At 41.0% G+C, this 243,793-nt stretch overlaps 3 protein-coding genes, 3 long non-coding RNA genes and 1 pseudogene across 15 annotated transcripts in view; 3 read left to right on the top strand and 4 right to left on the bottom strand.

Moving 5' to 3' along the window:
• Window positions 1–2,148: 2,148 nt before the first annotated feature.
• LOC146891590 (uncharacterized) lies at window positions 2,149–13,323 on the bottom strand. 2 transcript variants are annotated; one of them, XR_014997052.2, is made up of 2 exons: window positions 13,191–13,323; window positions 2,149–4,453 (listed from the first exon to the last, which is right to left on the bottom strand). It is a non-coding gene; the product is annotated as an uncharacterized LOC146891590 (long non-coding RNA). The 2 variants fall into 2 exon arrangements; XR_014997053.2 differs by lacking the exon at window positions 13,191–13,323 and adding an exon at window positions 7,884–7,993.
• A 20,213-nt stretch (window positions 13,324–33,536) lies between these two features.
• On the bottom strand, window positions 33,537–35,847 carry LOC146891591 (uncharacterized). The gene is made up of 2 exons (XR_014997055.2): window positions 35,284–35,847; window positions 33,537–34,657 (listed from the first exon to the last, which is right to left on the bottom strand). It is a non-coding gene; the product is annotated as an uncharacterized LOC146891591 (long non-coding RNA).
• A 5,072-nt stretch (window positions 35,848–40,919) lies between these two features.
• On the bottom strand, window positions 40,920–125,492 carry Slc38a9 (solute carrier family 38 member 9). Of its 7 annotated transcripts, XM_048443023.3 has the most exons (16): window positions 125,359–125,454; window positions 118,679–118,732; window positions 114,129–114,272; window positions 92,624–92,756; window positions 89,077–89,198; window positions 88,903–88,966; window positions 88,132–88,225; window positions 82,749–82,919; window positions 79,259–79,318; window positions 76,749–76,940; window positions 74,613–74,720; window positions 58,942–59,048; window positions 55,035–55,148; window positions 53,526–53,674; window positions 50,992–51,081; window positions 40,920–48,298 (listed from the first exon to the last, which is right to left on the bottom strand). In XM_048443023.3, the coding sequence occupies exons 3-16, from the start codon at window positions 114,236–114,238 to the stop codon at window positions 48,133–48,135; spliced, it is 1,680 nt and encodes a 559-aa protein (XP_048298980.2). In that variant the 5' UTR covers window positions 114,239–114,272; window positions 118,679–118,732; window positions 125,359–125,454; the 3' UTR covers window positions 40,920–48,132. The 7 variants fall into 7 exon arrangements, 6 of the variants coding, with proteins under 6 accessions (XP_048298980.2, XP_048298979.2, XP_048298984.2 ...); XM_048443022.3 differs by lacking the exon at window positions 118,679–118,732 and having other exon boundaries at window positions 125,359–125,492; XM_048443027.3 differs by lacking the exons at window positions 118,679–118,732; window positions 125,359–125,454 and adding an exon at window positions 94,898–94,982 and having other exon boundaries at window positions 114,129–114,267.
• On the top strand, window positions 75,473–127,717 carry LOC146891592 (uncharacterized). The gene is made up of 2 exons (XR_014997056.2): window positions 75,473–75,866; window positions 125,066–127,717. It is a non-coding gene; the product is annotated as an uncharacterized LOC146891592 (long non-coding RNA).
• Window positions 127,718–131,830: 4,113 nt separating this feature from the next.
• LOC125393229 (spermidine synthase pseudogene) lies at window positions 131,831–133,015 on the bottom strand (annotated as a pseudogene).
• A 2,339-nt stretch (window positions 133,016–135,354) lies between these two features.
• Window positions 135,355–190,677, top strand: Ddx4 (DEAD-box helicase 4). Of its 3 annotated transcripts, none has more exons than XM_048443019.3 (22): window positions 135,355–135,444; window positions 136,238–136,324; window positions 143,176–143,233; window positions 146,545–146,616; window positions 148,035–148,112; window positions 154,746–154,796; window positions 156,566–156,625; window positions 162,912–163,013; window positions 163,933–164,013; window positions 164,516–164,557; window positions 167,303–167,350; window positions 167,444–167,491; window positions 167,689–167,831; window positions 168,642–168,794; window positions 172,104–172,258; window positions 177,447–177,576; window positions 179,261–179,427; window positions 184,132–184,277; window positions 187,992–188,091; window positions 188,834–189,104; window positions 189,210–189,323; window positions 189,984–190,677. In XM_048443019.3, the coding sequence occupies exons 2-22, from the start codon at window positions 136,253–136,255 to the stop codon at window positions 190,068–190,070; spliced, it is 2,178 nt and encodes a 725-aa protein (XP_048298976.3). In that variant the 5' UTR covers window positions 135,355–135,444; window positions 136,238–136,252; the 3' UTR covers window positions 190,071–190,677. The 3 variants fall into 3 exon arrangements, with proteins under 3 accessions (XP_048298976.3, XP_087753014.1, XP_087753013.1); XM_087896887.1 differs by lacking the exon at window positions 135,355–135,444 and adding an exon at window positions 135,586–135,640; XM_087896888.1 differs by lacking the exon at window positions 167,303–167,350.
• Window positions 190,678–210,847: 20,170 nt separating this feature from the next.
• Il31ra (interleukin 31 receptor A) overlaps window positions 210,848–243,793 on the top strand; it is a 50,096-nt gene continuing 17,150 nt past the window's right edge. Inside the window, exons 1-9 of the mRNA XM_087896886.1 lie at window positions 210,848–211,043; window positions 215,418–215,730; window positions 218,064–218,213; window positions 222,742–222,859; window positions 225,609–225,772; window positions 231,722–231,864; window positions 234,551–234,704; window positions 237,069–237,148; window positions 239,344–239,560. Coding sequence (XP_087753012.1) covers window positions 218,159–218,213; window positions 222,742–222,859; window positions 225,609–225,772; window positions 231,722–231,864; window positions 234,551–234,704; window positions 237,069–237,148; window positions 239,344–239,560 — 931 coding nt within the window. The 5' untranslated portion in view covers window positions 210,848–211,043; window positions 215,418–215,730; window positions 218,064–218,158. The remainder of the gene's footprint in view (window positions 211,044–215,417; window positions 215,731–218,063; window positions 218,214–222,741; window positions 222,860–225,608; window positions 225,773–231,721; window positions 231,865–234,550; window positions 234,705–237,068; window positions 237,149–239,343; window positions 239,561–243,793) is intronic.

Here is a 243,793-nt window from a genome sequence, read left to right as displayed (position 1 = left end):
TGCCTTTCCTGTGTTTGCCAGGCCCTCCTGCCCCAAGACAGACTGCCCTGACTCTGGCCCCTTCCTAGACCTGTAGCTTGGGCTGTGTATCTAACAAGGAAAAGAAGTATTAGAAAAGAGGGAATTTGGTGAAAGGGATTGATGTCATGCGTGATGGGGCAGCTGAGATATGGAAGGTAGTGTTACCAGCCCCACAAACAGAAGGAGCAGCAGGAAGGCCTGCATCTACCTTAAGACGCAGGCGCAGAGGTGATAAGATCAAAGCCAGGGGCCACTGGGAGCAAGAACCATTATGGGTTTGTCTGATGGAAGCAGGAACCTCAGTGAAGACACTGTGATAGCCAAGAACCCAACTCGGGCAAAGGAGGGAGAAGAGCCCTGTCTTCTCTCGCCGTCTTCCAGACACGTGATGGCACTTCCGCTTGGCCAGTTCTCCTAGAAGAGGCAGAGGAACGGCCTGCGGTGGTCGCATCCCTGCAACAGGAGGAGGGAAAGAACTGAAGAGCTCACCTGAGAACAAACCCAGACATCTTCAGTCCCGAGGCAACACTTCCTGGCGTCTCAGGCTTCCCTGTTCTTCAGTTCGTGGGAGCCAGCTCTTCACAGTGACGGGCAGAATACTCTGCAGAATACTCTAAGCCCCGCAGCTCCTTTGACTTTATTTGGAAAAGGATTCTACGTTTTCATTTTTGATAATCATAGACTTTAGACAGTTAATCTTTACATAAAACAAATGATAAACATTCTTCCAGGGTTTCATAGTCCACTGTGACTGTTCATTTTCATTGTTCATGAAAACAAGTATTTGATCCAAGGGTAATCTACGTTCGTGACCGAGGTGTGAGCTAAAGACACACTCGTATTAACTATAATAAATAAACGCTCGTATTAACTATAAGTTTATTTGATATATGAAGATAAGACAGCTGTCATTTGTCCTGGACCATTATATATTTAAAGAAGAAGATGAGAAAGCAGGCCTTGAAACACTGTGATCAGAAAATGCTGAGGTTTCCTAGATTAACTGCTTTTTAAATTTACTTAAATTATTTATTTTGGCTTTTTTTTTTACTTATTTATTTTTGTAGTGGTGAGGATTGGATATATACTAGGCAAGCACTCTACCATCGAGTCTTTAAAATATTCAGTCTTTAAAATTGTTTTTAAATTTATTTTGATACAGGATCTCATTAAGTTGTCCAGGCTAGCCGGGCAGTGGTGGTGCATGCCTTTAATCGTAGTACTTGGGAGGCAGAGGCAGGCAGACCTCTGTGATTTCAAGGTCAGCCTGGTCTACAGAGTGAGTTTCAGTACAGGCTTCGAAGATACAGAAAAGCTCTGTCTCAAAAAAAAAAACAAAAGAAAAGAAAAGAAAAAAAATAAGTTATCCAGGTTGACTTAGAACTCACTCTTTAAACCAGCCAGGTCTTGAACTTGTCATCTTCCTGGCTGCTCCTCTTCTGTAGCCACCAGGATCACAGGCCTGGGACACCAGCCTGTGAGGCAATGAAATGGTTTATCTAGGAACATTTTTGCCCTGCACGGCACATCCCCTTCCTCCTTACTGTCATTGATGGCTGGTTGATTGTGATGGTGAGGGTCAACCCGAAGGCCTGGGACCTACTTGATAGTCATTTCATCACTGAGCGACATCTAAGGCCTGGGCTGCGACTCTATGACACAATTAGATGTGATGTAACCATGCGCATGTGAAAACATGCGTGCTCAGATCTTAGGCCTAGTAGCTCTGCTACTAGGTATTCAAAGACAAACACACAGGATGCCTCGTTTAAAATAGCAAAAAAAAAAAAAAATCTAGAACTAAGAAGCCTTTACGTTTACGTAAAGGAGGGTTTACGTTTTAAAAGGTGTAGTGTCTGCCTCAATGAACTGCTATGTAGTCATTTTGAAAATGGAGTCATTATATATAGCTGAACATGAAAAGATGTCTAGATATGTCGTCATATAGAGAATAAGAGAAATTATAGACTAAAGAGTATAACAGAAACCATTTGGTAAAAAACTCAAATAAGTATATCTAATATGTAATAGATACATGTCTGGAACATGGATGCTGTTTATCAAGATAATGTATATAATTGATTAGCATATATCAAGCTGTCCCAACAATTAACTCTAGGATTCGGGTTCTAGGAAATGTTTATCCTTTATTCATTTCTGTCTGTGAATTGTTTATAGTGAGCATGCTGGCTTACCTCACATTATAATACAACATAATTTATAATGAATATAATTGCAACATACTAAAATTTCAGCCCGGAAAAGTAACTAGAAAGAAATACACTAACATGATCCCAATGGTTGTTTTTTGCTGATGGAACAGAAAAAATGATTTCTGACCCAACAAATTCTACTCTGTGTGGACATCATACTTCATAACCAAACAAGAGGACAAAGAAGGCAGAGAGTCAGAAGGCGTTTTTAGGGATGAATTTGGTAACTAAAATACTTGAATATTTTCCAACTGTTTCTCAGATCACCATTGGATTTTCTTTTGTGGGGCTAGTGGGGAATCTAGATTCACCCGTCTGGTCACTAATAGGGCATTTCAGAATGCCTGAAGTGCGGTGGGATGGATCAGGCTACTAGAAAGGTCAGCTGACTGGGGAAAAGGCCTCAAGGCTTCAAGGATAAACACATCCAATGCTTTCACTGGGGATTTCCACGGAATGTGTTGTCACTACTGTGTAAATCACAGCGCTGGTGGACACTTCAAATTCTCCTTAGGGCTCCTCACTGCTAAGGATGCAGTTTCCCCTTTGGTTTGTAAGAAGTGTCAAAGTGTGGGACTGACTCCCACCCAGAGCCCATCTGAAGGCCGGAGTCTCAGGGTAGTGTGGCCTCATCCCTACGGTATGCCCTCTCTTCTCAGAGGCACCTATGGCTCAGTTTTTCTCAGAAATGTAGACCAACCCATGCAAAAAATGTGGACATTGGTTCCCCACCTCCGAGATTCCTTTTCTGATAAACTGTCTTGTGGGCAGACTTTAATATGCTCAGGAAATATTTGTGGTAGGTTTCGGATGCCCCAGGGTTTGAACTCCACAGGTCACGATCAAGACAAAGCAGGGGCTCTCAACCTTCCTAAGGCTGCAACTCTTTAATACAGTTCTTTATGTTGTGGCGACCCCCACCCAAAAATTATTTTGTTGCTACTTCATAACTGCAATTTTTTAACTGCTGCTGTTATTATGAATCATCGTGTAACTATTTGATAGGCGATGCTGTGAAGGGGTGAAGGGGTCGCGGCTGGCAGGCTGAGAACTGCTGAATTGAACTATACTGCTCCTGCCAGGGCCTCTGTTTCCTGGTCGCCTACAGCCCTCCTTGATTTCCCCTGCTAACAGAGGAAGGGTGAAACTGCAAAGGGCTGCCAGGTCAACAACCCACACAGCTTTTCCTTGCAAAACCAGAAAAGCAATCAGATTTATAATGGCGTTTGAGTCACCAAGCAGCAATATCATTCCCCGTGGCGTGGCATTTTGCTGGTGAAAACCATTTTATTGATGGAAAAATCACTGAACGGCTTCAGCTCCTTGCTGTTGTGTTTGTAATTAGGATGGCTCAAGGCTTTGTGGCAGGGGCTGCCGCTGGCATAAATAACATTACTTCGTGACCTCAAACCTTTCCAAGGGCCAACACTAGGAAAAGAAAGAAGGGTCTTTGGCACAAAGACAAAAGAATCTGCTTTTCTGGGACAAGCGGAAAAGGATTATTTAAGTCTGTGATGACTTTTAGTCTCGTCTGTGCGTGTATAAAATAATTCTTAAAAAAAAAAAAAGCCCTATTCAGCACTTGGGCACAAAGTACATGTCGTACCCAGGAAGTTCAAATGTCGATTATCATTATTAATATCCTTGGTTTCCTTGCTTAGTCATTGCCAAATAAAATAAGCCATTAAGTACAAGCTGATGCAGGAAAAGAGGACCAGGAACAAAAGTGTCCTGAACAGAAACGGGTGGCTCAGCTTTTCCATTTTCCCTAGGGAGATTTCTCCAGTGGCAAGACTGGAAGCTCGGCCACGGTGTGTCATGCTGACAACTGTCCTGTCTCACAGTCAGACGGATACTCTAGATGTTCTTGAGTGTGACTGAGAAAGAAACAAGCAGTCCTGGAGGGGGAAAAAAATGAAGGCGCTCCTGAGAGACGCTACCAACACAGAAGCCCATCGTGTTTGGCTTCGGAAAGGCAGCCTCCACGTGGGGTCAGGTGTGGTTTCGGTGCTGTTTTCTCTGGGGGATTTTGCACAGAGTCCTCCTATCTCCGTAGACAGTTCTCAGTCAGTTCTGAGCCAGGAGACGAAGAGCAGGGATGCTTCAGTCTCCTAGGTATGCAGTTTTCAGCTAAAGTGGCCAAAGGAATGTTCCAACCAGGCATTTCCACCAATGGGGCAAGCCGACGGATCCTTGTTACTTTTTGGAACTTCACGGAGCTGGGGAAGGAAGAAATGAGTGTGCATTCTCTCTCTCTCTCTTTCTCTCTCTCTCTCTCTCTCTCTCTCTCTCTCTCTCTCTCTTTCTCTCTCCTCTCTCTGCCAGATACCCAACTTCAAGCCTTGTACATATTAGGTGAGTAGCACTGTACCCCTGAGTTACATTCCCGAAAATCTTATTTTCAAACGTGAAACAGGAGCAAGACTGTAGCTGACACAACCTGATCCCACACCCCCCACCACAAAAAGGTTTTGCACCAAAGCGCTTTAAAAATCCTTGGAATGGTTTTGAGAAGCAGTTGTTTATGTTGGGACCTTTACATTAGTAGACTCTGTGTGTGTGTGTGTGTGTGTGTGTGTGTGTGTGTGTGTATACATATACACAGTGCCAGCCATCTGTCCTGTGGTTCCACCTCTAAGGAGGTAGGAAGAGCAAATTATTCTATCTGTGGTCTGGAATAACTTAGGACTCCAGAGAAATAGGCTTCAGTTCAACAACCTAAAAAAAAAAAAAATGCAAGAACCGGAAGAAGGTTTACAGTGAGCCCAGGAATACCCTTGACATTCAAACCAGGGACTCCATTCTACCAGGCGGTAATTCTATTCCCTCTGCCCTGCCCATGCAAGTTCTGGGCAGAGTCTGAATGTGGACTGTGGGCCTCAAAGCCAGGGAGGATCTCATTTCTTGGAGATAAGCCTAAGACCCAGGGTTGATTTCAGCCCTCTCCTGGACCTGTGGCCGTGTATTTAACTATATAACAAAGGAAGGCGTGGCTAAAAGTTTTACTTTTATTGGATTCATGCCAGGGTGATTTAGCATTTATCCAGTGATTGACTTCCATGTTGAAATGTTTTCTAAATGAGTCTGCTGGTCACTTCGCTGGAATGTTCCCTGGGTTCTCTTTTGCAATTGTAAAATATTAGCATTTCAAAGTGATGTTGAGCCAGCAAGTGTGTGAGCTGACTTTTAGAAAATCTCAGGGTCACTGTGAAGGCGTTGCTGGGATTACAGAGAGGACAAAATGTTTTCTCTCCGTAGCCAATCAGTCAGATCATCTTTCGTGTGGTAAAAATGATGGACTAGATTTGTCAAAGAAATATATATGTGTGTGTGAGTAGTACATATTTGAGACAAAGTCTTTCTTATGTAGCCCTGGATATCCTACAACTTGTTATGTAGATCAGGCTGGACTCAAATTCACAGAGATCAACTGCCTCTACCTCCTGAGTTCTGGGATTAATGGCGCGCACACACACACACACACACACACACACACACACACACACACAGAAACATTCTTATGCTGGGTGAGGGTGGCACATGCCTTTAATCCCAGCCCTTGAGAGGCAGAGGTAGGCAGATCTCTGTGTAAAATAAAATGCTGCAGGTCCCCTAGGGGTAGCAGGCAGCCAGGCAGTTGGTCCTGAGACCACGGGGTCCATGAAGGCAGCCAGTCCCAGGCAGGGATCCTCCCCCAACAGTGGCCCGCAGGCCATGAGGGACAGCAGATCCCAGGCAGGGAGCAACACAGTGGGTGAGAGACCTCGATTGGACAGCCAGTCCCACGAGGAGAGGCAGACAGATTGGCACACCATGCAGAGAAAGTGGGTATCTATTTAGTGGGTTATGGAGGGGAAAGGAAAGGGGGAAAGGGGAGAAGGGCGAAGAGCAGAGGTGGGAAGGAGCCAAGGCAGCAGCTACCTCTTTGGGAGAGAGACAGAAAGGGAGAGAGCTCAGGCCAGAAGCAGAAGGAAGATCAGCCTTGGGGTGGACTGGGGAGGAGTGGGCGGGGCTTGTCTCTTAAAGGAACAGGACAGACCATTACACTGTGAGTTCAAGACCAGCCTGGTCTACAGAGCAAGTTCCAGGACAGGCTCCAAAGCTACACAGAGAAATCTTGTCTTGAAAAAAACAAAAACAAAAAACCAAACCAAAAAAAAAAAAAAACCAAACATACATACATGTGCACACACACATTGATTGAATCTAGGTTACTCCCATCAGATTGATATGTCATCATCATTAGTATCAGCATTTCTTTATTTAACACGGGTCTCAGGTATCCTAGGTTGGCCTCGAACTCCTTACATAGCCAAGGATGACTTTGACCTTGTCATCCCTCTGTCTTTAGCTCCCTGGGATTACAGGTATGAGCCACCACACCTGGTGTGTGCAATGCCTGGGGATTGAATCCCTGACCTCATGTGTGCTAAGCAAGCACTGTACCAACTGATCTACAACAATCCAAGCCCAAGACTGTGAGATTAGATGTACAACTACAAAAACAGATAACTGACAGACGTCAGCCTGTACGGCCACTTTAGTCGCCCTTTGTCCTGGCTAGTGTTCTGTTGCTGCGAAATCACATCACGACCAAAGCAACTTTTAAAAGCAAGTATTTGGCTGGGGACTTGCTTACAGTTTCAGAGGGTTAGTTAGTTCATGGTCATCATGGAGGCAAAGAGAGATGGGGGTGGGGGAAAGAGGGAGAGAAAGAGAGGGGGGCACTGGTGTGGGTTTTTGAAACCTCAAAGCCCACTCCAGTGACATACCTCCTCCAATAAAGCCGCTGCTCCTAATTTTTAACAGTCCAACAACTGGAACTAAATATTCAAATATATGAGCCTGTGGGGACCATTCTCATTCAAACCACCACACCCTTCAAAGCTAAATATACTCTTACCGCACAATCCAGCAATTATGTTCCTAGGTAAAGACTTGAGAGTGGTCCTAAGTGGTGCCAGGCCTTATACGTGCAAGGCAAGCAATCTTACATTCAACAGTCACACTCCAGCCCTGTTTACCTTAGGGAGACGAAAGTATATACCCATAGGAAAGTCTGCACATGGAAACTGATACCTTTAAGAAAGGCAAAACCTGTACGCAATCAACACATCTCTTGATAGTTAAATGGCTAAACTGAGGTATGTCCAAACCATGAAATAAAATTCAACTGGAACAAAGTGAACTACAAAGGCATACACAGAGGTAGAAGACTTATGTATTCATTTTTGCAGGACTGGTAATCCAACCCAGACCCTCAGACTCACTAGGCAAGTGTGCCTCCAGTTTCTTATGTCTCCAGACCTGAGATGGGAGAGTCTTCCCCCCCCTTTTTTATTTTTTTTCATTTATTTTGCATATCAATCACAATTTCCCCTCCCTCCTCTCCTCCCATTCCCTTCCTCCACCTCCCATCTACACCCCTCCCACTCCTCAACGCAGAAAGGGGCAGGCCTCCCATGGGAGCCAACAAAGCATGAGGCAGGATCAAGCTCCCCCCTCCCACCCACCCCCCCCGCATCAAGGCTGGGCAAGGCATCCCAACCTGGGGAATGCGTTCCCAAAGGCCAGATCATGTGTCAGGGACAGGTTCTGGATCCATGGCTAGGGTCCACAAACAGGCCAAGCTATACAACTGTCACTCACATGCAGAGGGCCTAGGTTAAACCCATGCAAGCTCCCTGGCCATCCATCCAGTGTTGGTGAGCTCCCAGGAGCTTGGGTCAGCTGAGACGGGAGATTCTTAAGTGCTTACTGCCAAGTGAATGAAGCCAATCTAAAAAGACTACAGACTTCTACCTCAACTATATGACATCATAGGGAAGGCAGAACTATAATGACAATAAAAGACCAGCAGTTGCCAAGAGTCTAGGGTGGAGATGCTAGGAGTTCATGAGTCATAAGGATGCTTCAGGACAGTGGAGCCACTCTACACAGCGCTTACGTGTGTGTATATTAGCACCATAAAACTGCAATAAAAAGAATGGACTTGGGCTGGAGAAATGCCTTAGCTATCAGGCAAATGTCCTTTGTCACCAAGCCTACTGGCCTAAGTTCTATCTTGGAACCACACAGGGGCAGGATAAAAACAGCTCCTGAGAATTGTGCTCTGGTCATGTGTCAGCAGTGAAGCACGCGCCTGTCCACGCATGTGGCACGAGTGTGCACACACACAGGGTCAATAAATACTCCATTATAAACTGTGGACGAGAAATCACTAAATACCCCATTATAGACCGTAGGCATTAGTTAATAATAGGAGCTACCAGTACTATGTGTTCAAGCTATTAACAAACATAAAAGTTCTAAGAAGTGAATAGTCTTAATTTAATTAAAAACTTTTGGTTAATGTCCTACAGAGTAATAGCTATCTTTGGAATTTCCTCTTCTACCCAACAGAAATTACTGATAATTATTCGAGGAAGTAGTTTACATATTAGCCCACATACACGTCTAATTTCACAGAGTGAGAGCCTGAGATATTAAGTGGTAAGATAAATTAAATGAAGACTCCTCTCCCTGGGGAGTCACTGCTATGAGGGACATCTCAGACCATGTCAGTAAGATGCTGAAGCATCAGGTCTTTACAGTAAATCTCCCCCTTTCCACTTATTAATGCCACAGGTCTACTGTAGAGCAGAGCATTAGATACACTGGTCTCAGTCTTACAAATAAATGTCAGTATTATAAGTTTACAGTCAATAGACAGAACCTATAGCAACAATGTAAAGAATTGTCCGCCTGCTACCAGAGAGCTGGAGAAACAAAAGGAGACCATTAAGCTGTCACAGAACTTGTGACTTCAGGAAGTCGTGATCGCCATTAGGTCTGGAGAAATGAAGGGAGTGGCTGATTATTTAAAGTGGGATCATTAGGGGCAGGACAAGAAGAAGAGGCTGTTTGCTTTGAAGGGCTCAGAAGGGAGGCAGATCTCACGCTGGAGTGCAGTTAGGTTGGTTTGGAGTGATGGGCAATAGGCAAACTCGGGAAAAAAAATTACTGCTAGTGGAAAGATCTGCCGCTATCAGGACGACCTGCTGCTTCAAGTGACAGTAGAAGCCAATGGAAAAGAGCGAGCGCTTGCTCAGCAGCACCCCCTGTTGGCAGGTACAACCAGCAAGCAAGCCATCAAAGAGGAATTGTGCTTTGTTTGAGTAGGAGGCTGTAGAAGAGTGAGTTTGAGAAAAACAATACTGACTGTAACAGCCAGCACACTGCTGTCTCTGGAAGCTTGTAGTGGATATGTCTGTTGTGGAAAAACATATGCTCATGGTAAGACAGACCTGGTCTCACTCCTCTGCCTTTGGCAAAGACCAAGTACAGACAGAATAGGCTTTGTGTCTTTGAGCATCTATTAGCATGTAACTTTGGCAAATAATACACTGCATTTCCCAAAAGCTCAATTACCTCCCATGAAAGGAGGGACAAGAATGGCAATTACACAAGGATTTCGTACGCATCATAGCAAATCATGGACGGGTATAGTGCCATGTGCCTCTGTAGTCCTCAAGATTCCAGAGACTGAGGCAGAACGGTCCATTGGGCCCAGGAGTTAGGGACCAGCTGGGAAATGCATATCCTATTTCCTAAACACCAACTGGTAAACAAATAAATAAATAACATAGCATTGTGGAAGAACCAGAATTCAAACGTAGGCAATGATGCTTCAGAACCTATGCTTACTGACTAAAGCCATCTTTTATGCACACACGTAATAAATAAATTGAAACATGTAATAAAGTTTTAAAAACTACATTGTATACATATATAGAATTCTCAAAAAAGACAAGAAAAAATATTAATTTTATTAAATTTTCTTGTTTGTTTGTCTGGCATTTGTTTCTGGGGCAGCATCTTGCTGTGTAGTCCTAGCTGGCCCAAAGTTCGCTCTGTAGACCAGGTTGATGAGAAAGTTGACATGATCCTCCTGCCTCAACCTTCCAAGTGCTGGGATTACACATGCCTGGCTATCCTAATAAAAAGTTCACGGAAAGAAATAACAATACGGTTTATCATTGGTGCTTCTACGGTGCATTTGCTGTTAGATGTAAGATGAGAAAATACCAGTTAGGTATTTTCACAACCGCCTGACATTTCACACCATATTTCTGAAGACAAAAAAAAATTGAATAGTTGGTGGTTTGAGGGCAATAGATTTAGCTTTAAGAAAATATATAAAATCTGTATTGCCTTCCAGTGATATTTTAACCACATAAAATTTAACGAATCCAGGTAGGGGAATGGTTCAACGCCTCTCAAGGATTAAGAACCAAGTAGAGGTCCCTGGAATCCATAGAAAGCCAGACACAGTAATCACAGTAATACGCATCATCAACACATTTTTCTTCTTCTTCTTCTTCTTCTTCTTCTTCTTCTTCTTCTTCTTCTTCTTCTTCTTCTTCTTCTTCTTCTTCTTCTTCTTCTTCTTCTCTCCTGCTCCTCCTTCTTCTTGACAAGTTTTCTCTGTGTAACAGTCCTCGCTATCCTGGGACTAGCTCTATGTAGACCAGGCTGGCCTAGAACTCATAGAGATCCACCTGCCTCAGCCTCCTGAGTGCTGGGATTAAAGGTGTGCGCCACCACTGCCCAGCTTCATCAATGCATTATTAATGCCTCATTAATCCCAGTGTTCCAAAGGGAATATGGGAGGAAGATAGTCCTTGGAGCCTGTGAGCCAGGCAGGCAGCTTATGAAATAATTGAGTAACAAGACACACTACCTCCAACAAGGTGTCTTTCACCGAGGACTGATGTGGGAAGCTGTTCTCTCATCTCCCAGGCAAACCAGGGCATGCGTGTGATTACACTCACACACAAGAACTAGGACACTACTTGCAAAGATAAATCAATCAATATTTAGTGGACCCAACATTTTGTAAGACTTAGGACACTTTGCAAAGCTTTAAGTGCGAAGCTTGAAGCAACACGGATTGTTTAGTCTCTGTCCATTTTACTTCATTTACTGAAAGAGAAACATATCCGAAATAGACTCGTAATTACCGGAAGAGGTCTTTGGGGGCCAAGTCCACCAGTGTCTTTCCTAGATTCTCCACTTCACCTTGTGTTTTGACACAGCCAGCGAACTCAGTTTTTGTTCTCTTTGGGGATGCCAAAAGGAAGTGACATTTCAAAGGACTCAACTGGCTCAACAGATAAGAGGCGTCTCAAAAATAAAAGTCTATGCCAAAAAGATCTTGCCAAAGAGCTTCAGGCAGCCATTAGAATCCGTCTTTGTTTCCCCTTGAGCCCCATCCTTCTTTGGGTTTGTTCTTATGCAAGCATGGGGCATTTCTTCAGTTTGGAGGTCTCTTCCTGATGTGGGCTGTGGTTGAAATAATCAGTTGTTTTGAAGCAGTTAACCTGCTTTCCACAGACAAGCCTGTGATTGGAGATGCCTCTTAGATAACTCTTGCTTCTGTATCAGGCTCCCTGGTTGATACAGAAGTGATTGAGAAGGGTAATAGAAAATAAAGGTTAGGTTTGAACAGTCAAATGGAAATGGAGCTTTCCTGAGAATTCATCTCTCACCAAGCTGTGCCTTAGGAGGACACCGCATCTGTCTTCTTTGGACCCTTCCTGACAGCCTTTCCCGGAAGCCAGTACAGTGGTGAACACAGAAACCCTTTTCTTGGTGGCTTTCTGTCATAGACCCACTTCATCCGGTAGTCACCTGCAAATTTGTGCTAAGTCTCGCCATCCAACGCCACAGCACTGTACCGTTGGCACAGAGCCAATCTATACTAGCAAACGGCTGTTAACAAGGGGAATGCCCGCACACTTTTGTTGGCCCGATGGAATTAGCAGCCTGTTTTGAACCCTAATGGATGACAGGCCTATACTTAGCTCTGAATAGAGTGGGTGTTCCCAAATTCTTAATTATCTATCTAGGATCAAAAATGAGAAAAGAAATCCTCATACACAGCTATGCCAGTTGGGATTTGATGAAGATATTTGGCTTCACACATACACACACACACACACACACACACACACACACACACCCTTTCCAAAATACTTTTCCATTGTTGCTTCTGTTTTAATTCAAGTATCTCCGTGTGTCCTGCGAGAGCTATGAATACAACTCCAAATTTTCCAAAACACCTTACAATTGTGGCCTGAGGTCGTTGCACTCCAAGAGACAATGGGGCAGATTGATGCGTGGAGGGAAAGTCACAGGCGTGTCTGGGCTTCTTCCTCCCAGGCTCCCACGAACTCTCCCTGGAAGACGACGCCAAGGGTGTACAAAGGTCTGCCCTTGGCTACAAATAACTGTGCTATTCTGAGGTCGCCTGGGCCTCTGCAAAGCAATGGAGTCAGTGGATTTGTGAGTTGAATTTAAGATCCCAGCAAGGAAGCCTCCTGAGGAGCATAGTGGGACTGAGAGAAAAATCGGAATTAGATGCTGGCCTCTAGAAAGAGGAACACACTGGCAGAAAGCCAGACCTAATGGTCCCACCGTCAGGACCAGAGCTCACAGAGCGCATAGGGTTCTGATCCTGCATGTCCGTTTCCCTCCCTGTTCCTCCTGGGCTGTGCGGAGCTCTCCATGACAGAGGCAACGATGAGCAGAAGTCTGTGCATCTCCTCCTTCCTAGGAAGCCCGTTGTCAGCCCAGGGGCCATCCTTATAGATAATAGATAGAATTTTAATTAATAATCAGGAAACCAGAACAACATGACCTCAAAGAATCTTTCTTCTGTCTTTGTCATGACAGAGCTCTGGGCCATGCCGGAGTATAAAGTTGGTTGGGCAGTTTATCTGGGGGAAATGGTATCAAGGCCCCAGGTTTCCAAATGTCCCTCTATTTTGCTAATTGGACAATCAGTGTGCCGTCGTGATCTTAGGCCCAAGAGACTCACACTAATCCTCCCATCCTCCTCTGTCTGGTCGTAGCCAAGGTATTCCACCTCTTACTTTCACAACCTCTGACACACACAACCTCTGACATCGGTACCTGGGGCCTTTCATCCCTTCGACCTTCTCTCATCCTCAGCGCCCTTGGCCTTTTAAACACTTTGCTTGTTGCTTGCTTCCCTCTGACGCCATTTCACCACACTCCTCCCGGGCTCGGGAGCCGTCAATGGCACACGCCGGGGCGCAGAGGAGATAATGGCCTAAATTAACCTGGCATCCGCAGGCTGTGAAAATCTGGCCCAGAGTTGCATTGCTACTCTTATCTCTGCATAAATTATACGTTCTTCCCAAGTGAGTCTATTCAGTAGCCGGAAGACATTTGACTCATTTCTCTTTTCCTTCACCTCCCCTAGGTTGTGACCCCTGCCGACTTGGAATGCTCTTCGTAGGTACAGCCAGCCCCTGCCTCCCCAGCTAAGTATGCTCAGGACTAAGCAAGAAGTCCCCTCACCTTTGGAGGGCTTCTTCCACAAATGTGTGTCAGCCTTTATATTTTAACCTCATTATCTGGATTTGTGCCGAAGGATTGTGGAACCCTCTGTGGTCAGTCAGTAGCCTCTATCCACAATCTATGTACTCTAGGGTCTAGTGTATTCTGTAGATAAACAACGTATATTATAATTTGGACTTCCGTGAGAATGCTGATTTATGTAACACCATTATTTGAAAAGAATGGGACGTGCATGATCACGCCTTGTTCTTCACATTGAGGTTCACAGACCAGCAACTGTGGCCACTGGGGAGCTGTTTAGGGACAGTATTGCCCCTACCCTCTCCTGATTGGGACCTGTGTAGTAACCCAGGCAATTCAGGGGCACAGGGAAGCTGGGGAGGTGCGAGCCCCACCTTGAGACCATAGAGGGGAAAGAGAGCCCAAGCTGGTGAAGAGCAGGCAGACGATGTGCTTTCTGTGTTACTTCCCTGCTCTGGAGATCCTGGGTGAAAAAAATCACTTAATCATTCGGAGCTTTGCTTTCATGGAGCAGTCGGGAGACTCAAAACAAGCAAATAGACACGCGAAAGTGATGTTTCTAATTATGTAAGGCTTACACATATGGTTAAGTCATTATTATTGGTATTTTCTGAATCATGCTTTCCTTAGGGTGTCACGGCTGGTTTGTGGCAGAGCGGGAACCATGACAGGGTCTCTTGCAGACTAGAAGTAGTCCAGTCCACAGTGAGTGGGGCTCCGTCATCATGGGCTCGGCCTTTGGCACTGCCGGAAAGGTTGGAAGCATCTCTGGAGACAGGAATTTGATCTGTCTCAAGAGTCTTTAAATGCGTCCATACCCCATGACCCTGTGTATTCGCTTCTGGGAATCTGTCTTAAGGGAAAATAAACAAGAATGCAGATGAGAATTTGTGAGTAACTACACCCTTCGCAGATTCGCTTAAGCTAGGTTAAAATTACCTGCAAACAACCTGGCTGCCTAACAACTGGGACTGTTCAAGGAGGCTATAAGAATTCATAAGGTAGCACATTATGCATCTACCAAGATTTCTCCTTAAAAAGAGTTTGTAAGGACATCCAAAAAATGTTCAGCGTGATGTTTAGCCAAAGGAAGAAAGAGATGATCATAAAATTATATATAAAGTATGATCTCAACCCTGTTTTAAACAGTGTGCGGAGAAACGCTGCAGGGAGATTAGGAAAATATGAATAGCGCTGGCCTCTGGACAGCAGCACCTTTTGTGTGCCCCTGTTTAACACGCCACGTGTCTGACCTTGGGCGGAGTTCAGGGGAGTGCCTTTCTTGACCGCTCTCTACGATGGAAGTTAAGAATCTGGAAGTGAAGAATTGGCTGGCCAGCAGCCATGGCTACTTTGGAAATAACTTGTTCTTTTATTATTTATTCATTCATTTATATATTGAGACAAGATCCTTCTGTATCCAAGACAAGCCTCAGACGTAGGGGAATCTCGTTTCGGCCTTCTGCATGCTAGGGTTGCAGGCACCAGCCACCATGTCAAGCAAAATAACTTATTTTATTCTCTCATGACTGGAGAACACACACACACACAAACACACACACACACACACACACACACACACACACACACACACACACACACACACATAGAGTTTTGGTCTTAGCTTTTAGACCCTATCTATAATATTTGTGTATTTAGAGTAAGAATACAAAGCAGTAAGACCACAAAGCATCTGCCTAAATCCTTAGAAGTTCGAAATCATGCCAACCTGGGTGTAAACAGAATATTTCATCTTTACAAATAAACCTTCGTCATGGGCTCGATGACTGTCTTCAAATTTGACATTGCCCAAGTCCGAAGAAGACCAGCCCTGACCTGTCCTACCCCCATGCTTTTCCCACCCTGAACAGCCACGTCCGCTTTCAGGGACAGTTACACACATGTGTGGACAGCTTGGCTGGCCACGTGTGCAGTGACAGAGGAGCTCTCTGCCTTTTGTGGGCTTCGAAGGTGTGCTGTGGAGAACTGCTGACCCTCTGGAGGCCAGGTCCCAGGAACCCGTCTGTTCAGGAAGCAGGAGCGGGACTGTCCTTATTTCTAGATACCAAGGACAAGATCTAGAAGGAGCTTGGCTCACTGGGTTCCTGGTTCTGTGGGGAGCGGCCCCCCCTCCTGCCTGCTGAGTTCAACACAACACATACCGTTGAACTCCTGCTGGCTTTGCTTTTTGTATCTTCTTGAACACAATTTGACAGGCTGCTGAGTGTTCCTGACAATAAGCTACTACAAATACTTTACTGTCAAGTTAACCGACCAAGACCTAGAAGACGACGTGATGGTTTATATGCCCTTTCGTGTAAGCCAAACAAAGCAACAGCACATATGCTTTGAGCCCGTATGGTGGAACACATCCATAATCCTGGCATTCTGGGGCTGAAACAGGAGAATCCTGAGTTTGGGGTTAGCGTGCACGTGTACACACACATACACAGATCTTAAATTCTGATCAACATGCAGATTGTCTTTTAGGAAAATCATCCTGGCAGATGTTCTTAACAGCACCTATCCTTCCGTACCACACAAGCATCAGTGCCAATGGGCTTTTCCTAAGCGTTGCCCATCTGATAGGCAGGACTTGACAGGTGGTTTCTCTCTTGTAAACTGACAACTCCCATCTTCTGCCTGTGGCTGTTCCTTTTCTTACTCAGTTGTATAGGGAAAGAGTGCTACACTTTTACAAGTATTTTCCGGCTTCTAAGTTTGCCTTTGGACATGGTTAGTAGCATTTTTATTTTCTTTACTATTTTGTGTTTTGAGACAGGATCTTCTGTAGCCCAGACCCACTTTGAACTTACCACACTGATAAAAATGACCTTATACTTCTGATCCCCCTGTTTCACCCTCGCTGGTCCTAGGGGGTCTTAGGAGTATATCACTAAGTTTGGTCCAGAGGTGCTGGAGATGGAGCTCAGGGGTGCTGGTGTACGAGGCATGCCCTCTCCCACGGAGCTATATTTCCATCACAGCAGGATTTTTAAACTATGTTGTTAGCATCCCGGAGGCAGAAACGGAAAGACTGCTGTAAGTCTGAGTCCAACCTGGGCAAAATAATGAGTTCATAGCTAGCCATGGCTGCATTGCAAGACTGAATCTTAGGAAACAAAAGTGAAGTCACATTTTGGTTTGTGTTTTGGGAAAAAACTACTTCTGTGTGACTTGCCCATGGGGGTTAATGATGGCTGATGATTAATGAGCATCCAGAGCCCAAAGAGTTTGACATAATCAGAAGACAAAAGTTTGGTCAGTAGACACATTGTTGCCAGATTGGAGAGCTGTTGAATTACTGGTGGAGGGGTGGCGGAAACTCTGCTCTTCGTGTGGCGGCTTTGTTTCTGCTGGGTGAAAGAGGCAAGCTGAGCCATTTTGAGAAGGGAGTTGAGGAAGAGGCAGAGGTCAGCCTGGCTGCATACTGCGTGGGGTGTGGTGGTGGGGGTGGTGGGGGGGGTGGTGGGGATCGCCGTGTGGAGGGAAGGAGATGCGGTAGCTGAGGTAAGTTATGGAAATCTGAGGACGGAAGATCAAATTTAGGAAGTTGGTTTGTATGGTAGCCCGTTGTTAGAAAAGCTGCAGTCAAAGCCGCATTTGTAACCTGTACTTTGAAGTTGAACTCAGACCTATTTTTAGATGCCCAGGCGGGAGACAAACCTCAGAGCAGGTGCTGGCCCATGCGGCCCAAGGCAGCCACTTTGGTTAGGATCCATTAAGCTATAGCTCCAAGATGACTCCCCAATACAGAAGCCCCCACATTGGGCAACTTGCTTTCTCTCAGCAGGGATCAGCCAGCAATTAGTGTCAGTGAGATTGCAGAGAATTGTAGGAAACATCCAGAAATGGGAAGTAGGAGTCTTCCTTGCCCGAAAGGGACAAGAAAGCAGCCTGTCTCAGGTCTTGTGGCCTCAGAAAGAAGCTGAGGGAGGAAGCTGTAAGAATCAGAATCCACTCGCTCTCCAGTTCACCCCATCGCTAATCTTTCTATCTTAACCCGCCCCCCCCCAGTGTCCTTATCTCTCAGCTTGTGAGAGTTTCTGTTTGTTGTATGTGAAAAGAGCCTGACACTTCTTTGAATTAAAATTCAAAGAAGCCAGAATTCCAGTAAAGGGTTGAGTTCTTAATCACTACAGTCTTTTGGCTCCCGCCAAGAGATTGGGACTTCTCCCAAGAGCCACCCCATACTATTTTGGTTCCTCGAGCACCCTGAATCCTTACTGCCCAAGCCTGCACTCTGGGTTCTCTCTTCCTGGAAGAGGCCTCCTTCTGCTCTGGCTCAACATCAGGGCTCTGTCGGGAGCCAACAGCTTCAGACTGATTTCCCCCAGCCCTAGTGCCTGAGCTGGAGGCTTTCTCGGCAGAGCCTACACCTCGCCTAGGCAGAGCCCTTTCCAAACTGTGTTCCCATCGCCTGGACGGCTCTCTGAGTCACCGTCATCTATGTAGTGCTGGGGAAAACCACGAACGTGCCGTTTCCTCTGCCTAGGCTTGAACAGACAGGCGAGTACTACCACACCTAGTTTTTTGCAGTGCTGAGGACAGAACCCAGGGCTTTGTCCATGCCGGGCAAACACTCTACCAGCTGAGGTAGAGTGGGGATTTGTCCCCAGCAACTAAAATGTTTTTGTTAGTGTGTATTGAGTATATATAATAAGAGCTTCCATTATGACATTTTCACACGTCTATAATGTGTTTTGATCATATTGACCACTATTACTCTCTCTTCTCTCCTCCCTTCTCCCTTGTCCTCACTAGTCCCCGTCAGTCTTCATGTCTTTCGTGTGTGGTGTGTGTGTGTGTGTGAGAGAGAGAGAGAGAGAGAGGAGAGAGAGAGGGAGGGAGAGAGAGAGGGGAGAGAGAGAGAGAGGGAGAGAGAGAGAGAGAGAGAGAGAGAGAGAGAGAGAGAGAGAGGGAGGGAGGGAGAGGGAGGGAGAGTGAGAGAGAGACAGGGAGAGAGAGAGAGAGAGGGAGAGAGAGAGGGAGAGAGAGAGAGGGAGAGAGAGAGAGAGGGAGAGAGAGAGGGGGAGAGAGAGAGAGAGAGAGAGAGAGAGAGAGAGAGAGGAGCAACCAATGCATTTCAGTGGAGTTGCTTGCTTTCAGGAACATGGGCACCTTACCAGTGCTTTTGTATTTTTGAGACAGAGTCACCCGTATCCCAGGCTGTCTTGAACTCACTGAATAGTCAAGAATGACCTTGACTCTTGACCTTTATGCCACCCTTTCCTAAATGCCAGCTTGACAGGTATTGCCTAAGGCCTTGTTCCATCATCTTCCTTCCTTCTCTCTCTCTTTCTTTTTCCTTTTTTCTTCTTTCCATTATATATTCACTGCTGTACAAAATAAATCTTTGTTTGTTTGCTTTTAACGATACCATCCATTCCTTTAAATGTCCATTCCGGTGCTGGGGTGTAGCTCAGTGGCCGCTCACTAGATACTAGTAGGACAAGCAAGGCTCTGGGTTTGAGTCCCAGCACTAAACAAGCGTGTGGGCTGGAGTGTTTCCGTCTGTTTTAGCTTCTCAGGTGGCAGCACCTCTCTTTTCAGATTTGCGTTGTCCCCGAAAAGAAACTCTCTCAGTTAGCTGGCCCTCCTCTCCTCCTAGACTCTGGCAGTCTGTTTTCTGTCTCTCCAATTTGCCTGCTCTGAACATTTTCAAATAAATGAAGTTTTACAGCCTGTGGCTTGGTGTACTCTGGCTTCTTTCACTTGGGCTGTTTCTCAAGGGTCAGCCAGTTGTAGCGTGCACCAATTAGTTCATTCTTTTTGTTTGTTTTTTTGTTTTTTTGAGACAGGGTTTCTCTGTGTAGCTTTAGAGCCTGTCCTGGAACTCTCTCTGTAGACCAGGCTGGCCTTGAACTCACAGAGATCCACCTGCCTCTGTCTCCCAAGTGCTGGGATTAAAGCTCACTAATCAATCAATCATCTGATACCTGAGAGCTCATAAGGATGGGCAGAAGAAAATGATCAGCTTCTGATTGAATAACTCACGTCACCAAACTTAGCTGTATTTTTAGAAAGCATTCGTATGGATAGACAGAACGGTAGTTACTTTGAAACTGAAAGTCACATAGCAGTGGCTTTGGCCTAAACCTAAGCCATCCCCTACCGGAGCTCAGACATGTCTAGGCCTGCTCAGGGCACTGGGCTACTGGAAACTATTTTTAAGAGAGACCAATGAGTCTGGGAGAGCACTAATGTGTTTAGTGGGAAAGAGATGGAAACAGAAGTCCTTACGACTTCTGAAAGACACAGCGTATAGAGTTGTATCACCTCAGTTAAATGAATGTCATTGGCTTCCAGAATAGCCACCTCCATTTGACGGTGCCAAATCAGGGTGGCAGTGACGGCCATGGTCTGGAGGGGTGGTGACTGAGGACACTGGACATGGCTTTGAAACACCTGCACATAACTGAAGGGCCGTAAAGGACTGGGCAACTGACATCACTGAGGACAGGGGTGGTACCCATAGTGGTCCTGAGCTTTGTGGTAATCCAGGTGAGAGTCTCCCTGGGGAGCCCCAGATAAGACAGTGTTGGGGACAGTAGTTCCTTATGAGGAGAAAGGGCCTGGGGACACACAGACCATGGCTATTGGGAATTAGCAGTGTGCAATATTTTGGCTGGAAAACAGTCTGTTAATGAAATAGGATGAAAAACAACCGAGGCAGCTAAGGAAGAAGTCAAACAAATTTGAACCTAATGCCCCAAAACACATTGTTCCTTCTGAGATGAATGGTAGGCCTATAAAACCAATCTTTTTCCATTTTCACAGCGTTTGCTATTGTCGTAGCTGAGGCAATGGGGCCGTCTCCCAGCCTTTCCCACCATAGGTGGCTGGCTGGTCTCATAGTTAGGAACTTTCCATTGCTGTAGAGACTGATTTTCCCACGGTTTCCACCCCATGAAGCTTGGGATTATAGACGAAAACAACCAGCACTCAACAGCAGGAAGAGCGAGCAGTGGGTACACTGTGCCATAACCTCACAGTGATGTCAGCGCAACCCTGCAGAGCATCTGGGAGGCCAACCACACCCTGGGGTCCTCAAGCCCCGGGAGGGCGGAAAGGGAAGGCTCCATGAATCCTGCCTTTCTAGCGTCACAAGCATGAGACCACACCCTTATTTCTCTCATATGAAGGAAATGTAATATGTTCAGGTCAACCGTCCTTTCTGAGGACTTAATGAGAGAGTCGTTTCTCATCCAAGCACACTTTCCAGACCTTTAAAGAAGAAATGATGGGACTCTTCTGATAAATTCTTAGAACATGGAGAAGCATTCAAAACAACTTGGTGATGGTCTTGTAGGCACACACGTGATCCCAAGGTGAATCTTGTTCTTTCCAGAGGAAGAGAGATTGAGGCAACATTTTCTTTTCTTTCTTTCTTTTTTTTCCCCCTTTGGTTTTTCAAGACAAGATTAATCTGTAGCTTTGAAGCTTGTCCTGGAACTAGCTCTTGTAGACCAGGCTGGTCTCAAACTCACAGAAATCTACCTACCTATCTCTGCCTCCCGAGTGTTGGGATTAAAGGTGTACACCATCACCGCTCGGCAAGGCAACATTTTCATAATTATAGTTTTTTGTTGTTGCTATAACAAAATACTTGAGGTTGGATGCTTTATAAAGATAAGAATTTATGGTGCTGGCATTGGCTCAGCTCTAGTGAGAGTTTTATGGGGAATAACACAAAACCATCCAGACCACAAGCAGAGGTAAAACATCACAGATCACAGAGTCAGACACACTCTTCTTATAACAATTCTGTCTTTGGGGAACTAACCCCACTTCACTTGGACAATATTACCGAGGATGAAACCCCATGACCTTTTTGATCTTCCTGTAGATCGAATCTCTTAAAGGCTCCGTTCTTTCAACATGGCCACACTGGGAGCCAAACCTTCAATGTATGAACCTTTGGATAATAGATCTTCAAATTATAACACCTAGATTTTGCTAGGTCCTCAAAAATACTTTAAAAATCTTCTGGGCTAGGGGTACTAGGGGGGCACGTAGGTTTGTGGTCCCTTCAAAGAATCAAATGAAAGATTAAAGTTTTTGGTCTGTGCGTGCGTGTGTGTATGTGTGTGTGTGCGTGTGTGCACGTGCTCATGCACATGTGTGAGGGTGTGTGGAGCCCAGAGATCAATATTGGGATTGCTTTTTATGTTTCTCTATTTTTTTAGATGGGGTCACCAGTTATGCAGCGAAGGACGGCCTTGAACACCTGATTCCTCTTGTCTCCACCTCCCTAGTACTGAGATTATAGTACCACCAGGCCTGGCTTCCTACATTTAAATATTAAATGTAGATAATTTAATATTTAGAATCTTAGAAAAGATTCTAAGAAATCTTTATCTTAGCATCTTAGAAAAGAACTAAAGACTAAAGAGATCAAGGAAGTAGGAAGATGGTTCAGCTGGCAAAGTGTTTGCTACATACAGGCCCGAGGCCCTGAGTTTGGATCCCCAGAACGCGTGCACAAAGCTGGGCATGGTGGCACGGACCTATAATCATAGCACCGTGGAGCCAGAAACAGTAGGATCCCTGCTCTCAGGGGCCAGTTTCATGGAATGGGCGAACTCCAGTTTCAGTGAGAGACTGGCTAAAAATATGAGATGAAGCGTGATAGAGGAAGACACATGATATTAAATGCCGACTTCCTGTGTGCGAAGAGACAGAGACAGAGACAGAGACATAGCGATTTACAGAGAGAGGAGGCAGAAAGCTTGGGGTCTGTATGAATCCGCTCTGCAAATATTATGGTTTCCCGGGAGGAGCCGTCTCCTGGCCGAATCCTGCCCATTAATCAGAGCCGAGGCAAGCTCAGTCGCTGCTCCCTCTCTCGCACCAGGAGCTCATCCGCTCCTGAGCCTCCTCGCAGGCCTTGGCAACTTGTTGTGGCTGCTTTGTTACTGAGCCACGTGGTAGACAGTGAGCAGAGCTCAGCCTTGCCAGATCTACCACCCCAGCCCCTGGCCGACCTCACTGTACACCCCTGGGTATGGGGGAGAAACTCGGGAGCCAGAGTGGGTCAGCTAACCCGTGGGCCTCTCGGCATCAGGGAGAGGAACTCGGCAGAATGCTACACCGCCATCAAGCCCGGTCATGTTAGGACTCAGCTCATGGCCTTTGGAAACTGCGTGTCACACGACTGAGTCCAAAACTGGCCTTGACAGATTTCATTTTTCATTTTTTGTGCTTAGGCATTTTTAAGACACTGGAGAGAGCGCGTCTAATATTTTCCACCCATCACAATGAAATAAAATCAGGCAAGGAGCAGACACAGGCAGAAATTATTGCAAATGGAGACGATAAAAAAGATGGGAGTTAGTGACATGTGATTTTGAGGTTTTTTTTGATTTATTTATTTTTCAGTACATACACACACACACACACACACACACACGAATACGCACCTACCTGCTGAGCTACCTTGCTAGCCCAACATCTGTGGTCTTGATTTGTCACAACCTGGCAAAGCAATATTTAATCAGCGAAGGCTCCCAGACCCCAGTGAGGCCCCCCACCTCCCTACGAGTCTGCCACTGTCCTGGGGAGCAGGCAGATGAATCAGTCCCTACTGTCTTCAGCCCCATCTGGCCTCTTGATCCTCTCGGGCCTGTGCGGCACAACTGGAGTTCTCTGCTTGTCAGTTGGCCTGGAATTTTCATGTTGCCGCCACACCTGGTCACCAGATGGTGTCACGGACAGAGTGTCCAGGTGGGCTCCACGCCGCAGGGTCCTCCTGCTGTGGCTGCTTTGCTGCCTGGAGTTTTTGCCGTTAGACTGTCCCTCAGTCGCTGTCAGACTGTTTGTGACCTCTGAGATTTTCAGACAGCCAGCATGAGAAAGCAGCCCACTGACAGGCCATACACGTTTTATTTAGATTTGCTATTTTTTTTTTTTTAGTATTTTTCTACACACACACACATGCATACACATATACACACACTCATATACATGCACACACACAGACATATACATGCATGCATGCGTACACACACACACACACACACATAAAGTCCTTTATAACTGCATTATTTTCAACCCAGGATCTGACCAGGGATCATGCATTACCATTTTATTGTCTTTCGTTGTTCTTACCTTCACTCTAGAACAGTTTTCTGGTTTTGTGGGGGAGCGTTCCTTTTTTGACATTGGCTTTTTTAGGGTGTCAGGGGCTCATTCTGTAGTTCAGGTTGACTGGGAACTCTCAATCCTCCTGCCTCAGTTCCTTGAAGGAGGTGTGACAGTGGTGGTGCCTCCAGCTTGCTCAACATGGATGTGTTTGTGTTTGAGGAGCCCAGGGCCAGTTACGGAACATGCACTAGGAAAGATCTGGTTGTCCCTCCATGTTAGAGGCCGGGTAAGCACTGGGATGGGCATGCTCTCTTGGTGTGATGGCTTCTTCAGCCGAGCCCATTGTTCAAGTGTCCTCCTCTGCACCTTACAGCACAGTAAATTGCCCCTCTCTCCCCCGACCCTGATGGAAGACAAAGCTCCAGAGGTGGTGGCAAAGAGGTTCCCAGGAGACCCAGCTGGGCTGCAGCCAATAGCTGTCACTCAGACAACTCAGTCATCTGGGCTGGCTGCTGAGGGGAGCAGCAGGGCACCCTCCCCCATCCCCTACTGTCCTGGGTGACAGTGGGGGCCTCTACGACCATGGCCAGTCTGGTTAGCCCGAGGAGGACTCTGAAGACAAGGGGTGGGGCAGGGACCCCACAGAATCAATGTCCTATTGACTTTGTAGCCCAGAGCCTCCCGGACCTAACCTTTACCCGTGAACAGAGTTTGTCGACTCCAGGAGACGCCGCAGGCACAGAGCTCCAGGCAGAAACAGGAAGGATGAGAACAGAGGAGACTGGGAGTCTGGCTGGGGTTAGAGATCTGGCAGATATCCATGCTCTGTTCCAACAAGGACGTCAGGGTCTTCCTTGAGAAGGAAGTGTGGGTATCACGAGTTCAAAAACTCAAGTCAAATCTCAGTTCAGAAGTTGTCATGGACCAGGAGACAGTAGACCAGAAGTTCCTCCCAGGCAGGAAGTCTTTCCTGGACTGGTGTCCTTATGACTAAGCTGTGCTTGGTCTAGGGGAAACAGATAATCTTTGCTTTAGAATGAGTAAATGGGGCTTGGGATATGGTTCAGGGGACAGAGTGCTGGCCTAGCCGGTGTGGAGTTAGGGTTTGATTCCTAGCATGTCATAAACCATGAACAACAGCACACACCTATCATCTCAGCCCTTGAGAGGGAGAGGCAGAAGGATCAAAAGTTCAAGGTCATTCTCAGCTAGTGAATTTGAGGCTAGCCTGGGATACATGAGATCCAATTTATTCATTATTTTAAAAAATAAAAAATGAATACGATTCCCCAAATACCAGGTTCAGCACCCTAAGGTCCCCTGTAGTGGAGAGGAACCCATGAGAAGTCAAGGTTGAGGGGACAGAGGGTAAGAGACAGTACAATGTAGCAGTTGGAGGTACACAAGACGAGGCTAACCCAGCTGAGATATGGGGTCGAACCACAGGAAGCTGCTGCATGTATTATAATCAAGCTCAACCCACAAACACCATCGAGGTGTTCCACGACACATTAACCAGTTTTCTGCCTGCGGAGACCCTTTGCCCAATCACGCATTTAGTAGCAGGAACAGGGTCACAAGGCTGACTTTTCCCTCCACTGCCACACAAGGTGGAAAATGAAGGAGAGACGTGGACACGCTCAGAGCCAGAAAGCAACACACACGGATCATTCTTTAACATCATAAAAGCTGGGAAGAGAGTCCAGAGCGGGAATCTCTCCAGACTGTGCAGAAAGGGAGCCAAACACTCCTAATAAAAAAGGCCCAAACATAAAGGCTTGGCACGTCCTTGAGACAAGCACAGTTGGTTAGCAGTGGGGCTTGTGCCCTGCCTGTGCTCAACATCTGGTGTGCTGGGAGCTTCCAGCAAGATCTGCTGGACTGATGGGGTGGCCATGGAAGATTCCTTACTGGCTAGAAGTACGGTGGTTGGGGGCAGGGTGGGGGGGGCAAGTCAGGTGATTCAGACAAAAAGTATTTTTAAGTTCAGCAAAGTGAAATGGCCTTACCGTCTCCACATTTAGAGACGAATAAAAAAGGCACAAGGAAAGGAAGTGGGCTGTCCTGGGCCCTGGGTTAACTACAGCCCAGCTCTGCTTCCTTATATAGGTTTCACGTTCTTAGGTTAGGCTTCTAAAACCCATGTTTTTTTTTTTTATTTATAGGTGAGCAAACCCCAATTTTTCTAAATTCTCCCTAAAGATGATGCTGGCCACACCATAATTTGTGTGATCGCCGGGCCTCCTTATGCCCTTTGCCCTTCCCGTCTGAGCCCTTGAAGAAACCTGGTCACCTCTCCAGGCCGTGGACATTTCCCTCCTCCTTTGCCTCCCTGTCTCTTCCCTCCTTTCCTTCCCCCACCTCTTCCTTCCTCCTCCACTCCTCCATCCCTTCTATCTCTCTATCCCTTTTGCCTTCTCCTCCAGGTCCTCTTCCCCTTCTGGTCCGTTGTCTCCCCCCCCCCCCCGTCCCCGCATCTCTAAGCCCTCCCGATCCCCCGATCCCTGTTGGCAGCACAGGCTGGGTTCCAGTTTGTTCCTAGCTTCCTAGCCTGGCTGACTGACAGCTGGGGAAGCATTCTGCTGCTAATGAACTGGCAGAGAGAGAGCAAAACACCGTGGCAGCTCTCCTGGACGGGTTTAGTCAGCCACAGCTGGGGAGTATGACGCATCATACTTGTGAGAAGAACGCATGTCGTTGCTTTAGGGTGTCAGGACCCCCATTTCACTCTGCCATGAATGTTTGTCCCATTACAGAACCGGTGCAAGCGACAAAAAGTTAAAGGGAAACTCCACCCTTGTAGCATTTCCTCACTCATTTCCCCCCTGCTCCAGGGCTGCCTGGCGGGACCAAGGAGGGAAAATTCTTGTATTTAGAGCCGAGTGGATGGTGGGGCCAGGTTTGGCAGCTGCAAAGGGCTGAGTAAATCTTGGAACACTGGGGCTGAAAGAGCCCTTAAGGAGCAGTAAGGCCAGCTTTCTCTTCAAATAGGAAACCAAAGCCAGGCAGGTTGGCTGGTGTTTAAATTGTGTCTCCCAGTGTTTACATACTGAGGTCCTAAAAGTCCTCAGAATTGAATGTAATTTAGAGATAGGGTCTTCAAGGCAATTAGTTTAAAATTAAAGTCATCAGGGTGGGTCCTAAGCTAATATTAACTGGGGTCCTGATAGGAAGGGGAGGCTTAAACTCAGAGACCTGTGCACAGGGAGGAACTATAAGAACAGGAAGCCCAGCCATGCACAGCCCTCCGACATTACCAAGTCTACCTCCAAACTTCTAGCCATCAGCATCAGGACACAACAGTTTCCACTGTGGAAGCCACACAGTTTGTAGCACTTTGTAATAGCAACACTAACAAACAGATACACGTGACATTTCACTAAAATAACCGAGTGCGAGTTGCTCACCCCCCTCCCCCCCATTGCTCCTTCCAGGCGCCCTGTCTCTCATCTAGCCGTGAGTTATGTGACTGCAGAAGGCAAAGGTGATTTCAAGAGGGACAATTCTCTAAGAATTTGGGGCTCAGCACCTTCATCTCCCAGGCTGGAATCTGCACATATAAGCAGAGCCAAGACAATGCTCCCATCCCATTGACTATTTATTTATTTTTGGTTTTTGAGACATAGCCTTGGCTGTCCTAGGGCTGACTGTGTAGACCCAGGTTGGCCTCAAACTCACAGACATCCACCTGCCTCTGCCTCCCCAGTGTTAGGAGGCTTCTCAGATATTTTCTTTTAAATATCCCAATTTCTAAAATTCCGAATGAATTTGTTTTTACAGATCCCAGGGAAGAAAGAGGCATTCTCTTTTTCTGTGAGTAGCATGACAGTTTTAGGAATTGGATGAAGATTTTTAAAGTTACCTGGGCCTTTCATTCTTATTCATTGGTTTAGTTTGAGACAGGATTCCTCGTCCCAGGATGGCCGTGAACTCCCGCCTTCTGCCTCCGTCTGAGTGCAGGATTTAGAGTTATGTACCACTAACCCTGCTCTTTCTCACGGCTCTTTCCGTGAGAACGTTCTCAACTTAGCCGCCTATATTGCCTCTTGTGGTCACAGCTATGTTCCTTATCGTTACTAATGATGTCTCTGATTTTTATAAAGTTACAATTATTGAATTTCAATTTTATGCAAATAAATGTTCAGGTTAGTTTTCATTGTCAATTTGACCCCCTAGTATCATCTGGGAAGAGAATCTTAATGAGGTTGGCCTGTAATGAGGGTTGCCAGATCAGGTTTGCCTGTAAGGGATTATCTTGATTGTTAATTGATGTAGGAAGACTTAGTCTCCTCTAATCAGCACCAATCCCTAGACTGGGCCCTGAACTGTCTGAGGGTGAAGAAAGGCAACCAGAGAGCAAGCTGGCAGCATGGATGCGTTTGCCTCTCTCTCTCTCTCTCTCTCTCTCCTGGATGCTGTCTCTCTCTTGAGCCTGCTGTCTCTCGCTCCTGCGTCTGTGATATCCTTGCTGGAGTTGCCCAGGACAGTTTCCCCTCCTCTAAGTTGCTTTGGGGGGATATTTTATCACAGCAACAGAATGAGACTAGAACATAAGGCATGGCATTTTTTTTTATATTGGAGGACCATTTGTTTTGTTTTGTTTTGTTTGAGACACAGCTTAGAACTCATATTTAGAACAGGCTGGTCTTGTACTGCCTCTGCCTTCTGAGTGCTTGGAATTAGAAGCATGTGCCCCCATGCCCCGCAGGACGGACACTTACAAGGGATGGAGTGACGTGGATATTTAGAGACAACTCTTCCCAACAAGCTGAAATTCTGACTAGAAAGGAACAAAAATTACCAACAAGGACAGCCATCACTACTAAAGCGGCTTCTGCTGCAAAGCCAGGTGCCGCACACCGCGCGCCCCGCCCCCAACCTGTGCTCTATGTGCTAGAATGCAGTTCATGAGCTTCGGGCAAGGGGCTGGAGGTTGAGGAAACACACACAGAGACAAACAGACACATGGACCTCCAGTCACTGGTACAAAGGCCCTTCTTTAATAACATCATGGAGGCTTAAATACCCAGCAGTCAATGGCCAACAGGTGAAAATCCCATCCTCTGATCCTCTAGGCAAAGCACAGCTTTTAGTAACTTCAATTAGAAGGCTCTAGCAGGGAAGAACAGCTGAAGGCCAGGACTCCAATTGGTACCAACAGCTAGATCTTTCTAAGGCTACTAGGAAGACCAGGGGCATCAGGTGACCTGAGTGGTTTTTTTTTCCTCCTTTAAGCCTCTCAAGGGTAGGCATTCTAGGTCTGGCACAAGCCTGAGAATTTTCCAGAGAAATCCTGGTGAACAGGTGAAGAACAGGGGACAGGGATTAGCCAGCAGGCTACAAGAAATCTATGTTTCTGCCATCACCAACCAAGGCATGAAGCAACCGGTCCACACTGGCTTCTTACAAATGCAGATGATAAGAGTGTCTGGGTCATAGGAGGGAATAGCCATGTGGGTGTGCGATGAGCTATTCCCAGAGTTTAGGATTTCATGACCTCAGTCACAAAAAGGGATCACCGAATAGGAGCTGGCAGAGTTTAGCTTTGCTAAATAAAATTTGATTGAAAGCTGGGCATGATGGTGCATGCCATTAATCCCAGCACTCAGGAGGCCGAGGCTGGTTAACTCTGAGTTTGAGGCCAGCCTGGTCTACAGAGCAAGTCCCAGGACAACTTGGATTGCACAGAGAAATCCTGTCTGAAAACAAACGAACAAATATCAGAAAATGTTATTGGAGTAGGAGCTAGGGAAATTACTCAGTTTGCAAAGTGTCTGTCTTGCAAACACAAGGACCTGAGTTCGAGTCCAGAAACACATACAAAGGCAGAAAGAAAGCACTAATTCCACGAAGTTGGCTTTGGACCTCCACATGCTGTGTAAAGTGAGGACGTGACCACTTCAAGGTATGGCCGAGGAGAAGGTTTTTATTGTAGATATGAGGGAGAGAACAACCAGAGGTATCTGGAAGAGTCCAAAGTGGGGAGAGAAAGTAGTGGGCTAAACATGGCCAGTAGACTGGACCGGGCAGTGAGAGGACTGGCAGGGGTGGGGAGGAGGGGTGGTGAGGAGGACTGAAAGAGGGGTGGGGTCAAGAAAGAGCCAAGAGAGAGCACATGGACGAAAGGGCAGGGTTATACAGGAAAGAGAAGGTGGGAAAAGAGAAGCCTATGAGCTGGAGAAGTTTAGGGTAGGGGTGGGGTGAGAGGAGCCGAGTGGAGTCAGGATGCCTGGCTCTGTAACAGGTGCTTGTGATGCTGAGGGATTCTGGTGGCCAGCATGTGCTTTGGTGTGCTAATAGGCACCACAGTTAGCCATTTGCCTGGGGTTTCTTTTGGACTGGACACTTGTCTCAGCCCCTACACTGGTAACTCCCTCCTTATATAAAATTAGACCCTCTGCCTTGTTCCAAGAAGAGTCTTGTTTCTCTTCAGAGAGACGATGCTTGCTAGCTAGCGTCAGTTCTCAGAAAGGGTCGCTGTGATGTTCCTCCGTGTCTCAGGCCAGGTCTTCCTGAAATAGAGTCTGAAACAAGGACTGGGGTTCTAGTTGGTTCAACGAAAAGAGATCCCAGACTGGGAATGACATGTGAGCCTCTGAAGGGAAAACAGTAAGGAGCAGGTGGTCCCGGGGACAGCTGGGACACCGGGTTCTGCAGAGCACCCTTGGGTTACATTGCTGGAGTGCTGCTCTGTGATTCGCCCGTCTTCAGTCAAGTTCTGCTCCTGAAGGCACCCATCGAACAACGTCCTTCACCTGCTGTGCACAAGCAATTGCAGGAGCCCTTAGACAACAGCGAGTGCCTGGCAGACCTGGGTGGGGGTGGGGTAACCAGACATCTTCTGCCTCCTCCTGCAGCCTCCCAACCTTTGATCTGAAATTGCTATCCTGAGCTGCTCCTGTAAATATATCTCTTTACCAATGTAAGTAACCCTAACTAAACATGTAAGGACACACACACACACACACTCACACACACTATGTGACTTGAAACTTGAAGGGAGACAAAAAAAAAAGGAAAGAGGAAGGGGAATCAGCAGGATTAAGAGAGAAATAAAAGATAAATTATATATATATATATATATATATATATATGAACCATAACAAAACACAGTATTATAGACAATTAACATACACTGATAAAAGTAAAGCAGGGTCTCATTATGAACTTGGAACCCCCTTCAAATCCACCAGCTTCCTGCTTCAGTCTGCCCCACCACACCTTGTATTTCCCCGTGGGTGGCCAGATCACTGCTAGCTCTCTTTGCCTCTAGGTACACAGCTGAGGTCACAGACAGACAAAGTGAAAATAGATGTGCTCAAAGCAAGATCTCCGACCATCCCCGTGAAACACTCGGTATCCCACTCCGGCAATGGCGGCCTGACCTCGCGGGTGTGCCTACGGTGAGTGCTTGGCGCTGGCTGTCAGGGCACTGTGTTGAGAACTCAGTCACCTAGTTCACCTAGTCACCGTTTCTAGGTTTCAATCTGAAATGTCCCCAGGTTCCCGGGGTTGGAAGCTGGTCTGTGTATGGAGGTGCTGGTTTGTGAGGTTTTACATCCTCTGGGAGGTGGGGCCTCGCTGAAGGAAGTAGGTCATTCAGGGTTGTCTTTGAGGGACAGATCTCGCCCTTGGCCGTTTCTGTCGGTTTTGTGTTGACTGTGATGGGAACAGCCTCTGCCACAGGCTCCCAACTGCCATGTTCTTCCTGGACCGAGACTTCAGAAAACATGAACTGAAACGAATCCAGGCTCCCCTAGATTGTCAGGAGTTTGTCTACATGGATGAAAAACCTAATGAGCACAGCTGACTGGGTACCAGTCCATAAGGGGCTGTGTCTTTGTCTGGTTCTGCTGCTGTAACACAAAACAAATCCTGGGATTGGGTAGTGTCTAAAGAACCGAGGTTTATTGGAGCTCACACACAGTTCTGGCAGCTGAGAAGTCCACGATCAGCAGGCAGCTGCGGTAGGCAGGAGCCACACGGCCTGAAAGACAGAAAGGGAGCAGGAAAGCAGGAGGGAGCCGGCAGATGACCCGAGCTCAGGAGGTAAAGAACCATGTCTAAAGGGCAGTGAGCTGAAAAGATCACACTGGAAAACTATATACAGGCACCAAACTGTAAACACGCGAGGAGAGAAATCTGTGTGTGCGGATTACTTCCAGGAGTATGCTTCACGTTTACAGGTTACAAAAACAATTACAAATGTACGTTTTTATCTTGCACATGCACGTACATATTCATGTGTGACACTTGTGGGAGTTAAGTCTCTCCTTCCACTGAACTGGTCGCAGGGATCCAGCTTAGATAGGTGAGCTTGGCAGAGGGCATCCTTACCCAGGGAGCCATCTCCCTGGTCCTGCCTGTAAAGACATCTTTTTATGCTTCTGAGAGGCTGTAGGTAAGGAACACAACACAAGATACATGTCTGGTGTGTTCTAGTCACGTCACAGGGGAAATTTTATAGGATCTATTGTCAATACGAAAGGTACAAATCGCTATAGGAAAGTTTACATTTAAAGGACTCTTGGAATGTCTCCACCTTGCTAGTATCTGACCGAGAAGTATAAATGCCCGTAAGTAAAAATGCCTTAAATCTCCAGGTTCAGATGTGATACATCTGTAATGTGCCATCAGGTGGTCCCCAACTGTCACAGCCAGGGCTGCTTTTATTTGCAGGGTGGATTATGCAACCTGGGGCTTTTGCTCCCTTCTTTACTCATCTTGTACTGGTGCTGTGCTCACCTCCCCACACTCACACAGAGTCACACTTAAACACAGACATACATGTACACATATACTCACACAGACACATGTACATATATATATATACATACATACACTCACACAACTCCCAGATAGCCTCAAAGAAACTTACACTCACATGCACTTACACACAGAGACACACTTACACACAGACATACATATACACATACACTCACACAGACACACTTACATATATACATACATACATACATACATACACTCACACAACTCCCATATAACCTCATAGAACACTCACACACACACATGCACTCACAGAGAGACACATCTACATGCACATATTTACACACAGGCACACACAAACACACTCACATAGACACACTTATGTATGCACACACATACACAGAAGGCTTGGCTCCTATCTTAAATAACATATACGTGTGTTTCTGAAAGGTTAATACAAAAGGTCTCAACTGCCACCGCACCCCTGTGCTGGGAACTAAAACAAAGACTTGGTGCATTTGAGGGACATGCTCTCCCACTGACCTTAATCTCCAGTCCCTGGTTTTGAGAACCTAAAAGGCTCAAGGAAAATGCTGATAATATCCAGTATTGGCATGAACATGGACCACAGGCATCACTCAGGAGAAGATCGTTACTGAGATGTTGACGTCATACCTGATGTCCATTCTGTAAACATACTCAAACATCAAACTATGTACAAGGACAAGGGGTTTGTCCTTTACAATTTACAATAATGTTGAAAAACCAAAGTATCTCCCAAACAAAAACAACTGCATTAATTAGGATCTGTCCTTAGGCAATGTTATGCAGCTTTTTAAAGAAACAGGGCAGGTTTGTAGTACGCAGCAACAAGGAAATAGCTCTGAGACATGCCACAACTCATTTGAAATTAGTTTCTTTTTCTATCTAAGATTTTAAAGCACCCTACGATGGCTGGGGTGTAGCTAAGGGGTAGAGTGTTTGCCTAATGTGTAAGACTCTGGATTTGATTCCCATCACTTAAAAGGCAAAAGATTTATACGAACTGAAGAGAAACCAGAGCATTGATTCCCATCACTTTAAAAACCCACCCAACAAGAATCTTTTAAAAATATTTATTTTATTTAGTGGTGTGTGTGCATATGTGGAGGTCAGAAGAGAACTTGCGAATCAGTTTTTCCTCCAGCCATGTGGAATCCAGTGATTCAGTTCAGGGCACCAGCCTTGGCGGCATGCATGCTGACGGATGGGCCATCTTGCTGTCCCCTAAGATTCTTTTAATCTCAATCCTAAGAAAAGAGATTTATGTCATGGAACTTGTTGGAGGTGGTGATGCATGCCTGTAATCCCAGCACCTGGGAGGTGGGGGCGGGAAGACGAGGAGTTCAACGTCATCCTGGGCTATATAATGAGTTTGAAGCCATCCTGAGCTACATGGTGACGGTCTCAAAACCAAGCATTGGCCTCTTTCCCAATTCAGATGATCAAAATATCTCCAGATCTAAAATCACACAAGGAAACCCTGAAGGCAAATATGTTTCAAGAGTTTACAGGGGAAACTAGTATCCAAACACGCAGGTTCTAAAGACAGTATTCTCCAGGTTAAGCAACAAAACAACCACGCCCAAAACCCTCTCTATAATATCACATTGTTGAAATCTACCAACAAGTATTCCCTCCACTAGACAGACTGAGCTCAAAGCAGGTGAAGGGGCCTTCGAGGTTCCTCCTCATCAGTGACCGGAGCGTTTTGCTCCAAACTGGCTCCAATAGAGAGGCTTCCAAGCTTCCACGAGTCAAAAGATTAAACATAACAGCCTGATGAGTCTCCTGGGAGCAGATGAAATAGAAAGGATTCAGTTTTTCAATAGGAAAGATAAGCAAAGGAAGAGGAAGTTTCACTTGGTTTTGACTGACGTTCCGAAGCCTAAGCACTTGAGAAGGTACAGTTCCGTGTTGTGGGAGTTGGACACTGGCTTTGGCTTTCTGGGCCCCCAGCTTCCCCATGTGGGGAGCAGGTAGGAACGACTGACTCAGCGTTCAGGGTCACTCTGAAGACAGGGGCCTATCAGAAGAACCTTCTGATCACAGAGGATAGCACGGCCACAGCCCGTCGCCATGCCAAGACCTGGGGCTGATCCGCACGCTCATTTGTGTTTGTAGCCAGAGAGGCCTCTGACGCTCATGCGAGTCTGGAATTACTTCATCCACTGGCCTGGAAACTTTAAAGGAAAAAAAAAAATCTCAGAACATTTCAAAGGAAACTTCCAAATCTGCTAGCTCTCCATCAGACAATCACTTGGCTACTTAACTTCTTAAGCCCAGGCTGAATTGCATAGTGACCGAGCCAAAGCCTTTCTCTGTCCTTGGACAGTTCTTGCTGTTGTCAGTGTGTGGACAGAAGAATATGGCCCGTTGTCCCACCAGATGCAAATTATGGTCCCGATTCAACACAAACATCTGTCTTGCACTCAGAGACAGGAGGCCAGGCTAATGCTTGGTGATGTGGCACTGCTTGTTGACGTTCCCATTGTGGCTTGTGATTAGTACGAAAAAGAAAAGGAGAAGCAGAGAGAATAAACCGACTGTTGTTGGAAAGACAAAAAGATTTGGGAAGAAATCTATCCGTGTCGTGTGTCTATGCACGCATGCAAAACCCATCAAGCAGTACCAACAGCACAAATTAAATCACACAAATCACTTCCTCATCTGTGACCACTGGAAACTCTCTTACCAAAAGCATGGGTGGCTGAATCTTAATGAACTATAGGTAGCTGAATAACCTTAGTTAATAATTTCCTTTTGAGACAGAGTCTCACTATGCTGCCCAAGTTGGCCCCAAACTTACCATGTAGTCTGGGCTGGCCCCAAATTTGTATAATTTCCCAGTCTTCAGCCTTTCTGTGATTACTGGTGGGAGCCTCCACCCCTGGTATGATAAATTAGATTTGTACTTCTTGTAATAGAATACTATTTAATTTGTTGCATTTTCGGGTCTCTGTACACCTGCCCTACGGTTTCCGTGGGACTGGGGCTTTTGTTATGTGCGGCTCTAAGGGAGAGTCTGAAACAGCTGACATGCAGAGAAGGAAGCCAAGTTTACACGCCCAGCTCGGAGTTTTATAATCTTGGCTTTGCAGGACTAGAGCCAAATAAGGATTGTGCGCTGGGCTCGCTGTGCCCGCCGAGTCAGCAATGAGCACTGTAATTGTATTCTTTCTTAATAACGGTTGTTAGAAAATGGGTTCTCTTTGTTATTGTATAGCTGTTAGTCATTTGTACTTGCTCACTGTTGAATTGTCTGTCTCCTATTCTTTTCTCATTTATGTACTAGAAAATCTTAGCTCACTCTCTATTTATTTCCACATCCATATATATATGAGAAAATATTTTGTCCAATACTTCTTTTGCAAGTAATTTAGCTTCTGATTGTATGTGTGTGTGTGTGTATGTGTGTGTGTGCGTGCGTGTGCGTGCGTGTACATGTATCTGCTGGGGATTAAGTCTGGTGCTTGTGACTGCTAGGAAGTGCTCTATCTCTAAGCTGCACTCCCAACTCTAGTTTCTATTTTTTTTTAACCCATAGGATTTAATATTTCATGTAATCAAATGGATAGGATTCCCCCCACACACACCAGATTTCCTCTATGGCTCTAAAAGCTAAGATAGGTCGTACTCAGAGTCAGGGAAACATCTAGTCACAATTTCTTCTATTTTGTTTGCAATTTGATTTTTTACTGCAAACATTTTTTTAAGTGTGTGTGGAGGCAGGTCAACATTCAGTCTATCAGTTTAAAAACAATTTTATTATTATTATTAGTTTTGAATGAGATGACTTGCTGACCCTGGAGTCCACAGCTGGGCAGTAAGCCCCTGGCATCTGCCTTTCTCCACCGCCAGTACTGGGATTAAAAATACTTGCCACAATGTGGCTCCTCCTGTGGGTGCTGGGGCCGAGCTCAGTCCTTCACGCTCCTGCAGCCAGCTCATCACAGACGGAACCTTCCCTGGGTCCTGTCAACATTCTTGTTTAATTCTAATCAGAAGTTTCATTCATTTGATCAGTAAATATCTTGAGTGACCCTTTATGCTTGGCAAAATGGAGATGCTAGGGGTAAAACAACAACCAAAGATGTTTGGTGTGGGAGAGATGAGTGGCTGACAGGCCATGGCCGTGCAGTTAGGGGCTGTGGTAAAGGTGGCTCAACGGCTCTGGTGCAGGCCGAGCCAAGTCGGTCAGGGTTGAGAGCCGCTGAAGCCTCTCCAAACTTTAGCCTTGCTCTTAGAGAATTCCCTTGAGCTAACTTGATAAACGTAATTTCTGCTACAGGCAAAATCTGATTAATCATGGAGCATTATTCATGCTCTACTAATAGGCAAAAAGTCACCAGGAACACAGGAAGCAAGAGAATTATGCTTAAAATACTTAGAAAAACAACACAATACACCTTCAGCAAGATTTTAAATCAGGATTCAGAGGAACAAGGCTGGCCGAGATAATTTAGAATTGGCTTTTGTACAACAATTAAAGGAAACCTTAAAGATTAGCAAATGGGAAAAAAAACAAAAACAATCTCACTTATAATCAATGTATAAATGGAAACAGGAAGATAACATTTTATTCAGTTCAGCAAATATTTTAAACATAGGATTCAGATAATTCAGTTGAGTATTTCTATACTAATGTTACGAGTATAAATTAGTAAACCAGTATTATTTTTTTCCCTTCCTTTTTTTCTTTCTGTGTCTTTGACTGACCTTGAGAATTTGTTATGTAGTCGAGGCTGACTTTGGATCTGCGATTTTCCTGTCTTTACCCGCGTGCTGGCCTTCTAGGTGCGCGCCATGTCTAGTCCGTGCTGCAGAACAATCCTAGGGCTTCATGTGTGCTAGGCAAGCATGCTACCAACTGAGCTACATCGTCAGTTCCTAAATCAGTGTAACTGTCATGAAGACAATCTGGGTATATTTATCAAAAACCTTAATAAATATGTACAGTCTTTGACTCATTAATTTTTTTTTTAGAATTTATTTCATGTAAAAGGAGATATGTATGTAACAGTTTCTGATAACAAAAATCTTATCAAAACAGCTCCAACAACAGGAGACTGATTCAATGATAAAGTGGCACAGAATCAAACATTTCAAATACCAAATACATGGAAAATAATAAAATACAGGCAGTGGTGGCGCATGCCTTTAATCCCAGCACTCGGGAGGCAGAGACAGGTGGATCTCTGCGAGGTCGAGGCCAGCCAGGTCTACAGAGCAAGTTCCAGGGTAGAATTCAAAGCTACAAAGAGAAACCCTGTCTCGAAAAACTAATAATAATAATAATAATAATATAAAATAACAAAATAGGGTAGGAGAGAGGGATGGCTCAGAGGTTAAGAGCATTGGCTGATCTTCCAGAAGACCAGGGTTCAATTCCCAGTGTCTACATGGCATCTTACAACTGCCTGTAACTCCAGTTATGGGCCCTCTTCTGGCCTCCACAGGCACTGGACACACATGGTGCACAGGCACACATGCAGCAAAACACCCATACACATAAAAGGAACAATCTTTACAATATCAACATGTCACGAGGAACCATGTTTGAATGCCTTTTCCTGAAAGCCAAGATGCTAACCTGAGAGTGGAATTGGGGTTTTCTTTACTCTAATTTCTTTTCTTTTTTTTGTAAGATTTATTTATTATGTATACAGTATTCTTAATGTATGCCTGCAGGCCAGAAGAGGGCACCAGACCTCATTACAGATGGTTGTGGGCCACCATGTGGTTGCTGGAAATTGAACTCAGTACCTTTGGAAGAGCAAGCTGCGCTCTTAACCACTGAGCCATCTCTCTAGCTCTTTACTCTAATTTCTCTATTGAATTTTCTAGTTTTTCTTTCCTTTTTAATGACATCTGCCCTGTTTATGTGGGGGATCTCAAAATAGTCTCCTGGAGGAGAAAGGAGGGAGAGGCTCAGAGCATTCCAAGAGAAACCCATTGTCTCCAAGCCTGACTTGACGCTACCTCTTGGGGGTGACTTCAGGTCCTGGAAGGTGGTTGGCCCAGTTGACAGATGCTTTGCAAGGGTGTTGTTTCCTGCTGTGCCTGAGCCATGGCTGATTATCCAAACAGGCATCCCATCCTGACCCCAGTGTTGCGTATGTAAGCATCTAGGTGGTGCTCCAGCCAGCAGCATTTCAAACATGCTGTCACTGGCTCTGCCACCACAGGACACGCCGAGTCCCACCAGCACTGGGCTTGGACAGTCATATGCCTTAGGGAATTCCTAGATAACTAACAAGAGAGAAATTGCTTCCTGCTGGTGTGGTTTGTTAAGTTTTGAGTGTGCTGATCAATTCTTTCATCTGGGGAAGCTACCCAGATATTCACTTGAACACATCTGACTAGTTCTTGGAAGCTTCTATATTGCTTTGATACACAGTTAGCACTTAAATCAGGGCAGGGAGTTAGACCCTGTGTGTGCTAGACAACTGAGCTTAGCCCCAGCTCTACTCAGTAGACTTAAGTAAAGCTGGCTACCTTCCATAACTGGGGGAACCTCATCCAATCAGTGGAAGAAGACCGAGGTGCCCCATAGAATACTGTCTGAAAAATACCCCTGCGGTCAGGGGCCCTGTTCTTCTCTCAGAGAAACCTACACTACAGGCTTTGGTCTTGTTGGCTGTACGACCATGAGTCAGAGCCCTCCATCTATGGCATACCTCCGTTTCTCCAGCACGTCCCGGGTTCTGTAGAGAGTCAATGCTTCATTTCTTCTTTGGATTCAGAAGGAGGCAGTATTATATTCCTATCCTTTACTGCATAAAAGCAATGCTTTCTCCAACAAAGTTAGGACTACATAGTCCTATTTGTGTGATGTAATTATATCAGTGCTTTGTGTCCTGACCTGGCGATGTCACACTGCCTACTTACCTGAGAATGGCTGAACTGTCAGCACAAAGTGGACATCAGTCTTTCAACTTAGTGTCGCGTCTCTGGGTTGTGAAACCCCTCAGAAGGAGTGGCCTGGACGTTCCAAAGATGGAATGATAGAACTAACCCTGAAACAGTAACGGTGCAGCGCATTGGTTTAACAAGGCCCTAAGCATGTTCTAGAACCTTTGAAGCCCTGAGTTAGGTAAGGGATGTATTACAATCACTTCCAGTTTGCAGAAGACCAAACAGAATCAAGAGGTCATGTGTCATATACTCGACCTCTTCGGCTAGCCTCTAAGAAAGCCAGGACAGACACCGAGCCTTCTCTGATGCTGTTTTCCCGGCATGTAGACATGAACCAGTGAGCCCACTCTACCAGGGCACTGGAGTGCCAATCCAGCATCTGAACAAGGACATTTTTATTGCCAGTGGGGTGTTTTGGTTTTTTGATTGATAACAGACAGGGACAAATTCGTCATGGTCATTCATACCTATAATCCCACACTATTCACAAAATGGAGGCAGACCGACAACGAGATGAAAGGGAAATTTGGGCTGGAAGGATAACTGGGGAGTTTGAGGATTGGGAACAGTGGGGGCTCCTAATTCTCTATACAATGAACTCAGAGCTTCTCTCTCTCTCTCTCTTTTTCAGTTTTTCTAAACCTTAATTCAAATGGACCTTACTCTGGGAAGCAGCTTCCAATCAGCAGCCCAAAGCCATGCCCATGTCCTCTGTGCATTCGCTCATATTTTCTCTGGGACTAATCACAATATTAGCCACGCACCTGCCCATAACGAGTCCATGAGGCCTTGTAGACCATGGAGCTCTCTGAAAGGGTTGTGTAGTGCAGACCGGAGAAGCCAGAAACGTGTGTTATGTTCAATATATATTTAAGGTAGCATAGAATGTGACTGTCACTCTCAGTGCTATTTGGAGTCAGGGTCTCTTTCTATAGCCCAGGCTACCCTCCACACATAGCAATTTGTCTGCCCCAGTCTTCCAAATGGTGGGATTACAGTGGTGGACTGACCATGCAACATTTATTATTGTTATTTTGTATCAATTAATAAACACTGATTTCACGGGCAACCTTATATAGTGAGACCCCTGCTTCAAATCCAAAACCAAATCACGCCACCCAAAGCCATTAAGAACTAAAAGCACAATTATGGAATTTAAAATTTTTTTTGAAAAAAATTCAATATTCATGTTCCCACACAGGTGTCACAGTGTGCAGGTGGAGGTCACGGGACCACTTTCAAGAGTTAGTTCTTTCCTTCCATCATGTGGGTCCCAGGAATTGAACTTAGGTTATCAGGCTTAGCGGCCAGCACCTTTATGCCCTGAGCCATTTCACTGGTCCAGAATTTGATTTTGGGACAAGGTCTCACTATGAAGCCTTGACTGGCCTGAAATTTGATATGCAGACCAGGCTGGCCTCAAACTTAGAGATCCTAGGATTGAAAACATGCACTACTATGGCAGAAATTTTGCTATCAATATCAAAAAAAGGTATCTGCTGTTTTAAGTGATAACAAGCCCATCAATTTTTTTAAAAAGAAAAGGCATTTATTACTTTTACCTCATATAACATAATGCATTTCAACATTAGACAATATAGGTAAACAAAAGACAAGAAATAAAATACACGCAGAGGTAACCAGAGTTCATATTTGTTAAGCAACAAGCCCTTTTCCCATGTAAATGTTTAAAGAAAGGTTTTTAATTTCACACGCTTACTTTGGACTTTACAAATATCTTTCCTGGCATTTGTTACACACCTGTGAAGTTAAAAAGCTACACAGGATTCCTGTCGGAAATTGATGCCTCTCATTTTCCCATTAAGGTGTACAGAGGTGGGCTTTGTGTGCCCACATTTCAGCTAGTTCACTAGGCTTTGGTTAGAGTAGCGTGTGTAACCAGCATCACAATCCACGTTTACAACGCTTCTGTGTCTCCAGAAAGTCTCCCATGGCTATTTACAGGTAAATGTTGCCCCATGCCTGCTTTACGTTGGCCTGCTTTTATGAATGTGCCTTTCTCGACAAGTCACGTGAAGAGACGCACACGAAGGTTTGTGTTTTGCACACCTGATTGTGCTGAGCCTGTTTCCGAGGCTGATCTGGGTCGTGGCCTGGCCACTTGTTTGTTCTTGAGCCGTCTTCTCTTCTGTTAATTTGTAGTTCTCTGTTTCAAAGCTCATGCCCACTTTTCCACTGTGGTGGGGAGGATTTCGCCGGGAGAGGCACAGTCTTTCTCAGACTAAGCAGGGTTCTAGTGGCACCGGGAACAATGACACTGTCTTTAGTTTTCAAACCGAGGACCATCAGTACGTCTCTGCTTTGGCCTGGGCTCTGGGCATGTATGGCTCTGATGAGTAATAAAGATGACTTATTTGAATCAAGTTTTAGTTTCCTCTGTTCCAAGAATGACGTGAATTTCCAATTAGTTTCCTAAAACAGTTAATCCTCTGAAGCTGATCCTAACTTTAAAAGAAGCATTCTTTACTGAAGGAGGCAGAACGTAAAGAAATAAATGTGACTTACTTCAATGTCACCTTGGAAGCTGGTTTCCTGTGCCGAGAGCCTAGGAAGGTCCCCCTCGACGGACGGGACAAATCACTGTTTGTAAATTAGTACTCAGAGAAAAGAAAGGAAAAGAAAAGAAGGACTAGGTGTGGTAGCAAAGATTCCAAGTGTGGAATCCTCACACTCTGGAGACAGGCAGGAGTATGCCTCAGTGTGAGAGGCTAGGCAGGGCTACACAACCCGACTCTGTCTCAGAACAGTAAAACAAAACACATAATTTTTAAAAAGTAGCTTGTAGAACTCACTCCAAGGCACAGACTCTCCAACCTGAAAAAGGAAAATGTCCTAGCTAGATCCCAAATTAACCATTTCTAGATTGGCATCTAAGCTTGTCCTTCCAGAAATAAAAATTCAGGCTTGGTAAAAGTTCTCAGCCAGGTGATGGTGGTGCGCGCTACAGAGGTAGGCAATCTCTGGTCTACAGAGCAAGTTCCAGGACAACCAGGGCTATACAGAGAAACCCCGTCTCAGACAAAAAAAAAAAATTAGCTCTCCAGGTCGCAGAGAAACTCATGTATGGTGCCCATCACTACTCTAGTTCCTTACATTCCCTGCCTGTCCCAGATGGCCTGCGTCTTGAAGCTAACACAGCTAAATCAGGGTTCCTCATTTGTATGAGCTACTTCCTATCTGAGCCTCCACATTCTGTGTTGTTCCTTAAAGAAGCAACTCCAAACTGTGTAGGTGTCAGCTGGTGTAAAACCTGGACCTGTCCCCGTACCCAAAGGTCTTTCTTGGCCGGGTATGTTAAGATCTCCCCGTGCTCCTGGCAGGGAGGTGGAGGGAGAGGATGCAAAGTTCTAAGTCATCCTTGGCTACACAGTGAGTTCAAAGTCAGGAGGGCCGAAGAGAGCCTAAATAATAATAATGATAATAATAATAAAATATTAAAAGGCATCTATCTTATCTATACTGAAGATTCATAGAAGGCAGGTGTCTTCCATCATGGCAGTATGTATACATATTTCTACAAATCTTTGTTATGATTTATCTTAGACATTGCTTAAGGAAAAATCTGTACTATAAACAACAGAGCGACAAGGGAAGTGATTCACCTAGAAACCCATCATTACTCCAGCAGGTCACGCAACAGAGCATTTGTTCTTCTATGGGACCTTCCGGTTTTGCACAAATCATTTCAGAGCTACAGTTAACCTGGGATGTAGAAGGGTTTTACACGGAGACACAGCTCGCTTTGGGAAGCCCCGCCTATCCCACTGGGCTTCTACACTCAGCTCCTCGAATCACATACCACAGGCCTCGACCGAGACAGGGCACCGAGAGGGCAGAGGCTGGGTAATTCGGTGGCATCTATGGAGGGTGACTCAGTTGCTGGGCCAGAAGGGTGGACAAAGGATGCTCCACTGCTGGGACCACACCTTGCCTGTTCACCACAGCATGTTCAGTGCTTAGCACAAGGTCCGGTATTCGGTAAGCACTTAAGTGTTGAATGATTAGTCTGGAACCTGACTGACCCAATTCTTTTTCCTCTTTGGATGCTGGGATCAGACCCAGGATCTCATGCTTGTAGGGAAGCGTTGTACCACCAAAGTGCCCCTCCAGCACCCTTCCCCATTCTTTTGGGGGAGAAGTATTAGGAAAACCCTAGACAATAACATCTAATAATATTTCCATTTAAGTGGAATGACTAGTTGACTGAACAAGCACATCCTAAGGCCTGCTATGACTAAACATTACTGGCCTGCTTGGGATTGAGAGGCAGAGGGGGAGTGTCTGAGTGAGCCTCCTCACCCCTACTCTGGGACTAGAAGGCATAGTCTGAGATAAAGAGAGGGGCATTTTTAATTTTTACAAGTCTTATTTTAACTTTCCAGAAGAGTGGATAAATCAAGAAAAAAATGATATTTGGTGGGGGAAAAAGTAATCTAAAGAAGCCAGAAAATTAGGGTTCTTTATTAGCTTCAAAGGTTCTGGAAATGACGATTTTTCCAAAGCTTTTGGCCAGAAACTGGGCACCACTTAGCGAGAGCCATGGTTTACGGGATGTCACCTTAGGTTTCAATTAACGTGCTATGGGCTTTCCTAGAAGATCATCACCTTCAGGAAGGCGCCGTGTAGTCTGATATGAGCCACAGGCACAGTTACTTGAGAATGTAGAACCAGCTGCTTCTGCTTGTGGCCACTGCGAGGAGGCAAGAGGATTTCCTAGTCAAAGTCTCCTAAACAAAATCCCAGAGATACTTGTTTTCAAAATAATTCTGATTTAATTTCCCTTTTTCTATAAAAAGACAAATCACATATCAGAGGACACAATTTGGATTCTGAGGTTCCTATCAGAGCTGTTTTACAATACGTGTTTATACAATCTTAAGTGAGGTTGGCGGCGAATGTGAAAGCGGGGTCAGCCGAGTCAGTGTGTGCGACATCGGGGATTCATTTCACTTTGGATCACAGTCTAGTGACACACGACGGCTAGGCACCAGCTAGGCCTGGATTTGTTTTTGAACATTCAAGTTGGTATGAAGTCAAGTTAAATACAAAACCCAAATCACCGACTTCTAAAAAGCAAGATGGCAATGCCGGGTAAGGGAAACACGCAGCACCATATTCTCTGCTATTGTCACCGGTGGGCTTCGGTGAGAAATTGCCCCATGGGCTTATGGGTCTGAACACTTGGTCCTCAACTGGTTTGGGGACCCACTGTGTGGGGAAGTCCTGAAACTCAGGAACCGGAGCTCTGCTAGAGGAAGGGCGTCACTTGGGTGGGTGGGGGTGGGCTGTGAGTTTCCACTTCTTCCCACCCACTCAGTGTTTGCACTCTTGGTTTTCTACGTGCAGAGGAAAAGTGATTTGCCAGCCCTGCTCTGATACTCCCCCCGATGCTGTCCTGACCGCATGGACTACCTCTTTTTAACTATAAGCCAAACAGACTCTTGCTTCGGGCCATAGTATTTTATCACGGTAACAGAAACAAAACAGAATACTATCACATCAATGAATGTAAACATTTGACATTTTGAATATTCATATTAAAGAAATTAAACATTTGAAGATTATAGACTCTGTCTGTAGCACCCAGTGTATTACTAATTATATCTCATATTAATTATGCTTTCTGTCCAAGAGCCATAGGAGTTAAATACTTTAGTGATAATAAAGAAGAGAGAATAATGCAAAAAGAAGCAAGTAAATGTCACAAAATATGTTGTAGAGAAAACTTGCCCCAATAAAAGCAAATACATGGAGCACATCATTCTATTAGCTGGTGAGCAAAGCGAGCGTAACTTTGGGGAGTTGCCTCTGGACAGTTCCTCCCCAGAATGCCACGCTGCTTCAACAGTCCCCACCATCCCGCGTGCTGGTGAGCAATCTTGTTTCCCTAGACTAAAAGCCCCTTGAAGACACGCGTTATAAGACATGGCTTTAGCTCCTCCAAAGTCATCAACATTACTGACTGTTCAATTATTTACACAGAATAATTATGGGAATGGCAATTAAAAACACACAAACATTTTCGTGGTAAGTTTCATGTAGAAGCAGAAAACAAGCCCAGTGCCACAGTCAACAGCTGCACAGGGCTTATGAGAGACATTTAATGTAAATGGAGCATTTCCCTTTAAGACAGCAGCTTCCAGTGGGCGCATTTACTCCTTACTCCAAGCACAGTTTTGGAGTGTGCTGATGGCAATGACTGCACCATCACCCACAGGTATAAATCTTATCCCCATTTTTTCTCCTTCCTGCATAGGCCAAATACATCCATAGGATTTCTCAGGAAGACCCTTCCAAACAATTCCTTCTAAATCTTAGTGTCCTCAGCTGTGTGTTAAAGAAGCTAAATCCAAAGGCTGACCACATCAGAGCAAAAAGCCAAAGTAGTTTAATTAGACAGTTCAAAGAGAGGAGAGGAGAGAGAGCAAGTCAGATTAACTGCTTGTGAGTTCCTATCACGCCATTCTCGGCAGGAGCCAGGACACTGCACTCACGAGTCTGACTCCGCTAAGTGACAGGCCAAAGGAGTCTCTGAAAGAGACTAAGGAGACAAAGCCATCTGGCTCCTCTAACATGGCATTAGGAGGTCTAAATGATCAAATCTCTTTAAGAAAACAAAAGCATAAATCCACATTCTTTTTTGTCCAGAGAGTAGCATCCCCTGCCATATTCCTTTTATCTATGAAATAGGCAAAACACATCCAATCACCCTTGATTGCTAAAGCATAACACATCTTTGATGTGTTAAAGCATTCAGGAATGCCTTTGTGGAAAAAGCAATGATGACTGTTGCTAAAGTTCTCAAAGAGAAAAGAAACTACCACGAACATACAGAGATTAAGTCGGAACATCTCTCAAAGCACTCAGCTTTGACGCAAATGCCTCTGAACAAAGCAAGTCTGCAGTCAGACGTTCCCGAGTGTCTCAAGCATAAAGGCTCTTCCCCTGCAACACGGCTTCTGCAGCCCTTTCTGCTAGCCAGTGCTTTGGAGACTGGCTCCATGATAAATGGGACTAGGTTCAAAGTTCGGGCTATTAGCTAGATATTAAGGTTTGCTGAACTGAAATGACATAATGTCTGAGATTGTTTTTTAAATAAGTCAGAAAAGAAAAAAGCGGGAAGGAGCAGGTAAAGCAAATTCAGCTAAGTCTATAATTACTAGACCCGGGGATGGGTGGACGGAGTTTTCCATGTTATTCTATTTGTGTGTGTGCCTGACAGTTCTCATAATGAGATTTTAAAAAGTGTTAGGAATGACAGCTTCTTATAAACATAGACCTGTAACTCCAACAGGACATAAGCCATGCTGACAGAAATCAAAGCTGGGTCTTAAATCTGGAGCTCCTAACTAGATTTACAGAAACCATTTCACCTGCGTTTCCCAAAGGACGGACATGACACAGTCTGCACACTCCTGGGAAGTGGAATTATGATACATTTTTAACAATTTAGCCCCAAATTAGAGCGCTCTAAATGTCAGGAGTTTTGGGTGAAGCACAGACCGTGTTACGTGGAAGACAGACATCTGGATTCTGGTTCAGCTTTCGGGTCAGAAGGGAAATGGGAAGAGTGTTAACTCTAAGAACCTGGGTTTCTTTCTCAATCTTTTCAGACAGAAGTTTTTCTTGTGGAGACAACATTCTTCCCTTCCCACTAGAGGACGAGTAGATGGTGTCGGCCCCTGGAGGTCACACCTGAACCAGAATGACTCAGGATACCCTGGGCGGAGTCCCACCCTTTCTAGCTATTCCTTTGTTCTTCTGAAGAGCCTCATATGCTGCCCCTCTCTGCTCACGCTTTCTTCATTGGGCTTCACGACAGTCCATGCATGTCTCAAGGACACGAGGAGAGTCCCCGGGGTCTGTGAGGACAACTGCTTTTGTTCATGTGTAAGATCTGGCTTGGGAACTGCAACCTCAATCTAGGTCACTGGAACTGGATTGGAATTACGAGTCAGGCAGCAACCACCTCTGCACAAGTTTATCGACACATGTTTTCTTTTTTTTCTCCTGGTGTCTTGAGACAAGGTTTTACATAGTTAGGCTGGTTTCACACTGGCCATGAAACTGAGGGTGACACAAACCCTGGTCCTCTCGTCCCCACCATCTACGTCCTCACTGACATGCACCAGCTACTCACAGGGCTTATTTTATAGGCGTCTTCTGATGGACTGATACCATTGACTTTTTTTTGTTGTTGTTGTTCTTCAGATGAAGTATTTAGTTAGGAATTCATTCATCTAATAATGATGCCATGGAAACTTCTTTTAAAATGAGGTATTTGTTTTACTGTTCGAAACAGCAGCGGCTTGGGTAAACTGAAGAAATGGTCCAGCAAGTGAGAAAGTAGGCGAGAGGACCCTGAAACAGAAACAGGGTCTGGCAGCATGCCGTCTGGACCCAACCCCTGAGATTCCTAGCTGCAGGCAAAACACATCCACCTACCTTATACTTATCAACAAAAAACCAGTGTGATTCCTTCTATATTTCTACTTGGATGCATGGGATGGGGTCCCCGAGAAAGGCAAAGGGCCCAGCCATCCGCATTGCCCCTCCCTGCTCCAGTACAAAAATAGTTATCAGCAGACCATCGTTTCCCTTGCTTCCAGTTATCTGAGAAAACACTTAGAATTACAGCAATGACAGCATTTCCAAGTTCTTTTATGCAGAACCGTTGCCAAGGTTCAGAATACCACGAGAAATGGCGGGAAAACAGTTTTCACATGAAAAACTGAGCAAACAGGTTCGCCACGCCCAAAATGATGATGAAAATGTGAAAGACTAATTTAGGACATGTCAGACGCTCTTCTTGGCAGAGGGAAATTATGTAGATGAGAGAAGGGTATATGAACACGAAAGCCAGGCCGCATGCTGCTCCCGAGTACCTGCAAAATGAAAACTTTCCGCGTTAATGTTCTTGCTGCATTGTGGATGACCTATAATTAAGGTAAATATAGTATAATTTAAATAAATTAAATTGTACTCGGTCTCATTTTGTAACAAAAATTGTCATTGTTACTGACATTTGAATTCAAATCTAACAAGTTTTAAACTTGTTAGATTTGAATTTAATAAAAATATAATTTCCTGCTTGCTTTTGTATCTGTATGGTAAACAGTTTTTATCCATTACTTAAATCTCTGACACATCTGAAGACAGGCTTTCATCTTGATCTGTTTTGTAGACTAAGTTGACCTTGAACTTGTTATATAGATTTCTTTATGGTTTTGCTTTCTCAAGATATCCCAAGTAAAATTATAGATATAATTATACTCTATGATATATTTTGGCATACTACTAGTTTGTATGAAATTCGACACAGTCACCACAGAACAATGTCTCCACAGCACCACAGAACACGGTCTCCACAGAACACGGTCTTCACAGACACAGTTTCCACAGAACACGGTCTCAACAGAACACAGTTTCCACAGAATACTGTCTTCACAGTCACAACAGAACACAGTCTCCACAGAACACGGTCTCCACAGAACACTGTCTCCACAGAACACAGTCTCCACAGAACACGGTCTCCACAGAACACTGTCTCCACAGAACATGGTCTCCACAGAACACGGTCTCCACAGAACACGGTCTCCACAGAACACTGTCTCCACAGAACACGGTCTCCACAGAACACTGTCTCCACAGAACACGGTCTCCACAGAACACGGTCTCCACAGAGCACAGTCTCCACAGAACATGGTCTCCACAGAACACGGTCTCCACAGAACACGGTCTCCACAGAACACTATCTCCACAGAACACTGTCTCCACAGAACACGGTCTCCACAGAACACGGTCTCCACAGAATACTGTCTCCACAGAACACGGTCTCCACAGAGCACAGTCTCCACAGAACACGGTCTCCACAGAACATGGTCTCCACAGTCTCCACAGAACATGGTCTCCACAGAACACGGTCTCCACAGAACACTATCTCCACAGAACACTGTCTCCACAGAACACAGTCTCCACAGAACACGGTCTCCACAGAATACTGTCTCCACAGAACACGGTCTCCCATAGAACAATGTCTCCACAGAACACTGTCTCCACAGAACACGGTCTCCCACAGAACAATGTCTCCACAGAACATGGTCTCCACAGAACACGGTCTCCACAGAGCACAGTCTCCACAGAACACGGTCTCCACAGAACACAGTCTCCACAGAACACGGTCTCCACAGAATACTGTCTCCACAGAACACGGTCTCCCATAGAACAATGTCTCCACAGAACACTGTCTCCACAGAACACGGTCTCCCACAGAACAATGTCTCCACAGAACATGGTCTCCACAGAACATGGTCTCCACAGAACACTGTCTCCACAGAACACGGTCTCCACAGAACACGGTCTCCCACAGAACAATGTCTCCACAGAACATGGTCTCCACAGAACACGGTCTCCACAGAGCACAGTCTCCACAGAACACGGTCTCCACAGAACACAGTCTCCACAGAACACGGTCTCCACAGAATACTGTCTCCACAGAACACGGTCTCCCATAGAACAATGTCTCCACAGAACACTGTCTCCACAGAACACGGTCTCCCACAGAACAATGTCTCCACAGAACACTGTCTCCACAGAACACGGTCTCCACAGAGCACAGTCTCCACAGAACACGGTCTCCACAGAACATGGTCTCCACAGTCTCCACAGAACATGGTCTCCACAGAACACGGTCTCCACAGAACACGGTCTCCACAGAACACTGTCTCCACAGAACACGGTCTCCACAGAACACTATCTCCACAGAACACTGTCTCCACAGAACACAGTCTCCACAGAACACGGTCTCCACAGAACACTGTCTCCACAGAACACGGTCTCCAAAGAACACAGTTTCCACAGAACACAGTCTCCACAGAACATGGTCTCCACAGAACACTGTCTCCACAGAACACGGTCTCCAAAGAACACAGTTTCCACAGAACACAGTCTCCACAGAACATGGTCTCCACAGAACACTGTCTCCCATAGGCAATACAGAGCTCGTTCTTCTTTTTATTGCCTGCTACCTTCTTAGGAAAGGTTCTTCACAAGAGTGACTCAATCTGACGTCTATATTGAGGAAGACATCAGATTATTTTGAAGGCATTTCACTCTGTCGTTCATATCAAGGAAGGCCTCAGATTATTCTGAGCAAATTATTTGTGACAGTTTGAATCAACTTTATTCCTGACACCATCAATCTGCCATAACATTTTTTTTCTAGTTTTGAGCCAATCTCTTGCTTTTTGAGTAGAAATGTATTTAGAGTTAGACTCGGTATTGACCTATAAGGTCTTCCTAGGCACACCTAAGATGAAATGTATATTGATAATAACTTTTTATTTCAGATAAAAGAAACACAATGGAAACTGAGAATAGGAAGAAAAGAAAGGTAGTTGAGGGACGGTGGGGCTCCTAGAACTCCTTCTCTACAAAAGATCAGCAAAAGTGCAGTTTACCAAGCACCTGCAACCTGCAGGACGTATACGGGAGCACCACCAGTATTCAACACTCAGAGATTCATTCAGTAGAGCACCAGCAGCCACAACGGCAAGAGAGCATGCGTGCACAGCTGTACCTTATGATCCCGCCTATGTTTGGGTAGAAACAGGCCATGGTCACTCCAGCTCCCACAATAATTAAATTAAGAATCAGCACGTGGAAAATGCTAGAAGGTAAAAGAGAGTTTATATGAAAGAAAAGATATAAAATAGGTAAGTTATAATCAATTTTAGGACAATTAAAATTCATTCTTTTCACCTTTCAAATGATTGTCTTTAATTTGCCAACAAAACTGAAATATACTGCTCAATGCTGGTAATGAGACAGTGAAATTGGCCTTTTTATCCAGTTCTATAAAAAGGCCAATTTCACAGGTACAAACTAGCAGTATGTAGTAGAGTGCACATTCTATCTATAATTTTACTTGGGATATCTTGAGAAAGCAAAACCATGAAGAAATCTATTAAGGTACTCATAAAAAAATAAGAAAATTGTAGATCGAGAAAATCGCCAGTTTACCTGAAAGAATATAGTAAAAATTATTAAAAATAGCATCATTATTTATGTAGATGAACAAGAATTATGTAAATAATTTGGAAAAAAGCTAGTTGGGTTTTAACTAAACAAGAAAATCTAAAGAAAAAAGTTAGAGGGTAGGAATGTATGGGGGAGAATATTATCAAAATATGAAAAAGTAAGGGAAATTATTTATGCCAGTAGGTAGTTGTCATACATCTTGATAAGTCACAGAGATATTAGGAATCGAGATGTTATTATTCACCTAGACTTTCAACCTTCAACTTGCTGAACCTTAGTTGTTTTACTAGAAGAAAAACTTGTTTATTTTCCAAAGTAGCAGCTGGTTCTCAAAGTGTGACCGTGAACTCTGTTTCAGGAAGCCTTTGAGGTAAGCACTCTTGCCATACAGTACCGGACATGTATGCTTTACAAAAGCAACACAGAAGGGCAAAGGCACTGTCTGTGTTCTAGGATGGAGTTTTCACTGCCAACATTTTCAAGAGAAAATAGAACAAGAAAAAATTATTAACAACTTTGTTCACGAGAAGGGTGGGGATATGACTCAGCGGGGCTTTTACCCAACATGCTCCAGGCCGTGGGATTGATTTCTACCACACATGGCGTAAAAGGAGCACAGCTCCGTTTATTGGGTCTTCTCCTTGGAGTATATATCTTTTTTTACTATTCTATGTGATCAAATGGGAAACAATCAAGAAAATATGCACACTTGAATACACGGATGTCTCAAGCAAAATCAGCTATCAGCAGGGGTGGGCCAAACTCCTGATAGTCTCAGCAATGCTTCCCTTCCTCTAAATGCAGCCAAACAGCAGGCATCCCCACTTGTTGATGAACTGACATCTCCTTTAAATGAATGTTGGTGAGTTTGCCATCTAAGGAAAACAAAAGGCAATATTTGTTGCCGATAGTGACAACTGAGTTTTCAAATAAAAAGTGGGATTTGGGGGAACTTGGCAAACTGTGAGTTTGATGGCTGCATTAGCCCAGAAATTCATCTCTCACTGGGCTTATTTTATTTTGGTGAAACAAATACAGTAGAGTTAACAGAGTAACAAACAGAAACTCCGTATTTTCTGAACGCCAAAGTTCTAGGATAGAAGTGTTACAACTGTAGCTTGCTACTCATCAATGTACAAGAGGACACTGTATCAATGTAGCAAGGACACCTGGTAGCTCTTGACTTGAATTGTTTCATGAGGGGACAGGCTGCTAACAGCAGCTGTTACTCTTTTTTAGTACGGTAGCATAAATATAATGTTTTCCTATGTTATATTCATAAATTTTCTTCCTTTAAAATATTTATTCCACTCACACCTACAATCCCACCATTTGAAAGTCTGAGGTGGGATCATGAGTTCACCCAACACCTCCCCTCCCAAAGCTAATATATTCCCAATAAAATATGGCTGTGTACTTTTTGTAACATTTACTGTAAGGGTTAACCTGGGGATTGCGAGACATCTTCAGGGAATCCTGAAAACACATGATGTCCCATGGAAATTTCTCTTGGATAAGGGTAACTACCTGAACAGATCTTATTCAAAAGGATGCACAATTCCTCTAGGCCCATTAAGAGGCTAGAACTGCCATAGCAATTCAAACTTGCTATGTATGAAATAAGAACTTAAACTCATTCTACACCTCACCTTCAATTCTACACAACTTATCATTTCTATAGAAATGTACAGCTATTAATAAACATATGTGTATTGACATCAATAACTAAAAGTATTATCTCTCTTGAGCATCCCAGCAACATAGGTTCTAAGTGCTATGCACTTCTTATCAAGGTGTCCTTAGTAGCAGTTAAATCCTCACATAGATAATAATAGACATCAGAGCTAATTGACTCTCCTGGAAGGAACGGACACCAAATTGTCCCAGTCAAGGGAGTGGCATCTCTATTTAAAGCTCTTCTGGGAAAAGGACCCTGTGATCTATCCTTAGTAACCACTTTCATTAGGCAAAATTGTTTTTTATAGCAAAAGGATCAGTCAAACTTTAAACTGACCTGTTTGCACAGTCATTTGTTGCTTGGCACATCTTGCTGGTCAAGAGAAGAGCCCTTACCTAGGATAAACGTCACCGAAGATATGGCCCAAGAGCTGAACACGGGCCAAGTAGCCTAAGAGTGGGTAGACGGTCATCATCTGGAACAGCAGGAATATCCTTGCAATGAAGGACAGGATGTCACCGCTAGGGAAGTTGTCTAAGAAGTTCTAATCCAAGAAAGACAATGGAGTCATGTCAACACTCAATGCAGCACATTCAAATCCACAACATTTTCGGCTTACTGTGAACACAGGCAGTTTATGAACTGATACCTGTCTCCAAACTGCTCGCTAACTATTTGTCAGGAGGTGAGTACAGAAACCAAAATTACATATTTAGAAACTGATAAACCATTGAAACTGGCATATTCTGTTTTATAAAAATTCTGGTCTGAAAACGACAACATTTAAAACAATAAAGAAAACCTTGCTCTTCACAACAGACAGACCAAGAAACACAGCTCTAAACAGTTCATATGCATAAGTAAATTTGCTCCTGATTTATTTAAGCAGCAATTTAATTTCAGTGGCTTTGTATCTTTACTATAGTTCTGCTTGTCCTCACTGACCCCAGCACTTCAAAGAGTGTGCATGGTGAGAGCGCATTGTCACCTGGTGCCACCAGGGCTTGCAGGCTAGCGCTAAGTAGAAAGGATTTACTTTTACACGTTGGCTCGTTTTCTACATTTCAGTTTGGTATCTGAAAAAGTTAATAACTCAGAATTAAATTTTCCCTTCCAACTATGAATACCACAAACATTCCTATTCTCAGGGGAGTCGGCTTTATGTGGGATTATTCATATCAGGAAAATTTCAGCCAACACTTGGCTGCCAGAGAAATTCCCCAAACAGCACAATGACGAGGAGAACATTCTCGGCTACCACACAGCAGAGAACACTACCAGCACTGCTAAAATACACCTTGTAACTGGTTTCAAACATGATCACTGGACTCCTAGCGGGGTTTCCTCTGGCGAGGAAATCATCTGTGAAATGCTGTTCTTCATGAGAAACTCTTTAGTGCTCAAGATGTTACTATTTGTAAATCTCACTACAACTCTTAGAGAGGGATTTCTCTCTTACTGTTCCCCAGCTCTCATGTTTTAATAGCTAAATAGTCTGCTTTGTTTTGCTCCTTTTCACTCAGTCTCTAAACTAGAGTTCTATAGGTGAATCAAAACTGGTTCATCCAGGACGTTTCCACAAGTAAGCTGTGGAAAATCAGGGACTTCAGTGGATTCTAGGCGGAGGCTTTAGAAACCCATGTGAACACTGGTGTACACAAAGAGAAGTGCGTGTACGTGAGAGAGGTCATCTGAGCACTACAAGTTGCGGGGTATGCAAAGCTTACTCCAGAAGTTATCAAATGGAGCCTGCATGTGTTGTGACTGCGTGCAAGAGAAATTAGAAACGTGGACAGGATGGGGAAGGTAGAGGTGGCATTCAAGTCCAGGCCTGACTGATCTTGCTCCTGTATTGTTTTCCCTGCGACACACACAGAGTCACATAGGTATACACAGTGCCTTACCTGCTCAATACAATCTTTGGATAATGGAGGTGAAGGAAATGAGGCAAAAACCAGGAAACCAATATAGAGATAAGTCAATGTCACCAGCATATAAGCAATGCACAGGTCTCTCACCTATAAATAAACACAGAATAAAATGCTCACTCAGCATGAAGACATTTACAGTAAGTCTACTTAAGCACACTAAGTAAGGAGTCTGACAAATAAATACAAATTTATCTTCTTATTTTGTATGTGTCTGTATACTTCCTACCTAATTTTCACAGAATGCAATATATATATATATATATATAATTTTATACACACACACACACAATTACTCTATTAGTTTTTCTTTTTAACTTGTCTGGAGTATGTAGACCAAGCTACTTGTTAGAAGACTTTGGCAGCTAATATAAACTGTGGTTCTAATTTAATTTCAAAAGGTAATGCTTGCCAAATTAAAAAAAAACTTAATTATAATAAAAAAGACAACAAGAAAGTCTAAGCCACTTTTGGTTTGACCTATGAAATTTTAAAGATTCTTTTTTAGTAAATTAGCTTATATCATCAAAGTATGTGTAGGCCATGGGAGTAGAGCATATTAAAATATGTTTATTAAAGAAGGAACACCAGTTGAAGAGTAGACAAGTACGCTTTAAAGACAAGCTTTAAAAACTTAAACAGTAAACAAAAGGATATTTAAAAAGCAGCTGTTCAAATAGCTGTCCAAAGCAGTCGGCAAACAAACAACATTATTAAATAAAGCAGCCTACTTTCTTCCTCTGCTGTTCCCACCCTCCCCAGTCTTGCAAAATAAAAAGCTCTAAGAGACTGAGAGCAGCCAGCTGTTAGATCCAAACACAGCAGATTCCACAGCTGGCAAATGGTCTCCATTACCACTTAAGTTACAGCCAAACAATTCAACACAGCTAAATTGTAGCCACAGGCCTATTCATTTGAGATAGAAATGACGTGAAAGCTAGGAAAACAGATTAGAAACAAATTATATGCAGTTTTTAAGTTTGATAACATAGTAAGAGTGGTCAGACACTTGGAATTAGGGACCGTTTTGGATTTTTCTGGATGACTCCTAAAATGGGCTGAAGCAACAGCAGCGCTTTATAAACTTGAGATTCATAATCTGGCTGAAGAGTAAACAAGAGCCCATGAGAGACCTTAAGGTCAGGTCTAAACTGACATTCAGTTAGAAAACAAACCAGGGATGCAGGATCAGACATGAGACAGTGGGGAGGCCTCTGAGCTAGAGGTTTATGCAAATCAGTACCAGCTCTTTCAGAACTCCCTGAGAGTTTAGGAAAGGGGCTTCGAAATCTTTTCTTCTCGTTCATGAAGCTCCAGGACTCAGTTCCGGCTAGCATTCTGTTTCCCCTGGGGTTGTGTCTCACTCTTGCGTGGGATGCGCAAAAACAAATCAAGAAAGGTCTATTTTCATATCAAAAAGCAGTTGGCCTCAATTACAACATTTCAAAGGCATTCCAGTCTCCGCCTATTTGAGCTGGCTCAAGAATTAAGACAACCTTATTCAAAAAGTGATTTATTATCTTTATGTGTGTGTGTGTGTGTGTGTTTGTGGGTGCATGTGAGTGCTGGCGCCCAAGGATACCCCTGAAGCTGGAGTTACAGGTGATTGTGGGCTACCTAACATGGGTGGTGGGAATAGAACCCCAGTCTTCTGAGAAAGCAGTACCCGCTCTTAATTGGTAACCATTTGGCCAGCCCAAAATAGCCCCCTTAAGGAAAGAAAATCTTGGGGGGCCGGGGAAATGAGGCCTGGAGTTCACCTCTCCACAAGCCCATGGCAGTAACAAGTGGCCTGTAATTCCAGCCTTGGAAGGGAGAGATGGGATCCCTGGAGCAACGTGACTGGCAGGACTAGTCAGATCCGTGGGCTCTGGGTTTGACTGAGAGAAAGTCTGCCTCAGTGAGGCAGTAAGAACAATTGAAGATGATTTCCAACTTCAACCTTGAGCTCCACATGCCCATACATATGCATAACACACACACACACACACACAGAGAGAGAGAGAGAGAGAGAGAGGGAGAGAGAGAGAGAGAGAGAGAGAGAGAAGACAGAGAAAGCGAGAAGGGAAGGATTTCACTGACAGTCTGTAACTCACGTACCATCTGACTGTATTACTTTAGTCCAGATTTCTGTAAAACACGCACCTAGGTGAAATTTCAGGAGACGATTCCAAGGCTATGGTGCCAGGGTCTCCCAGCAAAGCAGCTCCCTCCCTGCTTCCTCCTTCTCAGAGCATTAGCCAAATGCAGTAATGCGAATGTTCTAATCGCCATTAACTTTTATTATAAAAACGATCCACTTAAAAAAGATTTATTACTATTATTAATTTTTTAAATTATGTGTGTGTATGTGTGTGTGTGTGTGTGTGTGCATGTGCACAGGAGCCCAGGTGTCCACAGAGGTAAGAAGAGGGTGTTGGATTCCTTGGAGCTAGACTTACAAGTAGTTGTGAGCTGCAAAATGTGGGTGCAGGGAACTAAATTTCGGCTCTCTGCAAGAATAGTTCACACACTTAAAGGTTGAGTCATTGTTCAACCTTTAAGTTCCCAAAATAATCAATTTTTTGAAAAAAGTTCTTGAGTGGAAAGATGTCCCTTGACATCAAAAAAAAATAGCCAAGTTTAATACTTTATCATAATTTTTTCTCTAGATAGATTTATACCACTGGGCTAAGAGGTGCTGGAGACAATGATTGTGTCTTTTTTGTCTTACATTCCCAATGGACAACACTGGAAATAGCAGAAACTTGTAAGATAAAATGTAGGCATGACCTGGCAGCCAGTCTACCTGGTACACCGTGTTTCTAAACAAGAAGCACGGCACACCATGCCCCAGCAGCTGGAACACTGACCTCAGAAGTAGCGTTAGTAACTGGTAGCTGGCCGTGGACAAGCCTGCACTCTCCATGTCTCTCCCCATAGAGACCCTGGTGTTCTGCGCGCTCACCATCCAATCCAAGGTAACGTGCTAAGCAATCACAGTCCATTGGCTTCCACTGTGTAAGTAGTCGCTCACATGCAATAAAGCACACGCTGTTCCCTGAAACAGCCTCGAGTGGTTCTTCTCCACGCCCTTTACCCACCTGGGCATTGTGCTCTTGTCAGGCAACACCCTGGTAGTGATGGCAGGGACTCAATACAGATAAACTATCCACATCTGTTAACTACTTCTAGATGCCGGCATCTGTGCTAAGCACGGCCTGCCATTTCATCTGGGCCTCATAAACCCTATAAGGTAGCTGCAGTTCGTTTCCTCACAGACGAGTGTAAGTCACAAAACTTACATGGTGAGGGGTTTGGTGAAGTCAATATCCAGCCTCCAAACAAGGTCTTTCTGGTGCCAAACTGTGTGCACTTAGCTACAATGATGAAAGGTTTACTAGGTTCCAGGTATTTAAACCATATTTAACAATGAAAAAGAGAGGCAAAAAGGAGTAACAAAGACTTGAACATGAAAGCATAACTAGAGATCCAAGAAAACAAACGCCTGTGAGGATAGCTTTGTTATGAGTACTCAACACTCATTCATTTTAGCCCAGACAGGAGCTGGGTATCTGTTTTCATATGGAAGCACTGAGAGAGAGGATTCTCTACAGCAGTCTGAGTCTGTGGGTCAAATCTACACCACCCATTTGTTTATCTATTGTCTGTAGCTGCTTTCATGCCACAGCAGCAGGACTGGGAAGCTGTAACAAGAACGTATAGCCTGTAAAGTCTAAAAGAGTTACCATGTAAAAGTTTCATATGCTGACCACTCATCTATAATTTAATCTTAAAAATTAAGATGCAGAAACAAATCGTAAATAAAATAAAAGTGCATCAAACATTGGTTAGAGTTTATCCTTAGGAAATATCAAGGCCAGTTTCTCAGTTAACTACTCACATTATTTTCTTGGTTCTTGTTGTTTTTCAAGAGTGTGATAATACAATTGTGGATAAAGAAAGCAAGAGTAAGCACTCCGGTCAGCTGTGGAAACTCAAATCTTATCTCTGGGAGAAAAAGAAACAAAAACAACAAGCAGAAAATGAGTATTAGCACCCACTAATCATCAGTTTTCTCTTATATCATCACTACCATCTTCATCATCATTGCCCCAGGGAATAAGAAAATTCAAAGCATTTATAAAGTCCCTCAAGGTGAGCATTACTAAGTCAAAGCACTTGGAAGAGAAAGAAACGGAATTAAGGGATGTACATTCTGTGACTTCCTCTCAGTTATCTCTAGCTGAGGTCCCACATCTAGATTTAAATTCAGGGTCTGTCTAGGACTAAAATCTTCCAGTCTCCTAATACCTGAGCTTATCGGGAAAGTTCCTCTGGAAAAGGAATCACAGGGGAGAAATAGCTACTTAAGAGTCTTGGTGACAAATCTACAATCCTGGTTAACTGAGATACAGCTTGCAGTGGGATACAGTATTTAAAAAGTGTGCTGTGTTGGACTCAAGCAGCATGCCAAGTGTAATTTGCTCTTGTTTTTTAAAGTACACATAAACAACTGTACAGTATGTGCTCAAGAAAAGATGTTGATAAAAATGGCTATCTCTGGTTGACAAGATTTATTTTAAATATAACCATTTAATTGTCTATAATAAATACAGTTATTTAAAAAATAGTATTCTATCTAGAACCACCGTTTGGAGGCAGGTAATAAGTAAATGAAACAATTAGCTAATGTGGAATCAGGCTACAGTTTACTTAGCAATATTGGTAGGTCTAGGCAAAGCAAGAGGCTAAGCAGAGAGCCCTCTCAGGGACAGCCTGGGGTAAAGAGCGGAACCGCAGCAAAGGTCTCCCGGCTCTCCGCTGCGCTGGTTCAGGAAAGGAAGTGTGGCCACTAAGAATCAACCACCAGCTCTAAAGACAATCAGAAGGTAAGGCCAATAAAAGTATATGGTTTTGCTTTCTGTCTGTTTGCTTTTTCTCACTGTCTCAGCCTCCTGAGTTCAGTACTCAGGTTACAAGCATGAATCATGATGCCTGGCTTATTCTGTTTGCTATACTTCCTGCCTGTCAACTTTCGTCTATAATTTTTTTTAATCTCTAAATGCAATTCATAATATAGGTAAATTCTTCCTGTTAGTTTTTGAAAATTTTTTTTTTAGTAATAACGAAATTACACCCAATAAACTGAGATCACCACTAGTTAACAACAGCATTACACATCACAATGACAAAAGCACTATTTTTGAAAATGATGACAAAATCATGTGTAGATGGATTTACTTGCTGATATTTTTAACAGAGAAATAACTGACAAACTCTTTAGCTGGGATCCAAAGTAAAGCAGCTAAGTAGGAAAAAGAAATCACCAATCATAGTGGTTCATGCCTGTAATCTTAGCACTTGGGAGGCTGAGTCTGGGGCCAGGCTGGGCTATTCCAGATTAGCCTGGGCCAAAGGGAGATCCTGTCTCAAAAGGCTGCCCTGCCCCATCAACATCTTTGTATATAATAACGGGTTAAAAGCTGTAAGAAAACAAATGAAATGATCCTACCCATATTAGCAAAACCGACATTAGTTTGGCCTAAGATTACTTTCATTTTTACGTATATTAAAGTACTCTGACATATACCGTGGAAGGACAACATGCAGTCTCCCTTTAAGCGAGAACCTAAGCAAGGTTGTTAGCTGATAGTTTCTGGCTGCAGCCGTCTGATGTCTGCTGCCCTGATCCTACACCGGTCATATTCCCACTGGACAGCTACTAGCCAACCCTGAGCTTGTGGTGCATTAGCGTTTGGGCACATTTGTGTAACCTAGACCATTCTAGAGGCAATATTTGCATTGAGGGTCATAGTGGCTGGCCAGGACTTTCTGAATTTATTTCTGTTGAATCCATTTCTTTCTCTTCTTTTCCTTTCTACATATCCCAACCAAGCTTAGTCCTGCTCCTAATCCTTTAATTTTGCAGACATGCTGCCCTTCTACATGTCCTCTCTTCAGACCCCATTCTGGTACCTGCTTACTGTGGAACTGAAACCCATCCAGCTGGAAGTGGATGAGAAAATGGGATTTGAGGGATTTGACTGGCATCGAAAGGATTTGAGCCCTGGATCACTCAGTATCAAGTTTTCAGTTATCTGTGCTGTTTATGTTAGATCCTAAGGTTCTTTTTTTTGTTTTGAGTTGGGATCTCATGTAGCCCAGGCTAGCCTCCAACACTGCTATATACTTGAGAATGACCTTGAACTTCATGATCCTCCTGTATCTACCTCTCTGCAATTAGAGGCATGTGCCACCATACTCAGTTTTATGCAGTGTTGAGGACCAAATCCAAGGCCTCTTGCAAGCAAGCCTTGGATGAATAGCGGAACCCCAGCCTGAAAGGTTCTGACAGTGTTCCCCTGTTGACCGAGAGTGACTGGAAGGAGGGAAGCACTCCTGACCTCATCCTTTTGTGGGTAGCATTTCATCATGGCAGCCTCCCTACAAATTCTATTCCCAAGCAGAGCACTGTAGGACTGTTCTTCCTTCTCCCACTGGCCTTCTGAGGACATAAAAGCCTATCTTGCAAGTGTGGGAGGAGGAGGGGAGAGTCATAACTGGCCTTTAGAGTTATATTTAGCTTAAAAGAGAAGGCTTTTCAGTCCAGTTCTTGTTTTTTAGTACTTCCTACCATTTTTTTTCAACAAGTATTCTTTCAATCGAGCCATTCAAATTCTCATAATTTCCTAAGTGAGTCATGTTACTTCAGGCCTTAACTGTGCATGGCATACCTCTGAGAATTCTCCAACTTCTCACTTAGCGATCTCCTTTCGGCCCTTAATAGACTCCTCTGAGATCACTTCTCTGCCTCCTCTTGGATGTGCAATCCCTCTGTACTCTAGTGCCCCCGGGGCACCTCTTTACTTATGATTGTTACTGCACCAATTGTCTTACTGCTCAACTGGATCTCTTGAAGCGCAGTGGGTCATGTTATATACAACATTGTGTGGCATGTAGCAGGAACACTATTGCCAGAACTGAAGGATTCTCAGCCACCAATACGAACAAAATTCTATTTAAAACTGCTTTTAGAGTTGAGATTATTAATTTTCTCTTTGATTGACCTTTTTCATCTCACAGCAATCAACCTGTCTATGACAGCTGATGAACTTGGTCCTTTTCATTAAGGCTTTCGCAATAATTGATTGACACAAATATTTTTTGAGCAATTCTTTAAGAACTGAGATTTTTCAGTGTTGTTAAAATATAACTCATATATGTTTTACTCATGTGAAGCATAAACTTAATTTTTTTAGCATATTCAGATTTGTGTGATTGTAACCACAGTACTTTGTTCCTTTCTAGTGTTGGATAATATTCCACCATATTGATTCATCATACTTTATATACTCACCAGGGACAGACATTGGGTTGCTTCCACTCTTAGCAATTATGAGTAATGAAGTTATAAACACTCCCCCTCTCTTTTTCATATTATGGGGAAATATGTTTAACATGCCTTTTCACAGGATATAACATTTGTGGCATGATTATTCTATTATATTTAAAGAAGACAAGCAACTCACAAAGGGTTGGAAGTTAATTGAGGAAAATACCTGATGTAATCACTGTCCTTTGTGTGGTGTATATGTGCGTGTGTGCGTGCGTGTGTGTGCACCCCCCCCAGAGTAAATTAGAATCTAAAGTCTCTTTGAAGTCAGTTTCAAAGAATTATGAGGACTTTTTTTTTTTTTTGAGACAGGTGTCTGTGGTGGTTTGAAAGAAAATGGCCCCAAAGGGAGAGGCACTATTAGGATGTGTGGCCTTGTTGGAGTTGGTATGGCCTTGTTGGAGGAAGTGTGTCACTGTGGGGTGGGCTTTGAGGTCTCCTATATTAAGCTATGCCACCTGACGTGATGCCATGGTTATGGTGTCTTTTTACAACATAGAAACCCTAACTACGGCAGTCTCACTATGTAGCCCAGGCTGACCTCTAACTTGTGACAATTTCTCTGACTCAGCCTCCTGAGTGCTCCTACAGGTATGAGTCAGTACACCTGGCTCAGAAATGTCATCTTCATTGCAGTTTTCAGTGTACTAATTGTTAAAAGCCTGGCATGGCGGCATACACCTATGGTCTTAGCACTGTGGAGGCAAACACAGGAAAAGCAAGAACTGAAGGCTAGCCTTGGTTACACAGTACACTAGGACAGCCTAGGCTACATGAAATCCTGTCTACACCCTCACAACCCAACCAAACAAAAACTCTTAAAAGTTGAAAAATATTGGGGGTGTGGTTCAGTCACTAATGTGCATGCCAAGGATGAAGACAGAACTGGATTTGGTCATCAGCACTGAATAAACCAGCTGTGGTGGTTGGTGCATGCTTATATTCAACATAGGGATCAGAAGTGCCAAATAGAGTTTTCAGTTTGGATTTGAAAAATCAAGTTTTTAATTTGATGATTGTGATTGAATTCATAGCAAGCCATGGACTGTACTGTGATTAATTTCCTTTTATATAAAAACTTTTCATTGATTCGTTTTTCTGGAAAAAATAATTTTTTCTTTTTAGTTCCTTAGTTATCTAGTTAATACTACTTCCTCCTCAAACTTTTTTCAGGAATTGTAAACTCTTCCTGCTCAGTCTGTACAACACACCGAAAAAGTTTTGGAGTTTGAAAAATTCCACCTAGGAAACACAGCCTGTTACTACAAGTCCCACCCCGCTCCCAAGCCCTCCTATCCCCCTGCAACCTAAGTGGAACTCTGAAACACAGTCTGGCACCTACACAGTAAGGACCAAGAGGTGAGTAACCAGCCACCCAGTGGGATATTCCACTCTCTAGGTCCTCAATACTAAGGCAAAACCCTGAGCCCCTCCCTCCCTCACTTGCCTCAGCTTCTCTAGCCAGCCAGCATGTGAGTTTCCTGCTGGGAGCTGCTTCAGAATCCCTGAGACACAGACAGGGACAGTACAGATCACACCAAGAACAGTTTCCAAGATACAGACAGACACTGTAAGGATTGGACCATGACACAAAGCACAGCGGGTGTCAACTAAAGGAAGAGATGGGTAGGCACCAATGCAAGAATTCATCCAACAACCTAAAAAACAACATGGTAATGCCAGAACCCAGTGGTCATACAACAGGAAGACTTGATCATTCTAACCCAGAAGAAGCAGAAGAAAATGATTTTAAATGTAGCTTTATGAAGATGATGGAGACCTTTAAAGAGGAAAGGAAAACTCCCTTAAGGAAATGGAGGAAAAGACAAACAAAAAATTGGAAGAAATTAATAAATCTCTCAAAGAAACCCAAGAAAAGACAAATAGGTGAAGCAAACAGTTCAAGACTTGAAGTCTGAAATAAAGGCAATAAAGAAAACACAAACTGGATATGGAAAATCTGGGTAAACGAATGGAAACTACAGAGGCAATCATAATCAACAGAATACAAGAAATGGAAGACAGAATCTCAGGGGTTGAAGATACTATAGAGAAAATAAATTCATTGGACAATGAAAACATTAAATCCAACAAATTCTTAACATAATACATCCAGGAAATCTGGGACACCTTGAAAAGACCAAACCTAAGAATAATAGGGATAGAAGAAGGAGAAGAACTCCAGCCCAAAGGCACAGAAAATGTATTCAATACAACAACAGAAGAAAACTTTCCCAACCTCAAGAAGGATATCCCTATCAAGATACAAGAAGCTTACAGAACACCAAATAGAGTAGATTAAAAAAAAAGCCCCCACCCACCGTATAATAATCAAAACACAAAACACACAGAATAAAGAAAGAGTATTAAGAGCTGCAAAGGAAAAAGGTCAAGTAACATAAAGGTAGACCTATCAGAATAATGCCTGACTTATCAATGGAAACTATGAAAACCAGAAGGTCCTGTGCAGATGTGCTGCAGACACTAACAGACCATGGATGCAAGCCCAGAGTAGTATATTCAGCAAAGCTTTCAATCACCATCAATGGAGAAAAAAAGATATTCCATAACAAAATCAGATTGAAACAATACCTGTCTACAAATCCAGCACTATAGTAAGTACTAGAAGGAAAAACCCAATCCAAAGAAGGTAACTGCACCCACAAAAACACAGGCAACAGATAACATCACACCAACAAAACCCAAAGAAGGGAAACACACACACTACCACGGAAAAATAACAGGAATTAGCAATCACTGGTCATTTACATCTCTTAAGATCAATTGCCTCAATTCATCTATAAAAAGACACAGGCTAAGAGAATGGATACGAAAGCAGGATCCAGCCCTCTGCTGTGTACAAGAACTACACCTCGACCTCAAAGACAGACATTACCTCAGAGTAAAGGGTTGGGAAAAGATTTTCCAATCAAATGGACCTAAGAAACAAGTGGGTGTAGTTATTCCAATATCTAACAAAATAGACTTCAAACTAAAATAAATCAAAAGAGATGGAAAAGGACACTTTATACTCATAACAAGAACAGTTCATCAAGATGAAGTCTCATTCCTGAACACCTATGCCCCAAATACAATAGCACCCATATATGTAAAAGAAGCATTACTAAAGCTTAAATTGCACATCAAACACCACTCTCCCTAAAATAGTGGGAGACTTCAACACCCCACTCTCCCTAATGGACAGGTCAACCAGATAGAAACCTAACAGAGAAATAAAAGAACTAACAGATATCATGATTCAAATGGAATTAACAGGCATCTATATAACATTCCATCCAAACAAAAAAGAATATACCTTCTTCTCAGCATCTCATGGAACCTTCTCTAAAATTGACCACATACTCGGTAACAAAGCAAACCTCAACGGATACAAAAAAAATGGAGTAACCCCCTGTATCTTATTAGATCACCATGATTTAAAATTAGAATTCAACAAGAACACCAATTGCAGAAAGCCCACCAACACATGGAAATTAAACAATGCTCTATTGAACCACCCACCCCTGGGTCAAGGAAGAAATAAAGAAAGAAATTAAAAACTTCCTACAATTCAATAAAAACGAAGGCACAATGTACTCAAACCTATGGTGCACTATGAAAGCAGTGCTAAGAGGAAAGTTCATAGCACTAAGTGCCCACATAAAGAAAGTGGAGAAATCTCACACTAGTGACTCAACAGCATACCTGAAAGCTCTAGAAGAAAAAAAAGCAGACTCACCCAGGAGGAGTAGAAGACAGGAAATAAACAAATTGAAGGCTGAAAATAAAATAGAAACAAAAGAAACTATACAAAAAACAAATCAACGAAACAAGGAGCTGGATCTTTGAGAAAATCAACAAAATAGACAAACTCTTATCTAAACTAAACAAAAGGCAGGGAGAGAGCATCTAAATTAACAAAATCAGAAACAAAAAGGTGGACATAACAACAGACACTGAGGAAATCCAGAGAATCAGTAGGTCATACTACAAAAACTTGTACTCCACAAAATTGGAAAATGTGAAAGAAATGGACAATTTTCTGGATAGGTATCACATACCAAAATTAACATACCAGGTGGACAATTTAAATAGACCTATAACCTGCAAGGAAATAGAAGCTGTCATCAAAAGTCTCCCAACCAAAAAAAGGCCAGAGCCGGTGGTTTCAGTGCAGAATTCTACCAGAACTTCAAAGAAGAGTTAATACCTATACTCCTCAAAGTGTTCCACATAATAGAAACAGAAGAAACACTGCCAAACTCTTTTTATGAGGCTACAGTCACCCTGATACCAAAACCACACAAAGACTCAATCAAGAAAGAGAATTACAGACCAATCTCACTCATGAACATAGATGCAAAAAAACTCAATAAAATACTGGCAAACTGAATCCAAGAACACATAAAAAAATCATCCACAATGATCAAGTTGGTTTCATTCCAGAGATGCAGGGATGAACCAACATACAAAAATCAGTAAATTCCACCATATAAATAAACGGAAAGGAAAAACCATATGATCATCTCATTAGATGTAGAAAAAGCATTTGACAAAATCCAACATCCCTTCATGATAATGGTCTTGAACAGATCAGAGATATAAGGAACTATCTAAACATAATAAAAGCAATATACAGCAGTCAACAGCCAACATCAAATTAAATGGAGAGAAACTCAAAGCAATCCCAGTAAAATCAGGAACAAGACAAGACTGTCTACTCTCTCCATATCTATTCAAGATAGTTCCTGAAGTTCTGGATAAAGCAGCAAGACAACAAAAGGAAACAAAGAAGATTCAAATTGGAAAGGAAGAAGTCAAACTTTTGTTATTTGCAGATGATAAGATAGTATACATAAGTAACTCCAAAAACTCTACTAGGGAACTTCTACAGCTGATAAATTCCTTCAGTAATATGGCAGGATACAAGATCTACTCAAAAAAATCAGTACTTCTCCTATACACAAAGAAGCTGAAAAAGAAATCAGAGAAAGATCACCCCTCACAACAGTCACAAATAACACAAAATATCTTGGGGTAAAACTAACTAAAGCAATGAAAGAACTGTTCAATAAGAACTTTAAGTCTTTGAAGAAAGACATTGAAGAAGATACCAGAAAAGATCTCCCATGCTCTTGGACAGGTAGGATCAACATAATAAAAATGGCAATTCTACCAAAAGCAATCTATAGATTCAATGCAGTCTCCATCAAAATCCCAACATAATTCTTCACAGACCCTGAAAGAACAATACTCAACTTCATATGAAAAAACAAAAGACCCAGGATAGCCAAATCCTGTACAAACAAAGACTCAGTCCTGTACAATAAAGGAACTTCCAGAGGCATCACCATCCCTGACATCAAGCTCTATTACAGAGCTACAGTCATGAAAACAGCTTAGTATTGGCATAAAAACAGAAAGGTTGACCAATGGAATCAAATTGAAGACCCAGATATTAATCCACACACCTATGAACACCTGATTTTTGACAAAGAAGCTAAATTATACTATGGAAAAAAGAAATGGTGTAAGATCAACAAATGGTGCTGACATAATTGAACGTCAACATGTAGAAAAATGAAAATAGATCCGTATCTATCCCTATGCACAAAACTCAAATCCAAATGGATTAAAGACCTCAATATAAATCCAGCCATGTTGAACCTGATAGAAGAGAAAGTGGGGAGCAGACTTCAATGCATGAGCACAGGAGACCACTTCCTAAATATAACACCAGTAGCACAGACACTGAGAGCAACAATAAATAAATGGGACCTCCTGAAACTGAGAAGCTTCTCTAAAGAAAAGGACACAGTCAATAAGACAAAAAGGTTCCCTACTGAAAGGGAACCCCACATCAGATAGAGGACTGATCTTCAAAATATAGAAAGAACTCAAGAAATTATATATCAAAATTCCAAATAACCCAATTAAAAAATGGGGTACAGAACTAAACAGAATTCTCAACAGATGAATCTCAAATGGCTGAAAGACACTTTAGGAAATGTTCAACATCCTTGGCCATCAGGAAAATGCAAATCAAAACAACTCTAAGATACCATCTTACACCAGTCAGAATGGCTAAGATGAAAAATACCAATGAGAGTTTATGCTGGAGAGGATGTGGAGTAAGGGGAACACTTCTCCATTGCTTGTGGGAATGCAAACTTGTACAACCACTCTGGAAATCAGTATGGCGATTCCTCAGAAAATTGGAAATCATCCTACCTCAGGACCCAACAATATCAATCTTGGGCATACACCCAAAAGATGCTCAATCATACTACAAGGACATTTGTTCAACTATGTTCATAGCAGCATTATTTGTAATAGCCAGAACCTGAAAACAACCTAGATGCTTCTCAGTCGAAGAATGGATAAAGAAAATGCGGTACATTTACACAATGGAGTACTACTCAGTGGTTAAAAAAAAAACAATAACATCTTGAAATTTGCATGCAAATGGATGGAACTAGAAAATAAAACATCCTGAGTGAGGTAACCCAGACATAGAAAGATGACCATGGTATGTACTCACTCATAAGTGGATACCAGCTGTAAAGCAAAGGATATTGAGTTCATGATCCTAAAGAAGCTACGTAACAAGGTGAACCCTAAGAAAAACATACATAGATCTACTTGGAAAGCGGAAATAGACAAGATTGCCTGACAAAATTGGGAGCATAGAGATGGGGGGATAGGGAGGGTGGAAGGGGAAGACAAAGGGAGAAGGGGAGGAGGAGGAAGAACTTGAGAGAATCGGATAGTCGAGATGGAGGAAGGACAGAGATATTTTGATTAAGGGATCCATTATGGGGCTAGCAAGAAACCTGGCACTATAGAAATGTCCAGGAATCCACAAGGATGACCCCAGTTAAGACCCTAAGCAATAGAGGAGAGTGCCTGAACTGGCCTTGCTCTGTAGTCAGACTGATAAATATCTTAAGTATCACCTTAGAACCTTCATCCAGCAACTGATGGAAATAGAGGCAGAGACCTGCATCGGAGCACTGGACTGAGCTCCCAAAGTCCAGTTGAAGAGTGGGAGGAGTGAGAATATGAGCAAAGAAGTCAAGACCATGATTGATTCACCCACTGAAACAGTCTACTTCAGCTAATGGGAGCTCACCAACTCCACCTGGACAGGGAAGGAACAAGCATAGGTCTAAACTAGTCCCTCTGAATGTGATTGACAGTTGCATGGCTGGGGCAGACTGAGGGGTCACTAGCAGTGGCACCAGGATTTATTCCTACTGCATGTACTGGCTTTTTTGGAACCTATTCTCTTTGGATGGATACCTTGCTCAACCTAGATATTATGGGGAGGGGGCTTGGACCTTCCCCAAAGCAATGTGCCTTACCCTCTCTGAGGAGTGGGGAGGTGGGGGGTGGTAGGTGGAGGGAATGGGAGTGGGAAGTGGGACTGTTACGTAAAATGAAAAAAGATTATTTTCTTTAAAAAATAAATAAATGAAAGGAAAAGAAAATTCCACCTAAGACCTCTGTGTACCTCTTGCAGTCTGTTCTGGCTTCCCACTTGGCCTGTCCCTACTGTTTCCTAGTTCGCCCTTCATTGTATCTCTCTTCACTCTCATTTGAATGGGATTAAGAGGAAGTCAAACATATTTACTTATTCAATAATTATTTCTCTACATCTTTACTTTTTGTTAGCGTGCACAAGCGTCTGTATATGTGTGTGTGTGAGGGTCAGAAGACAACTTGAGGGAGCTGGTTCTTTCCTTTTATGGTGTGGGTCTCTGGGGAGCTCAGGAGCCAAATGGATTAGAATAATTTGGGGCCTCCAAGACTCCAACTCATTAGAACAGGAATTACTAACAGATATCACAGGTGCTTGCTCTAAGGCTAGTACTGATGAGCTTTAAGGAAAAGTCTCAAGCAGCCTGGAGGTGGGTAGGTTGTCAGGGAAGACCTTGCATAACCACACTGACCATCTATCTGTGCATCCGAGAGAACAGGGTACCTCATACACAGGGAATAGTGAATGACAACATGGGGTGTGCTCGGCATTTTAATACAACAGCAAGGAGGCCAGCGTGCTTGGAGTCGGTGAGTAAGAGGGGAAGCGGTGGGGATTGAGTCAGACTGGATCCAAGGACTATGATAAAGAAGCTGTCATTCTTAATGAGATGGGAAATCATTAAAGAGTTCTGTGGGTTCTGGTTTGAGTTTTGTTTTGTTTTTGCATTAAGACAGGTCTTATTATGTAGTTCAGGCTGGTCTTAAATCCAGATCCCTTAAGGGCTGGCACCACAAGCAGGCACCACCACACTAGTTTGTTTTACAAGTATAACTCTAGCTGCTGGGTGTAGAATAGCCTAGGGTGGGAGAGACAGACAAACTTAACTGGGGGGGGGGCACTATAATAATCCAGGCAAGAGATTAATAGCTTGGCATAGTTCTTTTCAGTGGAGATGGTAAGAAGTTAGATTCTTAACTGTTTTAAAAAATAAAACAGATGCACTCTGTAGCTGGATCGGGTGTGGATGGAGAATGGTCAAAAACTATACAGTGCTGACCAGAGCAACCAAAACTGCAGCTTCTCTTTTAAGGTGAAGGAGGCTGAGAGGAGAGCAAGTCAAGCAGGTTGGTGGACAGGGATGGACACTGAAATGAATATAACAAGGATTTGATCTTTGCCAATTTGAACTTGACACATCCACAGACATCGAAGTAGAGAAAGAGAAGGTGTGAGTTGGACACATGAGAATGGACTTCATGAGGGATCTCGGTTGGAAATACAGGATTGGTCACCATAGAGACAATACATAAAGCCAGTTGGTTGTATGGCATTACTTAGGGGATAAAAGTCTTTGTGTTTTTAAGAGAGCAGAATAAATGCTTTTTTCCCCAACTACCACCTGAGAGCAAAGTTGATGACAGACATATTAAAAAGCAAAAGTTCGAAGAATACTGGGTAAGAGAGATGATCATCAGGTGAAGACTCTTGCTGCTAAGACTGACAACCTGAGTTCCACACCCAATCATTGGCTGGTTTTATGTCAACTTGGCACAAGCTAGAGGAAGGAGGCTCAGCTGAGAAATGTCTCCATAAGACCCAGCTGTAAGGCATTTTCTCAGTGATTGAGGGGGGAGGCCCCAGTACATGGAGGTTGGTGCCATCCCTGGGCTGGTGGTCCTAGGTTCTCTAAGAAAGCTGGCGGAGCAAGCCAAAGGGAAGCAAGCCAGTAAGCAGCACTCCTCCATGGCTTCTGCATCAGCTCCTGCCTCCAAGTTCCTGCCCTGCTTGAGTTCCTTTCCTGACCTCCTTTGATGATGCAGAGCGATGTGGAAATGTATGTGAATAAACCCTTTCCTCCCCGACCTGCTTTTTTGGTCATGATATTTCATTGCAGCAGTAAAAACCCTAAGACAACCAGTAGCCCACAGGCTGAAGGAGAGAACTGACTTTCAAATGCTGTCCTGGGATCTCCTCCATACACAAGCTGTGGTAGGGGCGTAAAGAAACAAATGTAATACGTAACTGTAGAAGAAACACGAATACATAAAGATCAATCGAATTTGTAAAGTGGTGTGAGTCTCATGAGGACAGTAAAGGCTCGTCCTCTCCAATGCTCTCTGAGTTTTTAATTAGCCTCTCAGAAAGCACTTAGGACATATTTCATTCTTCACACAGCCTTTAATCACAGGGTAGTAATTTTAGATTCCTAATGGAAAATGTGCCTTGTTTAATCTTCATTTCTTCCCCTTCATTCCATATAAAACTGGATAAGGAAAACGAATGATTTACCACCTACTTAAGAATTTCTTCTTTTCTGTTTCCCAGATAACTATTTATTCACCCTGGTTATACATTTTTAAAAATATATTTATTTTCTGCTTAATTATGTGTAATTGTGCCTGTGTGTCAGTGTGTGCATGTGAGTACAGACACTCACAGATCACTGGTCCCTTGAAGCTGGAGTTACAGGTCGGTGCTTGTTGACTCCATGAAGGTGCTGAAATCAAATCTGAGTCCTTTGCAAGAGTAAGAAATACTTTTAATCTCTACGTCATCTGTGTAGCCCCATTAGATATCTATTTTTAGTTTATTATCATTAGTAGAAACTTTCCTCACTAATGCTTAATAAATCACAATAGACATAATATTAAAAAAATAATATCCTGGACTATTTTTGCCAATCACTGGAAAAATTCAATACTGTCCTTTTCATCAGTTTTTTGTTTTTGTCTTTTTTTGAGACAGGGTATCTTCTATTCTGGCTGTTCTGAAACCCACAGAGATGCAGCTGCCTCAGTCTCCCTGGTGCTGGGATTAAAGGTACGTACCATCACAAAATCTTGGAAGGAAACATGCCCTTTCAAGGCCCGGGGCTTTGGAGAATCAAAGCTAATAAAGTCAAGTGTTCTAAAAAAAGTAGCCATGGTAACATAATCAACAATTTTCAGTGACTACCAACTCAATACAGCTTGAAAATCTAGGAAGGTTATAGCAAAGAAATAGGAGCTAAATAGCTCCAACTACGAGAATCAGGAAGACCAGACACTCAATGGTGAATTGAAATTTTAGGCTTCTTAATGATTGAAGAATAGAAAGAAAGCAGTCTTTCCAAACCAGCAATAGAATCGAGTACTATTTCTCAATGATTAGTTTCAAGATATTCCTGTACCAGTCACGTCCCCCTGGGGAATCTTTGTACTGTCGTGTTTCTGCGGCATTGATCAGAATTAGTCCTGCCTCTAGGTTTTCTTCCTTGGTGAAAACACTGAAACTCCCTCAGCGACACTTTGCCCCAGCAAATCCTTTCTCGGGGATGGGCAGAGACAGGTCACAGAAAACCTTGAAGGTGTGATACCCACAGGCCTGGCTCTTGAGGCAAATTTTCAACTATCCCACAAATAGGCCCGCAATCTTGCTGTCTTCTCGTTTCAGGGAGCACTTCCACATTTAAGTTGGCTCAGTCATCATCACTTAATTCAGGTTCTTCACACAGAACCCTCCCCAGAGAGGTGGAGAGGGAACTGAACCACTGGCTGGGATTGGTGGTACCCAGCAGCTTCACCATTAAATGAGGAGCCTCAGGAACTCTTGAGCATCCTGCTGGCTGTATCCAGAGAAGGAGGCAATGCATTTATGGAAGACAGCCTGGAATGGAGTAGGATTTATAGTTTCACAGGAGTCAGGGTACCAGAGGGCACCTACGTCTGCAAAGGCTTCTGTGAGCTCCTGGGCTCGGCCTTCTCTGGACATCTCTTGCGGGAAGTCCCTTTGAAGACAGAAGTACCAAAGAGGCCTGCTGCTCAAACACTGTAGCACGGTGTTCAGGAAACATGCATTTCCCAGATTTCCGAGGCCAACACAGTAAGGGTCACTTTTAAATCTATCTTCTTATTTAGTATAATTCAGTCATTTATTCACTGTTTTATTGGTGCTTTTTAAAAATGTCCTATCGATTTTAAATTTGGGTGAAACTAAATTAACTAAATTGCCACATTATAATCAGGAGGAGATACGAGACAGGTGCAAAAATCCATTTAATAATTGTAATCTTAATCTGAAAAACAATAAAATTACAGAAAAACCCATAAGGGGAACAATGATCTCTCTCTCTCTCTCTCTCTCTCTCTCTCTCTCTCTGTCTTTGATACAGGGTCTCTCTGTCTGTCTTTGATACAGGGTTTGGCCTGGAACTCACAGCAATCCTACCTGTCTCTGCTTCCTGAGTACTGGAAAGCATGGTGTGCCACCATGCCCAGCCAGGAACAATGGTTTTAATGAGCAGTATTACCAACATGTATAACAATGCTCTACGTCTCTGATATTCTAAGCATATGTTCCTTAGAAAAGTCTAGAGAATAAGTTTTTGATTTTTCAAGTGCATTATAAATTAAATGGACTTCAAATGTCAATTCAAAAATGATAGAGCCCTGGTTATCCCTAGTTGCAGAAATACCAAATATAATCCTGTTTTGTTTTATTTAATCATTTTTGTTTTTCTGAGGCAGTATCTCACTCTATGGCCAAGGCTGGCCTAGAACTCAAGGTAGTCCTCTGTTTCAGCCTCCCAAATGCTGGAATTGGCAGGTGAGAGCAATAAATTAACCTTGCATTACCTGTTTTAGACTAATGTTTCTTAGGAATCAACTTAAAGAACACATTATTGTTATTTAATTATTTCTTATTTTCACAGACTCACCTGGTACAAAAAATTCTGTTGGCACAATCCAGTGAAATTCCAGATGGAATCCTAAACGAATAGCCTTCAAGGTAACAAGGACAATCAAATAGAGGACGGATACTGTGCCTGTAAGGGACAGACAAACAAACAAGAAACTACTGATCATCTTTGTGTACCTTACAGACCGCTTTAAAAATCAGGACTGGAGGAATTACCTTTGTTAATCTTATTTTTTTTTAAAAAAAAATAGCTAGATTCTAAAGAATAAAAATAAGCCTTTTGAGTTATCAGAAAATGAATCAAAACATATGTAGTAAGGCTAAGAAACCTCAGGCATGCTCACTGACTGGGAACTGTTTAGTTAACTTAGGAATTCAGTGGCAGCAACAAACAGAATCCATTACAAAACTGTCAGTTTTATAAGAGAAGAAAACACGGAACCAACTTATTTTGTTTTAGGTATTGGGAGACGCCCAACACACTGGAAAAGTCTGCCAAGTTAATTTGAACAGATAAGAAAGCAAAAGGATAGAAATAGTAAACATTCGAGAAATGTGAACAAATGAGCAAGTATCTCTGCCACACAGAATTGTTAGCGGTGTAGAAATTAGAGGACTGTTATCTCTTAATTAAAAAAAATGTTTTTTGTAGTATTTTTGTAGTATTGGGGATGAAACTCAGCACCTTGTTGGTACACTACTAGGCAAGTGCTCACTTGGTCAGCTACATCTCTAACCCAAATCACTCCTCCTTAGGAAGGAGACCCAGTTGTTGCGGACAACCAAACCTGCTTCTGAAAGCCTCTAAGCTACTGCTCTGAGGAAGGACAACAGCAGAACATCCTGAAGCCTGGTTGGAAGGCTGAGGACCACGGGGTCTCGCTGAGCAAACCTTCTGAAAGTTCACATGCTTGTGAAAGACTTGTTCCACTGGAAAGTCTGCAGCGAGTCAGGAAACCACAAAGAGCTCTATAAACCGGACTGTGGGTTTGGAGATTAGCTGATTCAGAAAGATGAAGGCAGGAGGCCGGGCTTATGTAACAGCCGGTGTTCTCCGTGTTCACGCTGCCTTACAGCGTCCTGCTGAGGGAGACAGGCTGGAGAGACCTCTCTACCCCTTCCTTTCATCTCCTGGGAACCTGGCTACATTTTGGTGTTGTTCCTCCTACTTCCTTGATATGATGGAGAGTCTGACTATTGTGCGCTGCAACAGCCTACTGGGAGAGCTTCAGAGGGGAGGTAACATCCTACAGACCGAAGTCAACAAGTCTCTGTAAGTGCTATCTCCAGATTTCCTTTAGTTAACCAGATCTGAGCTTTCACTGGAGGTCTTTTCGTCATTAAGTAGGGTCAAAATATTCCTTTGGAGATTTCTGCAAGACAGGAGACATGCACAGAGGTCTATTCCTTTTGGAGGCCACTGGGCCAAGAAACAAAAACTCAGGAAGGGCACAAACTCAGAATAAACCTAAGAAGCCAACCTAGGGCTGGAGTGGAGCTCAGCAGTAGAGCTTGCCGCCCAGAAAACACAAGGCCCTGCTTATCTTTTTGTTTGTTTTTAAAGCCCTGGATTTGATCCCTTAGACTATATGAATGAATGAATGAACGAATGAATGAATGAACGAAAAAAAAAGCCTTAGTTGCACAATGATCTCTTATGTTTAGTTAGATGACAGTTCTGTGCAGTTACCCTCTCCCTTCCATCATCTCAGTAGCCAGGGATGACCTTGAGCTCCAGCTCCTGCCTCTGTCTTCCAAGTGCTTAGGATTAGTGGTTGTGTCACCATGCCTGGCTATGCAATACTCTTACATAGAACACAGGAACTTCCTATGTTTTCACACTTTAAAACTGAGGATTCCTATAGTAGCCGTTTTGATGTCTCCTCCTCAGACCTTAGTTTATTTCCTCTAGCTGTACTCTCATGGGAAGTGAGTTATTCAAGAAGGTTAGAATGGGAAACCGAGTAATTCATATCAAGAAAACCAACCCTGAAATGGCAAAAGGAACCTGAAATGGTTGTGTCCATTTTTCTGTGCCAAACTTTATAGAAAAACAAAAAGCAAAAGCAAAATATCACATGAATGAACAGACTAAGGAGATTCGCACAGCTGGGGAGGTGACTCTCCCCACTCATACTTCTGAGTAGTACCTTACCTAGGATATTAAATTTGGAAAAAAACGAAGGAGACTTGAAATTGAGCAGTGGCAGGAGGAGCCCTATGAGGTAGAACGGCACTGTCTTGGACTTACTCCACCACCTCTCAAACTGCTGGACTTGTGTGTCATTGTAGAAAATCATGGAGCTGTTGTCAGGATGGCCACTGCTCCCAGCGCTTGGACAAATCACTGCAAAGGCAAACAAACGCCATGTCAGAGATCGGCTGACCCAAGCCAGAGTCACTGTGCCCGGGACTGCGCCTGCTAGCTCTTAGCACCAACTTCTGGAAAGGGTTACAGAGGAACCTTAGGAATCTTTCACCTGAATATAAACAGTGAAAGGGAGTATGAAAAAAGACTTTTGAGATAGCATACCCTTGTATTAGGAACAAGAGAAAGATCCCATAAAATGTTCCTTGGCCCGATTGCTGGACAGGAAATATTGGGCTTATGGTCAGCTCAGTAATATGAGACGTACCATGCAGGTATAGTCACTACCGTACCGTATCTTTGTATGGTAGTAATGACCATAGAAAGATCAAATAATAGGCATTTTCTCTTAAAAATTTGATTAGCTTTATTATGTGGGTGTGTGTATGCTCATCACGGCACATTTGCAGAGGTCAGAGGACAACTTGTCAGCTTCTGTCCGCTCCTTCTACCATGTAGGTTTTGGGACTGAACTCAGGTCACCAGGCGTGGTGGTGGAACGCCTTTGCTTATTAAGCCATTTCACTGACCCCCTTTTTTAATAAGAAAAAAAAATCTATGTGTTAGGGAATTAAAAGCAGAAATCCCCGATCACCAGTGAAAAACTGAAGAATTTGGAGTTTAACAATCCAAAATGATTCAGTTACCCCACTTCCGGCAGCCTAAGAGTCTGTTAACCTCTGAGAACCAGGGGTCTGGAGAAAGCCTGTCTTCTCTCCCTCTTTGCCTCCTTTCTTCTCTCTTAGCATTTGCTTATTTGTAACTTGTTTGTTGTGCATTTACAGGCCACAGTCTGTGGAGGTCAGAGGGCAACCTGAAGGAGCACTTCCTCCTTCAGCCCTGGGGGTCCGTGGGTCAAGCTCAGGCTGCCAGCCTGTCACCCTCTCTCATGGGCGTATTTCCATGCTCTTTTTAGTCTTTATTCTTTTATGGTGCCAAGGCTAGAACCCAGTGCTTCCCACATGCCATGCAGATGCACTGCCACCAAATCATACTTAAGCATTTATTCTTAATAAATAAATCTATTTTGAAACCTACCACCAATAATTGTATAGCAACCCAGGAATATAAGAACAATTTTTTTCAATACCTCCAATAATTCTCTTATTTCTCTGCTAGGTTTCTGTCTGACTGACCTGTCCATTGGTGAGAGAGGAGTGTTGAAGTCTCCTACTATTAGTGTCTGTGAATTGATGACTGCCTTGAGTTCTAGAAGTGTTTCTTTTACATAAGTAGGAGGCTTTATATTAGGGGCATAGATATTCAGGATTGAGACTTCCTCCTGATGAATTGTTCCTGTTATGAGTATAAAATGTCCGTCTCCATCTCTTCTGATTGATTTTAGTTTGAAGTCAATTTTGTTGGAAATTAGAATGGCCACACCTGCTTGTTTCTTAGGTTCGTTTGCTTGAAAAACCTTATAAATGGGATCCCAGGTCCAAGGAGAGATCCCCAGATTGTTCTCTGGACAGAGGAGAGGGTGCCTGAACCGGCCTTGGCCCATAACCACACTGATGAATATTTTGCTTATCACCATAGAACCTTCATCTGGCGATGGATGGAGATAGAGATAGAGACCCACATTGGAACACTGGACTTAACTCCCTAGGCCCAAACGAGAAGCAGAAGGAAAGAGAACGTGAACAAAGAAGGCAAGACCAGAGGGAACCTTCACCCGACGATGGATGGCGATACAGACAGAGACCCACATTGGAACACTGGACTGAGCCCCCCAAGGTCCAAATGAGGAGCAGAAGGAGGAAGAAAATGAAAAAGGAAATCAGGACTGTGAGGGATGCGATCACCCACTGATACAAGGGGACTGATCTAATGAGAGTTCACGAAGGCCAGTTGGACTGGGACTGAACGAGGACGTGATCCAACCAGATTCTCTGAATGTGGCTGGCCCGGAGTCTTTCTGAAAAGCCATTGACAATGACACTGGGACTTGTTTCCTCTGCATATACTGGATTTTGGGGATCCAGTCTGTTTGGATACTCACCTTCCTGGACCTGGAGGGAGGGGGGAGGAACTTGAACTTCCCACAGGGCAGGAAACCCTGACTGCTCTTAGGGATGGAGAGGGAAGAGGAGAGGGAGTGGGGGGAGTGGGAGGGTGTTGAGAGGAGGGGCGGAAATGAAAACTTTTATAATATAATAAAATTACTTTCTAAAAAAAAAAAAGAACAATTTTTTCCCCCAACCATTTACCTAACTTGGAGTTATGCGTTCTATTTTCAAATTGTTTTGGGAGCAGAATTGGGGACAAGGAAACAAACTGAATTCCACACCACTTACCAGGGTTGCTGTCATTGGTTCTCAGTATAGTGTCGGTGTCATTAATGTGATGAATGAAATCTAAAAGACAAATATAGTTACACAATGAATGAACCATGCCAGGTCCCATCATCACCTAAGGTCTTCTGTTCATGAAAACGGTTATTTACTGTATATAATATTATTGAGTACACTGACCCCAGACTATTTCTTAGTTACATAGTTTCATTTTTAGTATTCTTTGCCCATTGGAATGATAATGTTATTTACTTCATAGACCCATATGGAAACATTTACAAAATCCAGGGCTTAAAAAGGAAGCTACTTGAAAGAGCGAATTAATGGTACTTAAAAGGTCTGTAAAGAAGATAGATACAATTTTTCCCTATACTTAAATTAATTTATAGCAGTACAGCTACATTTTATGTAAAGTTCTCAAGTATGCCAAAAGGGAGACCAACAACCACACATGGCCAAGCCTATTTGGAAAATCACCTAACATTTTCATAAGGAACAGTGCACACTTTTACAAAGCTATTTCATAGGGAACAGTGCACACTTTTACAAAGCTATTTCATAGGGAACAGTGCACACTTTTACAAAGCTATGTCATAGGGAACAGTGCACACTTTTACAAAGCTATGTCATAGGGAACAGTGCACACTTTTACAAAGCTATGTCATAGGGAACAGTCCATACTTTTACAAAGCTATGGCTGTACAGTAATCATCATTCCCGCAAGAACTGCTGAGTTAGATGGAAAGACGTACAAAAGATGAAGGCGTGTGCCGTCAATGCCTGAGCATGCATGTGAGTATGTGGATGGGTAAACAGTGTGGTCGGTCTGTCTGTCTGTTTTGAAACAGGGTCATGCTTTATACCAAAAAAATAAAAAACTATAGCTATAACAATATTTGAATTAGAGGAGTGAGGAACATGGTTTCTCAATGAATGTGATAATATTACTAAAAATTCATTCCTGAGGGGAGGAAAAAACTTACTTTTTAAAAACATAATGCACAGATAGATAAACACTTTATAAAAAGGTCTATCTGTGATATTAAAACTTCACTGGAGGGACAATTAGAATAAAATGGCTAAAAAGTGTTCTCAAGAAATATTAATTTTTCGTAAAGTGGGAGAGTTAGACAATCCTGTCGCAGACTAGTCTAGACAGCACAATGCTGACAGCTGGTAGAGATAAGTGACAGGAACACGTGGATTCTGTTTCCTTAGTTTGTTTTTTGTTTGTTTGTTTTGTCTTTTGTTGTTGTTGTTGTTTTTTCAAGACAGGGTTTCTCTGTGTAACAGTTCTGGCTCTCTTGAAACTCCCTCTGTAGACCAGGCTGCCTCAAACTCAGAGATCTGTCTGTCTCTGTGTCCTGAATGCTGGGATTTAAGGTGTTCGCCACCACCACCCAACATGGATTCCTTATATTCGTCTGTTTATTTTGTACATGTTTGAATGTTTTAATAACAAAAAGTATGTATTGAAAAAAGTATGTATTGTATATTAAATTGAAAATACATTTAGAAAACCAAATTAAGGTATCAAGAAAAGTGCTCACAAGTATGTATCAAGAAATTTATCAAGAAAAATTTAAGAGACAGTAAACAGAGACTTAAACTCTCCTATGATCGTGGACAGAAAAGCTCAATGTCCTGGCACAGTGTCTTTCCACAGCAATAAATCTAATGCAGTTCTTATTAATCGTAAGCCAATAGCCTAATAGTATTAATTATGGTATGGTGACTGAAAAACTCAATGCAACTTCAATCAAAATCTAATTATATTGTTATAGAATCTGACAAGATAGTTGATTCTAAAATGTATATAAAAGACTCAAGGACCTTGATGCAAAGCAAAGAAAAACAAAAAAAACCAAACAAACAGAAAACTAAAAATGACTAATTTGAAAGTAAGATTAAAAACAAAACCAAACAGAGAGCCCTGACTAGACTCACCCATGACAGTGGACACGCTCTGCTAAGATGTCTACAGCATGATGGTGATATGTGGTTAGTATCTGATCAGATCTGACCCTGAAACACAAGTGGTGGGCGGAGAGAACATACTCCTACAAGGTCTCCTTTGCCCTCCACACGTGTGCCCTGGATGTGTGCATCCACCCACATAATATGTACACACACCCATACACAATACTAATAAATGCCAAAAAAAAACCCTTAAAATGAACGTCCTCCATCCAAGTTAAAAAAAATACTACAAAAAGCACTTGAACTGAGTTGTTAATAGCCTCTTCAGAGTTCTAGAGCTGATTTGAGCAGGTAACAGTTCTGTGGCACATAAAGGTATGTAAATAATATATAATTTAAATTTCATTATTCTACTGTTTTCAACTTTCATCTCCTACTGTTTCAGTGAGTAAAATTGGTTTACTGTTCAAACATCCAATTCTTCAACAACAAGTACCAGTGAATGTCATACATTTTTCTGTTTCAGTACTAACGTGTTGTGGAAATGCTTTATACTAATAGGAGATTTAGCAGGAATATCACTTCTTAGAAGCTAATGTATTTGGGGAGGTCACACACTCTGGTGTGGAAGTTACTGCTGCTGTTCTGCTAAATGGACATGATGTGCCTGTTAAACTGCCTTCTAGAGAACCATGTTTATGCCCATACACAGCACCGAAGTCAGCTTTGGTCAGAGACTTTCCTTTTGCAGGGGTCAGTGGTAACTGCGGAGACTCATAACTGGCCAAAGTGCTGAGAATAAGTGACTGCTGAATGCCCAGTCAGAAGTGGGACAACTATAACACCCTCTCTAAGGCTCAGGGAACATTCTGGAAGGAGAACCAGAAAAACCCTAAGGAGACAGAGGAAGTTAGCGGCAAATGGTGCACTGATTTCTGGGAATGACATGTTTTGTCATCTTGAACTTAAAACAACAGATGTAATAGCTTCAAGACTGGGCTTGTCAATACATTTTCACGGAAGGAGGAAGGGCTCTTGGGACCCACCCCTTCATGAGAATATATATATATATACACACACATATATATATATGTGTGTATATATATATATATATATATACATATATATATATGGAGCTAACCATTGATGGGGAGGGAGAGACATCTCTGTTAGTGGTGCAGACATTGCTCAAGTGCATGTGCTTCAGTAAACCAATTTTCACCCATGTTTGTGAAAGCAGCCCTAATGAAACTCACTGGGTGACCAAAAAACAAAAAGACATAAAAATAGAAGGGAACGCGTGGCTAAAGGGAGTAAAGGAGAACAAGAAAACATAACAAGAACGGAATATGATAAAAAAATACATTATGAAAATGTCAGAATGAAACCCATTATTTATGTAAAAAAATTAATGCTTATACATATGATATTTGATATCTTAAGTATACAAAAGCTGAATCAAGCACATTACCCAGGATTATATAATACTTTACATATAAAAATGAAAGGCTAGAGCTAAAATATTACAATGATATTTGAGGGTAACTTTGTTAAAAATTATATTGATACTTACTGAAAATAAACTTTCCAGTATTAAAAAGAAAATTAGACATAAGCACCCAATAAACGATCATTGCTCCAATGAGAGACACTAAGGAAAAAAGGAGACTTGACCATTGCCCAAAGGAGCCAAAATAATGTTTGCAGACATCTGGATATTCCCAGGTAGTTGTGTCCAATGTACCTGAATAAAAATGGAAGAGAAAGAATAAGACTAGATATTGGTCACATACTCTACATTTATAATTTGTATTCCCCCAACTAATTCAAAATATTTAGCAAAAGATTATGGCTACTTTACCAACAAATACAAGAACGGATTATGGAAAAACTAGCAATTAAAATGTTATAAAACAAAACAAATCTGATCAATGAGATAATATAATCTGAGAAGTATAGCATCAAACTTTTATAACTAAAAAAAAACATGTGGTAACTAGGAGTAGGAAAACCAATTAATAAAAAACAGAATACTCTCTTTAATTTTTTGAGATGTTGTCTTGCTGCACAGTCCAGGCTAACCTAAATTTACAGCAATCCTCAGATTTCTGGGATTGTAGGCGTAAGTCATTCTGTTAATGCATTTAAAACACTACTTAACAACATGAAGGAAAGTTGTCTTGAGTCACAGTTTATGCTACAAGTCAATTTAAACTTTAGATAACCAAGTTAAGAATTTAAAAGTAAAGGTAGGCATAGCTAGGCATAGAAGAATGCCCCTGTGATTCCAGATGTTAAGGCAGGGGTGTGTGAACTTAAGGCCAGCCTGGGCTACACAGTGAGTTTGTGACCAGCCTGAACAACATACACATAGCAAGATGGAGCAACAGGAGACTAACAAGTTAAAGTAAGAAAACAGTACAGAAATCTAATATGAAAGGTTATCCTTCTATGAATTCAACAAGAAACAGAAGTGCAGTAGGAAGATAGACAGGCTTACGAAAGCCAAATACTGAGAAAGAAATTCATGAGAAACTACAGATAAAAACTAACTGCAATATCATATAACGTACTTAGCAGAACTATAACAGCACTAAGGAACTTGGGGACAGATGGAAAAAGAACACAAACAAATGATACAATTAAAGAAATCACACTGCTTTGTGAGCACAAGAAACAACAGAACAGAACACAGGAAATAACGGCAGGCTTCAAACCCTACCACTCAGGGACAGCTGGTACTGCTGGGAGTTAGCGCAGCTCTAAGAAAGAAACTTTAACTTAACAACTACCTTTTCTTCCTTTTGTATTTTTGAACTGGGGCTTCAACCCATGTAGCTTTGCACATACCAAATCTGTGCTCTGCAACTGAGCTGCATCTCCAGCCCACACTTTTTTTCCCTTAGGAGTCAAAATTTATAGAAAGTAATTTTTAAAAATCCACAAAATACGTCCAAATTATTTTTAGAGAGTATTAGAATAGCAAACAACAGTGGAGGTCATAAATGTGTTACAGTACACAATCATTAATCAAATAGAGTAGAGTCACAATGTACAATGCACAGTCATTCAACCAACCAACCAAACAACAAAGATAATAATGGTGACTGCACCCATAAAGTTCCCTTTAAAAAAAGGGATGAAGTGGGAGACAAGATTCTAATAAAACATACTAAATTATAAGAATTTATATAAAAAACACAAAGACATTTGTATAAAAAGAACACAAAAATTATTTGCTTTTCTATGGTTGAGCTATTGTAATAGTAATTTGTCTCAATATTTTGGTACAGAATAAGAATAGAGATAGATACAACACAAGATTATCTTAACTGCCATCAAATTATAGTCCCTTTCTCTACGATTCCATGGTCTGTGCTGCTTTAAGTTAATTGCTGTCTGGTGACCAAGCAGGGGCAGGTTCTATAGGCATCAGGTAAAACACAGCAGCCAGTACAGGGCAGAAAGCAGCAGTGAAGCCCACACTGAGCATGGTGGTTTGCATCTAGATAACCAACGACCACTGGTTGGGACGAGCAGACGGCTCAGCTAGTGAAGGTGTTGCTCCTGAGTCAATCCCTGGATCCACATGACGGAAGCCAAGAACCAGCTCCCAAAAAGCTGTTCTCTGATCTCCACACACTGAGGCACTTATACGCCCATACACATACACAAACATACACACCCTACACACATAAATTAATGTAAGTGAAAAGAGAATTTTAGAAACAATGACAGTTCGAGAAAAGCCACTTCAGCTGTGGTAGCAGTAGGTGCGTCTATCCCTGCTTCTCTGGAGCCAGAGGTGGGGGACCAGTGAGTCTGTGAGTGTGAGGTGGGGGGAGCACTGGAACAGCCTGGGCAACAGAGTAAGAGCGCTCTTAAAAAGACAAACAAAAATTAGCAATTGTGCCAAATACTCAACTAGTTTCCTAAGGGGGTATATAGTGGGATTGTCTGTCTGTCTTGCTGTGTGTATTATGGCCCTCAAGTTTTGTCCAGTGAATCTTTTCTAGTCTAATAGCATTTGTACAGACACTGGGGTGCTAGAATAAAAAGAAACAACCACAAAGAAAGGAAAGACATTCTAGTCTATAAATGTCCGATTAAGAATGAACTCTGAAGGATAGATAACAAGCTTATATAGCCACAGCACAAAGAAGTTCTTCATGAATGATGGCTGATAGCCATCTCGTTGATTAGCAATTACATCACTAATGTGTGGGTGGAGAGTGTCACTGTAACTTTGATGCATGATATTCATGGGTTTGTTTCTCTATGGACTACTTCAGGTGTGGACTCTACCTTGGAGCATGTGGCTTTTTCAAATGTCCTCTTGACTACCTGCCAGGATGATTTCTGGTAATGCCCTGGAACTTTGTGATATATTTATTTTAAAGTTTTTATATCTTCCGTATTGATCAGGAAAATCTCAATCACTAGTTTATGTGCACGACCTCCTAAATTTTCTTCTAATATCTTTATGGTTTGATTTTTTCACATTTTAGTCTGAATACCATCTGGAATATATTTTTATACAAGGGTTCATGCAGCATTTTTCCTCCCATTTGATGCTTAGTTTTACAGATACCAAACAGTACATACTAAGCTCATAAATCTGAAATTTACGTTTCCTTTTCCAGTCTAGTTTTGATAAAGATAATTATTTTTTAAATTTCATGTGTATGAATACTTTGCCTGCATGCCTGTGTAACATGTGTGTACCGGGTACCTGAGACATTTGATTCCCAAGAACTAGAGTTACTGATAGTTATGAAATGCCATGTAGGTGCAGGGAACCAAACTTGGGTCTTCTGGAAGAGCGGCCAGTGCTTTCAGTCACTTAGCCATCTCTCTGGCTTTTCCACTTTATTTTCTTCCTATTTCTAAGACAGTAGCTTTCTGCTTTATCATAATGGTTTTATAGTCTGTTTTAATACCTGGTAAGTCTGATTCTTCCACACCACTGTTTTTTTCTAATTTTCTTGGCTCTGTTTGAAATGGAATAGAATTTATACACTTGATTTTTTATGGTTTACAATGGTGAATCTTTGAAACCACATGACTTTTTTTTTTAATTTGTGCAGATTTAGTTCTTGTGTTCAGGTCGTTTGCATTTTTCTCCCATCAATTGTGTTGTGCTAAATTTTATCTAAGACCGTTAGAGTTTACAGCTTTAAGGGTTTTATCACTATAGAATGCTGTTGGTCCTGGCTTGAGGATAAACAGTCTTTAATTTTTTAAAAGTAGTATTTTCCTTAGAGCTTTACTAAGAAAAGGAGGATGAACTCCATCAAATGCCTTTGGGGGTATCTATTGATGCAACCATAGATTTTACCTTGTTAGTGTAGTGAATAGTGTTGGGTTTCTTCATAGAATATCCATCCTGTCTCATTGGAACAATCCTATTTTAAACACAGACTATTATTTTTGTACATCGCTGATTCTATCAAATAATGGTTGTAACTGTTTCCTTTCTTTCTTTTTCTTTTTTTATGTCCTGTTAGGCTTTGCTTTCGGATTGGGCTGACTTTGTAAAATGAATTGATACAAGGTCACCCTTTTAAATGAGAGCACTGAAGAAAAACAGGCCTTACCCGTGACAGTCAGAGGGAACGCAGGGGAGGCCATGTCCCTCTGCACAGACAGGCTGATGTAAGATCCATACTTACTGCACGTGTATAAAGAGCTCTTCCCCTTTCAGTCAGACCCGAAACCGCAGAAACCAAGGCTAAACAAACTCAACTTGGAACTTGAATGGCTTTTAAACAAGACTTCTCCCAAGATTTTAAACAATACTCCTCAAGTGACTAAGGCAAACCAGAGGCAGGTTTAAACATGCTAATAAGACTGAATGAAAAATACATGGCTGCCAAGCCCTAAAAGTATTTATGGTTTTTTTTTTTTTTTTTTTTTTGGCAGAGTCTCATGTAGTAAAGTCTGGCCTTGAACTCCTTACGTAGCTGAGAATAACCTGGGCCTTCTGATTCTCCTGTCTCTCTCCCAGATTCTGAGATTATAGGCATGCACCACCACACTCAGTTTAAAATCTGTGAAAACGACTTAAAAAGATGTTTCCGTGTAGCAGCATAGACTGTCCTGGCTGCTTGGGAGAATGAAGGGGGGGTGGACTGGGTGACAAGTCATTTCTCCTCAAGACTGCAACCAGCCCTAGCACCAACAAGGCCCCACTTCAAGCTTAAAAACAACAACAAAAAGATTATCCTCCTGATTCCCTGATCCAGAATTTATACAGATGAGTAGTTTATACAACTTTAAGAATTGTTTACACTTTCATATTTTTCTGTTGATACTTCATGTTTTTAGGTCTGCTATGAATAGGTCAAAACAAGTTCTTAATAATTATGACAAAGGCTTTATTTTTAAAATATAACATTTTTGGGCCAAGGAGAGGGAGAGGCACTAGCCACCAAGGTTGAGTTAATCTTCAGGCCCCCAATGGTGGAAGGAGAGAAAACTGCTTCCATCAAGTAGTCTCCTGAAGCCCATACTCACTCATGAACACAAAAACGTAATCATTTTTGTAAGCGACACCTTCATTATTCTCACAAGGACATCAGCATTAATTTATTCTCCAAAGAACTCCCAGTTCTGAATTTCAGAGGGAGCCAGAAATTTATAATCAGACTGGTCAGCAGAAAGCTAGGAATTACGAGAGGAAACAGAGCTGGTGCCAGCAAGATGGTTCAGGAGGTTAGGGAGCTGCCGCTGACCCTGAAACTCTGAATTTAACCCCAGAGAATTCATGGTGGGAGAAGAAAACTGATACCTTCAAGCTGTCCTTTAACCTCCATGTGGGCATTGTGGCACAAGTACGCACACAGAAATAAAAAGTGAAAGGAGACAGCTGACACGCACAGTCACACAGTATACACAGCAGGATCTGCCTCGACAGAAAAGTTTGTTGATTCACGGGGCAACGTATTGTTACTTACATATCATACTCCGTGATTTCACCACTCTATAGCAGCAATAAAGTGTTAGAAGGCCCATCAGCACAATGATACACATTCCAGTAGTAAATCCAGCCTTTTGAAAAAAAAGTTAGGTTCCTTTCATTATGTAAGAATAACTTCATATACAAATACATTGTTATCCTAAACAATTATGATAAAAACACGACAATGGAGAAATGAAAAGAACTTCTGCTTTTTAAAGAGAATTTTATATAAATAATGAAACGTCAAATATAGTGGTCATTTTTTTTACAGTGTTAGTATTTGGACACAGGACCTCATGTAAGCTAGGAAAGCGAGCTATCATTGAGCTATGTTCCCAGGCCCAAGCAAAGTATAAAGTAAAACATTTCAAAGTTATTAATCTATTTTGGAGACATATGGAATAAAAATAGGATGACTTAAAATTTGATATGTAGCCCAAACTGGTCTTGAACTCATGATCCTGTTGCCTTGATCTAAGTGTTTGGATTACATATACAGAAAAAATTTCAGGGGTTGGAGAGATGGCTCAGCAGTTAAGAATGCATACCAGCCTTTCAGGGCGCTGGAGCCTGGTTCCCAGCACTCATACTGAGTGGCTCACAACTGTCTGTAACTCCAGCTGTAGGAGGATCCAACACCGCTGACCTCCACGGACACAGACAGTTAGTTATATGCACATACCCACATAGAGACTCACACCATATACACAATAAAAAAAATAATAAATCTTAAAAAATTTTCAGATTAAAGTGTACTCAATATTACCTGTTTTATGCCCCAAGGAATACTTAGTATAGATGTTCCCATCATGGTATTCCAGATCATAAAACTGAAAAAATAATAGCAATAAAATATGAAGTTGGGCTTCTCAAACATTTTAATTAAGTCAGAACTGATTAACCAGTTATTTTCATTCACAAACAGGTTAGTTTTACTCACATCGTCACTAAGCTGCTGTTTTTACCGTAGCCTTCAGTGTAACTCTGGAGTTTATAGGCAGAGCCCAGTGGACTGTACACATAGCATTCCTCTAGAGCTGGGACTACGTGGTCTGGAGCAATCTGGGGGAAAAGAAAAGAGAAACATCAGAACCAGTAAATGTACAAAAAGGATGCGTTCTACAAAGAAACTGACTAGACACACTTATAGGATTGATGTTGGACTGAAACAGCCGGGAGGCTCTGGCTGATGGGCTGCTCTTAGGCAGATGCCAGGGAGATAACTTGTCTATTGCACATCTGGGCCTTTGCCCTCGCTACCTGTCTCAAATGTGTGGTCCTCCTCTCCTGTTTTTGCTATGTGAGTGTTGGGATTATAAAACCCTCCAGCATGCATATCTTTAAGACACATTTTGGACATATTTCTAAGTATCATGAACATTGAACACTCTGCATCCCTGATTAAGGAATTAAAAGTTACTTTCCTCAAATATAGTGGTAGATGTAAAGGAGCAAGAATGTCTATCATCAAAGTACTTTTCACATTCACAAGAAAGAAGGAAGCAAAGAACAAAATGAAAGCACAGAGAGGCCGTCCTTCAGTGAGGAGCTTTTTAAGAACTAAGTGGTGTTACTTAATTCTGAGGTGAAGGTGGTTTTAGAAGAAATAGACAGGAATCTCAGGCTAAGGAATTGAGGAACCAATGGAGAGTAAGTAAAGAAATAGTACATAGACTAATTTTTAAATGTGCTGAGTAAGAGAAACAGGTAAAGAAACTTAATGAATGGTAAAACAGGGGTTTTAGGAGCTGAGGACACTGAAGTGGACAAGCAAAAGGGAAGGAGGCGACAGAGAAGCAGCAGGTGTAGCAAGGAAGACCGAAAGGATGTACCTACACACTCACTTTTCACACCACTTCTACAGTTCCTCTAACCCCACCTTTCTGTTCTGGAGGGGAAACCCACCCTGTTTTCTGATGAAACTGCCCATCTCCTGAAGGCTGTTCTTAGAGAAGAGGAAGTTCTCAAAGGCATGGAACCTGACGAGTGTGAATTAGTGTGAACCTTCTCACATGTAACACCTACATAGACATTTGTAACTTTGTGCTAGGTTTCTTATCTGAGAGGGAAGTAACAGCCTCAAACTGTCTCAAATTCCAGTTGGACATGTGAAGCAACTGGACAAGACTGGAAGGCATGACAAAATGAAGTGTTCAACTCTGCGCTGTACCATCTCACTGGATTAAACTATGAGAGCCCAAACAGCTGGGGGAAGACTCCAAGGAAGAGATGGAGTGTCGGCCTTAGTAGGAAGAAAGGGCATAGAGTATCAGCACACAATGTCACATCCTTCTCTTTCAATGCAGTGAGATAGTGCTGTCTCTGTAGGAGAGAATACCCTAAATGCTATGCACGGTGTGGCTTCGGAAACAACTAGTTCCTAGAGACACAGACAGATGTACATGTGAAAACGTCTCTCCTCACCTACATTCCTCTAAGATTAGCTTGTCTTCTGCCATGAGTAAAAAGGGGGAAAAAAAGTGCACTACTATGCCATGTCAAGAAGAAAAACGCTAGAGCTCATAAAGCAAATGGATGGGAAAAACAAGTAAAACCAAAACTTATAAGGAGCATGGTCCAACAATAGGTAGAAAGTTCTGGTTGTGTTCTCACACTGATATACACAAAAGGGACGAAAAACCTACTCCATGTTCACTTCACCTAACCTGTGCCCTGTGCTTAGTCTCTGGGTCTGGTTTATGCATGGGAAGACGTGGAAGATGGGGTGCTCTTAGGAGGCATGGGAAAACTGTGGCAATGGTCTAGGGTGGTACTGTCATCTGAGTGTTCCGAGGACACACACAAGGATCTTGCTGACATATGGACTATGCTTCACTGGTTCTGACTAAGCCCCACACAATGAGTGCCTTTTTACTAAGCTCTCAATGACGCTGACGATGCTGATCTGTATATATATACATGTGTTTATTAGCAAGGATCTAGGAGATGCTGGGAGAAAACTTTCTCCCCTCTCCAGTTTAGAACAACAATAATGGGAATTTTCATAAATGAAAAAGTATACATATTTTTATGAAGTATATATACATTTGGTAACAGTGATTTATTGTTCTTCTCCAAAACATACTTTTAGGGAAAATGATTTTGGGATTTTTCAGAAAATGAATGTATATTTATACAAATTCATTAGAAATGAATTGATCACATTAACTTTGGTGACCGTGTAGATGTGCTAAAGTCACCTCAGTGTCAGTTAACAAAGGGTTACAACTCAGTGCACAGCATTGACTGGATTTCCAGGCAAGTGATATTTACTCAGCCCTAGGTGATATCTCTGAAGTCTGCTTCTAAGAGAAGAGCATTTGGAGAGAATGTCAGACCATAACCTCAAATCCCATACAGATTTAGGTAATTCTATAATGGACTCCACCATCAATATTGCTGTAAAGTCCTGGGTGGGCAGAGGGGGAATAAAAAAAAATAAAAATTGTAAAAAACTATTCTGCACATAACATTTTAGAAGTCTTCTTTTGAGATTTTAGAGCCAGGTGTGGTAGTTCATGGCTGGAAACCAAGGAGAGAACACAAGGAGTTCAAGGTCACTCTTAGACATGTAGAGTTGGAGGTCAGCCTGGACTCCAGGAGATGCTAGCCAAACAAACAAAGACAAGGAGGTCTTAATGCTTACTTCACATAGCCATTATGGGGGTTAAACCGGAAGGCCATGGTCAGGTGGTACCCATTCCTTGCCCTTGGTAGACATTTAGTGAAGGCTAGAGGCCAATTGTTTTCTTCATTTTTGCTAAGATTGACTTTTACCATATGTTTTAACCTTTTAAATTTCCCAGTATTTCACATCTGATCACTGTTATAAGCAACAGATTAATTATATATTTTTAAATTCTAAAATAATAAGACAGACTTCTGACAATCATGACTTTATAAGCTATGGTCCCTAATGCAAATTACCATTATTGTATTTACAGCCCTTCCCTAAAATTTTTTTTCAATGTTTATAAGACAAAACAATGACCTGTAATAGTATATGGTCTGCATAGGCTAATTTTTTATTTGTGAAAGAAAATGCTAAACAGAAAACTATCATGTATATATATGAGCAGATTTGTTTTTAACTCCTATAGAAAATGTATGTAAATATTTTTCCTTGTAGCTTCAAACTTAGAAATCAAACAGACTAGCCAGAATCTCGTGTTTTCAGTCAATGATCTAAGCTGGTGTTTCAAAAGAAATTTATCTTCCTCAGAGCTCTTGGTATCCGAGATAAGCAGAAATTAAAAATAAAGAAAATGCTCCAAGCTATTATCAACAGAGTTTCAAACATGTCTATGCCAGGGTAGATAAGCACGAATGAGCCTGAAACTCAGATTAACTACTACTTAGACTTTGCATGATGCTATCTTTGGAATACCCCCAGCGAAAAGTTCAACCCCTGGGAGTTGCCCTGGGCTTTGGTGTTTACTGTTCACTTCAACTCTACTTTGGACAAGCAGCAGAGCTTTGCCTCTTACCAGTGCCTTGTCTGCAGGAGTGGTGAGCCGGCTGTAGTAATGAATCCGCTTGTTCATAGCAGAGGCATGGTCACTAACCCTCTGAATGACATCATTCACATTGACGATGTTTGTAGGCTCTATATAGAAAGGCCTAAAGAAGGGAATATATACTTGACAAAAAATATTCAGGCAAAAATTCTGGAAGTCAGCCATTGCAGAGAATAACTTCTTGTCCTCCATTTGAAATGGGATGCACAAAGGCAAGGCATTCACTTCTCACTTTTGGTGGGAAAAGAGAATGTCACAAAAGAAGTATTATCCTACCCACAGAATACAACGTTTGTCTCATAATGCTTTTACTTTAAACACACTTGAATCTTAAGGGATTTAGCAACAGAGTTGAGAGAACAGAAAAAATTTAAGAATCATTAATGAGAAATATAGCAAAGAAAAACAAAATGTATCAGCTGTTGGTCTCCCACAGTGTAACTTAGATAGAAACAGCTTTGATTAGTCTTTTTAAAACACTTCTGGCACTAAATCAGAGAAATTACAGACGAAAATGCCCCTCTACTGAAGAGTCTCTGCTCCTTCCTCTATAAGCCAAAGTTACTTCCTTTGACAAACAAAATTCCTGCTTCTCAGATCATGTCCTAGCCAACCTCTCTCTTTGTGTGACCCTCCAAAGCGGTTCAAATGGCACATCACAGCACCAGAGAGAGTCTGCCTCACCTACTTTTCTTGGATCTTGCTAACATACTCTAATACCTATTTTGTTCGTGTTTTTCTCCTCCCCGACTATGTCCCAATGAGCTGCAGTTTCTGGCTTTCAGTCAGCATCTCTAGTCAGCCCCTTAGTGTCTTTCTGAAACTCCCTCACTTGCCTTCTAAGTTTTCAGTAATAGACAGTCCATGGAAAGACAAGGCAGAACCGCATGGAGCGCCGCGTCCCTCCGCCAAGCCTCAGACCCTCCGCAGTGGAAGTCACACCATGTCCTGAACTGTGGCTGCTGCTCTTTCACAGTTAATTCTTGCACACTGGCAAGAATTAACGAAAACCGAACCCCAAGAGGCAATCCTGGTCTCACATGGCTCGTTTGCACTCCAAGTTTTGAGAGAAGCTAATGACACTGGGGTTGGTGAGTGACTTGGGAGACTCTGATGACCTAAACTTGTGGGGTGCAACTGAAAATCCAAGTGAATGAAGCTTCTATTTCTGCTATTTTTCTAACAAACCCTGTGATATGGTAGGTGTTGAGTTTAGTTTTCTCTAAGTGACATACATAACCGTTGAGTCATCTGTTACTTATTCTCCATGACAACATCCAAATAAAGGTATCAACTAGTCAGTGGATAATAACTAGAGTTTAATGGATAGTAACTAGAACATTTAAAAAAGCAAATACATGGGCAGAGAGAGCAACATGACATATTATATATTAAACACACTGGCAAAGGCATTAAGTGCTATCAATAAATTTTAAGGGGATATAGTGAAAATAAATGGGAAAGAGGCTAAACAATCTCTACTTATACACTTGCTTACTATAACCTAATATAACCATAAACTCAAAAGTGTTATGATGTGATATATATTATTTCTGTTTCCACTGTGACATTCAGTGATACTTAAAGGGCAATGTAAAATAAAACTATTGATATCTGGGGCTAGGGCAATGGTTCAGTTAGTAAAGCGCTTGCTGAATAAGAATGAGGAACTGAATTTAGATCTCCAACGCACAGACAAGCACAGACAAGCACACATAAGACCAGTTCTGGGGGTGGGGGTTGAGGTAGAAACAGGTGAATCACTGGAGCTCACTGGCTAGTCAATCTAGGGAAATTGATGAGCTCCAGGTTCAATGAGAAATCCTGTCTCCAAAGAAAAGGCAGCGTTCAATGGAGGAAGACGTTCAGCATTGACTACTGGCCTCTAACTCTCTCTCTCTCTCTCTCTCTCTCTCTCTCTCTCTCTCACACACACACACACACACACACACACACACACACACACGTGGGTGATGTTACATTGGGAAGCTCAAACTCTACAGGGTATTCCTGTAGAATCAGTGCTAATAAAATTCAAGAATGCTAATTTAAGGCAGATACTTAGGCTACTAAAAAGGTCTAACATTGGTAAAAAGAGGTATAGATGTTACTCTTGTAGCTTTTTACTCTGAAATTCAATGGCATTAAGATCAACCACTGGGCTGGATTGAAGGCCTGCTGAAAAGCAGTCTGGAATGTGCTAGATTTCTTGGCTCCTGCCTCTGACTGAAGCGTTAACTGTACCAGTTTAGTTGGCTCGGGTACTCTGAGAACAGAATGACTTTGAAAGTTTTTCTTTTCCAACCGTTTTCATCGAGATGTTCAGTGCCTGTTCAAACAAATTTTGGAATTTTTTCAAAACAGATTCTCTTTAAAAATATACAATTCAGCATATTTTCAGTGAATTATTAGAAACACATGTCTAAAGCTTCATTTGAGAAAGTAAAAATATATTTTTAACGTGAACTTTAGTCGGATCTTAGCACACTTTGAAAATGAAGAATACTACACAGAGGCCAATGCCCAGCATAAAAGGACTAGACCTCTCTCCTTTGAACACTTTCATCTGATTGGCCAAATGTCACTTGTATTTGACACAGAGTTCATCTGGACCCACTGAAAACAAAGAGGGCATATTTGTGTCTCCTTGAAAATATACATGATTATGCCAAAGAAAAAAATATTTTAATACTGAGCAAAATTTACAAAATATTTAAAAGTGTGACTCAGTTCTCATGCGTTCATTTAGTATACTTATAAACCAAGAAACCTCACTCTTACTAACACCTTTTGAAGAATTCTACTCCTTAAATTCCTTAAAATCTTTTGGGTTTTCAATCTGCCTCCACCCTCCTACTGCCTAGCCGTGCTTCTGCGAGGTTAAACAACAGCTCTGTGACTCATGGGAAGGCGAGTACCCAGTATGAAAATCTTGATTTTGAAACTGTCCGTGTATTCACATCCCTATGAAGCTGAGAAATTCCAACACCTGACAGACAGGTTGGGGTAATTTGTTAAAAAAAAAAAGACAAGGCAATCAAATATTCCAAAATGTTACACAAATAAATTTTCAAATAATGAATCCACTGTACTTGCTTCTATCTGCCTGGTGAAACCAAACTATGTTTACTAGACAGTTTTCATCTAGAGCGTCCTCTGTTCCTAGGACTGACAGTGAGCACTGGCCGCCCAGCACTCTCCTCACGTCCTCTGAAGCCCAGACAACGTAATCTCTCACAAAACCCTGCTCTACAATCCAGCTTTAAACACAGCCGCAAAGGCCGAGCCTATATAAGTTTCTTCTCTATTTTGGCTAGCTTATTGGTTTTAGTTTTCAAATTTATTGAAAAAATATTATTTAAGTTCCAACCAAGTATTAAGTGTTTGTGTAAGATATTAAATAATGAGTAAAACAAAGATTCCCCAAGGACTGTACAGTAACCAACTGCAGAGATATATAAATAAGCGATTTAGACCCAGAGAATAAATCCAAGTTCACATGCAATGGCAGGAGCAAGGCAATGAGGAGGACTGCGTGACGCCTGGTCTCTGTGGGGAACGAGGTAAGGGACACAGCAGAGGGAACTAAGTCATCTGGTAGACATCTGAGGAAGTTATAGGTGAGCTGAATCTTAAAGTTTGAAATAAAGGAGTAAACCAGACATGCGCAATAGGGGAAAACAGTGCTTCAAGGAATGGAGGATGAGGGATGGAACGCACATGCCCAGCATCTGTAAGGCCTTGGTTTATTCTCTGCACAAACACACACACACACACACACACACACAGAGCAAAAGAGACACAGAGAGAGACACACAGAGAGAAAAAGAGAAAGAGAGCAGAACCAAAAGGAAAAAGTATGAAGATATATTTAAAAACACATGTGATGCCCATCAAAATCCCAGCAAAATTCTTCAAAGACTTTGAAAGAACGGTACTCAGCTTCATTTGGAAAAGCAAAAAACCCAGGATAGCCAAAACAATCCTGTGCAATAAAAGAACTTCTTGAGGCATCACAATCCCTGACTTCAAACTCTACTACAGAGCTACAGTACTGAAAACAGCCTGGTACTGGCATAAGAACAGACAGGAGGACCAATAGAACGGAATAGAAGACCCAGATATCAATCCACACATCTTCGAACACCTGATCTTTGATAACGAAGCAAAAACTATCAAATGGAAAAAAGAAAGCATATTTAACAAGTGGTGCTGGCATAACTGGATATCAACATGTAGAAAAATGAAAATAGACCCATATCTATCACCATGCCCAAAACTCAAGTCCAAATGGATCAAAGACCTCAACATAAAGCCAGCCACACCAAACCTCATAGAAGAGAAAGTGGGAAGTACACTTGAACGCATTGGCACAGGGAACCACTTCCTAAACATAACCCCAGCAGCACAGACACTGAGAGAAACAATAATAAATGGGACCTCCTGAAACTGAAAAGCTTCTGTAAAGCAAAGGACATGGTCAACAAGACACAACAGCCTACAGAATGGGAAAAGATCTTCACAAACCCCACATCAGACAGAGGTCTGATATCCAAAATATACAAAGAACTCAAGAAATTGGACACCAAAAGATCACATAATCCAATAAAAAAAATGGAGCACAGACCTAAACAGAGAACTCTCAACAGAGGGATCTAAAATGGCTGAAAGACACTTAAGAAAACGTTCAACATCCTTAGTCATCAGAGAAATGTGAATCAAAACAACTCTGAGATTTCATCTTACACCTGAAAGAATGGCCAAGATCAAAAACACTGATGACAACTTATGCTGGAGAGGCTGTGGGGAAAAGGGAACACTTCTGCATTGTTGGTGAGAATGCAAGGTGGTACAACCCCTTTGGAAGTCAGTGTGGCGATTTCTCAGAAAATTAGGAAACAACCTTCCTCAAGACACAGTAATACCACTTTTGGGTATATACCCAAAGGATGCTCAATCATGCCACAAGGACATGTGCTCAACTATGTTCATAGCAGCTTTGTTTGTCATAGCCAGAACCTGGAAACAACCAAAATGCCCCTCGATCGAAGAATGGCTAAAAAAAAAAAAAAAAAGTGGTACATTTACACAATGGAGTACTACACAGCAGAAAAAAAATAATGAAAGCTTAAATTTTGCAAGAAAATGGATGGAGCTAGAAAATACTATTTTGAGTGACGTAACCCAGACACAGAAAGACAATTATCACATGTACTCACTCATAGGTGGTTTCTAAACATAAAGCAAAGAAAGCCAGCCTACAAACCACAATACCAGAGAACTTAGACAACAATGCAGACACTTATAGAGACTTACATAGATCTAATCTACATGGGAAGTACAAAGTATAAAAAGACAAGATCTCCTGAGTAAATTGGGAGCATGAGGACCTTGGGGGAGGGTTGAACAGGGGAAGGGAGAGGCAGGGAGGGGAGCAGGGAAAAATGTAGAGCTCAATAAATATCAATAAAATAAAATAAAATAAACATATGTGAGTCAGTGTATGGAGAATTTCACACGTCAACAGAGGACTTGATCCTAAAGGAAGGAAGCTTTCCTTTCTGTTTCTCCAACTGATTGTCAAACCTCCCAGTTTTAAAGGAAGGTACTCCAGGCACTTCTCTACTCTCACTCCACTGATGGCTTCATCACATAACTTGAGTTCATCCACATGTTGTCGATAAAAATATGACGTCCAGACTGAAGGCCTGGCTCACGTATCAGACGGTTCCCCAGCGCGCCTCCCTTATCCCATCTGTTGGTCTTCACCACCCACCACACTGGCCTCATCACCATTCCTGAAACACTGTAAGCCCACAGCTTCTTCGGGTCCTTTGTTATTAATTTCAGTTAAAAACAATGTCTATGAAGGCCTTTTATCTAGACGCCTGCATAGCGTCTAGAATGAGCATTTCTTTCAGCTCATTCCTAAGCTGTCCCTTTTTCACTAAGGCATTGGCTTATCATGGTCATCACATGCAAATTTCAACACCTCTTCTACATTCTCGCTATTTACCGCTGCTCTGCACGCTATCCTCCACAGCTGTACTACCTAATAGGATAGATAAATATCAACTTTTTGGTCCCCTCTGGTGAAATGCAAGGTCCATGGGGGTAGGATATTTTGGTCAGTTTGGTCACTAGCATATTCTTAGAGCCAATAATTGTATCTGACAGGACATAGGAGCTCTACAAAATGTGGTAAGTGGGAGCTGAGAATTTATCCCAGTGCTTGCCTAGCTAGCACAAGGCCCTGGCTTTAGTCCTCAGTTCTGGAGAAAAGAAAATATGGTAAAAGAATACAGAAAAAAAACAGTACTCTAAGAAAAACGTGGGTGCTCACATTGTGTATGTAGACGTGTCACGTGTGCATGCATGGAGGCTAGAGATGACACAGGGGGTCTTCCTCAGTCAGTTTCCATGTTATTTTTTGAGATGATGAACCTGGAGCTGGTCTGGCTAGGCTAACTGGCCAATGAAAGCCAGTGCTGGGATCAGACTACTGCCCTGCCGCTATCCCAGCTTTTAAGCGTTGGATCCAAACTCAGGGTTTCATGCTTGTATGCAAGCACTGTGATGGAGGAGCCATCTCCCCAGATCCAAGAGGAAGATTATTTTGAAATGACTTTAGATTGTTACACAGAAATTGGAGAAACAGTATAGAGAATTGGGTTTCCAGAAACCTAGGTTCCCCTAATGACGGCATCTTCGATACTCAGAAGATAAGCTAATGAAAAATATGAGACAATGCTTTCAACTTTTCCATAGGCTTATTATTATTGTTTTCAATAAAACCTTAGGGAGAAATGACAGTAAAAACCTGGGGAAAAACAATGGAGGAAACTGAATCAAAGTGTCAATCGGCACAAACTAAGCAGCAACCTGTAAGATCAAACACTAAACAGTTATAACCTAACCTATTGACCATGAATGCACCCAGCGCTTTCTTTTCGTTTCCTTCTGCCCACTGAACCTTCCTACTGAAATGTGTGATGTAACGGGTCCAGAAAGGCTCTTCCTGTAGCGTGTAGAGATCCTCCAGAGCAGCTTTCACACCATCTGGACAGATGTGGAAGAGGCCTATTTAGGCCACTAACTCTTCCTCCACAGAAAGCTATGCCCATATCAATGTGTGTGTGGTGTGTGTGTGGGGATTGTTTCTGTGGTTAGAGCACACAGAGATGCTTGAATTTAGAGATTAAAATGAACAAAGGGAGATAGGAATGAAAAGGAACAGAAATGAGTACAAAAGAAGAGGTTGGGGGACTACATACTGATTGAATTCAAAGTATTATACCAACAATATCAGTATTTTAAACCTTAACAATTGCATAGAATCCCGGGCATGGTGGTGCACGTCTGCAAACCTAGTACTCAGGAGGGCGTGGCAGAGAGACTGCTGGGAGTTTGAGGCTAGCCTGGGTTATATAATGAGTTCCAGGCCAGCTGATGCTACAGACAGAAACCTGCCTCAAAAAACTAAACAACAAGAACAAAAATTGTATGGAGTGCCAGAATATACTAACAGTTTGCAAGTATTAAATGTTAAAAAAAAAAATAGTTGCCAGCAGGTTTCAACAATATCACATAATTCCTAGATGACACTGAACCGAATTCAAAATCAGCCTAAATGATTAAAGTGTTACTTTATAAAGCATATTAAAGGCTTCTTATCCTAAATGGAACTTTCACTGTTATGTTAGTATATACAACTTAATTTTTATCAACATTGCTTATTTCTTATAATTAAAAGATTCTTAGCTGGGTGATGGTGGTGTACGCCTTTAATCCCAGCCCTTGGGAGGTACAGGCAGGTGGATCTCTGTGAGTTCGAGGCCAGCCTGGTCCACAGCATGAGTTCCAGGACAGTCAGAGTTATTACAAAGAGAAAACCTGTCTCAAAAAAACAAAAACAAAAACAAATAGCTCAGTGGTTAAGAGCACTGCCTGTTCTTCCAAAGGTCCTGAGTTCAATTCCCAGCAACCACATGGAAGCTCACAACCATCTGTAATATGTAATCTGTAATATGGCGCCCTCTTGAGGGACCTGGTCAGTCATTCTCATCAACTTAGATCATGAAACCCAATATGGGCAAGTTCAACAGAACCACCATATATGGGCTGCCCATGCACGCTTCAGCAGTGCCAGGGCATAAATTTCATTCATTCATATTAGTTTATTGGGTATATGAAATAAAATGCAAGTAGGTAAACATATGTAATTTGCAAATGAATGTGTGCATATGCACATTTACCCTCAGTTCAGTTTTAAAAATTGTTAGTGTTAGTTTTCTTAAGTTATGTATTTATTTTATGTGTAAGAGGGGGTTGCCAATACACATGTCTGTGTACCAAAGAAGTGCCTGGTACCCACAGACACCAGCAAAGGGTGTTGGTTCCCCTGGGACTGGAATTTCGGACAGTTGTGGGAGATCATGCGGTGCTGGGCACTGAAACTGTGTCCTCTGGAAGAGAAGCTAGTGTTCTTAACTACCACTAATCTCCCCTTACTGCCACTTTTTAACTGATAGAATGGTATGAGGGAGCAGGTTTAGAAAATGCAAATGCCATAAACACTTGGTTGAAGGCTATAAATTCTCTATTTTAGAGTCCAAACTGTTAACTGAGTTGCAAATAAACATCTTCATCAAAACCATATGAAGAACCTGAATGGAAAATTAATTCTCTGGCCCATATTATCCTAATTAAATACAGATTCTACTAAGAATGAATTTCAAAATGATTTTGACGCAATTCATGTTTCAAATTTTGGCTCTCAAAAATGCTATAGATTATTATTTTAATTCTGCTGTGTTAAAGAAAACAAATATATTCTCTCTCATACCACAAAATGATCTACAACAGAAACGCAAGGATTCAGTTTTTACTTTCTCAGTATTATCATGGATGAAGGGCAAGAGAGTCACAGAAACACCAGAAATGTCACAGCCAAGTTCAGATGGCAGGTGCACCTGAAAGGAAGCGCCAATGAAATGTGTCTTTAATCTAGGTTGATGTCAACTGATGCCACCGCTCCGCCTCAGCTTCTATTTCGAGAAAGCGAATCACGTAGGACACGGGGAGTGCCGCCCCTCCCAAAGGAGATGAGGAATGTGGGAAACTTAACTAGTTTCTCCTCCAGTACAAATGAATGCCAAAGTAAATCAAAACAGTCTCAATATACTTAAGTGCAATAATTACGAGGAGTTTCAATGTAGTATTTTGAAACAAAGTGCTTGTTTTAATTATAAATTCGCTAGCAGAGTCATGCGAATTTTTATTCTCTCTTTTCCACAAATCAACCAAAAATTTCTCAAAATATGAAATTTCCAGTTTTATAACCTAACTACTCCACAGTGCGGGGAAGAGAGAGTGGGGAATAAGAAACATGATAGGCTAGTGGCTACCGTTTTAACCAAAAGTTAACTAAATTTTAACACTGACCTAAAAATTTTTCCTTAGAAACTTTGAAGACATTAAAAGGAAGTGAAGAATGTACGTGTATTTATTTTATATAAATATCTTGCTTTTAATTTATGTATGCCTTTTTTAAAAATGCTGCCCAAAGTAATCTTGAATTTCTAATTCAGATAAATGCCACTGTATCTAGCTTGTTTTTGTCGTTTTAGTATAATCATTTGGAAACTAAAAACCAAAACCCTGAACCCTCTTTAAAAAGTTCAGTGAAGCTGGGTGGTGGTGGTGCATGCTTTTAGTCAACACTTGGGAAGCAGAGGCAGGTGGATCTTTGTGAGTTTGAGGCCAGCCTGGTCTACAAAGCGAGTTCCAGGACAGCCAGAGCTGTTACACAGAGAAACTCTGTCTTGAAAAACAGAACAAAACAAAAGATCACCAAAAAATATGAGCCTCTTAACCATTCCCTTAATTCATTTTCAAAGATTTATTTATTTTGTGCGTATGGGTATTTTCCCCCTATGTATGTCAGTGCACAATATAGGTGCCTGGTGCACTTGGAGGCCAGAAGAGGGCATCAGTGAGCTGCCAGCATGAGGGCCCGAGCTTGCTTCCGGCACCATGTGAAGAGCTGTGCATGGTGGCATAAGCCTGTCACTTCAGGGCTCAGAGGTCACTCTATGTGTGTGGACATTGTCCTGCAGACCAGTCCCAGAATAACAGGAGACTGGTGAAAACTAAGGTCCACGGTGAAACTTCTTGTCGAGTGAACCAATGAACTTTTATATACAGCAAAGTTTTCTAAGGGAAAATGCAAGATACACTTTAGGAAAGAGAAAACAGTGATGTTAAAGAAGGTATACTGAAATAGGAAGTTTCACATGCCTGGTAGGAGAGTAGAATCTTTTGAGAAGGTGACTTTGCCTTGTGGTATTAAGAACCTACGTTGTGTATAGACACCTTATTTTGATAACTGTACTCTGAGACTCTCTGAGGTCAAAATATGACGTAGAAATTACATAGAAACCGCTTATCACAGCACTATTTGAGTAGATTAGAACGGCCGACAGGGGCAAGTGGAACGGCTCAGCCAGGTACAGTGCTTGCTATGCAAGCCCTAATAACCCGGTTAAGTCCTTAGGACCTACATCAAAGTGGGAAGAGAGAAGTGTCACCCAGATCTGTCCTCTAATCTCCACGTGCACAACATGGCGTGTGTTCTCATGCACACACACAATGGTTAGTATTATTAAAGTTGTGAATAATTTAATATCCAAACATGTTAAATTATATTTTAAGATATTTAGAAATAATTTCTACCGCAATTTCTTTTCTCTTTTCTTTTTTGAGCTCTCTCTCTCTCTCTCTCTCTCTCTCTCTCTCTCTCTCTTTTTCTTTCTTTTTTTCCCTAAGACAGGGTTTCTCTGTGTAGCTTTGGAGCCTGTCCTGGAACTCACTCTTGTAGACCAGACTGGCCTTAAATTCACAGAGATCCGCCTGCCTCTGCCTCTCGAGTGCTAGGATTAAAGGCGTGCGCCACCACCGCCCAGCAGAGATTTCCTTTTTATGTGATTTCAAAAATATTTTTTCAGCACTCAGATAGAACTCAGCATCGCACACATGCTTGGCGTGTGATCTACCAGCCTTCAGGGACTTAAGGACATTTGTACTGTATATGATGTTTAGCTATTTTTTTTTTAAAAAAAACCTGGCACTTCACCTACCAATTTTTGCCCCAGTTTCTGCCCCTAGGGTTTATAAGTCAAAAATATTTTTAAAGCCATTATTGTTCTGCCTGTATGTATGCATGTGCATCATGCTTGTGTCTGGTGCTTGTGGAGCCCGGAACAGTGCTGGATCCCCTGGAACTGGAGTTATGGATGGTTGTGAGCCACCATGTGAGTCCTGGGAACTGAACTTGGTCCTCTGCAGGAGCAGTAAGTGCTCTTAACTGCTGAGGCAAACAGTGAAAACATGTATACTTCCTTGTTAAAAGATTCTAGGTTTGGGGCTGGAGAAGTGGTTTATCTGTTAAGAGCACTGGTTCTTCCAGAGGATATGTGTTCAATTCCCAAGACCCACCTGGTGGCTCACAACCACCTGTAGCTTTAGTTCCAGAGGATCTGACCACCTCTTCTGGTTTCCATGGGCACGAGACATGGATGCGGCTATATAGACACACATGTCGCCAAAGACACTCATAAAATATGTGTGTGTGTGTGTGTGTGTGTGTATCTTTTTAAAAAGTTCTAGCTGGTCAGTGATGGCACACACCTTCAATCGTAGCACTTAAGAGGCAGAGGCAAGTGGATCTCTGAATTTGAAGGCAGCCTAGTCTACAAAATGAGTTCCAGGACTATCAGGACTGTTACACTGAGAATCCCTGACTAAAAAAACAAAAAACAAGCAAACAAATTCTAGGTTTGCTTCCATGGTTTGAACTTTTGGGAGTAGCTGAAGACTGATAAAAAGAGCAATATTAATTAGAATAATGTGTGTGTGTGTGCTGGACATTGAACCAGGACTCTGGGTATTTGAGACAAGTATTCTACAAGTGAACTGTATCTCCAGTCCCAAAATGTATTTTACTAGAAATAATTAAGGGTGTGGCATGAAATTAAGGTAGTAGGGCCCCCCCCATGGGCGGCAGCAGAACGAATTATCAGGGGATGCTTATACTAGACTCCCTGCTAGGTCAGGAACAGTTTTTTCAGGAGAAAAAAAAGTAGGTCCATTCCCTGTTTCCATAAGGAAAACTGGATTAAAACACGGCAAGGCTCTTGCATTTACGAAGTGTCTGTCTGTGCTACCTTCCACCCTGCCATGACAAAGGTGAGGCCATACGCTCACAGAGCCGGAAATATCTACTGTCTGGACTTTTGCAGAAAAAAAAATCACCTAGCCCTTGCCCCAAGCACATATGGTCCCCTTGGGGACTCAGAACTGGACCAGAAGCTTCCTCATGCCACTATCAGATTTACGTCAGGGAACATTTCTACAGGTCTCCCCTTTAGGGATGTTAACAATCACACGTCCCTGGGCCTCGGTCAGATTGAACTCTCACAGCCGCACAGTGGAGCACCAGTGTAGCTCCCACCCCAAGACCCCAGCCTTTAGAGGTGCAACGGCACCAGCGTGGGCATTCAGAGGGCTATGACTCCACAGCGTTCTTGGGAACGTTGGCTCAGAATGGGTTTAATCAGTGTTTTCCTGGTGGAAAATAAGTTTTGAACACACACACACATTTTAAAAAATATTTTTAGCCATTGCATCATCATGTTCTCAAAGTGTTTGCTAGAAGGAAACACACACAGTAGGAACTTAAAATTTGCTGGCAAAAGGAAGAAACGGAGAAAGACGGGGAAATGAGGAAGAAGAAAGTACAAAAGATGATGGAAGAGGAGAGTAGAAGAAAGGAAAAGAGGGAAGGACACACACAGAGAGAGACAGACAGACAGACAGACAACTAGAGAACAACGGACAGAAGCCATGCTACTATCAACAAGAATCAAATGAACTAGTCATTTACTTGTGATTTCATCTAAACACATCATAGAGGAAGCAGCTCAGAGGACAGTTCTAGTAATGCTTGTTTCTATATGAAGGGGTTGTATTTCCTCATGTTTCCAGGGAAACTAGAAACCCTATGATCTTCCTCCCAAACTTTTCCTAATTAGGAGAAAAAAATAAGCAAGAGGAGAACGGACAGGAGGAAGGAAGAAAATGGATACCACCCTATAGAAGCACATTTTTAAGAAAGCCAACTTATCATTTTAACTCTTTATCTTGTTTGGATCTAAATCACGAGAATGTTGTATTTCTTTTTTATTTTTGTTCTCATGAGAAAAGTATTATGTTGCAGATAATGTAAGCATTATTGAAGCAATAGTGGCTGATGTGCTGGGGATATTACTCGGCAGTATAGCATCTGCTTAGCACTACCTAGACTCTGGGCCGAAGCAAACACTGCAGAACTAAAGGAATGAAGTCAATAAGCACTGTTGACATTTTGGTGTATGTCAAAAAAGCATGCACGAACATCTGAATTTTGGTTTTACTTCCTTTTGCACTTTACATAAGACAGAATAATAATCAGACATAGTATAATTTTCTGTCTAGTTTTTTCTTTGTTTGATGTCTTAAGACAGGATTTCCTGTAGCCTAGGCTGGTCTGGAACTCACAATCCTCTTGCCTCTTAGCTCCCAAGACCTTGGATCACAGGCTCGTACCACCACACGGGACATCTGTCTACCTTCTTTTGATAACATTATTTCTTATGTGTGTGAGAATCATCCACACTCTTGTGTGTGGCTAAAGTCTGTTCACTTTTATAGCTCTGTACTATTTTAACATAGGAAATGGAAATAAAATGGAAGCATGTAACAATAAAAGATATTTTTCAAATGTAGAAGACCCATAGAACCTTCATCCGGCGATGGATGGAGATAGAGACAGAGACCCACATTGGAGCACTGGACTGAGCTCCCAAGGTCCAGATGAAGAGCAGAAGAAGAGAGAAGATGAGCAAGGAAGTCAGGACCACGAGGGGTGCATCCACCCACCGAGATGGTGTGACTGATCTAATGGGAGCTCACCAAGGTCAGCTGGACTGGGAATGAATGAGCATGAGATCAAACCAGACTCTCTGAATGTGGCTGACAATGGGGGCTGACTGAGAAGCCAATGATAATGGCACTGGGATTTGATTCTACTGCATGGACTGGCTTTGTGGGAGCCTAGTCTGTTTGGATGCTCACCTTCCTAGACCTGGATGGAGGGGGAGGGCCTTGGACTTTCCACAGGGCAGGGTACCCTGACTTCTCTTAGGACTGGAGAGCGAAGGGGGAGGGGGAATGGGGAGTGGGAGGGAAACGGCGGAGGGGAGGAGGTGGAAATTCTTAATAAGTAAATAAAAATAAAATAAAATAAAATTAACATTTTAAAATGGCAAAAAAAAGAAGACCCAGCTGTCCAATGCCCTTTCCCATTTCTAATGAGTGAGCCGGGATTTAAGAAAAGAGCATAAGCTTCTCAGCATGGGAAGTGGAGGTAAATGACCAGCACAGCACTGGTCGTCATATATAGAAGCTGGTATTAGGAAACAAAACCCCAGTGCTGAAGAACAAGAGGTCAGCTATGTGGTAAGAGAAAAAGAACTTTAATGGGCATACTGACAACGTGTCAAGATAAACAACGCTAAAGTGAAACACACAAAAAATTGCTTGTGTGTGTGTGTGTGTGTGTGTGTGTGTGTGTGTGTACGTGCGCACAACTTACAACAACTCCCAGGGGTCAGCTGTCTCCTACCACATAGGTTCTGGGATGGCACTCATATCCATTGTCCAGCTTGACAGTGAGAACCTTACTAGCCGAGCCATCTTAATGGCCCAACCTTGCTTTTAAAAACAGGGTTTCTCACTGACTTAGGACTCAACTGCTGGCTGGCCAGTGTGCTCCAGAGCTCTCTACCTCCCCAGTGGTGGGATTACAAGAATGCATCACCACACCAACCACATTGTGTGGTTTCTGGGGATCAAACTTGGGTTCTCATGCTTGTAAGGCAGGAACTTCACTGACTAAGCTAGCCACCCAAGTTCCCCGACCCATTTTAGGTGCATCGTTAGCATTTGGTTTTCAATTTGTTTAAAGCAATCTCTTGCTATCACTACCAGCTTCACTGCTTTTGTGGTACTATTGAACACTGCAGCAAATCCCTTCTGACTTTACACTGGAATTAATACCGAGCAGTTAATACAGACAAAGGCTGTACCTCAGCTCTTCATATCTTTTCTGCTCAACAAAACATCTTTGACTTGAGCAGAGTACCAATTATACTTTGGGGATACCCAAAGTCCCTGTGATCTTCTGGTTTCTCTTAGTAATGTCAACAAGAGAGGTGAAAGTACAATAAAGTACAACAGACTTTCCAGAAAGTGGGGGGAAAACAGAACTGACAGATCTAAAGAAATACAGCTCAGGAAAGCATATAGTAAAGGGGATAATTTTAAAAACATATCTAGGAGAGAAAGAGGGGGGAGACATTGAAACAAAGAATTTGAGAAAATAGAAGGATTTCAATGAGACTAGAAACAAATCATAATCTAACAAAATAGCAGAGTCACATATAAAGTCAAGGTACCTCTGACACTAAGACCAAGAACTATAGTTCTTTTAAGGAAAGAAGTAACATGAGAAGGCGGAAAAGTGTAAAAGTAACTGGGCCAAGGAGGGAGAGAAAGGAGGCAGAAGGGAAAGGAGTAGAGGAGAAACAGGAAGGAGAGAGGGACCTGATGAAGGTATTAATGCAGTTTGTAGCTCACCACAGCACAACGTTACCAGTGGTAATAAAGGTCCCCTCCATCTATCTAAAACTGACTGATGGCAAGCTCTTCATATAATTCATAGTAATACAGCAAACTAACCCTCCTCAGAAAAATACTCTCTCTTTTTCTTCACCCCCTTCTTTTTAGGGAGTTTAAAATCAAACATAGGACCTTGTGTATGCTAAGAACACTGTCTACCACTCTCCAAATTGTGCTCATTTTTGTTGCCTAATAATTCCAAAGTATAAAATTATCAAACGTCAGGTACTCACTTCCAATCACTCCCAACATCTAAACTTTTTATTTTGCCTTAGGAAACTGCTTTTGTCTTCCTTTCTCCTAGAGCCACAAATATCCATCTATCAACTTAGACCGATCTATAGTGATGGCATTAGTGGTAGGTGAAGTAGAGGCTGGTCCACAAACACACAGACTGGTAGATACTCTAGAGAGCAAGGCGCCATGATAACTTACATGCTCGAAGGGCATGAGGATGCTCTGTGTTTGAATCAGCTACTCCTACCCGAGGCCCTAATCAGAGCATTACTGATGTTACCAATTAGCAAAAGCTTGAACCCTTAGGCTAGCATTTGGTCTCTTGAGAATTTTCAGAGTTAAAATTCACTGGAAACAGCCATGTAAAATAATAGACTATCTCTCCAATAGATCAGCTTATTTCCATTCTAACGCCGTGGACAACAGAGTCCTACAGGAATACAACGGTTGCGTACTGGTAAACAAGGTAGAGGAGAAGAGCACGTGTAGAAAGCATCCTGGAGTTACAGCTGAGTGAGCCCCTGCCTTGGGTATCCCTGGACCTACAAAGAATGACAGGAAAGCCTGAACTCTGGGCAAAGGAGAAGAGAAAACAGAAAGATTCAGAGAGAAGGGGACAGCTAAAAACCAAGCCAACTCATAGCAGTGTTTGCCTAGCGTATACCAGACCTTGTGTTCAATTCCCAGCACTGGAAAATATTTTTAAATCAGCCATTTCATAACTTTGTAGGCTGTCTGGAATGTTCAGCCTCCCCAGGGCACAGACACAGAGCAGTGGGAATAGGAAGCAATCCTGCATACCAGCTCCATCAGTAGTCCCTGAAGCCTGAGAAAAGCCTGCTAATTCCAAACAGAATGTATTACATACAACCCAGGATACTTTTAGACCTTTCTGCCCTTCCATTTACATTTGAACTGTTCATTCTACCCCAAAACAGGTTTTTAAAAAATGGTATAGGAAGGACGCATGCTAAAGAAAAAGGAGCCTTGCCTTTTTATAAAAGTGGCCTAAATGACCAAAATGCTTATGACATGTATCCTATAATGTCAAAACCCTCCCTGTACCTGACTTAGACTCTAGTTCACCAAAACGTCAAACATGCAATCCTTCAGTTCATAGCAGTTAAATCATATCTGAACTAATATAAGATTTGATTGCCACCTAGTGGGAGAGAGAAGAATAACACCATCATCCCAAAGCCACACGGTTTTCCAAAAGAAAGGTGATTGATTTTTGGCACTACAGTCAAGAGTGCTAACTAGCTGGGATATGTGACAATGTAAATTAGACACTTTAAAGTCCTCATTTGACAACTATGAGATAAGGCTAAATGAACTCTGATTTAAAAAGGCAAATACACTGTTAAGAGACATCAAATCATACTATATATATGGCACACAGATAGCAAAGTAGGGTGATTCAAAGGATTGAAGCTTGGTAACAACTGTAGAAGTGGGATCTTCCACGGGAAGACATGGTGTGTCTGGGTTCTATTTACATGTGAGAGTGGGAGGATCCATATCTCATCAGAAACAATGTTTCAGAGTACACATATTTTCCTCACCAAGTAGTAGTTGCCGCATTCTCAAACAGAAAATTTGGTTCTATTTAATTGTTTAATTTAATTGTTTAATTAATTTGGTTCTATTTAATTTAATTGCTGATTAATTCACAAACAAAAGCAATGATTGCTAAGTTCTTACAAGTGGCTGCTTTCCTTCATACATGCTTACCAGTCACGCCAGAATTGAAAATAGCGGATTCCTTCTTTTGATAAATCTCATTTTAGAAAAGCTATTTCCATTTAATCTACCCTGTGAGATTAAATTTTCAAGCACTTGAACTCCTGCCAACTTACTGTAATGGAATGCACTTTAATGACCTATGTCCTATTGTCATAGTGGTCAATTATTTATCACAGAACTTAGAAGTCTCGAGAAAGCTCTAAGAATTCGGTCAGCATTTATTAGTGCTTATAGTCACTGATATTGGAATATACAAGTGAGACTCAGAATATCAATTTCTGTTTCTTCTAATAGCCACTGCTAATGACAATGATAAACTGCTTGTGTGATAAACTTCCCAGTACCAACTTTAGCTACAAGGAAGGCTGCAAAGTCAAGTATCTGGAAACGGTAACAATGTCATCACGATCAAAGCACAGGCTGGAGATGGCTGCAGCTCTTAACTAGACCAGGCCCCTGGGAGGGAATGAGAGTGGGAGTGGAGCAGGTGTCGGGGCCTGCTAACACTGTCTATCCTCCCTCAGCTGCTTGGTTTCTCAGTCATCTACTTCTTCCCCCAGACTTCATTTCTACATACTGGGTTGTCTATAATGCAGTGACTAATTTTTACATAAACGGTGGCACACTATACATTTTGCTCTGCATTTTTTTCTTTTAATAAAGTAAGTTGATGAGTTGTTCCATTTGGATATATCATAAAGCCACTTCTTTGTATTAGATGAAAATATTCCATTGTATGAATATGACATAATTTAGTTTTTCAGTCCTGGAAGAAAAGATATTTTGCTGCTTCCAGTCTCCGCAGCTTACACAACGCTGCACATACGTCACTTGACCCTGTGAATCAGCGTGTGTGGTAATAGGATTGCTGATACGCAACAACTTCACAGTTGCCTGCTGGCACTCGGAACGGGATCACACTAAATCTGTGGATTAAAGTTTGTTTGCTTGTGGGTGTATATCTGTGTGGGTGTGTGCACATTTGTGTGTCTGTGTGTGCACACTCATGTGTATGTATGTGTGTACATGTGACCACAAATAGTGAACACACGTATGCGAAGCCAGAGGTCAACATCAGGCGTCTACTGTTTCCACACTTTTTTTTTTTTCTGAGCTGGTCTCTCACTGACCCTGGAGCTCATCAGTCTGGCTAAGCTAGCTCGCCGATGATTTCCCGACGCCATCTGTCTCTGCCTCCCAGTGCAGTGATTACAGGTACACACCACAGTTCCTGAATTTTACATGGATGCTGGGGGTCCAAATTCAGCTGCTCATGTTTGGGTGACAAACACTTTATCAACAGAGCCTCTCCTCTGGATTAAAATTTAAAAAGCATAATCTTTATTCTTTTAACCTGAAGTAGAATATGACCTTTTAAAGACATATTTTACTGCTATCTATCTTTTTTAGCATATATACTTCAACATTTCTAAGAGAAGACAATCTTTAATGTGTCTCAGTCACCGCTGGCCAGGTGGTAGCGTGGTATTTAGTTCTGGGGCATGCTGACAAATAGCTGTCACCCCGGCCATTTCAGTCAAACTACTGAAGGCACGCCCGGGAAGAAGTGGGAGTCCTATGTGAGACACCTTCTGGGATGACCGCGGCACTGCAGGTGTGGAAACCTGCCAGCATCCTCATCAGCAAATGAGAAAATCAGAGAATGCTGCATCATCACAGCCACGAACTGTCCCCACGGCGAAAAGGACAATTCTGCATGTGGGCTGGCGTGGGATGGGGTAGGGATGGGACACAAAACCTGTCTGACTACTCTGAATCAAAAAGTACCCAGAAGAATCCGGTTTTCTAAATTTCAACAATATCTTAACTAATGCACTTTGTTTATAATATCAACTTTATAGTTACATAAGAGATAAATGAGAAAATAACAAATATGGCTAAGAGTTCTTTCAGTGAATATAAAGCAAAATTCCAAGTCCAGCTTTTTACATATATAATACACATAGACCCATTGTGTTTGGGTGTGTTAAGCTTTTTAAAATGATCTTCTTATGTGTATGGGTGCTTTGTCTGCCAGAATGTCTGTGCACTCTGTTAATCCTAGTGTTGAAGGAGGCCAGAGAGGGCACCAGGTCTCCTTGGACTGGAATTGCAGATGTTGTGCGCCACCATGTGGGTCCTGGAAATCAAATCCATGTCCTCTGGATGAACAGCCAACACTCTTAACCACTGAGTTCTCTCTTCAGCTTCTTCTTGTATATTTGTATGTATATTGTATGTATGTATGTATGTTTGTGTGTGTATGTATGTATGTATCTGTCTATCTGTCTGTCTATCTAATCTATTCAAGACAGGGTCTCACTGTGTAGCCCTGGATGTCCTGAAACTCACTCTGTAGACCAGGCTGGCCTTGAACTCACAGAGATCTGTTTGCCTCTGCCTCCCAAGTGCTGGGATTAAAGGTGTGTGCTACTATGCCCAGCTCTGTATATTTTAAATGCAACTGATAATAACACCTCAGATTTGATGAAATACTCCAAATCCTATTTTACATATTTCAGAAACATTTTAGTTTTTCCTCACAGATTTTGCATATTCCTGTTAAAACTACTTTGAGTATGTTTTATATTTTTTTCTAGCTAATATTCTCACTGGTAGGCTATTTATTTTTACCCTGCATTTGATTATCTATCTATCTATCTATCTATCTATCTATCTATCTATCTATCTATCTATCTATCTATCTATCTATTTAGTGAGTGTGTACCCTCAAGTACATATTTGGAGGTCATAGGACAACTAGCACTGGGTAAGGTCTCTCTCTCTACCATGTGAATCCCGGGGATTTAACTCAAGTAGTCCAGGCTTAGTGGCAAATGCCTTTTCCTGCTAACACATCTTGCTAATTCCTTGGTTTTTGTTTGTTTGTTTGTTTTTAAACAGACAAGGTATCACTGGGTAGCCCATGCTGGCCTTAATCTCACAACCCTCCTGCCCCTGCCTCTTGAGTACTGAATGATAGGTGTGTGCCATCACTTTTGCTCTTATTTTTGCCTATTTTGTAGGTAACCACTTTGGTATATGTGCCTGCAACTATACACATGCACTGAAGTGAGAGGAGGGCACTGGTCTCTTTATTAATCCGGAACTCAGGTCTTTTGATTAGGCTGGCAGCCAGCAAGTCCGACTGATCCTCCTGCCTCTAACCCCTACATCCTTGCATTTAAAGGTGTGCATAGGCTTATGTGGTTGCTAGGATGCAGCCTCTGGTCCTCCGTCTGCACAGCAAGCATCTTATTGCAGCGTCCTTTTACTCCGTGACTACTTCACTGAGCTCACTTACTGTTACATTTTTTCCCCCAGGGATTCTTTTGACGTTTCCAGTTATAAATTGAAAGATTATTTAATCTCAAATTATTTTAAATTTTGCAGGCATTTAAAGTCAATGAAGGTGAAGACCATTCCTTTTCTATCTCTAGCATCTGATCACTTTCATGCAGTGGGTAATCAACACAGTTGAGTCAACTACACACATGCATCTTACTTATAAAACAGACCAGCTGGATTTACTTCAAAACACAAGACTATGGAAATGAGGAAATAGTATTCATATCGCTATATACACATATGTCAGAGTATAAGTCTGAAAGAAAAAGCGTATTTCATTATCAATTCTCTTCAACTTTTTGGCTGTAATTTATTAGTCTTGATTGTTAGAAGCTCTAATTGGGAAATAGATGCATCAAAGTCTTACCTTTTAGATCTTAGGTCTGATGAATCAAACTGGATATTCATAGGTCCAGGATTTACTTCATCGTCTACCTCAGAGATAAGATGCCTAGAATCACTATCCTCATCTGCCATTTTTCGCAGGTTCTAGGCACTGAGGAAGTTACTCCTGTATAAACCAGAAAAAGGTAATTCAGTTTAATCTTAAAAGCATTTTACTATTTTTAATATATTTGCATACAAAAGAAATAGGAAAGTGTGGGAATTTGCTGAAGGAATCTTGAAGATGTCGCCCTGTTACCTACATTGGTCTCCAACTCTTAAGCAATCCTGGAAGCATAGGTATAAAGCCATCATGACTTAAATGAGATCTCTGATGAACATATTTATCAGAAATATTACTAACTTGAAAGTTCTTATCTTTCAGCTTACAGTTCATTTCTAGGAATATGGCAGATTCAGTTACTTGGACCCAACACTGGAAAAGAATACTTTAAAAATTATTTGAAAAGTTTAAAAAAACAGGACGTGGAGTCAGATAAATTGACAGTAAAGAAAAGAAAACATTGAAATAGCTGCAGGAAATGGCTGCTTTATCAGAATTTTAGCTCAAGTACAAGAAGTACGTGGGTTTTACTCTCTTACAAGGAAGTCAAGCTTTCTCTAGACCGTAGCGAGTGGCTACCACATTAGGTGGTATGAAGTGAAACACTTCAACTCTAGAAAGCTCTGTAGTTTTAAGCACGACAGCTTCTACATACTAATAGCCAACCATCTCTCCTGAACTCACACCTGTACATCCATCCAACTAGCTACTCACCATTACTCGGATATAATCATAACCCAAATTTAGCGTGTTCCAAACTTGATTTTCTTCCTCAAAAACCCATATACATACTGTTTTCCTAACTTCAACTAGTAGGATCTTGTTCTATCTAATCGCTCTGGTCAAAATTCTTGGAATCATTAGTGACTGCTTTTTCTTATTCTCAGCATCTATCCATTAGGATATCTTATTGCCTTTTCCTTCAAAGATATCCAGAATCAGACCACCACCATTTCTTACAAACTTACCACTGTTTTATTTTTATTTTTACTTGTATATATGAAATTTTACTTTAAAATGCTTAAAATGTATTTTACTCTCATCCCTGGGTACTCATGTTTAACAGAAATGGTTGAAAACAGAACTTTGAGAAGAATAAGAATAGAGTCTTATACTATCTTCCTCATACTGTCTTCCTCATCTATTGGATCCGAATTTTTATTATATTAGAATTCCAAAAATCTCTAACAGGCATTAAAATATAAAGCAAATGTTACTATACTGTTTTACTCTAGAATAACTCGCTCAAATGCTTTGTTTTGCTTATTCTATTTTCATTGAGAAATCATGACCTGTACAATTAAAATGATCTAAACTCGAAGCCTGCACTTCAATAGGAGCAGTACATAGAATCTAAGATAACCTCCAGCTCAGAAAAGACCTTACAGAACTTCAGCTACATCTCTTTCTTCAGTCAGGGTCCCCAAACAGTATTTAATGAAAATAGAAAAAGAAATACAAAAGCTGAGTGGAGCTCCCTGTACTACCCTGTCCTACCGTCTGTTCTATCACCAAGAGCATATAAAGAGATGTAGAACAGAGCAATATAAAAAAGAATTTGACATCATCCAATTAATCGGTATGACTTGGGGGAGGATGTGTGTACTGCACATAAAGGGCAGAGATCAGTGAGACCGCTAAACATCTAACAATGCACGAGACAACTTCTTACCAAGAAATTATCTAGGCAAAATAGCATCACTTCTGCTGCCGAGAGAACACACTAGGGAGGCAAGAACAGGTTACACAGGAAAGACAGGACATCTTGTAATGGCAGTGTTCAACTTCTTCAATCTAATTCCAGTTACAGGGATATGTGCTCTAAAACATACACACTCTCTTTTCGTGTGTGTGTGTTTAACACAATTTTCTGAACTACATAAAGTAAAATTGATTATTAGCTGTAAAAATCATTGTCATATTTTTTCTTTGCCCCGTAAGTTACTGTTAGTACTGTCATTCTACACAGAAAGATAAAAGGCACAAGAACCATCACGGAATGTCAGAGCTGAGGTAGCTCAAACCAGAGCTGATACTCTTCCCCACAGAGCTGGGCTGTCTTTCCTGATCTTTGCAATGTTGTCCTTGCTTTATCTTTCACCTTCTCCCGTTTCCTGTTACTGTGGCCACTAAGCAAGTACTGTGTATGTTCCTGATTTGTTTAATGGACTCTTCCATCAGCTTTCCTCATCCATTCTTTTCCTGCTCCCTCCCTCGCCTTTCACCCCAGCTCCCTCTTTCTCTCTAGTGGTGAGTACAGGATATCATGGGTGGTGGATGAGTGTTCTACCCCTGAGCCACAACCTGGCCAAACGTATCCTGATTTTCCAACTGTAATATTTATGGAAGGATTGAAAGGAAATCCAGGATCTCCCATTCACCTGTGTGATTTAGCACTATCCATTTAACCTCCGTGCTACTATTTCCCTCCCACAAAATCAGAACAGTAACACCCACCTTCATAAGGACTAAAAATAGTGCTGCATACATTTGAACTCCCTATCGAGAAATGTTCAGTTTTGTTGATATTCCTCCTAATAAACAAATAAAAGTACTTTTTTCTTTTTTTTTTTTAAAAAAGGTCACTTTTTGAACGTCTCCCTTTCAAATAAAAATTTCATTAATAAGAGATATTTGGGCAACTGCCACCAACACATCACTGGCTATGTGACACAGATGCTACTAACTTGTTCTACTCCCCACATATGTGCACTTTTTTTCTGTTTTTTCCCCTTTCACTTCCCTCTTTGGTTCTGCTTTTCTGCCCAATACGTAAGTCAGCCAAGTCCTCGTTAATACTACTAAAGACAAACACATGCTAGAGAAATACATTAAACAGTATCTTGCCAAAGAAACAGAGACTGGAAGGGAAAGCCAAGAGTGGCTCAGCGGCAGAGTGCTTGGACAGTATGTGAGAGGCCATGGGTTTGATCCCCATCCCCTCGAAAAGAGGGAGAAGAGAGGAGCAAAAATAATACCATTCCAAAATAAATATTTCACTTCCACGTGCTACTCCCCTTTCTCCTCCATAACTCATTAAATAAATATCCAACCTCACTCTGTGTGGCGTGCCTATCCATGTCTCTATCTCTGGCCTGCTGAGTGGCTCCCTGCACGGGACCAGTCACCTTCGGAGACCTGTGGCATGGTCTCGTGGCGTGCCCATCCATCTGTCTCTCCTCGTGGGACTCGCTGACCCTCATGACCCTCTGCAGCCAATTGGGGAACTGTACCGTCACTGCCTGGGACTGGCTGATCTCAGGACCCACTGCCCACTGCCTGCCCCCGCGGAGACCTGTGGGGTGGTCTCATGGCCTGCTGCCCGCTGCAGCACTTGGGGAACTGCAGCATTTTACTTTTACTTAAACATGTGTACGTAAACCCCAAACATAGTCAGTCATTCAACAAGTGCTTCCTGAGAACCTACAATGTAAAGAGACGCTAAGAAAAATAGAAAATTAAGTCCCATTTCCTACCATTAATAAATTAAAAGATATAATTTATAAATCTGGGAGAATACCCCCCAAATCTCTTAAAGTGCTAACCCAGCAGCATGCAAACCCAATGCCAATGTTAGGTTCATTATTTCAGTTAGCACAAGTCTATACTAGTCCAGAGCCCTAGTTTCAAACCAGCTGAGGAGGAGATCAGTGAAAAAGATGTAATCCAAGTTAGTGCCTGGCTATTGAGAACAGTGCTTCAATAACCATGAATGTGCAAAAACAAAACAAGATATACCCCTGGTTAAAAAGTTCTTTTGATTGGTCTTTTGAAACAGATTCATACATCAAACTGTACACTTTCAAATGTAAAGCAAAAGAACATTCTTTGGCAGTGATTCTCAACCTTCCTAATGCTGTGACCCTGTAATACAATTCCTCCTGTTGTGTTGACCCTCAAGTATAAAATTATTTCATTGCTACTTCATAACGATCATTTTTTTTTTTACTTTGACAGATTGTAACGAAATCTCTGTGATCACTAGAGAGGTTGCAACCCACAGGTTGGGAACCACCAGTGCTTTAATGTAAAGTATACACTGTTTGGAGATCCAGTGTTTTAATGTAAAGTATACATTGTTTGGAGAACCAATGTTTTAATGTAAAGCATATACTGTTTGGAGAGCCACTGCTGTAAAGTACACAATATTTAAAGGTAATTGTTATTGGAATCCCATTAATATGGTAGCAACTCTGATAACAATAATTTTACTAAGAGTTGAAATGCAAAAAATAGAAGTTTGATCATTTATTTACTTATTTATTTTGAGGAGTGTTTCACTCTGTAGCCCTGTTGGTCTCAAATTTGCTAAGCTGCACCCAACATGATCAAACCGGCTCAACTCCAACTCCAACAACAACAACAACAACGAAACAAACAAACAAACAACCTTAGACCCTAAGGCAAGACAGACAAAAAGTTAAGGAGATGTGAGAAATGAAGGAGTCCCAGGGTCCAGTTAAACTCACCTGCTAAAAGTCAAAGCTTGCAGCAAAATGAACAAAATTTATCACAGGGATTGCCTACATAGAGATAATATTATTTTAAAAGAGATATTTCAAATGAGAATAGCAATGAACCAGGCTTAAGGCCAAAGTATACTTGAATATGGCCTTACACCTTTCCAGGTGTAAACCTGCACTTCTCAGGGAATTTCACAAAGAAGCATATAAACTTCATTTACAAAATGCCTTAATTTCCCTTGTACAACTCTTGTGACCTATAGTTCTTCCTATCGGCCTGCAATTCCCATCCAGCGCACCTCACGGATCACTCTATGATCTTATATACCAAAAGAGAAGGAGAGAAAAATAAAAGCCTTTGAACGATGTAACTTCAGAAGCCACCACACACACACACACACACACACACACACACACACACACACACACACACACACGTTGCTCTTAACCTCCACCTTCCAGGGAAGCTCACATATTGGGCATACTGACTTTTCATACGCTGTCTTCTCTTAACACCCATGCTTAAATTTGGGTTTAAAATCTCTTCCTGATAGAGTGAAATCTTCGTCATACCGACTCTTCCTGAAATTCTTTTCTGCAGCCCAGTTGAGAACCCCAGCTCCCACTCTGTTTAGTTTCTAAACTGAAGACATGCCTGAATTCAGAGAAAATAAGTCTTTTTTAACACTCAGAGATTAGTTTAACTAGGAATTGAATTCTACTTAGAAAGAGGAGAAATTTAGGGAGATTCTTGGATGTCAGTTGGCCTTGCTAAAATGAGAGTGAGATTATGGGAAGGTGGAAGAAACAGAAAGAAGAAGTTGAAGACAGAAAAGAAATTGTCTTTATCAGTTAGCTAGCAAAGCCACGGAGAAGAATGAAAGCAGAAATGTTGGTACCCAGAGCTATTTCCTTTATGTCACAACTGACACTAACCTAGTTAAACGGTGAGGACTCACATTCCACTGTTTCCTTAATATTCCAAAGTGCAAATATGACTAATTAAAAACATTCCATATACAATACCCAGGAGGGAAACATTTTACTTATTGGCGAAGCAGAATGGAATTAAAAGGTCGTGAAAGCTATAAACATATTTTAGGCTAGTTACTTTTAGGGTGCTGCTATACCCTACACAATTTTAAAATTCTTTCAGTTAAAAAAAGTGTTTTAGAAATTGGAAAGATGATTGCGTGGAAAGCAGCAGCCTCTCATCAGAAAGAATAGCATGCAGTGAAGGGGTGAAGAGAAAAAAAGGGTAACTTTGGAAAAATTATTTGAAAAAAAAATCTCAAACCCATAAATGTGTTTCTATGAAATATATTAACTTGTATGTATAAGCAATTAGAACCATGCTAACCACTATTGAGCTGTGCAATGTAATTTGCTGTTGTTTGGTATAAAGAGCACAAGTTCTGAAGTGGAAAAGAAATAAAATGTTGATCTTAGAATTATTGAACAATCACAAACAAGATAGTACTAAAGGAAAAGAACTTATTTCTAGAGAGGACAGCTGCATGCCATTTTGGAGGAACTTCAGAGAAAAGGATGCATCTGTCAGTAGAATAGGGGTGGGAGATAGTGTAGGGGGGTGGGGGATAGTGTAGGGGGGGGTGGGAGATAGTGTAGAGGGGGTGGGAGATGGGGTAGAAGGGGTGGGAGATGAGGTAGAGGGGGTGAGAGACGGAGTAGAAGGGGGAGAGATGTAACTATTGCTATATCTAACTGAATGCTTCCTGCTGTCTTCTGTTTTGTATGATGTTGATTAAACTGTTGAATTTTGGGAAAAACAAATTACTTTCTTCACATTAGAAGGAAAGAAGGGGAAAGAAGAGAAGGAAAGAATAAGGGAAAACAGAAAAAGAAACTGATGTTCAGAGAAGAAACTTGTCCTAGATCACTTAGCTAATAAAGCCCCAGCAGGGACTGAGATCAGGTCAGTGTGATGCCCGATGCCATTTCCTCTACACTGTAACACTTGTCTTAAGAGGAGCTTAAGCGCTCCGAAAGACCCAGGGGCCATCTGAACAAGCAAGTCATCATCATCCAGAGTGTGCATACGAGACAAACAGCAGACAGAATAGATTTCACCTCTAAACATAGATAGGACTAAGATGACCAAATTACCTTTCTATGTGTTCATTATTAGAAATTAAACTCATGGGGTTTGTTTTCTTTAAGGTAATTATTTTAGACAAATCTTTCCTGATGCAAGCTCCCCACCCACACACACTCCTGCCTGGTCTCAAGGGTATTCCCCTTGCACCATCAGTCCTTCCAGGATCATTACAGCAGGAGAAAGGACAACAGCCAAACGAGAGTAACACCAAACCTGCTTAAAAGTGGAAGAGGTAGGTGGCTATACTTTCCTATCTGTACGCCAACTCTGCAGCACAGAGTCATAAACTAAACTAAGACTTGTCTGAGTTCAGAAAGAGTGGGTCCTTGTCATTCCTGGAGATATTCTAACTAGGGACTGAACACTACTAAGGTGGGAGAGACGGAATCTTGGGGAAGATTCTTTTCTGTCGGTCAGCCTTACCAAGAAGTGGCTGACACTAAGGAAGTCATGATGGCCACTCAGGAACTGAGAGGTTCTAGGTGACCCACATATGAATATTTATTTCAAGCAATGCTGCAATGTTGTGGCATAGTAAAACTGGTGATTCACCCCAAAGAAGCCCAAAAGTTGATTTAAATGAAAAAAGAAATTCATAAACAAGAAGTACAAAGTTCTTATTGCCTCTTTTATCAAATATTTAATAATGTTTAGAAAAATGAGTATAGAACTTGGTGGTTTCCAATTGTCTTAACCAATTAGTTTGAACTTCAACTTCCCCTGGAACACTGCTCCATAAGCAATTTATGGTTTTTAACGAGTATATTTGATGAAGTAGGTTGAAAAGGGAGTAAGTGTTCTGAACTGCAAGTTCGAGTGCAGAATAGTCTATTGATGACAAAAATGCTAACCACTCATATAGTAACTCTTTGCTGCAGTCTTAATGATATAATTGGTGGGCATCAAACCGGCAAGGTGACGTAGATAGACATCTAGTTCTAGTATTTAATCTCTGGGCTTTAAAACAAAGCTCTAAATTCAAAAGTCAAGACTCTCTCTTGGTGGTGGGGGGCGTTTCTAGACAGGGTATCTCCGTGTAACAGCCCTAGATGTCCTGGAACTCAAATCTGCAGACCAGCTGGCCTCAGATTCACTGAGATCCACCTGCCTCTGCCTCCCGAGTGTTGGGATCAAAGGTGTGTACCATCATGCCTGGCCAAATTCAAGACTCTTAACCCAAAGCTAAGTCAATAAGAGTTCCTGGTTGTTTAAAACTAGTTTTAGTATGGGGTACTGCCATGTTTACCTCCAAGGTTTATGTGGAAAGTAATTGCCAAGGCTGGAGAGATGACTCAGGGTTACAGTAGTGAGAGGCCTTTAGGAGATGTGATTAGTACCTTATAAAAGGGCTGAAGGGGTTGAGCTGGAAGTCCCATTTTGCCTTTCTGTCTCTTTTACTATGTGGGAACATAGCAAGGAGGAGCCACCCTGGAAGCAGAGCTCAGGCCCTTACCAAACACTCAAACTAACTGCACCCTGACCTCGGAACTCCCGAGTCTTCCGAACAGTCAGCTCTAAATCTGCTGCTTATAAATTACTCAACCCAGGTGTTTTGTGAGAATAACATGAAAAGACCAAGATGAGTCCTGAAAGGAAATTGATAGCTTACCTAATTTGTGTGATACTGAGGTAAAAACAACTGTGAGTTAAAATGAATGTCACAATTAAAAGGGCGAAGCTGGAAACACTAGAGATAAGAAATGAAAAGGCTTGCAGCTGGGTATGAGACAGCCAAGCTGACCAGATAAGAGGAAGGACAGGGTCTGGAAAAAACAACAGAGTCGGTCTTGGCAGGCTCCACCTGGCTCCCACAAAGCCCCCTCCCATCACCACCCTGAGAACATAGCCAGGACACTGTTGCCCTTTTACTTCTTTTTGCATTTAATTGCAACAAACTAAATTGCAAGGATGGCTTTTAATAAAGCTCTGCCTACTAAATTCCTGCTCCTACCGGCATCTTAAGGGGATGGGGCTTTAAGTTAATCTATGACCTGCATACGTGACTTGGTAGGGTAAAGTCACAGAGTTACTAGAAAGGAGACTGTGGCTGATTAATGTGTGACTATAATTCAAGCTGACTCCAACCTCAGGCCGCAGGAGCTAGGCTTGCTGTGCTTGGTGGTAGCGTCATGGACAGAGTCTGGGACTGCTTACCTTCAGTGTTCTCTGCTTACAATCTGAAGGACCTAGACGTTCTAACACCCTCCTCATAAATAACCATAAGCAAATCTGTAGTATCTATGTTAGCTAAGATGCTGACATCAATTTGCGGAATAGACTGGGTTGTGGTAAGATAAATATTACTATGGACATAAGCATCCAAGGAGTGTATGTTCTTTCTCAGAGGTTGATATTAGTTATTATCTAATACATGTATGTATGTTATAAAATTTCAGATACTCTATATTCAGTTTACTAAGCCATAAAGTGACTTTTTTTTTCTGAAAAGGGGCATAAAGAAATTATTTAAGCTTATTCAAGCATTGTGTGTCTGCAATTACTCAATCCCGCCTTTTAGTGTGATAGAGAAAATGGAAATGGGAGTGTATAGTTAGACTCTAATAACATTTTATAAGAGGAGAATATAGTCATTAGCAAGTAAAATTTGGTCAGAGTTCATCTACCTCTATAGCATAAAGCAAGGGAATCACATCATTTTACAAAGGCAGTCTCGTAGAAGCTGTTACTTTATGCCTAATCTGTTTTCTCTATAAATCTCCTATAGAGTCTACTAACACACTTACCCAAATTCCTTCCTTATGTATAATTTACCAGTGTGTTAATAGTTAATAGCCATAAGTCTACAGTTCTGATGTCCCTGGAAGAACATTTTTCTATCCTGATGAAGTAGTGCCTCAAAGGATGTTAAAATCTGGCAGTGCTGGACACAGTGCAGTTTAAAAATCACCAAACCAACATTATGGCACCAAAGGACCTCTCCTCCCACACCAGCAACACTAGCTCCTCGTAAGTTCTGGATAAAAACTACTAGCCAAGTACTGAAGTTCAAGGGATTAGTTGGCAATACTGTCTTCCCAAGTTTACCCTTGTTGAATACTTAGGGTATTATAAAACCACAATAGGATATTTTTATGTGTACAATAGGTACACGCTACTGAAGATTTTGAGAGGAAATCTAAAGCTGATTGCTCTCAATGCTTTGGCATGCAAAACTGGGAATGCAAGGTAAATTTATTTCCTTAGCATTATGTGACATCTTTGTTAATGTGGAAGTCACTGACTGTTCTTGTCTGTGCAGAGTATGTGTATGTACATGTTCATGTGTGTGCACACACGCATGCGGAGGCCAGCAGTTGAAGTCAGGTATCTTCCCTCTACCTTACTTATGAGACAGGGTCTCTCACTGGACCGGGAGCTCACCAATTCTACTGGACTAGTTGGCCAGCAAGGTCCCTGGGGATCCTGCTGTTCCTATCTCCCCAGTGTTGGGGACGCTACTGCAGCAGAGTACCTGGTTTTGGTGTTTTACAAAGGTGCTAGGGATAGAACTCAGGTCTTCATGTTTACAAGATCAGCACTTTAGGGACCAATCATCTCTCCACCTCTGGCTTTTGGGGTTTGAGAAAGCCTGTTTACGTATCTAACCATCCCTCCACCTGCCTCACTATCTTGAGTCTGGGGATTTTAGGTGTACCCCAAGTCTATCTGGCAGTAGTTGTTTCTAAGGCATATAAATTCCTCTTTAATTCACAAGGGTCATTTGACTTACTGAAAAGTTTTGTTGAAAACAAACAGCAAAACCCAAAATAAATAATGAACAAACAAAATCTTTTTGCCTACTACTCTGCACGCCAGTTCTTTGTCATATGTATTGTTGAGATAAGTAGATCTGAGTGCACTGCCAAAGGATCAGCACAGTTAGGTTTTAGACAAGCTGGCTAATAACTGATTGACAATAAGTGGAGTTTCTAACTCGGTGGATCTGTTTCCTGATTTGTAAGGCGAGGAGTAGGCATCTGCCTAGCTGCCCCACAGCTCCAGTATTGCAAGACAGCCAACAAACCATGCAGTCCACTGTCAGGGCACTCGCTCACGGGCTGGGGAAATGGCTTAGTAGAACAGTGATTTTATCGCACCTACCAAGTTCTGGGATGGATTTCCAGGACCTGTACAAACACAAGTGAGCAATGCCCATATCACCAGTGTGATAACAACACCAGTGGCTGTAGTCCGAGACACCAGGAGGCTTCTGTTCTCGATTCCTCTCTCTCTCTAGCTCTTTCTCACAGGACACTTCTTTTCTTTCCCAACAGTCCTCTCATCCTGGCTTCGGGTGCTGATCTGCTGTCACCCTCCCTGCCTTTTTCTAGAGACTCGAGCTGACCCAGACTTCCTTAGCCCCGCGGACTCCCCGCACTCGACCCACTCGAGGGACACGAGCCTCTCTGGGACAGTCACTCTGACCCAGGGCTTGGCTCTCCCCGCATCCCAAAGATCCCTCAGTAGGGACAGCCGGTTGACCGCAAGCTCAACCCTTCCCGCCTCGCCTGGGTTCCCTCTCAGACCGTCCCAGGGTGAGTTTGCCAGGAGCGAGAACGTGCAGTACCTCAGCAGGCCAATCCCTCTACCTCGGAAAACCCGATCGGGAGGCGAAGATCCCTTCGCAGACCTTGCAGTTGTCGGCCGTCGGGCTACTTGTCCCCTAAACAGGAAGAGGCAACGACTTAAGCCGCGGGGGCTGGCGGGGGATGGAGTCCGAGGCGCACACAGCCCGCCGCCTCTGTCACAGCGCCTCTATCCGGAACTACAACTCCCAGAGGGCTCTGCAGCAGCAAGCGACCCTTCTGCAGAACCCCGCCCTCTTGCTTCGGAGGCGGGGTCGCTGAGCAGGTGCGCGCGTCTCTGTTAGGCTGCGTCCTCTTCTCAGCCTGAAGAACCTAGGAAGAGAGTAGAAGCGATCTTCTGCGGAGATTTACAGCATCACAGGCCACGTGAGGAAAAGATGATGTGACTGACGTCCCTGGTGACTTTCTTCTCAGGCTTTCCTGCCTCCTGTTAATGTCCTGTGGTCACGCGCTCGGGCGCTGTGGGTACTGAGGGAAGCTGGGGTGGAGTAGGATAGCGGGGAGGGCGTGACTGGTTTGTAGACTTAAAGAAGCTTTGGGAGAATATTGACTCCCCTCTTCCCAGTTTTTCCCCAAACCGACGAAAATAAACACTACAGTCTGTGTAAAGTATTTTCGTAAGGAAGTCAAACTCATGCTGAGTCCTTAAAACCCACATGGCATGCCCCAAGCCGGGCTTTGTAAAGAAAGCTAGCATTAGAAAGCAATGTACTACAATGTGATCAAGACCCCAAGACTTAAATTTATCAAATAGTAATGAATTGCAAGAATTTTACATTTATCTCTTTTTTATGTCTTTTGCAACTGCCCAGTTTATCTATTTTACAGAGAAACAGCCCTAGAAAAAAGTTAAATGACATGGCAAGACCAAACTTTGAAGTGATAAAATCTGGAACTCAAACTCTACTCTCAAAAGCCCCTAAATTCTGATGTGGAGGGCTTGACAATTACAAGTAGGTGACTTAGTGAATGTTGCCTTTAAGGGGGATACAAGCTATTTCATTATAAGTGTTCTTGTTCCAAAAGGCTTACCAGGTACTCTTTGGCTGTACTTCCAAATGAGCAATACATTGATTTCTAAGCTTCTCTGACAGAAACATTTTCTCCTTTCTCCGAATTCCAATATGAGAAAACAATTTTAGGCAAGGTTGAAAAGTAAATAAGTACCTTACAACAGCCAGAAGAAAGTATTTATAACAACAAAATTACTTAAATTGGTAAGAAAGCCCTGGTCATACCAGGCAGGAGTGGCACATGCCTTTAATCCCAGCACTCCAGAGGCAGAGATAGGCAGACCTCTGAGTTTGAGGCCAACTTGGTCTACAGAGATAGTTCTAGGATGGCCAGGGCTGCACAGAGAAAACCTTATTTTCAAAAACCACAAAAAAGAAAAGAAAAGAAAAGAAAAGAAAAGAAAAGAGATCTGGTTATGTCCCATTTTTCAGATTCAGTCCATACTCTTGGTCCAGTTCACTAGCACCAAAGGGACCAGTGGAGACCTTACTCAGAAGAAATTGTAACTGAGTGTTCTGACCTGCCTAATGGATTCTTAAAGGCTCAGCCCAAAGTTTTCCCTTGGCTTCATGGGCCTCATCTTGGCTTCCAGAGCAAGACCTGTCCAAAGTGTTTGAACACATAGCTATAACTTAGAAGTAAGGTCTAAGTCCAAGTAAGAAATAAACAGACTAGAATTTTACCATGTTTCCCACTGAGAAACTCTTAATTAATGCATTCATTTACTATAGAATAGGATTTAAAAATTACTCAGGATAGAAGGATAAAGGTAGGCCAGCAACTGAAAACAATTTTTTTTTTCCCCAGACAGGTTTTCTCTGAGTAACAGCCCTGGCTGCCCTGGAACTCTCTTTGTAGACCACAATGGCCTCGAACCCACAGAGATCTGCCTGCTTCTGTCTCCTGAGTACTGAGATGACAGGCATGTGCCACCACTGCCCAGCGGGAACAAATTCTAAGACACAGTGTCTTAGTGTGGCAGAATTCCTCCTGGCCTGGCACCAAAGAGTTAGAAACTAGCCCTAACACTATCCTCAACCCCAGCTGGCCTGCCTCTGGTATTAGCACCTAATCCTAATCTATCCTTTATTTTAGAGATACTTTTTATTGCCCTATGTGAATCTTATCTGAGAATTTCACAAGGATGCAAAGCCTATGCAAAACTAGCTGGGAGGGAAACTCTGAAAATCATGGTACATTCCTCCATTGAGACGTTGTGTTTGGCATTGTATTTTTGGAAGCTTCATTCAGATTGTTTTGAGCATTTGGAGATCAACTAGTATAATTGTAAATATGGAAAAATAAAAATGCCCTGGGCAAAGTGAAGGTGCTTCAGTTTATAGAGGCTGAGGACCCCTGCAGCCTCAAAAGGCCAGATTCATTCTCAAGTGTCTCTGAGGTTTCTTTCAGTGAACCCACGTACACCGTGATAGTCTTAGTCTAGTGCTGTGACAAAACACTAAGACCAAAAAGCAAGTTGGGAAGAAAAGGATCATTTGGTTTTCACTTCCTTATCTATGTTTATCATCTACGGATGTAAGGACAGGAATCTGGAGGCAGGAGCTGATGCAGAGGTGCTGCTTACCGGCTTGCTCAGCCTACTTTCTTACAGAACCCAGGACCACCAGCCCAGGACTGGCCCCACCCACAATGGACTGGCCCTACCCCATCAATCACTAGTACAGAAGAGGTACCAACACACTCACTAATATTTAATGACTAGGACAAGGAGACAGCCAAAGAAAAGTTTGATAATGACTTGGTCATAGAGGCAGACAAGAACAGCCAGGAAAAGCGAGGGAGGGCAGTACATTTTTACAGGACTATTTGGTTTTTATTTACTTATCTATCTTTTAGGTAAGATTTACTCTGGAGTGCTAGCCACTTAGGCCTTGAGGTCATCTCTGGCAGATAATCAGTGATTGTCACCGGAGAGTTAGGAGGTTGCTCTTTCTTGGGAAATTTCAGAACCTTAGCATGACCTCAGTCATAAGACATTCCTGGCAAACCTGGAATTCTTAGAATGACTGTGCTTAGGTAAGGACAACTTCTAGATCAGAGAAGAGACTTTGGCATGCGGGGATTGACTTGCTAAAAGGCCTTTTGTTCTGTAACAATCAATAAAAGTGCTCTTGCACAACTGCTAGCCAGTCAATCCATCAGAGACTGATTCACCCTGCTGCTGAGCTTATTACATTCTTTAGTGTCTTTCTCCCTCCAATGTTCCTTCATAATTCAGAACAACTACAGAGGTCTCACTTTGTATCCCACATTGACCCAGAACTTGCTCTGTGGTCCAGGATGGCATGGTCCTCTTGGTTCTTCTTCTAAATGTTGGTAGTACAGCATGAATCACCACACTTAGTTTTTCATTTGTTTTAGTGGAAAGTTTTAGCTATATGCAGAAGTAGGAAGTATGGTAAACCTCTATGTTTCTCTTCCGAAAAACACTCAGTACAGAACCAAGTCTCATCTCATCTATAACCACATCTTAGTATTTTTGTAATTTTGCTACTGTTATGAATTGTAATGTAAGCATCTTTGTTTTCCAATGGTCTTAGGTGACCCTTGTGTAACAGTCCTTTGACTTCCATAGGTGTCGAAACCCACAGATTGAGAACCCCTGCCTTAGGGACTATTAAGGCTGACACTGAGCTCCAAGTCAGAGTCCTTGCTTTCGTGTTACCCAATAGGCAGAGTCCTGCTTTCTATTCTACAAGCCGAGGTTGTGAGGGAAGACTCCTAACCGCAGTCTTGGCCATCTGATTATCACAGGCCCAGCAGTAGCATCTTCAGGTTCAGGCCTGGATCACAGGATGCCCAGGGTTCCACCAGCACTGAGATCACTGATAGGTTCTTACTGTTTTAAGTGCAGAGACTTGAATTTAATCCCCTAAAACCACATTTTTTTAGAAAAAAGTCCAGGTTCTTAATGATGTATGGCAAAATTACAGTTATGAAGTAGCAATGAGAATATTTTCATGGTTGGGAGCACCATAACATAAAGAACTGTATTAAAGGGTCACAGCATTAGGAAGGTCGAGAACCACTGCCCTAAGAGAGTGTTGCCATCACCGATTCCCAACTTCAGCTGCACAACTATCCTGGGCCAGTATTCACAGCTGGAGCTCAAGACCTTGACCCTTGGCACAGTTTTATACTTTTTAGCTTGCCTTATTGTCGGGTCTGGCATGGTCCTGGATATACCCTGAGTCTATGTAGGTACGCCATACCTGTGAAATCTAGATATGACATGGGTTAATGTCGTCTTGGATGGCCAAAGGACTGATCTCGTCAACACCGTCCAAAGCTTGGGTATAACCACATGTACCCAGACTCTATTCATCAGGGTGGGATGGGGTAAAAACACAGGATTTTGTCTTAGGACTTAATGCTGGGCTTCTGAAACTCAACACTGGGCAAGCAGAACCCAACAGTCCCCATCTCGAGTCCTGCATGAAGACAGGGTTTCTGAAGAGTTCCAATGCCAGGGAAGACTTGCTGTCCAAGTCTAGCAAGCTTCTGTTCCAGTCAGGGCTGAGTTCCCAACAGCATTCAGCAGCCCATTGCAGTACAGGACTTGGTCTCTCTCCTCAGTGCTCTGTTGGTCCTGGTGTATTGTGGGCTCAGCATTTATAGCCACAGTTCTGGATTACTGTGGCTGGTAGCACAGTGGTGGAGTACCAACCCAGGGCTGGTCCCTCTGGTGATTCTCTCTAGAGCTTCACAGAATTCTACAGTTCATGACCCGGACTGACGGCTTTGGAAGACACACTGTAGGCCGATGCAAGCCCCAGGAAGAGGTTCGTGTGGATGAGCTACCTTTATGAGAGCTCCCTAACTGAGTCTAAAACACTAACCAGCTGAGAGGTTAGGTGAACCCCAAACTTGAATTGCTTTCTAGTACTGCAACAGGCAACTTGAACTTTGGTGCCATCTAGTGATAGAACTATAGGCTGAAAAATAAGCATGCTGACTTGAATTTCTGAAATCTAACAAAACCTGTAAAACATGCCAAATTATGAAGACTGGGATAAATACCCAATCCTTCCTTCAGATTATGTCATATATCAATCAGTATCAACGATGTTCAAAGAACTGTGACCTCATCTAACAGTAAAATAAAATATCAAAGACTGTCCCGATAATAACCAGAGTAATGTATTATTACTTTTCTGTTGCTGTGATAAAAACACCATGACCCAAAGCTGACTTATGGAAGAAGGAGTTTAGTTTGACTTATGGTTTCAGAGTGATAAGAGTCCATTATGGTAAGGAAGCATGGTGGCAAGCAGCAGGTGTAATGGCTGGAGCAGGAGGCTGAGAGCTCACATCCTCAAAGGAAAGCGTGAAACAAAAAGTGTGAACTGGGAGTGGGGTGAAGCTATGTATTCTCAAAGTCCCCCCCCCCCCGCCACTAACGTACTTCCTCCAGTAAGGCTGCATTCCCTAAATCTCCCTAAACAGCACAACCAACTAGGTTCCAAGTGTTCAAATAGCTGGGTCTCTGGGGAACATTTCTCATCGAAATTGCCACAGATAATTAAAAGCAAACAAACCAGCGAATCAAGTTTAAGGAAACCTACTGAATTGCAATAGAAAATAGATAATTCAGTACTTTAACAGGTAACATTGAGAGAGATGTGGAGACAATTTTTTTAAAAATTGAAATCTTTGAGCCTAAAGTTGCACTAAACAAAATGAAAATGCATTAAGAAAGCATTGATAACAGAGTAAACCAAACAGAAGAGAGAATGGGTGAACTCCGAGGCAGGCTATTTGAAAATAACAGAAGAGTAAAAATGAAGAGGATGAAATACACTCATGGTAACTTTGAGACAACATTAAAAGGGCAAACAGTCAGATTACTGGGGATCTGAAAGGAACGCGAGATTGATGCAGCCACATCCTAGTCAGGTTTCAGGTTTTCTAGTGGACTGTATCTCCAGTTTTCATGACATATGTGCTCCCATCTCCATGAATCTGGACCAGCCTTGGAATTTTCTCATACCAATCAATGGAGTACTGCTAATATGATTGTGTAACTTCTTATGCTGGATCCAGAGAACTATTGCTCTAGTCTCTTAGAGTGATATCCGTGACATGTCTGTCCAGCTGAAATGCTGGCTTTGGGGGTGAGCAATAGCCTTATAGAGTCTCACAGATTGCCCAACAACCTCGAAAGCTCAAGGCAGCCATTTGTAGTGAAATATTTTCTGGCCATACCAGCCCTAAGATACTAGAGTTAAAAAAAAAAACACCTTGGATGTTTAAACAAATTGATATTGGGGGCTGGGGTTATAGCTCAGTGGTAGAGAGTTTGCCTGGCATGTTCAATTTTCTAGGTTCAAACTCTGGCAACACCAAAAAGAAAGAAGTTGATATTAAAGTGTAAAATGATCTAAGTTCTGATCAGCATTTTAACATTATATTTTTGAGTTATTATAAATACACATTTTTTTTGTTAGGTGACAGAGGGCATAGACGGTGCTGTACAGAGCTGGTTTAGGCTTGGGACCAAACGCCAAAGAGACAGACAAAGACTGAGTCCACCCAACAGGGCAGGCCAGGCAGCATTCTGGGGCCTATAACACTTGGTTGGTGGGTAAGAATCACTGGGAGTCTCGTTCAGGGCTGGCGGGGCCCTAGACACCTTGGAAGCTCCTTGGTCCAGTCCGACTGAGGTCTCGGGTGGTGCTGCAGGGGCACCTAGGCTCAGCTTAAGTCATTCAGGGCCTTGCGGGTGAACTCAGGCAGCACAAAGGCTGCGCGGTGCATGTCCGTGTTATAGTATTTCAGCTGCATCTGCTCCACCTGGGCCTGTGTCAGCTGCTGCACGGGCTCCCGGAAGTTGGTGCTCGGGTTTTTACTACATAGCATGAAACCAATCTGGCCGCTTGGGTAGGTGGGGATGGTGCAGCAGGCATAGCCCACCACAGGGAAGAGAGACTTGCAGAAGTGCCTCATCTCCTTGATGAGGTCCAGGTGCAGCCACTGGCACTCACCCTGGCAGCAAAGGATGCCATCCTCCTTGAGTGCTGTCTTCATGAGCTGGTAATAGGACTCCTTGCAGAGGCTCTCAGCGGGGCCCATGGGGTCTGAGGAGTCGGTGATGATGACGTCGAAGGCATCTTGGTTCTGTTTCATGAACTCAAAGCCATCACCCACGTGGAGGGTCAGCTTCGAGCTGGAATAGCCGATGGCCATACCAGGCAGGAACTTCTTAGAGACTTCAGTGACATCCTTATCGATCTCGCACTGGACCACAGACTCCACAGATGGGTGTTTCACCACTTCCCGTAGGACGCCCCCATCTCCACCCCCGATGATCAGCACCTTCCGTGGGTTGGGGTGGCTGCAGAGCGGCAGGTTGGCGATCATCTCCTGGTAGGAGAACTCGTCCCTCTCGGTACACTGGATGACGCCATCCAGAACCAGTACATTGCCGTAGGTTTTACTGCGGAAGACGAGGATGTCTTGGTACCGCGAGCGCCGGTGGTGCAGCAGCTGCTCCACCTGCAGCGACAAGGCCTGGCCAGGCCACAGACTGCAGGTCTCTCGGAACAAGCCCTCGCGGATGGCGGCGGGGCCGGGCGCGGCTGTGCCGTCGGGGCCGGGATCCATGGCGGACGGGCGGACGGGCGGGCGGGCGGCGCGCGTCGAGGGCCCGGACTGCAGGCCGCGCAGAGCAGCAGCACAACGGGGCCAGCTCTGCCCGCCGCCTGCGCCACAACCTAACCCGTCTCGCATTTTAACATTATTATATGAGAGGGTATGCTGAGCCCTCTAAATCGACACAACCCTGGGATCATTGTTTTTTTTTTTTAATTTATTAAAAATTTCCACCTTCTCCTCACCTCCCATTTCCTTCCCACTCCCCCACTCCCCCACTCCCCCTTCCTCTCTAGTCCTAAGAGCAGTCAGGGTTCCCTGTCCCGTGGGAAGTCCAAGGTCCTCCCCACTGCATCCAGGTCTAGGAAGGTGAGCATCCAAACAAACCAGGCTCCCACAAAGCCAGTCCATGCAGTAGAACAAAACTCAGTGCCATTGTCCTTGGCTTCCCAGTCAGCCCTCATTGACAGTCACATTCGGAGAGTCCAGTTTGATCACAGGCTCCATCAGTCCCAGTCCAGCTGGCCTTCTGAGAGCATTTTTGTAAGCCAACATGTTCTGTAGTAGTTTGTTATATAGTAAAGGGTAAAAAGAAGAGTGTTGTGAACTCTGGTCATGTGCTTAAGATAGTGTTTGCAATGGTTCCTCTTTGCTTAATTTTTTTCATTGCTTAATTCTTATTTTCTCCTTTATTTGGGAAAGTGTTGTGGTATACACCTTAGGGACTTATTGTTCTTCCCCTAATTTTCTTTTAATACTACATACTCAGCCAAATGCTGGTGATATCCTCTCTGATCAAAAGCTTCAATCTTTTAGTCTTTATCTTATTTGGGCCATTACAAACAGGACCCCTCGGGAACACAACTCAAACAAGACTCATTTCTGAGCTAGAATACCACTGTATTAATTCATTACTGGGAACAGGTAGTGCCAATGAGTCTCGTTCATGTGAAACACATGGTGAGTGAAATCAGGAATCCGGAAGTTGCTAAGTAAGCACAGGATGGGGACTGGTGTTGATTAAATGTCTTTTCAGTGGAGAGCACACTGCCAGAGAACAGCCCTCAGATCCTGAGTCTTCATCCGTGCCAGTATTTCCCACACTTCAGCTACCCGAATATCACCTTCATGTTGCTTTACTATTCCCCCACATTATTATAGTACCAAGTTTTCCTCAGCTGAGTGAAGTTTTAAAAAGGATACATTAATTTAGCCACATTCTAGGCATTTATATCCCTAAAAGCATGCTTGGTGTGCTAGATATAGTTTTAAATACATAACAAATAGTAAATTTAAGCATAAAAATGACTGTCAAAATGAAAAGTATCCATGAATTGCCTAATTATTTGTTAGTGGTGTATACCACTGTCCGGTAAACATTACACTCCATAACCCAGAATGGCCTAGAACTCACTACATAGCCTAGACAACCCTTGGCCTAGAGGGACCCCCTTACTTACTCACTCATGCAGTGGAATTCTAACCATGTTTTACCACACATGGCTAGAAATTTTATCTTTTAAAACCTTGCTTGTATGGACAGCCTGACCATCAAACTCTTTATCATGTTTTGCTGACATGATTTCTGGAAGATGCTGTACTCCTTGCACTTCCCTTTTGGGATCCTGCATGGTTCTAACATGTTTGGTGCTGACACAAATGCGTTTCTAGAAAATTTTAAAGCAAGCTCAAGCTGGAGTGCCTCTCTTTACATCTATCATCTTGTATTGTACCTGACAGATATCTAGAAATTTCTTCAAAGATTCAGAAAAAGGAAAATGATAAACACACACACACACACACACACACACACAACCCCCAGCCCCGCCAAAAAAACCCCTGAGAACTGTGTTTTACATACATTTTATTGTTAGGCTTTGTGGGAGAATTGGGAAAAACATGGAAAGATTTTTCCTTTTAAAGAGGTTAAGAATGGACAGAGTTAGAATATGCAGTTAATGAGCGCTTTAAATACTAAGTGCCCCCGGCAAGTGCCCTCATGGATGTGAACAGGTGAACCACAAATCTAGATTTTGGCAAACAAGCCATTTCTTCCTCTTTTCTGCTTGAGGGGCTGTTTTCTTCCTACAGACCAGCTTTCTTTACAACTCTAGACGCAATCTCATCCGCGCCTTTATCTTTTTAATGGGGAGACAGGAAGGACGCAATGAGGTACAGGCCCTAGGGCAGCCTACTCCTCCAGGCCTAGCAGGCCGCAGAGCCCTGCCTCGGCCTCATCAAAGGCAGAGAACATGCAGGACCCCCTCGGTGGGGGCGGGAACCCGCGTGGTGCGGGCGCTGATTGGCTGGCGGCTCCGTCGCCTGGTGCTATTTGTTGTCGGCCCACGCACTTGACGCAGTCGGCGTCCAGGCGTCCGCACGTGCAGCCGTTTAAGCCGCGTCGGTGGCCGCGAGGAGCCCAGGAAGCCTGGAGTGGAGAGGTGAGTGAGCTGGTGGCCTTCCTCTGGTTCGGCCCTCAGCCATGGCCACCCTAGCTGGGCCCGGGGGGCTGTGGGGGTCCGGGCTGGAACCAGGGGCTCGGCATGAGGGCCTGCGTGGGCTGTGAGGCCGGCCTCTGGGGCCTTCCCCTGCCTTGCTGAGAGCTCGGAGCGGGTGTGAAGACCTGGGGCCTGCCGGGTAGGGAGGCCTGAGGAACCTTCTGCTCAGTGCCCAGGCGGCCATTTTTCAGAAGAAACGGTGTTTGAACACCCCTGGGGAAGCTCGACGCCCTATGTTGAAGAAATGAGGGCCCCCACCTTATGACATTCTCCCCTTCCGGTGTCCAAGGCCTCAGCATCCCGTGTTATCTCGGAGGGGACGCAAAGGGAAATATCTTGAATGTCCCAGACACTACCCGTCCACCTCACCTGCAGCAAGCCATTTGGGAATCCTTTGAGGGAGAACAAAGATTTTGGCCAAACCTAGGCGTTGCTGGGGACATGGGACTTCTGTGAATGATTCACCTAGCTTTGAAAGATAAAAATGCTGCCCATAAATATCATCTATAGGCAAGAAGTAAAAGCTTTTGGGGGAAGGTGGTCACATTAGTCAGATAGTTATAAGAGATGCGTAGGGAAAAAAATAATTTACATGTATTATTTTGTAGTAGTGGTGGTCAGTCCCACTGCCTTGTGCTTCGATTTACTATGTCTTATTCCTAAACCACAGCCTCATAATTGAAAATTAACAATTCTGATGTAACCATAGCTAAAAGTACATTTTTTTTTTTTAAAGGAACCTGTAGCTACCATGGGAGATGAAGATTGGGAAGCGGAAATCCTCAAACCTCACGTGTCTTCCTATGTTCCTGTATTTGAAAAGGTAATAAACTTACAGTGTAGAGTCATTAAATGTTGTGGGTTTTTATTAGTTAAAAAAATCAAATTGGTGAGGAAGTTCTAACTTATTCTAGCCTGTTTAGTATTTATCGGCATGTAATCTTTCTTGACTATTTAATGGAGAAAGAGAAAGCCAGGCTAGTCTTCAAATCGGATAACATCTATATAGTAATTTGATAATGACAAACAAAAGTTTGGTAATACTGCCAGTGTCATTCAAATCTTAGTGCTTTAGAACTTACAGGTGAACACAAACTTGTACAAATGTGTTGGAAAGTCTTGAAAGATAACTTGTGTAGAAAAATTGAAAGTAATGATTTGATTGGAAAGTAAGGAGCTCAATGGGACTATATTAACTATAAAATATATTGGTTTTTTCTGAATGGCATTGGGGGTTAAAATTGTAACTCAACGCTTTGGGGTCAGTTTTGTGTGTGTGTGTGTGTGTGTGTTCACATTTATGATTTATTATTACTGGCATGTACTTTATAAGATACATCTTTATAAATAAGACACTAGGCTCTGGTGTTGCATCTTTAATCCCAGCACTCAGGAGGCAGAGGCAGGTGGGTCTCTGTGAGTTCAAAGCGAGCCTGGTCTACACAGAGAAACCCTGTCTTGAAAAACCAGAAAAAAAAAACCCACACAGAAACCTTTTGCAGAAGTTCCCTCACATCCAGCATTTCCATTCTGTATGTATGTCAGTTCATATTTTAAGTGATGTCTTTGTGAAAATACTTATTTTATACAAAAATAAAATACTCAGTGTTTTGATTTAGTTGGGATCGATATGTGGGCTTTGAATTCAAATATCCCAAGTAATAATCAGAATTTATAATATTTCTTGGCTTGAAACTTATTTTAGCACTAGTATCTTAATAAATAAATAGATATACACACACATACATATGTATGTATGTACATACACTATAGATCAGAGAGAGAGAGAGTTTTTGAGATAGGATTTCTATATGTAGGTCTTGTCTATCCTAGAACTCACTCTGTAAACCATGCTGGCCTCAGACTCACAGAGATCTGCCTGCCTCTGCCTCCCAAGTGATGGGAATTAAAGGTGAACGCCACTACTCCCCGACTTAGTGTGTTGTATTTATTATTTACTTATTTTAAATAATTTACTTTTATTTTATGTACATTGGTGTTTTGCCTGCATGTGTGTCTGTGTGAGGGTGTTGGGTCACCTAGAACTGAAGTTACAGACAATTATGAACTTCCATGTGGTTGCTGGGAATTGAACCTGGATCCTCTGGAAGAGCAGTCATGCTAACCTTCTGGCTCTTTAGATGCCTATTAACAGTACCTGTAATGCATAGCAAAGCCACTGTGAGAGCCCGCAACCCCTCTCCCCACTACCTTAAACTCCCAGACTGTTCTACTTTACAGCTTCTCTCCTCATAACTGGCAAGGCTTTCACCCCTTTTCGCTATATTCTCTCTTGTTTCCAAGAGGTAGCCATGGCAGCTTTGGACTGCCCCAAATGCCTCTGGCTATTTTCTCTCTAGCACCTGAGAGAGAGGCCACTCAGCAGTTTTATGTTTACAATAAAGCTTCTTCCCACGGGAAGTGATCAAGTTTGGTGTTTTCGCTGTGCCCTTACTTACACACACCTGGGAAGCCGAGTTAGGAGGGCTACCAGGTCATAATCAATACATGCTTTAATATGTAGATCTGTCTCAAAAAAAAAAACCCAAAGTTATTCAGAGATAAAAGCCCTCTGAAGTTCTGTTGCACATTTGGTAGAGATACAAAGTAGTAACTTTATTTGTTTATTGTTTGTTTGTTTGGTTCTGATTTTTTGAGGCAGGGTTTCTCTGTATCTTTGGGACCTGTCCTAGAACTAGCTCCTATAGACCAGGCTGGCCTCGAACTCACAGATCCTCCTGTCTCTGCCTCCTGAGTGCTGGGATTAAAGGCGTGTGCCACCACTACCTGGCCAAAGTAGTTTTATTGCATATTCTCTTATTAAAAAGCATTTTTAGGTCAGAGGTCAATGTGGAAGTTGGGTTGCAAATAACGTGAAGGAAATTAAGGATATGGCAGAGACAGCAGCTTCAGAAAAATGTTCTAAGTGAGGCAGAGAAGTGGGGCATTACCTAGAGAGGATGAGGATGGTAATTTAAGCTAATTCGAGAGCTAAAAGAATTTTCCCTTTAAAAAACTGAAAAATCAAACTTATGTAGTATTACAAAGGACGTCTGTCATTTTTACCTACTGTAGACATGTACCTATTTTATAATTTGCCTTGAAATTTGTAAGTTAAACACATATAAATCTTAAATTTCTTAGCTTGAGGCATCATGTTGTAATAACAGAGTTCAGTTATTTTAGTGCTTATTGGTTTAGACACATTGAACCAGTAAGTTTTTTTGTGTGGGTTTTTTTTTGTTTGTTTGTTTGTTTTGCTCTGTTTGACAAATAGCACCCTGTCCATTGATTAGACTGGTTGGATAAAATTCTGATTTGGTATTTGGGCTTTAGATTATAGATTTGGGCTTTTTATTATAGCAGTTTACTAGGATATTTCAGTGACACTGTTGTGCTTTTGCTCTTAATGACAACTTTAGAAAATATCTGGATGATTGCTGAGCTACATAAAAGTTTTGAAAGTCATCTTAGTGTCTTTTGTGAGAGAAATTGTAGAAAAGTATTACCTGAGGGTAGCCATCTTGGTGCTGTTCTCTTTCCAACACTGGCAGGCACTTACTTAAAAGAACTTACTTGAAGGACGATTGTGATTTTAAAGCAGCCATTTGACTACAGTAAGACCTATAAGTGTAGGTCGCTTCATTCTTAAGTTATTCATGTTGGATGCTTATATACATGCATTTCAGAGCTATAGTCTGAAAGTTTTTTCTTATAGGAAGCTTACATAAGAAGAAATAAAGGAGTGGGTCAGTGATGAAAGGACATTATAGGTGTTAGAGGTGAGAAAAAGTTACTCAAATTGTCATCAACACAGAGAACCCTCTAGAAATACTGGAAGGTTCAAAGATTAACTTGGTATTTAGTTACTGATTTTTGTAACAAAAGTTGAATCTCCTAAGTCCATTGATTAGTATAATACTGCCACAGTAATGTACATGCCTCTGTAGCAGAATTTTTACACTAGAAACTGGAACAGTGAATATTTGAGAACATTTAATTGAAATTACTCATGAATATTCTGACTCAATTAGCTGGTGACTCACAACTTCGTTGGAATGCAGCCACAGATTGTATACCGTTTTCAGTGCATATATGAGCATTGTTTAAAATCAGTTCTTTAAGTGTAGATATATTATTTTAGTTTACTTTAATTATTTACAATGGAGTGCTTTTTAAAACCTTTTGAGACAGAATCTTATTATGTAGCCCAAGCTGGCCTCAATCTCATCATCTTCCTGTCTTAGAATCCTGAGTGCTAGTCATGCCTAGTCACAGTGAAAGTTTTAAATTATGTATCTTTACTGTGAAGCTGCCTTCTGACAATGTCCTGTGTTCTACTTTAGCCTGTAGCATTGGTGAGTGTAGTGTGAAATACTAAACTCTGCAAACAGTATTTTGTGTTTTCTTTGGTTTATTTACTTAATAACAGCTTATACTTTGTAGGTATGTGGGTCAGCAAACCTTTCATTTAAAATACTAGACAGTGAATGATTTAGACATTGTAGGTTTTGGTCTCAGCCACAGCTTGGCTATTGCAGTTACTGATATTTTCATAGATTAGTGAATCACTGTGCTCCAATAAATCATTTATAGAAATGTGTAGCCCATCAGATTTGGCCCATGGCTATACTTTATTATTTAATAATTTTAAGTGATAATTTCATATGTTAGCCAGTGTTTTACATGTAGTTATATAATAGTGTCTTCCTGTCTGCCCGCCCTTCCTTTCTCTCTCCCTCCCTCCCTCCCTCCCTTCCTCCCTCCTTCCCTCTTTCAATTTTCAAGACAGGATTTCTTTTTTTAATTAATTAATTTATTTATTTGTTAAAAATTTCCACCTCCTCCCCATCTCCCTTTTCCCTCCCCCTCCCCACCTCCCCCTCCTTCTCTAGTCCTAAGAGCAGTCAGGGTTCCCTGCTCTGTGGGAAGTCCAAGGTCTTCCCCCCTCCATCCAGGTGTATAAAGGTGAGCATCCAGACAAACTAGGCTCCCACAAAGTCAGTCCATGCAGTAGACCTTGGCTTCTCAGTCAGCCCTCATTGACAGCCACATTCAGAGGGTCCAGTTTGATCACAGGCTCCATCTCTCCCAGTCCAGCTGGCCTTGGTGAGCTCCCATTAGATCAGTCCCACCGTCTCAGTGGGTGGACGCACCCCTCTTGGTCCTGACTACCTTGCTCATGTTCTCCCTCCTTCTGCTCCTCATTTGGACCTTGGGAGCTAAGTCCAGTGCTCCAAAGTGGGTCTCTATCTCCATCCATCGCCAGATGAAGGTTCTATGGTGATATTCTTCAGTGTGGCTATGGGACAAGGCCAGTTCAGGCACCCTCTCCTCTGCTGCCCAAGGAACAATCTGGGGACCTCTCCTTGGACCTGGGAACCGCTCTAGAATCAAGTCTCTTGCAAACCCTAAAATGGCTCCCTGAATTAAGATTTTACTTCCCTGCTCCCATATCCACCCTTCCTCCATCCCACCCATCCCATTCCCCCAAGCTCTCCTGAATCCTCCCCTTCTCCCTTCTCTCTACCCATCTCCCCTTACATCCACCCCCCCACCCCCGTGCACCCAACTTTTGCCTGGCAATCTTGTCTACTTCCAATATCCAGGAGGATAACTATATGATTTTCTTTAGGTTCACCTTCTTATTTAGCTTCTCTAGGATTACGAATTATAGGGTCAATGTCCTTTATGGCTAGAATCCACTTATGAGTGAGTACATACCATATTCCTCGTTTTGGGTCTGGGTTACCTCACTCAGTAAAGTGTTTTCTATTTCCATCCATTAGCATGCGAAATTCAAGATGTCATTGTTTTTTACTGCTGAGTAAAACTCTAATGTGTATATGTTCCACACCTTCTTTAACCATTCTTCTATTGAGGGGCACCTGGGTTGTTCCCCGGTTCTGGCTATTACAAATAGTGCTGCTATGAACATAGTTGTACAAATGCTTTTGTAGTATGATAGGGCATCTCTTGGGTATATTCCCAAGAGTGGAATTGCTGAGTCCTGAAGTAGGTTGACTCCCAGTTTCCTGAGAAACCGCCACACTGATTTCCAAAGTGGCTGCACAAGTTTGCATTCCCACCAACAATGGATGACTGTTCCCCTTACTCCACATCCTCTCCAGCATAGGCTATCATTGGTGTTTTTAAGTTTAGCTATTCTGACAGGTGTAAGATGGTATCTCAAAGTTGTTTTGATTTGCATTTCCCTGATCGCTAAGGAGGTTGAGCATGACCTTAAGTGTCTTTTGGCCATTTGAACTTCGTCTGTTGAGAATTCTCTGTTCAGTTTTGTACCCCATTTTTTAATTGGGTTAATTAGAATTTTAGTGTCTAGTTTCTTGAGTTCTTTGTATATTTTGGAGATCAGACCTTTGTCTGATGAGGGGTTGGTGAAGATCTTCTCCCAATCAGTAGGTTGTCTTTTTGTCTTAATAACGGTGTCCTTTGCTTTACAGAAGCTTCTCAGTTTCAAGAGGTCCCATTTATTCATTGTTGCTCTTATTGTCTGTGCCACTGGGGTTCTACCTAGGAAGTGGTCTCCTGTGCCCATGTCTTATAGACTACTTCCCACTTTCTCTTCTATAAGGTTCAATGTGGTCAGATTAATATTGAGATCTTTAATCCATTTGGACTTGACTTTTGTGCATGGTGATAGGTCTCCCTTGGGATTCAACAGAGCATCAAGATGAGGTAGGATCAAGTTCCTCCCCCTGCATCAAGACTGGACAAGGCATCCTGCTATAAGGAATAGGTTCCAAAGAGCCAGTTCATGCATCAGGGACAGGTCCTGGTCCCACTGCTAGGATCCCATGAAAGACCAAGCTACATAACTGTCACCCAGGTGCAGAGGGCCTTGGTTGGTCCCATGCCAGCTTCCTAGCTGTCCGTCCAGAGTCCATGAGCTCTCACAAGCTCAGGTCAGCTGTCCCTTCATGATCTTGAACCCTTCTTGCTCATATAATCCCTCCTCCCTCTCTTCAACTGGACTCCTAAAGCTTAGCCCAGTACTTGGCTGTGGATCTCTACATCTGCTTCCATCAGGTACTAGATGAAGGCTCTATGATGACAATTAGGGTAGTCACCAATCTACAACTGCAGGGGAAGGCCAGTTCAGGTGCCCTCTTCAGGAATCTTAGCTGGGGTCATCCTTGTTTCTCCCTAACCCCATAATGGCCTACTCTGTCAAGATATCTCTTTCATTAATCTGTCCCCCTCCCAAGAATCCTGATTGCCCCCCCATCCCCTGTCCTCTCCTCCCACCTAGTTTACCCAGGACATCTCATCTATTTCCTCTTTAGGGAGAACCATGCATTCCTCTCAGGGGCCTCCTTGTTACCTAGCTTCTGAACAATAATTTTTTCTTACAGTCTATTGCCATAATTTATTTTCTTACTGTGACAAATTCATAAGCCTTATCATAGGTATATATGTACAAGAAAAAGTATCTCATATATTTTGTGTGTATGAGAGAGGGGAAGGGAGTGAGGTGAAGAGAGAAAGACACAGTATATGAATAAATTGAGAAACTACTCATGGTTTCAGGCACTGAGGGTCTTAAAATGTATTTCTTAAGAAAAAAGAAGGGACTCTGTAATTTTCTATTTGTGAAGTAGATGGCACATTCTTATTCAGAGTTGATTGAAAACTTGGTTTTATTTCTTACAGGACAAATATTCTTCTGGTGCAAATGGAGACACTTTTAACAGGACTTCAGCTTCATCAGGTATGTGTTAAGGCAAGATGACTCTTATTTTTAAGTTAAGGGTTTTGTATAATACTTAAGGATAAGGAGTAGATTGATAGTATAGAGTATTTTTTAATTTTTTGGTGAGGATTAATTATAGTTTAATATTTTAGGTAGGAAAACTTATATCTAAAGAAAATACAGTGTCGGAGACTATATTACTTCAGTGAATTGCTGTAAAACTTTTTTCAGTCTGAGGGTTGCATGTTTGGCTTCAGGTTGCTAAAGCATTGTCAGGTCTCCTGATACAAGAGGGCAGCATATAGATGGAAAGATTATTAAAGTAGGTTCTAATTCTGATGTTAGCCAAAAACCAACTGTTTAAGCTAGACATTGCCGTGGCATCAAGAGCATGGGTTTCTTTGGCATCAGAAAACTAATTTACCAAAGTTCCCAAGAGAATGAGAGATAAGTTTCAAAATAAAGGATTGAAACCTATTTTGTGACTCCTAACTCCTTTCTCTGTATGAATTTGTATTTGGATTGCCCACGTTCCCTGCATGTGTACTACCATACACTCTAGAATTAGTGTGTATGGTAACATGGTAGAAGGAGTACAACTTGGGTAAAAAATTAAATCATAGTGGTAGTCTTTTGCTTTATTGAAACAGGCTAAAATGTGACTGCTGATATACAGTGAAAGATTTTTTTTATTATGGTAACATGTACATAACAGTGACCATCTTCACCATTAATATTTTTATTATTGTGTTCATAATGTATATGCTATGGCATGTGTGTGGAGATCAAAAGACAACTCTGTGGAGTTGATTTTCCCTCCACTTTTAGGAGTTCAAACCTTGAGGGAATTGAACACAGATGATCAGGCCTGTACAGCAAGAACTTCCAGTTGTTGAATCATCTTGCCAGCCCTAATATTCGCCATTAAAGAGATTTATTATTTATGTACATGGATGTTTTGCCAGTGTATGTGTAAGTGCACCATGGACATACCTGATGCCTGAAGAGAATAGAAGAAAGTGATAGATTCTCTGGAACTGGAGTTAGACATTGTTGAGCTATCTTGTGTGTGCCAGGAACCAAACATGGCTTCTCTGCAAAGAGCAGTAAATGCTCTTAACAGCTGAGCCATTGTGCCAGCCCCAAGACTCGGTGTTTTTTTGTTTTGTTTTGATTTTTTTCTCCTGACCATTTTTAAGTGTACAATTTAAACACACTCGCATTGCTACATCCACCATCTACCTTGATAAGTTTCATCTTTGCAAACTGAAGTTCTGCTCCCATTAAAATAATAGCTCCTCACTCCTCCTGTTTCCAGCCCCTGGCAGCCACACTACTGTACTTCCAGTGAGTCCAAGTTATTGTCTATGCATTTGAGTTACTGCTCATTTTAAGGCAGACACATGCAAGGCCTAGGAGCATATCAGTTTATAATTTCTTCTGTTAAAAATTAGAGGATGAGGTCAAAGTATTTTATAGTCAAGGGAACTGTTTGCTCACTGGAACCTGGCATACAGTGAAGGAAAACAAAACTGCCAAGGTAGTTTGTAGAAAAGTGAGGTGAGTACGAGATTCAGTCTATGAGGTTAAAGCAAATTTAATTCCTATGGCTGTTTTAAGTTCAAAGTAAATCTGTTGACTAGAGTTTATGAAAACCTTTGCCGTTGTCAAGGAGCACGTCTTTCACAAACATTTGAATGTGTTGGTTTAATATATAATTCAATTTTCAAAAGCATATGGGATTATCACCTGCCTGAAACAAACAAGACTCATTTATCTTCCACCATATGAATGCTGAGATCTTTTAAAAGTCTAAAAGACAGATGTGTAAATGTATACTTTCTAATATTTACCCAGAGAAACCTGGTTCTCAGAGATAGTTTCAGTAAAGGAATGAAATAGGCAGGCCTATATCATACGAGAACATAGTAGTCTGTTGTCATAGAATTTTTTAAAAATTAAATTGAAATGACTACCAGCTAAATGCCATAGCTCATTAAATCTGTGGATGCTTAGGCTAAATAAAAGAAATCACATGAGAAATAATTGTTTCTCTTTGGATAACAAATACCTTTTTGTAGTTTTCAAATTTTCAAAAAAGTACTTTAAAATATTACATTGATTGTGTGAGAGGGGCATGCATGCTGCAACGCAGGAGTAGAGATGAGAGGACAGCGCCAGGATTCCATCTCTGCTTCCACCCTGCGGGTGCTGGCACTTGTGCTCAGGCTGTCTTGGTGTAAGTACCTTTTTTCATCCATTGTGTTAGTCCTATTTTATGATTAAAAATAGAGCTTTTTGGACGTAGAAAGTTTATTTTCTTGCTGCAGCATATTTTAGTCTAGTGAATGTAAACTAAACTGATACCTAAATAATTCTTAACAAAAATTTAAATGGTTAGAAAGGAAGAAACTAAATAATTCAAAATATTAGCCTCAAGTTTTGACTTCCACTGATAGTGCCTGTGAGTCTTTATAGATCTCTCTATATATATTCTGACATAATTGTATCAAATTCTATTTTTATTTTATGGATGCATATTTATTACATTTTTTATTTTTATTGAGACATGGACTTGCTTTTCTTTGCTTATCTGTTGCTTGCTATACTTTATTTTCATTTTGTTACAATTCTACTTGATCTGGTTATTTTTCATTTTTTCAGGAATGGGATCATATTATACTCTCTCTTGCATTTACTTAATTGTTCTGGTTAGTTTTTATTGTTGGCTTGACCCAGCCTGGAGTTGCTTAGGAAGAGATCCTTAATTGAAGAATTGCCTCGATCATATTGGCCTGTGGGCCTGTCTGTGGGACATTTTCTTGACTGCTTATTAATATAGGAGGCCCAAACTCATGGTGTCTGGTACTGTAGAGACAGGCAGGTGAGTGGGCCTGTCTAGAAGCTAGTGGAGCATAGGATATTCCTCTGAAGAACTACTTAGACAACTCATTTTTCAGTTAGGCTCTTTGTTATTTTTCTTCTTTTACTAAGGCCTCATGCATCCTAAACAAGTATTCCACCAATGAATTGCATCCATAGTTTTATTTTAACTCTGTAATTTAATTTTGTTTTGAGAAAGTGTCTCATAAGTTCCTAGAACTTATGTTATAGTTAAGATTGCTGTGAATCTGTTACCCGTCTGCCTTAGCCTCTCAGGTAGCCTGGCTCTTGGTTTTTTTTTTGTTTTGTTTTTTTTTTTTTTTTTTTTTTTTTTTTGTTAGTAGATAAAATCCCTCTGTTATGTGTGGCACATTGAAAAGGCTTTAAATTTGTATACTTAGATATGTGTTTTTATTTGATTTGCTTTGAAATGTTATTTGCTTTAGAAATGGAAGATGGACCTTCTGGAAGAGATCATTTCATGAGATTTCCCTCTGGAAGAAATTTGGGAAACAGAGGTAAGTATGGTCTTCCTTTAATCTGAACTGTTGACTAAAGGCATAGGGACTTTGGCTGTTTAAAGAAAAGTTAAGTCTGCTATAACTTAGCGGATGGTAGGTTTTGTTGATATAATGAGCTGATTTTATTTAATGTGAGTGGTATGTGGGGGTGGGAGATTGGCAGAGAAACAAAGACAGGCATGCATACCCAGCTGGCTTTAAACACTATATAATATAATCCATGCTGATCTTAAACCCACACCGGCCCTAAACTCTTCCTGTGTACTACTATATTACAGACTTCTATTGAACTTGTGATCCTCCTTCCACAGCCTAAGTGCTAGTAGTAAATGTGTGCGTTACCACACCAGGTGATGCCCATGTACTTCAGTGCTGTCTTAACTTCCTTGGGATGATAAGACAGTTAAATTGACTGCACAGTTGTTGCTTAATTTCAGATTTCTGTTTCTAGGAACTGATGTGAGAAGATTGTTGTAAAACATTTGGAGGGTAGAGTAAAAGGGCCTCCTTGAATGTTAAGTTTTCTTAACAAAAACAATATGGGAGATATTTTAGTTAGCTTATCAGTGTTAAATTTAAGAAGTTATTTTTACCAAGGTTGAATTTATTTCCTTAGTTTTTGAGACAGGATCTCTTATTATATTTTTGGATGTGAGCCTAGCATTTAACGGCTGAGCCATTCCTCCAGGCCTTGAGATAGGGTCTCTTGTAGCCCAAACTGGCCTTCAATTTGCTGTGTAAATAAGACTAGCCTAGAAATCCTGTCTCCATCTCCCAAATGATGCAGTTGAAGGCATGCGTCACTGTGCCTGACCAGGTTGGATTTTAAAATTGTATGTTTAGAGCCATCAATACTTGCCATGTGTGGTGGGTCCTGCAGTTCCAGTAGGATTTTGGGTTTAAGGCCACCCTGGACTGCACTTAAAATCCTGTCTCAAAACAAATGAACAAACAAAAAGCTAGAAACACTTGGGTTTGTAGATAGTAGTAGAGCAAAATACTTTCATTTTTTTCATAACTAAATTGATAGTAAGGTGCTGAAAACATTTTGTACTATGTTTTATTATTTTCATTGGTTAAAATTATCATGTGGGCTGAATATAATACCCCAGTCTATTGAGGTGAGGATTCAGTATATAGAAAATCATGACGTGAATTCCTGATTAAAGGTAAAAGAATAGTAAACCTTACATGTTTACTACTAGTGGATTTATTTATTTATTATTTTATTTATTTATATTTTGGAAATATAACTTGAGAATTAAAAAAACTTGCAAATATATTATTTTAAAGTCCCTTTTCTATTTTCCTACTATCTGTAAAAGTCATCTAATTCTAAAGACGCGTTTCATTTGTATCTTTTAATGACACAATTTTACATGTTAAGAAGTTTAACTTTCTAAAAAATTTTTCAGATATTGGCGAGTCTAGTAAAAGAGAGAACACACCTACTGCTGGAGGATTCGGGAGAGGAAAGGGTTTTGGAAACAGAGGTAATTACTTGTAATACTTTACAGCCACAATTGTAGTCGGCTCCAAGGTTTCCAGGTTTATCTTTTAGGAAAAAACTCAGAAAGTATGTGCCATGCTAGAAATTATGAGGCTCACAAGAAAGTATTTTCATTTAGGGAAAGTATAAAAGCAACAGTTTATGCTGCTTTGGGTATATACAGTGTTCTGTCTTTTTAAAAACATTTATTATTATTATTATTTGTATGTGTATGTATGGATGCACATGTACTATGTGTATATATGGAGGACAAAGGACAACTTCCAGGCATTGTTTCTCTCCATCCACCATGTGGACTCCAGGGATTGAACTCAGACCAGCAGGCTCTACAGCAAGCACTCTTATCCCTGCTGCACCATATTTTTGGTATTCCATTTTGCCTTTTCCTCTTGCTTTTTAATATCATTGATTCACTCTATATATGAACCCCGATTCTTCCCTTCTTTATTACTCAGGGATCTCAGTTCCTTGTGAGACTTGTTTATACCTAAGTAGGGGAATGTGTGTGCTAATCTGTAGCTGAGCACAGGAAGACCAGTATTGTTTAGGTGGGAGAGCATCCCAATTTTTTCAGAAACTCAACATTGTTTCTTCCATGGGACAGGAATGACAGGAGCAAGCAGCAATTGAGGGAGGTAGAATACAATCAATTTCTTTGACTATATTCTTTGAATATAGCAACTTTGAAGATTACAAATATTTATTTAATTTAATTTAATATTTAAAGCTTAGTTTTTTTGTAGAAATAGTAATTTTTAAGGATTACATCTACAATTTGAAAGGAAATATCTGCTGAAAAATTTTTGGTCAATCATACAGTGAAGCTGTTGGATACTTGCTTTTATAGGAGAATTACATATTAAATTTATGTGGCATTTTATTGCTGGAAGAGCCCTTAAATTTGGTTAAATCTGAGGATGTTAAGTGATTTGAGATAACACATATATATCATGTGTATAAATTGAACAGCTATCCAAATAATTGCTTATTTCTTATGTTAAAGAAACCTAATTATAACTGAGTACTTTATAATGTAGTTAAGACAATTTGATAGGTATCCATATTGACATTTAATTTTAAGGTATGTATGCCCAAGTATCTTTTCTGTGTGTGTGAGAGAGAGTGGTGGACAGGCTGGGGTGTCTTCACTATGCTGTCCAGTTAGGTATCTAACTCATAAACTCAAGTGATACTCTATAATCAGCTTCTAAGTAGCTAGGGCTACACGCATGCACCACCATCCCTAACTCCTTGAGTATTTTTACACTAAAGACCATTTTATTAAGTAAGAGTCAATAATATTTTAAGACACAGATCTCTCACCAAACCCAGAGCTCACTGATACAGCTAGACTCTATCAGTCTAGACTGGGCAGGGATCCTGTGTTCTTGCTTTCTCAGGACAAGAAAAACCATTGTGGTTTTACACTCTTTTCATTTTCAATTTATGTGCTTTTTTGTAGTGGTACTGGAAATTGAACTCAAGCCCTTGTGCTTACATGGCAGAAACTTTACCACTTGAGTCATCTCCTCAACTCCAGATTTAAATTTTTTAAAAATATTTTTAATAGAAAGTAAATAATGGTTATAATGATACATATTGTCTTGCCTGTGTATATATAGAGGAATATGGGATATTTGAGATAATATAAAATTTACTAAAATGTCCTTTAAACTTAAAAGAATAGAGCTGATAATCTGATAGAGGCAGAAATTTTAGTATAATTTCAGTTAGTCTCATCCTGTATTGTAGCATGAATAATAAAAGCCCAGACAAACATTTAGGTTCAACCTGAAGATCAGAAAAGCAAAGCAGCCAACCAGTAGAGATCTCTTAACCTTTGTGATATCTTTAGACTGAAAGAGAGCGAGTTCCTGTTTCATCTTACCTTAAATTCCTCTCTAGTGCTGGGATTAAAGGTGCACACTGACCTCTGTGGCTATCTATTGTGGCTGCTTTGTGTTCTGATCTACAGGCAAACTTTATTTATTAAAATACAAATGAAATATAACTACATTTCCTCTTTTTTGTCTAAAATTCAAAAAGGCTATAACCAATAAAAGAAAAACTATATACAGTAAGTATAATAACTATATATAATATATGCAGGCAATAAGTACATCAACAATATCTAGTTTATTTGCATTTAATAAATTTAGAAAAAGTACTCCATATCTATCTTAATGAGTCCAAAGTCTTGTACCTAATTTGCTTTCTCTATCTGGTAAATAAGGAAAACAATAACTATAACTGTCTAATCTTCAACTCCCTCAGAGACCCAAGAAGGAAAACATAATAACTGAGTAAGTAGGAAGTACAAACAAGTGACTTCCAAAAAATGTGAGAAGTGACAGAAACAGCTGACTGCCTGAATAGTCACCCCAAGTTCCTATGCAGCATTGGGGCATTCATTTTTGACCCACAGGCTTAGCATATCCAACAGCCTTTTCTGTGAAACAGAATATTCTGAAGGGCCATCCCTCCTTGTCTTGACAGTGTTTGGCAGTCACTTTCTTTGGTGTCCTGCTTGTCCAGTTAGGACAGCATACTGCCAGCAGTCAAGGCAAGGGCATTTTCTTACCCAGTGGCTTACTTTTGCCACAAAGAAATTAAACTCCATGTGGAGTTTCCTTGATGTCCATTCTCTTCTCTGGGGTAGATTGGTGTTGCCAGGAATAGTCATATCTTATTGTCATAAAAAAGAACCTCTGTTATTAAAATATCTTAAATGGTATATTCTGTAGATCACTGAAGTGTTTGAAGATGCCTGTCTATATAAAATAAATCTTTGTTTGACCTTGAAAACATACCTACATGTGACTACAAGTTTGATTGTAATAGGTGATTAACTACTAACCTGCATTTTCTTATTATCCTAAACAGTTGGTAATAATACTTTTTAAGGACTAGAAACTTGCATTGCATTGTTAATTGAGTTGTATAGGTACAGTACCTTGAACAAGAGTAGAAATAAATATACAGTATGTTCTAACAAAGTTATCTTCAAGTTTGTATTAATATACAGTATTTGTATACAATATACAAAAGTCCAATTCAGTGTAAAACATTTAAAACTAGTAGTTGCTTTTTAAAAGTAGATTTAATAATTTATCTTTTTATCTATATCCTCCCTTTTTTCTTTTCAGAGTAGGTTCAATAATCTACCCTTTTAACCTGTATTATCCATATCCCCCTTTATTCTTTTTAAAACATGAACCTTGAATCTAATTTCCTCTGTTCAACTTTCCTCCTGGCCGTAACCATTAACAACTGGTAGCCAACCCCCTAAACAATGACAAGTATCCATAACCCATTGAACAACCAAAAACCACCCATCCTGTCTCTTGGGAATGTGGGTGTCTTATTCTTAAATTTACTTCCTGATGTCTGGGGACAATGGTGTCTTTAGGGGATCCTGAAAAGAAAAATTTGGGTTGATTGCTAAGTCCTGGAAGAGGTAGCTGTATCATTTGTTGTTCAGTCTCTGCGCAACGGGAAAGTGCAGGGCTTGTCTCAAGTCCTGGCTAGAGTAGTATGTTAGGCTGGGTCATCTCAGCTAGTCACCTAGAACTTCTGAGCAGTTTGTAGTCCAAAGTCAATCTTTAGATGGTGTTTTTCAGTCTAGTGGTGTTATCATAATGCTGGAGGAATCATCATTATAGGGCCTGCCCCATCCTCCTTGTGGAAACTTCAAAATTCACTGTTAGGTGTGCTCATGGTTCACTGCAGAAAACAGATATTCAAACCTGAAATCATGTACGAGAAGGTAGATGAAACCTTTTTCTAGAATTAGTTAATACTCTATATGACCATTATTATCATGACAAAACTATATATATAACTAAGGTATATATATATTATATATAATAAATTTATACCTTAGTTATGGATTCAATTTAAAACCAAAGGATTATGAGATTAGTGGCAATAATAGTCCTTAAATTTTTGTTTTTCTTCTGTTTCATATTAGGTAGCTCTTCTTACATGAAACAGATTTTAGATTTCATTTTAATAAACATGCTTGCATTTAGAGAAAGAGAGAGCCACACTCCAACTCCAAAGCCAGCTTTGATTTTTTTAATTAGACTGGGACTACAAAAAGACTATTTGTATTATATGCCTTTAGAGAACAGCAGAAGCATTTGGGAAAATTTATGAAATTTTATCCTGTTGGAAATGTGATATACCAATAGGCCAATTTACTCTTTTTTCTTGAGACATTTTTTTTCCTGGATGATTTGTCCTTTCTTCTCAGATGTCTCATTTGTCAGTGGTCTTCAGATTCCTTAGCTGGATACCTTTATTCTCTTGAAAAGATAGAACCAAAACCCTTCCCCAGCCCTAATTTGGGGGAGATTCTCCTTTGGTAGGTTATACCTGATCAAATGAAAAGCATTTGTTAGTTTTATAGGTTAGTTTAAACAGCTATGCTGTTTGATGAACTGTCATCTCTTCTAATTAAGAAGTGTATTGTTCAAATCAAATCTTTATCAACTTTGGTGGTATCCATAGCTTTTCTTCTTCTGTGTAAACAAAAGCAAAACCCCTTCCCCAAGGTAACACATGTCCTGGTTTCCATACTGAGGTCAGTATATCTTTAAAATATATCAGCTGATTTAATTCCATAGTTTTTTCTACTCTCCAATGTCTCGCCTCAGCTGTTGTTCCTTTCTCATTAGAATTTAGAAAATTCAAAGTTAATAAAACATTATGCACTCTATTTCTTGGGGTATTTATTATACCTTTCTGTTTATTTAATATACTCTTTAGAGTTCAATTTGATCTTTCTATAACTGCCAGGCCTGTAAGATTGTGTGTAACATTTGTTTAACAAAAGATGAAGGCATGCCATATGAGTCTATTGCTTTCTTGGCTCTCCTTAAATCTAACTTTGGCACAGGAGTCCATTCAGCTCTTACTCTATCATTTGGTAATTTTTTGTATGGTTACTGGATATATTAAGGTTGGTTGTTTGAAAACCTTAGGCTGTTCCTCTCTATTCTTACGCTGCAACACTGAAATTGGTTCTCCATTAAATTCCTTTGTAGTTGAATATCTCTGTGATCTGTTTAATTAGGTTTTTATAAGGCCTGTATCTTAGCACTCATATTAACCAACTTTTTTATTGATATAACAAAAATGATAAAACTGATGTTTACAATTGACATTACATAAATCCCATCTAAATTAGTTATCCTCTCATTTAATTGTTCCATTTTCAAACTGTCTAGCATATTATCATACAGAGATAGAAATCCCTCTATGGTAATGGTTTCCCCCATTTTTTTAGTGTGGGGAAAATCTCTCTTTTAACTAATTTCTCCCTTTAAGAATTCCCAATTTTCTTAGGAAATCTACTGACGATATTGATGAAGATGTGAGGCTGATTGCTGCTGCATAGAACAGTAACGGCCTGACTGGATTTCAAGGCAGCTGCCTAATTTGGCAGCAGTCTGAGAAGGGGGTTCAGGAAGAGAGAGTCTGAAACCCATAGTGGAGAGAGAGGGCTTGGGGAGAGGAGAGAGAGAAGGGGGGAAGGAAGAAAGAGAGGGAGGGAGGAGGAAGGGAGGAAGAGAGAGAGATGGATGGATGTACTGATGGAAGGAGGGAGGAGCTCAAACTATCTGAAAAAAACCACACCAGGGTATTATTGTTGGGAAAAAGCATGTGTGAAGGTTGCTGCCTGAAGGCAGAACCAGCCAGTCTAGAGTGGGTGAGTCCTGTGGCATTTGGAGTCCAGGTGCTTCTGGAGTTTGGCTGGCAGCTGGGGACTGTTTCGGAGAGGTTGAACAGGAAAAATCCCAAATTCACTCAAAGGTTTGGGGAAAAAGGAAAGCCTAGCCTGGTGGGGCTCGAACCCTACGTGCAGCTCCAGCCTGTGCCAGTGGCTAAAGAGCCACAAATGACTTTTTTTTTTTGAATTTGTACCCTGAACATTGGGGACCAATTGTAGCATGAATAATAAAATCCCAGTGACAGATATTGGGGTTCAACCTGAAGATTAGAAAAGCAAAGCAGTCAAGCCACTACAGAGCTCTTACCTCTGTGAAATCTTCGGCTGAAAGAGTTGAGTTCCAGTGTCATCTTGCCTTATATTCCTCTCTAGTGCTGGGATTACAGGCATACACCACCACCACCACCCAACCACTATGGCTGTCTAGTGTGGCTGCTGGGAGTAATGGTGTGTGCCACCACTGCAGGGCCTGTATGGCTGACTAGTGTGGCTGTTTTGTGTTCTGATCTTCAGACAAGCTTTATTTATTAAAATACAAATGAAATTTCACTACACAGCAGCTATATATGTAGCTGTATATAGTTTATCTCATTTGGAGGGGTCGTCCTAATTAGTTGTCCCTGAAAGACTTTTAAAACAGATTTTATGTGTGTGTTTCTGTACACTTGCCATGGAGTGGGTGTTAGATCTCTTGGAGCTGAAATTATAGGCATCTGAGAGTCGCCTGATGTGAGTGCTTGGTCCATATCTCTGCCTTTACAGTAGAACTGTAGGCACTCTTACCTGCTGAGTCATCTCTCCAGTCCTGAAAAACATTTTTAAACTGTAAAGAGAAAAGAAATTCTTTCAGAAATTTGAAGTTTCCTTTTGTATATTTTATAGGTTTTTTAAATAACAAGTTTGAAGAAGGAGATAGCTCTGGTTTCTGGAAAGGTAAGTTGTGTTTTTGTGGAAACTTTAAAAACTATAATGTCAGAAACAGGCTAGAGAGATTCAGTGCCAGGTGCATAAGTTATTTATGACATCATTTTATAGCATGCAATTAATAGGTTGTAACTGTTTAATTTTATTCAATTTTCATTGGTGCTTTGCTTTATCTCCTATATCTACAAAGATAACTTCTTATTTTAAACTTATTTCTAAATGGCTAGATTTACAAGAAATTAGAAAAATAGTATAGAATTCATTTTTATCCGAGTTCTTCTAATACCATTATTTTAATTTACTTCTTTTTTTCCCCGAGACAGGGTTTTTCTATGTAGCTTGGGAGCCTGTCCTGGAAGTAGCTCTTGTAGACCAGGCTGGCCTTGAGCTAATAGAGATCTGTCTGCCTCTGCCTTCTGAGTGCTTGGATTAAAGGCATGCGCCACCACCACCTAGCTTCTATTTTACTTCTTAAAATGACCAAAGTAAATACAGGTTGATTTTATGGGAATAATTGATGAAAGATAATGTAAGACCCCTTTCTCTTTGCCAGGTCCTAAAGGGATCTATATGATTATTTTTGTCAAAGGCAGATATGTTAGCTCTCACCTTATTATCTCAGTCAGTTTTCGTTCTTAAAAGCCCTTTCTTTTCCACTTATTTTTCTTAAATCTTCTTTTCAAGAAAGTTGTCCCAGATGACTCTTTAAAAGAATATAAGCTTGCTGGGTGTGGTGGTGCATGCCTTTAATCCTAGCACTTGGGAGGCAGAGGCAGGTGGATCTCAGTGAGTTCAAGACCAACCTGGTCTAAAAATTGAGTTCCAGAACAGCCAGGGTTGTAACACAGAAAAATCCTGTCTTGAAACACACACATATGCTCCAAATAGTCAAGGAGAGGTCTTCAGCTAGGTGTCAGGATCATGTTTAAGAAGTATAAACAGAGCAGTGACTAGATGACTACTTCTGTGCGTGAGTTTAGATGATAGCCGGTAAACTGTTTGGTCGCTTGACATCATTGCCATTTGTTTAAAGTTCTTGAATACTAAGCATCAATGACATGGGAAAGATACCTTGAAATTCTCTGTGTATTTCCAAATATGCTTTTGCTAGAATTTGAAGATCTTAGAGTTACATTAATAAACATAAAACTTTTAAAATTTGAAAAATTGTTCACTCCTTGTCACTCTGCACTTGGAGAATGAACTGTGAGAGTGGAGTTTAAGCATCTGTTTTCACCCTGTTCACTTGGGTGTTCTTCAGTATTGTGATTGATTCTCATACCGCTGTTCAGAAAAACTCTGGAAGTGTACTTGTACTGTCATTAAAACAGAAAATCCATTGAGTAATTGAGTACTTAATTAAGAAAAATGAGGGAACGTTTGCATGGATTTAAGAAAGCACCACAATCTAGCATTGTTAAGAATGATAATTACAGAGAAAGAAATGATAATATTTTAAATGGAACAGTCATATGTCTCTATAGCCTATAAATTGCTTTTTAGAACCATTTGATTACTTGTACAAGTTTTTCTTTTTGTCTAGCATAACAGGGAGCAAATAGTTGGTGCTCAATCATACACTTAACATTAAATACTGGCATACATAGATGTTCTGTATAGGGTATTTAAGCAATGTCTTTGTTTCTAGTGAAATATTTTAAGTATCACAATGTTTAATTTGAACTTGAAAATATCCCTATTAAGTTCTATTCTGTTGTTTAGCGGTTATGCCTTTGAAGTTACCCAGATGCTATTCACATGTTGTATTTCTATTTAAGAGTCCAGTAATGACTGTGAAGACAATCAAACTCGGAACAGGGGGTTTTCCAAGAGAGGTGGTAAGGACAATGCTTTGAACAATTTGTCTGTAAGACAAAACTAAACTGACAAAACTAGCATTAGAAAGTCTGAAAGAAATGAAAACCTTTCAGAAAAATACGTTGGTGTATGCTCCCTGCCGCTAGGATTTGAGCAGCTCTTTGTAAGTCCACCTCTTCCACTCTACCATTACATACTTGGTTTTTTCCTTAGGCCCTCAAGAGTATGCTTTCATTTACAAAAGAGGAATTTTTAGTGTCTTGATCAATCACAATTTAGATGAACCGAGAATGTGTTTGTTTCTGAAAAAGGTCATTAGAAATTTGGGAGAGGGAAGAAATTGCAGATTAATTTTTGTTCAAATCTCAAGAGTCCATCATTCTTTGCTAATTCTGCCTCTAATGAATTAGAGGGGAGATGGTATAACAGTTATCTTTTACGTTTTGAATATATGGGAGACATGTTAAAACAGCAGCAGCAGTACCTTCAGAAAGCTCCAGTGAGCTTCTAGTAGAGTACTCATTCAAGTACTCACCTGTGCGTATCTGTAATAGTACAGAACTCCGTGATGGTATGACTGGGAGCATCTTTCGTTTTACCTTAAGATAGTTAGTGGACTGAGCAACAGGCACTCTCCCCCTTGCCAGTAAAGCTACCAGTAAGTTTCAGATTGAATAAAGGCTATCTCCTAAATTAAGCCTTTTGATAATTTTTCAAATATGTGATAGTGAAGGAAAAAAACAAAATTTAGTACATCATTTTAGCTTTTCTCATTGGAAAAAACAAAACAAAAAAACAGCAGTGCTAGTCATCAAACCCAGGCCCTTGTGCTCCTTAAGTTTTCCGTCACTGAGCTGCATCCTCAGCCATGCTTCTCTTCCCCATTTGTTTTCTGGAGAATGATGATGTCTGTGTTACCTTTAAGTCAGATTAATTCATGTTTAAATGAAGAAACCAGAAGTCATTTGGAGCAGACTGTTCTTATTTCTGACTTAAAGCAGCAGTAGAATTATTAGCTGGGACATAGCCATTTTCTAGAACAGTCTTGATTCCTGTTTCTTGTAGACATACACATTTTAAACTAGAAAGCTAGCGCATAGCCACTCAGTGAGTGAGTGATTGAGTGTGTGTGTGCATGCGTGTGTGTGCGTGCTTATTTTGTAATATGATATAATATAACATTGCTAGGTAACTCAATACTTAAAAAAACCTGAACACCTCAGTTTGTTCGCCACATCTAGGTTAAGAAATAGAAATTACTAGCACCTCAGAAAAGCCCTCTTTTCATAACATCTTCAGTCATAAACAATGGCATCCTGAAGATTTTTATTCTGACTTCTAAATGTACAATTTTGTCTGTTTTCCTGCTTGATATAAAGGAGCTAATACAGCAGGTGCTGTTTTTGTTTTTTGGCTTCTGTTTAATGTACTCAGAGAGCCATTTATGATATTACTCATTACAGATCATTAACCCTGCTAATAGTCTTTTTTCCCTATTAATGCAGGTATTGGGGCTACTTTCAGCTGGGACAACTATGAAAGTGGTGGTGTGAATGGTGTAGTATTTTTGTGCATTGGCATGTTCAGGAGTAGAATTGCTAGTTAACAGGCAGTGGTTTTAGCTTTAAGAGATAGGAAACATCTCAGAGAGTTTACAGAGCTAAGATATCCCTCCCATCTGTATGCTGTGCACTTTCCTTTTTCATCTGAACAGTTCACTGAATGTTTGTTACTGAACCTCATTATGCTTTTAGCTTGCATTTACTTTTGTGTATAAAGTAGGAGTCAGAGGCAGACAAGAGAATTCAGTAGATAACAGCGTTTGCTGCTCAAGCTTCTAGGTTTTTCTAGTCACATTTTCTCATTTCATTATGGATTTCTTAACATTTCCTACATTGAGTTCTTGGTATTTGGTGATGCATATCACTTTCCATTGCATAACACTTCATATGTTATAAAATTAACCAGTTGCTTTCAGTATATTCACTCTTTGACAACTTTGGCTAGTTCTAGAACATGGAATAACGTGTTAATATGACTGCAGGATTTCTTTTGGAGGAGAAATTTTCAAATAGTCCTTTGAATAGGAGGACTATTTTCAAGTAGTCCTTTCTGAAGATTATTACCAGACATTAGAAATTTTTGCTTATGAAATACAGTCGATATCTCTTCCTACCTTTGACTTCAGAAGTAGAATATCTAGAATGTCACTGTCAGGGCTGAGTGGCTAGCACAGTGGTAGAGTATACCCACAGCCCTGGCCTGCGTAAGGCAAGCTTAGTCCTGAAATAACCACACAGAAACTGTAGTAATTAAATCACTGCTTGACCCTAGTTTCTTACTGGATAATTCTTACATCTTAATTTAACCCATTTTTATTAATCTGAATTGCCATGTGGCAGTGGCTTACTGGGTAAAATTCCCAGCATCTGTCTCCAGCAGATCCATGGCGTCTGTTTTCCTCCTCCCCCTTTCTTTCTCCCAGTATTCAGTTCTGTCTTCCCCGCCTACCTAAAGTTCTGCTCTGTCAACTAGGCCAAGGCAGTTTCTTTATTCATTAACCAATAAAAGCAACACATGGACAGAAGGACCTCCTACACCAAGTCTGAGCATGTAGCACAGAGGTAGAACATGCCTACAGCCCTGACCTGAGCTTGTAGCACAGTGGTAGAGCATGCCTACAGCCCTGAGTGTCATTCCTAACACTGCTCTCCCCAGATAATAATGTTACTTAGAAAGTAACATTTAAAGTAATGAGTCAGAAAAGTAAAGAAGATTCTGTTACAAAGACTTATGTATGGATAACTAGATTTAGCAAGAACATTTTACTGTATTTCTTTCAAAACCTGGAAAAACAGAATTGTGTGATTGGAAGAAAATGATCTTACTTAAAATTTTGTCTACCTCTAACTGATATTTCAACTGTCCATATTTTGATAAAAAGTTAATATTATGTGTATGTCACTACTAATTCAGTATATTTTAAGATTGCTTTCTATTGGAAGTATGGACCTTCTGGGTTGGTGGTTCATATCTGTAATCCCAGCATCTGAAAGGCTTAGGCAGAGGATTGCTGCAAGTTTGAAGCTGGTCTGGGCTATAGAGTGAACTCAAGGATAACCTGGAAAACATATGAAACCCTTTCTTAGTTTCAAGAAAGTGTGGGTCTGTTTGATTTATTGTTAATTTTGTATTCTGTTCTTTCATTCAACCTATTTATTTTAACAAAGTAATTGTTGAGATTATGGGACCAGAGTGTGTGTGCCCCTCCTTAAGGTAAGGTAATGTTGCCTATCTCAAGGGAGGGCACAACACCCATGTTACTTCCACGTCTAGTTAGTATTCTAATATAACTTGGAACTGGTGTCAACTCCGGGGAAAAAGAGCATCTTTCTCTAAATGCTTGTTTCTCTTCTGTGCAGACACATGAGGTAATGATACTAAAGATGCCGAAACAAAGAGGGGATAGATTTGACAACCCAGCTTGTGTGACTAAAATTTGAAAGCACAACAGATAAGTTGAGCAAAAATGAATCAAAAACAGATCTGAGAAATTATAATGGAAATGGAAAACAAAATGCAGCTGATTGGAAACAGTAGAATATCTACTTGCCCACCACATTCCTAAAAACATTTCTAAATATCTTGTAAGAGAAAATGAGAAAGACACAGGAAAGAAGAGAACAGATAATGCTTGCAGTTAGTCACAGAGTTCTGCGCAAATTAAATAAAAATTCATACCCTCATGTATATATTGAAATTAAAGTTTCAAAGGTTGAAATCACTAGAAGGGGCAGGGGATGAGATTCACTTGTAAAAGAGCAATATTTTGACAACAGAGTTTTCTTACGTAAAAGTAAGCTAGGCTAAAGTATAGAATACTGTATTCAGAATGTTGAGGAGGGATACTTTTGAATCCAAATTGCTATATTCAGGTATTTAGATGCCAGTGAGAAATTACACCATTCAAGTAAAAACAGTATTTAAAACTCCCAAGGTATTATAGATAATACTACAAAAATAACTACAAAATTAAAAACAGAAGCAAGAAGACAGTTGAACACAAGAAGGAGGAGGGGGAGATAGACATCGATGATGAGTGTTAGTGATGAGTGCATGTGTAAAGGCAGGTGGCTGCCAAGGCTGGGGACCTGAGCAGTCCCTGGGACCCACTGTGGAGGAGAGAGAGTGTCAACTGAAAAGTTGTTCTCAGGTCGGCCTGCACACGTGCTGTGATGTACATGTACGTGTGACATACACACAACATAAAGCATAATGAGAAAGCAGTGATGAGTCACAAGTGTGAAACTGGGGCAATAGATTGGTGAACTTAAGTAATTGCTGTGTAGCAATAATGCTTAGGGCTGTTATAAACACTAAAGAACTGCAATACTAGCAAGGGAAAGATTTAAGATCGTTGCCAGCTTGAAAGGAAACTAAAAGTTGCTTTTAAGTAAAAGTGAAGGATTATCAGAGAAAGGACAAAATAAAGTGTCTGCTTTAGTAATAGAGATAATCAGTAGGAGGGCAGAAGTCAGTAGGGATAAGGTTGTGTTAAAAATAGTTTAAATATTTCTGAGCTAATACAGAGAGAGGAAGAAATAGTTTTCTCCGAGGATGATGCCCCAGTTGGTAATCCAGTACTAATTGGATTTCATGTACATAAAAGTAGCATAAGCAGACTATGCAAGTTGTATTTATATATTTAGACACAGGTATAAATTATAATTAAGAAGAAACCATGATTTTGTTTTATTTTTTGAGACAGTGTTTTTCTGTGTCTTTGGAGCCTGTCCTGGAACTAGCTCTTGTAGACCAAACTGGCCTCAAACTCAGAGATCCACCTACCTCTGCCTCCCTAGTACTGTGATTAAAGGCATGTGCCACCACCACCCAGCTGCAAAAACAGAAATTAGCACTGGATATCTAACCTTTGTGGTTTGAAAACTGATTTTCTCAGTTTATGGATCGTCTAAATGGAAATCTGAAGTATTTATTACCTAATAACAATATAAAATAGAGCATAATGTGTGCGATACGGCTAGTTTATTTTGTGGGAAACTAGTGAGCTGAGTTCCTTAAGGAAGACAATTCAGTGGAAAGAAAATAATAGAGATCCAGTAGAGCATGTATGATAGAGTGCTGTTTCTCAGTAGACAGGAAGAGAGCTGGATAAAAGATGTGTAGAGTAGAGTTAAGCATGCTGCTTAGCTGTATGTCCATAGGTGTTAATACAAGTGCAGGGAGATGTGTAAAACAATACAAGATATTAGTTGGGTCAGTGAGGGAGAGACAAGGCAGAAGACACCCATGGCTGCAGCTGTATTAGCATTTTAGTCTTAGGATAGATGGCACATCCATAGTCTTAAATTTGGTTTTAAGTCTAGATACATGTTTTATGTCTTATTTGATGACCTTTATGAAAATAATTTCTACTTAGAAAAAGAGAAATCCAGAGGACTTTTAAAATGAAAAGTAAGAAAATTGATAGGCTTTTTAAAACGTAAAGAGGCACAAGTAATTTAGAAGTATTAAGTGGGCATAACTAGTAACATGAAGATTATTAATAGATTAAGGAATGTGTTGACTGATAGATATATAAATTTGAGTTTTCTTTGATTTTTTTTTAAATTTTTGGTTTTGGTGGTGCTGAGGATAAAACACAGCTTCTGTCACATGCTAGGCAAGTGTTCTACCACAGAGCCATATCTCCAGCCCATGAACGTGCTTTAAATTCTCTTATAAGCAGGATTTTAAAAGTATACATAATCTACTATCAATAATCAAATATATAGGACTTTGTATTTTAGCAATAATTGTGTTTAGTTATAAGTAGTTGTAAATGCATAAGCTAAATATTAATTTATTTTCTGTGTAGTTGACCTTTGGTTTGGAAATGATCTGCTTTTGCATTAGGTGGAGTCACACTTCAGTTGTAATTTGTATCAGGAAATGAGACTACATACACCTAGTTCATTATTTTTCTGTAGGAGACAAATACAAATTTGGATTTATTTAGTCCTGTAGTAGATTGTAAAAATCCAGCTAATGGTGCAGTTGTTGCCACTTGGCACTCTATTCAAGCAACATGCTTCTTTTACTCATTTTTGATTCTTCAAACAGTGCTCTTTTTTTTTTCCTGGTCATAGAAATATCTATGTTCGTAAAGCAGTCAATCGTGATTTTTGATAAAATTATTTAACTGTTCACTAAAGCCATTTAAATTATTCAAAGGTTAAATTCAGTTGCTATGTCTCCAAGATTTCTTTGTTATTTTGTGCTGTTCTTGTGTGTGTTTTAATATAGGTTATCAAGATGGAAATGATTCGGAAGCTTCAGGGCTATTCAGAAGAGGTGGAAGAGGTAGTTTCCGAGGTTGCCGAGGAGGATTTGGTCTAGGAAGACCAAGTTAGTAGTGGATTGATTGTATAAAATGTGTTACATTTGTAAAGAAGGAAATTATTTTAAAAACCCTGTTTCACAAAGTTGCCACAGGATTATATGAATATTTTCACAGAATGATTGTCACAAATTAATTACCCATTTCATGGATCATTAGTTTTAGAAACCTGGATAACTAAATAGTAAGTTAGAACACATGTTTCAGAAGTTTGTACTGCCAAGTCTTGAAAAAGCATTATGTTTTGGAGCCTGGGAACTATGGCTGACTTTTTAAATAAGTGGGCTTCTGTATGGCTCACTCCTTCATACATTTTTTTCCCCAATCTGGCTTTATACTTTATAAATTCTTGTAGACATTATTTTAAAAATACTGTTTTTAGAAGTCACTGTTGACATGCATGTGTCTCTTAACATTAGGCAGATTAGTGATTTGGGAAACCAATGACATTGGTAAAATTGTAATACTCATTAAATGTATAAAATTGAATAAATTGTTCTTTAAAAAAAGTAAAGGCCTCTTAAAGGTCTGTACAGGTCAGAGCTGATGTTAGATTTGGCAATGATGGGAGCATAGATGGTATTTTGGTGAACAAGTAGTAAAATGGTGTAATATGGTTTCTAGGCACAATTAAATTGCTATTTTTTTGGAGGGAGGCTTTTTTGGGTATAACATTGACACTAACTTATTTATAAATAGCATTAAGTTTTGAGAAAGTTATTTATAATTGAAGTATATAATTTATAGAGAAATCCTTTCTGTGACATTTAGAAAAAAATATACATTGTAATTCTTTTTTTTTTTTTGCCTGTCCTTTATGGATATACATTGTAATTAGCCAACAATACCATGAATTGGGCTCATTTGCTAAATGATTGTAAAGCTTTATTAAAAGTAACAATCGAATTCTGTTTCTTTCAAATAAAGATAGTGAATATGACCAAGATCAGGGGACACAGCGTGGTGGTGGCCTTTTTAGTTCTAGAAAACCAGCAGCAAGTGATTCAGGTGAGAAATAAAATTGTTACTGAGGACTAATATTCATCTATGCTTTGAGCAAGAACACATGTATACTAAATATACTAAGGCTTACTGACAGTTTCCTCCAAATCTTAGTTATGAAGGCAAAAAACATGGGAAGTTTGTCTCCCTTAGGAAATTGGTACACTGTAGCTGACTGACAGCATGAGTTGTGAGTAAATGTTTTTCATTTGAAGAAGGAAAATAAGGCTTGCATTGGTTTCAACGATAAGTTTCTGAGGTGTAGGGAAAAATGATGTGTATGGTTTGAGATCAAATAGGGAAAACACACAACACACACACACACACACACACACACAGTGCCTGGAAAAGGGTAAGGTTTAACTGAATTCTATGAAATTTAAAAAAATGATAGGTTTAGGAATTAGGTAATGTCTTTATACTGAATAAATTATCTGCTTGTGTATCTGAGGGGAAGGGAAGTAGGAAGACATATTCTCTAAAGGTATTGCAATGTAATGTCTTACAGGTAATGGTGACACTTATCAAAATAGAAGTGGAAGTGGACGAGGTAAGTTCTTAACTGACTGACTTCCATCAGCTTAAATTTATTGTAATCTAAGTTTATTTTCTTTAAGATAAAGGTACTTGTTATTGTTTCTCTACACCTGATAATTATGAATTTTTAATGGCCTATTGAAGTTCTTTAATTTTTTAGGCTATTTCTTTCTGATTTAGCAGTTTCATTATAACATTTTTATATGATAAGAGTATTTGTAAACGCATGCATAAGAATACCAAGTTTTCTTTATATTAATTAAACCTGAAAACCACCTAAAATTCATTAGTATTTAAGATAACCATAAAATGGGATACCATGCAGATACTAAATAATAAGATAGATTTTTTCCTAAAAAAATATTAAAATATACTCTTTCAAGATCTAACAATAAAGGAAAGTAACAGTAGTTCAGTTAATGTGACTTTTTTGCTCTCAAAAGTTTTATCCTTTGTGCATAAATATCTACGTATTGTATGAAACTTAAAATACTTTGCAGATCAGTTGATCAGTTGTTTACTTGATTTTTTGTAATCATTAGTCTCATTGTAGCCACACATTGGGGTGACATCTGGCATGTTCCAGCCTCTATGTGGTTTGCACATTCAAGGATAGGGGCATGTGAATTAGAAAAATTAGGTAGGAGGAACAGAGTTATGAAAGAAATACAGAGACATAGGATAGAGCCAGGAGGGCTATCTAGCGAATACTGAATATTCCTGCGTTTATTTTCTGTAAGCTTATATACCCCAATCAAAAAGGGAGAAAGAAGGCAAAAAACAGCTTTAACATGACACAAAGAATAAGCAGAACAATTACTTGCTTCAATACTTGAGACAATTCAATACTATTGCCTGAGTTAAGAAGTCTGATGTTTTAGGCAGGAGATGCAGTAACTACACCTTAGACCAAGTATCCTATAGGCAGCCACTCCCTGGGTCAAAACTCCTGTCTTGTCCTTAAAGGAGCAGGAATAGGCTTGAATTCTCTGACCTTTAGTCAAGGTGGAGTGGATCCACCTCTATGGGCATCTTATATCCAAAACACCAGGTAACCACACCCTAGGTCAAGATATCTTGTTGGTAGCCACTCCTTAAGTCAGACCTCTTGTCAATAACTTTGAAAGAGCAAGAGTAGGCTTAAGCTCTTTGACCTTTTCTGTCAAGGTGGAGCAGACCCACTTCTGTGGACCCCCACATACTCTGAAAGCATTCAAAGTAGCAATCTACCCCTGGCTTCTTATGTTCTCCAAATTAGAAAAAAAAGTTTACTTAAATCAGATTGCCCATAGATACTTGTTTATAACTTGTCTAAAGGGGCATCAGGAATATTTAGGAGTTGTTGAAGCCTATGGGGACTTTTGAAGTAGAACTAAAAGGATTTTGCTGTATGTGTTGGCCATGATCCTATGGGGGAACATAGGATAAAAGGTCAAGTTGACAAGGGATGAACTTACTATTGTTAATATTAATTGTCATCTTGACAAGATCTGTAATTACCTGGAGTCACACATGTAGTATGTCTGTGAGGGATTTTCTAGACTGGGTTAACTGAGGTAAATATGTGCAGGACTGTTCCATAGACTGGAATCCTAGGCCAATAAAACAGTACTATTGTTCATTGCTCTCTACCTCTTCACTGCTAATGCAGGGTAAATATCTTCCTCGAGCTCCCACTGCCTTAGCTTCTTTCCATGAGGAATTCTGAGCCAAAGTAAATCCTTTCTTCCTTCAGTTGTCTTTGTTATATCAGTATGGAAGGAACCAAGATACTGCATCCTTCAGTCTGGACAGGCTCATTGCTAAGCTAGTGTAGCTAACTTCTGACAACTTGAAATTGGGAAAGATTCTTCTTGTTGATAAGAATAATTCATCGTAAGAGAAAGACACCAGAACATTACTGGTAGGCCATAGCCTGGTGGTGATACATAGATTAATAGAAATGGATTAATTTGAGATACAAGAGCTAGCTAGAAATATGCCCGAACCATTAGCCAGTGTTGTAATTACAAAAAAGGTAATTCATTTTGTCTGAATTGTTTGTATAATATATCCAAACGTGGTTTATACTGAGCATGTGCCTTTCCATGTAAGGCTCTTGGATTTTGTTATGGTATTTGCTATGTAGAAGGTACACAAGTTACCAGCCCCCTAGTGAAAATTCTGGATATAAGTCTGAACGACTCTGGTAAATACTTGTGCTATCAGAACCCTAGTAGGGGAAAACTCTGGAAAACTTGACCCATGTTCCTTTTTTTCTTGATTGAATTCGTTCTTTATTTCACTTCAGTGTATCATATCCATGAATATATATGGCTAGAATCTTTGTCCTCTCAGCAAACCATCCATTTTAGTTCCTTTTAGAAAATTATTCTCTTGCTGACCGGGGAAAAGATCTCATGGCTTATGGAAAAACAGTGGTGCAGTCTATAAGCTACATAAAACCACCATGTTGAATACCAGACAACCTTAAAATGTGTAAGATTCTTTCTTGCTTGCTACCTCCCTCCCCGTTTCTTTCCTCTTCTCCCTCCTTTCTTTTCCTGTCAGGAATCGACAAACCCAGGGACTTGAGCACATTAAATGAACACTGTTAGCACTGAGCTGTGCCTACACTCTCTAACTGTCTCAAACACCATTTGTAAGACACTTTAAAGATGTTTGCTGTTTTAAGATATGTCCTCTTTGAGGACAGTGAGAATAAAGACACACATAGCTTTGTGTCTTAATTGACGATCAATCTGAATTTCTTTACTAGGTGGTTACAAAGGTTTGAATGAAGAAGTAGTAACAGGCTCTGGCAAGAGTAAGTTTTATTTTGGAAAAGGTTTTTATCTTTGTGGTACTGTTTATTTTACTCTCCCATTAACATTTATCTTTTTGGTTTTATCCCTTTAAGATTCTTGGAAGTCAGAAGTTGAAGGAGGAGAGAGCAGTGACATTCAGGGTACATCAATGTTTGCACTATCTATTGAATATGTTGTATTTCACTAAGGTGGAAAATATCAGAAGTGTGGTTAAATTTAAAACATTTGAGCAAGAAAATTTTAGTAGGATTTCCACAGTATTTTCTAATTGATTTTTGTCATTTTCTCTTGTTTGTATTTCTAGTACATAAATTTTATTTTCCATTTCTATTTTAAGGTCCAAAAGTGACATATATACCCCCTCCTCCACCAGAGGATGAGGACTCTATTTTTGCACATTATCAGACAGGAATAAACTTTGATAAGTATGATACCATACTTGTGGAAGTATCCGGACATGATGCACCACCAGCAATTTTGGTCAGTGTATTTTTTTATATTGATATAAATATATGGTATAATTGCATTGCTGTCAATAGAAAAGTTACCTTTTAGTGTCTAGGACCCTTGATTGAATGTTAGAGTCATTGACTACCGTTTTCAGTAGAATTACTTCATCAAAAGAGAAAGTGCTAGAATTCATCTCTACTGCATGTACCATATTAGGAACTTTGTTTGAATTTACTAAAAAGGCTACTTATTCTAGAGGTGAAAAATGTTCACATCCTAAGTATGTGAGGAAGTGGATTTTATGTCTACTACTTTGTAGTAGTTTATGACTACTTTGACTGCATATGTCTGTGTATTACATGCCTGCCTGGTGGCTTTGATGACCAGAAGAGGGCATCAGAGCTCCTGGAACTGGAGTTACAGATGGTTGTAAGCCTGTGTGTGAATTCTGGGAATTGAACTCATGTCCTTTCAAAGAGCAACTGGTGCTTTTAACTGCTGAGTCATCTCTTCAACCCTGGGAAGTGGATTTTGTATGGAGAATAGCAGATGTCTTCTATTCCCTGTTAATAATTATCCTCACAATGAGCCTTGTTACTTATCAGAATTTCTGTATCTCACAGGGTTTAAGGGGCAGAAAATGGTATTTGCAAGCAAAGTCTATGGGAAATACTTCTACTATGTCATGAAAATTGGTTATTTATTTATAGTAGGGCATATTGGTTTGTATGTAAAGTAGAATCAAAATTTAAAGCTTACTTAAATGAAATATGTTTATGAAATGGTGAGCATATGATGTGTGCAATTCATCATTTAATCATTGCTGTCTTTTCTGTTTAGACTTTTGAAGAAGCTAATCTCTGTCAAACACTGAATAACAATATTGCTAAAGCTGGCTATACCAAGCTCACTCCTGTGCAGAAATACAGCATTCCTATTGTGTTAGCAGGAAGAGATCTGATGGCTTGTGCTCAAACAGGGTCTGGGAAGACTGTAAGTCATCTTTTCAAATACAACCAGCCCTCTATTGAATTTTTGTGTGTTCTCTCTCTCTCTCTCTCTCTCTCTCTCTCTCTCTTAAAAAAAAAACCTTTGATGTTTCCTAAGTAGCTTAAATCTCTTCTGTTGGCTAGATTATTCATGGTCTTCTGATTTGAGATTTTCTTAGTGTTTATGCACTTCTGTTTATTTGCTTCCTTTTTTTATAGCTTGAATATTGTCTGTGTCTATGTGGGTTTGTTTTTATCATGCTCTTGGGTCTCTATAACTCATTGAGGAGCATCTAGTTCTAAATGTTCAGTCACAGTTACACATGCTTGCATTATGCTTCATAGCAAGCCAGAGAGGCAAAAGTCATCCTGTTAAAGCAGAAAGGCAAGGCCATGGGACAGTAAGGGCCACTCCTACTGGAACAGATATTTGTAGTTACAGCTGCCTTGAAGAAGTGATTTTTAAAAATTAAAATTAGCATGTAAAGTAATGTGTTTTATTATAGCATGTATACATATATGTGTGTTATACTCTGCTGTTATTGCTTTCTTGGATTGCCCACCATACTTCCCTCTTCCCCCTCTTGCTGGTCTGCTTCTTCCTTTCAAACAGTCCTCTCTTATATAAGCCTTCATGTCATGTATTCATTTACCCTTTTCAAACCTCCTGCTTGTTCTCATTAAGATCTCATTCTTCTTTCTAATGGTTATGGTTCCTTTCTATTTCCATGTTCTACTCACATGCAAGATGTGTATTAAGTTTTTAGATAAAATGTTCTGTTTGTCTTTCTGACTCGGGAGTATTTCACATAACAATTATTTCTAATTGAATCCCTCTTTCGGTAAATGTCATGATTTTATTTATGGTTGAATGAAATACCATTTCTTATATTATGATGGCTATTTAGGCTGGTCTTATTTCTTAGCTGTTCTAAGTAGTGTAGCATTAAACATAGATGTTTTAAGTACTTTTGTTAGAGTCCTTAGGATGTACCCAGTAGTAATATAGCTTAAATTGTTGTGCTATTTTCCTTTGTTTTTTTGAGAAATATCTATACTGATTTCCATAGTGGTGCCACCAGCTCACATTGTCACCAGTTAATTCTCTTGATAGCCATTTCCACTTGGATGAGATAAAATTTGAAAATAATTTTAATTTGCATTTATCTGATGGCAAAGGATATTGAACACTTTTTAAGTTTCTTAGCCATTTTTAAATCTTTGGGGGATGATCTATTCAGTTCATTATTGATTTGAAGCTTATAGGGGTTTCTTAACATTTGAAATTTTTATCTTCTAGATAATATTCCCTCATTTGGGATATATCTGTCAGACTCTTTTTTTTCTTCATTCTGTAGGCTCTTCAGAAGCGTTGTTGTAGGAGGCCACTTGTTCATTTCCCGGCTGCCCAGACTCCTGAAATGACCACATAGAAACTATATTAATTAAGTCACTGCTTAGCCTACTAGCTTTAGCTTCTAATTGACTAGCTCTTACATCTTAATTTAACCCATTTCTATTAATCTGTATATCCCCATGTGGCTGTGGCTTATGGGCAAGGTTCCGGCTTGTCTTTTCCCAGCAGTGATTACATGATGCCTTCTTACTCTGCCTTCTTTCTCCCAGCATTCAGTTTAGTTTTCCCTGCCTATCTCTGTTCTGCCCTGCTATAGGACCCTAAGCAGCTTCTTTATTTATTAACTAATAAAAGCAACACATATACAGAAAGACTTCCCACACTACCTTGTAACTTCATGTAGTTGTGAATTCTTGGAGTGGTTTTCTGCATTACCAGATCTTAAAGCAGTTTCAAAGTTTCAGGTTTTACACTAGGGACTTGACTCATTTTCTAACTCATTTTTGTGCAGTGTGAGATATAATGGGTCTATATTCTACATGTGGATATCCAGTTTCTCTAACACTGTTTGTTCAAAAATCTTGTCTTCTAATGTACGTTTTGATACCTTTGTAGGAAGTTAGGGAGCTAGAGCCATGTGGATTTTTTTTTCTGTGTTTTCTGTTATACTACATTGGTTTACATGTCTGCTTTTGTGTCTGTACTATATGGATTTTGTTAGATTTGTCTGCTTTTTGTATCCGTACTTTATGGATTTTGTTACAGTGGCTATGTGTTTGAGAACATGTGTTATGTTGCCACAAGCATCGTTCTGTCTACTTAATATTGCTTCATTTCAATATAAATTTTAGGAAGTTATTTGTCTAGTTGGGTGAAGATGTCATTGAAATTTTGATGAGAATTGTTTCCTCTGTAGGTACTTTAGGTAATTCAGCCATTTTGTAAATGTTCTGCCACTCTCTTGACAGTTTTCAGTATATTAAAGCTTTCATTGTAGAACTCTTAGATATTTACCAATTTTCTATGTTGAGCCAACATTATATCCTTTGTAGTGAAATGGTCTTGGTCATGGTGTGTCCTCTTAAGGTATTCTTGAACTAGAGTTGAAAATATCTCATTAAGAATTTGTTTGTATGCTCCTCAGGAAAATGGGTGTATGACCCAATGCTTGAAGAAGCTGTGGTATTACTACTGTTTCCTACCTTCTATTACTACTATTTATTACTACCCTCTCAAAGACTCATGTAGAATAACTTTTAAATGTAGCAATTTATGAGATTATGCCTACATTCCTCTGTATAATTAATGTCACTCTGTTGTCGGGGTTTCTTGTCCTGCCCCGTTCCCGCAATTGTTAAGTCCCAAATAAATCACACAGAGGTCTACATTAGATATAAACTGATTGGCCTGTTAGCTCGGGCTTCTTATTACCTCTTATAACTTATATTAGCTCATTATTCCAGTATATGTTAGCCACATGACTCAGTATCTTTTTCAGCGAGGCAGTCACATCTTGCGTCTTCTGTGTCTGGGCCGGGACTCCAGAGGAATGGGCTTTCTCCTTCCCAGAATTCTCTTGTTCTCATTGACTCTCCTCTACTTCCTGTCTGGTTGTTCTGCCTATACTTTCTGCCTGGCTACTGGCCAATCAGTGTTTATTTAAAATATAATTGGCAGAATACAGACCATTCTCCCACACCACTCTATTTAGGATACACAAATATGTTTATTTTCTTAAAAGACTAATATTTTGTTGAGCTAGATGAATTTTATCAAGCATGCTATGCTGTGTAACATGACTATGAAGACCTGGTTAACTCCTTGAAGTAAAAGCTATGCTAAGCTCTCATCATAACTCTACCAGCAATAGGGAAGGACATCCTAAAGGCTGTAAAATAGGACTAACTTTGGCAAGGACAAAATGATATATTGTAAATTAATCAATTTAACTTCTAGGCAGCTTTTCTTTTGCCTATTTTGGCTCATATGATGCGGGATGGAATAACTGCTAGTCGCTTTAAAGAACTACAGGAACCAGAGTGTATTATTGTAGCTCCAACTCGAGAACTGATTAACCAAATTTATTTGGAAGCCAGAAAATTTTCTTTTGGGTAAGTACATCTGGAATGCTACTCTTAAAATAGTTCTTAGAGAGTTTCTCAATTATTTGTGAACTCAGTAATAATATACTCATGTAATTTTTGGTATAATTAAGTGAAGCACATTTTCTTATAATCTTGTTTATAGAATCCTTTTTATTTTTAGAAGAAGTAAAATTAGATAACATGTAAAAATAAGAAAATATTACAAATACTGATACTCAGTAGCTTGTCTTTTCTGATCTTAAGGATTGAATCAAGCACCTAGCACATGCTAGGCAAGTACTCTGTCACTAAGCTACACCCTTTTTAAATTTTGAAATGGGAGTTTACTAAGTTACCAAGTTTAGTCTGAAATTGAAACTTTCCCTGTTTCCCAAGTAGCCAGGTTATAGGTATCTGCCACCAAACTTGGCTTTTTTGATAGTTATTAAGAATTAATATAATAAAGGATATAAAGTTTGCTCAACATAGAAAATTGGTAAATATCTAAGAGTTCTACAATGAAAGCTTTAATATACTGAAAACTGTCAAGAGAGTGGCAGAACATTTACAAAATGGCTGAATTACCTAAAAAAGATAGACATTTTAATATGTTATTTATGCATTTATTTATGAATATTTATTGTGTGTGTTGTGGAGGTTAGAGGACAGCTTGGAAATGTCTATTCTCTCTCCTTTTCACCATGGGATTCCAGGGATAAAGTCAGATATTCCAACTTGAAAGCAAATGACTTTTTCTACTGAGCCATCTCGCTGACCCTTCAGGTAGTTTATAGTATATGTTTAAAAATAAATTTGGATGGGGCTGGAGAGATGACTCGGAGTAAGAGCACTTATTACTCTTGCAGAAGACATTTGGCTCTCAGCCACAGAGTGCCTCACAACTACCTGTAATTCCAGCTCTAGGGGATCTTTCTTCTGACCTCTGCTGGCACTGCACATATGTAGACCATAGATAACTCAAGCAAATACACATGCATTTCTGTATATACTCTTTTAAAAACTTTAAAGAGGCTTACAAAATGAACTTTGAATGTCCCTGGTAATTACTTACTTTTAGATTTACATTGTGGAAAATTTCTTTTGTACAATCAAATTAGATTTTAATGACTTTAGGTTGGTTTGTGTATATATACATTTTATTTTCAGGAATTTGATTTCTTTGGATTGTTGTAAGTAAAAGCATAATGAATGTCTTGCTGTGTAAAGATTTTATGGGAACTGGAGAAAGATGACGTAGTTGATGAAAGTGCTTTTTGTATGAGCATGAGGATCTTAGTTCAGATTCCTAGTTCTCATGTAAAAGGTGGGTGCAGCAGTGTGCATCTGTTGGTGCCAATGCTGGAGGATGGGCTTGAGACAGCTGACTCCCAGGAGCTTGTTGGCTGCCAGTCTAGCTGAACTGGTGAACTTTGGGGTCAGTGAGAGATCTGTCTCAAAAAATAAGGTACGAGGAGTCTGACTAAGGGAAATACCTGACTTTGACTTCTGGCTTCTGAACACACACACAGGCATGCTTGTACATGTGTGCGCATACACATACACATGGAGGGGCAGAGGGGGTAATTTTTATGGTTTTTAATTTTTGTCAAGTGATATGAAGGTTTGCTTTTTGCTCAAACTGGCTTTGAACTAGCTGAAATGATTATCCTGCCTCAGACCTCAAGCTTCTGAGTAACTAGGACTATGGATGTGTACCTCTCTATTCAGGTTATTTATTCTCTTTTAAATATCTGTGGAGTGGCTTTTGTTATCAATTTTAATTTTAACAAGAATTTATTTTAACGCTCACACTAACGTACATTTTTATCAGTCATATATGAGTTCAGTTTCACTTTACCCTTATAGACATTTGGTATTCTGTTATCTCTTGATGCCTGACAAATTACTATAAGATCTAGATAGTTAGTGTCATGCCACCTACTACAGAGCTACAGTACTGAAAATAGCCTGGTATTGGCATAAAAACAGACAGGAAAACCAATAGAACTGAATCAAAGACCCAGATATCAATCCACACACCTACGAACACCTGATTTTTGACAAAGAAGCAAAAAATATAAATTGGAGAAAAGAAAGCATATTCAACAAATGGTACTTGCATAACTGGATATCAACATGTAGAAGAATGAAAATAGACCTATATCTATCGCCATGCACAAAACTCAAGTCCAAATGGATCAAAGACTTTAACATAAAGCCATCCACACTGAACCTGTTGAAGAGAAAGTGGGAAGTACACTTGAACGCATTGACACAGGAGACCATTTTCTAAATATTACACTAGTAGCACAGATACTGAAAAAAACACTTAATAAATGAGACCACCTGAAACTAAAAAGCTTCTGTAAAGCAAAGGACACGGTCAGCAAGACAAAATGGCAGCCTACAGAATAGGAAAAGATTTTCACCAACCCTGCATCAGAGGGCTGATCGCCAAAATATACAAAGAACTCAAGAAATTGATCATCAAGAGAACAAATAATCAAATAAAAAATAGGGTACAGATCTAAACAGAACTCTCAATAGATGAATCTAAAATGGCCAAAAGACTTAAGGAAATTCTCAACACCCTTAGCCATCAGAGAAATACAACTCTCTGAGATTCCATCTTACACCTGTAAGAATGGCCAAGATCAAAAACACAGATGACAGCTTATGCTGGAGAGGATGTGGGGTAAAGGGAACACTCCTGCATTGCTGGTGGGAGTGCAAACTGATACAACCTTTTTGGAAATCAGTATGCTGATTTTTGATTTCTCAGAAAATTAGGAAACAATCTACCTCAAGAACCAGCAATACCACCTTTGGGTATACCCAAAGGATGCTCAATTGTACCACAAGAACATGTACTCAACTATGTTCATAGCAACATTATTTGTCATAGCCAGAACCTGGAAACAGCCTAAATGCCCCTTGACCGAAGAATGGGTAAGGAAAATGTGGTACATTTATATAATGGAGTACTACACAACAGAAAAAAAAATGACATCTTGAAATTTGCAGGCAAATAGTTGGACCTAGAAAACATCATATTGAATGAGGTAACCCAGACCCAGAAAGACAAATATCATATGTACTCACTCATAAGTGGCTTTTATACATAAAGAAAAACCAGCCTACCATTCACAATCCCAGAGAACCTAGATAACGTAAAGGACCTTAAGAGAGACATCGATGGATCTAATCTACATGGGAAGTAGAAAAAGAAAAGATCTCCTGAGTAAATTGGGAGCATGGGGACCATGGGAGAGGGTAGAAGGGGAGGAGAGAGAAGAGGGTGGGAGCAGAGAAAAGCTCAATAAAATCAATAAAAAAAAACTGTAACAGGTAAGAACTGGGCAGAAGTTTCACTGTGTGTTTCTAGCATGTTGTCTCTTAGGGGATACCAACTGAGTTTGTAGTGCTTCAGTGAGCTGGTTGTGCTGCTCGTAGAGATGCTTAGCTCTTGTTAGGAAATGGCAGGTGATTTACTCTAGATTAAGTTCTCAGTGAAAGAGCACATAGGAGGCTGCAGTGGTTTTATAAAATGGCAGTCTCAGAAATCATGCACTATAGTCTATTACATTGTAGGAAATATATCATTAACTAGTCCATTATCAGAACTGGTTATATAATTACGCTATAACAGTCTGGAGCTCGAGAAGGTCCTGCCCTTGAACACACTGCCCAACTATACTGACCCTAAACAACAAGAAGATATACGAGATAAGAATGGTTCATTTTCTGAATTAAGTCTCCTCAAAAGATTTCTGTGGCCTGCATCTGTGATCTTGCTGCTGCAGAGACCTTATTGAAGTCCACCACCCATGCTGCCACTTGAAACCACGTGGAAGTCGATGACCCATGCTGCTGGCTACTATGGGCCAGGAAGCTTCTAATGCCGAGGAATCGATGACCGCAGAGTCATAACTAAGAATGACAGACACTGAAGGTTTCTCTGATAACCACCTTCCCAAAGGAAACAGTCCAGACTCGAAGCTATAAAAGAGAATCCTTAAAAACTGATAAAGATGCTGAAGTGTAGCTCTCCTCAGTTGATTGCTTCTGGTGGGTGGGGGCGGGTGGAGGGCTTGATTAAGGGGTGAGTCACTGGGAGTTTGATTGTGCTCCAGTGAGTATGGCAACACAAGTTGGACTTGGTATGTTTTTTTAAGGGGTGAAGTAGAATACAAAGGTGGAAGGGTGGACCTGGGAAGAATGGGAAGCAAGTGTGATGGGGTGTATTAATTTCACAAATAATTAATAAAAATACTATGTTGGGGGAAAAATGGAACATTGATGGGTTTTCCAGTGTTTAACATAAGTATCTTCTGTTTTACATTTTCATATCATCAAATAGAACTACTTTTTGAGTGTTTGCTTTTTCATGAATTATCCATCTGTTAGCTATAGTTTATCCCCTGAGATTTAGTGTTTTTAGTGCTCCTTTTATGTAACCACTAGCCTTTATTTTCGTAAATTTAAAATGATTTTTAAAATCTCTTTAATGTCAAACTTTATAGCCCATTTGCAAAAATTAGGTGTAAATTGCTTAGATTAGGGTTTGTTTCTTGCTAATCCTTAGTGTATTATATTGGTATCTGATTTTAAATCGAATAAAAGAAGAGAAACATTTTTCAAAAACAAAAAGTAAACTTGATAAATTTAGATAATATCTGTACCCAAAGATGAATATTTGTATTTGGATGTTTATTATCACATCACTGTAATAAAATACTGAAAAATACTTAAATGTCCTGCAGTAGAGGTTTGGTTACATTGCAGTAAAATGTATGATAATTGCTGGAAACATCACAGACTTTGGTTTAGGCCATAGAGGAATCAAGTAGGTACTGGCTAGGAAGCTTCCTTTCTGCTGGCAGCTTGCATAGTACTTTAGAGTGCTGCTGTATGGGTGCTAAGGGAGAACTCACCATGGGTGTTTGTGTTTTGTGAGTGAGTGATTGAAGAGGAAAGAGAATGCTGGTGTTTCTCATTGTTTGTTAACAGCCATTTAATCAGACAGATTGCAAAATAGTCCTTTCTGATGTGTTTTATTTGCCTTTTGACATTATAAACTTTCCTTTCTCGATGAAATTTAATATATTTTAGATAGTTGAATGTTTTTTTCCTTTATCGGTTTTATTTCATAAAGTATTAGAAACAAATGTACAATTTCCAAATAACTGGAAAATGACGTTTCTCTTATCTATAGGACTTGTGTAAGAGCTGTTGTCATATATGGGGGAACCCAGTTTGGGCATTCAGTCCGACAGATAGTACAAGGCTGTAACATACTATGTGCTACACCAGGGAGGCTGATGGATATCATAGGTAAAGAAAAGGTAAGCCTCAGGAAGGTAACAACATGTTATAGTGATGGGTGTGTTATAGGAAAGGAAAGGAATATGAAAGGTGTATTTCCCAGAGCACTGTTTATGTTTCTGATTATACTAGGTCCTGTGAATTCATTTTCATAATTGTCAAGATAATTCCAACAGGGCATAGTATTTTCTATTTTATACTTGGGAAAACAGTCGGATTAATAATTTATTTAAAATCCCTTAGTTATCTCTAGTAAATGATAGCATTAGGGCCAGAACCTGTATCTGTTTCCAGTATTATTTTATTATATGGAAGAAACTATGAATACTTTTATATAGTCCATACATGTTTTGGTGAAGTAGTTTTTTTCCTAAGACACATTTTTGGGGCATCAATAATTTGTTTTCTGTTAAAGCATGTGAATAGTAGTAGGGTGAACTGTTTATTTTCAGATCTTTTAAGAAGAGATTTTAGGGCTAGATACTCATTTGGGAATCTCATACCCAGTTATTACATCACTTAATACTTTAAGTTCATGTTAATGAACTGTAATTAGTTATTTTGTGTTCTCTAAAGGAGGTGCTTAAAACACATTAGAAAAACCCATATCTTAAACTATTTTTGTGGTAGTATCAAAGACTCTTGTAGTTCAAGGACAGCCAGAGCTACACAGTGAGACCTTGTCTCAAGTTAATATGTTTTCAGTATTTCATGTTGTCAGATTTTATTTTTTTACATTAAATATTTTGATTTTGCCATATAATACAGTATGGATCCTTGATGTCCAGTATAAGTAACTATTGGCTATATGTTGCAACTTATGTTTTAAAATAATAAAATTATTTCACAGTTATTCATATTTCAAAGTACATATGGATAGCACCTAATAGGTTAGACATTGGAGATAATATTCAGTTAATTGTAGAAGTTATAGGATAAAATATTGCTATAGATACTTTAAATTCTTTTAAACTTAATTTATGAAATATTTATATATATATCAGTAAAAGTTTATATCAGACTGGGCAGTGGTTGTGCATGCCTTTAATTCCAGCACTTGGGAGGCAGAGGCAGGCAGATCTTTCTCTCTGGGTTTGGGTGCAGCGTTGTCTACACAGTGAGTTCCAGGGTAGGCAGGGCTACACAGAAAACTGTATTGAAAAAAAAAGTTTAGATCAGATATATTAGTATTAACTAATATCTGTGATGAGCCTAATAGTTACCATTGTATGCCTTGATTTTCCTTGTACTGGTAAGGATTCTGTTTCTGTGATAAAACACCATATTCACACCAAACTGGGTAGAAAAGGGTTCAATATCATAGTTATTATTGAAGGAAGTCAGGGCAGCGACTCAAGGAATGGCAGGAAGCTGAAGCAGAGGCCATAGAGGAATGCTGTTTACTGGCTTGCTCCTTATGACTCAGCCTGCTTCCTTATAGCAACCCAGGTCCACCAGACCAGAGATGACCCCATACACTATGAGCTGGGCCTTCCCACTTACATTATTAATTCCAGAAAGTGCCTCACAGGCGTTTTGTCAACTGAGGTTCCCTTCCCAAATGATTCTAGCTTGTGTCAAGTTGATAAAACTAGCCAGCATAGCCCTTAAGAATACTTTAACAGTTGAAATTGTAGAGTGTATTTTAGCTCAATATAAACTAGTGTGCATTTTTTCTTCTTGTCTTTGAAAATATCCTTAAAGATTGGTCTCAAACAAGTCAAGTACTTAGTATTGGATGAAGCTGACCGAATGTTGGATATGGGTTTTGGACCAGAAATGAAGAAGTTAATTTCTTGTCCGGGAATGCCATCCAAAGAACAGCGCCAAACCCTTTTATTCAGTGCAACTTTTCCAGAAGAAATCCAGAGGTGAATATTTTCCTTATTAAAAACAATTAAAGGTGCATATGGTGGTATATGCCTTTAGTCCTAGCAGCAGAAGAGAAACATGAATTTCTGAGTTTGAGACCAGCCGCAGTTACATAGTGAGACTGTGTTTCAAAATTAATTTCTTAATTTAGGGATAGTAAAATGCCTATCATGCGAGTATGAAGACCTGAGTTCAATCTCCAGCACATATGTCTAGATACTGAGCACTGTGAATAATTCAACACCAAACATGAGTATTCAGGATCAGTTTTGTATGCTGACTTCATTTCATTCAGATAAACACCCAGGTGTGATGCTTTTTGAGAACTGTGTACTGTTTTCTACAGTGACTACTGTTTACATCCTAATGAACAGTGGTAGAGGCTCTTTTCTCCCCCCACATTCTTGCCAGTATTTGTTGTTAGTTTTTCTAATTTCCCGATGACTAAAGATATTTCTGTTTTCATACTTCAGATGAAGTGCCTGTTCATTTGCACATATTTTGATTGGACTAGTTGTTCTTTAGGTATTAAGATTTGGGGTTAATTCTGAGTGTTGCTTCCATCAAATGAATGGCTGCAGAGTCTTTTTTCCCATTTGTATGTTATCTCTTTGTTCTGTTGATTGCTCCTTTGCTATGCAGCAGCTCTTTAATACAATTTCAGTCATTTGCCAATTCTTAGGTTTGGGTTATTGAAATCATATTTTGGAAGGTTTTTTTTGTTGCTTGTACCAGTATCTTGGAGAGTTGTTTGCCTTTCTTCTAGTAGTTCCACAGTTTTAGGTCTGTGATTGTGTTGTTAATTTCTGTACGATGTGAGAGATGCATGTCTAATTTCAGTGTTATATATGTGACTCTCCTGTTTCCCAGCACCATTTGTTGAGGCTCTTTTTCCCCCTCAGTGTTTTCTTTTGTTGTTGTTACTCTTATTTTGTTTTAATTTTTAAGGCAGGGTCTCACTATGTACTCCTTGACTTCCCTGGAACTCATTATGTAGACCAAGCCTGGCCTTAAAGGCATAGAGATTATCCTGGTTTTTGCCCACCAAGTGCTGGAATTAAAGGTGTGTGCCACCAAGCCTAGCATTTTCAGTGTGGTGTTGATGCCTTTGTTGAGATTCAGTTGATTGTGAATGTATGTATTCACTTTTGGGTCCTTTATTTCATCCATCTCTGTGTTTGTTTTATTGCTACCATCACAAAGTTTTGTTACAATGTCTTTGTAGTGTTCTTTTGAAATCAGGTATGAAGTCCTCAAATTTCTGTATCAGTTATCTCTTCTATTGCTATGGGGCAGATATACAGGAATGACTTGTTAGAACCCTCTTCACGGTGCTTTCTTGGTGTTAGGTCATCATATGGGAATCTTCATGTACCCTATTCTTTAGTTTGAAGTATCTGCTAAGGTTCAGGCAAGACTAGGTTATAGGTAGAGTTAAGTACAATTTATTTTGACTAGGCTTAGTAGTATATTTCAGTGACAAAGTATGCCATCCACCATGCTCAAAGGTTCAGCACTACATAGAGGCGAGCAAAAAACCAAATACTGACGTAAAACAGAGATGATTAAGTATAAAATGACCACTATGACATCAATAGATGAGAACACAAAACACAGTAGAACAAGCTGAAATGTTAGATATAAATTAATTTTTAAAAAGGAAGAATAATAAAAGATGTCAAAGATAATAAAGAAGCAAAAATAATGTAAAAGGGGGAGGGGAATGAATAATTGAAAGAAAAAGACAAACAGGAAAGCAAAATGCATATCTAAAAGTAAAACATCAGTAACAGAAAGTCTTAGTTAAAAATAAGAATTTCTTCTCTTGCCATCAGGTTGACCATGTGGGCAAGAGTAAACATGACAACTCATGTGGTCGGAACTTTCCTGTTGTGTCTTCTTAGGTTGTGTGGCCCTTTGAAAGAGCAAAAGATTAAGTGATCAGGAAGAATAATTGTTGAAATTCCTCCCAGTTGCCCTGAGTGTCAGTATGAGCTATGCAGAAATAACTCCTCCTCTAATGCTTTGCTCCAGAGTTATTTGACATACCCAGAAGAGGCCTGATGGACGTCCCAGGTGCCTTTTGTGCTGTCCACATGAGGGTCAGAGAGAATCAGCTTAAACTGTGTGTTCTAGATTGAGGTGGAGGGAACTCCCATAAATCCAGCTCCTGTTATTCTGATGCTAATGATATCCCATGGTGAGGGGTCTGTCACTCGGTGTCTTGTCCTTTGCTGCTTTGTAGTCTGCAGTAGAACTCACACTCTCACTCTTACTATTCAGGGTCTGGGCGTCCCTAGGTTTCTTACTGCTCACTGTTGAGCTTGAGTGTTTTCTACAACCACTCACCTTTCTAAAGGGCGATACCTAATTTTTATTCTCTCACAGAAGAGGATAATTGCATGGTGCATTTTCTGACTTACCATCTTATAAATAAATAACCATTTTCTCATTCTGTTCATTCCTGAACCAGGACAGTCTTCATGCCATTGGCTTCCACTCCTACCTCTAACTCCAAGTTATTCTTGTACACATGATTTTTTTATGTAACCAGAGTTTCATACTTAATTTTGGTGAGGTATTTTTTTCTTAGAAATAAGTTATAGTGACTCTTGTTGGGGTCCAAAATTGAACCTACTTTTCCCCTTTATTTCTGTTTTTTCTTATTTGAACTAATGTACCTTACTCTTTTGAAGCCAAACTACTTTGAATCATGGTAATTCCTCCTTTACATTCCTTTAATTTTCGGTCTTTGAAAAATATTCAGATTGACAGTTGTTTAAAAATTACTCAAATATAAGTTTCCTTACTTGCTGTTCCTGTGGATCAAGCCTAAATATTTTAAAGACTTAATACATGAATTTAATTTCATATCTTTTCTGTTGTGGAAGAAACTGTAGAAAGCACTGTACATTTCTTGCAGTTTAATATTCTGTGCAGTAAATGGTAATATTCTAATATTGAATTTAAAAAGTTTAATATAACTTTGTCCTATTTGAGGTTGATACCAATGTATTCATCTTTGTGTTCCCAATACCATGTGTCATGAATGCTTAAGCAAGTGAAGGGGTAACAGATACTAAAGATTTCAATTGCCTTGGAGAAGAGTTAATTTCAACTCTTGAAGAAGGAATATTAAAAAATAACCTTCTGCTGGGTAGTGGTGGCACATGCCTTTAATCCAGCACTTGGGAGGCAGAGGCAGCCTGGTCTACAAGAGCTAGTTCCAGGACAGGCTCCAAACCTACAGAGAAACACTGTAAAAAACAAAAACAAACAAACAAACAAAAAAACAAAAAAAAACCTTCTGAAAACATATGTATACAAGTACCATCAAATGGACTGATTAGGTTGTAATTAAGAATGAATATGCATTATGTAACAATGATTAAAAAGAGGCCATAAATCTGAAAGGGAGCAAGGGTGGGGGTACTACATGGCAGGATTTGAGGGAGGAAAAAGAAAGGGGAAATGATGTAATTATAATTTCAAAAAAATTAAAAAAATATAATTGGAAGAAACTGGAAACTAAGAAAAAAAGTTGTGTTTTTATGACAAGAGAATAAAGGAGCAAGACAAAACAGTAACTTCCCTAGATTTTGGGTATGCTGAGTCTGAGTCATTTTGTTACATTCAAGGAAACAACTAGAAAACATTGGACTGCTACCTTACCTACACAAGAAGGTAGCATTTACCAAAGACTTGTACTCTCCCTTCTTAACCCTAAAAGCTCAGCTACCTTAATTAGCAGTGTTCCCACAGGGTTGTGTTTGTGGGTGATATAAAGCATGACTTTCAGCTGCATTCACATAGTAAATTACTGTGTGTCAACTTTTGGGGCGACCTTACACAGCCTAGTTTTGCATGGCCCTTAGGTCTCATTTTTCTATATGTATTGTGACATGAAAAACATTGACCTGTAATCTGGTTTACTTATAACCATTTATTTAAAGAAGAGTAACTTAACAAGTGATAGTTCAGAAAACAAATCTGAGAAATAGCAAGTATTCATAAAAAATGAGATTAGAATCGAATTTCTGCTTTAGGTTTATATTTCAATCCTTCCTTCTTCCTCCTCCCTCCCTCCCTCCCTCTCTTGAGACAGAGTCTCATATAGCCCAGATTGGCCTCAAGCTCACTGTATAGCTAGGGATGATCTTGAATTTCTAGAGATCATCTTGGCTCTACCTCCTGGGTGCTGAGATTGCAGGCACACACCACTACAACCTGGTGTATACGTGGTGCTGCTAATTTTGAGCTAAGTTTACATAATTAAGTGAAATCTTTCATGAGACTGATTTATTTAGGTTTTTAAAAGTACTGTATTTTTCCTCTTAATAAGGTTAAGTATTATATAAACATGTATCAAATAAGATAAAATTATTCCTTAATGACTAAGTTATGTACATGTAACTTTGGGCTTTGGACATGCTAAGGAGCACTCTACCAGTTGAGCTCTATCCCATGTCCCCTACAGTTCACTGAAACTTCCTGAGTTCATAGTTTGACACAGATGTTTTTGTTACTAATTGTGTATTTTAAAAGTCTTAACATTTTATCCTGGTCTTTGAGAATAATACTTGGGTAGCATAAGTTACCATCTTACCATTGTTTGTGTTGCTGTGAATTACATTCACAGGACTGAAACACCATGAGCACAAATGGACAAGGATAAGCTAAGGAGTAATATTTTCTCTTTTAAGGTTGGCTGGGGAGTTTTTAAAGTCAAATTATTTGTTTGTTGCTGTTGGACAAGTGGGAGGAGCTTGCAGAGATGTTCAGCAGACCATTCTTCAAATTGGCCAGTATTCAAAAAGAGAAAAACTTGTTGAGATCCTACGAAACATAGGTACCTTATTTTAATATAATTATTTTGTTATTATAATTATTTTGAGTTTTAAAATATTATTTTTTAAAATCACCATTTTGTATAATAATTTTAATAAATATTTTTCTGTAAATATTTTATAGATGACTATGACTTAGTTTGTGTTATAAATTATATAAAAGTATTCCTTTATGTCATATAAGTTGAATATAGACGATATTTGAGACTTAGTTTACCAGTACTTGGATAAAAAGTATTTCAACAGAAGTGTGTACATATATAAATATATTTTTTAGAAAACTAGAAAGGTTTAAAGGTAACAAATGTTTTTAGCACTGTTATTATGTTGAAAGCTAATTGTTCAGTCTGGGACCCCAGCTTTCATGAAGCTCAGGCAGGTGGTATGTGAGTTCAAGTGGCCTAATAGCAAGACCCAGTTTTCAAAGAAAAAAAAATGTGAACTCTTGCTGATTTTGTGTTTCTGGTTCCTCATTTCTTGCCCACTAAAGAGTCTTCTCATATTCATGAAGTTAAAAGTGTTTTAGGGCTGGAGGGGACTTGAGAATCAAATTCTGTCCTTCATAATACCCATGAGAAAAAAATTTCTGTCTTCCTCCAAGTTATTTTTGTTCTTAAATTTTGTTTTGTGTTTGCTTGAAGTAGCTTTGTTATGAGACTAAAAATAACTGGCATGATCATCTTGTAGTCTGTATACTTTCCCTCTACCCTTATTCTCCTAGTTTAGTGATTCTGGTTCAGCTGAAATGTCAGTTTTGAGACAGCAGAATGAGAAGTCAGTTGTAATAGTGAGCAATGTTTTTTAAATAGTTATTTACACGTGTGCGTGTGTACATGTATGTACACAACATGCGATGGAGAATATATGAAGGTCAGAAAACTTGTTGCAGGAATTGGTTCTCTCCTTCCACAGTATTCCAAATCAGACTCAAGCTCTCAGACTCAGTGCCAAACACCTTGACTGGGCTGTCCTGTAGTCCCTGAGAGATGGTATGCTCCCTAGCACTGTCTACTGTTTTAGGTTACTTGAAGTTTTTTAGAATGATTTTCACTATAGTATACTTATAAATATTGTTGGATAATGACTCAGTGTAGTTTAATGAAGAGTTACAGGTACATAACTTAATCATGAAGGAATAATTTTATCTTATTTGATACATGTTTATATAATATTTAACCTTATTAAGAGGAAAAATACAGTACTTTTAAAAACCTAAATAAATCAGTCTCATGAAAGATTTCACTTAATTATGTAAACTTAGCTCAGAATGTTCACAATTAACCCAGTTGGGCACTAACTCAGTGATTTCACAATGATAAAGCCCTTTCTGAATTATAAATGCATACAGAGCTTATAGCTTCAGTTTTGCTACTTCAGTTGCAGGCTAAGAGTTAACATAGAAGTACAGATTTTAGCTATCTGGGTGCATGGCTCATTTGGTAAAGTGCCCTTGCCCGCTCCACATTATTTTTTGAGGCAGGGTCTCACTGAACCTGGAGCTTACTTAACCTCTTTGCCTAGACTGACTGGCCAGGGATCCCAAGTGGTCATCCTACTGTCTTCATCTCCCCTGTGCTGAGATACAGGTTTGTAGTGTTGTGCCTAGTGTTTTACATGGATGCTGGGGATCTGAACTCAGCTTACATCATGCCTGCATGACTGGTACTTTACCAACTGAGTCATCTTCCCATCCCAAAACAGGTTTTTAAAATCGCAGCCTTGTTTTATTAGTTAATGGTAATTTTATTCTTCCAGTTGCTTAGATTCAAAAGTAATTTCTTATTTCTTTCCATAATTATACTTCTGATATTATAGCAGAATCTTCTTGATTCTTCCATCATATGTGTCTGGGTATAGTGGTGCATACTTAATCTCAGCACTCGGGTGGCTGAGACAGGAGGATTGAGGGGTTGAGGCCAGCCAGGGTATGTAGTAAGTAAGTTCTTGTCTTAACCAGACACGCATGCGTCTGTATGCATGCATATATTCCTTTAACTACTAAGTTAAAGGTCACAGCACATCTCTGTTCAAAACGTGATGTCCTCCATTACTTTTTTGACATTTCCTGTCTTTCCCTTGTTTGCTGTCCTCCAACCATGCTTTGCTCATTATTCTACTTCAAATATCCAGGCACAGTTCCGCCTCAATGCTTTTGTACTTGTTGTTACCTCTGCTCAGAATACCCAGGGCACAATGGAACCTGTTACCTGTTTTTCTTTTTAGGACTAATTATTAATGTATGTGAGTGTTTTGCCTGCATATATTTATATGTACTATGTACACGTCTTGATGTTTGTTGAGGTCGTAAGAGGGCTTTCGATCTCCTGGAACTGCATTAGGGGTGATTGTAATCTACCATGTGTGTGCTGGGAACAGGCCAGCATATGCCTTTACTCACTGAACCATCCTCCAGCCCCTCTTTTTTATTTTTTTGTTGTTTGTATCATGAGAAAGTCAGTGTTTCAGAACCTTTATACTTTCTTTCACCTCTGTTTTATAATATTCTTTCTCTGAGAATCTGCATAGTTCACTATCAGTAGTTCTATCCTTGCTCAGATACCATCTGTTCTATTTGAAGCTGTGGGTTTGAACAAGATTGGTCCCCATAGACTCATACATTTGAAGTATTAGTCACCAGGGAGTGACATTATTTGAGAAGAAGTAGAAAGTCATTTCTTGTTGGAAGAAATGTATCCCTGGGGGCTGGGATTTGGGGTTTTAAAAGCTAGCTCCAGGCCCAGCCTCTCTTTGCCTGCCAATCGGGATGTAGCTCTCATCTCCTGCTCCAATGCTAAGTGTGGCCATGACCCTGGCATTATAATGAACTAATCCTCAGCGACACATTGTAAGCAAACCCTAAATTAAATCTTCTTCTATTATAAGTATTGCCTTGGTCATGGTGTCTCTTCACAGCAACTAGAACAAAAGTAAACTCTAAATCTTACTCTTTTTGCTGTTGGTTTTAGGACTTAATATGTATTACATATGTGCCCACAATCATAGCAGGAGCTTTATTTTTTTCCCAATATCTAGAATGGTGACAGCCAGCCACTAAATAGTTGTCATAAAGTGAGCTGACAAGGGAGGTAGGGAAGAGTGATCATTAGCAGCAAAGATTCTTTCTTCTACTAAGGCTATAACTCTCTTACCATCTCTCTTTTTCAGCATTTTGTGGAGTTACCCCTGTATAGAATAATCTATGTCAGTTAAATACTTTAATCTTGCAAGTAAATACTTTTTAATGAGTTAAGCCTCAGGAAAAGGCCAACCTTTAACTTTGTATTCTGTTCTGGAAATGAAGGGTTTGAAATTAGAGATGGCATTGGCACATAGATGGTAGAGTTTAGCTGCCCAGGGTCAGATGTCATTAGTGTAAATGCCTTCACCCCTCTGGGCATAATGAAAGAGTGAATTATTTGTGGAAGTAACAGACATTTATAGAGTACAAAATGGAAAAGCAAAAGTGACCAAGACAAACTTGAAATTATTAAGAGATGGCAGGCAGTTATTTGTATTTGCTTAAGAAGACACACTTACCTTTTTTTAAGTCCCTCTAATAGAAACACAGTTGTCTCTTTCTTTGGCAAACATTTATCAAGGAAACACTAACTCTTTCTGTACTCTAGCAGTACAGGGTGGCTGAGACACAGTTTCTTGCTCTAATCTGCCTTTTTAAATTTTGTAGTTTGGATATTAATAATTTTGTGGTTTTATAGGTGATGAAAGAACTATGGTTTTTGTTGACACCAAGAAAAAAGCAGATTTCATTGCAACTTTTCTTTGTCAAGAAAAAATATCAACTACAAGTATTCATGGGTGAGTACATTATTCTTCATTTTTTGAAATTGTATTATTTTAGTATTCTTGTGTATGTATCAATACTTTTTGGAATTGGGTCTCTTCTTATGTCTGAGTTTCAAAGATAGAATTCAATTTATTAGGCTTGGAGAAAAGCATCTTTACTGGCTAATTCCGTGGCCCTTTAATCTTTGTTTTTATAGGAACTAAGTAGTAGGTACAGGCAAACTAAAAGTCTGCCTTAAACTCTTCATGAATGGGAACTTATCAAGAGTGGTCCATTGGTCTCTGGCTCTTAAATGTAAATGTTTCTTATGCTTAATCTAATATCTGACCTTTTTTTTTTGAAGGTGGAATGATTAAAAAAATACATTAACACAGCTTTATTGATACTTTATTAGAAGATCTAAAATAATTTTTGAATGTGTAGAATTCTAGAGTTGTACTTTAAGAATATTTTTTAAGCAATAATTCTAACCAAGTAGATAATATATATATATACTCTTTTGCTAAGACTAGAAATTACTTTTTGGTTACTGGGATTTATATTCTGGTCCTTTTAGCTGTCTTCTACTCCATCTGCTAATGGGGTGGCTGTGAGGATAAATTGGTGGCTGGGATGTGTTATTATAGTACTTGGTGCATGCATAGTGGGCATTAATATTATGTGCTGTCATTTTTACTTTTTGAAATAATGCTGCTTGATGAACTTAAATAACTTCCTCGAAAGTGTCTCTAATCCAAAATTCTTTTTTAAAAGTGATCGGGAACAGAGAGAGAGAGAGCAAGCTCTTGGAGATTTTCGATGTGGAAAGTGCCCCGTTCTTGTTGCTACTTCAGTAGCTGCCAGAGGGCTTGATATTGAAAATGTTCAACATGTTATCAATTTTGATCTTCCTTCTACCATTGATGAATATGTTCATCGAATTGGACGTACTGGGCGTTGTGGAAATACTGGCAGAGCAATTTCTTTTTTCGACACAGAATCTGATAATCATTTAGCACAGCCTCTAGTTAAAGTACTATCAGATGTAAGTCTTAACAATTTAACTTTAAATATTTAAAATGGAGTTGTTGTTTGTTGTTTTGCAATTTTTTAGATTTCATGTTGCATAAGAATTTTTTATTTTCTCAAGGCTCAACAAGATGTTCCTGCTTGGCTAGAAGAAATTGCCTTTAGTACATATGTACCTCCTGGCTTCAATAATAACACAAGAGGATCTGTGTTTGCATCTGTTGACACTAGGAAGGTTAGTTGAAAAACATTAAGAAATGGATATCTAATTGCTCTTTGAAAATGTGCTTGATTCTATGAGGTAATAGTATTCAGTAATTAAAGCTATCATTTTAATTATGTATGTCATTTATAACATAAGTATGTATGTGTGTGAGGTTTATAGTTGAACACCCCACTTCCTTTTTGCTGGTATTTGTTGGGATCTTCTAAACTTTCTAAAGAATTCTTTGATTTTGACCATATTATTAAGACAAAATGCAAGAGCTAGGGTGCTATAAGTCTTAATGACATGCCAAGTGGTTTTTTTTTAAATTTTTTTCTTTGCAGTAAATTTTGGTGTAGAGGAGTGTTCTTAATAAACATTTATACTTACTTGAAGTTAATATTAAATTTTTAATATTAAATTTTTCTACTCTCTAAAACTTAGTGACTTGAAAAATCTTTTTCTTGAGTTATTTTGTACAATTTAGACTTTACATATTTGTATGGACCTTTTTTCAAGAGAATCATTTTATAAGAAAGTCATTGCATGCTTGGGATAGTCAGGGTAGAAAGTGAGTCTCTGCTATTAGTCCAGACAATGTAACATTAGGGCTGACATAACTTGTCTCTTTCACTTTCTTTTCTTTTTTCTTTCTTTCTTTTTTTCTTTTCTTTTTTTTTTAATTTAAAGAATTACCAGGGCAAGAACACTTTGAACACAGCGGGGATTTCTTCTTCACAAGCTCCGAATCCAGTGGATGACGAGTCATGGGATTAAAGCAAACAAACATACTTCAAGTCTGATAGTTCTGATGCAGCGAAGAAAGCAGTTTTTATTTTAAAAATTTAACAGAAGTGTAAAACCTGATATTCTTATATCTCCTGTTCTTCTGTTCTTACTCCCAACCCTTAAAATAACCAACTTCATTGACTAGTTATGTGAGATGCTGAAAGTTACAACATTGCAGTTACTGATACAAATGGTATTAACTGGAAATATTAAAGCATTGTAAATGTTTTTATTTCTAGCATATTCTTCAGAAAGTTAAGACATGTTTCATGTCCAAGTGCTAAATCTTAGTATAGTGTTTATGATCCTATAAAACAAGCAATAGGATATGATGTAATTTTGGTTAATTATTGGGTCTAATTTCTACTTGATCCTTTAAAAGAAAGAATAGTGTGGTACAATGTGATAACATGATTTTCATGGAACAGTGGAGACTGAAGCCTTTCAAAGTTATTTGATTTCTAGATCATCAGACATGTCATGAAAATGGTTCAGTTTGCAATGTGAACTCTGTACTTGGTGGTATGACAAATGTTTGCTTTTATAATATACAGATTTTCCTTGAAAATAAAAAATGAAACACATTTCCCCCTAAGTTTTCCAACAGCGTTTTCATTTTTCTTGTGGCATATTACAGTTTCTAGTTCTCATATTTGGAAAATTTGTTTCTTCTGAAATCAATGCAGTAAGCAAATAGTTTTAAACAAATCAAATTTAATGTGTAATTTTCATTAATAATAGGATGTGGTAATGAAAATTAGTCTTAGAATCTAGCCCACTTATCAACAAACACAGTATTTCAGTTTCATCATATTTTTTATTCATGTTTTATAGTTGGTAATGGAAAGAACCTTGTCATTATGTATCTTGAATTTACCTGCCCCATGCCATATTAAAAAATAATCCCATGTAAACTTTCAAAAATGTCATAAAGATATCCAGTACCCTGTGTGCTAATTTAAAGTAGTTCAGATTATAAAATGTAGAATTTTAAAAATCTTTTGAGTTAGGAATTAAGGTTGACTTGAAACTCTTTAAGGACAGAAAACACACAAAAAAGGAATAGATTGTCTAAAGTGTATTGAGCCTGTAGAAAAAGAAAGAAAACTATACACGAAAATATGTCAGTGTATGTTCTTGATGTGTGGATATGTAAGAATACAACACCATATATGGATGGCTCAAATAGGCCACTTCAACTGATGAAAACTTGGAAAAATTTTTCTTATTTATAAACTTACTTCTGGGAAAGACTAAATGAATGATGTTTGCATTATTATTTTTAACGTGTTTTAATGTTTATCTTCTAATAAGTATTTGCAAAGAACATTCATAGTAAATGCTTGTCTCAGTTTATTTTCGTTTACTCAGAATCTTAGTCAAAGCTTTCAAAGTTTGTGATTTTTGCAGCTCAATATCAGAAATCTTAAGCTTCCGTCATTTTGTAAATTGTATATTTTATTAAAAGTAAAATTCAGTCCATTTTTTGTATGTATTGCGTCTCCCCCCCCCCCCCCCCCAGTCTCATGCTCCTTTATGCCTACTGATCAAAGTTCTCTAAGAGAAGGCAGAGGTGATGGTGTGTCTAATATGGGTTAGTTTTTCTTCCTGGGATCCTTCGTATTTTAACTAGGATTGAATAGCTGTCCCAAGACAGCTCAGCTGTTGGATAGCAAGCAGCTGCACATGTCAGGGCTTGGGAGGAATGGAGACATAATTGGGGACAAAAGTGAGGGGTGCTCTTAGCATTGATAAAACCACCCATGGAGCGGAAATATTTTTTCTGATAAGCACTGAAAAGACCTGTGTTGAGAGGGACGATATGGGGTGAGCTTGCAGAACCTCCATTCTCAGGTCCATATTTGAATGGTTTCTGCAGCTAGTGTTCTGTTGCCTCTTACTGAAAGTATATTTCTTTTTTGTTTTATTTTGTTTATTGGTGTATATTTTTCTGCCGAGGATCTATAAGAGCCGGAAAAATTCCAGGTAAATACTGTACCACTAAACTACACACTCAGACCTACCTTGATAAATTTTTATATGCATTCATTGAAAATTGGGGTTTCACATTTAGTGTATAGATAAGCATTGCCCAGGGATTGTATTTAAAACTTAAGCAGTCTGTCCCATAGTAATACCTTTCTCTTCATTCCTTAAAGGTTGATATTGTTCTTTTTATCTGATCATGATAAATATGCTCTCAAGACATACATTGAGAATTGCAACATGACTAGGAAGAGTTAATTTTCTTTCTTGAGCCCTTTAGCGTCTCCCATCCTATACTGAATCACTTTCTTGGTATGTATTTTGTAAAAACGAATTCCATGTTTCCTGGGGCTTTGGCTGTGAGCCTCTAGCCAGGAAAGTCTAGCCCTGGCGCCTGGCAGCTGGCTACCTGTGCTGGAGTCATTGCAGAGCCATAGCTGGTCCTGACAAGCTGCTGTTGTTCTGACTCTGAGAATATAACACTCAGCCACAGCTGGTCCCAAGGCAACCCTGTTCCGGGTCTCCTTCCACTCTGTACCTGGTAGCCCTAGCCTTTTTGGACCAAGAGGCTGGCCAGGTGGGACAGGGGTAGCAAGCCAGAAGGGGTCCTGCAGCCAAGAGCCAAGGGCAGCCATATTCAGGTGAGAATTGCTATGAATCCTATAGTTATGTAGATTATAGACAAAAACCTTATCTAAAATGTCAGGCAATTTATCAACTTTTCAAACACACTAATCTGTTGGAAGAGTTGAGAGCTGCGAATTAAGATATCTGTTGAGATGATGCACAAGAAATAAACCTTGTAAGAGGACATGGAACAACAACAGGCTTTGCCTGTGGAAATAACTAATGTGAATGCTGGCAATTTAAGTGAGCAAATGAGATCCTCACTATGGTAAATTCCTTAGTCCTTTGCATAAGAGATTATTTTGCTATGATGTAGAGAGTGACTATCAAATCATTCAAGCAGGGCACCAGTAAATTATGATTTCTTTAATTGGAGGATTCCATGAAGAATTTTTGTTTCCACAGTTTTTTCTATATTTCCGTGAAATTTCTTTTTAGTGTTCAAGAATGAAACCTTTATCTTTCTGAACATACGCATTTACCTTAAAATCTTGGGCTTTATTTCAACTTGATTTCCATGTAGGAGACTGAAAAAATCAACAGATAGCACAGAACATAGTTTTTGTTTGTTTGGTTTGGTTTTTTGAGACAGGGTTTCTCTGTGTCACTTTGGAGCCTGTCATGAAAACTGAAACTCTCTTTGTAGACCAGGCTGGCCTCAAACTCACAGAGATCATCCTGCCTCTGCCTCCCTTGTGCTGGGATTAAAGGCAAGGGCCACCACAGCCCAGCAGAACATAGTTTTTAACATTAAGAACTTTTAAGAATAATAGAAGATGCCAAACAATGAGGTGAGCATGAGGCTTCATAAGTAGCTAATTGGAGTAATCTTAACATTGACTTCATCATGTGTGTGTGTGTGTGTGTGTGTGTGTGTGTGTGTGTGTGTGTGTGTGTGTCAGTGTCAGAGCACATCCAGTTACCACCTTTGGATCTCAGTTAACTTTTGAAAAAGGAAGATAGTAAATTAAAACACAATCCATGTAATCACAGTAAATTTTTGAGAGGCAGACTTGTGTAAGAATGAAGACTAGCATAGCTGAGTGCTGATACACTTGTGTAATGTTCAGATCTTATTCTGCTATTGTATTAACTGTCTTATCAGTTGACTCTTGAGAAGTCAGAGACCACATTTCCAACTCTATTGTTTGTATTATAAGTGTAAATTGTCCTTGTGCTATCACACAACTTGTTCAGTTGGCTATCTTGGTGTCCTACTACATACCTAATCAATTGTTCATCAATGTTCCATCATTGGCAATTTGTTCATGATAATACAGGAGTTCTAATCTGCTCAGGCTATTCGTTATTGTGTTCTTGCCAGTAAATGTTTTATGTAAACTCTGATACATACTTACAGCTGAGTTATTGGATCGGGTTAGCAGTCATCTGAAAAGGAAAATTTGGTTCTGGTAATTGACTTTAGATTTATAAACAGAATTACCTATGTAATGCCCTAAAGTTAATGTTACTGTTTGAAATGTGTCTGCTTTAGTAAGTACAATTTATCATAGGATACTATGAATAAGACATGTTGAGTGATGCTATCATTTTTGAGTAGTTACAGACTAGTTCTAGTTCTCTCATCCGTATGTAGAATTCAGTAGGAAAAGAACCCTATACCAAGAAAATAACTCCCATTGACCATTTCTAATTACATGATCCTGTGCCATTGAATTACTGTTAATTTTATTATATTTTATTCTTTGTGTGTACATGCCTTCAAAAGTGAAGGAGTAGGAATAGGGCTCATAGATGTGAATATAAGATTGTTAATACTTAGACGTCTTGTAACATTCCATGTTGACAACTCAGCCTTATCTGTATGTCAAGGAAGTTTCGATTTAACTGGAAATCTCAGCCAATAATGATTAAATGGAATGTGTTCTAGGACAGTCAATAAATTCTTGTACTAAATTGAGTCAGGACTTAGATGCATGAGTACATGCATGTGAATCTGTGTAAGTGTTCATGTGTCCGTGCCCATGCTGGCAGGTGGTGTGGAAGCTAAAAGAACTTGAGTGTCTTACTAATCCATCTTAGTTTTTCTTTAGACTGAATCTCTTACTGAATTGAGAGTTCAGTGAGTGAGTAGACTGGCTGGCCAGTGAGCTTTAGGGATTCACCTGTCTGCTCCCTCCTACTCCTAGTGCTGGGGTTGCAGAAGTTGACCACCACACCTGCATTTTTACATATGTGCTGGAGAGCCAAACTTGCATCCTCTTGCTTGAATGCCAGGTTATTTACCTGTTCAGCTATCTTCCTACTTCCAGGACAGGGACTTCTTGGTTTCCTTTAGTTACCAAGGAATCTGTAAATTAAGAGTTGCTTTAACAAGGACCTCCCCCCCCTCCTCCTTACTCTCTTTAGCCTGAATGCTCTGACACCTGGAAAGTGACCATAAAAGTACAAGAAATAAGCTGGTAATGTCCCATGGGTAAGGGCTTGCTGCCGTGCCTGTGTTTGATCCCTGGACCCCATATAGTAGTAGCAGAGAACTTGTTGTCTTAGGACTTCCACACATGGAACACACAAGCACACACAACACATTTTTTTAAAATGCAGTAAATAATAAATCCATTCTATGTCCTCAGATATAGTGGCAGAGAATTTGCCTAGTATGTGTGAAGGCCTTCATTTATACCCAATAAAGAGCCTCAACCAATAGAAATGGAAAATAAAAATTTCAAGCCCTATCATAAAGCCTCAAAATGATTCAGGGGTTATCAGTCCCATCATCGGGGCAGGGAAGGCATAGCAGCTGGTGTGCTTCACACAGTGGTTCAGCTCTTTATATCATGGCAGAATGAATTGCTGCCCTTCAGTTGTATCTGTCAAGGTTTTGGTCACAATGAGAAAAGTAACAGAAATTCACCATTGATGCAGTTTTGGATACCATAACCAAATGGTAGAGAAGGAAGCCGGTGTTTGTCTTTTTATCTATTTACCTATTTTTGTGGTGTTAGGGACTGAACTCAGGTTTTACACATGATATACAAGTACCATGTCACTGAGCCACGTTCTCACCCTTTTTATTAGAGGCCAAATCATGGGATATTCACTCAGGAGAATTTTATCTTCAATGGACTCAACTAGAGGCTTACAGCTAGGATTCTCTGAGATGGGGCTTATTTTTATTATTCCACCTTACCTTTCATATTTTTATCCCTTTTAGCATTTCCATAGGTAATTCTGCTTTTGTGCATTAATACTTAAATACTGGCCAAAGTTTACATATACGTGTTGTGTTCTGTTTTTCTGTTTTCTTGAATTTTGCTTTAGTTACCTATTGACATAGAATTACTCCTAACTGACGTCTTAACCTAAGTTAGAAATATGGACAAGCTTAACTAGGCCTCTGGTTTTAGATTCTTACAAGGTTGTAGCAAGATACCAGCTACAATATAATCAAGTCAGGGCTTGTCTGAGAAAGGATCTGTTTACAGGCCCTCTCAGGTGGTTGTGACTCTATCAGTTAGTTCCTTATGAACAACTGACCAAAGTCTTCCCCAGAGTTCCTTGCCATGTGTACCAAAGTGCATCTTGTAACATAGCAGTTGTCATCAAAGTAAACTAGCAGAGAACAAGCTTGGGAAAAAAAGCATTACTGGATCCAGACATGTCCCATCACTTTTGCTGTGTTCTCTTTGTTAAATGTGGGCCAATAGTTCAACTATAGTAGAGAGAGATTGAGGACACAGTAAGGCAAAATCACTGGGAAACATTTTAGAAGCTTCCCAGATTATTTTATTCCTTATCTCTTTAGGGTAAACACTATAATGACTTTAAACATCTAACAGTTGTCTTCCTGAGACATCTAGAAGTTTAATCATAACTTATTGCTTGTATTATATTTGATAAGGTCTGTCTTAGCTTCTTGCTTGAAATAGGGAAGAGTATAAAAATAAAACACTAATTAAGCACTCAGAATTACTTCAGTGGACAAGGTATCAAGAGGAAAACATCTTAAAACATTTAAGTATGATTATTGTGTCAAGCTGTTAATAATATCTTTAAAATTTTTGTTTTCTTTGGCATTCAGGCTTTATGAAGGGTTGATTTATCAGCATATTCTGTCTTCTGCCCGAACTTGTCAGTGGAAGTGCTAATTGCTTTTGTAGTTTTTATTGTCAGCTTGCATTGCTCTTTTAATTATTGCTCCATGTTACTGAGGTAATGCTCTTCAAGCAAAGGATAATCTGCCCTGCAGAGCTTCAAATTCTTGGCTGTAGTTTATAAAAACATTCAATTACTAACAGCTTGCTTTAGTGACATGGCAGTGTTTATCATCAAAAACTAGAAAAACTTATTTCAGTTGCCTATTTCCCACTTTATTTTTCTTTTTGAGAAATCCAAATTTTAATGGGTAATGTTTATAGTAACATGTTTTTATGAAATGTATTTATTATAGGTAAATACAAGAGTTGAAATAGTTGTAAATTTAAAATGTAAACAATCTAAAGCATTTATTATGTGATTGAAGCAATTTTTGTAACTAGTGAGATGACATGAATTTCAGTTTTTTGCTCACCTTTGAAACACTGGTCTCTATCAGATTTTATTTTGTGAGATGGAATGGTTTCCTTCATATATGTTAACTGGTGATAGGAAGTTTCTTTTTACATTTGATTGTATTTGGTACAGAGTTGTGGAACACAGTTCCAATGGATACATACACAACACATTCCTACACCTAAGGCTCAGGGAACATTGGGGGCAGGTGCAGAGAGATTGTAAGAGCCAGGAGATCAAGGAGTTTGCTGTTTGCTGTGAGATTGTGTTACCTAGTAGTGTCAGAAGCTACTCCTACAAGGTCTCACCAGCATGACTGCCTAAACCTGAGCTGAACAAGAGCAACATCTATAGACACACCACAGTGGACAGAGAGCGGTCAAGGCCTCAGCCCTACACAAAGAAATACAGGAAACTAAGTAATTAGGAGTAGTACAAATAATCTCCAGGGAAGAGCACACCAAGAAGTTATCTAGTACTGAATGATCACCCCTGACAGCATACATATACATATAGACTCTGAGTAGGCCGTAGGTAGGAATATATGTACATATGCATATAGCAACAATAAAAAGGTGCCATAAATTTGAAAGAGCAAGAAGGGGTAGGTATATGGGAGGGTTTGGAGGAAGGAAAGGGGGAAGAGGGAATCGATATAATTGAGTGTTGTATGCCTATAAATTTGCTCTATGGAAATTGAGGCAGTAGGTCGAGAATTTGAGACCAGGGGTTGAAAATATGGCTCAGTGGTTGGGAATACTTGCTGTTCATTTGGTTTCTAGCACCCATGTGGAGTCTCACAACCGCCTGTTGACTCCATTTCCATGGCTTCTGATGCTGTTTTCTGGCCTCTGTAGGCACTGAATATACATGGTGCATGTACATAATTACAGGCAAATAAAAGCACAGTTGACATTTTTACTTTTAGGCTTGTGGTGAGACAGTACATTGTGGCATTATGTGACAAAACAAAGCAATTCACCTCATGGGTGGTGAGAGACAGAGAGAGAGAGAGAGCCAGAATCCCAAAATCATCTTCAAGGACATGCCTGAAATCATCTCATACTTTTCTAGCCCCATCTCCTAAAATCCAGGCCTTTATCACAGGCAGCTTTGTGGAAGATACTGTGGCACTTGTTTTAGAGCCAGTATTCTGTGAAGGGTCCCCTACTATCCAACAAGATCAGATCATGAATGCATATTACATTTTGCTGAGACTGAGCCTTTGATAAGAGGGGCTGGGTAATGCTATTCCACAAATTTAATGCATGCACGCACAGTAAATAGTTGTGGGTTGATTGTGCCCAAATTGCAAAAGGAATTTTAAGTAAAAATGGCAAGTGTATTTGGGGGAAGAACTTAAGATGTTTCTAATTGTCTTCAATAAGAACCAGAACTGTAGATGGGAACTTCATGCAAAACGAAAATATGGGGCCTTTTGTCCAAAAAAAAAAAAAAAAAAGATTAAGAATTTCAAGGCATTTAGTGGTGCTTGCCTTTAACCTCAGCACTTCTGGGGCAGGGGCAGGATCTCTGGATTCTGGGCTAGCCTAGTCATCATACTGAGACTCTGTCTCAAAAAACCAAACTAAAACCAGATTTTCAAGACAGTAATATCAAGAATTTAAAACCTAAGAAGAGTTAGATGACAGTTTCAAGGGTCAAATCATGCAGCCTGTTTATAAGAGAATTAACAAGGAGGAATGGAAGGTGGAAAGTGACTTGAAGCATTTTATTATTCTTTTAATAAAAATAATATTTGATTATTAATAAAAACTTGAGAGTCAGATACTGGATTAAGAGCCTGGTCAAGAAAGCAGCAGAGGAACAACCAGCTTTCCTTCTCTCTCCGTGCTTCTCATATCTAAAAGGCCCATGAATCTTTCTTGGCACCTCCCTACTCTTCCCTGTGCCTCTCTGTTATATCATACATAACATGGGTCTTCAAAAATCTCTGTGGCTAATTCCGGTCAACAAGTTGTTGACTCCACCACCTAATTCAAGGTTAACTTTATTAATAGTCTTGGAGGATCACAATATAGTCAAATATCCCACAATTTAAGGTTAACTTTAATAACAGTCTTAGAGTGTCACAGTATGATCAAATATCCTGCAACCATGACTGAAAGGAAAGATCCATTTGTATGGAGTCAGTAACCCAAAAGACCAATTGTATTCCATACAGCTTTAGACCAAGACTTCATCCCATATGATACATAGAAACTTGACATGATTTTTAGTGTCAGAGACTATCAACTACATGGGGTCACTTGGAATGAATCTGATTTTTATGTTGATCAAAGTAAGAAAGCCAACGAAAAATGCCAGGAACAGATTGCCAAGAGACCTCAGCTCTCTGATATGGGATGTCTTGTATATGTGTTGCTTTTATTGAATAATGAATAAAGCTGTTTTTGGCCAATGGCTTAGCAGAGGAAAGCCAGGTGGGAAATCCAAACAGAGATATATAAAGAGAATAGGTAGAGGCAAAGAGACACCATGTAGCTGCCCAGGAAGCAAGAGGTAACAAACCATGAGCCTCGTGGTAAAATACAATAGAAATGGGTTAATTTAAGATGTATTAGCTAGAAATATGCTCAAGACATCAATCAAACCTGCATGGCCAGCCACACACTTCAGGTTTGGGTGCTTTAATGCCAGCTCAAGGTTCAGAGGAAAATAAGTAGCTGAGAGCATGCCTGCCACTTAGTACCCCTTCCTGGGAAAACAACTGGATTGGTCTGCTAGACGTGTACAGGCAGGAAAGCATGGCAGATTCCTGCCACCATACATGGAGACATTCCAGGTCACACAGCATGCTGAATGGCAGATTTAGCTTTTACTCAGACAAAAAGGGTTTATGTGCTGCATGCTGCTTCCCAGAATTGAGATAGTAAGCATAGCTCCCTCCAATAGTCCCAGAACTGGCAGTGAACATAACCTCTGCAATGTTAAAAGGCCAACAGAGGTGGAGCCAGCATTCAGAACTGCTGCTACCAAGCTGCTCACCACTTTAAAAGCACTCCTGATCAGAAAATGATTACAGATACTCAATAAAGACAGATTCAGACAGAAATAAACCTCTGAATGGGTCATAGTGTGTTCAAAAAATGTACATAGGCTTGGGAGAGAGAAAATAAAGAATATAGACAGTTAATATAAGAGCACAGTCAGTCATAGATTAAAGGAGTAAAGAAAAAGCCACATAAAGATGGAAAATACATAGAATCTGGATTATATATAGTATTGTGTTTTGTTTGAATTTTTTGACTGTCAATGAGCTAACTACGCAGCCATTTTGTTGTATAGGCTGCTAAGTTAAAGCAACATAAAGGTATCTTGACTTTTAAATTTTGGTCTAAGGATATGTTGCTTTTGAAAAGAGATTCTGCTTTTGTTTCCACATTCCTTCCAGCCTAATGTGGTTTGATGGAACAAGGTTCCCTCCAAATTTCTCCATGAACCCTAAAAATACTTTGCCCAACTAAAAGCAAGAAGCAGTTTGGAGAAAACTATGCCCAAATTCCCAAAATGATTATTATAAATGTGTGCTTTCATTTAAAAGGGGTTGGGTATAAATCTTTAATGGTTAATCTCTTTTTTAAAAAATATAAGGGAGATAATATATAGAGATGAATATTTTGCATTGGTTTGAATCTTGGTCTGTTGATACAAATTTTTAAAAAATATTTATTTATTTACTTATTATGTATACAGTGTTCTGTTTGCATATATGTCTGCAGGCCAGAAGAGGGCACCAGACCTCATTATAGGTGGTTGTGAGACACCATGTGGTTGCTAGGAATTGAACTCAGGACCTTTGGAAGAACAGGCAATGCTCTTAACCGTTGAGCCATCTCTCCAGCCCTATTGATTGATACAAATTTAAGGTTAAATTTGTAATATGTAATATGATTAAGGTATTTTGTTTAGACAGCTCTTTTTAAAATGTAATGTATAATTAAAAATTGCAGATTAATAGGTAGTCATTTATAGTGGCCAAACATGTAGTCATGTTACTTAGGCTTTCTAGATATGCAAAGATATATTTCAGAAAGATAATCTTCAACACTTCAAAGATCTATGGAATATGGCATTTAAAATGTTTTAAGAAATTAGCCTTTTCTCGACAGTGAAACATACCTGCTTCTGGCAGCACCAATTGCTTCAGAGAGGTTGATGGGCACTGAAGAAACTTGTTATGGAATTTACCTTCAATGTGACAAGGCTAGCCATTTGGGCAAGAAACTACTTTTACCTGGACTGCTTAATGGTATGCTTTGTGAACTGGACATGCAGGACCCACAGAATAGTGACTGCTGAACATTCCGAAAGACAGGATAGTCCTTCAGGGTTTCTGCTTCACAGAAGAAACTGCCAGACATTCTGCAGAATACAGAAGAAAGTGAATGGCAAACTGCCAAAATAGGCAGACTAGCCTTTCAAATTTTCTGCTACATAGAAAATTCCATTAAAAAATAAGAGCCCTTGAGAATAAAAATGATCAGGTCATAAAAGAAAAAAAAAGGCTTTTAAAAGTTGAGAAACACAGCTATACAAATGCATAAATTTTAATATGAGAGAGTGCCATGCGGTTTGCAGGGATACAACTGTGCCAATTCAGTGTGTTTGCTGAGAGCCTGAAAGATGCGGTAGACCTCCTCTTCAAGGTGGGAATTACTTGTGCTTGCTTTACCTTAGGACATAGCATGCTTATCAGTGCCGGGGAGAGGGAGGAGTAGAGAGCAGAACTGACAGGTCAGCAACCAGAGAAGCAGAACTGAGAGGCAGGTCCAGCAAAGCCCAAGAATCATTGGTAGGCGAGCTCCTAATGACTCTGTGCTGACCGTGACTCATACCAGGCATAAAACTTGAAAGACACGAGGGGCATGGAGCTATGTGCTCTTTTCCTTCATAGTTTCTTTCCAGTCATAACAATGTGGAAAAAACATTTTGTATTAGTGAGCTATGTATAATTATGGAAAAGAGCCGAAAACCCTGCCACTCGTTGTTTTTAAGGAAACATTTTTAAAAGTAATGAGTCAAAGGCTTAAAAAGCCTGAAGAGTTTCCAGGAAATTGTGATAATACATAATAGTTGGCGTGATAAGGTAATGAGATCCATTTGTACTTCCTGGCAAGGGAGTATGTCTATGTCATTTGTTTTACGTAAGAAAAGGAAGTTTCAGAAACCCTACAAAGTGCATGATTTCCATTGTTTTTGAGTGGAATTGCATCTTGCTGAAGCTTTCCTGTCCTGAGGTAGTGGAACCACAATTGCAATCAGCCTGATAAGCTCCTAAGGCCAGCAATGGGATAGTTGCCTCTTGAGAGTATCCAGTTGGAGGTCATAGCTAGAGGAGGCATACTTAGGTAGGTTAAAGATTTATGTTTGGAAACAGATCAATATTGACCTAAGGAAATATTGACTATCAAATGTCACAAGATTGCAAATATATTCCCAGAGTATTATAACTGTTCAACATTTAATTCCAAAACCCTTTTTGGATAATTCTTCAGTTGACTTTTCTAGAATGTTATTAGCGAGAGATTAGTTTTTTGAGAATTCTCCACATCTACTTCTATAGTGGCTGCACCGGGGTGCAGTCCTACTCCCAGTGAATGAGGGCTCTCCTTTCCCCAGGCCCCTCCTGCATTTGTTGTCAGTTATCTTGTGAATCATTGCCATTCTGACTGGGGAAAAACAAAATCTCCAAGTTGTTTTGGTTTACATTTCCTAATTGCTAGGATGAGATATTTCTTAGCCTCCTCCTCCCTCCCCCGAGAACTATTGATTCAGTTCCCAGGCTCTTTTCTCTCTCTCTCTCTCTCTCTCTCTCTCTCTCTCTCTCTCTCTCTTTAAAAATACTTTATAAATAATACCAATCAAAATTCCCACTTTCTTCCTGCTCCCCCCACCCTCACCCACCCCCCTCCAGTTTTAAGAGAGGTCAAGGCACCCTGCCCTGTGGGAAGTCCAGGGCCCTAACCCCTACATCCAGGCTTAGGAAGGTATGCATCTAAAGAGAATAGGATCCCAAAAAGCCAGTACATGCAGTAGAGACAAATCCCAGTGGCCCATCAGTCTGCCTCAATTGTCAGCCACATTCAGAGGGTCCAGTTTGATCCTATGCTCATTCATTCCCAGTCCAGCTGGAGTTGGTGAGCTCCCATTAGCTCAGGCACACTGTCTCAGTGGGTGAACCAACACCTCGTGGTCCTGACTTCCTTGCTCATATTCTCCCTCCTTCTGCTCTTCAACTGGACCTTGGGAGCTTAGTCCAGTGCCCCGATGTGGGTCTCTGTCTCTGTCTCCATCTGTCGCTGGACAAAGGTTTTATGGTCATATTCAAGATAGTCATCAGTCTGACTATGGAACAAGGCCAGTTCAGTCATCCTCTTCTCCATTGCCTAGGGTCCTAGCTGGGGTCATCCCCGTGGACTCCTGAAAACACCAATGATAGCTTATGCTGGAGAGGATGTGGAGTAAGGGGAACGCTCACCCTTTACTGGTGGGAATGCAAACTTGTGCAACCACTTTGGAAATCAGTGTGGTGATTTCTCAGAAAATTAGGAGTCAACCTACCTCAGAATCCAGCAATACCACCACTCTTAGGAATATACCCAAAAGATGCCCAATCATACTACAAAAGCATTTGTTCAAATATGTTCATAGTAGCATTATTCGTAATAGCCAGACCTAGAAACAACCAAGATGTCCCTCAACAGAAGAATGAATAAAGAAAGTGTGGAACATCTACACATTAGAGTACTACTCACCGGTAAAAAACAATGACATCTTAAATTTTGCATTCAAATGGATGGAAGTAGAAAACACTATCCTGAGTGAGATAACCCAGACCCAAAATATGAATATGGAATGTACTCACTCATTAGTGGATTCTAGCCATAAAAAAAGGACATTGAGCCTATATAGTTCATGATCCTAGAGAAGCTAAGTAATAAGGTGAACCCAAAGAAAAACATATATAGATTCTTCTGGAAATTGGAAGCAGACAAGATTGTCAGGCAAAAGTTGGGAGCATGGGGGCAGGGGGATAGAGGGAAGGGGAGAGGGGGAGAGAGAGAGAGAGAAGGGGAGGGTTGGGGAGAGCTTGGGGGACTGGGATGGTTGAGATGGAGGAAGGATGGATATGGGACTAGAGACGGAGATATCTTAACTGAGGGACCCAGGCTCTTTTTTAAATGGGTCATTTTTTTTTTTTTACTCTTTGGGCATTTTTTATTTATTATTTTAGTTTTTTGTTTTGTTTTGTTTTGTTTTTGTATTTTGAGATTTTTCTGTTGTCCTAGAAGTCTCTCACTGTAGACCAGATTGGCCTTGAATTAAGAGATCTGTCTTTCTCTGCCTCCTAAGCACTGAGGCATTCTTTATACATTATGTATATGAATTCTGACATGTCTAGCTGGGAAAGATAATCTCCCATTCTGTAGACTTCCTTTTCACCCAATTGTTCCTTTAACTGGGCAGAAGCTTTTTCAGTTTTATGAAGTCCTACTTGTTAATCAGTGGCCTTACTTCTTGGGCAAATCAAATCCTGTTCAGAAAGCCCTCTCCTGCACCTGTGTCAGGCAGGACCCCGCCTACGTTTGTCCCAGCGGTGTCACGCCTAGGGCTTTGGTCCATTTGGTGTTGTGCAAAGGGAAAGCTACAAGTCTGAGGTTTTCTCTTCCTGTAGGCATCCAGTTTTTCCAGCACCGTTGGTTGAGGATACTTTCTTTTCACCAGTGTGTGGATCTTAGCACCCTTGTGAATATTAAATGGCTGAAGTTATGAGTACTCATGTTTGGGTCTTTGATTTTGTTCCATTGGTTGCATATCCATTTTTGTGCTAGTACCATATTTTTACTTCTCTGACTTTGTAATATATATTAAGATCTGTAGTGGCAATTCCTCCAGCATTGTTCTTTTTTTTTTTTTAATCAGTATTGTTTTTGCTATCTGGGGTCTTTTGTGGTTCGTGTGACTTTTAGGATGTTTTTTTTTTTTCTATCTCTGGGATGGAATGGTGATTTTGATTGGAATTGCATTAAATCTGTAAATGGCTTTTAGTAAAATGGTTATTTTCACAATATTCTGCCAATCCATTAGCATGGGATGTCTTTCCATTGTCTAATGCCTTTATCTCTCTCTTCAGAGGTTTAGAGTTTTCACTGTAGCCGTTCTTCACTGCCTTGGCTAGATTTATTCCCGGGTATTTTTTTGAGGCTATTGTGAATGGGAGTGTGTCTATGATCTCGTTTCCTTCTCTTACCTTATGATTCCGGCTAGTAGGTCACGCACAATGTTGAAAAGAAGTGAGAATAGGGGAAACTCTTGTTGCTGATTTCAGTGGAACTGCTTCATGCTTTTCTCAATTAAGAGGATGGTAGGCTGTGGGTTTCTCATGTATAGCTTTTATTATGTTGAGGTATATTCTCTCTAGCTCTATATTCTCTAGGATTTTTATCATGAAGTCATGTTGGACTTTGTCACTAGCTTTTTAATTTTTGCTTCTGTTGAAATGATTATGCGATTATTTTTTTCTTAAGTCCATTTATGTGGTTTATTACATTTATTGACCTGTGTATGTTGAACCAACCCTACATTTTCAGGATAAGGCTAACTTGGTAATAGAGGATAATGTTGTTGATGTATGCCAGTATTCTGTTTGCAAGTATTTTATCGAGCATATTTGAGTCTGTGTTCATCAGTAATATTGGCCTATGGCTTTCTTTTTTGTCCTGTCTTCACCTGATGTTGGTAGTAGAACGATACCGTCCTCATAGGAGTTTTGGAGTGTTCCTTTGTTCGTTTAAAATTTGTTTAGTTGGTTTTTTTTAATAGTTTAAAGAATGTTTACTGTGGGTCTTTGAAACAGAAAGTAAAATTCTGCTGATCCCTCAGGGCCTGAGCCATTTGTAGCTAGAAGCCTTTTTATTACTATTTTAAACTCATTAATTTTGCATCTATTTAGGCTGTTGACCTCTTTTTGGTTTTGATGGTTTGAATCTCGAAATTCATCTATTTATTTTAGGTTTCTCAACTTATTGGAGTACAGGTTTTTAAATTCTTCCCTTAAAATATCCTGAATTCCTTTGGTATCTGTGTAATGTTTTCGTGTCCATTTCTGATTCTGTTAACTTGGCTCCTATCCTTTTTGGTTAGTTGGGATCTGTCAGTCCTGCTCATCTTCTCAAAGAGCCAGGCCCTTCGATTTGCTCATCCTTTGTATTGTTTTCTCTTTCATTAATCAATGCTCTTGTTTTATTATTTCTTGGTTTCTTTGGATTTCATTTGTTCTTTTAAATTCTGTATTCTGGCGTTCACCCGGTAATTCTCATTTGCGAACACTTCCACAGGACTGGTGGATTATAGAGAGGAGAGGTTGGTTTGCTTTTTCATATTGTTTGTATTTTTATAATGATTTCTGGGCCTGTGGACTTCTTTTGTTCTGTGTCTGATGTGGGCATAGCAGGTTGGGGCAGAGGAGAGGTTGTATGGGCATGTTGGGTCTAGAGGTTGGGAATGGCTTACGTGGCCTGAAGTCTGATAGACAGAGAACACTGGGTTAGTATGCAGGATGTACATGCTGGTTCAAGCCTGCAGTGTGGGGGCAGCTCCAGCAGATTAGACCCTAGAGAAGAATGTCCAGTATCTGGCTGATTGGTTTTTTTTTTAATTATTTTTTTTAGGTGACCTAACAGAGTTTGGGTTCTGTCATAGTACCTTCATACGTATGTGTCTTTAGACCTTGTTCTCATTTGTTCCCCTCACCACCACCCTTCTCCAGGCCCCTCTTTCCTCTCAGTGGTTCCCTTTTTTTCCCCAGTTGGTCCCTTTTTCTGCTTTCCTATTACATTACCCCCTCTATTTGCCATCCCCCTAAGATTTCCTCTCCTGATCACCTTTCTAGTTTTGTGAACTATACACACAGGTACACACACACATACACACAAAGAAACACATATACACACTTTCAACTAAGATCTGAGTATGAACAAAACTACATGGCATTTGTTTTTCTAAGCCTGGTTTATTTTAATTAACATAATGATTTCCATCAATATTCTTACAGATGTTATAATGATCTAATTTTTCTTTACGACCACATAAAATTACTTTATGACTGTGTTCCACATTGTCTTTGTCCACTCATATTTGCTGATGGAGATCTGGTCTAGTTCCTTTTCCTGGCTGTTGTGAACAATATAACCAGAAACCTGAACGTGCACTTAGCTTTGTGATAGGCTGACTTTGGTCCGCTGGTGACTCTAGTTTTTGTTTCTTGAAGAACTACCATACTTATTTTTACAGTAGCTGCACAAATCTGTATCTCAGCCAGCAGTGAGTTGAGGGTTCTTCTTTCCCCATATCCTTGTCAAGATTTGTCGTTTGTTGTCTTGATGTTCTGAGTGGAGTGACACAAACTATGACTCACTCTAGTTTTAATTTGCATTCCCTGCTGACCACAGATGTTACAAACTTTTTCCAGTATTTATTGACCGTTGGTATTTCTTCTTTTGAGAATTCCTCATTAGCCCGTTTGTTGTTTGGATGGTTTGGGGTCTTTTGGTGTTTAATTTAGTAGTTCTTTATAGATCTTAGATATGAGTCCCCTATCTTGTATGAAGTTGTTGATGCTCCCCATCCCCACCCCCACTTTTAAAGACAGTCTCTTTACTCTGGTGCTGGTTTTCTTGCTGTGTTAGTTTTATTTCCATTGCTCTGATAAAATACACATACAAACAACAGCCTTGAGGTCAAAGGACCTGTTTTATCTCAGAATTCCAGATTACAGGTCAAGTCAGGGAAGTCCAAGGAGCTCTTTTTAAAAAAAAAATTATAAATTTTAAAATTACATATTAGTTTACAAGTTACAGTTTTTAAAAAACAATAAGTGTGTTTAAAAATAGGTTTATTATCATGTGTGTGTGTGTACATGAGTGCACGCACCTGTGTGTCTGCTGCACTGTGTGCCGGAGGAATCTAAAAGAGGGTACTGGATGCCCTGGAACTAGAATTACAGGCAGTCGTGAGCCCCCTGAAGAGGTTGCTGGGAGCCAAACCCGGGTCCTCCGGAAGAGCAGCCAGGATTTCTGAATTTCTGAGTTGTGTCTTCAGCACCTATTTGGGTTTTGCAAACACTGCCGTGCTAATCATCCTCAAGGGTGTGTCTCCAGAAAACCCCACTGCTGTTCCTCTTCAGTAAGTGTACAAAAGTGGAATTCCTGGTAAATGGCATATCCAGTGCTTTCATCTGTGCTCTCCACTAACAAACGATGGTCTGCTCATTGCCCTGCTCTTCAGGGTGTGGTTTATGAGTGGAGCAGCCTCAGGGGCTACAACTCAAAGACCATTTCATAGGAAACTGTCCATCAAGCCATCAGTTTGTCACTTAGCTGCTTTCTGTTTTGTTTTGGGGCAGGTTTTCTCTGTGTAGCTCTGGCTCTCTGGTTGTTCTAGAACTCATTCTGTAGACCAGGCTGGCCTCAAACTCACTGCCCCTCTGAGTGCGGGGATTAAAGGCTTACTCCACTGCTACCAAGGAACCATGTGGGATACTATAGCATAATTATGCTTATTTCCTATTGGCATCCTTTAGATACTTTGAGGCCTCGGCATTCTCATTTAACAACTAACTCATTTATCATTTTTCACTTCCCACTTTTTTTGAAAAAAAATATATTTAAAAATTTAATTAAAATAAAAATGCATGCTTTCCCCATCCCTGTCCTTCCGCTAACCCCTCATCTTCCTTCTCTAAAACTCCTCCTATACCCCCACTCCCTCGCAAATCGATGGCTTCATTTTGATCACTATTGTTACATGTAATAGAAATGCATAAACGCAGCCTTCTGAGTTTGATTAGTGTGGCTTGTATTATATAACTGCAGGCCCGAGTACTTTGTACTGGATAACCAATGAGGGTGCTCATCGTCGGGAGAGACTGTCTCTCTCTCTCAGCAGTCATTAGTTGCCTATAGTTCTTGGTCTGGGGGCAGATTGTGGATTTTTCTCCTTCCTGTTAATATGTCCATTAATATTATCATTTTTTTCAGGCCTGATTTCATCAACCATAATATTAATGTATCATGGGAGTAGCTTCTCTGTCATTTCTAGGAGATACAACCTCAATACAAACTTCCTGGTCTTCTGGCTCTTATGATCTTTCTGCCATCAACCCTCTCCCATGGTCCCCATGCTCCCAATTTACTCAGGAGATCTTGTCTTTTTCTACTTCCCATGCAGATTAGATCCATGTATGTCCCTCTTAGGGTCCTCATTGTTGTCTAGGTTCTCTGGGATTGTGATTTGTAGGCTGGTTTTCTTTGCTTTATGTCTAAAAACCATTTATGAGTGAGTACATGTGATAATTGTCTTTCTGGGTCTGGGTCTGGGTTACCTCACTCAATATGATGATTTCTAGCTCCATCCACTTGCCTGTAAATTTCAAGATGTCATTTTTTTTTTCTGCTGTGTACCTTATCCTAAAACATAGGCTGTGTTTCTTCCCTGTTATGGCACAACCTCTTCTCTGGTTTTTATTTCTCCATGTTGACTTTATCAGTCATTTACAAAAGGCTGCCGAATTGTGGCACTCAAAGGGATCCCCCAAATCATCTAATGTGACCTTGGTGTCTAGGAAACAACGTCAGGTGGCCTTGGTTTAGTTCTTGGCTCCTATCTTAGTTACTTTTCTACCGCTGTGGCGGAACACCGTGACCAGAAGCAATTTGTAGAAGAAACGTTTTATTTGTTCTACATAGCCTGAATCACAGTCCATTGAAGGAAGTCAGGGCAGGAACTCAAGCAGGTCCGGAACCTGGAGGCAGGAGCTGATGCATAGGCCATCAAACTGTGCTGCTTACTGGCTTGCTCCTCCTCATGGTTTGGTCAGCCTGCTTTCTTACTGAATCTGGGGTCACCAGCCCAGAGACGGCATCACTCACAGTAGGCTGGGCCTTCTCCTGTCAATCGCTAATTAAGAAAATGCCCAACAGTCTTGCCTACAGCCAGATCTTACAGAGGCATCTTCTCAACTGAGGTTCCCTCCGCTCAGATCATTACAACTTGTGTCAACTTGACAGAAAATTAACCAACACAGCTCCACATTTTGTTCAGTTTCTCAACTAATTTGAATTTCTTCACCTCAGCAGTAGGATTTCTGTTAATCTCACAGGATTATTGTGATGACCAATTTAGAAGACCAAAGCTCTTAGTACTGATCCCAGCACATAGCAAGGGATTCATATACTCTTAGTATTCAGCATTAATGTTGGTACCTAAGCCGGGTTTCTGCTCGGTTCAAATATAGATACACAGCTCAGTTTGGACAGAAGCAAGAATTATAAACCTCTTTTCAGAGTTATCTACCATCATCTCTTCCTTCTAGCTCCTTCCTGGTTGACACATGTCATGGTTGCCTATTGCATTCTTCAAGTTGAGGACAAGCAAAATGTTTCATATCCACTGCCACATTTGTCGAGACTTCCCAAATATAAACTTGAAAGTTGAGCAATTTCCTTGAGTTGTTTATGGCGTCTTCGATGGCACTTCCTTTTAAGTTGAGTGGTCTAACAGAAGCCTACAATTATTCATTTAACTGTGCAGTTACTGTAATGCAACCCATTTCCCAGCACAAGTGGGTAAGTGCCACACTGGGCTGGGCTGGATTTAAAAGCTAAAGGGAAGCCCTCAGAGCAACAGGAAGCACACATTTCCCTGATGATAAAGTGCACATCACCCTCTAGGTCCTGGGTTGTTCATTGCATTGACTTCCACAAGGATCCTTGAAACCAGCCGGACAAGATGGGGTACCGCCTAATCATGAAGGTGAGTGTGAGGACTCAGCTGTTGATAATCAGACTCCCTTCTTCCTACTAGATATGAATTTGCTCGCTTAAAATGATGGGTCAGAGCCCATTCACGGATCGCTCCTGAGACAGCTGTTGGGGGTCACTCCTGAGGCAGCTGTTGGGGTCACTCCTGAGACAGCTGTTGGGGTCACTCCTGAGACAGAAGTTGGTAGTTGGTGGACTCTTTTATAGTCATGTTCTCAAAAGCTGTGGTGAGGAGTCATGGGGGTCGAGGATGAGAGGTTAGGAAAATTTTCGTAACGAAAGGGAGGATGGGAGGAGGGGTGGAAGGGAGAACTGTGGTCAGAATGCAAAATGAAATTTACAAAAATTAAATCGTTAAAAAATTAAAAAAATTAAAAACAGAATTAAACTGCAGACTAATGACAATTACAGCTAGGTGAGTTGGAGCCAGAGCCTGTGGCTAGTAGAGTTTTGGAGCAGGAGAGATAGGGGAGAAGAAAGCGCTGAGCACTATCAGACAGTTGAGTTGAAAGCCTGTACCGAAGAGCTTGGATTTATGTTTGTCCTTCACAAACCGTGTTTTTCTTCTGTAAAATGTTTACAGACTCTCTGATGTCCAATTTGCTTGTCTATGAAGTGGAGACTGCGCCAGGTCTACAGGAATTTGTGGATGAGGGTCCAGATGATACAATGTAATTAACACCTAGTGGGCTCTTATGTGGCTGTGATCTTGTCAGTCTGGTTGCTGGCCTTTTCGAGCATTCTCCCTTGGAACAGCTCACTTCCCACATGGGCTTACTGACTTTAGGACTGAAGGCAGATATCTGACATCTCTTAACTTCGTCCTGGGAAAGCATTCAATGCCCTCATATAAAAGTAAGGGGACCACTACTTCTTAAGTTTAAATTGTGGGACCACTACTTCTTAAGTTTAAATTGCTAATATTTGGCTGAGTTTGGCTTAGGAAAAAATAGCAATCTTAAATAACTTATAAAATATAATAGATAAAATATATTTTACACAATTTTAAATAATGTAAATAAATATGAAACATAAGTTATCTACCTTATTTACTTCAGGGACTTAAGTAAAAATACCCGTGTAAGTGCTGTATAAAGCTGAGATCATTATTATTTTAGGATCCACATCAGCATTTTAGAGAATGAGGGGCTAGAGAGGGCTCAGGTGGTATAGTGCTTGCCACACAGGCATAAGGACCCACGTTCAATCCCCTGGAGCCCATGGAAGAGCTGAGCACAACAGTACACAGTCTGTAATCCCGGCAGACAGGAGGGTCTCTGGGACCAGGCTAGTTGAACCACTGAGTGCTAGATCAGAGAGAGATGGCTGAGCCTCGGCTGTCCTACCAGAGGACGTGGGTTTAGTTCCAGTTCCCAGCACCCACAAGGCCACTCACAGCTGTCTCTAACTCCAGGGCACCTGATGCCACTTGCAGCCTCTGCAGGCATCAGGCACGTATATGATGTATAGACATACATTTAGGCAAAATACTCAAACTTACACATTCTTTAAAAGGTCGAGACGCCAGTTGAGCTCTGACCTCTGCATACATGCTCACACATTAACTCGCATACAGCAGCAGCAGCGAGAGAATGAGAAGAGAGGACCCTTGTATTTCAACAAAAGAAGAAAAAGTATACAGCAGATCCTGTGGGGAACTCTGAGGTACTGTACTCAGTACTGTGCCTCAGTACCCTCCTGCCAGGGCAGCTTGGTGTTTGTAAAGACTGGGAAAGCAAAGTGGGCGTGGCCATAAGGTCCAGTACCTTAGACTTAACACTGGAGGTGCTGACACTATCAAGCAAGCTGCCCTGCCTCTCTCAGCCCCTCAGTATTTCTCAGACTAATAAGACTTGGTTGACAGCTTTACTCCACTGTGTCCAGCACAGGATGGTTGTCGACAAATAGTTGAAAGGATTATGAATGACTGACTGAATGAAAGGAAGTAAAAAATGGCATCAGACAATGTTGACATCTAAGAGCCCACCTTGAGAGAGAACTGAAATGGCAAGGGTGTCGTGTGGTGGGCAGGATTGCCAGGAAGTGGGATGGCCACCTCTCTCGCTCCTTTGCGCTGTAGCCTGTGGTAGGATGAGAGGGGGTAGAGACAACTTTATCAGAGTCAGGAGACTCCCACGTCCCCTCTCCATCCTGGCCACTGCTTGTGGCCAGCAGTAACTGCTTGGGTGGTTTCCTCATCCCTGATGGCAGCTGCTGTGGTGTCATCGTTGGTAAGTGTAAGATGGAGAAGTGGCATCACCGAGGCCACTAAGAGTCCAGGATGGCATATCCATTGTACTGTTCAGGAATTCTGGGGCTCTACCAAATTCTCTGTTCCAATGCATTTCCTCTGAGCAGGCCAGTTCCTAGGAAGGGGTCTCTCTTTGAAGAGCAGTTACCCATTTCATAGTACTCCATTTCAAAATGAAGGCTGACGACACAGGATCGGGAGGAAGTGGCTGTAGTTCTTCGTGGGAGCACAGCAGAATGCTTGTGAATTCCCTATTATTATTTTCCTGACAGAGAATGAGTCACTCACTTACCCCTCTAAGAGACAGTTGAGGGATAGCAGGGGTATTGCCTTTCTAACACAGGAAGTCCTACATCCCTTCCCTTGGGCTTTCCCTGCTGCTAACCCTGTAATCAGAAAAGCCTTCACTGGTTCTGGGCAACCTGGAAAGGAGACTTTTGGGTTTTGAGAAATCTTTCACAAGGCTGTGGTCTTGTGGCTACCCTGTTAGAATCTGTCACCCTGGTTGCAGCATGTTTTATTATTTTCCTCAATCAATAGTACTGCATGTGTGTTCATCGTGTGTGTGTGTGTGTGTGTGTGTGTGTACACATGCCAGTGTTCCTGCCCACAAGTGCATGTGGAGTCCAGAGGAGGACCTTGGCATCCCGTTCTAATGCTGCCTGCCTCATTCCCTTGAGAAAAGGTTTCTCATTTAACCTGGAACTGGACTGGCAGCCCCAAACCTGAGTCATCATCCATCCATCTAGGACAGAGCTGGAGTTCCAGGCATGGGTGTGACTAGGTGTGGTTTTTCCATGGGTTCTGGGGATTTGAACTGAGGTGATTGTGCTTGTGCAGCAGGAACTCGTATGCAGTGAGTCACTTCTGTCTTTTAAATCATCAATGAAGCCTCACTGCCTGGGGGTGGGGGTGGGCAGCAGGGATGATCCGGAGAGCGTGAAAGGCTGAAACGAGACAGTGCCATCTCTGCCAGCAATGGGCCGGGGCCTTCCAGAGACTGGCCTCTCGCTTTACTTTTCTTCCACATTTAAACTTGTGACCTGGTGACCTTTACAATACGAATTCTATTAGCAGAAAAAGAGAGTCCTGCCTGCTTCCCGCAATCATTAAGTCCCAAAGAAATCACACAGAGATCTACATTATTTATAAACTGATTGGCCCATTAGCTCAGGCTTCTTATTAACTCTTACAACTTATATTGGCCCATTATTCTTGTCTCTGTTAGCCACGTGGCTCTGTACCTTTTTCGGCAGGGCAGTCACATCTTGCTGCTTCTATGGATGGGTCAAGACTGCCCAAGGAACTTACTTCTTCCCAGAATTCTCCTGTTCTCATTGACCCCCTCTACTTCCTGTCTGGTTGTCCCACCTATACTACTTCCTGCCTGGCTACTGACCAATCTGTGTTTATTTAAAATATAATTGACAGAATACAAACAATTATCCCACACCACATGGGGACGCTTCCGTAGGGATCTGTTCTATTCACTGCAGGACTAGGGCCTGAATGATGCTCAGGACAGTAGGGGGATTCAGATGGAGGCTGGTTCCTAATAGACTAGCATGTGCTTTTCCTAGGCATTAGTCTGAACTTGGTCAGCTCCCTAGAGGACTCAGTATTCTCTTAGTTGACTTAAAAAAGCATGGTGATCCATAACTTTCTTATGTGGGTTGTCTCACCTGCAATCCAACTATGAAGATTCTCCATTTCTCCTTCTCGCAGATGATATACAGGTCCTTGACTGAAGTTTTGAGTGAACCCATGCTCTTCAATTGTACAGGAACCTACCACCCGTACTACACAGATTTTACCGACGGAAGTCCCTAAGTCTGTTTCTGAACTAGTGGGAGAGCCCACTCATCTATCAATGTTTAGAGCCAACAGGCAGATTTTTTCTATTGTGGTGCTTTACGGTAAAAGACAAGTAGAAAAGTCCCTGTGACACACGTACATGAGAATGAGGGCCCTCGTCCTGAGGGCTACGCTGGTTGGCTTAGTTACTCTGAGTCCTCCCTGCATAATTATGATCGACATGGAATATTTAAGATCACAGTCGTTCTCCAACTCTAGAAGTAACCCAAGCCTTTATCTGCTCTGTGCTCAAATTCCCAGGAGGAATTACAGCATGACAGCCCTCAGTAAGAGCAGCTCACTCTGGCATTGGTAGCTTGAAAAAGTCGCTACTCTGGCTGTCCGCTCTGTCTCTGTCCCTTGTGAAGAAGCCACGACCCAGCTCTTGGGAGTGAGAGCCGGGCTCTTCTCCCTGCGTGCAACGCTGAAGGAATCCAAGAAGTTCAACGGCCAGCGCGTCCCTAGTTTCTCGAAAGTCACACTTTCTTCAGATGCGAGCTGTCCAGCTTTGTCCCTGGCTGTCATAGCGCTGCGAGCTGTTTAAAGCTTCTTTCTAGGTTCTCAGAAATAGCAGGTAAGTGTTCTCATGATAAAGGAACGACGTGAGGATTGACATTAATTAGAAAACATCATACGTCGCATTGTTTTTAGCATGAAACAGTCAAAGATTTAAAAATGAAAAATAATTTATTGGTAACAGTTTTAGCTTTATTATATAGATAATTATACATTGATACAATTATTGAGCTGATAGCTTGTTTTTATGGAATTTCCACATTGGAAACTCCCTCCCTTTCTAATAATATTTTTGAGCATGTAAATAAAGTAGAAATGAAGACTAAAAGACATGTTGTCTCCTAAAACTAGAAACAGATTAACATAAATTTCAATAATGAGAAACAGAAGGATGTTATTGTACAATGACAAATTTTTGTCTCTTTTTAAGTTTTTTTATTTTTATCTTGATAAAAATCTTTATTACGTTTGTGTGTGTGTGCACATCAGCATGTACCTTTGGAGGTGAGAAGAGAGCTTGCAGGGTTTCATTCTCTTCCACTGTGTGAAGTCTGGGGGTTGAACTTGGATAGCCATCATAGGCCCAGATGTCTTTACCCACAAAGCCATCTTGCTAGTCCACATGATAAAATTTTTCAAAACTTATCTGTTCTTCATTGGGAAATGAAATGCTTGCTTGGTGTCCTATACTCATTTATATCCAAGGATCTACATCCTGAGTGATGAAATTCTCTGGAGTAGCGTTAGGCATTAGCCACTGCTGTCCGACAACCAGCAATCCCCCCTTTTACTGATGACAGCTTTATTTTCTTCCTACTGTCTTCTCAGTTTTATGACTGGAGCTTATTTGGATCTTAAACTGTCCTCACACTCGCTAAGGCGAATACGATGATGTTGAATTCACAATTGAACCTGGGCCTCAGCCTCCTGAGGTCTAAGCCCTCATTCTGCTTGGTTAGGTATTTTCATTTAGTAGGCATTTAGGTTTTTGTATGCATAAGAGACTTTTATCCCTGTAGCTTGCTCCACAAGTTTGCTTGTTTGTTTGTTTAGCGCTGTCCCTGTGCCTACATCCCATCATCTGTCACAGGAAAATGTAGCATCTCTCACTTCTTCCTGGGATGAGTGATGCTTTCACATTTGCTTCATCTTTAGATTTTCCTGGCCCTGATTCGGCATTTATTTTATTCCTTACTATCAACTACACAAGGAGTACTGAATGTCTACCATACATCATGCGTTGCATTGAGTCGGCTTTGATCTCACAAAGCTACCGGAGTCAGAAAGTCTGTTACTGAGAACCACCTATGCAGCTAGCTCAGTGGGAGAGGCTCAAAGGAAGGTTCAGGGTGTTCAGGGACGGTGTCCTAGCATAGATTGGCCTTTACGTAAGTCTAAGTGAAGTGGTTAAATTGCCAGGAATAAGGATGTGGTAGGCAAAACAGAATGTCTTGATTTCTTCTGCTGCTACACCACAGTCATTACAGAAAGTTCTAATAGCAGATGGGTGGGGACTTTTCACATAGCAAACAATTGATTCTGTAGCACCCGATGCCAGAGGAATGTCCTCTAATCTGATTCAGTTCTGATACCATCTTCTCGGAGATAACATCAGACCCCCCAGGTTGGAGACACCAACTCCCCAAAAATGCAGCTCCTACTTCCAAGCCTTGGGCGGTTCTACTTGTGCTTTTGGACCAACTGACTATAAATCATTGTTGCTATGACTTCTTTCTTGAATTCAGCTAATCTGTCTGAACGACTCACTGAAGTCAGAGGAGCAGGCTTACCAGGTTATTATGAAAGAGAAAGGGAAGAAGGGAAATTAGAATTTCTGCTAGAGTTTCTATGATTCATCTCAGGAAAGAGAAATTTTAGTTTCTATAGTCTTCCTTGGGGAAGGAGTTCTAAGCCAAGAACCAGGTTCGAAACCAAAGTATACTTTATAATCCTACGAGGGGAAAGGCCAGCACACACAGTGGGGAGACAAGAAATAGAGTTTCTGGGAAGCTCTTGGTTGTTTTGTTTGGTCCAGAGCTCGGTAATTGAGGCAAAGGCTAGAAGTGGCCTAATCTGTACAAATTCGTGGTGCCTTCTGTCTGCCTCACTCCTGTTCTTGGTGATTGTTTGCTTTGGCTCTTACAGAGCAGTGTGCATTGTGGACCAAAGGAAAACCTGTTGCCAGTACACATCTTTAAAATGGGGACTGGGGTTGATGTAATAATTACGACAAGATCTGTGTTGTGACAGACCGCCGATGGGATGGGATGGGATGGGGGATGGGATGGAGGATGGATGGATGGGGTGGGGGATGGAATGGAGAATGGGATGGAGGATGGATGGGATTGGGTGGTGTGGAAATAAAACTCTCCTTCCTGCCCAAACGCCTAGAATCTGTCATTGGAATAGAGAGACAGAGAAGCAACCTCTCATTTGACTGATGAGATTTTGAGCTCTGGCCAGCCTCTGGGTGTGATTCCGGAACAATGCGGACCTTGGCTCTGTGGATGTTCCCTCTACTTTGCAAATTCAGCCTGGCAGGTAGGTCCACTTTCGTGGGTCATGCAGTTCATATGTTTTTGGAGGAGAAATCTTAACTTCAGAACAAAGAAATTCTGAACATCTGCAGATGAACAACATAGAATCTGTGACATTTTGAGTGAGTGTGTGTGTGCGCGCACATGCAAGCTTGCATACGTGTGCTGACAACAGAAAGTGCATATTCTTACATTAAATTTGGAGAGATGATTTGTCGTGTTCTTAAATGAAGAGATGCCCTTAAGATCAAGATCATTTAGACATGTAATCCACAGGCTACATACATTCCAGGTTAGCTATGAATGAGACCCAACACATTTATTGACCACAGCATCTTGCCGCAGTATCAGAGGGCTGGACAACCTACGGGATAGCTGTAAGTGTAGTCTGGCATAAAATTGCAAGCTTACTTTATGAGACAGCTTTGGAAATTTTTGTTTGTAACTCAGTTTCATGGTTCTCAAGAGTGAAGCTTATAGATGAGTTTCTCGTGCCAATGTCAAAAGTTTGGTCACACCTAGACCATGCCAACCTAAGAGGCGATTCTTTGTTTATCTTCAGTGAGATTCTCTATGCTCCCTGTGACATTTGTGGAGTATCCAGGCTGTTAATATCCTGCTTGCTGTCCCAGAGACTCCCCAGGGACTCTTTGAAGTTGGTCTGGGCCCTTTGTGGAATATGTTGATTTACGCACCTTCTAATCTCCATGTAACATGCACTATTACTCGGTTCTACTCCGGTTCATTTTAGTCATGTTATGCATCTAGACGAGACTTGACCATCTCTGTCATCCTTTTTATTATCTGAGCTGTGACGATAGAAGTTCTGACTGAACTGCTGAGTGGGGGGTGGTGCGCATGTAGAGGTTGTTGGAAGGATTTGGATGGAGCCCAATATGGAGGAATCCAGGTCTCCCTCATTCTTACTTGTTACTCTTCAGGGGCTCCTTTGCACATGTGGACAATGCACGTTTTATAGAACAAATATATAAATGTCTATATAAGCATTTGTACCTAGAGCCCTTTAAAAAACCATAAATTCTAATATATAAACAAAAATGATGAATATCACTCATCACGGAGTCCTTTACCATTGCCTTTCTAGGAAAAGGCAGTGCTTCTGGCAGAGTTAAAATACAGCTTGTGTTGTTCAGGTATTGCAGAGGGGTAGGCACACCTTATTTTCTGTGATTAAGCTAAATCAAACAAAAAAGTCCCTTGTGCACGGAAAGAGAAGTCAGGCAAGAATGCAAAAATAGAGGAGGGGTTAGAAACCCCATAAATCAGGCTGGAGAGATGACTCAGAGATTAAGAGCACTGGTTGCTCTTCCAGAGGTCCTGAGTTCAATTCCCAGCAACCATCTATAATGATATCTGGCACCCTTTTCTGTTGTGCAGGCAGAACACCATTTACATAATAAATAAATAAATCTTAAGAAAGAAAGAGAAAAAAAGAAAAAGAAAAGAGAAAGAGAGAGAGAAAGAAAGGAAAACATCCTTAAACTTCTTAACTCAGCTCACTTTCTTCTGGTTTCAGGTGTCTTTTGGTTAACTCAGTCTTTCTGGGGTAAAATCTTTTACTTCTAAAATTTCTGCATTTCCCTGTTCTCCCTTCTGATGGTGTCTGGGCATTAGAGCAGGATTTGTGTAACACCAGCACACGCGAAATCTGCACTTTGTTTTCCAGCCACCCATATCTGAATAATCACACAAAAACTATATTAATTACAACACTGTTTGGCCAATGACTCAGGCATATTTCTAGATAGCTCTTACATTATAAATTAACCCATTTCTGTTAATCTGTGTATTGCCATGAGGTTCTGGCATCTTTCTCCTTTGGCAGCTACATGGCATCTCCCTGACTCCTCTGTCTTTCCTCCTCTATCTCTGCTTGGATTTCCTGCCTAGCTCTATTCTGCCCTGCCATAGGTCAAAGCAGCCTCTTTATTATCCAATGGTAATAAAACATTCATAGCATACAGAGTGGAATCCCAAATCACACCAGTGTTGGTAGGGATGGGTCCTTCTGCTCCACTGATCTTTTCTGGACCATCTGGTATGGCCCAATCTCTTTTCTGTTATCATTATGGGGCAGCTGGCTTTACCTGAGTACTGGGGCATCATGTTTGTATCTACCCTTAAAGTTCATGACCAAGTTGTTTGGTCGAGAAATCCCTCTGGGTATAGAAACTCTTCATCCTAATCCTAGGCCTCCTTTAGTCTTACAGGTCTACCCTCAGCCCATCCCAAACCTAAAACTCAAGAATGCTCACCTATAGGCTCACCTAGCGTTGCTCTAGGCCTCCCCACTGCCACTCGTGATGTAGGTTCCCTGCTGGATTTGGTGACATCTAGCTTCTTCTAGACTTCCTCACCTTTTCCTGCTGAACCCTGTAAAACAGGGTCCCAGTCCATGATGGCTGATCGGGCTCATTTGCATATCTGTTTTGCGGTGCCCTCCTTTCGTTCTATTCTCCTCCTCCTCTTTATTTGATCCTTGTTGGCGGGAGAAGTTACTGCTACCACCAATGCCTCTTCCTCCTCTCTCCTCCCTTCTCTCTTATGAGCGTGCGTGTGTGTATGTGTATGCGCATGCGTCCTCATGCAGGTGCTTGTGCCTATACCACGGCCAGAAGAGGATATTGGGCGTTCGGCTTTTTCACTCTCTGTCTTATTCCCTTCTGGTCTCTTGTGGTGAGACCCTAAATTAGGCTGGCAGCCAGCAAGGTCCAGCAATCCTCCCATCTCCTTCCTCCACAGTGTTGGTTCAAGGCTCATGAGCAGCTGTGCCCAGCTTCTTATGTAGCCGCTAGGGAACTGTGCCAGGTTCTCATGCTTCTGTAGAAACCACTTTTACCCACTGAGTCATCTTCCCAATCCAGCCTCTCCTCGTTCTTGTCAGATAGGGGCTTCCATTCTAGGAAGCATTAAAGCTTTGATTTAGTATGTGATCGTACCTTAAGCTGGCTTCCTCTCTCAAATATATAATATACCTTCTCTTTAAAGATTATTATCTTGTCAAACACTCAAGAGACGTGAGTTGGAACTTATCAGCTGAACATTGCCCTTAGTATAAAATTGCCCTCAGCTCTTGTATTTGTGTATGTGTAAGAAATCCATGGTCGCCTGGAATAGCTGATGAACCACCTTCTCAAAATAATATGTATAGATGCAAAAAACAAAAAACAACACGATATAAGACCACAAAAGAATTCACATGTTAAAAATCAAATTTTTACCAGGCGGTAGTGGCATACTCCCAGCACTCAGGAGTCAGAGGCAGATGGATCTCTGTGAGTTTGAGGCCAGACTGGTTAACAAGAGCTAGTTCCAGGACAGGCCCCAAAGCTACAGAGAAACCCTGTCTTGAAAAACCCAAACAAAACCAAAGAAAAGAAAAAAACTCAAATTTTTAAAAAGTGAATTTATGACACTTATTTTAAATGTTATTGATAAGATCTAATTAATTTAAGTCTAATCACTACCTTAACCGAGAGATTGTGACATTGGTATTTTATATTTCATGCTATCTACAACTGAAATAAAATGTAAAAGTTCATGATTTTTAAAATAGTGAGTCAAAGGTAATGATTCTATTTCGGTTTATTGACTACATTCATGATGAAAGTAAATTTCAAATGTCACATAGGTTAGTGAAAAACTGAGGTGCAACGTCGTTGATCTGGAGGTGGTGGGACCTGGGAGAATGGAGCCCATAATAAGGTGGACTGAAGTCTCACTCAATAGCCAGCTTTATTCAGAGCATCACAGTTCATACTCTGAGGGTTGAGAAGAGTCACCAGAGTGAAGTGTACAATCCCAAGGACAAGCCACACATGGCAAAACCATGTTTTTCCATAGCAGCATATAAACAAATAACAATAGCCAGTTGTAATGAATAATCTGAAACAAACCCACTCCTGTCTGCTACACCGGGGAGGAGCATGAAAACACACTTCCACGGAAGAATAATTCCATGTCTTGAAGAAACTGAGGTCATAAGTCTCTTGTTTTCTTGGAGTTTTCTCACAAAGCACTTGGAATTCTCCTTACACAACTCCACTCTTGGACTGTGTTCTGACACTGTAATTTATTCTCAATACTGTTTATGAATATGTAAATTCTACTACTTAGGGACGCCTTATGGGTCTAGACCCCCGTTCTGAATTAAACATTGCATGCTTTTTCTGTTCAATAGGAACATCAGCATTTTTGGGTTTTTCTTAAGTCCATATCATAATCACTTCTTCGGAGGGGTTCATTTGATGCCTGGCTTAGTAATTCACCTGAGCTAATATCCACTTACAGTAGGTTTTGCTTCTGAGTATTTTTATTAGGAACGAATGTGAAGTTATTATTTTTTTAGTAGAAATCAGTTCTTCAAAGGGAATAACTGAAGTGACAAACATTTCCTGGATCTGATTAGGAGACTGCACCTAGCCAATGCCACTTGGACAGTGTTGATTAAACTATGGTGTGCCAGCAATGGTTCTGTGCACTGACGCTATGTTTCTCTAACTTTTCCCTAGCGCTGCCAGCTAAGCCTGAGAACATTTCCTGCATTTTATACTTTAACCAAAATATGAATTGCACTTGGAGTCCAGAGGAAGAAATTGGTGACACCAATTATACCGTGAGGATGACTTAGTAAGTGTGGGGGACTGTGTGCTCTCAGCAGGAGGCAGAGACATGTGTGTGGTGTGTGTGTGTGTGTGTGTGTGTGTGTGTGTGTGTGTGCTCTCGGCAGGAGGCAGAGACGTGGTGTGTGTGTGTGTGTGTGTGCTCTCGGCAGGAGGCAGAGACGTGGTGTGTGTGTGTGTGTGTGTGTGCTCTCGGCAGGAGGCAGAGACGTGGTGTGTGTGTGTGTGTGTGTGTGTGTGTGTGTGTGTGTGTGTGTGTATGTGTGCTCTCAGCAGGAGGCAGAGACGTGTGGGGTGTGTGTGTGTGTGTGTGTGTGCTCTCAGCAGGAGGCAGAGACGTGTGGGGTGTGTGTGTGTGTGTGTGTGTGTGCTCTCAGCAGGAGGAAGAGGTTCACCCAGGAGTCAAGTCACTTAGGAGGAAGAAGTTTCTCAGTGACAACTTGTGTGTGACAGCTATCTCTATAGAGTGGCTAGGTGGCGTTTCAGTTCCTCACTGATGTGCTGACAGGATTGAAGCTGCAGAGGGAAGACTGTAGGTCACATGGTGATCTGCCCTTAGAGATGCCAGAGTGGCCAAGAGTGGTCTCCAGTTAGGAGCAGAGTGGGAAGGTCTTCATTTACCTTATTTGGTCATACTCCTTTCTAGAAGGAGCTATGCAACTGTTTTTCTGCATGGATCCAGATACAGCGTAACTGCAGCCTAGAGCTAAGAGAGTCACCTCAGTCTGTCACTGCTTTTTAAGGTTCTGTTGTCAGTTCAGTGGTCACCGCTTTTTCTTCACTGCCTCAAGCATCCATTTTGATTATATTTTCATTAGAATAGAAATTTTTATCATTTAAAAATTGCAATTCTAGCAAATAGTCAAGTGTTTTAGTATTGCAAGTGTTTGTTTGTTTATTGTAAAAAAAAGCTAAAAAAACTATTACTTCTTGTTCCCTTAAAAACAAAAGTATTCAGGTTGGAGATCATTGTGAGATGGATTGCTTTTTCTGTTTCAAATAGAGAACCAGTTGTTGCAAGTCTGGTGTGTGTGTGTGTGTGTGTGTGTGTGTGTGTGCTCTCAGCAGGAGGCAGAGACTCTGTGTATGTGTGTGTACGCTGAAAGAGAAGTCTGCTTTATGTTCCCAATAGAAGAAACAAGAAAGGAAGAAAAACAGAATAAATCTTCCCCCTGGGGAAGAGAAAGGGCACAGGGACAGCCCCATGGCTGGTAGTTTTTAATCAGGACTTCAAAGAGATCTGGAAGTGTGCAAAAGGAAAGAAAGGGTACCCGCCACTCAAAGGTATGGCCTGAATACCTGCAAACCTTAGCTACAGAACTAGCAACTGTCACAGTCCACACTTGGCATTTACTCCGTCCGTAGAGTACTGTCTGTGACTTCACCTAGTTCACCCTATACAGACCCCTATGAGGGGCAAACACTACCTCCCTCACTTTACAGAAAACCTAAGGCACAGAGAGGTGAAGGAACTGGCTCGAAGGCAAAGCTAGGATCAAACCCAGCTCTTCCTAGAGCCCGTGCCTGTGCTGGTGACACAACACTACCCCAGGAACATTTTTTTTTTTTTTTTGCATCAGAAAACCTCCAGGTTCTCTCTGATCCTCAGGTTCCACATGTCTAAGCTCTGTTCCTCCCTAGTACACTCACAACTTGCAAACTGAGCCTCCTATTCAGTTCTGCTCCATCTCTGCTCCATCTGATCAACCTGAGGACCATGCAGGGTACGCCCGTGCCCACCTGTCACCGCTCTAGAGGCGTTGGCACCTCTTAATCCTTTCTAAATAGTTCATCAACTAAACATGTAAATATCTGGTCTTACAGGGGCCATTTTCATTCAAACCACCACATCTACCTATCCTCTATCTATTATCTATGTGTTTATTGTCTCTCTATCAATCTCTTATTTATCTGTATGTAGTGTTATCTATCTTAATGACTTTTTAAAAAACAATATACAAATGATAAAAAATTCAGCATGAAACACATAAATGTTTTCAATTGCACCCTCAAAAGACAGTAATTTAAGCATCTTTATGAAGAGCTTTCCAAGCATCTCTGACAAATCACATAAATATGTGTTTGATATACAGATGTATATCAATCTGTACATGCTATGTATCCTATTAGAAGGTGGGGTATCTTTCCACATAAGTAACCATGAGTATAATAATATCTATAATTTTAAATGATATTTATATTTATAATAATTTATTTAGCAAACCCTCTGATGGTTTCCCTGTGTCACCCTAGCTGTCCTGGAACTCACTCTGTAGACCAGGCTAGCCTCGAACTCACAGAGATTCATCTGCCTCTACCTCCTGAGTGTTAGGATTGAAGTCATGCACCACCACTGCCTGGCTTGAACGGATAAATTCTTAAGGCTCTAGCTTTAATATTCTGATTCTAGTCTGGAATTTGAACAATCTGTTCTTTATTGCTTAAAGTAGGAATTCATTATCACATAGTCTATGGAGTTGATTGTAATCTGGACTTCCAACAATCTGTTTGTTGTTTCTGATGGTAAGAATACACAGTCATATAGAGAGTCTGCTTGTCTCCAGGTCTGTGTGACTCGCGGCATCTCAGGCAGGCAGGATGCAGGTACCCTAGGCAGAAAGATACACCAAACCCTGGTCCAGACACTCCTGAGAAACCCAGTACAAAAATAACAAATACTACTTGGAATTTGTAAGTGTGATTTTGTTTTCAGCAGTCTGGACTGAACTCATGGTAAATTCCCTTTTCTTTCGAAGCTCCTTTGGGAAAATGAGTTACACCAAGCAGGTCACAAAGGCTTGGTGTTCTTTTCCCACTTCGTATATAATACCCCCAGATATCTGCACTGTTGAAGTAGAAGCTCAAAACGGAGACGGGAGCACGAAATCTGACATCACAAGCTGGAACCTAGACCACATAGGTGAGTGGCTGATGACATCAGTGTCGTTACACTGAATAATTACTCTCCCACTTCCTTCTCAAAATAGACTCGGAGTTTGAGGGAGTAATGGGGATGTGCTGTGGGCCTAGAAAAGATGCCTATTGAAGAAGGAAGGGGAGGAGAGGGAAGGAGAAGACGGAGGGAGTTAATTAAATGAGGAAAAAGAGTGACAAGCAGGAGGGTTCTGGCTGACCATTGATCTCTTTTGCAATATAAGACATGAATGGCTCTCGAGAAATAAATAGGGCCTCCCCAGCATGTCATCGCTGCTCATGAAGGAAAAGAGGAACTCTTTTAAAAACTACTTTTAAAAAATTGCCTCCAATTGTTGTCTTTTGAACTTTTTAAAAAATTTTTTACCATAAATTTAAAGTGACTGTTTTATTTAAATATAATTAATATACTATAGATTCAAAGTGTTAAAGTGTACAATTCAGTAGATTTATTATGTGCATAAAATTCTTTAAATATTACCACTAATTCAATAATAGGATAGTTCAATGTAATCAAAAAACTTCATACTTACCAGTAGCAAGTTCCTAATCATTTATTTGTCTTTTCCTCCAACTTCTAGCAACTTCAAGCATGTTTTTTTAATCCCTATAGATGTACCTACTAGGACCATTTCATATAAATAGAATTGTGCAATATGTGGTCTTTATATCTGGCTTCTACAATGACTTCAAGCCCTGTCATTTGTTAGGACTCTGCTCCACTTTAATGGTTGACTCGCTTTCCATGAAATGGGTGTGTCGTCTTTTGTCGATCCACTTGTCAGCTAGTGTACATTTAGGTTGTTTCTATTTTTTGGTTAGTATGAATAGCGCTTCTGTGAACACTGGTATAAACGCTTGCTTGGAAATATCTTAGATGATCTTAGGTCTATACCTACTGCAATTGCTACGTCACATGCAACCCAGTTTAACTTCTTGAGGATTTGCCAAACTTGGCCAAAGTAACTGTAGCATTTACCATTCTCATTGACTGTGTATGAAGGTTCCGGTTTCTTTACAGTCGTCCTGGTTGGTCAGTGTGACTTGTACCCCACTGTGGTCCTGATTCACACTGTGGCATCTGCAGTGACTGTTTCAATTAAAAATTTTGCCCATTTTTACTTTCTTTGAAAAGTGTTTCATTAGCTATACTAATTACCAGCAATGGCGTTCATCATGGCCTTTCCATACACACATAAAACATATTATGATAATATTCCTGCCATGACTTTTCTCGTCCCACTCCTACCCCACTGATCCCTTCCCAGCTCTGTTGTGTTTTAAGGTTTCTTTCTATTTGGAATGGATGATTAGCAAATATTTTCTCCCTTTGTTTGGATGATCTTTAACTTTTTTAAAAATATATTTATTCATTTATTATGTATACAGTGTTCTTCTGTATGCAGGCCAGAAGAGGGCACCAGACCTCACTACAGATGGTTGTGAGCCACCATGTGGTTGCTGGGAATTGAACTCAGGACCTTTGGAAGAGCAGGCAATGCTCTTAACCTCTGAGCCATCTCTCCAGTCCAACATTTTTTTTTTGATCTTTTAAATTTTTTGATAGTGTCTTTTTAGACAGCACAATAAGTTTAATGAACTCAGTGCACCGGTTTCTCTTTTATGGCTTGTGCTTCAGACATTGCCTCTAAGAAAGAAACCATCACCAACTTTAATTTTTTGCTGTGTTTTCTTCTAAGGTTTTTAAATGACTACAGTTTGCCCATTTGTTCCATTCCAAGTAATTTTGTTTGTTTGGTTTTAGTGTTGGGGGCAGGTTGGCCTCACATTATACAGCTAAGGTGAAATTTGATTTTCATGTCCTCGGCCTCTCAGGTGCTAGGGTTAAAAGCGTGTACTATCATGCCTGGCTCATTGGGCTCACTTTTTAAAAGGTGTCTTTTTATTTCATTTTAATTTTGCATGTGGGTGTGGGTGTATGCACACACATGGGCCCAGGACCTTAGAAAGGCCAAAGGAGTCGAGCCTCCTGGAGCTGGAGCTGAAGGTGATTGTGAGCTGCCTGACGTGGGTGCTGGAAACTGAACTTGGGTCCCCTGTGGTAGCACTACACACTCTGAGCCATGTCTCTAGCCTCCTAGATTAGTTTTTAAACATAGTGCTAACAGTGTTGGTCAGCTTTTTCCTGCTATAACACATATCTAGACTGTTTATTAAAGAGAAAAGACTTGTTTTAGAGGGTTCAGTCTATGCCAGTCAGCCCCATTGCTGCAAAGTCCTTTACTTCCTGGCTGGAGAACAAAACAGAAGAGAGAGAAAGTCATCATGGCTCCATTGTCCTCTTTAAAAGTAAACACCTAGTGCCCCTCTCCCCACTAGGCTCTACCCCTTAAAAGTGCCATGACCTTCCAGTAGCCATGGGTGAGAACCAGACTTCTAATACAGGGACCTAAATATTAACAGTGTGACATTCTTTTTAGAAACTAAACATTTTTTTTAACTTTAGAGGTTTTTTTTAATTGTTTCTGTTGAGCTATATATTTTTCTCCACTCCTCTCCCTTCTTCCCCCTCCCCTTCTACCTTTTTCCATGATCCCCACTCTCCCAATTTACTCAGGAGATCTTGTCTTTTTCTACTTCACATGTAGATTAGATTTATGTATATCTCTCTTAGGGTTCTCATTGTTGTCTAGGTTCTCTGGAATTGTGAATTGTAGGTTGCTTTTTTTTCTTCATGTCTAAAAGCCACTTATGAGTGAGTACAAATTATATTGGTCTTTCTGGGTCTAGGTTACCTCACTCAATATGATTCTTTCTAGATCCATCCATTTGCCTGCAAAATTTAAGATGTCATTTTTTTCTGCTATGTAGTACTCCATTGTGTAAATGTAACACATTTTCCTTATCTTTTATTTGGTCAAGGGGCATTTAGGTTGTTTCCAGGTTCTGGCTATGACAAACAATGCTGCTATGAACATAGTTGAGCACATGTCCTTGTGGTATGATTGAGCATCCTTTGGGTATATGCCCAAAAGTGATATTATTAGGTCATGAGGAAGGTTGTTTCCTAATTTTCTGAGAAATCAAAAATCACCATACTGATTTTCAAAAAGGTTGTACCAGTTTGCATTCCCACCAGCAATGCAGGCGTATTCACTTTACCCCACATCCTCTCCAGCATAAGCTGTCATCAGTGTTTTTGATCTTGGCCATTCTTACAGATGTAAGATGGAATCTCAGAGTTGTTTTGATTTGCATTTCTCTGATGGCTAAGGACGTCAAGCATTTTCTTATGTGTCTTTCAGCCATTTTAGATTCATCCATTGAGAGTTCTCTGTTTAGGTCTGTACCCCATTTTTTTATTGGATTATTCTTTTGATGACCAATTTCTTAAGTTCTATGTGTATTTTGGAGATCCGCCCTCTGTCTGATGCAGGGTTGGTGAAGATCTTTTCCCATTCTGTAGGCAGCCATTTTATCTTGTTGACCGTGTCCTTTACTTTACAGAAGCTTTTCAGTTTCAGGAGGTCCTGTTTATTAATAGTTTCTCTCAGTGTCTGTGCTACTGTGGTTATATTTAGGAAGTGGTCTCCTGTGTCAATGCGTTCAAGTATACTTCCCACCTCTTCAATAAGTTCAGTGTGGTTGGCTTTATGTTGAGGTCATTGATCCATTTGGACTTGAGTTTTGTGTATGACAATAGATATAGATCTATTTTCATTCTTCTACAAGTGGATATCCAGTTATGTTAGTACCATTTGTTCAATATCCTTTCTTTTTTTCCATTTTATATGCTTTGCTTCTTTGTCAAAAATCAAATGTCCATAGGTGTGTGGAATGATATCCGGATCTTCGATTCAGTTCCGTTGGTCCTCCTGTCTGTTTTTATGCCAATACCAGGCTGTTTTCAGTATCGTAACTCTGTAGTAGAGTTTGAAGTCAGGGAAGTATTTAAAGTTCCTTTTTTGCACAGGATTGTCTTGGCTATCCTGGATTTTTTGCTTTTCCATATGAAGTTGAGTATTTTTCTTTTGAGGTCTGTGAAGAATTTTGCTGGGATTTTGATGGGAATTGCATTGAATCTGTAGATTGCTTTTGGTAAGTTTGCCATTTTTATTATGTTAATTCTACCTATCCAAGAGCATGGGAGATCTTTCCACTTTTTGGTGTCTTCTTCAATTTCTTTCTTCGAAGATTTAAAGTTCTTATCATACGCTTGTTTGGTTAGAGTTACTCCGAGTTATTTTATGCTATTTATGGCTATTGTGAAGGGTGGTGTTTCTCTGATTTCTTCCTCAGCCCATTTATCATCTGTGTACAGGAGGGCTACTGATTTTTTTTGAGTTAATCTTGTATCCTGCTACATTACTGAAGGTGTTTATGAGTTGTAGTAGTTCCTTGGTAGAATTTTGTGGTCACTTACGTAAACTATCATATATCATCAGCAAATAGTGAGAGTTTGACTTCTTTTCTGAGTCATATCCCCTTGACCTCCTTTTGTTGTCTTTATTGCTTTAGCTAGGACCTCAAGTACTATATTGAATAGATATGGAGAGAGTGGACAACTTTGTCTTGTTCCTGATTTCAGTGAGATTGCTTTGAGTTTCTCTCCATTTAGTTTGATGTTGGCTGTTGGCTTGCTGTATGTTGCCATTATTATGTTTAGATATGTTCCTTACATTCCTGCTCTCTCCAACACCTTTATCATAAAGGGATGTTGTATTTTGTTGAAAGCTTTTTCAGCATCTAATGAGACGATTATGTGGGGTTTTTTTATTTTTCAGTTTGTTTATATGGTGGATTACGTTGATAGATTTTCATATGTTGAACCATCCCTGAATCTCTGGGATGAAGCCAACTTGGTCATGGTGGATGATTTTTCTAATATGTTCTTGGATTTAGTTTGCCAGTATTTTATTGAGTATTTTTGCATCAATGTTCATGAGTGAGATTGGTCTGTAATTCTCTTTCTTAGTAATATCTTTCTATGGTTTGGGTATCAGGGTAAATGTAGCCTCATAAAAAGAGTTTGACATTGTTCCTTCTGTTTCTATTGTGTGGAACAATTTGAGAAGTATTGGTATTAGTTTTTCTTTGAAAATCTTGTAGAATTCTGTGCTGAAATCATCTGGTCCTGGGCTTTTTTTGGTTGGGAAACTTTTGATGACTGTTTCTATTTCTTTAGCAGCTATAAGTCTATTTAATTTGCTTATCTGGTCTTTATCTAATTTTGGTGATATTTATCCAGAAAATTGTTCATTTCCTTTAAGTTTTCCAATTTTGTGGAGCACAGATTTTCAAAGTATGACCTGATGGTTCTCTGGGTTCCCTCCGTGTCTGTTGTTATGTCCCCCTACTTCAAGACTTTTCAAGAAAATTGTTTTTATTTCTTTAAGCCAGGGCTTTGGTCTGTATCAACCAGCCTTTCACGTTCTGGGACTATAAATGTGAGCCACCATGCTTGACTAAATTACATATTTTCAAGAAAGGAAATTTGGGCCCATGATGTTGGCAGTGTGCAAGGAAAATGAGTAGCATTTTCTGGTGGACATTCTCCGTCATGGGGGCAAGGACACAGGCCTGCTAGATGCTTCTGCCAACTCTTCATAAATAATCCGGTTGTAGGTTATTCCATGAGCCGTATTTTGCCTATGACTGCATCATTGTCATCACTGAATATATTCTTTTGTTTTGCCATCATTTTCCCTGGTGTTGAGTAAAGGACTTGTTTGCGAAGGACTCATGGGAGCAATCCTCTTCTGCCTGGGCTTACTCTTTCCTTCGGTACAGGGCTTTGGGAGAGTGACGTTCTCTTCCCACTGCCCTGCTGGTGGATCTGCGTATAGCAAGCCACAGATTATGGACTGTCATTGGCTCTCTGGGGTGTCTGTGCACTCAACTCTGGGTGGATGTTGTTAGTATCTTCTGTCTGTCTGTAATTATGAGGGTTTTATTTTATTTTATTTTTTTTTAGTGAAAACTGAACCACCTATAATTTTAAGCGTGAATCCAATTTCGCGTCAGATGTTCCAGATACGGTGGAAACCCCATGAGAGGATTCCTGTCTATGCTCTAAGGTGCATCCTTCGGTTCAGGGCTGTGAACAGTACCCACTGGGTAAGTTCTGCCATTACGGTATTTCTGCTAGAGACCCAAGGAATGACTTCGCTAGCAGCTTTGCTCATCTGGAATTGTGGTTTTTTTTTTTTTTTTACTTTTTACACGGAAAGCAGGAAAAAAATAGTGACTATTGTACTATTCTACTTCTCCACCTTCCATTTGTAACTTTAGCTTGGAAGCATAGTCTACCATATGCATTTTGTATTCTGAGCACAGTAACACCCTAAATAATTAGACACTTGCTTTTATAGTATACCCTGGTTTGTGTACGGCAGTGTTGGCCACAAGAAATTTAACCAAAATTCAAGTGTTTTTTAATTACCATTGGATTTCTTCATGGTAGTCTCATCCATCATTCAGCCTATTTAGAATCTTTATTCTGCTACCCCAAAACTTACCATTAACATTTTGCTTTCTGATGTTTAAGACCTTCAGATTTGATAACTTCTATAACTTTATCATTCATAAAAGTGGTGACTGGTTCAGAGCCCTGTGGCCCTCAGTATCGGCGAATCAATCCCACACCAGTTATGTTTTAAGGGGTTATTTATTTTGGGGGGTAAAACTTACATACACCATAAACCGTCAGGAAGGGAGCCTAGTCGCTGGAGCAGGAGCCGGGAGCAGGAGCTGGGACCAAGCGCTGGAACCAAGAGAGCCTGATCCGGGATCTGTGGCTCTTTTTAAAAGAGAAATATATCACGCCCCAGTGGGCTGGTATTTCAGCGGAAGGCGCTCCCCGCCGCACTGTGGGCTCGTGCTTCAGCGACTATTGGTTGAGGCAGCGGAAGTTACTCCCACAACACCTCAGGGACGGTGACTCCTCTTTCTTTGGTTGTCATTTATTTTCCAGGCCTCTGTGATTATATCTAGTCACATGACATTCAGCCTATGTTTTTAACATGTCTAGGCAGCTGTCATGGGCCTTTTCCCTTGTGGAAGCTCATAGGTACTGTGTCTATTATATCCTAGCACCCAGAATTCTTTTAGAGAAGAAAATTGGTAAATGTTATCTGCCCTGTGTTCAAAGAGATGATGTTGGCTACTTCTTCCATCTGCCTCTCTAAGCCAGGCCCTCGACCCTTCCGTAGAGCCTGTATAGATCGGCCTGGCAGTGTGTTGTTTAGGGGACGGTATGAGCTAGGCAGTTCACATCATAGCAAATTTATGTGTCTTAGTGAAAGCACATGTAATTTCTTTTATGGAGCCCGAGGTCAGTACAGCTTCTGGGATAGGATTCATTGAGAAAAACAAACTGGGAATTCCATCCATCTGGAAAATTAGTCAGCTGTATATAACAAATATAATCTACTCCTAACCCTTGCCCTCCATCACTTTTCCTCCGCCCTTTGGGCAGACCACCTACTTCTGTGGTTACCTTTGTCTTCTCCTTTCCTAACCCCGAGGTAAGATGGCTTCCTTCCTGTTCTTCTGGAGGATGGGAAGCAAAGTTGAATGTACAGTCAATGCCTTCTCTCTCTTCTCAACTTTGGAACACAAGTCAGTCTCTAGTTCTTGACCAGCTAAGCCCAGCCTGATCATCATCATATCAATGGGCCCTCCTAATAATTGCATTCCTGCTCCAACTGGATCTCATACATTAACAATGGGAACCAAGTTTTGCTTCCCCAAACATTAGCCTGTGACCACTGACTCTCCCTGGATTGTTTGGAAGAGACTCTCAGGGGACCTGGTATTTGACAGCAAAACTATCATGGCCTCTGGGTTCTAATTCCTTGCTCCATCCCCATCTTACTGGCACTGGGGTTAGAGTCCCTTTGGACCTGGGATACTCACTTGATCCCTTTGCCCAATTTCCTGGAGCCACAGCCCAGGACCCATAATTCCATAGTTGCTTTCACAGCTGTCACATACATGTAAGAAATGGCGGGCTGCCTTCTCCTGCAGAGTATCATGGGACTATGCTGTGCACACACCAACACACAGTAAATGCAATGCGTTAATCAATCCAATCTAGGTTTTATAAACAATAGCTAACCAGTTTTATTGTTGAAACTGTGACTTGGTTAGAAACCAAAAGCTAAGGTTTTTATCTCTCCTAGGGGACTAGATCCAGGAATTTTCAGCGCTTCAATGAAGCAGCGTTCTCATTTGACCAATGAGAGATCGACATTGAGGGGAGGGGAGGGACTTAACCGCTCGTCTTCCCGAGAGTGGAGCTTATACAACCAGGCCGCCATGATTGTTAGTTAGCAGCTTGAATGGCCAGCCAGAGAGCAATGGTCAGAAATAGAAGACTGACTAAAGAGAAAGCGTCTGAAAGTGAAGGAGTCTGTCCTTTGCTGATTATACACATTAAGCCTGTCCAAGGTCACTTGACTATAATATATAGGTTAATCCTGATGTCACTTAAGTCTTCCTTCCCCTCCCCAAGTTCCGTGAGGCCGAATTCCTGGTGTCAGAGTCACCTCAGAGTTGAAGCTAAAGACTGGGTGGCCCCAGGTCGTGAAGCTCTGTGTTACACCTCCAAGGGCAGTGGACACTAACTCTCTGTCCCATGAACTTCCAAAAAGGAAATCGAGAGTGTGATAGTGATCCGGGTATGCGCCACACTTACATAGGTACACATTATCCCAGCAAGAGAGCACAGAGGCTGGGGCGAGATACAGTAAACAAGTACATGCTCTCTTCATTTCTGCTTAGCGTCCGTTCTGTCTTTCAGAAAGAGGTCAGTTTCGAGGATCATAACAAGGTCTACAACCTCACGGGGCTTCAGATTTTCACGGAATATGTCATAGCTCTGCGATTCAGGACCAGTGAGTCAAGATTTTGGAGCAACTGGAGCGAAGAAAAAACTGGAGTGACTATGGAGGAAGGCAAGCCACTCTCCTCTTCCTCATCTGCTTATCCTGGCTCTGGTCTTACTGGGTTCTGACACATGCCATGCTTGGGTTTCGTCTTGAGAAAAGCAAGTCCTAGAGTATCTGCGGGCCCCCTCTTCATAAGCACTAATAGTATCCGCTGAGCCCCTGGGAGTGAGCCGTGCTCCTCAGATGACTTAGTTACTATAGCAACCTATGTTCCCAGAGAAACAGGATCTTATCTGTCATACTCTTTAGGAGATATTTTTTAAAATATTTATTTGCTTGTTTTATGCATATGCATGCTTACCTTTCTGCCAGAAGAGGGCATCAGATCCCACTATAGATGATTGCGAACCACCATGGAGTTGCTGGGAATTGAACTCAGGACCTCTGGAAGCGGCCAGTGCTCTTAACCACTGAGCCATCTCTCCAACCCCTCTTAGGAGATTCTTACACACTAGAAGTGATATGATTTCCTATGAAGACATCCTACTATAAGTTGAAGCTATACATCTTAAACCTTTAAAATAGTCACTAAGTATATGACTGCAGTGATAATACAAGAAAATAGGTCACATTTTTAATGACAACAAGAGAAAGAGTCAGTTCACATACTGGCCTCTGGAGCAACTTCTGTACTCGTGACCCAGGATTTGTTTTTCTTCCTAAGCCTGCTTAAATTTCCACGAGACCAGCTTGGAACTATCAAAAATTTGCCATATTCAGCCTTTTGGTTGGATTCTGGAACCCACATGATACCTTCTGAATTTGCATTCCTCATGGGAGGGGTTCAGGCTTAGTCTGTAACCTTCTCTTCATGGATGTAGCTTCATGCATGGGGGACTGTGCCCATCCCATCTGAGATTCAGTTCTTACATGCCATGCTCTGGTAATGTGGGAAAGAGACCACAGAAAATTCAAAACCACATGCTTGAGTGTTAGGACCAGGTCTAGCACATATTGATGGCTATATTAAAAAAATAAATTTTTAAATCAAAATTGTATGCATTTGTCATATATTCTATAGACATCATCTCTGAATGCCCAAGCAATACAAATAACTATAGGTATAAAACATCACATAAAATGCATGCTAAGAAACAGTCAGGTGTGCTGAATAGTCAGGGCTGAGCTGCGCTCTTCCTGTGAAAACATCAGAATGAACCTCACGGTCATTGCCCAAACTGTCTTCTTCCCCATCTACACCCTTCACCAGGCAATTCGGAGATGAAATAGCACCCGGAGTGTGGTTGTGGCTTTTGTCCAAATCTCCTTGCTGTCGCCATCATTTTTCTTTCATGGTGCTATCATGGCTCATTCTAACAATTCTAAAAAAAAAAAAAAAAAAAAAAAAGCCTAGCCTGCTTCTCAGTTCGGAGTGTCCTCATGTCATGTCCTCACTTATTCGGCTGTCAGCTTGACAAGTTATTATTCTTCTGCTTATTAGTTCAGCTGGGTGTCACTCGCTGACTAAACCAGATCAACACTGACAAACCGCCCCGAGAGAACTTTGGCTCTGAGCGGAGCATTTTTTTGGCTTTTGTTTTTCTTCATTCTTTTTCAGGCTCTGAGAGGGCCAGATGACTGTGTGACCTAGACCCCAGAAATTCCTAAGTTCTTGTTTTCCAATTCATAAATCATCTAGTCCCTATTTCATAATGGAATTCTAGTTGTCTAATTTGTATCTCCTCATACAACCTTATCATTATTTGAAAAGTTCTAAGCCAAATTGAGGTGCTAACTTTTTCTTCCAACCTATTGATTATTAGGGCTATCTATGTATTGATCTGAGAAGTTCTATGTAAATATCTATTCATATGGTGCATATCCAGGATTTAAATCCTGGCTGTGTTACTTAAAAGCTTGTATAATTTGGCAGTTCCTTCATTTCTCTATGAGGATGGTAATGTCAAATCCCCACAGTGATGGGCTGTAGGGATTACATGTGTTCATCCAGATAAGACACTGAGTGTGGTGAAACTTGCTAGAAGGTAGCCACTGTCACTGTTGGTCATTGGTAGGTCTACTAGTATGTGTTTGCAGATGGAAGGGCTATGGTATTAATGTACACAGGGGTCAAATTTCAGAGGACAAAGTGCGTTTCCACCCAGCTTTAGGGGACCAGGTGAATCCCAATGGAGTATATTTTACTTTTCCTCCTTTACATTGTTATTAAGTTATCAGGCGAAGAGCAGATTTATTTTGAGATATGGTTGATTCCAGCCCTTCAGCCACAGAATGAAGACCTTGTTGGGTGTTACAAGGCTGACTCCCTCCTCTTTGCCTCCTTGCCAAGGCAGGGTGCCCAGTGGTCCAGGGGATATCCGCTGCTACCACCCCCTCTGTCAGTTACAGAATATCTCTTGTTCTTTCCAGTTCCGCACATCCCGGATCTGTGGAGAGTTGTGGGCCCCGCCGGCATGGACGGAGTGAGGAAGGTGGTACTGCTGTGGAAGGTGATCTTCCTTCACCATACTTAACTCCCTGGTTAAAAGCCTTTGGTGGTAACGTACGTCATTAACCCTGGAACTCAGGAGGCAGAGGCAGGTGGATCTCTGTGAGTTCAAGGCCAGCCTGGTCTACAGAGGGAGTTCCAGGATAGTTGGGGCTACAAAGAGAAACCCTATCTCAAAAAACCAGAAAACAGAGCACAGTTACCCTGTAGAGAGCCCAAGTACACATCACAGACATGGGCTACTTTCTTCAACCTGAATCATTATAATTGGGGCAATTACAAAGTGCAACTACAGGCTGCACCGTGGTCTTCCTGAGGAAGCTACCCTGGGGCTGCCATCCCCTAGAATACAGTGCAAGATTTTGCAACCTCATCCTTACACCCAAGAAGGGCATCAACAGGGGTCAGGGCACTGGGCGTCAGGTCATCTGATATTGCCAACATATTTGATACACATGTTCCTTTAAGTACTAAAGTAGTGTGGTGTGCAAAGGCAGAAGAGCGGTCACATGATCCTTTCTAGGATAAAAACCTGGACCTGAGGGAAAAGAGAAGATGGTAGGTGATACAGGGAAGACAGGGAGGGAGGAACTAAGAAGAAAAGAGGAGGGGAAGGGACAGGAAGAACAAAGAGGTAAACAGGAAGACAAGCTGCAGGAAGCAGAAAGGAAAGAAAGGAGAGGTTGAAGGGAGTAAGAGATGGTGAAGAGGGAAAGTCTGTCAGAGCTCCATCTGATGTGTCTCTAGGGCTACTAGGAAGTAATCCATTTGCTGAAGCTTGGCAGCATAAAGCTTTTTAAATGGAGACATCACCCTAGCCGGCTGAGCGCCATTCAAAACCAATTGCTTCAGGCTTCACACTGCTTTTGTCTGTGTCCTCAGGGCACCCGTAGGTGGCAGAGGCAGGGGCATAGGAGAGCACAGTCAAAGTTGAGAAGTCGTTGATACGAACCTCAGATGCGGTGAGGTGTGGGAAGAGATGCCTCTGTTCACACTCTGTCTTCAGGCAGGAAAGTGAGGGATGAACCTTGTGAGGTCTTATCTATACTGTGGCAGGCAAGAGGCCAGCCTGAGAAGTAAGTGACCAGGCTTTCCCGCCTGCCTCCTCCTCCTTGCTATGCCTCAGTAGGAGAGGGTTTTCTAAGAATTCAACTTACTTAGCAAAGCATTCACTAAAAGACTCGAAAGTCTGATAGTGGTAAAGGTGGTGAGAGTCTAGGATTGTCCTGGAAATCGCTGACCTGGACACACTGAAGTAGTGAGAATGATGGGCTCAGTGGTGGGGTGTTTGGCTAGCGTGGGTAAGGCTGAAAATGAACAGAAAATAAAACCCAGCAAATTTTATAAACTATGAGCACCATACCGGCAAAGGCTAAAGGGGAAAGAAAGATAAGGCATTGTCTTGGGAGACAGGGGAACCCACATCATTAGAGATTCTAGCTGGTCTTTCATTGCTGTGGTCAATGAAAGGGAATTCCTGGACTATGATAATGCTGGGTCAACGTGAATTAAAACTCTGTCTGACCACAGGTCCTCTCATTCTGCTCCATGATGCTTGCAATCATTAACGAATACCGGAAAACTTGGAATCCCTATAATTCCCGGGAAATATTCCATATGTTTACTTGCAGGCAAAACATCTGGTCAGCGGCTCTAAGTTTAAGGCTACAAATAGGAATCTGAGTCACAGTTTGTGGGCTTGCACTTCGGGTTTTCCTGCTGAGAGGACTGGCAGGGAAGCCCTGAGTCTTTTGGCTGGATTACCTTGCTGGATGTCTGGTCCAGGACAGCTGCCTTCCCTCTTTAGAGCGGGGAGCTACGGGAGTAAAAGATAAAGGCACAGCTACCCACCCACCTTTGACGACTTCTGAACTTGATTTTGGCCCAGAAGGGAAGGCCTTGACTTTTTAGCTTTTATACCTCTGCCTGCACATGATAGAATTAAGGACGTGGAAGGAAGTAGACGTGGCTTGCTAGTATCAGTCTGGACCCATGAAACTGGACTCATGTTGAGAGTTGATATGCACGCACCATTTGGTAAATCATCTCTTCTGGAACTTGAAGGGTTAACATCACCACAGGGCAAATGTTACAACTTAGCATCTGATGGCTAACATGATATCGCTCCGTTTATCACTGTCCCCATGTCTTTCTCGTTCTGGTTTCCACAATCTCCTTTCTTTCCTTTGGATACAGAAGGCAAAAGGAGCCCCCGTCCTGGAGAGAACACTTGGCTACAACATACAGTACTTTGCAGAAAACAGCACCAACCTCACAGAGATAAACAATGTTACTAACCAGCGGTATGAACTGCTTCTGACGGGTCAGACATACCGTGTGTCTGTGACTTCTTTTAATTTTCTTGGGAAATCTCAAGAGGCCGTCCTGAGGATCCCAGCTGCTCATGAGGAGAGTAAGTACCCCTTAAATTCCATCTGGTTGAAGAAAGAGCAGTCCGCGCCCTCGGGGTAGTTGTTCCTCCTGAATCAAATTGAAGAGTTGGGGAAACAAGGGCTCTTTAGGTTGTTGTGGGGGAACAGAACCCGCTGATAACCAATAAGACCTTCCACCCCAAAATACAGTTCCTTCGGAGCAAAATCTGGGCTATATATTTAGAGACTGAATCACACAGCACGGTCAGCGCCTGGAAGCTGTGCACGCTACTTTTGTTGGTTCTGGTCCAAGTGGTTGGGTGATGGGTTGAGCCACAGAAAAGAACACAGTCGTATTTGAGGCCTATGTCCTCAATGACTGTGTGCTCTCCTGAACCCTCCTCTTCCCAGATGGCTCTGTCCCAGCTATGGTTTAGTGTTCACTCTCCTGTTTTTCTCTTTCCCCTTCCATCTGATGGCCCAGCTAGGAAAACTGCGTATATGCGGATATACACTTGCCAGTTAGTTGTTTGTTAAATTCCTTTGAGACAAGACCTCACTCTGTGGCCGGCCTCTAACTTACAGACCATTCTGCTTCAGCCTCCTGAGGGACGGTATTGCTGACACTAGCCTCCTGAGGGGCGGTATTGCTGACACTAGCCTCCTGAGGGGCGGTATTGCTGACACTAGCCTCCTGAGGGACGGTATTGCTGACACTAGCCACCACGTCTGGCAGTTACGCTGTTGCTGAAGTAGTTCTGAGTATTTTACCAAACTCAGGCAAAGCAGCAAAGCCTTATTTTCTATGTTTTAGAATGAAAAGCCTTAGTGGATTGTGCGTGAGGGAGTGAGCGCTGTATTGCATGTTTGCATGGGTGCATGTGTGTGTGCATGTGTACGAGTGAGCACACACCACTGTGGAGGCCAGAGGTTGATACCTTTCTCCATAACTCTCCCCACTACTGTTTGGAACAGGATCCCTCACTGAACACAGAACTCATCTATTGACTAATGACCCGACAGGAAACGCCCTCCAGGCTTTCTCCCGTGCTGTGACTGCAGACATGCTCTGCCATGCCTGGCTTTTAAGTGGGTACTCGGGACCCAAACCCAGCCCCTCGTGCTTGTACAGAGAACACCTACTGAGCTTTCTCCTCAGCCTCCTCACTTTGGGATTTGTATTTCAAACTTGCCCTCCTCCTCAGGTTTCTACTTCCTCAGTCAAACTTAGTACAATCTCTCTCTCTCTCTCTCTCTCTCTCTCTCTCTCTCTCTCTCTCTCTCTCTCTCCCTCCCTCCCTCTCTCCCTCCCTTCCTCCTAACATTTTCTTTTTCAAGAGAATGCATACCCCATGAGGGCAGTAAATCTTTTAAAATAATATTTTTATTAATTCTTGAGAATGTCATATGATGTATTTTGGTCACATTCATCTTCTCCTACCTCCTGCTAGATCCACCCTCTCCCCCCAGCCTCCTCATCTCTCCCTCCCCATTAGAGTTTCCTTCTTCTGTTTCTCCCTCCCCCCATGAGTCCAATTTGTGTTGTCCCGCTACTCTTGAGAGTAGACCCAGAAGACAGGGTTTTGTCTGTTCATTTGCCAGGTTTTGTTTGTTTGTTTCTTTTTTAAAAACTATAATTTCTGACACGCCAAACAACATAGCAGCTGGCATAGACATCTAAGAACTGTTCTAATTGTTTCCTCTGTTTGTTTAGCCAAGCCTGGCTCAGACATTTGTACAACTAGCTCTAGACTTCTCTGCCTGCCGTTCCCTTCTCTTCTTAAACCTTACCCTCTTCTGTCTTCATTTTAGAATTCTGGGAAACTCATAATTTTGTGTTTTGAGTCAATGTTTAATAGTATTGAGACAGAGTTTCTCTGTGTAACAGCGCTGGCTATCCTGGAACTCCCTCCGTAGATCAGGCTCAGAGCGAACTCAGAGATCCCTCAGCCTCTGCCTGCTGAGTGGTGGGATTAAAGATCTGCACCACCATGCCCAGCTGGTTCTTACCATCTTTGTTCCAGTGTTTGGAAGTCTAGTGATATTTTCAACAAATGATATGTGATTGGAATATGTATTCTTTGTTAAATAGAGGCACTGGTGGTTCCCACCGTGGCTCTGTAATGGGAAGCAGTAGAGAACAAGGGATGGGCGGATGGTCCTTGGAGTCCAGCAGCTCTGGCTTCAAATCTCTGCTCTTCCACAAAGCACCATTACCATCGGAAAAGCTAGCTAACCTCTTTAGAATGGGCATAAACTAGAACGCTTTCATAATACAGCCACATCACAAACTGTTGTGAGGAGGGAGTGAGATTCTCTCTGGTAATGTTGCCCCGCGTGGATCTCTACCATCTTCGTTTTGAGGCAGGGTCTCGTGTAACTAAGTTTTCCTCAGACTCACAAAGCAGTGGATGATCTTGAGTTTCTGACTCCCGCGTTCCTTCTTCCAAGTGTATTACCAAACCAGGTACATGCTGTGCCGAGGATTGAACCAGGGTCTCAAGCACTCTACCAGTTGAGTTCATCTCTGGTCTCATTGTTATTCTCTCTTGTCTCCCTATCTCTGTCTCATTCCCTCCCTCTCCAGTGCTGGGGGTTAAACCCAGCACTGTGGGTGCAATACAACGAAGCTGTCTACCACTGAGCTACTGGGTGATATCCGTACCCACTACCATCATTCTTAAGAAAGTTCTGGTTAATTAAATTTCTGTTAGATATGGGTTGCCACCTTAAAAATACTATAAAATTCACTTTAACTAGAGTTATGCTAAATTCACCAAGGTTTTTTTTTTTTAATTTTTGTACTGAAACTATTGCCTATAATGGTCCTAGACAAAGTACTGGTAATCTGGCCTGGCACATTTTTATTTTCCACAAATGAAGTTTTTGAAATATTGCCATATGCATCTTTCCATGTACTCTGTGGCTTCTTTGTCCAACAGTTGTGTCCTAGGTGGCTGTGTTATGTAGCTGTGAACACTAAGCCGCTTACTGCCTGGCTCTTACAGAGGAAGTTTGCAGAATGTTGTCCTAGACAACCAGGAAAGCATAAGTCATCCTTTTCCCGTATCAGTGACCACGGACAGCGGCAGATATTTGGTGCAGTACCCATGTGTGGCAAAGGCTTTATCCGTGCATGGTAATGGAGACACTGGAAACGATGACGTCCCTTATACCTCTGGCTGCTCTTTCAGGGTTTATCATAATTTATCACAGAAAACTAAGACTCTCCAAGATTTTGTTTAATAAAATCAGCTGGGAAAGAGTTAGGTAATAATATTTTCGATGCTTAACTATCACTGCATTAATATGATCAGTGCATGCTGTGTATTAGGCTGTGTCAGGTGTTGTGATAAGATGACACAGGCTGTCTCAGCCATGAAATGGCCCATGATGCAGATGCCGTAGATCTGTCTTCCACATGATGAAAAGATCCGGGAAAGTTTTGCAGTTTGTGCACGATTTCCCCAGTGCGATTCCAGCCTGTCTCCATGAACTAAACTGCCAAAATTCGTGTTCATAAGGTGACTTTGGGATTCTGGTCACAGATGCTGTACGAGCCAAGATGGTTATGTGCCTCTGTGGGCCCCATGTTCTCATCTTTAGAATAAAGGCTTGGCAAAGATAACCCTTCAGGGTCCCTCTACTTGAACTTCCTGACTTTTATGTGTCTTTGGTCACGGGCAGCGGTGATCTGGTACAGGAAGTGGAAAAGAAAAGCCACTTGTGGTGAGTTAGCCTGCAGGACAGTGGGGACGGCATCATGGAGAGCTGGTGATGAGTCTCAGCCGGCAAAGGGGAAGTGGTCCTGAGAATGGTATTTACTAGATCCGGGGTGATCTGTCATAAGATAAAATGATGCTTGCAGTCCAACCTCTCCCCTGCTTTCAGGGCTAATCTTGTTTTCCTCTTATTCTTGAGAATGTTTTATAACGGGAGCAGGTTCCTCTTGATGAGGAATGGAAGGAGCCAGTGATTAGTCTTTATTCTGTAGGATGATTTAGAAGCTTGTCTCTTAGTGCTCCTTAATGAGGCCAGGCCACCCCTCTTGCATGACTGACTCATAGTTTCTGGACTCGTTTCCAACCTCCTCGTGATCTTCTCCTAGCCTCATACCTGGCACGTTAGACCTAGCTCTCCTGCTCTTTCCAAGCTCCAGGATGGGTGGGCAGGAAGAGTATGAGGTTTGAAAGCCGAGCTCACTCATCTGCAGGGCAGGATTCCTTGACAAGCCTTTTGTTACCAAAGTGCCTCCAGGAGACCGGAGGAGGAAG

Source organism: Myodes glareolus, chromosome 15 (genome assembly GCF_982192425.1).
Source record: "Myodes glareolus chromosome 15, mMyoGla1.1, whole genome shotgun sequence".
In the NCBI taxonomy this organism is placed as follows: domain Eukaryota; kingdom Metazoa; phylum Chordata; class Mammalia; order Rodentia; family Cricetidae; genus Myodes; species Myodes glareolus.
This window is presented reverse-complemented; position numbering and strand designations above follow the sequence as displayed.

Coding starts and splice junctions, on each gene's coding strand:
- Slc38a9 (XM_048443022.3), bottom strand. CDS start 114,238: ATGGCAGATGAGGATAGTGATTCTAGGCATCTTATCTCTGAGGTAGAC. Junction 55,149..58,941: donor ACAAGAACCAAGAAAATAAT/GTGAGTAGTTAA, acceptor GTTTATTTATAG/GTGAGAGACCTGTGCATTGC. Junction 48,299..50,991: donor AACATAGGCGGGATCATAAG/GTACAGCTGTGC, acceptor TTCATTTTGCAG/GTACTCGGGAGCAGCATGCG.
- Ddx4 (XM_048443019.3), top strand. CDS start 136,253: ATGGGAGATGAAGATTGGGAAGCGGAAATCCTCAAACCTCACGTGTCT. Junction 168,795..172,103: donor AAACAGGGTCTGGGAAGACT/GTAAGTCATCTT, acceptor TTTAACTTCTAG/GCAGCTTTTCTTTTGCCTAT. Junction 189,324..189,983: donor CATCTGTTGACACTAGGAAG/GTTAGTTGAAAA, acceptor TTTAATTTAAAG/AATTACCAGGGCAAGAACAC.